The sequence below is a fragment of the Orcinus orca genome, chromosome 14 (assembly GCF_937001465.1).
Source record: "Orcinus orca chromosome 14, mOrcOrc1.1, whole genome shotgun sequence".
In the NCBI taxonomy this organism is placed as follows: Eukaryota; Metazoa; Chordata; class Mammalia; order Artiodactyla; family Delphinidae; genus Orcinus; species Orcinus orca.
Genome location: NC_064572.1, coordinates 21,007,538 through 21,295,895, shown reverse-complemented (window position 1 = coordinate 21,295,895; position 288,358 = coordinate 21,007,538). Strand labels below are relative to the sequence as shown.

General features: G+C 41.5%; 1 protein-coding gene and 1 long non-coding RNA gene across 5 annotated transcripts in view; both read right to left on the bottom strand.

The window, feature by feature from the left end:
* Positions 1–57,915: 57,915 nt before the first annotated feature.
* ARID5B (AT-rich interaction domain 5B) lies at positions 57,916–247,637 on the bottom strand. Of its 4 annotated transcripts, XM_033406063.2 has the most exons (11): positions 247,500–247,637; positions 246,823–247,077; positions 216,865–217,090; positions 155,132–155,362; positions 103,191–103,303; positions 96,904–97,108; positions 94,900–94,952; positions 85,035–85,132; positions 67,388–67,586; positions 63,814–63,979; positions 57,916–63,642 (listed from the first exon to the last, which is right to left on the bottom strand). In XM_033406063.2, the coding sequence occupies exons 1-11, from the start codon at positions 247,518–247,520 to the stop codon at positions 61,826–61,828; spliced, it is 3,384 nt and encodes a 1,127-aa protein (XP_033261954.2). In that variant the 5' UTR covers positions 247,521–247,637; the 3' UTR covers positions 57,916–61,825. The 4 variants fall into 4 exon arrangements, with proteins under 4 accessions (XP_033261954.2, XP_004280029.2, XP_033261955.2 ...); XM_004279981.4 differs by having other exon boundaries at positions 57,916–63,979; positions 247,500–247,626; XM_033406064.2 differs by lacking the exons at positions 246,823–247,077; positions 247,500–247,637 and adding an exon at positions 245,191–245,655 and having other exon boundaries at positions 57,916–63,979.
* A 38,444-nt stretch (positions 247,638–286,081) lies between these two features.
* Positions 286,082–288,358, bottom strand: part of LOC125961074 (uncharacterized) — a 10,449-nt gene continuing 8,172 nt past the window's right edge. The window contains exons 2-3 of the long non-coding RNA XR_007471401.1: positions 286,643–287,202; positions 286,082–286,378 (exon numbers count right to left, since the gene is read on the bottom strand). This is a non-coding gene — a long non-coding RNA (uncharacterized LOC125961074). The remainder of the gene's footprint in view (positions 286,379–286,642; positions 287,203–288,358) is intronic.

Here is a 288,358-nt window from a genome sequence, read left to right as displayed (position 1 = left end):
AAAACCCAAAAAACAAAACCTGACAGTCTGAAGAGAGAAAGCAAATATCAGAACCAGACACAGACATGGCAGAGATTTTGGAATTAAAATAACTATGATTAATATGTGAAGGGCTTTAGTAGAAAAGTGGACATTGCACAAGAACAGGTGGGTTATATAAGCAGAGGTATTGACACCCTAAGAATCAAAAGGGAATACGGGTAGTCAAAGACTCTAAAATAAATGGAGAATAGCTTTGTTGGGCTTATTAGCAGACTAGACATGGTCATGGAAAATATCAGTGAGCTTATCAATAAAACTTCAATAAAACTGTCAATAAAACTTTAAAAACTGAAATGCAAGGAGAAAAAAGAAAAAAGATGGAACAGAATCTAAGGACTGTGGAACTTTTGCAAAAGGTATAATAACGTACAATTCAATGGGAATACCAGATGGAGAAACACAAGAGAAAAGGACAGAAGAAACATTTGAAGTAGTGATGACTGGGAATTTTCCAAATTAATGGCAGACACAAAGCCACAGATCCAGGAGGCTCAGAGAACGCCAAGCATGATAAATACCAAAAAAAATGTACCTAAGCATATCATATTCAAACTATAGAAAATCAAAGACAAAGAGAAAATCTTGAAAGAAGTGAGAAGCAAAAACAGAGGAATAAAGATAAAAATTACATCAGACTTCTTTTCAGAAACCATACAAGCAAGATTATAGTGGAGTGAAATGTTTTAAACTTGGGGGTGGGGGGAAGCCTACAAACCTAGAATTCTGTATCCAGTGAAATCATCCTTCAAAAGTGAAGGAGGAATAAAAACTTTCTCAGACAAACAAAAGTTAAGGGCGTTTATTGCCAGTAGTCCTGACCTGAAAGAACCATTAAAAGTTCTTCAGAGAGAAGGAAAATGACATAGGTCAGAAACTCAGATCTACTTTAAAAAAGAAAAGAGCATTAGAAGAGGAATAAATGAAGGTAAAATAAAATCTTTAATCTTTTTTATCCTTAATTCATCTAACAGATAACAGTTTGTTCAAAATAATAATAATAGCAACAATGTATTGGGTGATTATATCTTAGGGATAAGTGGAATGAATGACACCAATATTAAAAGGAACAGGAGGGAAGAACTGGGAATATGCTGTTTCAGGGTACTTACACTACCTGTAAGTAATCAATCTGTCAATGGTCTAAATATACCAATTAAGAGACAGAGATTTCAGAGAGGATTTAACAGAAAAACAACACCCAACTATATGCTGTCAACAAGAAACCCAGACAAAGATTAAAAGTAAAGGAATAGAGAAAGACAGAGCGTGCTAACACTAATCAAAAGAAATCTGGAGTGGCCATATTGATTTCAGACAAAGCTGACTTCATAACAAGGGAAATTATCAGTGATAAAGAGGTACTGTGTAATGATAAAGGGCTCGATTCTCTAAAAAGACAAAACGATCCTTAACGTGCATGTGCCTGCAATGCAGTTCTGACGTTGACTACCCAGAGTTAGTGCAGACTTCACAGATTAAGGGCTCCATTCTCCACAAAACTCCCCTCACTTCAGACACCAGCTGCAAGCTCCAGGGTTTCCAGGCCACCCACACTGCTTATCAACTGGATACAAATTTAGGGGTTCCCACTATCCTCCTAGGTTTCATAATTTGATAGAATGACAAACATCACTCAGGAAAGTGCTTTACTTTTTATTACAGTTTTATTGTGAAGGATACAAATAAGGACCAGCCAAATGAAGAGACCTATGGTGAGGTCTAGGAGGGTCCCAAACGTGAAGCTTTCTTATCCTTAGGGCACATCACACAAAATAGGGAAGTATGATTGCCAGCCAAGGAAGTTCACCCAAGCCTCGGTGTCCAGAGTCTTTATCAGGGTTTCATTATGTAGGCATGAATGATTGAATCATTAGTCACAAGGCTGAATTCAGTCTCTAGCCCCCCTCACTTCCTGGAATATTATATAAAGTTACAGTAATTAAGACAATGTGTTGGTGGCACAAGCATAGACAAATGAATTGACGTAACTGATTGGGGCCATAAGTAGACCTAGGCATATACAGTCATTTGATTCATGGAAAAGGCCCTTCTTTACTTCAGTGGAGAACAGTTAGCTCTTTCAATAAATAATACTGGAATACATATCTGTATCTTTTAAAAAAGAACCTTAATCATTATTCACACCAGCTACAAAAATTAATGCAAAATGGATATAGACTTAAAGCTGAAATTTTCTAGGAGAAAAAATGTTTGTCCATGCTAATGATCTTGGGATAGGTAAAGATTTTTTAAACAGGATGCAAAAAGCACTAATCATAAGTTAATAAATTGGAATTGATTAAGATTAACAACTTCTGTTCATCAAAAGACTTCATTAAGAAAGCCAATAGGCGGGCTTCCCTGGTGGTGCAGTGGTTGAGAGTCCACCTGCCAATGCAGGGGACACGGATTCGTGCCCCAGTCTGGGAAGATCCCACATGCCGCGGAGCGGCTGGGCCCGTGAGCCATGGCCACTGAGCCTGCGCGTCCGGAGCCTGTGCTCCGCAACGGGAGGGGCCACAGCGGTGAGAGGCCCACGTAGCGCAAAAAAAAAAAAAAAAAAAAGGAAAGCAAATAGGCAAGGATTTGAATCTAGAATGTATAAGGAACTCCTACAAATAAATTTTAAAAAGACAAAAAATTTACAGTTAAAAACTAGCAAAAGACTTCAACAAGCAATTCATAAAGGAGCATATCCAAATGATTCATAAGCATGTGGAAATAGGACTAAGCAGTATTATTCATCAGGGAAATGAAAACAACAGTAAAATAGTAGTCTATACTCATTAGAATGACTAAAATTGTAAAAACTGGAAATACCAAGTATTTTTGAGGATATGGAGCAACTGGAACTTTTATACATTGCTTATGGGAATGTAAATTAATTTAAATACTTTGTAAAACAGTTGAGTAGTAACCACTAAAGGTACATATACACCTACTCTGTGACCCAGAAATTCCATTTCTAGGTGGAATTCAGTTCCAAAAGAACCAAGTAAATAGGTCCACAAATAGTCATATACGAGAATGTTTGTAGCACCTTTATCCATCATAGCTCAAACATGAAAAGCACCAAATGTCCCTCAGCTGTGCTGATGAATAAATCTATCATGGTATATTCACTCAATGGAATATCTCAGCAATAAGAAAAGAACAAACTATGAATACATGCAACAACATGGATGAATATCAAAGAATTATGTGAATGAAAGAAGAAAGACACAAAGTAATACATATGCTTTGATTTCTTATATGAAATTCAACAACAGGCGAAACTACTCAATGAAGATAGAAGTCAGAATAGTAATTACCTCTGGGTGAGGGAAGGAGACTTGGACAGGACTTCAAGAGAAATTCCAGGTGATAACAATGTTCTATATCTATATTTGTGTTGTGTTTCGAGTATATAGACACATGCAAAAATTCATCAATCTGTACACGTAAAATTTGTTCACTGTGCTATATGTAAGTTATACTTCAGTTTTTACGAAGAAGAAAAAAGTTAGACCTGAGTATTTGTAACTCAGGCTAGTGAAGCTGTTCACGCCAGTTATAAAGTCACATGTCAGGGGCTTCCCTGGTGGCGCAATGGTTAAGAATCCGCCTGCCAGTGCAGGGGGACACGGGTTCGAGCTCTGGTCCGGGAAGATCCCACATGCTGTGAAGCAACTAAGCCCGTGCGCCACAACTACTGAGCCTGTGCTCTAGAACCTGCAAGTCACAACTACTGAAGTGCGCGTGCCTAGAGCCCGTGCTCTGCAACAAGAGAAGCCACTACGATGAGAAGCCCGTGCACTGCAACGAAGAGTAGCTCCTGCTCGCCGCCAAGTAGAGAAAGGCCACGCACAGCAACTAAGACCCAACGCAGCCAAAAATAAATAAATAAATTTATTTTTAAAAAAAGAAAAAAGAAAGTCTGGCAGGGCTCCTGGGTTATGCCCATCATTTCAAGAGCTAAGTGAACAAAGATTAGCAAGATGTCATTCCAATTTTACAAGTTATATCTTTTTTTTTTTTTTTTTTTTTTTTTTTTGCGGTACGCGGGCCTCTCACTGTTGTGGCCTCTTCCCGTTGCGGAGCACAGGCTCCGGACGCGCAGGCTCAGCGGCCATGGCTCACAGGCCCAGCCGCTCCACGGCATGTGGGATCTTCCCGGACCGGGGCACGAACCCGTGTCCCCTGCATCGGCAGGCGGACTCTCAACCACTGCGCCACCAGGGAAGCCCCCACAAGTTATATCTTTATTCGATGTATTTTATTTTATTTATTTATTTTGGCTGCGTTGGGTCTTCGGTGCCGCGTGTGGGCTTTTCTCTAGTTGGGGCAAGCAGGGGCTACACTTCATTGTGATGCGCGAGCTTGTCATTACGGTGGCTTCTCTTGTTGCAGAGCACGGGCTCTAGGTGTGCGGGCTTCAGTAGTTGCAGCATGTGGGCTCAGTAGTTGCAGCATGTGGGCCCTAGAGCGCATGGGCCTCAGTAGTTGTGGTACGTGGGCTCAGTAGTTGTGGCACACAGGCTCTAGGGCGCGCAGGCTCAGTAGTCGTGGCTCATGGGCTTAGTTGTTCCGCGGCATGTGGGATCTTCCTGGCCCAGAGATTGAACCCGTGTCCCCTTCATTGGCAGGTGGATTCTCAACCACTGTGCCACCGGGGAAATCCTTGCTGTATTATTGTCATCCACAGATTTTTTTAATAAAAATGTAAAAATTAAAAGACCCCCCTAACTAAACTGAAGGAACATTCATATATATCATCTTATCTCATCCTCACAACACTCCTGTGAGATGTATGTTCTTACTCCCTCCCTCCCACGTTTTGCATATGAGAAAATGAGTCTCAGTAAGCTGGGTAGCTTGCCCTAAGTGCTGAAGCTAAAACTCTAATCCACGTTTTTATTTCAGAACCCATGATCATCTGTTGAGAGTTCTGATTAACAGATATACCATAAACTGTCAGGGCTTCCCACTTCAGTGCAAGTCTGCCCAGCTTCCAGCTACCAGCATCTGCCTCTCTTTGCTTGAGGGCTTTCACTTGCTGCTGGAGGAGCTAACCCTCAACCAATGATGGGTTGTATAAATATCCCAACTCCTTGCCTCTGGGGGTGAGGGTAACTGAAACACAGTTTACACTGACTCACAGGGTTCCCCAGTAGGATCAAGCTCCAGCCACCCCTGGTGATTTGTTTGATAATGCGCACTTCACTGGCTGCCTTCCCTTCCCTGACTCACTTTCCTGCTCCCCTGCTGGTATTTCCTTCACCTCCCAAATAGACTATTTGCACATAAATCTTTGTTTTAGGATCCGTTTCTGGGGAAACTCAAACTTAGACAATTGAGTTTCTCAGAAACAATATTTTAAAAATTTCCTGGCCCTCATTACCACGGCTGGTTTAGTCATTGGGCATGATCTTAATAGTGGTCTTCCTGATCCATGGTAGAAATGAGAACAAAATCCCTTTCCCTGACAAAAACATAAATTTTTTAAAAAATAGACAATTTTTTGCTCTTTTAGTTTTTATTAATGTTGCATAGGAATTATTTTTACAACTGACCTTTTTTATTGAGATATGATTCAGATAGCTGTAAAATTCACCAATTTAAAACGTATGATTCAGTGACCTTTAGTATATTCAGAGAGTTATGTAACCATCACCACTATGTAATCCCAGAGCATTTTCACACAATAAAGAAAAACCATAGCTGTTAGCAATCACTCCCCATTTCCCCTGACCCTTAGCAACCACTGACCTAATTTTTGTCTCAATGGATTTTCCTGCCCCTGACATTTCATATAAATGAAATCATCCAATATGTGACCTTTTGTATCAGGCTTCTTTCACTTAGCATACTGTTTTCAAGGTTCTTGAATATTGTAGCACAAATCAGTACTTCACTCCTTTCATGGCTGAATAATATTCTATTGTATATACGTACCACACATTCATCTGTTTATCAGTCAATGCACATTTGGGTTGTTTCCATTTCTTGGCAATTGTGAATAGTGCTGCTGTGAACAGTCATGTACAAGTTTTTGTTTGAAAATTTGTTTTCAATTTCCTTGGGTATATATCTAGGCATGGAATTGCTGGGTTATATGGTAAAACTCTGTTTAACATTTTGAGGACTTGTCAGGCTGTTTTCCAAACTGGCTACACCAGTAGACATTGTCACCAGTAGTGTATGAGGATTCCAATTTTTTCACATCCTTGCCAATACTTATTTTCCTTTTTTCTTTTTAAAAAAGGTATCTCATTGTGGTTTTGATTTACATTTTCCCGAATAATTAATGATGTTAAGCATTTTTTTCAAGTGCTTATTGTCCATTTGTATATCTTCTTTGAAGAAATGTTTATTCAATTTCTTTGTCATTTTTAAAAATATTTATTTATTTTACTTATTTATTTTTGGCTGCGTTGGGTCTTCATTGCTGCACGCGGGCTTTCTCTAGTTGCGGTGAGCGGGGGCTCCTCTTTGTTGCAGTGCGCAGGCTTCTCATTGCGGTGGCTTCTCTTGTTGCAGAGCATGGGCTCTAGGCATGCGGGCTTCAGTAGTTGTGGGACTCAGGCTCAGTAGTTGTGGCTCGTGGGCTGTAGAGCACAGGCTCAGTAGTTGTAGCGCCCAGGCTTAGTTGCTCTGTGGCCTGTGGGATCTTCCCGGACCAGGGATTGAACCCGTGTCCCCTGCATTGGCAGGCGGATTCTTAGCCACTGTGCCACCAGGGAAGCCCTCTTTGTCATTTTTTAATTGGGTTATTTATCTCTTTATTGCTGAGTTATAAGAGTTCTTTATGTATTCTGGATACTAGACCCTTATCAGATATTTTGATTTGCAAATATTTTCTTCCATCATATGAGTTGTCCTTTCACTTTTAAAAATTTTTTTATTTTATTTAATTAATTTATTTATTTTATTATTTTTGGCTGCTTTGGGTCTTCATTGTTGCGCACGGGCCTTCTCTAGTTATGGCAAGCAGGGGCTACTCTTCGTTGCAGTGCACGGGCTTCTCATTGCGGTGGCTTCTCTTGTTGCAGAGCACAGGCTCTAGGTGCGTGGGCTTCAGTAGTTGCAGCACGCGGGCTCAGTGGTTGCAACATGTGGGCCCTAGAGCGCGCGGGCTTCAGTAGCTGCGGCGTGTGGGCACAGTAGTTGTGGTGCATGGGCTCTAGGGCACGTGAGCTTCAGTAGTTGTGGCTTGTGGGCTCAGTAGTTGTGGCTCGCGGGCTCAGTAGTTGTGGCTCATGGACTCTAGAGCGCAGGCTCAGTAGTTGTGGCACAGGGGTTTAGTTGCTATGCGGCATGTGGGATCTTCCCAGCCCAGGGATTGAACCCATGTCCCCTGCATTGGCAGGCAGATTCTCAACCACTGAGCCACCAGGGAAGTCCTGTCCATTCACTTTTTTGATAGTGTTATGAGTTTTATCGTTTTATTATTACATTTAGATCTGTGATCCATTTTGAATTAATTTTTGTATATAGTATGAGGTAGGAGTCCAAGTTCATTCTTCTGCATGTGGATATTCAGTTGTCCTACTATTATTAGTTGAAATAACTACTTTTTCCCTGTTAAATAGTTTTGGTACCCTGTCAAAAATCAATTGACCACATAGATATATGGGTTTATTTCTGAACTTTCAATTCTATTCCCTTCATCTATATGTCTGTCTTCATGCCAATACCATAACCTCTTAATTACTTTGTAGGAAGCTTTGTAGGAAGTTTTAAAGTCAACAAGTGTGAATCCTCCAACTTTGTTCTTTTTCAGGATTGTTTTGACCAAGTCACTTGCATTTCCATTTGAATTTTAGGATCAATTTGTTCATTTCTGCAAAAAGATAGTTGGAATTTTGACAGGGATTGCATTGTACCTATAAATCAATTTGGGGAATATTGCCGTCTTAACAATATTAAGTCTTCCAGTACGTAAGTACAAGGTGTCTTCCTACGTATTTAGGTCTTCTTTAATTTCTTTCAGTAATGTTTTATAGTTCTCAGTGTACATCTTGCACTTCTTTGATTAAATTTATTACTACTGTTTTATTTTTTTGCTATCATAAATGGAATTGTTTTCTGAATCCCATTTTAAGATTTTTTCATTGCTTGTGCACAGAAATACAATAGATTTTTTATATTGATCTTATATCCTGCAACCTTGCTGAACTCATTTATTAGCTCTAATATTTTTTTTGTCTGGATTCTTTAAGCTTTTGCTATGTAGTATCATGTCATATGCAAATAGAGGTAGTTTTATTCCTTTTTTCCAACTGGATGCCTCTTACTTCTTTCTCTTGCCTAATTTCACTTGCTAGAACTTCCAGTACAATGTTGAATAGAAGTTGTAAGAGCAGGCCTCCTTGTGTCTTTCCTGATCTTAAGAAGGAAACTTTTAGTCTCTTACCATTAAATGTGATATAAGCTGTGGGTTTCTGTAGATATCCCCACATCACGTTGAGGCAGTTCCCTTCTACTTCTAACAAATGACCTTTTGGGGGGAAAAACGATCTCTACTTTTCTAAATAGGGGAAAATGACTATCAAGGTAAAAACATTGGCTAGAAGACACATTTCTTAGGATTTTCATGTCCAGAAGGCCCAGGGAAACATGTTATGGCCTCTCTGCTCTTCCAGCAGACTTCAGCAGGAAGTGAGTTGGCTATTTCTTAGCTAACATGGACATCATAGCTGTTTCACTTGCCTGGACTTCAGTTTTTCACTCAGTGACTATATCTAGTTCATTTAAAGAGTGAGAAAGATTACCAAAGCAATGCTTCAGGGATTTAAGTTTCCTGTGACTCCGGTGGAAATATTGATACCTAGTAAGCATTCAGTAAATATTTGTGAACGAACGAATTAACAAACTTCAGATGGTATTTAGGATTTTCAGAACGTTGGATTAGAAATCCTTGAAAGCTTCTCCTAACTTTTATACCCTCACGTTATCCAGCATACTGAAGTCAGAGTGACTCCGAGGCTTTCCTACCTGTGAGTCAGAGACAGGGCCAGGGTACAGCTGGAGCGCCTCAATTTCTCCTGCAGGACTCTGCGGCATATACCGTCCTGTCCAGGAAAGCCCGAGTCTGCACATCTTCTAGGAGCAGGCCTTCTAATTAGGTGGCTCCACTGCCGAAAACTCCATGATTAGAGTTTTATTCGTTTAAATCAGAGACTCCTAAAAGACGGCAGGAGCATGTCAGGCCGGGGCACGGAGGGAGTCCAGGCAAGAACCCTGCTGAATGGTTAGGAGGCAGCCTCGTTATAGGCACAGCCTTCAGCTGAGGACAGAGCTGAGCCTGAGTCCCAGTTCTGTCACATGCCGTTGTGTGACTCTGGGTTAGATACTTAACTTCTTTGAAGTTCAGTTTCTTCGTCTGTAAAATGGAGATAATAATAATACCTCCTTCACAGAATTATTAAGATGATGAATAGGATCCCATATTTAAAACGCTCAGCAGAGTAGGAGAAGGGAGACCTTGAACTGTCTTTTTTAGACCTACTCCCCTGTCGCAGATCTTCAGGCTCCTGGTGGGACCCAGGAGTGTACTAGGAGCCCACCCGCCCCAGGGCCTGTCTAGAGCCAGGGAAACTGTAGGCAGAGCCAGAGGCAGAGGTGGGCAGAAGAAAAGGAGGAGAGCTTCTTTCGAAACAGTCAAGAGGAATGCAGAGAAGGGCAAAGGTGCTGTGGCCTTCAGAACCAGATGGGAGGAAAAAGAGAATCTAGTAGCTCTTCTGAAGATGGAAGTTCCGTAAGGAGTCTTCCGCCTTCTGAGTTCTTCTAAACCAAGAAAAATATTAGCAAAGAAGGCCCACATCAACACACAGCAGGCTCTCTGGGTTTCTGTTTTTCTTCCTTAATTCCTACATTACATAATTTTATGCACACTGCAGGGGGAAAACCAAGTTAATGTTGATTTTGACTTATATCTTCATTTATCCGCAGGCACTTGCCTGGCGCTGGAGGCTTGCTGAAGGAGCTGGCTCATGGCTGAGCCTGGCTCTGGATTCCTGCGAGGCCGCATACCACCGTGTACTCACTGAACATAGTAGTACTCACCCCTCCTGCTCTAGGAGGCCACAGCTCTTAATACCAAACCCCGCCTTGGATTTGATGCGAGTGCCTGCAAGCCCTGAGGGAGGTCCCCTGTACCTAGTGATGGCAAATTACATTTGCCTCATGCTGACACCCATTTACCAGTATTGCAGTTACAGAAATGTGTTGAGAAGGATTCTGAATCTGCATCGGGTCTCAGTGGGAACAATCTGTGATTGATTTGCAATATTGGCTTTAGGCATAGTAGTAAGGAGTTACAAATTTAGGTCATGGTTGGCCAGCCTTGGACTGCAAGAAGAATGCTTACAGAATCAATAAATGTACATGCCTTTTGTGCCATTTAGAAGAGGAGAGACACAAAGCTTTAGACTCATTTAATCCTCGGGTTCCAAGCAACAGGTGCTCAGAGTGAACCCAACCAATTCCTGGGAGAAGGACTTTGGGGCGAGAGGTCACAGGGCCATGTTCTCTCTGACCTGGAAGAACATCCCTCTCATCTTCTATTTCATTTCTAAACATGTTTAGTGAAAATACAAGTTGTTTCTCTGTAATTTTTTGAATTTTGAAAAGTCTATCACCTTCTTTTTTTTTTTATTGTGATAAAATATACATAACGTAAAATTTACCATTTTAACCATTTTTCAGTGTACAGTTCGGTGGTATTCAGTACATTCACAGCGTTGTGAACCATCATCACCCTCTATCTCCAGAACGTTTTCCGTCTTACTCAACTGAAATCCATACGCATTAAATGGTAACCGCCTGTTTCCTCTCCGACCAGCCACCGGCGACCTCTGTTTTACTTTCTGTTTCTATGAACTTGGCTACTCTAGGTACCTCATAGAAATGGAATTTGTCCTTTCGTGACTGACTTATTTCATTCAGCATGTCTTCAGGGTTCATCCATGTTGTAGCACGTGTCAGAACGTCCTTCCTTTTTAAGGCTGAATAAGTCCACTGTACATACGTACCACATTTTGCTTGTTCATTATCTGTCGATGGGCATTTGGATTGCTTCCACTTTTTAGCTGTTATGAATAATGGGTGTACAAACATCTATTCAAATTCTTGCTTTCAGCCCTTCTGGGTATACACCCAGAAGTAGAATTGCTGGATCATTTGGTAATTCTGTTGTAATTTTTTTGAGGAACTACCATACTGTTGTTGTCCCCAGTGACTGTACCGTTTTACGTTCCCACCAGCAGTGCTCAGGTTTCCAATTTCTCACCAATACTTGTTATTTTCTATTTTTTAAAACAATAGCCATCCTAATGGGTCTTTTTGGGTTTTAAAGATTATGCTAGCTGGTCCCAAAGGATGTGGCAAGTTCAATGCAGTAGAAAGAATCTCTTTGTAGAGGATTTTCCTTCCCCGTAATTTTCAAGGTATCATCATTCTTTAGGTAAAACACTAGGTGGAGTAGACCACATTTAAAAAAATATGTCCTGAAAAATTCTTTTTCTTATTAGTACTGTCTGATCAGACAATTCTACCAGCTTTTGAGAACAGACATAAAGAATGACTTTGAAATAATTGCATGTGTCTCCCTTCAAAGCCCTGGAGGAAATGGGTGCCTTTGGGGTGGTTTTCTGAAGGCAGAACTGTGGGTGGTGGTTCATAGGCAGTGGGTATTGACCTCCCTCTCCGCCAGAGCAGGGACCCTGGTTTGATCATGACCCAAGTGTTCATGGAGCAGCTCCTTGTCCAAAGTACTGGCTTTTGGACAAAGATGCATAAGACGTGGTCTCTGCCCTGATGGACAGCTGCCTGTTGGATTGGATCAGAAGTCATAGGTGGACGGTGTAGTCCCAGTTGCTGGAGAGAAAGTAAACGCTTCGGGGCTCTGAAGGCTCTCCTCGGGGCTGTGGTCATCTAGGATGGCTACCGGCAGGTGATGGGACACCTTGGGGCTGGGTAGGTCTCAGGGGATGTGGCGTGAGAGGGAGTGAGGGACACTCCTGGGAGGAGGAAGAGGCTGAGGAAAGGGAGGAGAAAATACATCCGAGACATCCATAGCCTCATTTTAGGGTGCCGAAAAGTCACTAAGAGGATCTTCGACGTTAGCTTTTCTCCAAGGGGGAGGTTTCTGAGCGGAGGAGTGATACCATCGAACTGCTGCTTACAAGGATTGTTCTAGTAACAGGTTGTGGATCAGATAGAAAGTGGAGAGAGCGGATAGGAGGGCCCTTGTATTCTGTGATGGGAGGCTCTGAACTTCAGACGAGGCTGGCAGTAAGTAACACTAAGGGATTCCCATAAACACAACGCTTTATTTACTTTCTGTCCCAATACCTGGTGCCCTTAGGCCTCCAGCATCCAGCCAGCCCAGGCCTGTCCCCTGATGAGCCAGCGCAGCCGTGTGCGGTCTGCCCTGCCTTCTCTTCACTCTGGTTTCTCCTCCTTTCCTGCGCCAGCAGACCCCTCACCAAGGCAGGGTCCGCTCCATGGCCAGCCTGGAAGAGGAGGGAAATTGGCCTTTCTAGTCTAGATGCTCCTGTAATAAGGCTTTTGGACCGACCCACAAATCCTGCCCGTGTTTTGGCTTTAGCCAGAGGGGGAAAGTCAGAAGCTATAATAACCAAAGATGAAAATAAAAATCAGCCATACTCCCTATCATCAGGAGTACAGGTTGGGTTTTGTTAAGGTAACAAATAATTAGCAGTGTCAGTGGTTTAAAACCATTGGTCTTTTTTCTCTGCAAGCTACATGATCATCGTGTCAGAAGGTTGCCTGGGGCATCTACTCCAGTGTCATCTTCCTCCTTCTGGGCCCCAGATAGGTAGAGCTGCCGCTTAACATTTGGAACATTGCCAGTTGCTGTGGCTGAGGGGAAAGAAGGGAGCAATGGAAAGTCTCACTCCACCAGTCACACACTTGACCCAGCAATGACACATGTACTTCGGCTTACAACTCAATGGCTAGGACGCTCGCATGGTCCCGCCCCACTACAATGGAGCAAGGGAGTACGCTCCTGCTATGTGTCTTCATGGTTGGGAGCCAGAAATGTTAGGTCAGGAGCACAAATGACTATTATACCAGGACCAAGTAGAGCTATAGTGCTAACGTTTTGGTGTTTATCCTCCAGAGTTTTGTTTTGTTTTTTTTAAATGCACATAGGCCTAGCTAGTCATCCACACATAAAAACAGATATTTTGTATTGATTTTTTTGTTTGTTTTGTTTTTACAAAAATGGAATCATGTTGTATGTATTATCTTGCAACCTGCTTTTGGCACTTAACGGATTATGGTTGTTTTTACTTATCACTGAACACATCTAGTGGCTGCCTAGCATTCTACTACATGAAGACCATTATGTATGTAACCAGTCTCCTACTGTTGGACATCTAGGTTATTGTGCAAGTTTTACTATGTTAAATAATGCTGCAATGGACATCCACAGAAATGTCTTTGTACTCTTATACTATTATTTCCTTAGAATATATTTCCAGAAATGAAATTAGTCTCCAAAGATATGCCATGTTTTATATATATATGTATATAAAACAAATATATATATAATATATATAAAATATATATTTTTTATTAAAAATATATAAAAATATATAAATTATATATATATTTTATAAAATATATGTATATTTATATAAATATACATATATTTTTTTGCATTACACGGGCCTCTCACTGTTGTGGCCTCTCCCGTTGCGAAGCACACGCTCTGGACGCGCAGGCTCAGCGGCCATGGCTCACGGGCCCAGCCGCTCTGCGGCATGTGGGATCTTCCCGGACCGGGGCACGAACCCGCGTCCCCTGCATCGGCAGGCGGACTCCCAACCACTGCGCCACCAGGGAAGCCCCCATATTTTATATTTTGATAGATATGGCAAACCTGCCTTGCAATAATGGCTTGCCAAGTAACACTCTTACCAGTGGCATTTAAGATTCCTGAGAGCCTGGTTTCATCAGGAATGGCTTAGTTCTCCAGCAAGAGCTTTCTAATAACAATGATCTTAATAGCACTTACTAGACATGGCAGTGTGCAAGTATTTATTGAGCATTATTTCATTTGATTCATATAATGTTTAAGGAAGATATTATTATCTTTTTCCAGATGAAAAATCAGAAGCTAAGAGAGGTTAGTTAACTTACCCAGGTTAACCCAACCAGGAAGTAACACTGCTGGGAATGACAAAGACTTTCCTTTACCAAACTTGAGTCAGGTTCCTCTGAGGCCTCTTTGTGACTAGGCTTCACTCTTAGGCTCTGTCCTTGGCCCACTTAGTCCAGTTTTAGCTCAAATCCTGCTGGGTCATTTTAGTGAATATCCCCTGCCCTTGATATCTGATCAAATTTCTCATCCCACACCCTGGCCTGCTTTTAGCAAAAATCCTATCAAAATTGGTTTAGCCAGAATTTCCCTTACCCCCATGTTTCTTCTTAGTAGTTTCCCATCCAGTAACCCGTACTCTGCTCCTTGACTATAAATTTCTACTTGCCTTCCTGTGTTCAGAGTTGAACCTCATCTTCCTCCCCTACAGCTAAACTCCATTGCAGTAGCCCACCTTGAATAGTCTGCCTTACCATTTTTAACAAGGGTCACGAATACTATTTTTCTTTGACAAGTATTTAAACCCAGCTGTCTCTGACTTTATAGCAAATGCTACAGTCTCCAACCTCCTTGACAGACGATTTCTAAAAAATTTGAAGCTGAACCTCCAATAAAACCGTAATATGCTTAAAAACAAATGTTTTACATGAAGGTTACACAGGGCAATACTTAAGAGAACTGACTATGATACTAGACTGCCCGGCTCCAAGTCCCACTCTGACACTCCTGAGCTGGGAAAGTCACTTAACTTTCTGTGCCTCTGTTTCTTCCTCTGTAAGATGGAGAGAATATTAGTATGTACCTCTTGGAGTTGTGAAGATTAGAGTCCGTATATGTGAGTACTTTGAACAATGTCAAAGTACATAGCAAGCACTATTAGGTGTTTGCTATTACTGTTATCCCAGTAATGTATCATATTTATTATAAAGAACACCCCCCCTAAAAAATGAAGAACAATGAGATCAGCTAGAAGATAAAAGAGAAGTGCAGTATCTTTTGCCTGCCTTGGGTTGGCTTGCACAGGCATCAGCTCCCTCATCCTCTCCTTTGGATACCACTAGGCTTACATGTACCCACCTTGATGATTCCAATGGGCCATGAAGGCCCACAGCCTGGGCCCATTAGGATGCCATCATGGACTTGGAGCTCACCATCGTGGAAACATATTTGCAGTGAGGACCAGTCTGCATACCCAGTCACAGAGCTGGGATGTGGGCTGGCCCCTCATTTCGGCTAAGGTTACACCTCAGAGGGGCTTATCCTGACCCATCTTTTGCAAGTAGCTCCCTCACCCCACGTATACTCTCTTCCATTACCTAGTCCCATTTGCTTCTTCACAGCTCCTATCACTTTCTGAAATTATCCCGTTTCTTTATATTTTTGCTCATTTACTGCCTGTCTTCCTCATCAGGATATAAGACGTTGTCTGTTTTATTCACAGCGGTATTTCTGCTGGTTAAGCCAGTGCCTGGTACAGAGGAGGTGCTCAGTAGACATTTATGGGATAAATGAGCGATCAGATTTTCCTTTCTATGTCCCAAGGACTGTAAGGCATCAATAAATAGGAGAATGAACTCCAGAGCTTGACTAAGCAACTCCATCCCTCACCCCTTTCCACACACTTCCATTTTACAGATGAGGAAATTGAAGAGGTTAGGAGAACATCCATGAACACACACAGGGCAGGACAGAGGGCTCCCCATTCTTTATTTGACACACAGTGGCCACACCATCGTACTTTGTCCCACTGGGAGGAAATGGAAGAATGCAGAAGTCTTCTCTGTGGGTTCAATAGGTTAGAAGGTTGAAAAACAAGGCCCCATCATCTGCATAGCTCTATTAGCCCCATTTTATACCAAGGGAGACAGAGACCCAGAAAAGTTAAGTAATAATTTATCCTGGTAAACCACAGTACTGGAATCTGAAGCCAAATCTTTCAATTCCAGGCACTTTCCACTGTGTTGGAGCTCCTGCCTCTTAAGACCAGGTGTATCAGTTAACAATGGATTTGGCTGCAAATAATAGAACATCTGATTAGTAGCAGCTTAAACAAACGGGAAGCTTATTGTTCCTCACGTAACAAAAAATCTGGATGTGGGTAATCGGAGCTGGTGCAGTGGCCCAACAGTGTCTGTGGAGACTCAGGTTCTTTATATCTTGCACTCTGCCCTTCGAAGCATTTTGGCTTTACGCTCATGCATGTCGCCACTGGTTGTAAGGTGGCTACTTCCCCTTCAGCCTCAGGGCCACGTCCCCAAATTAAGAAAAAGCGGGCAGGGGCAAAGGCCAAAGGAACACGGTGACTGGGTCTGTCCTTTTTGCAAATGTTTTTTTTCTTTTAGCGCAAAGATTTCTGTTTTTACCTCTTTGCCCAAACGGTGTTACAGGGCCACCCCTTGCTGTATAGATGAAGAGGTGGTTAGCTGGTTGGGTCAGTCAACCCACAACGTTTGCTGCGTCTCAAACTCCTGCTGAAATTCTTTCTTTAGATCCCTATTTTCACGTGGCTGCCTAATTGTTTTCCGAGGCACCTCGGAAGCATCCAGTAGTTCTTTGAGTGTAGGCTCTGAGTTTACCATCTCTTGCACCCATGGGATGCCACACACACAGCTGGCCTCAGAGAGCTGCTTCAGTACAGATAGATTGGGCAGAATTGTCTTCCAAGAAGGGCATGGGCAAGGAAGAGCCTCAGAAACTGGTGATGCAGGGGAGACCCACCAGGATCACAGCACATGTTCCTGAGGTATCCAGCTGAAGCCCTGCAAGGTTAGACCACTGGGGCGTGCCGGGCCCACAGTTAGGCAGTTAGTCTGCCCAACTACGGGGGTGAGGGGGAAGAGGTATGAGGTGAGCCTGTATCTGTTCTTGTCATCTCACTGAGGTTTATCGATAGAGAGGAAATGCTTGCGCAGATCATAATGACAGTGTTTCCTAAGCCTAATTTCCTTTGGTTTACTTTAACCCTGGCGATGCTGAAGCCAAGTTCACTGATGGGCATGTATGGGAAGACCATCGTTATGCCAGGCAAGTGGGGAAATCTATGAGATGCTGGAAAGTCCCCTCTAGAAAGACCTCCTCCTGGGGCTCTAACAGTATCAGACAGGTCACCACTGAGATTTATTCCTTTGGGTCAAGACTTTACCTGTTATCTTTTTCTTTATTCCTCCACCAAACTGTTTTTTTTTTTAACTACAGTCATTTCAAGAAAAGAAAAAAGCTCGTTATCCCACTACTCAGGTAACCCATGTTCATATTTTAATAAATGAAAGTGGATAATCTGTATATTTTAAAACTGTAAAATGAAATGTAAAAGTCTGCACCCCTCAGTGCCATGCCTCTACCCAAAGGTAGCCACAGATAAAATACTTTTGATTGCTTTCAGAAAACGTGTTTACGCCTATACCAGTGTGCATCTCCCTTGCTCCTTTCTGCCCTCTCTCCCTCTGTCTACCTATCGTCATCATTTATCTATTATGTTTCCTTTTTGACAGAAAAAGGATGATATTATACACAGTTCTGCACCTCTTTTTTCCCCTATCCCTGTACGCACAAAACTACTTCATTCTTTTTCATACCTGCATAAGAATCATCATACGGTAGCCCTGTACTTTATATAACCCCTAATTGGTGGGTTTCTTTCCTCTTTTTTGTAATCAAATAATGCCACAACGAACACACTTTTATGCATTTCTTGACCAACATATTTAGGTACATTTACATATAGGTAAATTCCTGGCAAAGTAATTGTTAAGTTAAATGATATCTGTTTTAGTCCACTCAGGCTGCTATAACAGAACACCATAGGCTGGGTGGCTTAGAAATTTATTTCTCACAGTTCCAGAGGCTGGAAAGTCCAAGATCAAGGTGTCAGGAAATAACAGTGTCTGGTGAGGACCCTTCCTGGTTCATAGATGGCCTTCATTTTCCTGTGTCCTCACATGGTGGAAGGGGTGAGGGAACTCTCTGGGGTCTCTTTTTATAAGGGTACTAATACCATTCATGAGGGTTCCACCTGCGTGGTCTAATCACCTCCCTCTTAAATACCTCCTAATCACCTCCTAATACTATCACACTAGGGGGGTTAGGATTTAGCATATGAATTTTGGAAGGATGCAAATATTCAGTCTATAACAGTCCCTTTAAAATTGGATGGATTTTGCCAAGTTTTTTTTTCCCGGAAATGAACCAGTTCACCAGCCCTTGCTTTAGCTCTTGCCTGTTTGCCTCTCCATAGCCTTCTCAGAATAGGACCTCCTCACGTTAGCTTCCCACGATCTGAGTTAAAACTAGTCTCTTGTTGCTGTGTAATTTGCATGTCTTTACTTATGAGTAATGTTGAGCATATTTTCATATCTACTGACTACTTTTTTATTTCACTTTTTAGTAATTGACCACTGATCTGCATTGTTCATCATTTCTCTATTTTATTTGCATGAGCTTTTTAAGAATGAAAGAAATTAGCCCCTTTCCTGTCACATAAGTTAAAATTTTCCCAACTTGTCATTTCTCTTGACTTATAGTGTATTTTTATTTTAAATAATCATAATTTTTAATATAGTCATTTATTCTTCCAGAAGTTTTATAGTTTCTTTTTTACATTTAAATTCTTGATCCATCTGGAACTGATGCTGGTGTAATAAGTGAGGTAGAGATCTAGCTTTATTTTTTTCCTCCAATCAGCTGCAACACCATTTATTCGCAAATCACCTTTTCCCTACTGTTTTGAAGTGTTACTATTTCATATATTAAGTTCCTTTATGAATTTGGTTCTGTTTATGGATTCTTTTAAAATTTAATTTATTTAAACTAATACGTATATACACACACACACAACACAGTTTGCCTATTCCTTCCACCCCTCTACCCTCCGACTCTTGCGACCACCAATCTGTTCTCTGTATCTGTGAGCTTGTTTTTTGGTTTGCTTGTTGTTTTTCTTTAATATTCCATATGTAAGAGAGATTACATGGTACTTGTCTTTCTTTGTCTGACTTATTTCACTTATCATAATGTCCTCAAGTTTCATACATGTTGTTTGCAATGAACATAGGGTTGCATATATCTTTTCTAATTAGTGTTTTTGTTTTCTTCAGATAAATACCCAGAAGTAGAATTGCTGGACCATATGGTTCAAGTTCTCTTTTTTAATTTTTTGAGGAACCTCCATACTATTGTCCATAGTGACTGTACCAATTCACATTCCCATCAATAACGGACAAAGTCTACATCCTTGCCAAAACTTCTTATTTCTTGTCTTTTGTTAATAGCCATTCTAACAGGTGTGAGGTGATATCTCATTGTGGTTCTGATTTGCATCTCCCTAATAATTAATGATGTTGAGCATCTTTTCATGTACCTGTTGGCTGTCTGTCTCCTTTTGAAAAATGTCTATTCATATCTTCTAGTTTTTAATTGGACTTTTTTTTTTGCCATTGAGTCATATGAGCTCTTTATATATTTTGAGTATTAGCCCCTTATCAGATATATTATTTGCACATATTTTCTCCCATTTAGTAGGTTGCATTTTCATTTTGTTGGTGGTTTCCTTTGATGTGTAGAAGCTTTTAAGTTTGATATTGTCCCACTTGTTTATTTTTGCTTTCGTTGCTTTTGCTTTTGGTGTCAGATTCAAAAAGTCATCACCAAGACCTGTGTCAGGGAGCTTACTGCCTATGTTTTCTTCTAGGAGTTTTATGGATTCAGGGCTTACTTTCAAGTAAGTAAGTCTTTAATCCATTTTGAGTTAATTTTTGTGTATTATGTAAGATAATGGTCCAGTTTCATTCTTTTGCATGTGTCTTTCCCCAACACCATTTACTGAAGGAACTGTCCTTTCCCCACTGTATATTCTTGGCTCCTTGTAGTGTGGATTTATTTCTGGTCTCTCAATATTGTTTCATTGATCTCTGTGTCTGTTTTTATGCCAGTGCCATACTGGTTTTTTTATTTATTTATTTATTTATTTTTGGCTGCATTGGGTCTTCATTGCTGTGTGCGGGCTTTCTCCAGTTGTGGCGAGTGGGGGCTACTCTCGTTGTGGTGCCTGGGCTTCTCATTGTGGTGGCTTCTCATTGCGGAGCACAGGCTCTAGTGAACAGGCTTCAGTAGTTATGGCACATGGGCTCAGTAGTTGTGGCTTGTGGGCTCTAGAGAACACGCTCAGTGGTTGTGGAGCATGGGCTTAGTTGTTCCGTGGCCTGTGGGATCTTCCCAGACCAGGGATTGAACCCGTGTCCCCTGCATTGGCAGGCGGATTCTTAACCACTGCGTGCCACCAGGGAAGTCCTGCCGTACTGTTTTAATCACAATAACTTTGTAATATAGTTTGAAATCAGAGAGCATGATGCCTCCAGCTTTGTTTTTCTTTCTCAACACTGCTTTGGCTATTTGGAGCCTTTTGTGGTTCCATACAAGTTTTAATATTGTCTGTTCTCTTTCTGTGAAAGATACCATTGAAATTTTGGTAGAGATTTCAATGAATCTGTAGATTGCTTTGGGCAATATGGACATTTTAACAATATTAATTCTTCCAGTCCATGATTACGGAATATCTTTCCATTTATTTGTGTCTTCTTCAATTTCTTTCATTAACAGCTTATAGTTTTCAATATAGAGGTCTTTCATTGCCTTGATTAAATTTACTCCTAGGAATTTTATTCTTTTTGATGTAATTATAAATGAGATTGTTTTCTTAATTCCTCTTTCTGATAGTTTACTATTAGTGTAGAGAAATGCAACAATTTTTCGTGTATTGATTTTGTATCTGGCAACTTTGTCTCCTGGATTCATTTCTTAGTTCTAACAGTTTGTTGATGGAGTCTTTATGGTTTCCTATATATAATATCATGCCATCTGCACATAGTGACAGTTTTACTTTTTCCTTTCTGATTTGGATGCCTTTTATTTCTTTTTCTTGCCTAATTTCTCTGGCCAAGACTTAAAATACTATGTTGAATAAAAGTAGCAAAAGTGGATGTCCTTGTCTCATTCCTGATCTTAGAGGAAAAGCTTTCAGCTTTTCACGATTGAGTATGATGTTAGCTGTGGACTTGACATATATGGCCTTTAATGTTAAAGTACATTCCCTCTACACCTTCTTTGTTGAGAGTTTTTATCATAAAGGGATATGGAATTTTGTCAAACACTTTTTCTGCATCTACTGAAATGCTCATATTATTTTTATCCTTAATTTTGTTAATGTCGTGTGTCACATTGATTTGTGGATGTTGAACCATCCCTGCATCTCTGGAATAAATCCTACTTGATTGTGGTGTATGATCCTTTTAATGTATTGTCTTTATTCTTATTCAGTAATATATCTTTTCCCTAATAACAAACTTTTAAAATTATTATAGCTTTAAAATACTTTTGGTATCAGACTTGGCTAGTTCTTCTTATTGTTTTTCATTTTCAAGAAATTAATTAATCTTCTTAAGTTGTTTTACAAACTTTAATATTATTTTAAGTTTAAAAAGTGGTATTTTAACTGAGATTTAATTACCTGTATAAATTAATTTAGGAAAAATTGATATCTTTCCATCAAAGACCATAGTTTGTCTTTCAATTTCTTAAGTCATCTTTAGGTCTGTCAATAGATTATTAAAGTGTTTTTAATAAAGATCTTGCAAATTATTTGTTACATCTATCCCTAGGATTCTTTGTGGTTGATATTTTTAATGAGATCTTTTCTTTTACCACAATTTCTAACAAGTTATGGCTTAGGAAAATCCATTGGTTTTATATATTTACTTTGCAACTCATCTCTGAATTCTCTTACTGTTTCATGTTGTTTTTCAGTTGGTTCTCTCAGGTTTTATGGGCCTGGCATTTTCTTTTAGAATGTAAATTATTCCATTAGGGGTAATTTTGTTAAATCATTTATTTGCCTAATATTTGACTCTTCAAGTTTTATGGGAAGTTGTGCCACAGTTGTATGCAATAAGTCAGTGCTTTTCCTACTTTCTTATTTAGGTACTTCCCCTGCCACCCCAGCCACTGACCCCACTGCTTTCTCAGTTCCTAGGACACCCATGCTCTGTCTTGTTTTTTGAAATTTTATGTATCTTATTTCCCCATTCATCACTTCCCAGATCACTGCTTAACAGTCACTTCCTCCAAAGAGTCTTCCCCAAATCCTAGTTGAAGTTACCACTCTCCTAGCTCTATGCTCCCACAGCTCTTTGCTCTCTTTTATAATACTCAACACACTTAGACATACTGCTTTCATAACTGTTTTTCTCACTAGACTTCAGGTTCTGGAAGAAACAGAAAGGCACTGCCCTACTCAGTGCTCGAATTGGGAGCTCTGCACTGTGCCTGGCACATAGGAGGCTCCCAATGAGCATTTGCTGGATTGCAGTCTAAAGCAGCCTGCTGCATATTTGACATTTTTTTGATGTCTTTGGTTTTATCTTAAAACTCAGAAGAATTTTGCCTTCAATTACATAATATGTCTGTGTTATTTTCAATATAAAAATAATGTTGTTTTTTAATGACACAGTAAATTAGCACAACAGGAGATGGCCTTGGTTTTTCCATGCCTTTGTAAACTGCAAGAGATTTAAACTCTCCATCTTCAGCTTAAAATAGTAATGATGATTTAGCTTTCCACTGAAGTTATTTTCTGAATGAGGATATTTTTTTCCAAAATATTTGCTTGGGGGATCATCACATGTTAGTTTGAGATGGGTGGAGGAACCTTATCGTTTACACTTTTCTGTGAGCTCCTCCATGCCAGCCAAGTGAGGCAGGATACAGGGGCTCAGGTTCTGATGAAGAGTGAGGCAGAAGAAATGGCACATGTGTAATGATAGGGCAAGAATATATGATGAATAAAAAATGAATTTTCCCAGAGCTGCACCTCCCAAAGTTTGGGTGGTAGACCCAGAGCAGCTGAAAAAGAGCAGTCACCAGGAGGCTAGATGGAGAGGGCCGAAGGTAGCTGTGTGCCAGCCTCACACTCACCCACGCCAAGAGCCTGGCAGCAAAGATGCAAACCCTAAGGGGTGAATTCCTGCTGCTTCAGTTCAGGGTAGAGGCTGGGCTCTGGGACGCTGGAGCCAGAGGCCATCACATGTTCACAGTCACAGCACTGACACTTACCAGCTGGGTGACTATGGGCAAGTTATTTACTCTTTATAACCCCCAGTTTCCTCATCTATAAGGTTTTAATGGAAAAAAAATGAAAGAATGTGCCTTAGCTTGTATTGTAACAAAGAATCACCAAACACTACATTATGAGGTCACAAAATTTAAGCTTGCAAAAAAGTCCATTTTTTCCCACCAACATATCCCCAGATCTGAGCTGCTTACTAATTTAAGAAGCACCAGCTCTGGTGAAGACCATTGCTCTTTGGTTCTTTTGCAGAATTTCCCAAATTAAAGGAAGCTTGACTTACTGTCTGAATATGACTTGGTTTGCATACATGGATGGAGCACCTTTCAGGAATCAGACATTATACTAAAAGTGAGGGAACATGGGCAGGACCCCCGTGCTCAAGGATTAAATGAGTCAACAGCACATCTTTCTAGTACACAGCAAAACCTCGTCCCTATTAGGGCCTCCATGAAATAGAAGAGATGATGGATTAAGACATCCTCTTAGAGTAGAAAGGTCTGGCCTTGAATTATGAATGACCTAACCTCAGAGGATTGTTATAAGGAGAGTATATATGTGGAAGCACTAAGCACAGTATCTGTGTTATACACACACACACACACACACACACACACACACACACACTTACACTCAACACTCACAGAGGAGGAATTGTAAGTGAATCTTCCTGGCTCATGGAAACTAGTCCCATTATTTTGCACCCTCAGTTTCTCAGGAGAAAGTTTGGAGATCCACACCTCTCCTGTCCTAATCTTCCCCCCGCTGGGCAGGTCTGTTTGCTGCTCCATGCACAGAGATGTACCACTATCCCCAGCCTCCTCCCACATGGAGTAGAAGCCTAGACTGGAGAGCATTCTCATCACGTTCTTGAAATGTGGAAAATTTGCTCCAAAAGAAAAGCAGAAGGTAGTTCCCTGGTGGTCCAGTGGTTAGGACTTGGTGCTTTCACTGCTGTGGCCCGGGGTTCAATCCCTGGTCAGGAACTAGGATCCTGCAAGCCACACGGTGCAGCCAAAAAAAAAAAAATCAAAAACAAACCGTTCAGAAAAGCAGAAAGGTCCTCTTCTTTAATCCATGGGCACCACTGTAATGACTGCTTCCCAGCCCCACTTGGTTTTGAGGCAAAGGGCCAGGCTGTTGAGGCCCTGCGGTGGGAAGGAATGAGGGGCTGAGCTAAGAAACAGATTGATGTGCTCTGTGGGGGATTTGAGCCCTTCTAATGAGATCCCAGGCTTTCGTGTTTCTCTGCATTAGGGCAACCGGGAATAAGACCCACCTGTCCTGAAGATGGGCGGGGGAAGCTTGGTGGGGGGTGGGTGGAAGCGCGGGGGTAGATGGGAGTTGATAAGGGGTGGGTCGGACACCCGGAGGTGGGTGGGAGTCTCGGTAGCAGAGGCGAGTGTTGCGAGGTGTCTTTGCGTGAACGCTGACAAGTCTGGGCTGGGAAGTAGACGTCCAGTTATCAAGAGCAGAGTGTGCGATGCAGTCGTAAACATCAACAGTAATAATAATTTTAGCTGCGTGGAACTTCACTGCTTATTAAACGTCTTCGTATCCTGACAACAACGCCGAGAGGAGCCCAAGCAGGTGCTATTCATCTCCAGTTTACAGGTGAGTTAACTGAGTCTTGGAGGCTGCAAACCCGTGTGTCTTTACTCAGTATGCGGCGTTATATGTTAGTTTATAATGTAGAATTTCATATATACAGCAATATGTCATAGTATATCACCACATTCTTTCCACTCAAATTCAGTAAATATTAACATTTGCCATCTTGCTCCAGATTTCAAAAGAAACAAATTTTACAGGCAGTTAAAGGGTTTCCTCCCTCATCTGATTCTCCTTTTCCCTCTCCTGTAAATAACCTAATGTTGATGTGTTGCTATGTCCTTACCTATCTCCTATTCGTTAAATGCAATATATTCATAAACAGTATTACCTTGTTAGTGTGTGTTTTTATTGTTTGTTTGTTTTTGCGGTACGCGGGCCTCTCACTGTTGTGGCCTCTCCCGTTGCGGAGCACAGGCTCCGGACGCGCAGGCTCAGCGGCCATTGCTCACGGGGACCAGGTGCTCCGCAGCACGCGGGATCCTCCCGGACCGGGGCACAAACCTGTGTCCCCTGCATTGGCAGGCGGGCTCTCAACCACTGCGCCACCAGGGAAGCCCAGTGTGTGGGGTTTTTTTGCGGTATGCGGGCCTCTTACTGTTGTGGCCTCTCCCGTTGCGGAGCACAGGCTCCGGACGCGCAGGCTCAGCGGCCATGGCTCACGCGCCCAGCCGCTCCACGGCATGTGGGATCTTCCCGGACCGGGGCACGAGCCCGTGTCCCCTGCATCGGCAGGAGGACTCTCAACCACTGCGCCACCAGGGAAGCCCCAGTGTGTGTTTTTAATTCTTTTTTTTTTTTTTTTTTTGCGTCTGTACCAGTGTCCATTTATTTATTTAAATTTTTTATTGCAGTATAGTTGATTTACAGTGCTGTGTTAGTTTCTGGAGTACAGCAAAGTGATTCAGTTATGTGTGTGTGTGTGTGTGTGTGTGTGTGTGTCTCTATATATTCTTTTTCATATTCTTTCCCATTATAGTTTGTTACAAGATATCGAATATAGTTCCCTGTGCTACACAGCAGGATCTTGTTGCTTATTTATTTTATATATAGTAGTTTGTATCTGCTAACCCCAAACTCCTAATTTATCCCCACCACCCCCGTTTCCCCTTTGGTAACCATAAGTTTGTTTTCTATGTCTGTGAGTCTGTTTCTGTTTTATAAATAAGTTCATTTGTATCATACTTTAGATTCCACATATAAGTGATATCATATGATATTTGTCTTTCTCTTTCTGACTTACTTCACTTATTATGATAATCTCTAGGTCCATACTTGTGTTTAATTCTTATCATACTGTCTGAAACTTTTTGCAATGTTTTTCTTTTCCACTCAACATTAAGTATTTGATTGCTTCTTTACCTTGATACATAGAGATTTTAAATATTCATTTTTAACTACTTCATATTATTCCATTTATGTGTCCTTTCTTTATTGATGGACTTTTCTGTTGTTTTGTGTCTCTGTTTGTTTCTCAGTGTGATGAGAATCATGGCTGCAAAAAGAATTCCCCTACCTACTCCTTCTACCCCCTACCTACTCCTTCTACCCCCTACCTACTCCTTCTAACACAAGCGTCAGGGTTCTCAGGATATATCTAGAAGTGTTCTTTCCGAGTTTATAGTAGGCACGTCTACAACTTTACTGGAGTATGCCAAATTGCTTTTCAAATTATTTTCTTAGATTTATTCTTAGGTACCTTTTGGTTTTATTGCTACTGTGAATGGAAAAATTTTTACAGTACCATTTCAGTTGTTGCTGGTAGATAAAATGTTATGGGCTTGGGTATTTTCATCTTATATCCAACAAATGTGTTGAGCTCTCTCATTCGTTATAATAATTATAAATTCTCTTGGATTTTTTGGATAATCATATTGTTTATGAAAATTTTCAGTTTCATTTCTTCCTTTCCAAACTTTTTGCCTTTAATTTCCTTTCCCTGTCATATTACACTGCAAAGGACCTACAGTGCTATGTTAAATAGAAGCAGTGACATGATGGTAAATATCTTTGTGCTCCCAATTTTTAAAAGAGTGCTAAAAACAAGGTAAACAAGTCTGATCATAGAAATCAGGATAGTGATTGCCTACCTGGTCAGAGTAGGTGAATCGACAAGAAAGTGGCGTGAGGAAACATGGCAAAATGGAGGTGGACTATATTTTGTCCTCGGTCACGGTCACATGGCTGTACACATTTGTCAAAGTTCCTTGAACTGTACGCTTAAGGTTTGTGCATTTTACTGTCATTTGCCCATTTTCTTCTTGATTTCTAGGAGCTCTTTAAAGAGATTAGCCCTTGGTGACTTGAAATGCAATATTTGTTACCAAAGTAAAATTTGCCTTTTGAATTTACTTATTGTTTGCATAGACGTTACATTTTTATGTAAGTAAATAAGTTTTTACAGTTTCTAAACTTTGAATCGTAGTTAGAAAGGCTTTCCCTACCATTCTGCAATGTTTTCTTCATTGGAATTCATATCTGTTTTGTTTGAGGTATGGCTCCAACTTAATTTTTTTCAAATGGCTTTCACATGTTATTACATTAATAGAATTTCTAATGTTTCACCATCTTTATATTTCTAGGATAAATTATTCTTGGTTATGCTATAATATTTTTAATACATTTCATGTATTAAATGGTTTGTCCCAGGAGATTGGATATGGTTCCCTGTGCTCTGTCACTTTAGTATTTTATCTATGCATGTATATGTACACACACACATTTATGTGTGTATATGAATGTACACACATAAGTTTATAAACAAGTTTATATAAACATAAACTTAATAATTTTCTGATATTTTACCACAGATTTCTGCATCTGGTTTGTAAGTGAAATTGGGCTTTTTTTTTTTTTTTTTTCTTTCTTTCACAGTGCTTTTTGAGTTTTGATAATGAGGTCAAAATAAACTCATGAAATGAATTCAGTAGCTTTTCCTCTTTTTCATTTCTCTGACACAGTTCTTAAAACCATCTGGGCCTGACGCTCTTTGGTGGAGATTTGACTCCTGGTCAAATTTTTAATTTTTATTTGTTTTATATTTCTTCTTGGGAAAATTTTGTTAAATATTATTTTGTAGAAAATACCTTCTTTTATCTAAGTTTTCCAATTTACAGGCTTAAAGTTAATGCTATTCTCTAATCATTTAAAAAGTCTCTACTGCATCTGTTTTTCTTTCCTAATACTCTTCGTGTCTTTACTTTTTTTTTGCTTCATTGATGTACAATCTTAGGGTGCTCTGCCGACATTTTTGGCTGATCACTTGAATTTCTGGGTCAGGTTGGCAGAATAAAGGAGAGAAGAGGAACACAATGAAAACAAATTTGGGCTTCCCTGGTGGCGCAGTGGTTGAGAGTCCGCCTGCCGATGCAGGGGACGCGGGTTCGTGCTCTGGTCCGGGAAGATCCCACATGCCGCAGAGCGGCTGGGCCCGTGAGCCATGGCCGCTGAGCCTGCGCGTCCGGAGCCTGTGCTCCGCAACGGGAGAGGCCACAGCAGTGAGAGGCCCGCGTACCGCAAAAAAAAGAAAAAGAAAGAAAAAATTTAAGGAAAGAATCTTCTGATACTACAGCGCAGGCACTGCTCCTTTTGTTTGGTCATCATAAGCTCAATTATGCCTTTTTTCCTTCAACTGTAAGGTAGGAATAAATAGAGTATCTACATTATGGGATACTGTGAGGATCACATGAATTAATACCAAAAAACCATTTGAAGCAGTGTCTGGCATATGTGGAGTTGTCAGTCTATATCCTTAGTGTTTGTTGTTGTTGTGTAAAGGAGAAATAAAGTGACATACCCAGGTTTGAAGTATAAGGACCGCTGAAAATATGTTTGTTATGGATTCTTCCACACGTGGTGACTGGGTCCTTTCCCTACCTGGTCATCTCCTTCCTGCTAAATACTTTCCTAGTTTCCAGAGATAAATACTGAATTACCATGAAATAAAACAATGTGGCTTGAACATGGCCACATTAGCATTGCATAACTTTCTGGAAGTTGCATTCAAGCCTCACACAGTCAGATTTAACATGAAAGGCAGGACTGGATCGCAAAATGCCACAATTGTCTGTAGACTCCTTTTTCTTTTTTTATTGGAGTATAGTTGATTTACAATGTTGTGTTAGTTACAGATGTTACAGATGTACAATGTTGTGTTAGTTACAGATTCAGTTATACACATATATATATTCATTCTTTTGCAGATTCTATTCCCATATGGGTTACTATAGACTATGGAGTAGAGTTCCCTGTGCTATACAGTGGATCCTTGTTGGTTATCTATTTTATAGATAGTAGTGTGTGGTGTTCATCCCAAACTCCTAATTAATCCCTCCCCCACAGTTCCCCCCTGGTAACCATAAATTTGTTTTCAAAATCTGTGAGTCTGCTTCTGTTTTGTAAATAAGTTCATTTGTATCATTTTTAAAAAATTAGATTCCACATATGAGTGATATTCTATGATATTTGTCTTTCTCTGACTTACTTCACTTAGTATGATAATCTCTAGGTCCATCCATGTTGCCGCAAATGGCATTATTTCATTCTTTTTTATGGCTGAGTAATATTCCACTGTATATTGGAATATACATGTTTTGGCTATTGTAAATAGTGCTGCAGTGAACACTGGGTGCGTGTATCTTTTTGAGTTATGATTTTCTCTAGATATATGCTTAGGAGTGGGATTGCTGGATCATTCGGTAGTTCTATTTTTAGTTTTTTAAGGAACCACCATACTGTTCTCCATAGAGGTTGTACCAATTTACATTCCCACCTCCCAACAGAGTGGGAGGGTTCCGTTTTCTCCACACTCTCTCCAGCATTTATTGTTTGTAGATTTTTTGAAATTTGAATTATAGTTGACTTACAATGTTGTGCCAGTCTCTGCTGTACAGCAAAGTGACTCAGTTGTACAGATATATACATTCTTTTATTTTTTATATTCTTTTCCATTATGGTTTATCCCAGGAGATTGGATATGGTTCCCTGTGCTATACAGCAGGACCTTGTTCTTTATCCATTCTAAATGTAATGGTTTGCATCTACCAACCCCCAATTCCCCAGTCCATTCCTCTCCCTCAACCCCTCCCCCTTGGCAATCACAAGTGTGATCTCTGTGTCTGTGAATCTGTTTCTGTTTTGTAGATAGGTTCATTTGTGCTGTATTTTAGAGTTCAGATATAAGTGATATCATATGGTATGTGTCTTTCTCTTTCCGACTTATTTCACTTAGTATGATTATCTCTAGTTGCTGCAAATGGCAGTATTTAATTCTTTTTATGGCTGAGTAGTATTCCATTGTATATATGTACTGCATCTTCTTTATCCATTCTTCTGTCAATGGACATTTAGGTTGTTTTCATGTTTTAGCTATTGTGAATAGTGCTGCTATGAACATTGGGGTGCAGGTATCTTTTTGAATTATAGTTTTGTCTGGGTGTATGCCCAGGAGTGGGATTGCTGGATCATACAGTAGTGCTATTTTTAGTTTTCTGAGGAGACTCCATACTGTTTTCCATAGTGGCTGCACCAACTTATATTCTCACCAACAGTGCAGGAGGGTTCCCTTTTCTCCACACCCTCTCCAGCATTTGTTATTTATAGACTTTTTAATGATGGCCATTCTGACTGGTGTGAGGTGGTACTTCATTGTAGTTTTGATTTGCATTTCTCTGATAATTACTGATGTTGAGCATCTTTTCATGTGCCTGTTGGCCATCTGTATGTCTTCTTTGGAGAAATGTCTATTAAGGTCTTCTGCCCATTTTTCCATTGGGTTGTTTTTTTGTTGTTGAGATGTATGAGCTGTTTGTATATTTTGGAGATTAAGCCCTTATCTGTTGCATCATTTGCAAATATTTTCTCCCAGTCTGTAGGTTGTCTTTTCATTTTTTTTTATGGTTTCCTTTGCTGTGCAAAGCTTGATTAGGTCCCATTTGTTTGTTTTTTTTTAAATACATTTATTTATTTATTTTTGGCTGTGTTGGGTCTTCATTTCTGTGCGAGGGTTTTCTCTAGTTGTGGCAAGCGGGGGCTACTCTTCATCGCGGTGCACGGGCCTCTCACTGTCGTGGCCTCTCTTGCTGCGGAGCACAGGCTCCAGATGCGCAGGCTCAGTAGTTGTGGCTCACAGGCCCAGTTGCTCTGCAGCATGTGGGATCTTCCCAGACCAGGGCTCGAACCTGTGTCCCCTGCATTGGCAGGCAGATTCTCAACCACTGGGCTGCCAGGGAAACCCCCATTTGTTTATTTTTGGTTTCATTTCTATATTGCCTTGGGAGACGACCTAAGAGAACATTGGTACAATTTATGTCAGAAAGTTTTTGCCTATGCTCTCTTCTAGGAGGTTTATGGTGTCATGTCTTACGTTTAAGTGTTTAAGCCATTTTGAGTTTATTTTTGTGCATGGTGTGAGGGTGTGTTCTAACTGTATTGATTTACATGCAGCTGTCCAATTTTCCCAGCACCGCTTGCTAAAGAGACTGTCTGTTTCCCGTTTTATATTCTTACTTCCTGTAAGAAGGAGGTAATTGACTGTAGGTGTGTGGTTTTATTTTTGGGCTCTCTATTCTGTTCCATTGATCTGTATGTCTGTTTATGTACCAATGCCACATTGTTTTGACTGCTGTAGCTTTGTAGTATTGTCTGAAGTCTGGGAGAGTTATGCCTCCTGCTTTGTTTCTTTTCCTCAGTATTGCTTTGGCAATTCTGGATCGTTTATGGTTCCATATACATTTTTTGATTATTTGTTCTAGTTCTTTGAAAAATTTCACTGGTGTTTTGATAAGGATCACATTAAATCTGTAGATTGCTTTGGTTAGTATGGCCATTTTAACAATATTAATTCTTCTACTCCAAGAGCATGGGATATCTTTGCATATCTTTAGGGATCACATTAAATCTGTAGATTGCCTTGGGTAGTATTGCCATTTAAAAATTTTTTTTTATTGGAGTATAGTTGATTTACAATGTTGTGTTAGTTTCAGGGGTACAGCAAAGTGAATCAGTTATACATATACATATATCTGCTCTTTTTTAAGATTCTTTTCCCAGGTCATTACAGAGCATTGAGCAGAGTTCCCTATGCTATACAGTAGGTCCTTATTAGTTATCTGTTTTATATATAGTAGCGTGTATATGTCAATCCCAGTCTCCCAATTTATCCCTCCACCCACTTACCCCCTGGTAGCCATAATTTAGTTCTCTAAGTCCATGAGTCTGTTTCTGTTTTGTAGATAAGTTCATTTGTACCCCCTTTTTTTTTTTCTGCGGTACATGGGCCTCTCACTGTTGTGGCCTCTCCCGTTGTGGAGCACAGGCTCCAGACACGCAGGCTCAGCAGCCATGGCTTACCGGCCTAGCCGCTCCGTGGCATGTGGGATCTTCCCGGACCGGGGCACGAACCCGTGTCCCCTGCATCGGCAGGCGGACTCTCAACCACTGCACCACCAGGGAAGCCCCTGTACCCTTTTTTTGATTCCACAAGTAAGCGATATCATATATTTTTCTCTTTCTCTGACTTAACTTCACTCCGTATGATAATCTCTAGGTCCGTTCATGTTGCTGCAAATGGCATTATTTCATTCTTTCTTAAGGCTGAGTAATATTCCATTGTATATATGTACCACATCTTCTTCATCCATTTCTCTGTTGATAGACATTAGGTTGCTTCCATGTCCTGGCTATTAAATAGTAAATAGTGCTGCAATGAACATTGGGGTACATGTATCTTTTCGAATTATGGTCTTCGCTGGATATATGCCCAGGAATGTGATTGCTGGATCATATGGTAGTTCTTTTTTTAGTTTTTTAAGGAACCTCCATACTGTTCTTCATAGTGGCTGTACCAATTTACATTCCAACCAACAGTGTAGGAGGGTCCCCTTTTCTCCACACCCCCTCCAGCATTTTTTGATGATGGCCATTCACACTGGTGTGAGGGGATACCTCATTGTAGTTTTGATTTGCATTTCTCTAATAATCAGTGAGTTTGAGCATCTTTTCATATGCTTTTGGCTATCTGTATGTCTTCTTTGGAGAAATGTCTATTTATATCTTCTGCCCATTTTTTGATTGAGTTGTTTGTTTTTTTGATATAGAGCTGCATGAGAGATTTGTATATTTTGGATATTAATCCCTTGGTGGCTGCTTCATTTGCAAATATTTTCTCCCATTCTGAGGGTTGTCTTTTCATTTTGTTTATGTTTTCCTTTGCTGTGCAAAAGCTTTTAAGTTTAAATAAGTCCCATTTGTTTATTTTTGTTTTTATTTTCATTACTCTAGGAGGTGGATCAAAATGATCTTGCTGCAATTTATATCAAAGAGTGTTCTTCCTATGTTTTCCTCCAAGAGTTTTATAGTATCCGGCCTTACATTTAGGTCTTTAAACCATTTTATGTTTATTTTTGTATATGGTGTTAGGGAGTGTTCTAATTTCATTCTTCTACATGTAGCTGTCCAGTTTTCCCAGCACCACTTATTGAAGAGCCTATCTTTTCTCCATTGTATATTCTTGCTTCCTTTGTCAAATATTCAAAGATAAGGTGACCATAGGTATGTGGGTTTATCTCTGGGCTTTCTATCCTGTTCCACTGATCTATGTTTTTGTGCCAGTACCATACTGTTTTGATGACTGTAGCTTTGTAGTACAGTCTGAAGTCAGGGAGCATGATTCCTCCAGCTCCATTTTTCTTTCTCAGAATTGCTTTGGCTATTCGTGGTCTTCTGTGTTTCCATACCTATTGTAAATATTTTTGTTCTAATTCTTTGAAAAACGCCATTGGTAATTTGACAGGGATTGCATTGAATCTGTAGCCTCCTTTGGGTAGTATAGCCATTTTCACAATATTGATTCTTGTAATCCAAGAACATGGTATATCTCTCCATCTGTTTGTGTCCTCTTTTATTTCTTCAGCATTTTATAGTTTTCGGAGTACAGGTCTTTTGCCTCCATAGGTAGGTTTATTCCTAGGTATTTTATTCTTTTTGATGCATTGGTAAATGGGATTGTTTCCTTGATTTCCCTTTCTGATCTTTTGTTGTTAGTGTATGGGAATGCAAGAGATTGCTGTTTTAATTTTGCATCCTGCAACTTTACCAGATTCTTTGATGAACTCTAGTAGTTTTCTGGTAGCATCTTTAGGATTTTCTATGTAGAGTATCTTGTCATCTGCAAACAGTGACAGTTTTTACTCTTCTTTTCCAATTTGGATTCCTTTTATTTCTTTTTCTTTTCTGATTGCCAAGGCTAGGATTTCCAAAACTATGTTGAATAATAGTGACGAGAGTGGATATCCTAGTGTTGTTCCTGATCTTAGAGGAAATGCTTTCACTTTTTCACCATTCCGAATGATGTTTGCTGTGAGTGGGTCACATATGGTCTTTATTATGTTGAGGTAGTTTCCCTCTGTGCCAACTTTCTGGAGAGTTTTTATCATGAATGGGTGTTGAATTTTGTCAAAAGCTTTTTCCACATCTATTGAGATGATCATATGGTTTTTATTCTTCAATTTGTTTTTGTTTTTGGCTGCATTGGGTCTTCATTGCTGTGCATGGGCTTTCTCTAGTTGTGGCAAGCGGGGGCTATTCATTTCAGTGTGTGGGCTTCTCCTTGCGATGGCTTCTCTTGTTGCAGAGCATGGGCTCTCGGCACGTGGGCTTCAGTAGTTGCAGCATGTGGGCTCAGTAGTTGTCGCTCACAGGCTCTAGAGTGAAGGCTCGGTAGTTGTGGTGCATGGGCTTAGTTGCTCTGCGGCATGTGGGATCTTCCCAGACCTGGGCTCAAACCCGTATCCCCTGCATTGGCAGGCAGATTCTTAACCACTGTGCCACCAGGGAAGCTCCAGTTTGCTAGTATTTTGTTGAGGATTTTCATGTCTATGTTCATCAATGATATTGGCCTGTACTTTTCTTTTCTTTTTTAAATTTATTTATTTATTTTTGGCTACGTTGGGTCTTCATTGATGCGTGTGGGCTTTCTCTAGTTACGGTGGGTGGAGGCTACTCTTCATTGCAGTGCACAGGCTTCTCATTGTGGTGGCTTCTCTTGTTGTTGAGCATGGGCTCTAGGTGCATGGGCTTCAGCAGTTGTGGCATGCAGGCTCAGTAGTTGTGGCTTGCAGGCTCTAGAACGCAGGCTTGGTAGTTGTGGCACATGGGCTTCGTTGCTCCATGGCATTTGGGATCTTCCCAGGCCAGGGATCGAACCTGTGTCCCCTGCACTGGCAGGTGGATTCTTAACCACTGCACCACCAGGGAAGTCTCTATAATTTTCTTTTTTTGTGATATCTTTGTCTGGTTTTCGTGGTCAGGGTGGCCTTGTAGAATGAGCTTCAGAGTGTGCCTTCCTCTGTAGTTTTTTGGAAGAGTTTCCGAAAGAGGCGTTAACTCTTCTCTAAATGTTTGATAGAATTCGCCTTTGAAGCCAACTGGTCCTGGACTTTTGTTTGTTGGCAGATTTTTAATCACAGTTTCCATTTCAGTATTTTTGATTGGTCTGTTCATATTTTTTTTCTTCCTGGTTCAGTGCTGGAAGCTTGCATCTTTCTAATAATTTGTCCATTTCTTCTAAATTCTCCATTTTATTGGCATATAGTTGCTTGTAGTAGTCTCTTATGATCCTTTGTATTTCTGTGGTGTCCATTGTAACTTCTCCTTTTCCATTTCTAATTTTATTAATTTGAGTTCTCTCCCTTTTTTCTTGTTGAGTCAGCTAAAGGTTTATCAATTTTGTTTACCTTCTCAGAGAAACAGCTTTTAGTTTCATTGATCTTTGCTATTGTTTTCTTCATCTCTATTTCATCTATTTCTGTTCTGATCTTTATGATTTCTTTCCTTCTACTAACTTTGGGTTTCGTTTGTTCTTCTTTCTCTAGTTGCTTTAGGTGTAAGATTAGGTTGTTTATTTGAGATTTTTCTTGTTTTTTTTTAATTTTTGAATTTTATTTTATTTTTTTATACAGCAGGTTCTTATTAGTCATCCATTTTATACACATCAGTGTATACATGTCAATCCCAATCGCCCAATTCATCACACCACCACCACCACCACCCCGCCACTTTCCCCCCTTGGTGTCCATACATTTGTTCTCTACATCTGTGTCTCAATTTCTGCCCTGCAAACCGGTTCATCCGTACCATTTTTCTAGGTTCCACATATATGCGTTAATATACGATATTTGTTTTTCTCTTTCTGACTTACTTAACTCTGTATGACAGTCTCTAGATCCATCCACATCTCAACAAATGACCCAATTTCGTTCCTTTTTATGGCTGAGTAGTATTCCATTGTATATATGTACCACATCTTCTTTATCCATTCATCTGTCGACGGGCATTTAGGTTGCTTCCATGACCTGGCTATTGTAAGTAGTGCTGCAATGAACATTGGGGTGCATGTGTCTTTTTTTTTTTTTTTTTTTTTTGCTCTACGCGGGCATCTCACTGTTGGGGCCTCTCCTGTTGTGGAGCACAGGCTCCGGACACGCAGGCTCAGCGGCCACGGCTCACGGGCCCAGCCGCTCCGCAGCATGTGGGATCCTCCCGGACCAGAGCACAAACCTGTGTCCCCTGCATTGGCAGGAGGACTCTCAACCGCTGTGCCACCAGGGAAGCCCCATGTGTCTTTTTGAATTATAGTTTTCTCTGGGTATATGCCCAGTAGTGGGATTGCTGGATCATATGGTAATTCTATTTTTAGTTCTTTAAGGAACCTCCATACTGTTCTCCATAGTGGCTCTATCAATTTACATTCCCACCAACAGTGCAAGAGGGTTCCCTTTCCTCCACACCCACTCTAGCATTTGTTTGTAGATTTTCTGATGATGCCCATTCTAACTGGTGTGAGGTTTATTTGAGATTTTTCTTGTTTCTTGAGGTAAGATTGTATTGCTATAAACTTCCCTCTTAAAACTGCTTTTGCTGTGTCCCATAGGTTTTGGATCATTGTGTTTTCATTGTCATTCATCTCTAGATATTTTTTTATTTCCTCTTTGATTTATTTCTGATCCATTGTTTAGTAACATATTGTTTAGCCTCGATGTGTTTGTGTTTTTTACCAATTTTTTTCCTGGAATTGATTTCTAATCTCATAACATTGTGGTCAGAAAAGATGCTTGATATGATTTCAATTTTCTTAAATTTACCGAGGCTTGATTTGTGACCCAAGATGTGATCTGTCCTGGAGGATATTCCATGTGCACTTGAGAAGAAAATGTATTCTGCTGTTTTTGGATGGAATGTCCTATAAATATCAACTAAGTCTATCTAGTCTAATGTGTCATTTAAAGCTTGTGTTTCCTTATTAATTTTCTGTCTGGATGATCTGTCACTTGGTGTAAGTGGAGTGTTAAGGTCCCCCACTATTACTGTGGTACTGTGGATTTCCACTTTTATGTCTGTTAACATTTGCCTTATATATTGAGGTGCTCCTATGTTGGGTGCATGCATATTTACAATTGTTATATCTTCTACTTGGATTCATCCCTGGATCATTAAGTAGTGTCCTTCCTTGTCTCTTGAAACATTCTTTATTTTAAAGTCTATTTTGTCTGATATGAGTATTGCTATTCCAGTTTTCTTTTGACTTCTATTTGCATGAAATATCTTTTTCCATCCCCTCACTTTCTGTCTGTATGTGTCCCTAGGTCTGAAGTGAGTCTCTTGTAGACAGCGTATATATAGGTCTTGTTTTTGTATCCATTCAACCAGTCTGTGTCTTTTGGTTGGAGCATTTAATCCATTTACATTTAAGGTAATTATCAATATGTATGTTCCTATTACCGTGTTCTTAATTGTTTTGTGTTTGTTTTTGTAGGTCTTTTTTCTTCCCTTCCTTTTTTGTTGTCTTCTCTTGCTATTTGATGTCTGTCTTTAGTGATGTGTATATGTTTGGATTGTTTTTTCCTTTTTGTGTGTGTATTTGTTGTAGATAGATTTGGTTTGCATTTCTCATGAGGTTTTGATAAAGCCGTCTATATATATATATACAAGGTTGTTTTAAGTCGTGGTCTCTTAATTTCAAATGAAATTCCCTTTTCCTGAATTTGTACTCTCCTCTTCTCATGGTTGTTGGTTTTGATATCATATTTGTGTATGGATGATTTCTTGCCTTTACTGTATGTTTGCTTTTACCAGTGAGCTTTCCCATTTATGGTTTTCTTGTTTCTAGTAATGGCCTCTTTTTTTCTTCCCCCTGCCTAGAGAAGTTCCTTTAGCATTCGTTGGTTTGGTGGTGCTGAATTCTCTTAGCTTCTGCTTGTCTGTAAAACTTTTGATTTCTTCCTCGAATCTGAATGAGAGCCTTGCTGGGTAGAATATTTTTGTGTGTTCATTTTTTCCCTTTCATTACTTTAAATATATCATGCCACTCCATTCTGACCTGTAGAGTTTCTGCTGAAAAATCAGCTGATAACCTTAAGGGGATTCCCTTTTATGTTATTTGTTGCTTTTCCCTTGTTGCTTTTAATATTTTTTCTTTGTATTTAATTTTTGTTAGTTTGACTAATGTGTGTTTTGGTATGTTCCTCCTTGGATTTATCCTGTATGGGACTCTCTGTACTTCCCAGACTTAGGTGACTATTTCCTTTCCCATGTTAGGGAAGTGTTCAACTATAATCTCTTTAAATATTTTCTCAGGCCCTTTCTCTTTTTCTTCTTCTTCTGGGATCCCTATAATTCGAATGTTGGTGTATTTAATGTCACTCAGAGGTCACTGAGAGTGTCCTCATTTCTTTTCATTCTTTTTTCTTTATTGTTCTGCAGCAGTGATTTCCACCATTCTGTCTTCCAGGTCACTTATCTTTTCTTCTGCCTCAGTTGATTCTGCTGCTGATTCCTTCTAGTATATTTTTCATTTCAGTTATTGTATTGTTCATCTCTGTTTGTTTGTTCTTTAGTTTTTCTAGGTCTTTGTTAAACATGTCTTGCATCTTCTTAATCCATGCCTTCATTCTTTTTCCAAGATCTTGGATCATCTTTACCAGCATTACTTTGAATTCTTTTTCGGGTAGATTGCCTGTCTTCCCTTCATTTAGTTGTTCTGGTAGGTTTTTATCTTGCTCCTTCACCTGCAGTGTATTTCTTTGTTGTCTCATTTTGTCTAACTTAATGTGTTTGTGGTCTCCTTTCTGCAGGCTGCAGGATCATAGTATGTCTTCTGGTGTCTGCCCCCTGGTGGGTGAGGTTGGTCCAGAGGCTTATGCTGTTATCTCCTTGATAGGGGGTTTGACTGGTGGTGTGGTCACAAGAGCTTGCCCCGGATATTGAGCAGGGCCTTCCCTTTGCTCTGTGGTTGTCACTGCCCTGTCAGGGATGGGGCCTGCTCCCTGGTTGTTGGAGTAGAGGCCCCCAGATCTATTTCTTCGCTGTGTTTCAGATCTGCATTGCAAGGTAGGTGGGATTGGAGCACTCCCACTGGGAGAGAAGCCACTGAGTATTCCTGCTTTGTAGCTGTTCACCTGTGAATGTGCTCTGTTGTGTCCCCTTTCACCCATTGTGCAGGCTCACAATGTACACTGTTGTTGGCACTGCTCTCGGTCCCACCTGAACTGTGGGTACACCAGCAGTTGGCCCTGGTGACTCTCAGGCATTGTTTTCACCAGGCCACCAGTGCAGATCCACTGAGGTCAGTTCCCAGGACTGCAGTCGTTGTGCACCTGGACCCACTGTGGGAGCTGTGGAGGCAGCTCAGACTCTGGCCTGGCCCAACCCCGACGTGTACTTGCCCACAAAGCCCACGGCTGCTAAAGCTAGTCCTGTCCCAGCTGCAGGAGCAGTTGTTGTCCTTCCAGCTGTTTCCCAGGCACTGAATTTAGGAAGCCGTCAATGGAGGTGTAACTCCGCAGTTCATGCAGCCGTGAGGAGAGATTTCAGCTCTCCTTCCGTAGTCACACAGCCACTGGGGCTCAGCTGTGGTTTCAGCCCCACCTCTATATGTGGTCCTCCCACTGGAGTCTTCTCCAGAGGTTGCCGGAGCACATGAGCCCATCAGGCAGGGAGGAGCCAAGGTGGCGACTGGGGCAAGTGGGCCACCCAGGTGGGAGGGCGCTGGGGTAGCAGTTTGAATGCACGAGCCCATCAGGCAGCGATTGGGGTAAGCAGGCCGCCCAGGCCAGGGAGGGGAGGTGGGGGAGAAGGAGGCGATGGCAGGGCCGCGTGAGCCGGCCCCAGGAGGAGCCCTACCTAGTTAGTGCCTGTGGAGGCAGGGGCTGACATGTGATGAGAGAGGCTGCAATGGCGGCCCTGCCCTTTGTGCGTCACTCAACAGTGGTGCTTCGCTTCTGTGGCGATCCAGGTTTCCTCCACAAGAATTCCCAGTTGCGGAGCTCCTCACTCCATGGGGAGTCCCCACAGCCAGCAGTAGTTCCCTCCCCAGGTCTACTCTTCAAACCCCACATTCCAGCACCCAGACTCCGTGCACACCGGTGGACACCCGTCTCAGGCTGGGGTGTGCAGGGCTGTGGCACAGACTATCTGTGTACATCTCACTCTGTCCTGCCTGCCACAGACCAGTTGCTGCTCTCTCCTCCGAGCCCTTGAAGCTCCCCTTCTGTCCCAGCTGATCTCCACACCAGTGAGGGCATCGCCAAATGCGGGAACATCTCTTCACCTTCAGCTCCCCACCAGGGGCGCAGGTCCCGTCCTGCTTCCTCTCCTCTTCCTTTTCCCTTCTTGTTTCTTTTGTCCTAACCAGTTACGTGGGGACCTTTCTTGTCCTTTTAGGTGTCCGAGGTCCTCTGCTAGTGCTCAGCAGGTGCTCGATGAGAATTGTGCCATTTATAGATTTATTCTTCATGCGTTTGTGGGGGGAGAGGAGCTCCACGTCCTCCTCCTCTGCCGCCATCTTGAGCATATTTGCCAGGGAAAAATCACTATTGCTATTGTTTTTTAATTTAATTTAATTTTATGGTACGCGGGCCTCTCACTGTTGTGGCCTCTCCCACTGCAGAGCACAGGCTCCGGACGCACAGGCTCAGCGGCCATGGCTCACGGGCCCGGCTGCTCCGCGGCATGTGGGATCTTCCCGGACCGGGGCACGAACCCGCGTCCCCTGCATCGGCAGGTGGACTCTCAACCACTGCGCCACCAGGGAAGCTCAGTATTGCCATTTTAACAATATTAATTCTTCCAATCCAAGAACATGGCATATCTTTCCATTTCTTTGAATCCTATTTAACTTCCTTTATTATGTTTTATAGTTCTCTGCATACAACTTTTTCACCTCCTTGGTGGGGTTTATTTCTAGGGGGTTTTTTTTGGTGCAATTTTAAAAGGTACTGTTTTTTTTTTACATTCCCTTTCTGATATTTCATTGTTAATATAACAAAATGCAACCAATTCCTGAATGTTAATCTTGTATCCTGCTACTTTGCTGAATTCATTTATTAGATCTAGTAGTTTTTGTGTGTAGTCCTTGGAGTTTTCTATATATAGTATCATATCATCTGCATATAATGGCAATTTTACCTCTGCTCTTCCAATTTGGATACCTTTTATTGATATTTCCTTTTCTTGTCTGATTGCTGTGGCTAGGGCTTCCAATACTATGTTGAATAGAACTGGTGAGAGTGGACATCCTTGTCTTGTTCCAGATTTTATTGGGAAGGCTTTCAGCTTTTCACCTTTGAGTATTATATTGGCTGTGGGTTTGTCATAAATGTCTTTTATTATGTTGAGATGTTCCCTCTATACCCACTTTGGTAAGAATTTTTATCATGTACAGATGTTTGGATGGATGGATGGATGTTTTATCATGTATGGATGAGTTTTGTCAAATGCTTTTTCTGCATCTATTGAGATGATCATGTGGTTTTTGTCTTTTCTTTTGTTAATGTGGTGTATTACATTGATTGATTTGCATATGTTGAATCATCTTTGTGAACTTGGGATGAATCCCACTTGGTCGTGGTGTATGATCGCTTTTATGTGTTGTTGGATTTGGTTTGCTAATATTTTGTTGAGAATTTTTGCATATATATTCATCAAAGACACTGGCCTGTAATTTTCTTTTTTGGTGTTATCTTTGTCTGGATTTTGTATCAGGGTGATGTTGGCTTTGTAGGATGTCTTAGGGAGTGTTCCCTCCTCTGCAGTCTTTTGAAAGAGTTTGAGAAGAATCTGTGTAAGTTCTTCTTTGTATGTTTGGTTGAATTCGCCTGTGAAGCCATCTGGTCCTGGACTATTGTTTGTAGGGAGTTTTTATTACAGATTCTATTTCACTTCTAGTGATTGGTCTGTTCAAATTATCTATTTCTTCTTGATCCAGTTTTGGTGGGCTGTATGTTTCTAGAAAGTTGTCCATTTCTTCTGTGTTGTTACATTTGTTGGCATATAATTGTTCATAGTATTCTTTTTTTTTTTTTTTTTTTTGTATTTCTGCAGTATCAGTTGAGATTTCTCCTTTTTCATTTCTTATCAATATTTTGTTTATTTGGGTTTTCTCTCTTTTCTTCTTGGTGAGCTTGGCCAGAGTTTCGAAAATTTTGTTTACAGTTTCAAAAACCAGCTCTGGGTTTTATTGATTTTTTCCTATTGTTTTTTAAATCTCTATCTTATTTATTTCCTCCCTGATCTTTATTATTTCCTTCCTTCTGCTGACTTTAGGTTTTGTTTGTTCTTTTTCTAATTTTTTTTTTTTTTTTTTTTTTTGCGGTTCGCGGGCCTCTCACTGTTGTGGCCTCTCCCGTTGCACAGCACAGGCTCTGGACACGCAGGCTCAGCGGCCATGGCTCATGGGCCCAGCTGCTCTGCGCATGTGGGATCTTCCCGGACCAGGGCACGAACCCGTGTCCCCTGCATCGGCAGGCGGACTCTCAACCACTGTGCCACCAGGGAAGCCCTCTTTTTCTAATTCTTTTAGGTGGTAGCTTAGGTTGTTTATTTGAGATTTTTCTTGTTTTTTTGAGGAAGGCCTGTATCACTATGAACTTCCCTCTAGGAACTGCTTTTGCTGTATCCCATATATATGGGTTTTTTGTTTTTGTTTTTTTTAATATTTATTTATTGATTTATTTGGCTGCACTGAGTCTTAGTTGAGGAATGCAGGAACTTCGTTGTGACATGCGGGATCTTCAGCTGCAGCATGTGGGATCTAGTTTCCTGACCAGGGATTGAACCTGGGCTCCCTGCATTGGGAGCATGGAGTCTTAACCACTGGACCACCAGGGAAGTCCTCCCATATATTTTGTATTTGTGTTTTCATTTTCATTTGTCTCAAAGTATTTTTTAATTTCCTCATTGACCCATTGGTTTTTTTAGTAGTATGTTATTTAGTCTCCATGTAATCATTTTTTCCCTCATTTCTTTTCCTGTGGTTGATTTCTGGTTTCATACCACTGTGGTCAGAGAAGATGCTTGAAATAATTTCTATACTCTTAAATTTTTTTAGGTTAATTTTGTGCCCTAGTATGTGCACAGTCAATCATAGAGAATGTTCCATGTGCACTTGAAAAGAATGTGTATTCTTGTTTTTTTTTTTTTTGGCTGTAATGTCCTGAAAATGTGAATTAAGTCTAACTGTTCTGTTGTATCATTTAGGATCTCTTTTGCCTTATTTTCTGCCTAGAAGATCTGCCCATTGATGTGAATGTGGTGTTAAAGTCTCCTACTATTATTGTATTCCCATCAATTTCTCCCTTTATGTCTGTTAGTATTTGTTTTATGTATCTAGGTGCTCCTGTATTAGGTGCATATATGTTGATGAATGCAAAATCCTCTTCTTGTATTGATCCTTTTATCATTGTATAGTGTTCTTTTTTATCTTTTTTATAGGCTTTTCTTTAAAATCTATTTTGTCTGTTATGAGTATTGCAGCTCCCACTTTCTTGTCATTTCCATCAGCATGAAATATCTTTTCCCATCCCCTCACTTTGTGTATGTACTTTGCCCTAAGATGGGTCTCTTGTAGGCAGCATATTGTAGGTTCTTCTTTTTTTATCCAGTCTGCCACTCTGTGTCTTTTGATTGGAGCATTCAGTCCATTGACATTGAAGGTAACATTGATACATGTGTATTTATTGCCATTTTAAACCTTGTTTTCCAGTTGATTCTTTGTTTCTTCCTTTTTCTTTTTGTTTTTCTTTTTGGTTTGATGATTTCCTTTTATTTTATGCTTGTGTTCTCTTCTTTATGGTTTTTGTGAATCTATTGTAAATATGTTTTTGAATTGTGGTTGCCCTGTTTTTCAAGTATGTTAACCTCCTCCTATATCTGCCTGCTTTAGACTGGTAGTCATGTAGGCTCAAACACGTTCTTAAAAGAAAAAAAAGGAAGAAGGAGAATCTGCATTTTATTACTCTCCTTCCCCACGTTTTACGATTTTGATGTACTTTTTTTTACATCTTCATGTTTATCCTTTTGCTGTTCCTTGTGTTTATCATCACTTTCACAGATAGGGTTTGTTTGTTTGTTTTTAATCTGTATATGGGCTAATTTAAGTGATTTCCTCTCCAATTTGTGATTTCCTCCTTCCTGTATCTTTCTGCTTCTTTTCTATTTAGAGAAGACTTTCAGTATTTCTTTTAGGATAGGTTTAGGGTTGTTGTATTCTTTTAGTTTTTGCTTGTCTGAGAAATTCTTTAATTCTCCTATTCTAAATGATAATCTTGCTGGGTAGAGTAGTCTAGGTTGCATATTTTTCCTTTTCAAGCCCTAGAATATATTTTGCCATTCCTTTCTGGCCTGCAGTATTTCTGTAGGGAAATCAGCTGATAGCCTTATCGTGGGTCCCTTGTAATGAAGTCTTTGTTTTTCTCTTGCTGCCTTTAGAATCCTCTCTTTATCTTTAACTTTTGCCATTTTTATTATATTGGGTCGGTCAAAAAGTTCATTCTTTTTCTCTGTAAGATGGTTCTAGTAGCACTTAGTTGTCCTTAACTTCAGTCAAAACAATTTTGTTAGATTGTATGTGACAGCTGTCATATCAGTGTGCATTTAAAAAAAGACATCAAAATTGGTGAATTTTTGTGTAGCCATTTTAATATTGATGATGGAAGAAAAAAAGCAACATTTTCGGCATATTTTGCTTTATTATTTCAAGAAAGGTAAAAACGCAACTGAAATACAAAAAATTGATTTGTGCAGTGTATGGAGAAGGTGCTGCGACTGATCAAACTTATCAAAAGTGGTTTGTGAAGTTTCATGCTGGAGATTTCTCACTGGACGATGTTCCAGGGTCAGGTAGTCCAGTTGAAGTTAATAGCGATCAAACCAAGACATTAATTGACAACAATCCATGTTATACCACATGGGAGATAGCCGACATAATCAAAATATCCAAGCCAAGTGCTGAAAATCATTTGCACCAGCTTGGTTATGTTCCTCAATTTGATGTTTGGGTTCTACATAAGTTAAGCGAAAAAAACCTTGTTGGCCGTATTTCCGCATGTGATTCTCTACTTAAACGTAATGAAAACGTTCCATTTTTAAAAAAAATTGTGACAGGTGATGAAAAGTGGATACTGTACAACAATGTGGAACAGAAGAGGTGATGGGGCAAGTGGAATGAACCACCACCAACCACACCAAAGGCCAGTTATCATCTAAAGAAGGTGATGTTGTGTATATGGTGGGGTTGGAAGGGAGTCCTCTATTATGAGCTCCTTCCAGAAAACCAAACAATTAATTCCAACAAGTACTGCTCCCAGTTAGACCAACTGAAAGCAGCACTCAACTAAAAGTGTCCAGAATTAGTCAACAGAAAATGCATAATCTTCCATCAGGATAACGCAAGACTGCATGTTTCTTTGATGATGAGGCAAAAACTGTTACAGCTTGGCTGGGAAGTTCTGATTCATCTGCCATATTCATCAGACATTGCACCTTTGGATTTCCATTTATTTTGGTCCTTACAAAATTCTCTTAATAGAAAAATTTTAATTCCCTGGAAGACTGTTAAAAGCACTTGGAACAGTTCTTTACTCAAAAAGATAAAAAGTTTTGAGAAGATGGAGTTATGAAGTTGCCTGAAAAGTGGCAGAAGGTAGTGGAACAAAAGGGTGAATACATTGTTCAATAAAGTTCTTGGTGAAAATGAAAAATGTGTCTTTTATTTTTACTTAAAAATTGAAGGCAGTTTTTGGCCAACCCAATAATATGTCTTGATGTAGGTCTGTTTGGGTTCATCTTGTTTGGGACTCTCTGTGCTTCCTGTATCTGGATATCTGTTTCCTTCTTTAGCTTTGGGAAGTTTTCAACCATAATTTCTTCAAAAACATTTTCAATCCCCTTTTCTCTTTCTTCTACAATCTATGCATAATTCCTATTATGCATAGATTGGCACACTTTATATTATCCCATAGGTCTCTTATGTTGCTTTCTTTTTTTTTTTCATTTGGCTTTCTGTCTCCTGTTTTAATTGGGTAATTTCCATTATTCTGTCTTCCAGATCACTTATTCTTTCTTCTGCATTATTCATTCTGCTATACATTGCCTTGAGCTCAGCTTTTGTCTCAGCAAATGAATTTTCTAATTTTTCTTGGCTCCTCCTTACAGTTTCTAGTTCCTTTTCACAGTATTCTGCATTTCTGTCAATAGCTTTTCTTAATTCCTTCAGCAGTGTTATTACCTCCTTTTTGAACTTGGTATCCATTAGACTGAAGAGGACTATTTCACTGTTTGTTCCTTCAGGGGAATTCTCTTGGTCTTTTAACTGGGAATGGTTCCTCTGCTTCATTTTGCTTGTATTTCTCTTACTCTGAGTTTAGGAGAAACAATTATCTACTGTAGTCTTCGAGTGCTATTTATATGCAGGAGTGTCCCTGCATAGCTTGTGTGAGTTTAATATTGTTTTGGCGTGAGAGCTGGTTTTGGTTTGGATACTTGCTGTCTCTTTCCTCAGTGTGTGCTGGCTGTCATCCCCTTGATAGGGGGTGTGCAGGTGCCTGGCCCATGCACACTCCCGGGGAGGTGGGGGCAGTGGTTGGTGCCTGGTTGCAGCACCCTTGGTGGCTGGCCACACAGTTCCCAGGAAAGTGGGGGCAGTGACTAGTGCTCGCTCACAGGATGCTTGGCAGTGGTAGCAGTCCATGCCCACCTCTGGAATCCAAGATGGCAGCGGTGGCTTGTGTTCATCCCCGGAGCTCGTGTAGGTGGTGCCCTGCCACCTAAGAGCATGTGCAGAGAAAGAAACTCCTATAGTGGGACTGCCCCTTGCCTTGTGTGCCCCCCAACAATGGAGGCTTGCCTCTCTGGCAGGCCCTGGCTTCTTTCTGTACTCCCTTGGTCGTGGCCCACCACACCCTAGCCCCTGAAGACTGTCTCCATGCAGCCAACCACAGTCTTCTCCCCAGGGTCTGTCCTCAAGCCTGAGCCTCAGCACCCAGCCCCCACCTGCCCCAGTGGACAATCATCTCAGGCTGGGGAGTGCTGGGCAGCACCGACCTTCTGTGCAGGTCTCTCTCAGCTTTGCCCTCTGCAAACCAGTTGCTGCACCCTCCTCCAAGGCTCCAGAGCTCCCCCTTTGTCCCAGCTGATCTCCCCACCAGTTGAGGGGATTTCCCAGTGTGCAGAAACCTGTCCTCTTTCACAGCTCCCTCCCAGCAGCACAGGTCACATTCTGATTCCTTTCTCTCTTTTTTTCTTTTTTTCTTTTGTCCTTCCCAGTTATGTGGAGATTTTCATGACCTTTTGGAAGTCTGAGGTCTTCTGCCAGTGTTCAGTAGATGTTCTGTGAGAATCATTCCACATATAGATGTATTTTTGATGTACTTGTGGGAGAAGGTGAGCTCCATGTCCTATTCCTCTGCCATCTCGATCTGATCCTCTGTAGACTTTATGATCATGGCCATTCTGACCAGTGTGAGGTGATACCTCATTGTACTTTTGATTTGCACTTCTCTAATAATTAGTGATATTGAGCATCTTTTCATGTGGTTTTTAGCCATCTGTATGTCTTTGGAGAAATGTTTGTTTAGATCTTCTGCCCATTTTTTGATTGGGTTGTTTGTTTTATAGAGAGTTGCATAAATTTTTTTTCATAAATTGTTTTTATACTTTGGAGATTAATTGCTTGTCAGTCGCTTCATTTGCAAATATTTTCTCCCATTCTGTGGGTTTTCTTTTCATTTTGTTTATGGTTTCCTATGCTGTGCAAAAGCTTTTAAGTTTAATTAGGACCCATTTGTTTATTTTTGTTTTTATTTTCATTACTCTAGGAGGTGGATGAAAAAACATGTTGCTGTGATTTATGTCAATGAGTGTTCTGCCTGTGTTTTCCTCTAAGAGTTTCATAGTGTCTGGCCTTCCATTTAGGTCTTTAATCCATTTTGAGTTTATTTTTGTGTATGGTGTTAGGAAGTGTTCTAATTTCATTCTTTTACATGTAGCTGTCCAGTTTTCCCAGCACCACTTATTGAAGAGACCGTCTTTTCTCCATTATATATTCTTGCCTCCTTAATCAAAGATAAGGTGACCATATGTGTGTGGGTTTATCTCTGGGCTTTCTATCCTGTTCCATTGATCTATATTTGTTTTTGCACTATACCATACTGTTTTGATTACAGTAGCTTTGTAGTATAGTCTAAAGTCAGGGAGCCTGATTCCTCCATCTCCGTTTTTCTTTCTCAGGATAGCTTTGGCTATTCAGGATCTTTTGCGTTTCCATACAAGTTGTGAAATTTTTTGTTCTAGATTTATGAAAAATGCCATTGGTAATTTGATAGGGGTTGCATTAAATCTCTAGATTGCCTTGGGTAGTATAGTCATTTTGACAATATTGATTCTTCCAATCCAAGAACATGGTATATCTTTCCATCTGACTGTGTCATCTTTGGTTTCCTTCATCAGCATCACATACTTTTCAGAGTACAGGTCTTTTGCCTCCTTAGGTAGGTTTATTCCTAGGTATTTTATTCTTTTTGATGCAATGGTAAATGGGATTGTTTCCTTAATTTCTCTTTCTGATTTTTTATTGTTAGTGTATAGAAATGCAACAGATTTCTGTGTATTAACTTTGTATCCTGCAACTTTACTGAATTCATCGATGAGCTCTAGTAGTTTTCTGGTAGCATCTTGAGGATTCTCTATGTAGAGTGTCATCTGCACACAGTGACAGTTTTAATTCTTCTTTTCCAATTTGGATTGCTTTTATTTCTTTTTCTTCTCTTATTGCCCTGGCCAGGACTCCCAAAACTATGTTGAATAAAAATGGGGAGAGTGTACATCCTTGTCTTGTTCCTGATCTTAGTGGGAATGCTTTCAGCTTTTCACCATTGAGAATGATGTTAGCTGTGGGGCTGTCATATATGGTCTTTATTGTGTTGAGGTAGGTTCCCTCTGTGCCACTATCTGGAGAGTTTTTATCATAAATGGGTGTTTAATTTTGTCAAAAGCTCTTTCTCTATCTGTTGAGATGATCATATGGTTTTTATTATTGAATTTGTTGATGTGGTGTATCACACTGATTGATTTGCAGATATTGAAGAATCCTTGCATCTCTGGGATTAATCCCACTTGATCATGGTGTATGATTCTTTTAATGTATTGTTGGATTTGGTTTGCTAGTATTTTGTTGAGGATTTTTGCATCTATGTTCATTGGTGTTATTGGCCTGCAGTTTTCTTTTTTTGTGATATCAGGGTGATGGTGACCTCATAGAATGGGCTTGGGAGTGTTCCTTCCTTGGAACTTTTTTGGAAGAGTTTCAGAAGGATAGGTGTTAGCTCTTCTCTAAATGGTCAATAGAACTTGCCTGTGAAGCCATCTGGTCCTGGGCTTTTGTTTGTTGGAAGTTTTTTAATCACAGTGTCAATTTCTGTACTTGTGATTGGTCTGTTCATATTTCCTATTTCTTCCTGGTTCAGTGTTGGAAGGTTGTATGTTTCTAAGAATTTATTCATTTCTTCTAGCTTGTTCATTTTATTGGCGTATAATTGCTTGTAGTAGTCTCTTATTATCCTTCGTATTTCTGTGGTGTCCATTGTAACTTCTCCTTTTTCATTTCTAATATTATTGATTTGAGTCCTCTCCCTTTTTCTCTTGATGAATCTGGGTAAACTTTTATCAGTTTTGTTTATCTTCTCAGAGAACCAGCTTTTAGTTTCTTTGATCTTTGGTATTGTTTTCTTCATCTCTATTTCATCTACTTCTGCTCTGATATTTATGATTTCTTTCCTTCCACTAACTTTGGGTTTTGTTTGTGCCTCTTTCTCTAGTTGCTTTAGGTGTAAGATTAGGTTGTTTATTTGAGATTTTTCTTATTTCCTGAGGTAAGATTGTATTGCTATTAAATTCCCTCTTAGAACAGCTTTTACTGTGTCCCATAGCTTTTTTTTTTCGATTTTTTTTTATGTGGACCATTTTTAAAGTCTTTATTGAATTAGTTACAATATTGCTTCTGTTTTATGTTTTGGTTTTTTGGCTGTGAGGCAAGTGGGATCTTAGCTCCCCGACCAGTGGTCAAACCCACACCCCCTGCACTGGAAGGCAAAGTGTTAACCACTGGACTGCCAGGGAAGTCCCCCATAGCTTTTGGACCATTGTGTTTTCATTGTCATTTGTCTCTAGGTATTTTTAAATTTCTTCTTTGATTCTTCAGTGATCCATTGGTTGTTGGGTAACATATTATTTGGCCTCCAGGTGTATGTGTTTTTTACAGTGTTTTTTTTTTTCTGTAATTGATTTCTAGTCTCATAGCATTGTGGTTGGAAAAGATGCTTGATATGATTTCAGTTTTCTTAAATTTACCAAGACTTTATCTGTGACCCGAGATGTGATCGATCCTGGAGAATATTCCATGTGCACTTGAGAAGAAAGTGTATTCTACTGCTTTCAAATGGAATGTTCTATTAATATCAATTAAATCCATCTGGTCTAATGTGTCATTTAAGGCCTGTGTTTCCTTTATTGATTTTCTGTCTGGATGATCTGTCCATTGATGAAAGTGGGACGTTAAATTCCCCCACTTTTATTGTGTTACTGTCGATTTCTTTTTTTTATGGCTGTTAGCATTTGCCTTATATATTGAAGTGCTCCTATGTTGGATGCATATATTCTTACAATTGTTATATCTTCTTTTTGGATTGATCCTTCGATCATTATGTAGTGTCCTTCTTTGTCTTTTAAACAGACTTTATTTTAAAGTCTATTTTATCTGATATAAGTATTGCTACTCCAGCTTTTTTTTTTTTTTTCTTTTCTATTAACATGGAATAACTTTTTCCATCCCCTCACTTTCAGTCTGTATGTGTCCACAGATCTGAAGTGGGCTTCTTGTGGACAGCATATATATGGGTCTTGTTTTTGTATCCATTCAGCCAGTGTATATCTTTTGGTTGGAGCATGTAATCCATTTACATTTAAGGTAATTATTGATATGAATGTTCTTATTGCCATTTTGTTAATTGCTTTGGGTTTGTATTTGAAGGTATTTTTTCTTCCCTTCCTTTTTTGTTTTCTTCTCTTGCCATTTGATGTCTGTTTTCAGTGATGTGTTTGCATTGCTTTTTCTTTTCTGTGTGTGTATCTATTGTAGATTTTTCGTTTGTGATTCCCATGAGGTTTTGCTTTGTTCTGTTTTGTTTTGTTATAAATTTATTTATTTTATTTTTGGTTGCATTGGGTCCTCATTGCTGTGCGTGGGCTTTTCTTTTAGTTGCAGCGAGCGGGGGCTACTCTTCGTTGTGTTGCATGGGCTTCTCACTGCAGTGGCTTCTCTTGTTGTGGAGCATGGGCTCTAGGCGCATGGCCTTCAGTAGTTGCGACACATGGGCTCAGTAGTTGTGGCTCACGGGGTCTAGAGCACAGGCTCAGTAGTTGTGGCACACAGGCTTAGTTGCTCTGCGCCATGTGGGATCTTCCTAGACCAGGGCTCAAACCCATGTCCCCTGCGTTGGCAGGCAGATTCTTAACCACTGTGCCATCAGGGAAGCCCTCCCATGAGGTTTTGATATAGTAGTCTATATATGTACAAGATTGTTTTAAGTTGCTGATCTCTTAATTTCAGTTTCATTGCACTATCCTGCATTTGTACTCTCCTCTTCTCATGATTGCTGGTTTTGATATCATATTTGTGTGTGGATGATTTTCTACCTTTACTGTATGTTTGCCTTTACCAGTGAGCTTCCCCATTCGTAATTTTCTTGATTCTAGTTGTGGCCTTTTCTTTTTTACCTAGGTAAGTTCCTTTAAGACTTGTTGTAATGCTGTTTTGGTGATGCTGAATTCTCTTAGTTTTTGCTTGTCTGTAAAACTTTTGATTTCTCCATCGAATCTGAATGAGAGCCTTGCTGGGTAGAGTATTCTTGAGTATAGGTTTTTGCCTTTCATTACTTTAAATATATTGTGCCACTCCCTTCTGGCCTGTAGTTTCTGCTGAAAAATCAGCTGATAACCTTAAGGGGATTCCTTTTTATGTTATTTGTTGTTTTCCCTTGTTGCTTTTAATATGTTTTCTTTGTATTTAATTTTTGCCAGTTTGATTAACATGTGTCTTGGTATGTTCCTCCTTGGATTTATCTTGTGTGGGACTCGCTGTACATCTTGGACTTGAGTGATTGTTTCCTTTCTCATGTTAGGGAAGTTTTCAGCTATAATATCTTCAAATATTCTCTCAGGCCCTTTCTCTCTCTCTTCTCCTTCTGGGAACCCTATAATTCGAATGTTGGTGCATTTAACATCATCCCAGAGGTCTCTGAGACTGTCCTCGTTTCTTTTTATTCTTTTTTTCTTTATTTTGTTCCACAGCAGTGATTTCTACCATTCTTTCAGCTCACTTATCCGTTCTTCTGCCTCAGTTATTCTGCTATTGATTCCTTCTAGTGTATTTTTTCATTCCAGTTATGGTATTTTTCATCTCTGTTCTTTAAGTCTTCTAGCTCTTTGTTAAACATCTTTTATCTTCTTAGTCTGTACCTCCATTCTTTTTCTGCGATCTTGGGTCATCTTTACTATCATTACTCTAAATTAGTTTTCAGGTAGATTGCCTATATCCACTTCATTTAGTTTTTCTCGTGGGTTTTTGTCTTATTCCTTCACCTGGAACATATTTCTCTGCCATCTAATTTTGCCTGACTTTTTGTGTTTGTGGTCTCCTTTCTGCTGGCTAGAGGATCGTAACTCCTCTTGCTTCTGGTATCTGCCCTCTGCTGGGTCAGGTTGGTCTTAAGGCTTGTGTAGACTTCCTGGTAAGTGACATTGGTGCCTGCCCACTGGTGGATGGAGCTGGTCTTGTCCCTCTGGTGGGCAGGGCCATGTCAAGGGTTGTGTTTTTAGGTGGCTGTGAGCTTAACATAGCTTTAGGCACCCTGTTTGTTGATGTGTGGAGCTGTGTTCCTATCCTGTTGTTTTCTTGGCCTGAGGTGTTCCAGCACTGGAGTCTGTATGCTGTTTGGTAGGGCCAAGTCTTGATGCCAAAATGGTAACCTCTGGGAGAGCTCATGCCAATCAGTGTACTCTGGGGCCTCTTCCACCAGTGTCCTTCGCCCACCCCCACATGCCCCCACCCAGTGAGCCACAGCCAACCCCCGCCTCCCTAGGAGGCTCTCCGAGATTTGTAGGTACGCCTATCCCAGGCTCCTATGGAGTTACTGCTTTGTGCTGGGTCTCAGTGTACATGAAACCTTGTGTGTGCCGTCCAAGAGTAGAGTCTCTGTTGCCTCCAGTTGTGCGGAGGTCCTGCATTCAAGCCCTGCTAGCCTTCAAAGCCAAATGCTTTGGGGATTCCTCCTCCGGATGCCAGACCCTCAGGCTGGGGATCCTGACATGGGGCTCAGGACTCTCACTCTTGTGGGAAAACCTCTGCAATATGATTATTTTCCAGTCTGTGGGTCACCCACTCAACGGGTATGGGATTTGATTGTCACGAAAGCACCCCTCCTGCTGTCTTTTTGTGGCTTCTTTGTCTTTGAATGTAAAATATCCTTTTTCATAGTTTCCAGTCTTTTTCATCAATGGTTGTTCAGCGGTTAGTTGTGGTTTTGGTGCTTTTGAGAGAGCTGGTAAGCTGAAGTCCTTCCACTCTGTCCCTTTTTTGCAGTCAAGGGACTGCTTTTCATCTGGACGCTTGCTGCGCCTTTCCTCAGTGTGTACTGGCTATTATTCCCTTGATATGGGTTGTGCAGGTACAGTGGCCCTTGTGTGCTCCCGGGTCAGCAGGGGTAGTGCTCGGCACCTGGTGGTGGGTCTTGTATGGGTGACTGCTCTCAGCGCACTCCCTGGACAGCAGGGGCAGGGCCTGGCGCTTGCTCACAGGTTTCGTATGGGTTTCTCTTTCCACGCCCTCCCGGGACAGTTGGGGCAGGGCCTGGTGCCTGCTCTCGGGTCTCATAGCAGCAGCCCGTGCCTGCCTCTGGAGCCCACTATGGTGGTGGTGACTTGTACCGCCCCTGGATCTCCTGTAGGTGGTGTCCTGTTGCGTGGGAGCACACACACAGGAAAAGAAGATCTTCTGGTGGTTGTGCCACTCTCCTGGTGCAAGCCCCTGAACAGTGGCACCTTGCCTCTCTGGTGAGCCCAGGCTTCTTCCGGGTACACCCTCAGTTGCCACAGTCCAGCCTCTTCAGGCTGTGTCTGTGCACCCAACCCCCGTCTTCTCCCTGGGTCTGACCTCTGAAGCCTGAGCTTCAGCACCCAGCCCCCACCTGCACCGACCGACTAGTGTCTCAGGCTGGGGAGCACAGGGTGGCGGTGCTGTTTTGACTTCTGCAAACCAGTTGCTGCGTTCTCCTCTGAGGCTCTGAAGCAACCCCTCCGTCCAGGCTGATCTCGCTGCCAGAGAGGGGACTTCCCAGCATGAGGGAACCTTTCCTCTTGCACAGCTCCCTCGCTGGGGCACAGGTCCTGTCCCGATTCCTTCTTTCTCTTTTCCCTTTTGTTCTGCCCGGTTACGGTGGAGGTTTTCTTGTCCTTTCGGAAGTCTGAAGTCCTTCTCCTACCTGCCAGCGTTTAGTAGGTGTTCTGTGTGAATCGTTCCAGTTGTAGATGTTTGTTTTTTGTTTTGTTTTGTTTTTTTGCGGTACGCGGGCCTTTTACTGTTGTGGCCTCTCCCGTTGCGGAGCACAGGCTCCGGACGTGCAGGCTCAGCAGCCATGGCTCACGGGCCCAGCCGCTCCGCGGCATGTGGGATTTTCCCGGACCGGGGCACGAACCCGTGTCTTCTGCATCGGCAGGCGGACTTTCAACCACTGCGCCACCAGGGAAGCCCTGTAGATGTATTTTTAATGTTTCTGTGGGAGAAGGCGACCGCCACGTCCTACTCCTCCGCCATCTTGATCCCCTCTGTAATCACAGTTTCATTACTTGTGATTGATCTGTTTATATTTTCTCTTTCTTCCTGGTTCAATCCTGGAAAGTTGTACCTTTCTAAGAATATGTCCATTTCTTCTAGGTTGTCCATTTTATTGGCATATGGTCTCCCAGTGGTTTGTTCATTAGTAAGTATTTAGATGTTTATGATGTGTAAATCCTGAGTGAAAAATAGTGTTAAATCTGTAGTTACCCCCTAATGGATTAATGAAGTTTTGCCCAGAAGAGATACAGTGTTGCCTGCTTTAGTGTCTATGTTAAAATTCATTTGCAGATTTTGTCCCATCTGTACTTGTGTCTGTACGTATGTGCTCACTGGCCAATTTCACATCCTAGGGCTGTGCTGTTGAATATAGTACCCATTAGCCACATGTGGCTATTTAAATTTAAGTGAATAAAAATTAAATAGAATTACAGAATCAGTTCCTCCATCATACTAGGCGTGTTTCAAGAGCTAAGTAGCCACTTTGACTAGTAGCTACGGTATTGGAAAACTCTGAATTGTAAGACATTTCCACCATTCTAGGAAGTACCATTGGACGGGTCTGTTCTAGAGAGAGTTTCAACAATATTAAAGTAGTAGTGGTTCTTGTATGGATGCCTCAGGGAGCAGATCACCTTGTCCTTACTAGGTTGGCTGAACGCCTGTGGTTAGAGCTAGCATGATTAAAACAGTTTGTTCTTTTAAGCAGGTTAAACAAATGCTTTGCAATGTTGTTTATCCCAGGAGGTATCCTGGAGATTCCAAAATTCAGGAATTCTCTGTTAGTGGACCCAAATTAGTGTCATTTACTCTACTGTCTAGGTCAACCCTGAAGGCTATGCTTTTTCTTTTACATTATTCCTGGCCAGAGGTCACCCCACGCCCACCTCCTCCACTTACCTACTTGTTGATGTAAATGATCACCCATTTCCTGGTCACTATCAGCCCTCAAACATTTGTCAACTTTGGCCACTTTCCTAGAATAAATCATTGGGCAGTTTTATTGCTTCTGCACCATGAGTGACATCTTTAGCAAAAGCACCCTCCTTCCCAAAAGTATTAGCCAGCCAGGCCTGGTAAAAATAGATAACTTATCATGATGCTTCCTGTTGTATACGATTCAAGTATCAGATCTATAAATGCTGAATGTGTCGTCGAGGGAAGAACATTCTTTTGATGTACTCATAACAATTCACGTGATACGGTGAAATACACATGAATCAGCATGAGGGCAAGGAGACCACGGGGCTAGGTGTTCTTTCTGTGTTTGGTGTGTTTGGATTAACAAAGGGATGAGAGTCGGGGGGAGAGGGTGAGAGCTCTAACATGTTGCTGTAACTCCTGCTGGCCTGAGAGGGGTGGGCAGGTCCTTCAGGGAGTCAACCATGATAAGAAAAAGGGTCTTAGGTCTTTTATCAAAACATATTGATATTTGTGGCTTTCTTCCCCCAGAGTTGTGGTGACATGCTGGTTAGCAGTTTACTCTCACCTGTCTATTCAAAGTCCACCCTGACCAGATAAACTAAGACACTCAGCAGAGTCTGTCCACCCTCTCCCCTGCCCCAGTCTCTGGGACCCATTAAGAAGGGAGCACACAGCGTGCTACTTTGTGAATGCCTCACTTCAACTAATATTAAGCTGAGCAAAACCAGGAGGAAGCTTGGAGGCAGTGGACCAAGGGGATGAAAGACCAGAAATCTTTGTCCATGATCACCAGACATCAGAATGTGCTGTTTTCCTAGCTTTTCAATCCTGAATATACATCAGTTGTTCCATTTAACCCATCACTAAGTCTGTTCATCCTTCCTTCCAAGTACTTCTGAGTATCCACTCCTCCATTCCACCACCGCAACTGAAATGACCACCATCTTTGCATTAGATTGCTCTCAATATGCCTTCACACAGCAGCCAGAGGGTGATATTGAAAAAGACAAATCTGAACATATCACCTCCCCACTTAAACCTCTTCTTGCTTAGGATAAAGACCAAATGCTCAACCTGGTCTCTTAGGACCTATCTGGCTGACCCCTGCTATACTCTGAACCTCAACTCAACCTCATTCCCTGGACCTTATTAATGATGCTTCTGTCACATAGGCTTTATTCGATTCCTGTAATAAGTTAAACTTGTTCCTGCCTCCCGGCCTTTGCATATGTGTTAGCTTGTGCTTGGATAACTCTTCTCCCAATTCCTTCTCACCTGGTCAACTCACACTCATCCTTCACGTTATAGGTTTAGTCACCACCTCCTCTTCATGTATCACTTTTTCTCCCCTGGAACTAGGTCAGGTTGAACTTTTGTTATTTATGTGGGTGACTATTTGATTAACTCTCTTTCCCATAAGATTTATAAACTCCAGAGACAGTATTTTTTATCTTCTACTCACCATTGTAATCCCAGCTCCTAACACTATGCCTGGCAGTTGAGACATGAAAAAATCTTTGTTGACCAAATAAGCAAATAGGTAAATGGTGACTTCTGTTACCTGCCAGGAGAGGAGCATGGTATACAAAGGAAGTTGTAGACTTAAGAGCCCTGGGTTCAAATCCTAACTCTGCCAACTTGTTAGCCAGGTGATCTTGGGCAAGTTGATTTACCTAAGCTTCAGTCTTCTCATCAGTAAAACGGGCATAACCACATTTACATGGGGCTGTGAAGAGTAATGCCAAATGGGCACCCAGTAGGTTCTCAACAAACATACACATCATCATCATCATTGTTATCGTTAGTATCCTATTTGGGGACAATGGGGTAGAAAGTACTCTGATGAGGTCACAGGGCTCCTCAGGAGGAAGGGACAGATTACACCCAAAAGGAAACAGATAGTAACATTTTTTATTAAATATTACAGTGGATCAAAAAGTACAAAATATCTCTTGCCTGCTATGTGATTGGGAAACTATTGGCACGTAATACAGTATCAAAAGCAGTAATAAGTACAATTTGGAAAACATACAAAATTGAGTGTTTATAGTTGGCTCAGCATTCTTCTGGTAGTGTTTAAACTAATGCAAAGGTTACTCAATAACCTCTCCATTGGGAAACTATATAGTATCACTGGGCCATGTTGCTATATACAAATAATCACCTTACAGAAGAGCATAGAGGTTACAGAGCTGGAGTCACCAAAAGTATACAATATTTACAACACAGGAAGGTTTAAAAAAGTATAAACAGCCAAGAGATTATGCTGCTATTCTTCAGACATATTTCAACCATGAGGAGACAAGCAGAATATCAAATACATCAACAGCCAACACTGGAATTTAAGTGCTCAAGATACTCATTGCAATGGTGTGGGTCTCACCAGGGCAGACTTGTTCCCATTTTTCTTTAAAATTGGGACAAGAGTAAAACTAGACCAGATGGGACTTGGCTGACCACGACCAAATGTGACTTGTGGGACAACAAGTGAAGAGAAATAAATGGTTCTCTTTGAAGGCACACTACATAAAATATTTTTGTGGGATCACCTCGAAATTTCCATCAGACACACCAACACAGTGAAATACAGTACTTGAGAATTCATGCACCAGGTCAGAAAGTTGTAAAGTCAATGCTGAGTTTTAACAAACCCTTCTGTATATGCCCTGATAAACAAGTGAACTTAAGAGCTTCTAGCTAGTAAATAAATAAGTCAGTCCTGTGGCAAAGATTACAAGTTCCAATCACTTACTAGAATACTTAATTCTGAAACTTGGTTGGGCTGGGTTTTGTGGGTTTTTTTTTTTTTCCTTTAATGTTGAGTTGCCAAAAGTTAAGCCAGAAGTTTTTCAGAAATATTATTTAGAATCTCCACATCTCCAGTAAATCACGGACTTAGTGCATTTTGAATTGCAACATTTCTTGGAAGCCACACTTCGTAAATAGATTTATGACTCCACTGCCAATTAGATTCCACAGTTTCCTTTACAGAACTACCAATAACAATGGTTTGATTGCACAAAGAAAGGCTTGTGCAATTCCATTCAATAATAAGGCCCCTTGAACTCAAACAATGCAAACAAAGCCCTATTTAAGACTTTTTAAAATGTAGTTCTCAGCCAATGAAGAATTCAATGGTCTTTTTGAAGGATTTCCAAGATCTCTGTTCGGAGTTTTAAAACAACACACTGCTTCTGTTGGGAATGTATACCCCCATTTCTCTTTATTTGTCCTGCTGTTTTGCCAAGGGTATGAGCTTCCTCAGACAGAAACAGTGAATCTCCTCCTCGGAAGAGATGAGAAAAACAAAAGCTGGACTATGTTAACATTGTTTGAAAATGGTGTGATCGAATTCCAACATGATGAAACCAGACTGAAATCATTGCAGTGGGGAAAACAAATGCCCCATATTCAAAATGGATAGGTGAGCTCCACCAGGGACAGATGCCCCCATTTTCTTTGAGAAACGAGCTCAGAGAAACCATGTAGGATCTAGCCCATGTCAGCTGCAGAAACACCGGCGTTTCCTCCTTCTTCCGTGTCCTCTGATTCTGTGACTTATTCAGTCTAGTGCAGCTTCCTTCTGTGTGTCCTGGCCAGCATTCTGCCAGCTGGAATTGAGATTTGTTTCCGCCCTCTATCTTGTGCAATAGCAGGATAATCTGCACTCACACATTTATAATCTAAATTCTACTAGTCTATCTATGGTTCTATTAAATATATATATATATATTATTCCACAGGAAGGTAAATAATTAATTGAAGCAAATGGAACTCTTAACACTAGATCTCTACATTCTCTTGTTTCCACCTTTGGATATTAAGTATGCTACACTGAATATTTGGCTTCGTATCATAGAGACATTTCAGTACAAATGCATGGCATGCATGGCTTGGTTTAAGAGCCATGGTTTCATTGTTTACCAGTTTTGATCATTTTGCAGTCAGGTTACCTATTTAGAAGTTGAAAATGGTCATCCATTTTCATAGAATTAAATATCTCACAGGTAAAAGACTTGGTTAACTATGGTCCTAATGTCTACCGGTAGTGGTGGGGGCAGGGGAGGGTTGACCGGGGAGTTCATCAAAGCAGTCTTGTCAGCAGGGATGGGACCTGGAAGGAAAATCCACTCTCTGTGTCGATCGACTTTTAACACACTTAGAAAATGCATCCACCTTGATGTTACATCTCGGCAGCAAACGAATGAAGTGGCAAGAATGACAGTATACATTCTCTGCATCTTTGGACTGCTTGAACAGCTTGACCATTTCTTCCCAACAGTAAAAGAAATTGTTAAGTGGGCCGTCTTGCCAGGTGGTTAAAAACATGACACAAATCACCCTATGTGTGTACATACACACAGAAGTCATGCCCCATAAACCCCAAAGAGGATGGCTTTCTTTTGAACTGGGTAATCAGTTTGCCAGCCACCTCCAAAGATGTGGCCTGTGAGGTTCTTCCTGGGAATAGCGAGAAACCAACTCGATGAAGGCAATGTGACTACCTGTTACTCGAAAGACCACGGCCCTGGGCAGGTATCTGGTGCCTGGGCCTCCCGCTGTGCACTTTCTCCTGGATAGTCAAGCTCTATCTTCTTCCCAACCCCCCTTCCCAGACTGTTTAAAGGGATCAGTGCCAACACGAATGTAAATCATTTTGGCTTCTATTCTAATTTCTGAAATTCCTAAAATATGTGTGCAGCCCACAGATATGTCCTCTAGACTCTGCTGTTATTCAGCAGCTCGCTGACAGTGAGGTTTTTGTTTTTATGATTCCTCTGGTATGTAGGACAGTTTCACAGCCTAGATAAGGTAAGTACAATGCTCGATATTTTCACATAACCCAACACTTCAAAGCAAAGCATTTGGCCGGGTAAGCAGTGTATAAGCTCTTTCAACTATGCCATTTATGAGGAAAAAAATCCTTAAGTTGCAGATTTGCAAAGGAACGTTCTTCGCACCATTGTGTGCTCAACTGTTTCTTTGATCATTTGTTCCACTAGAATCAGTTGCTTCAATTTGTAAACAATAACATTACCACCCAAAGCTGCTCAAAATGATAAGATGTGGAAAAATTACAAACACACATCAACAACTAAGGACAGTCAGCCTTTAAAACAACAAAACAAAACAAAATAAAACAGAAACAAGACCTGCAAACAAAAGCGATACTGTTTAATTAAAAAAAAAAAAAAGGGACAAGAAGGAACTGGGAGAAAATAGGACTACCTGTATATAAATTAGGTGAGCAAACAGTGATACGGGTAGTTTTAAGAAGCAAATATATACAGTCAGTTTAACAGTGTTTACTTCTCTGGATTGTTTAATAGTGTCAAAATGAAAGATCTATTGAAGTTTCACTATACATTGCATTGATTGAACCTTGGAGAGTTTTATGAAGAGAGGGGCATCCCTTGGCATATTTGCCAGTCTTCCTTGCCCCTTCCTCTGAAATATCTGCCCTTTTTTGCCCAGATTGTTTCCTGACCATCAGAACTCAGACGGGGTCCTCTAAGTTCTTCCTGGATACACATGAATCCCCTTCACAAGATCCCCGTGCAAAGTGGACCATCTGAGGTGCGAGGGCATCTGTGTTGGCAGGGGCTCAAGACTGACCAGCCAGGGCTAGAGTCATCCCGGAAATATCAGGTATGTTCACCTCCCCTCTGGGCCCCTTTTGGCCGGGACTGATCTCACCCCGGATTAGAAGAATACTGACTTCTAATTCTATAAGCCGTCACCCCGAGGCTAAGGAGTGAAGCTCTGTTATCCACGCCATTTGGGATGCTGGGCAGAGCCAGGCTTACAGTTTTGTACTGGGGTGTACGGACGACAGCTGAGAAGATGGGAAGGCGGCTTGAGGATTTAGAGCAGCTAAAGGGTAAATGCTGTTGTGCAAAAGGTCCCCATACGAACTTCCTACAGGTGTGGCTGCAGCCAAGTGTCTGTATAGCTGCTGAGAATTTGTTGGCGACGTAAAAATTCCTCTTTGCATCACAAGTGAGTGGAAAGCCAGGGGCTGCATGAGCGGGGAAAGCACAGTCTGGTTTTTCAAGTACTGCAGAGAATGAGAATACCCAGCCGGGAGCCTGGAGTTGAGGCCCGAGTTACACAGGCTTCCAGAATACAAACCTGGGAAGATGGGGGAGGAGAGGGGCAGCTTGTGGCCTTCCGAGGCGCCCCCGGCGTGCCCACCGTGCGTGGCCTTGCTGCCTTCGCTCTCCTGCTCTGAGGCCTTCTCCTTCCCAGAGACCTCCTTGGAGGGGTCCAGAGGAGACACGGCCCGGGCCTTTTTCCCGGCGATCACAAGGTCCAAATCCTCCAGGCTGCGCTTTATGGGACGCGCCGCACCAATGTTCTGGGGGCTCATTTTCCGGTGCAGGATGGGGTGGACCATGCCTTCCATCTTCCTGAAATTCTCCAGTCTCACGGGGTGAGGCTTTCCCGATCTGGAAAGCGATTCAGGGTATTTTTTAGGGGCTGACATGGTCATGGGCGATACCCGACAGGCCTTGGGGTGACAGTCTCGACTCTGGCTGTTTATGACCTGGAACTGGGAGGCGCCCTTGCTCTCCTGAGGCCCGGGCGCCGCGTGGGCCAGGCCCAGGGCCTTGCCTGTGGGTTTGTGGGGGTTCTTGGGGAGGCTCAGGTCGGTTGGCTGCTCGTCTGTGAGGGCTTCCGCCGCAGCCGACTTTTTGTCTTGCAGATGTAGAGACGCCAGGTAATTCACGTGGAGCTTCTCTTGGTGCTTGTGGGAGGGAAAAGCACTGTTTTCCGACTCCCCGTACATGTCCCTGCAAGGGTACTTGCATGTCTGTTCGTTATGCAGGTGGCGCTCAGTGTGCCTGTAGAGGCTGTGGAGATGAGGCGACGAGTAGAAATCGGCCAGGCAGCTGGGCATGTGGGAGTGGGGAGGAGCCCTCCTCTCCAGCAGCTTCTCCTTGCCGTCCTGAGCATCTTGCTTGAGGGCATAGGAGTCGGCAAGGGGGCTAAGGTGATGCTTGGAGAAGCCGCAGCGGTGGGGCTCCGATCGACCCAGCTTGTCGTGCTTCCAAATGTCACTGATGCCCTTTCTCTCCTCTGAGGGCTTGCTTCTGAAACTCTGGACGTGCTGAATCACTGACGGCCGGCTGACTGCCACGTGGTCAGTGCTTTGGCCGTGGTGGGCCTGGGACAAACCCGAACAGCGGTCGTCCCTCACAATCAGTTTCTTTCTGCTGATCAAAGGGGGTGGGGAGCCATAGGGGTAGCTGCTGGAGAGGCCGGCCCCGCTCACTTGGGACAAAAGTTTTTTCTTGGCCAGCGGGGACATGATGCCTGGGTTGCCCCTTGAGTAGAGCAGGGGTGTGTAATTAAGTCCATGGTTCTCATTCATGGGCCCAGTCAAGTCTTTGTCTTTGAACATGTCAAATGACTGGACCACAAGGACCTTCGGGGTCTGCTTGAGTGCACTGTGGATGTCGTCACTGCCCAGCTGGTCCACCTTCACGGTGCAGTTGGCGATGTAATCCGCCATTGCGGGGAGTTTGTCATCCTCCATTTCACTCTGGTTTGCCAGTGGTGGCTGCGTGGTGGGGAAGCCGGGGAAGGACGCTTCTTGGAGTTCATTTTCAGGGCTCTCTGTAAAACAGCAGGGCTTGGGTTCTTGTTTTGAGTCCAGGAGAGCCCGGGGAGAGGTGCGCGACTGTTTGCCAGCCCCGGGGATCGGGGCTGGATCCCTTTCGGGGGCCAGAGGGGCACTCGCGAGCGGAGGGGCAGGCCCCTCCTCTCCTGCCTCCTCGTTGCTGGTACCTTGATCTGTGTCGTCGTCCTTTTCTGGGTCTGCTCGGGACACCAGGGGCCTTGCTGCAAAATCCTGGTACCCTTCCACTTTTTTCTTTGTGTCTGCTACTGGGAGAGGCTCAGCGATGCTTTTCTGGTGTAAAGTCTCTTGTTCCTTCTCTTGCTCTGACGAAACCTGATAAAATATTGCAAAAGATAGTCAGAAGGAAGCCAAATGCGTTGACACTTTATGCTATGAAATAAAATATTACACACAGCCGTTTTTTGAAAACAGCCTTTTCAGTCAGTTCATGGAGTCTCTGTAAAGCTTTATTACTCCCCAATCATGGCTCTAAACAAAGAAATATAAATTACAGAAACATTAGGGGAAATATGCATATTCACTCCAGTCCCTTATGAGATACCTATCAAAATAGCAAAGTATTATGTACTGCCAGTATACAGTCATATCACTCCTTGATTCTAATATATAGTTTAATTCTGAGGTTGTTTTCTTGTCAAATCAGTCAATTATCCAAATGGGTTTTAAATTACATGTTGCAGTTTATGACACTTTGGAGAAAGATTTTTTTAGAATCTCTCTTTCAAAAATCCAACCCCGTCTCAACAACAACTTACTAAAACCCCTTATTTTTTCTTCGAGAGCAAATCCCGTCCTAACGTGTTCAGTATGATGCGTTACATTAGCGATGCTTAAGTGTTAATAATTTCTACCCAGTGCCATATGACATGCAGATAAAGCTAAAATATTGAAAAATTATGCAGATGCTGTGTCAGCCTGTCTACCTGAGGGGCAGAAGGACTCCAGGTCCTTCTAGGCTGCAGCAAACTACATTTCCATTAAAGCTGAAAATGAAATTGTCAAAATTCAAGCAGTGAGTGCCACAACACATACAGCTTTTCTGTTCACTGAAATAAGCTGTAGTCGATGAGATGGATGGTCTTTATGTGTCCCCACTGACAGAAGTTGTGGGCACAGTTCGACTCATTCATTGCATGATGTAGCTGTGCAGACTTTGGCCTTAGAAGGTCATCTTAACTTTCCATCTGTGACCCAGGGGGACTGGCAAGTTCTTTCAAAACTTCTGTCGTTCTGCCCTGATGTGTCTTGGTGGAGAACAGTCACAAAACGGTGATATTGCGATGGTCTTCCCCCACCTCCCCGCGAACTCATCCCTTGAATATTTTTCTTCTTTGTTAAGGAAAGAAGTGTCTACCACTTTAGCATCTTTGGGCAAGACTGAGGATGCTGGTGTAGGGATGCGTAGGAACAAGAGTTTTAAGGAACCACACCCGTTTCATAGGTATTTCTCCTTAAACCCACTTCAAGATAGCCCTCTGTTTTAGGGATACTTATCATCATTCTTTTCCTTTCTTTGTTTTTGTACTAACAGCTGCCTTTTCCAGTACAAATATCATTACTTATTCTACACTAACAGTCATCATTGGTCTCGTGAGCTTATACATTACATGAAAATATAGAAAAATGACTACGGCTAGGGAAAAAGGCATATTGCATTTAAGTGTTAGTTTCTGATGGCGCTGTGGGGGAGTCTCAGCCCCACTGATGTCTCTATGACCTAGGCCTTCAGGTACATGGAGTTCTAGGTTTTTGGTTGTAAACAGGTTTAGGAGGTCATTGAAAGCTAGGCAGGAAAAAAAAAAAGTAAAGGAGCCTTTTCGTAGGATGGCATTTTATGATTTGCCTTAGTATATTAAATGGTACCTTCCCACCACACAGCTTATAATCTGATTACTTGAAGATAGTGGGTTTGACTAGAAGGGCTTTGTAAGCCCTCCTATCTCCAAATTAAAAACAATGACAATAATAACAACAACAATAAAATTCAACCCCAAACACACAGTGAGGAGAAATATACTTCCTATGTATAGAAATAGCAATACAAAATATACTATACATAGCAAGTATACACAGCAATATACTTGCTGTGTATACTTGCTATGTATAGTGTATTTCTATATATATATAGAGAGAAATATACTTGTTATATATATATAACATGGGTCTGTGTAGGAGGCGGGGAGCGATTCTGATCTTTGGGTCAACCTTGGAGAGAGGGTGTTGGGATTCCAGGTAGTTTAGATAACATGATCATAATGACCTCGGTCCCTTAGATACTTGCAGTCCCTGAAGGGAACCTGTGGGGGCCTATAGGAAACAGGGAGCCTTAAGGCTTTCAGGATTTCTGTGGACTGCAGGGCACCGGGCTCTACTCCTGACAGCGGTCGCCTCCCAAGCTGACGGGCTCAGGGCAATGGCTTGAGGATTCCTCCCCCAACTCACAAAGCAGCCCTTTCAATTCTCACGCCCAGAGTGGAGCCATTCAAAGGCCAGCTGGCCTCCTGGTCCTCAGTTTGTCCCCTGGTGCTTTGGCAATGCTGTACATATGGTATCTAATAGAACTCACTGATCCCAGGCCCTATGATAAATCACCAGACCAACAGGATAAAGGGAGAATGGAATGTAAGCCTTCACTTGGAATTTCCTTGCTTTTGGCCATTTATGTTGCAAGCTTGCAGATGTTTAGAAATCTCTGCATCATCCCCCCCCCTTTTAATTATTAGAGCTTAAAATAATTATGAAACAAAAATTAAAGCAAATTTCTCTTCTTGGTACTAATATTATCTTCTTACACAGGAGTCAGTTGGGTAAGTTAATTTCTCGTTAGGAGGCCGGTGTGTGTGTTTTAAGCTGGTGTTTAATTAGAGAGTCTCTTATGTGTTCATTATAAACCTGATTTTTAGGGGGTGTTTAATATCAGCACCAAAGTTCCCTCTGGGGTTGAATCTTAGAACGTGCTGTCTTCAAATGTGGCTGCTAAGTTTTTTTTGGTTTGGTTTGTTTTTTTTTTTTTAATGGGCGGCAGAGATTTTTTATTATTCATCTTGAAACAGAGCCCAGCTCATCCCCCATGACTGTCTGGACGATGATAGTAACGGTTTCTACCAGAGAGCTGTTGGGGGCTGTGGGTAGCTGGGGCCTGTTTTAAAAGGTTCAGAAACTACCTGTTAACAAGACAGATAATCATGGCTTCAGAGGAACCATTTCAAAATTCCCCTATAAATAATACGTACTTAAGATGTTTCTAAATTGGTCTTAACCCAAGTCTGGTACACAGAGGTCAATTAATGGAGGCAAACAAGTCTCTGAAGTTTTTAGGACAGTCCTGCAGAGACACAGCGGATCCCACAATGCGTGTTTTAAAGTCACACCAACTCCTCAGACAGGCTGGCTGTGAAATGGCAGAGAAGCCACATCTTTCACATGGGAGTCCCTTGGCTTTCAGAGCTGAAGCTCTGGCTCCTTCTATCTCAAAGTCGGGTCTGCTCTCAGTTTTCTACAGAGTGTTTGCTTCCTTCTAGACCCTACTCTTGGCCTATCCCATCAATCCATGTGCTGCCCCGAAAGGCCCACTCCTCAGGGAATGGTGACGTTTAGGTGATTAGATTTCTTAGCCTGGTGGTGTCTCTGGCAGGGATGCAGCTACGGATGCAGGGCTCCAGAAGACCCCGAGGCAGGACCGACCTCACAGAGGTATTTCTGTGGAGGAGCCCGACTCACCTCTGATGCATCCTGGGGCTTCGGGGCATTCTCTTTTTCTTTCTTGCTCTTAGAGATTTCGTGTTTGATGCGTTTGCCTCCTGATACTTTTGTTTTATTCTCGTTTTCCTGTGAATTGTTCTCCTGTTTTCGAGGTTTGATTGGAGGCAGGGGCTTATCTTCCTCTCCTTTAATAAACCTTTCATACGGCAGGATTAATCTACAAGGGTATCAGAAGAGAGGATCGGTCAGGGCAGGCAGTTCCAGTAGTGTCGATGCTATGGGGGTTTAACTTTCTTGTCTCCCCGGTCAAAACCAGCACCTGGTAGCTTACATCCTGCTTTCTTTGCAAGACCTCTTTCTTGTTGTGCGAAGCTGTACACCGAGGATACCAATGGACACATCCAAAGTCACATCATTATCACTGCCCCTGGGACCTGGCTAAATGCTGATAACCACATCACAATAATAGCAACTATAGTGCTAGCTGCCATTCATTTATCATTCTGCCAGCAGCTGTTTATTGAGCACTAACTATGTGTCAGGCAGTGTTCTAGGCACCAAGATACAGCAGCGAGCAAGATATTCAAGGCCCCTGAGGCTTACGTTCCAGTAAAGTACTAGTATGTGCCAGGTGATGCCCTAGGTACATTATATAGGTTATTTCACGTAATGTCCACAACATCCCTGTGGAGTATTTACTATTATTGTTGTTGTTATTATTATTCCCTTTTCAACAGATGAGGCAACTGAGGCCCAAAAAGGCTAAATAATTTGCCTGAGTCACCCCATTTGTTAGATGTGGAATTTGAACCTAGTTCTGCCTGTCTCCCAAGTTTGCATTCATTCATGTCAAAATACAGACCAGACACTTAAGATAAAGAGGTTACGGGAGGGGAGCGCAGCACAGCGGGAGACGGCTGTCTTACCCAGAGCTCTTAGGGGGGCAGGTGCCTCCCACAGGAGAAGCTCTGTTTTGGGGTGCCAAGTTAAAGAGGGCCCCAGAGAGAAGGCAGGCAGACAGAACGTTCAAGCCACAAAAATCAGAGGGCTGAAAAATTCAAGCATTTTAATTATATAATTTTTAAACAAAGTACATAAAATTGCTCTAAAAAGAGAAACATCAAACAGCTCTTGTTTTAATCTGTTTTCCCTTTGCGATGTAGCGCTTGATCTGAAAGGGAAAAATAGCTGATGTAATTAAACGGGATGGATTGCATTACAATCTCAGTTTCAACTTCAGTGATTAAAGTTTTTATAATGCATTTGGTATGATTAATGACTCACTGTGGGATTAATACAAGACTCGGCCTTAAAAATATGAACTTTAATACAGCAAACATAATTTGTTTTAAATAAGACAAGTTGACTCAATGAAGAAAATGTACTTGGCTTATAAACAACATAAATCTGTTCAAATATTGGGAACCGTAATTATTTTTAAACTAAGACTCCCAGGCAAAAACTTCTTTGGCTTGGATATTCGTTAGCTATCCTAAAACTGGTTTCTAACTATGCAATCTGGATCACAACTACTTAAACGTACACAACTGTTCAGGTTTCTGAGTACAGACGTGGGGACATTTGCGATCGTGATATTTCACTCTTTAATAAAATACCAAGTAAATTATGGGAAAGTCAAATCTCAGTGTATAGCAATTAGAAACAAAAGTCATCACTGAGCATGCTCAGGCAAGGTATGTGCAAGAAGGCGTGAATAATAGTTTCGAGCCCTGCGTCTGGCAGCGGGCCAGCCATGAAGATCAACACAGCCCATGGGGAATAGTTATCTTCAGATCCCATTACAAACTGAGTTTAAACATGTTACAGCTGCTAAAACTGGAAACTGTTCTCTCTGTGTAGACTTACTAAAATAATATATGGCTGCCAAATACCTGCTTCCCACTGTAATATTACAGTTAATGTTTATATAATAAAAAGCATAACTAAGCAGAAGAGAGGAAAAAAGCAATCTTGTTCATACTTGAATGTATTCCGTCTCATCTGTAAAGTCCCCAACATTCCCCCCAGTTGCTTTTATCTGCATGGTTCTGCCAGGGACTTTATCCCCTTCAGCAGTGGCAGGTTGGGGATTTTTGTCCGGGAGCAAAATGCATTGAATATTTTAAATTAGGAAAAATATGTTAAATTGACTTTAATGAAAACATATTTTTATTGTTAGGACAGATAGGTTTGTTTTACTTTTGTTTGGTTGCCATGGGAACCCAAGGAGCACTGAAGTCCGGGGATTCCAATGGTTATTGTTTGTTGGTACCACCCTCCCCCCAAACTCCACTCTCTAATTGAGATGGTGGCACCATGAGGGAGGGACTCCCTTCACTAAGGATGACAGCATCACCTCTGAGTGTGGGGAAGGGGGTGAGAGGAAGCAGAGAACTGGCTGGGAGAGACACCCAAGGTGAGGACCCCTCACCTCAGGTCCGGAGAGTCCTGGGCCAACCCAGCTTTCTAGATGGGTGCTAAGGAGACTTTAATTTCCTCGCACAATTTTCAAGTTCAAGAAGCAGGGCAACACTTCTGTTTCATTTCTTTCTTTTTTCTTTTTTCCTTTTCCTTCATTTTTTTTTTTTTTTTTTTCTTCCCTTCACTCAGCTCAGCAGCTGGCTGGCTGACAGCAGTAAAAAATACATTTCACTTTGCTGGTCAAAGGCCTAAAGCCAGAAGCAGGAAATCTGGAATTAAATGTTTCTTGTATCTGGAAAGAGGCATGACTAAGGTAAAACTGAATCCAAACACAAACTCTGCTTGTTCAAGGCTTCCAGAGGGAGAGTGTGTGTGTGTGTGTGTGTGAGTGTGTGTGTGTGTGTGTGTGTAAAGGTCAAGTGAGTGTTTTTTTTCCCTTCTAAATCACTGAAAGATAATTATAGTGGCTCAGGCAATAAAGGCTCCCGAAATAAAACAAGAAAGGCAGCAGCTAAAAGGAAACAAGTAGAAATATGACCAGCTAAGCCCTGAAGAGCAGAGCTCTTCTCACCCGGCACACAAACAATCGCTGTTCATATAGTGATTTCCGTTTGGTACGATTTTCACTGAATGTTTTTTCAGTTATCCTGTCATGGTACAACACAATTACCCCACAGGATATGATCTTATCATCTGATTATTAGAAGTTTTTACACAGTACAGAGGACGAAAGCTATTATAGGTTTCTGAACATTTAAACGTTTAACGTACATGCGATACCATTGAAAACAGGTTAGCCAACATAAGGTCAACATTGCCCAATGCAGCAAGCGTTGTATAAAGAATTTAGTATAATGCAACATGACTGCACCTTACAACAAAGATTTAATCAGCCTCTAAACTGTGCAGATAAAAGCAAAAATGCACCCCAGCCCCTAAGAACTCATTACACAGGAGAAATATTTTCAATGGGCTGCAACTCTAAGAATGTGGTTTGGGTTTCTGGTGGATGGAAGTAATAGGGAAGAGAAGCAATATATTCATTAGAAAATCCAGAGAAATTCCCCCTCCCACCCCCCCAATCTAATGTAGTCCGAGGATTGAAAGCTAGGCAGATAAATGGGCCTTTACTATTATCGAGATTTCAGATTAGCAAAATGCTTATTTACGATGCCATTAATGGATCTGAAATAGGTAAGCCATCATGTATTAAAAAAATAACATCTTTCCATAGGCATAAGAATTGTAGCAGCATGAGATTTTATTTTTCCCTAGGAATAATACAAGAATAACATTTTCCACCCCAAAGCAGAAACAGTAGGGGAGCCTTTTTCTATCACAGAGATTCTTACTAAATTCAGTCACTGTGAAAAGCAAGATTTTTTTCTCCTCCTCCTTCTTTTTTTTCTTAAATAAAGACAACTTAAAACCAACCCAAGTTAAAATGAACAAATCAGTGGCATTATAACCTTGATTTATCAGCGTCTGAGCCACTAAGTTATCATCATACAAGAAACCGCTGGTTTGAAAAGATTTCTGCTTTGTTAAATCTCAAGTTAAATAATGGTGCTCAGTATACTAGGTTTTTAGATCTGCCTCATCTGATATTATGAAAAATTCAATACATTTCTCTTCAGCAGAAGTCAAGGGTCAGCAAATCTATTACTGTAATGTAAGTAATCTGGCAACCTGCCAACTCTCTCTCCCTTTTATTATTTTTTTTAAACACGAAGGCAGATAATTTTATATTTACAAATTCTGAAATCCTCCAGGGCCCTGCCTCTCTTTCTCAACAAAAAGCAGCAGCCTCATATTCAAGAAATGAGTATTGCACATGTCCTCATCATTTGCATTTCATACAAAAGAAGAAAAGACCCTTCATCTTTATTAGGCAACATTCCCCTCCCCTCCCCATAGACAGAGGAAAAATAATGTCAAATCTCATCAGAACGAGTAACCACTAATGTCTCCCGTATTGACTAATGCTTTCATGGAATGACTGACTTTTGGGGCCAAAACATTTAGCAAACAGTGCTTAAGACGAGAAATGAGAATCCATGTATTTATAGAGCTCTGAAAAATGATGTTATAAGAATGTCTAGGACTGATTCAGTCTGAAGAGTTAGAAGAAGTGGCAAATCTTTTTTTTTTTTAATTAATTAATTAATTTGTCTTTGGCCGTGTTGGGTCTTTGTTGCTGGGCGCGGGCTTTCTCTAGTTGCAGCGAGCAGGGGCTACTACTCGTTGCGGTACACGGTCTTATCATTGCAGTGGCTTCTCTTGTTGCAGAGCACTGGCCCTAGGCGGGCGGGTTTCATTAGTTGTGGCACGGGGGCTCAGTAGTTGTGGCATGCAGGCTCTAGAGCACAGGCTCAGTAGTTGTGGCGCACGGGCCTAGCTGCTCCACGGCATAGTGGCACATCTTTAGGGTTGTATTTGAACCTCAAACTTACCCTAGTTACTTCATAGGCACTTTGATGCTATCAAACCAGTGAACAATTCCAGGCCCAGATTTCTACTGGTGCCTTTGGAGCAGAATGTTTTAGGGGCAGAGGGGATAAAGTTGGCGTGCATATCAGGGCAAAAATGCTACTACTATTCTTTTAACTATTAGGTTTTATCGTGGCATTAGAAAAGAAATGACATATTGGTTCCACTGGGGCTTCAGACCTGATCTGATCCCAAACGGAGTTATTATACCTCCAAGTTGATTCCAGGGTCGATAAATTCTAAGGTTTGGCCAGACATTTCCCTTCTCAGCCAGAAACTGAAAATATATAACTTCGCTGTGAAGTGCAGGGAAGCACTCTTTCACCAAATATGGAGCCAATAGAAGGTATGTTTTTCTTTTGTGAAGATGAAGTACACACACTTGTTAAGGTTCCAAGAAACATGGAAGGTTCTAATCTCACATACTGTTCACCTCCAGCTCAAGGCACCAGACCATTACTCTAAAAATGTCTAAAGAGCATTTGTTGGGGGGGGGGGGGGGGGCGGGATATGTACCAAAACAAAAGCCAAATACACAAATGTGCTGCTATGTCAACGTGCGGAGCAGCGGGAATGTTTCCTCAGTGGGCACAACGCTGGTTGAGTATAACGGCCATTATGCCGCTTTGTTCCTATTCTTTTAAAAGCCAAACTCCATCTAAGAAAAAATGTGGGCTCCAGATGAAGATCTCCACCGGCTTATGGTATAAGTTTCAGTGGAGCAGAAAAAAGATCAGTCACAAAGAGAGCTGAGAAAGAGGACTTGAGTGTCAGTTTCTGACAGACGAAGATGTGAACTCAAAGCTTTGAGCACCGAACCACGGAGGGAGATGCCATGCTGACATGTAGGCCACAGAGAATAAGCCAGCGGCAGGACCCACCTGAGCCAAGAAGACGGTGGGAGAATGCAACGTGGGTTCTGTGTGAAAGACTTAGCTTGCCCATGAGCTACCAACGGTAAACGGTACAGAGCTCTTTAAAAAGGAAGTAGGTATAAAGAGTACCATTTGCATTCTACTCGAAGATACCTAAAAGGCACGTGGCCCATTATCATCAACGACCATGATCAATGGCCACTCGTCTTCAGAAAACCTCTGCCTTGGGAAAATCATCAGCTCACTAGGGGCTTCATTACCTACTCAAGGGCAAGCAGAAGACGAACAAGAAAACCTTTTGGAGGCACTAATTTTCTCCCTTTGCCCCAGTCGTGGGAGAGTTGTTTCTGAGGCCCATTGATGACCCTTGGCCTTCCCGCAGTCGTGGAGTAACTGTGACCCTAACTAAGCAAAGAGGGGAAAGAAAGGTGCTGGGATCCCTGGCTCGATGGACAGTGGCTTGACTCCCATGAAGGAGGGTCAGCGTGAGAGATGCAGCTCCAGGATGACAGGCCCCTGAACTGAATACATGGGCTGTGGGAGTCAGGGGGGGTGGGGGGGTGGAGAGAAACTTCTGGGTGTTCTTCTGGATCTCTTTCAAGGGCAGATGAACATCCTTTCAAGAATAACAGACAAATACAACTACAGTGTTTTCAACGTGAGGTGCACCCCCAACATGAAGGGTCCATATGTAGAAGCACAAACAACTGTCGCATTCAAGTCCCACGTGAGACACCACACATCCCAGAGCTTCTGAAATGTTCAACAGTTCCCCCAAAATGTATCACTTTGATCAAACTCTGTAATAACTTGCACAAAACCAAAATGTTCCAAGAGGTTTTCAGTGGAAGAGTTAAGGATATATTTTAATGGTAAACAATTACATTCTTCTGTCATCTGATACTTTTTTTTTCCTTTCTTTTTTGGAAACATGCTTTCTGAATTTTCAATAGTTCCTTTGTGAAGGCATCTGTTACTCACATAATTGAAAAGATGTTTGTGCAGTGGCATGCTTGAGAATACAGTTATTTAATCTTAATGATAAAGCCCTGAGGACAGAAAATCATAAGTAGAAACCTCTTGTTATTTATCAAAAAGAAAAAGGGCTAAGACACCTCATCTATTCTCAAATTTAAATTCAGGCTGGATGAAAACTATCAATAAAACATGGAACCTGCGAAAAGTTTCTTAAATACTATAGCAAGGTTCAAAGGAGGTTGGGTAGGGGGAGTGGGAAGAAAACAAAAATGAGACAATAAGGGAGCTCCACAAAGAAGAAACTGCTGTTTGGCAAGCCTTTTTTGGGTCAAACAAAGAACTTGCTGTAGTTTACAGCATGACATACACACTTGATTAGTTTGTGCCTGAGGGTGTTTTTACACTCAACAGTGTAAACTCCAACTTCTATTAATTACAACTTGCATTTAGAGGCAAATTTAAGAATTTTTAAATAGAGATTTTTCAAAGGCTGTTGTTTATTTTTTTTTAAACAGAAACCAGTTTTTCTACTCCAGGGCCTGGCTGGGGTTCTGTTTTCCTTTTTAAAAGTTTCTTGAAAAATCCAGGCGTTGGAAAGTTATGAGAGCATTTTGGGCATGCTGAGTGATACGGAGGGAGGCGCTCGCTTATGAAATTACCTGACTGTCCTTTGGGGAGACATTCTCTACAGATCCTTTGCGGAGACATCCTCTACAGATGAGAAGCTGCTCCGGGCATAGGGTGCTTACATCCACCCAATTCAGGTGCCTTATAAGAACGAGCCTGATGGGGTATCACTGGAAGAGCAGCAGCAGTACCTTATTGAGTCTGCCTAAATCTCAACACTTTGTGTTAGATTTTGGGGGTTGCTGGTTGCTGACAAGGGCCAGGTGGCCTTCTGTGGGTGTGGGGAAAAGGGAGATGAGAGCGCCTGGGTGGCGGTATTACAGACGCGTTACCAACAGAGCACCCGTTGGCCAGAGTCCCCATTACCAAGACAGTGTTTACAAAGGAGATGCAAGTCCATAGATTGGTCGAGCCCACCATGGGTGAGGATGGGGTACAGTCTACCCACTGGACCTCAAGGCAAGAGACTGAACAGACACTGAGAGGATAAACTATAATACCTGCCTTTGGTGTATCCAATTTGGAAATTCAGCCTTAGACCCCTCCTGACTGCCCCTTCTACCAACTCATTCCCTACCTCTTTGTACACATTTCCTAGAGAAAGCTGTCCTTTTGGTTTGGATTTAATTTAATTCATTCAACCCCTAATTCTTGAGTCCCTGGTATGTTCACGACGCAGTACTGGGTGCACTGGTGAGTCTCAAGGGAAGCAATACCACAAGGTCCTTGCCCTCAAATATAATTTCTTTACTGTTTCTGAGTTCTACAACTGAATTATTTTAGGCAGTGTACGATGATCTGTCTTAGGTTCTAACCGAATCTCTTTAAGGTCCGGTTCATAAATTGGTACAACCAACTGTGGAGAACAGTATGGACGTTCCTTAAAAAACTAAGAATAGAACTACCATACGACCCAGCAATCCCACTCCTGGGCATACATCCGGAGAAAACCATAATTCAAAAGGATACATGCACCTCACTGTCCACTGCAGCACTATTTACAAGAGCCAAGACATGGAAGCAACCTAAGTGTCCATCAACAGAGGAGTGGATAAAGAAGATGTGATACATATACACAAAGGAATATCGTATATATATTGCCATAAGAAAGAACAAAATAATGCCCTTTACAGCAACCTGGATGGATCTAGAGATTGTCATACTGAGTAAGTCAGTCAGAGAAAGACAAATCTAGACCATCACCCACATGTGGAATCTAATTTTAAAAAATGATAAAAAATGAACTTATTTACAAAACAGAAACAGACTTACAGATATCAAAAACCACTTATGGTTACCAAAGGGGAAATATGGCAGGGAGGGATAAATCAGGAGCTTGGGATTAACGTACACACACTACTATACATAAGGTAGATAACCAACGAGGACCCACTGTATAGCACAGGGAACTCTACTCAATATTCTGTGATAATCTATATGAGAAAAAAATATATGTATATGTATAAATGAATGTATATGTATATGTATATGTATATGTATAAATGAATCACTTTGCTGTAGACCTGAAACTAACACAACATTGTAAATCAACTATACGCCAATAAAAAAAAATCCAGTTCAAATTCTAGATCCTCCCCCACTGGAAGACTTTGCTTATTCCATTTGGAATTCTCTCTTCTTTCTCTGATCTCTGTTGAACTTATTATTTGTATCTATTACTTCCTTACCTAAGGTTTTTATAGCCTTAAATATTTAGCTCTCTTTCACGTATGTATGGAGTATGAGTCGGATCACACAAGATAGGGTCACACCCAGCAACCCCACGACTGGGCACATACCCATAGAAAACCATAATTCAAAAAGACACATGCACCCCAGTGTTCACTGCAGCACTATTTACAATAGCCAGGTCATGGAAGCAACCTAAATGCCCACAGACAGACGAATGGATAAAGAAGATGTGGTACATATATATAATGGAATATTACTCAGCCATAAAAAGGAACGAAACTGGATCATTTTCAGAGATACGGATGGACCTAGAGACTTATACAGAAGGAAGTCAGAAAAAGAAAAACAAATATCGTATATTAACGCATATATGTGGAATCCAGAAAAATGGTACGGATGAACGGTTTGCAAGGCAGACATAGAGACACAGAGGTAGAGAACAAACGTATGGACACCAAGGGGGGAAAGCGGGGGTTGTTGTTGTTGGTGGTGGTAGTGGTGGTGGTGGTGATGGTGGTGGTGGTGGGATGAATTGGGAGATTGGGATTGACATATATATCACCAATATGTATAAAATAGATAACTAATAAGAACCTGCTGTATAAAAAAATTAAATTCAAAAAAATAAAAAATTTAAAAATAATAAAAAGAAAGCAAATTTTAGAAAAAAAAAAGATAGGGTCACAGCAGCTCCCAGTTCTAATGAGTCGGTAGTAGTGCGTACGGGTGCCATATTGAGAAGAACTGTGAAGCTGAGCCTGGGTTCTCGGGAAGCAGCATCGTGTTCCCTTAGCGGTCTCTGCCATGAATGTGGTAGCATGGGCACCTCCTCATTTTTTGCCAGCCCTATTCTTGATAGACGTTCCAAAAACACCAACTGGCTCTTGAGGGCAGCAGCAAAGGAAAAAGGCAGTGAGTCAAATGGCGCATCTACCCGACCCAAGAAAAAGAAACTGGCCACCGATTTCAAAAGTAATCTTAGGCTCTGCTGATAGACTGACACTGCCCACATCCCAAGAAATACTATATGCCACATCTGGGATAGCTTTGGGTATTCTAAGTGACACAAACGGGAGGCATTTACATGAGAGCAAGCCAAACTGGTGAAAGTCCATATATCGTGCTCTGAGGCTTGAATGAATGGATTAGGAAGACTTGAAGTGAGAGAGGAGCTTTGCCAAGTGTATGGAGGCCCATCACCGAGAAAAAAGAGCATGTGGAATGAGTCAGCCCCAAAAGGCAAGGTAGAGTCGGTGGGAAGCCACAGGTGTGCTGCTCAGTATGGGAAGAGCGTACAGGTGAAGAGTGCCTTCAACAGAGTTGCCTTCCCACTGCAGGGCGATTAAGCAGAGACAGAATTATAGCCCGATGCCAGAGACAGTTCAGTCCTCATGGAACACAGCAGCCCACAGGCGTGTTTAGTTTAGTTTACATAAAATATTTTCAGAAATATTGGAGCCAGTATTTGTAAGTCGGGTGATTTCACATAAAAATTATCTCCAGAACACGGAAAGCGTGGAAGCATGGAGACTATATCCTTCTACGGCAGTAAGTGTCGCTGATCCCACCGGGCCTCTCTCGCGCCCGGCTGTGTGTTTTGCACTTTCCAGCCTGGCCACACCTGTGCTCACCCATGCTACCTGCCCCCATCAACATCTGAGTGTGTGACCACTGCTTCTCCAGTGACCGGGTGAGAGGGACCAGTTTCCTAAATTTCCTGTCTGTTGCTGACTGATACTTTTGTAAAATACCATAAAAAGGAATTAACAGGAAAATGAGAAATTTTAAAAGACATACAAAATGCAAGCCCCCATTAAAAAAAAAATTCAACAGACAAAAAATTATTCTGGCAAACTGCCATGTACGTGTATCAGTGCTTATGCATAGCTGCCCCATTCACAGAGCACAGATGGGCCAGAAGAACCTCACTTGAGTAACACTGTCTAGAGGATTGCTAAAGGATCCCCGCAATCTGTGAACCCGGCCTGTGGCCTCCTCAACCGTGTGCTGACTGAGTCCCTTAGAACCTGGTGTATGTCTGGCATTTACCTTGCAGCACATACTTATCTTATTTAAAACGTGAACCTCTCACACACCGCCTTCCACCTTCAGAGAAAAAAAGGCCGAAGCTCCATCTATCACTGGGCTTCTGCCCAAACGCATGGGGCTTGGGTGCAGCTCACCCCAAGTCACTGCCCAGGAAAATGCCTCAGCCAGGCGGCATGACAGTCTCACCCCAGGAATGCTTGCGGGAAAAGGGTAGAGGGTAGACTTTGAAATTGGGCATTGAGTACATAAGAAGGTGAGGCATAATTGTCCATTTCCCCCACAAACAAATCCATTTGTTTATGATTTTCTAACTACTCAGAAAAGCACATCATAAAGTACTTTTGCCTTAATGCTCCTTTTAAAATCCCTAGGAATAATTTCATGTGCTCCACAGACACAGACCATGTAATTTATTCAGGAAAATTAAAACCAGTAATCTGGTATTCTGTGTAAAGATTTTTTTTCCCCCTTGCATGTGCTTAAAAAACATTAAAAAAAAAGAAAAGAAAACAAATCTGCATGTGAAAACAGTCTTTAAAGTGAATTACTATTCCAGAAAGATCAAGCTAAGAGAATTCCACTAAAGTAACCATTTTCCTTTTTGTTCCTTTACTGATAAAAGAAAGTTTTTCAGGGCATCTTCAACGAAGAGTTGAACGAGAAAGAAAATGTTCCACTGAGAAGTGTCCTGCACAGAAGGAGGTGGGCATTTTTCTTTGCATTATAATCTACAGTAACTTTATCTATAAATCCTGAACAAGAAGTGTCCAGGATAACCACACTTCATAAGCTTTGCTGAGCTGGAGACATCTACATAGCAACAGTCTTTCGATGGGGAAACATTAATGCTTTTTATATTGGTGATCATCTGTAACATGAGCAATTAAGTACAGTACTAATGGACTGTGGCCAGGAGCCTGGTACTAATATTAAAAACTGACAGAGATGAATAGGTTTGGAAGCAAAACCAGGCTGACAAAGACATTTTTATGAAGTGCTTGGACCTATTTGATTTAAACCAATCAGAGGCAAGTTTGGACCCGTCAGGCCTTCAGCGACAATGATGCATTCACAGGCATTGTACCTACCATTCCTGCTATGCCTTAAATAAAAACAACATTGATTCTTTTCAACAACTTGCACTTTCATTATTACACTCATTAATAAACCAAAAGTGCCCAACTAATATATACAAGTAACGTTTACTGAGGGAACCGGCTACTTTTTTCTTGTTGGAAAATGAAAACATTTACTGGAAGCATGAACCACACTGCATGAAAAATAAATCAGTGGATAATGCGTAGTAGATCACTCATTGCTTCTTCATCTTCTAGGAAAGCAAAGCTGGTGGTAGGGAAACAGGAAAAGGAGCCAGTCCCTATATTAGAGTGAAAACGAGAGCCCAGGTGAGCCGGCAGCAGAGGGGGAACTCCAGTCATTCTCATCTGGTTTGGAAGGCTTTCAACATTGCCAAGGGCATCTCCAGACTAGATGTTTGCTCACAAAACCCTGGCCCTTTAAAACTCCCTGAACCTTCTGGAAGACAATGGCCTTTCACCATTCTAGTCACCTCTGTTTTCATTGTGTTAGCACAGCCTGTAAGTAGCAAGAATGAGTGAAGTCTGCCAAAATCACTCAACACAGTTGCAGTCAAGAGCTTCAGCCTTTTCTTTGACCAAAGCGTAACTGGTTCAAGCCCCTGGACAGATCTGAGTGTATACTCTTCCCTTCTTTGGTAGAACCATCAAAGAGAAGACAGACATCTAGCGCAGTCATTCCCAGACATTTCTCCCCACCACAACACACAGGAGTATGGGTGACTCCTTTAGAGCATGGTTCAAATGAGTGAGGGTGGCATTACGGTAAGTAGAGTCTGATTTCTTTAAAAAAAATACCAATATTTGCAGATGACTGATTTAACTATTAGAGATTACTAATTATTCATGACATCCCTTGTATCTGACCACAACAATGCAAGAGGGACTTAGATGGCGAAAGGAAATGCCTACTGTAAAACTCTTAGAGGAAAACACAGGCGGAACACTCTTTGACATAAATCGCAGCAGTATCTTTTTGGATCCACCTCCTGGAGTAATGAAAATAAAAACAAAAATAAACAAACGGGACCTGATTAAACTTAAACGCTTTTGCACAGCAAAGGAAACCATAAGCAAAATGAAAAGACAACCCTCAGAATGGGAGAAAATATTTGCAAATGATGTGACCGACAAGGGATTAATCTCCAAAATGTACAAACAGCTCATGCAGCTCGGTATCAAAACAAAACCAAAAACAACCCAATCAAAAAACAGGCAAAAGACCTAAATAGACATTTCTCCAAAGAAGACATACAGGTGGCCCAAAAGCACATGACAAGATGCTCAACATCTCTAATCATTAGAGAAATGCAAATCAACACTACAATGAGGTATCACCTCACACCAGTCAGAATGGCCATCATCAAAAAAGCTACAAACAGTAAATGCTGGAGAGGGTGTGGAGTAAGGGGAACCCTCTTGCACTGTTGGTGGGAACGTAAATTGGTGCAACCACTATGGAGAACAGTATGGAGGTTCTTTAGGAAAACTAAAACAGGGCTTCCCTGGTGGCGCAGTGGTTGAGAGTCTGCCTGCCGATGCAGGGGACACGGGTTCGTGCCCCGGTCCGGGAGGATCCCACATGCCACGGAGCAACTAAGCCCATGAGCCACAGCTACTGAGTCTGTGCTCTAGGGCCCACAAGCCACAACTACTGAGCCTGCGTGCCACAACTAATGAAGCCCGCGCGCCTAGAGCCTGTGCTCCGCAACAAGAGAAGCCACTGCAAAGAGAAGCCTGAGCACCTCAACAAAGAGTAGCCCCCGCTTACTGCAACTAGAGAAAGCCCGCGCACAGCAATGAAGACCCAAAGCAGCCAAAAAAAATAAATAACTTACTAATTAATTAATTTGAAAAACACAGACTCTTTAAAAAAAAAAAAGATACATGCACCCCAGTATTCACTGCAGCACTATTTACAATAGCCAAGACATGGAAGCAACCTAAATTTCCATTGACAGAGGAATGGAGAAAGAAAATACGGTACGTATGTACAATGGAATATTACTCAGCCATAAAGAAGGACGAAATAATACCATCTGCCGCAACATGGATAGACCTGGAGATTATCATACTAAGTGAAGTAAGTCAGAGAGAGAAAGACAAATATTATATGGTATCACCCATATGTGGGATCTAGTTTTAAAAAATTATAAAAATGCACTTATTTTACCATACAGAAACAGACTTACAGATATCAGAAACCACTTATGGTTACCAAAGGGGAAATATGGCGGGGAGGGATAAATCAGGAGTTTGGGATTAACGTACACACACTACTATACATAAGGTAGATAACCAACGAGGACCCACTGTATAGCACAAGGAACTCTACTCAGTACTCTACAACGGTCTATATGGGAAAAGCATCTGAAAAAGAATGGATACATGTGTATCTATAACTGAATCACTTAGTTGTACACCTGAAACAAACAACGTTGTAAATCCACTATACTCCACTGTAAAATAAAAATTAAATTAAGACAAAGAAAGGAAATGCAAATGCCAAGAACGGGTTAAGGACCATGCTAATCACCCTGGAACAGCTGTGCTCCAACCTGGGTTTCACGTTCTGTGCAGGGATTTCTATGTTGGGGGGGCCCCGCGGGGCGCCCACAGCTGACTACTGTCTCTCAACTCCAGATCCACTCTTCTGTGCTCTGCTTGGTGATGCTGGGACCGGGACAACATAAATTACATGTCTCTCTTGTCAGCTGTCTTCCTATTGGGGTTCTGCAAGTGGGGCCCTAGCAGGCCAGGGGAAGGGAGAAGGGACCACCTTCCCTTTTGCTTGCTGTTCATTTCAGTGCCAACCCAACAGTGACGTAGCAGCAGCAGTTGGTTCCACCCTGTCGCGTCTTTCAACAATCCCTGAGTAGTTTCAGTGCGTTTCCTCTGAGGTCTGGCCCCAGCCACAGAGCATGCCTCTTCAGGACTGCGCCCAGCTCCACGGTGCCTCTCCTCTGAGACCCTGAAGGACCAGTACTGGCTGGGCGCCTCTACCTATGAGAGATCTGAACCCCAGTTTGGTGAGGTCCACTCTCCAAACTTCTGGGTGGTGATAACCTACCTTCTTTTCTCTATTCCTTCAACCCTAGGAAACCTATAGTTACTGCCTCCATAGTAGTGGACTGCTTCACACCAACGCTTGTTAAGCAGTTCCCTACAGTAAATTCTCTTTGTTGAATACTTAGTGTGGATTTTTATTTTCCTTCCTGGATTCTGAATGATACACTGACCGAACAAATTCTAGATTTGGAGGAGTAACCGACATAGCTTTTCAAAAAATGTATTCCAGTGGGAGACTAAACCTTTATGAAGTCTGCTCCCAAGAATGAGAGAAGAAAAATCTCTAAAAATCTTTAATAATGTTTTCAGTTGCTAAAGTTGGAGGTATCTCTATTAGAATTTTCCATTTTGACTGACTGAAGGCATGTGGGATTCTACTACTCCAGGAAGAGGTAAATCATAAAACAAAAGTACACAACCTTCAAAAGAACATATCTTGGCATTTCATTTAAGATTGAAGCTATTTTTATCCACACAACTGCTTGAGTAAATTAAACACACAGCCCCACACACACACACACACACACACACACACACACACACACACACACACACACACACACACACACACACACGTACCTAGTACTATGGAATCCAATCCTTTTTCTATCCCAAACCTTATCTGTTTTTTGACCATGTGATGCTTTCTAATACATTTGATTAATTTTTCACTCTAACTAGGTGAGCCAGCTCCCAGCTGAGATAACACTCCTTTTTCAAATTTTAATTGCTATCTGGTCCTTTAAGTGTGATGGTTCACATGCTGGGGACGTTGGCACATGGAGCTAAGGGAGGTTCACTATCTGAAAGTAGAGACAGTGTTGCTAATGAAAATGTTTTGATTAAAGCCTTGACTCATAATCAAAACAAGATGACTATGGTACCTCAGACACTACAGAACACTCATGCCAGGTACCAGTGCCTTTTCATACTAGAACTTCAGTGCTGTTAAGTGTTAGGTACAGTGAGGGTGCGGGCTTTTGTATTAAATACTGCGAGAAATAACACATTTAAAAAATTCGTGCAGTATACTGCAAACAATGCTATGAAAAGTAATAATTTGAATTCCTGTTATCAATTTTTTAAAAATCCTTCTGCATTATAACACTGTCAAGTAAGGCAATCTCTTGGGAATATTTCGTGAGAATTTTTCGTAGCGTACTAAACCCAGCTCAATTTTCTATGATTATACCTATAAAAACATTCCAAGTTTCACTGAATGGCCATGCTAAAAGAGGCTCTGTGTTAAGTGCAATGCAGATAAAAATATAATTGGGCTCAAAAGAAATATGACTAAGAGTTGATGTGTGAGGTGACATTATCTGAAGATGCATTTGTATGATCCAGAGACGGGTGTTAAGCATGTGGGTTGAAGTTGGAATGGGAACTGACTATGTGAAGAGCAACCATCAAATTTAGCACTTGTGTTTTAGTTTTCAAAGGAGGAAGCTAACTGGCCCGTTTGCTCAGCTGATCGTGTCTTGACTTCATTCCATCCATGGCCATCATTAAAACACAGACACCTCTACTTGGATCTCACAAGCTCTGAATCTGAAACCATGAAGCCAAGTCGGTCAACACTACTGCAGGGAAATGCCAGTGATAAGGAAGTTGTTATGACCTAAAGAAATTAAGTAGGGGCTGGAAGTACAGAGCAAGGATAACGCGTGATTTATGCTAACTGGTCTCCAGCATTGTGGGTAACACAGTCCTAATGCAAAGGGGAAGAATTCCTGAGGATACAACCCTCATAGGAGGCCAATTTGGCATTATTTCTTGTTTGCATTATCATCACCTTTCTAAGAGAAGCTGAAATTATTAGAAAACCAAACCACACAGAGCTTGGCAAGAAAGGATTTCCTGGGTCGAAAGCATTAGAAGAAGAACACCAAGATGGGAAAAAACAATGGATCTTATCTGGGACCAATTTTCTTATTAAAGAAATGCTTACTTTTCAATATTAATACAGTCAACATTAACACTTTTCAATATTAATGCAGTTACATGGCAACCTCATAGTAACACCACAGACCCCAGAATCTCAAAGTTTTCCAGAAGCTGAAAGTTCTCATAGTAAATAAACCTACAGAGTACAGAGAACATATTGAATAATGTATGCTTGCGGGGGGGAGGGGTAAGTATTATCAGGCAGGTGATCACAGGATAAAACCAAACTAAACGAACTTAATCTAATTTCATCCCTTATAACCAGAGAAAGCCATGTTCCCTAAAAATCACAAGGCAGTATGCAAAGTAAAATGCCAGAGGGATATTTTCTGTTTCCTAAAAGGTCTTATGCTTGACCAATTAACTTCCAATTAACACACTTTTAATTAATCAACGACTTTCCAAGAAAGGATGCCTTACCTTTCATAATGTCTGCGGGTACAAGTGGCGGCACTGGTGCTCCCAGGATTACCGCCTAATTCATCATAAATATGTTTCCATTGACGGCGGGCTGTTATCTGAAAAAAGTGGCAATGAGAAATTTAATCTTGCATCATAAGAGATTCACAGTGCCAGGATTCAATACGTACGCAACAGTCTATTCTGGAAACCCAGAAACAGAGAAGTCCAAATGAATACATGGGAGACTTACGGGCTTATAGTAAGATCTCACTTTTAGCATTTTTCTTTACAGTAAAAATGGAATTCTGCTTTGGGCTCTACATTTTGTCACCCTTAGCGCATTTTTATCTGAGGCATCTCCCTGGATATTCATGTAGTTATTTGCCCCCAAGGTCCCAAACTTACACTCTGTTCCTTTATGTCATGTGATAAAGCATCAAAATAAAATAAGACTTCAGCTAAAATATATCTTAGTGTACCAGCTGAAATGAATCAGAATTAACATTACTTGCTTAAGGGATATGGTAATGGTGGCTGAGTACACAGGTAAAGACAGAGTTTTCATAAAACATGCTTTTGTATCTTCTGGTTTTTCAACTACTGTGATGTGTTGCCGACTTTAAAGACTAAAAAAAAATTCCTACACAAATTAATTAAAATGATCAAGTTGGTTATGAAATGTATGGTCATCTCAGGCTGTATTTTTACGCCAGCTCCTCTAACCATCAGAACAAAACCAAAATCTGAAACTGTCTATGTCACAAGCTGTTTATTTTTCTTCACTTAGGTCAGGAAAATGGGATATCCATCAAATCCTATGAAAATTAACATATTCCAAAGTCAAAATGTAAGCTCTGTATTTTACTGAGTTGGGTGAATAAAAACAAACAGCTTGCAACATACCGAAAGGCATACTATGGTCTTGGTTTTTTTTTTCCTTTAATTTTATTTTTATATATAAATTAAGATTTTACAAAATAACAGATGCATGATCTAGCAAATGATTCATTTGGAGAAACCACGTCACTTACTACATCTGAGCAATCTAGTGTTTCCTTGAAACTGGGAAGACCGAGCAAGTTCTGAGATCTTTGTGAACATTTCTAAACAGGGCTCCAGGAAAAAACTCTGTTAGTGGAATGTGCAGGGGGCAGGGCGTGGCAGAGGTACCAGTGGCATTTAAACAATCAGAACAGGAGGCTTCTTTTGAAAAACACCCGCAGAGCTGCCAGCGGAGTTCACTTAGGGGCTAGAGGCAGCAATGCGTGAAAAAAAATCTCAGCGTGCATCCAGGGGCTCTGTGATTGCGATCTAAGGAGGAGAAGGGTGGTTACATATCATAGGGTAAATGGTACCCTTTCCATTTCAAATAAAAAGAACCCCTTCATTTCCATAAACCCTTCTTAACAGACCCAAGTAGGACCTCGAGACAGTGTGAGTTTTGCATTGTTCAATTTCCCATGAAGCATTCTTGGACCAATTTGTTTCAATAGTTCTTGTTAGCCTGAGCCACCTCTTAGATCTACTAGCAGGTATAACTAAAAATCCTCCTGTATTTGTAGCTTTGTTTAGATTATAATAATAAATGTTTTTTCAAGCCCCTTTAAAAATACTGAAAATACATATTTTGGTAATTATTTTATATTTAGTTACAATCTCCCTCCAACCTTTTAAATATTACCGTTTCAGGCTGATCCATTCTAGACCTGTGTATCACAGAAGAATGAACAGGTTCCCCTTCTTCCAAGTATCTACCTTATTCCTCAAAGCCCTTAGAATACTGAGTCCCTTGAAACATATTCCCTTCCCTCAGGTGAGGTGCGGGCCCTGGAAAATAGCCTATGTGTGTTCCTGCCATCACTTCAGAAAGAAACAATCACTCTTGTCATTCTTGTATCTCTTGTGTACACTGTATTTTATATTTTGTAAAGAGTTTTCATATCCATGATATCATTTAATCCTCCTATCAGCCTGTGAGGCAGATTATAGGAATCTCATTCACAGACCAAGGAAACAAGTCTCAGAGAGGCTGCACGACTTCCCTAAGGACACACAGCAGCAGAGTGGGAATGTCAGGATTCATACCGATGTCTTATGGTCCCAAGAGCAGACTTTTTTCCACTACATCAAAGCAGCCTCCATATCAGAATGACCTGATGAACAGTGTAGCAGGGTAACAATATAGAACTCCAGGGGCCTTTTGCTTCGAAGGAAGGAGATAACTGTGGGACCCATAGCTTCTGCTACAATTTCTCAAATTCTCACTAGTGGCAACATAGCATCGCTACTGCGAGGTCAGCAAGAATGTAAGGGGGTGGGTTGGGTTACCAATGCTCTGAGATATTACTCTCTTAAAGTAAAACCATTAAAACTGTGGTTCCTGCCACCCTGCCCACTTGTGTCTCTAGTTAGAACATAGGTTCACCATTAAATCACGGATAAGTCCCAATTATACCAGAATCCATCCATTCACTCATCCATTCACTCACCAAACATTTATTGAATATCTCCCATTTGTTGGGTACTGTGCTAGCAGCTGGGTGGCAACAGTAAAAACCCAACACCCAAGATGACTGCATCCTAGTGGCAGATACCCAAAAATAAACAAATGACCAAATATATAAACAGTACTACTGACTGTGAAAAATATAATGAACAAGAGGCCACTGCTGACAGGGATATGTGTGGAAACTGGCCGTGTTCCCTACCCACAACCCATCATCCAGACTAGGGGATGCCCTGTTAAACACATGCCTATGACAGAAATGACAAAACTTCTTTGAGAATAGATAATGAATTATCAAAAGGAAAAACAAAAACTCTTCCTGACGCTAGGACTGAAGCTGCGGCAGCGGGAAGCCAGCATCAGTCACCACTTGGCATTAGTAAACCGTATGCGGCTGGCTAGGGGTCTGTGTCAGCCCCCCGCTAGCAGGTTCTGCTGTTTCAATACAGTTTTTACCAGTGGAGAAAAGACAAGGGCCGGGCCTTCAAGGAAGTGGGTTCTCAACTGTTTACTGAACTTCCACTGGCCAGCCTGGATGAATCAGGCCATTTTGAGATATTTTCTTTCCACAGGAAAGTCATAAAATGTGCTCTTTCCAACTGCTCAACGCCTTTAAGTACACAGTTCTCCTGGGTATACATCTCTTATTTTTTGTGCCCAGATGCGCTTTCAATTCAAACGCTGACCATAGGCTGTACAGCAAAGGAACGTCTAAATCCTCGCCTTGTCCAAACCTACAGGGGGTCTCAGAGCCCTGTGAGGAGAGATAGGAGGACGCAGCTGGGACAGCTCCTGGGCATCATGCCCCCACCTGTGTACATCTGCCTTCTGTACTAACAGGCTTTCGTCGTGCCTAGGCATGCATTGGCTTTGGGTTTTTATTCTGTTGTCCTCTCTGGATGTGTGTAAGCTTTAAACCCAGTCTCAGGCAGAAGCAATGTCTGCCTCCTGGTATCTGGCCCCCAGCCCCATTCAGCTGGAAGGTTTGATCCAGCCATGGGGTTAGCTTGATCAACTCTCTCATAAAGCCTCAGGCTTCCTGGACATGTTCATGTTTCAACCTGACCTTCTATTATTTTAGGTTTTTAAGGATACAAAGAACTCTGGCTGTCTGTTTCCTAAAGAAAATTCATCCAAGCAGTGGGATTCCTGACATCAACACATCTGCTGCTGCTTACCATTCTAGGACACTACCAGGTACAGAAGCGGAAGGGAGGGTGGAGGGTTGAGGGTGGGGTGATAGCATGAGAAGAAAGAGACGTCACCGCTTTTAAGGGTTCACGATCTAGCAGGATTCATAACGCATACCATTAACCATAAAGCAAGACGGAAAACCGAGTGGACCACACCCAGGTAAAGTAAACCAATGTAGGTGCATATGAAACTTAATCTCACTTTGAAGACACTTGATAGTTACTTCTTTCCCTAGTGTGGATAAGACCCAAGGAACTCTGTGAAAAGCACTCTACACCTATCATGTTCATGAAGTTTTCACTGCTTATGAATACAGTCGCCTCTCTGCATCCACAGACCCCTGCAGATAGCAAAATTTGCGGACGCCTAAGTCCCATATAAAATTTGCATATAACATATGCACGTCCTTCTGTATATTTTAAATCATCTCCAGATTGGTTATACTACTGAATACAATGTAAATGCTATGTAAATAGTTGCCGGTACTTGGCAAATTCAAGTTTTTCTTTTTGGAACTTTCTGGAATTAAAAAAATTTTTTTTTCCGATCCAAGACTGGTTGAATTTTCAGATGTGGAACCCTCAGATACAGAGGGTAGACTGTACAGTGGTTTTCAAACTGCTTTTTAGAATTCAGGTGGTGTTTTAAAAGGTGGTGTGAAACTAACTCTCAACAATGCTAATCCCTGCCAAGAAAATGGGCCCAGTGAGTGGGAAAGGAATCTGTCCCTCCCATGGTTTTATTTGATGAAAATAGTCTGTCGGGCTTCCCTGGTGGCGCAGTGGTTGAGAGTCCACCTGCCAGTGCAGGGGACACGGGTTCGTGCCCCGGTCCGGGAAGATCCCACATGCCGCGGAGAGGCTGGGCCCGTGAGCCATGGCCGCTGAGCCTGCGCGTCCGGAGCCTGTGCTCCGCAACGGGAGAGGCCACAACAGTGAGAGGCCCGCGTACAGCCAAAAAAAAAAAAAAAAAAAGTCTGTCACTTTAAAAAAAATTGGAAAACTGTTTAACCCAAGATACAGTCTTGGAGGCTTTATTTTCCTACCTTTGAGGTCACTAGGATGAAATAATTTTGGTATTTTTGTGGACTGGTGAGGAAACAGTCATCAGAAATCTTTTAGGACAACAGTGCTTCCACTATTGTATTAACTGTAAGAATGTGTAGGACGTTATGAAGTCAGAAGGAGAGTTTGCCTGCGAGCAGTGTTGCCCCAGCTGCTGTGAGAAAGCCTTTTTCCTCAGGACACCTTGAGGGTGGACTGAATTCAAGGAAGATGACTTTTTTTTCCTGGTAGTACTCCAGGAACTGGAGCCTTTCAAAGCGATATGACATCATCTTTGGCCTCGAGAATTTTGAATTAAGCGAGAGGCTTTGTCTGTCCAGAGAACTAGGGTTAGATTCAGAGGATGCCTTGAAATGATGTCAAAGCCAGAATCTGATGTCAAAGCCTAATCCTTCCAGCAAGAAGACAAGTGACTTCTTCCAGTTGGGAAATAATGGTCCGGTCTCACCCATGGGGCGAGGCGGGGCTGTGAGCTGACATTCTTAGAAGGCAGCACTTGCATGGTCCTCTGCCTCTAGGATAAGATTTACTCAAGACCCATTTCCCGACTCAACCTCTCTCCAAATATTGCCTCTGGCTTGCCATCAAATGTTTAGCCAAATGGAAATCACTTTAGCAAACCATCATCAACACGCTGCATCCTGGTAATACCCCAAGCTACTCTGCAAGCTTTAACTGCTTCACCAGACACTGATGTGAAGACCTCCTTAGCTCATCAGCAAAACTTGATTCAGTTCTGCCTCTTCCACTGCAGGTGACCCAGACTCTCAAATGTTTGGAAGGAGAAATTGGATATATGACTGTTAAAGAAGGGTCCTCATTGCCAACCAATCAAAATGCCAGTATACTGTTCTTTAGGAAATCAAATCCATTCAATACATTTATGATCTCTAAACCTAGGGGTGCAGAGACACAATACACATTTCTAGCAGAGGCAGAAGAGGCCAAGAGAACAGAATATAGCCATTAGTTGAATGCTGTAAAGGCTTAAAATAGAACTTGTGCTCTTTTTTTTTTTTTAATTCAATTTGAGGGTTGTGAAGGACTAAAATGAAATAATCCGTAATCCTCAATTCGAACCAGAAGGTTTGGAATAGTTTATAACCACAAACAAAAACAAGCCAATTAAGATGGCCTCTTTTTATAACCAGAAGGAATTCCAGAGAGATGTCTTTATCCAATCACAAGTTAACAGCAGAAGAAATATATCTACACATTTTAAACTTGCAATTTTTTACTATTACTGAGTATTTACATCTTCCAGACTTCCTGACCCATCTTCTAAGGTCACACATTTTTTCTCAAGAATCAGAAAATCTCAGCTAATAGTTAGTATATCTGGTAAGGTTCGTATTAAGTACAAAGAAATGACTGAAAGATGCTACCAATGAAGGTAGGTTATTAGATCTTTTTTTTTCCGCAAAACATCACCCCAAATACATAAAAAGATACATAAGAGACTGCTGGGAATGGAAGGCACAAAGAATTTATAAATCTCTTTCTTCCCAGTGATACCATGGAGGTTGAAGTAATTATGCACAAAATTCTCAGCAATTCAGAATGTGAAGAATGCCACGGTGACCCCATTCAACTCATTTCATCTCCCTGTGCCTCAGTTTCATCTGCAGCAGGGCAAGGATCTTTTTCTGCATAAAGGCCAATTTGCGAAAAATAAAGTTAGGGGGCTACACTTTTCCTTATTCAAAATGAAAATGGCTTATTGAGTCCCAATTTAAATTGCCACTTTACCAAACAGAAAAATATTCGTTGGAAACTTTGCGCTACTTCTGAGCCAAGGAATGTTAATATTCTGGCGTGTTTATTTAGTACTAGCATGAAGACAACATTCTAATCTTTGATACTTGACTTAGATGGGGGCTTCTGAAGCCAGGAGTTGTGAGGTCTAGTAATCACTGTTACCATTAGCTTTGAATTAACATAATCTGGGCAGCTTAAAAAAAAAAAAAGGATTCTCAAATTCTCAGGCCAGGCCCCACCCCAGAGTTAATATCTCAGAGACTTAGAAAACTACTTACACTTTAAAGTTCCCCATTGAAAATTGGAGCCCCAGTTCTTGAGTCGCCTCTGGGAAGCCTTTAGAATCTTCTTCACTGATCTGGAAGATTCTAAGATCTCTTTTGAGCTCTAAACGCCAAGTCTACACTTGCTTCCGACATCAGATAATCTCACAGATAAGTATCCTCTAGTAAGGCTGCGATGACAAGGTTAAGTCCTCAGACTGTGGATATCATTCATACATCTCCTGGAGTGACTTCAAAACTGAATCCTCACCGAGCATCTCATAGTTTTATTAGTCAAAATATACTAGAGAAAAATGTCTTCTGTACTTCACAGGTTCAAAAGCTTAAAGGTAGAAACAGGAGTGGCAAACTTAAGTGCCTGCAGGGCCAACAGGTAGTATGAGGCATTTTTTAAAAAGGAGGGAAGGAAGGAGGGAAAGAAGGAAAGAAAGAAGGCAGGAAAAATCCCACCAGTTGGCTTCATTCAGTTCATGGCCCCAAATAGATTTTACAGTGAGATAGCCACGTAGATTCACTGCTTGAGACAAGATGAAAAAATATGGCGTATTGTGAAGAGTGGCAGGGACCCGCCAAAGGATGAAGAAGTTGAAGGGTGAGTGGAGAGGGAAGGAGGAAAAGGGCCACCCCACAGGTCACCTGTCCTCTTTGTGGCTTGGCTGAAGAGACGTGAAACACATAACCAGATGGAAAGCAGATGCCCGTCTGGTCTTGCCACGTTCACCCATCCCAGTCACTCTCTCCTCCACTCCATCCAGCACAACACAGTGCAGGAAGAGTAAGTGGCAAAACATAACACTCAACTTGTTATCGATCTTCATAGCCCCCAGCCCCATCCCTCACTGCCTAGCATCCAAGGGCCTTCTTCCCTCGGGCCCATCCTTCTCTCTGGATTCCCCTTCACGGTCACTTATCCCCACCACCTAGTGACTCTACTTTAAGTTACAAACTCTCTATACCCAACTTTATTCTACCTACATAGTTTGCTTCCCCATCTGATTTTCTCTTCCAAGAAGGCCATGATCTTTCATGTCTAAATTCCATCCATTCTCCAAAATTCTGCTCAACTGGCATCAGAGCCACAAGTCTTTCTTCCCCATCTCTAAACGAGGAAGTACTTTACCTGAACCGGGCACTGATCTTTTTTTCCACCTTGCTTTATAATTACTGCCTTTCCTGGATGGTAAGCAACTGGAACTCCTGGCCTAGATATTTTTATGTCTCCCAGAGTGTCTAACACAATACCTTCTACACAGAAGACACTCAGTAAATATGTGGTCAGGTGATCTGCTGATTGTGTGATTCATTCATTCATTCATTCATTCAACAGAAGAATAATAATCACTGTTTGTTCAAAGAGTATTGCAAATGCCTTGAGGCTCATCAGAAGTTTCTTTTGTATTTTCGACACCACTTTGCTATTGCATGTTAAAAAAAAAAAATCCTTGTGCAAATACAGAAGATACAAAAGCAGGAAAAACTGATTCTGTGAAATTTACTGGCACTCTCCCTATCAGTGAATAACAAAAAATTCCTGGGTTTAAAAAGACATTCATAATGTTGTGCAATATCATGTAACTGCCTGCAGTCACGGTCCATAAGAATGTGTATTCCTACTCTGAACTTTAAAGGTTAGGCTTAAAAGTCTAGGCTATGGGGTTGACTCCTAAATTTATGAGACTAACACTGAATAAGTTATCAGCTTTTTCACATGCACAAAAGCTATAATTAGCTCAAGATTTTGCAAAACTATGAGCCACAGTGGGAAGGAGTCAAACTCCCTGTCCTATCAACAGATCCAACCAAGTGAAAAATTACATTATTTATTTTTCAATAGGGCACTTGGTAAAACAAGTATTTTAAGCAAATTCATGTCTATGAAATGCACCTTTAAATGTAGTTCATATGAGTATTCGATTTCCTTATAAAAAATCTATGTATGCCCATATATTAAATAAGCATTTTACATGTATATAGACTCACATCAAAGAATTTTTAGTCAGAATTCACAGCAGGTATCTCTACATTAATACCAGATTACATGAGTCACATAACACTTGCTGTCTTTTCCCATCCCAAGCCCCTGACATCACACCCTTACATTAGTTTGTGGAACAATATGCTACATCTGGCAAGAAACACTCATTATTTTGGGTTAAAATGAATTTCATTTTCTTGACTCTGTGTCTCTTACTGTCATTTTACTACGATACAGGGATATACCCCAGGTTACTCTGTGAGGAAAGAAAAAAACCCAATTTCTTCTTCAATTGTAGAAGAACCTGCACAACTCAATGTGATCATTGTGTGGAGGAGAAAATCTTTCCAGTGACAACATCTTCCTGTGTCACTTGATTTTATTACAGATGTCATCTCTGCGTGCTGTATTAGTGCAGCTCTCTCTTCTTCTTTCAAGATTTTAATCTGAGTCTGTTGCTCTAACATTTTATCAGTTCAAAATACATGCCGTAAACCTCCCTGGCCATCAGATTTTCCTGTGAGCTAAAAATAACCTGTTCCTGTCAGTTAGAATTAGCTGATAAAGAGTGTCAGAGCCTGTTCTGAATAAGTTTGATAACTTCCTGTTTATGTGGCACTGACCCTTGTCTAATAAAGCTTCTTTGCCCTAGAATGAGAGGAGATTCTGCTGCATTCTATTCCTTAATGGCCAATACTGATTACTTTTGAAAGCCTTTAATACATTTCCCATATTAGACATGAACAGATGTCAGGTATGTTGCCAAGGGAAATTTCTTTTATGCAATCTTGGCTTGTTGTACAATAATAGCCCTTTCTCAACATGGGAAAAAATTACAGACCCAACTAATTTCCCTGACAGGGGAGAGTTACATATGTTTTCCACTTGTAGTTTTTACGACAAGTTTACAATTTTGCCAAACCTGGAACTAATTGGGACTGTTTCCAAAAGCGGCCCAATAAACCCCCAAAAGTGTAGAGCCATTTGAAAAGGTAAGTCAGCGATGGTTTGCTTTTTGCATTTTCTCCATTTTGGTCACAGCAGGGTGCGGGTGGGGGGTTAGATTGCAAAACTATTTCATTTAAGTCGCTTAAACACTTACTGTTTCATATCCTCCCAGTTTTTGAGCAGCTTGAAACATAGTCCAAAGGTTAACTGTTAGAGGGACAATAAGTATTTAGATAAGCATTGCATTAACATATTTCCAAGAAATGTCAATTAAAACATTTTGCTTTGTTTTTTCAATGAGAAAGAGAAAAAAAAAAAGAAATACTAACAGTAACCCAGAGAGCTAAGTTCTTAGGAAACAATTTGCCAAAGGGTGTTCAACAACAGGATATATTAGTACCACTTAAAATATTTCTTAAAAAAGAAACAGTCACAAATACGGAAATAGTTCTACTTTTAGGATAAAGGACAAACACAATTTTTAGTCCTATTGCCATCAGCAGACCAAGGGAAGCTAAGTTACAGCCTCCTTGGGAAAAGAGGGGGATTTCAAAATGGGGGCTGTTCTTGTAGGACCCTTAGAAAGAAGCCATTGACTAAAGGATAATATATAATGCCTCCTTCAGATAAGAACTCTCCATAATCAATAAATAACAGCCACTTTAATATATGATTAGCTTCTTAATAGAATGTCTGATGGCAGCACTGTATTAAAAGCTCATAGCATATTTCACTAGCACATGGTACCTTGCACTGAGCAGGGAAATAGATATTTCACCCTTGAGGCTGCAGTGATACAACAGATCAAAGGAAAGGAAGATACTGGTTCACAGAGCAACTGAGTCATTTGTCCACTCAGTCCCCTAACTTGCCTGTGTGATGTTGCACATATGTATTTTTAAAAACAATTTTCTCTTCTCAGGACATGCATGTGTTTATGCTATTAAACATCTACGCCAAATTGCTAGCAACCCTGTTCATTTGTACTAAATACCATGGAATGGGACTGCTACGGATTTGATGCTTTCACAAGAGGGGAAAATTGAACTTCAAGTAATTCCTTGGTAAAGGAAATGAAGAATAAAATTAAAATTTTAAAAAAAAAAGAAAAGGCTCTTTGACACAACACGTTCGAAAAGCCTCATTGAACCCTGCACTATTTCAAAGCTATCAAGAGCCCTGCCTCAGCCTTGATTTAATCTGAACCAATGCATAATGCAACAAAGCTGTTCATAGTACATTAATTTTACTTCTATTTCAAGCAACCAGTTTTCAGACAAACATTGTAATCATTCGTAGTTATATAAGTTTATAATAGCTGCAAGTGTTCTCTTGCAATCAGTGCCAGTTGCCATTAGGTATGTAAATTGTTATGTAAAACATACAGGTTTGACATTCTTCATCAAAATGACACATGGTTTTAATCTAGGAAGATACATTTGGAGAAAATACTATTTCAAGCCAGGGGCTCATCGCTTTGTGTGCCACGAAGTCCAGACAGAGGCAGTATATATATTCAGTTGTGAAATCAGGACAGGGTCTGGGTTTCTTCTCTTTTTATAAGGAATTCTGGTCAGCTAAGAGTTCCCTGTTCTACTTTAAAATATATGATGACGCTTACATGTACATGTCAAAGTAATTCAAAATTGGGCCCTCGGTTCAAATTTGTGTATTTCTTGTTTCCTCTGAAGTCATCAGGTTTTTGTTATCTCCTAACAAATTTGGGGCTTAGGAAATATGTTTTCTCTTTGTGGTTGTTTTGTCCATCTTTTAATGTCCTCCTTTTAAAAGCTGTCTCTTCAGGCAACATCTGTGCCTGATAAAGCTACGTCATATTATTATCTCAGAAGAAAGGCGTTACAGACACTCAAGACTGACAAAACAGAAAATGAGGAACTTTCAACATGTCTATTTCCAGTCATAATCAGTGGATTCGAGCCTATAAATATCTCACTGCAACTGCCCCAGAAGGGAACAATATCGCGGAAGGAGGCAGGGGGAAAAATTCCTGGCCTGGATGATTTGTCGATTTAGTACAAACAGAGTACATCATCTCCAGAATAGGATTTCAACATAATCCTGAGTCAAAATTTTTTTCCCCCAATTCAATGAATCTGAGCGGTTTTGATATTTCAGAAATGAAAACAAGTATACTTACTCTGTTTAAAACCTAAATACGGTATTCGTTCTATGGGCGTCTTCCTTTCTTTCATGTATTTATAAAGTGCCACCAGGAAGGCCTGCTCATCTGCCCTGCACTCTTCACCAATTCCAACCTTTGGTTTTTCTTCATTGGAGACTTTTTTACAGTTATTATGGTTATTCTTCGGCTTGGTCAAGGCTGACCTGGCCTCACATTTCACCTGGAAAAGGGAAAAAAATATGCCACATCAAATCAAGCACCGCTCTGGAACACTTACAAAGACACAGCTAGGACAGGAACCAGTAAACTACCCTTGCCCTGAAATAGCTCTTACAGGCACCGCTGGATAGGAATCGTCTTAGACCAGGAGATGGTAAATTTCTGTGAAGGGCCGGATAGTAACTATGGTAGGCTTTTGGGCACTATTGTCTTGGTCACAGCTACTCAACCCTAGCACCGAGAGCCATCCCAGACAAAATGTAAATGAATGGATGAGGTTGTGTTCCAATAAAATTTTATTTATAGAAACAGGTGGCCAGTGGGCCATGGTTTGCCAAACTGTGCCAGCCTCTTTTAGACTCCTTACAAGTATGTTGATATGAAACCAGAAACAGTGTTTGCATCTACTAGGACCATTCTGTCTCTTTATACACTTTATTTTCCTAAGGGGCACCATCTGTTACTATCATTCAAGGAACGTTCTTAATAACAGTCCCATGTTTCGCATTTTGCATCAAAATGAAAGGCAAGTGTATTTCTTCATAGTAAACTTATCTTGTTGCCACTCTTCCCAGCAAACTGGAAAAACAGGTCAATGCTGGCAGATGTTGGCATCAGGAATACCAGCAAGGTCTCTGCTATCTGTCACCCGAGAGTGATGCCCAGATACACCCTCAGTAGGAAACAAAACACCCCACTCTTTAAGGAGGGTGTCTCGCTTTTCAGTCAGCTCTGAGAATCTCATAGATGTTAAGTTGCCACAAAAGAAAAAGTAGAGGTCAGCTAAAAACCCAAGAAGAGTAAGTGAAAAGCTCCATAATTAATAAATAAATGACAGTCCATGGGCCAGATGTTCTTCCCTCCATGCTCCAGGCAAGTACGGAGCCCGCCACACAGAGCGGCCAACCTCATGTTCCCTCGTCGCTGCCACGTTCTACAAGAGGCCTTTGATGGTTGTTAAATGTAACGGCTGAGCTGCTGAGCTATTTTAATTGTCAAAGGGGGAAGTACAAAGGGTCAAGCTGCGAGTTCAAGTGAGCCCATGGGGAATGTGTACATTCCAATATTCGTTACATCTCCCGATCTAACTTCTGAGAGAAGAGGATGACTGCCCAGGAAATGTTACGAATTAAAATGTCCCACACATTCAACAAGGTTTTCCATTTCAGATTTCTGACCCCTCTTATTCTTTCCCTTCAGAGTCTCCTTCCCAAGTGCTAAGAACATAAAAGGCCTCACTTATTTACTAAAGGGGAACCTCTCCTCTAAGAACATAAAAGGCTACATTTATCTATTAAAGGGAAACAAACGTCTCCTCTGCAAGGGTCTTCTTTATTGTTTATTCTCTCAAATGGACACACTAGTTTAATATCTTTAGAGTCCTGGAAAAAAAATAAAACTTCCTGCACAGCTCAATCAACTGGGCCTCTAGATAAGATTTTAATTTTTAAAGATCGGTGGAAGTGGGATGAAAACATTTTTCCATATAGGATTTCTTCTTACAGTATTTTCAAACTTTAGTACTTGGTAACATTACATTAAGGCAAGCATCCTGGGAAACTTTATATTGTCATCATTTTTCACTGTCAAATTTCAGATTGTTGAGTCTAAAGTTCTGATGAAATCGATCATTTAACGGCTCTTTAAAATCATAAAATCACTCCAGTTCTAATCTGTCTCGCTCTCTGGCCTTTTTTGAGTGTTTACTATGTAGCCAGGCTCTATTCTAAGCCCTGTGTGGGCCCTATCTCATTTCATGCTCACAACCCTAATGGGGCAGGTTATTACTCTAGGAGGGAGGAGGAAACTGAGGTACAGAGAGGATGGGTAACACATCCAAGATCACAAGATCATGTCCAGGTTAGTAAGTGGCGAGTCTGGAATTTGAACCCAGGTAGTCTCACTCGATGGCTTGTGGTTTTTTAAACACTGTATTTTACTGACACTCATAAAAATATTAAATTGATAGTCAAAACATACTTCCAATTAAAGACCATATCTTATCACTAGGCATTACAAAACCTACAGCTTAGAAATGTGATTTATCAAATGAGAAGCTGAAGATAAAACTCGGTGGTTTCCAAAGTGTAAAAGGGCTCCATTCCTTCCATTGTGTGTTGAGCAGAGGGAAGGAAACCAGTATCAATGGAGCAGCGACAGCGCGCCCTGGGCTTCACACAGCCTACCTAACGTTCACAAGAATCATAAAAGGGAGGTTTCGAGCCCCATTTTACAGTCAAGGAAACTGAAGCTCAGCGGTATGTATTTTAGTGTGTGGCTAGTGTCGGGTAGAGCTCTGAGTTGAGAACTCAGGTCTCCCACACTCCAAACCCATCTTTTAAAACCAGGAGTAGGTGTCAGTTTTGCATATAAAATAGGCTGAGGTCTTAAATCTGCAGTGATAACGGGCCATTTATTTATATTGTTAGGTCAGAAGCGCCACTGTTAAGGGAGTATGAGGTTTGCCCCTCAGTGTCTAGGGAGCTGCCTCACCCATGCAGAAACACCCAGAAACAGAAGGAAAGCACAGAGGGCGTGCACAACCCCGACCCAAAGTCATTCAGACCCCATGATCACAGGGGAGGCTCCAGGTGATGCTGGGCTGCCACCTACTGAGCTGCATCCTGAAAGTCAGGGGGCTTCTCTTGGGGGCCAGGGCCTTCGTAAGACATGAACAGTGGTTTCTGTCCTCAGACTAGCTCCTACGTTTCTTCACTTAACGTAAATGAGCCCTTTACGGTATTATTCTGTTTCTGGATAGGACCAGGCCAAGTTCCTTTCTACATTTTTTTCACACTTACCGGAAACATTCTCAGCGTTTTAAGCTACTGAAATATGACACGGGAGCTAGTCTTCATGCTGACCTTGAGAAAGCCCAGCCTTTTGATGGTAACAGTTAATTACTAGATCTGTTCCCCCCCACTCCGCCCCCCCCCACACACCAGACCTGAACACCTTACACTTGTTGAGTTCACTAAGAGCTTTGGGGTTTCCAAAGTGATTGAGGAAGTGCTAATTAAAGAATCCACATTTAACATTTTCAGTGAACCACCACCTATTTGATATTAACCACATCCTTTCACTGGATTGAGTTGTAACTAATTCAGCCTTCAACTGGGGCAGCAAGATGTGCTGAACCAGCAGGAAAGGAACTAGAGTCTAATTTCGATTTGGTCACTAACTTCCTAGGAAACCCTCATTTTCTTCCTCAGGAAAGCAAGAAGGATAATCCCTGGGGTGAGTTCTGCGAACCAAATGGGATGAAAAATATTGAAAATAATGGAAGTATCACATTTGTGAAGTATCAAAAGTATGCTTGTGATTTAAAGGGACGAACCTATTGCAGTTTCCCTTTTTAATGTTCCTTTAAGAATACAAGAATGTAAGCCACCTGTTAGTGTACTTCTGGCCTTTGGAAAGTGCTTACAGGATGTGAAAAGTCATTTGCCTTTTATCAATGGAGGCCTTTCATTAGAGAGCCAGGCTGAGAAGACTTCTCTTGTATAGGTCGGCATTATGAATGGGCTTTTGCCCCAGACCTGGATTTGTGTTGGACACATTCATGACATCTTCAGAGAATTGGTAGCCTCTTCTCCATGAGACTTTTGCTATTGTTGGAAAGCCATGAAATTCTCTGTCCCTTGGAAAACAGAGTCTTGCAAAGTTAGTTTTCATGTTCTCACTGAAAGAGGGCAACCTTTGGATAGCAACAGGCCAATTACTTGACTTGCATTTCCAGTCATGCACACAACAAAGTGAGTGGGTTCTTACTCTAAGAGCTCTGCTGTGTGGAGCTGCAGGAAGCTGGTCCTGATCCACAGTTAGAAATGGTCTGTTTGAGGCACTTTTGAAAAAAAACCAAACAGTCACACAAGTCTTGGTCATAAAGCCAAACTATCACCTGAAATGTTGCTTCCAGTTCAGCAAATGATCAGATGGTCCCAGACTTGTAACCTCTACGGTAGCGTTTCATGAGAAGAGACCACTTTAAGTCACACACGTCTCTTTAACGCTGTCCCGGCCCCAGATGTGGCCTGTCCATTCAGCAGGGATTTTACATCCATTTGTTGGTGCCAAAAGATAAGCCCGCCATACTTCATACCTACCAGTCTCTCTCTTCTAGGTGAAGCGGTCTTTCCAGACCCACTGGAAACAGACAAAGCAGGACTGTAATCCAAGACTCCGAGAAGAGCAGGGCGTTTAAACCAGTCCCCGGGAGCTGACTGCAGCATGACATTCATCAAGTCACCATTGAAACGAATGACGGAAGGATGACCCTCCTTCTGGTAAAGATGCTAAGTGGCAGTGCTGGTGCAAATCAAGTGGAGAAGGTCTCTCAGAAAACCCAGGCTTCACTACTGTCCCTTCTGAGAAGGGTAAGTCAGTGAACAGCAAATACAGACTGCAGTTCTCTTCAGTTTTGTGGGTCCAAGTAGGAGTCCTGAGCTGCCTTCCACGGAGGGCGATATTCGAGGTGCTGTTCTTTCAGATCAATTGTATGAGTTCCTGTAAAACTCCCGGAGGCACTCTTTGGTGGTGGCTCCAAATGACATGAGAAGGAGCTTCCTCCTGCTGGGCTCAGGTGCAGAACATGCTGGGATAAACATGTGATGTCACCTTAGAGGTATGGGGCAGGGCGCCAACACAAGACCTTGTCAGGACAAGCTCTGCTGAATGCCACGATCCTAAAACCCTCTCACTGCATTCTGCAGTATCTTGCAAGCCATGTCACAGGGAACAAACTGTTCCCGCTGACATCCTTCAAGACCACAGAAGTCGAAGGCCTAGATAGGTAGTTGTAGGGCCAAGATGTCCGAATTACTAGAAAATTCATTTTTGGTATCCACACAGACTCACTTGGCAGAAGGTTAAAGGAACAGAACAAAAATAACTTTAGGGAAAAACAGATTTGTTTTTAGCCAGAAAACACACATTTCTACTGGGTGGTCTCTTTTTAACCCCTTGCAATCTTGGAAGCATGAAGAAATTTTAACCCATAAGTCCTCAGAACTTCCTGATGAAATAATCCTTGAAGATAAGCTATAGAATGTGAATGTCTGGGATTTGCTTCTTTTCACTGGGAGGAGAAGAGGAGGCCATGGCAGAAAAATAGTAGATGGTCAACAGAGAACTGAATTCATGTTTTCCTACTTTAGGATCTTCCAAATTCACTAATAATGCTCCCATTTTCGTAAGCTAAGTCCTTGGATCTGGAAACGTGGTATCAGTTGAAATCCGGGCTTCAATTCAGGTCCTAAAGGGGCTACTGCTGTCTTTGGCACAGAAACAACACCTAAACGCAAACACCCCGTAAACGGAATCATGGAAACACGATCCAAGCCACAAAATTAAAAAAAAAAAAAAGATAAGCCTAAAAATATGAAGTGACACTTCACCCTTCATGGTGCTAAATACTTCAGGCATGCACTTTCCAGATTCCAAAGACTGCTTAGGCCCCAGGGCCTGAAAAAGGGTCTAGAGTTTGGACTTTCATTCTGCATCAAGAGTGATCTTTAAAAACATGTAAATCTATATATGAGTATATGTATCCACGTAAGTACTGGGCTACGTGTCTTTAATTCTAAGGTAAATTAGAGGTGACTTTGAAAAAAAAGTAACTTGAAAAAAGATTAATTATAGCCATTTCTAATTTCATCCTCTGTTAACCGCTGAAACATATTTAGACGAATACATTCAGAAAGAGGATGGTTCAGCTTGTCTATTTTTGATACAAGCAGAGTAAACTATGTCATTGTGTCACCTACTATGAAATCTCAGCCTCAATGACGTGGGCGCTTAATCATCTGTCCTTTACCCAACAGGCCAAACAGGGAGGTGGGAAGTCTTTCTGCTGACTAATCAAAATGCCTGCACGGCCCCTGCCCCACCCCCACCCCCGGGGGAGGGGAGGGGTGGGGAGGGGAGGGGAGGTGGCGGGAACAGGAACAGCAGAGAGCTGTGAATAGCAAAGTCAGACTCTGAATTGAAAACTGCCACCAAGACACAGGAGCAGAGAGAGAAAGAGAAGAGGGGAAAACAAAAAGATGCAGCAAAACGAATACCATGGAGCCGAATGACTGTACCTTGGCAACGGATTTGCCATCGGAATTGTTGTTGGAATCTTTACCACCACTGAATGAATCTCTTCTCTGTGGGCATGGTTTCTTTTTGCGTGGTCTGCCTTTAAGATTTGGCGCTGAAAACAAATGGAGAACAGATGAGATACGTTTTCATTTGCGTGGGTTTCCTTATGAAAAACCAAGGATGTTAAAACTCCAGTGGCGCCCTCTCGTTGTTCAGAGAAACATACACATCTGTGGTAGCCAAGCCTCCTTTTAGGCGTCTCTCTCTGAAAGGCTGCCTCTTGGTAGACTGTACACTTCTGTCCATGTTCCCCAAAGCTCATCTATTACACTGGAACGTGTCTAATTAATATAAATAAAACGAAGCCCTCAGCTTTAAAGGGTTAGGATAAGGAAAATGCACTTCCCCACTGTTATCAAAGAAACATGTTGGGCTGAAAGACAGCCCTGAGCCTGGCTCATTCTTTGTTTCTTGTTTTGCATCTTGTTTTCAGAAACCCAAATGATAATGCCAGCCCATTATGGTATCATAGTAATGTAACGTTTGAAAACATCTCTCTTCAAAAGTGGAGACATGAGTGTTTTCTCAAAGTATGATACAAATAAGTAAGGAGAGAGCTGTAAAAAAAAAGAGGCATTCAAAATAACAATCTGAAAAATATTATCCCATGTATTTACTATTAATATTGCGACCAGCATGCTTCAAATCTCAACAGATCTGGCAGATACATTTAAGTCAGCATGTTCTCTTTTCCTTTTCAATATATTTTTTTTATGAAGATCTTGAGGGTTACTTAAAATAACTTCCAAAGATCACACTGGAGTTAGCCTGATTCCATGGAGATTATACTTTTTAAAAGCCACAGACAAGACACAAATCAAAGTTATATTTCATCTTGGATGCTGAGTTTGAATCCCTTTAAGATCCATACAGAAAGAAGGAGAAAAAAAAAAAAAGGCTGCTGTTTATTGAGTGCTACGACTCTCCGGCATCAGCTTTCACATTTAACTTCATCAGTCACCGGAGTCAAGCAAAAATAAAACAAACCAACTAACCGACTAGCCCTTGAAGAATTCCAAACTAACAAATTATACCCCAAGCAATTTCTTTAGGACCTTTCAAGGTACCCACACTTCTTTATTGCTTTAAGGTATGATTATGACCATGGAAAATCTGAACAACTCAAACCCTCTTAACTGTTGTTAATCTTACTCATGTCACGCCACTAACCAGTGCTTTTAGGGCACTGTACACTGGACTCCTCTTAACAAACACAATCCCACTCATTTGATTTTCTACTGTGGATAACAGTCTTGCTGTTGACAAAGCACAATAAAGCAGAGCTGCCTTTACTTTCAGGCAAAAGTTTAAAAAGTGGCTTTGGGGCTCAGACTCCCCCCCTTCCCAAATCCGTTCTCCTCTCATTTCCCCAAAACGTTTGTCTTAAAGTCCATCTCAGAAAGCCAGCCTGGAATCATCAAAGGCAAACAAACTCACAAACAAAAAAACAAGCAAAGAGAAAGCGGCGATTACCCATTCCAGTCGACAAACATCTGCCTGATGATGTCTGTGCGCGTGAAAGCTACAGCATGTGACTGCTTCCCGGCCCTGTGTCCCTGAAGTCTCGACTTGACTTGGTGTGGATGTCAGCTTCCCTCCGAATGCGAGCTGCGAGGCTCAGCGCTCTGCTTACAACTCCCCTCCCCCGGCAGCTCCATTACTCATGTAAACACACAGCAGTGACTAGCACGGGGGTGTGTGGGATGAGCTCCGAGGACTTGGCTTGAGTTGCCAGACTGGCAGGCAGGGCTTGCCTCTCTCTGAGACTACCACACGGGGTTGGTGATTTCATCCGGCCTGTTTTGTGGATCCTGGCCTCCCGTTCCCCTGTCAGAGCCCGATGCCACCTTCCTTCCAGGCTCGGCCTGGAGCCAGGGCGGGGACCATTTTGGTTTGAGGACGCAGTGTAGCACAGAAGTGTTTCCACAACTGACCCAAGGGCTAAGACTTTAATGACCGCGAGGGAAGGATGTACTTTCAAGTCCCTTATCATAATAATAGCAGAACAGAAAGCTGACAGAAACCCACAGAACTTGGGGTAGGTCTGAGGCATTTCGTTAAAAGGAAGAAAACAATCTTGCCTCTGTTTTAAGACTTGTTACTGTGATCGTTCCTTCCTAACATGTTGGCAAAAAGCATTTAAACCTAAAAGGCATTTATTTCCAGAAAAGCTTTCAAATCCCAAAGGCCTTTTAGATAGAGAGAACTTGCACTGAACAGGCTGTTTTGAATAAAGGCAAAGGTTCCGGGAACTGACAATAAGTCATCCCCAAATCGGGTCTATTTTCTCCATTCTCTGAGCTGCTTTCAGAACCCAGAGAGGCACATGCCCTTCCCCAGCAAATTCTGAGAATTGCAAATTTAGAACAGACTAACACCTAATAGTCTGGTCGCACAAACTTAAACTCTAAGTGGAATCTGATCAAGAGAAAAAGGCTTTTGTCCCTACGAAAGGCAAGTACATTGATGTTTCAGGCATGGTTAGGTAAATCTCACCAGTCACCAAAGCCTCAAACTCAAATACCTCTTTTAGCCTCCCCTCTGAACTTCTTTTCTGACCTTCTCTGATGGAAAGTATCACTGTATTATTTGTACTTTAGCTGTGTCTCATAGCTTATTATTATACGAAGTTGGAGAGTCCTTAAGGGCAGGACCATGTTAGATTCATTTTTCTCTGCCCCAGTATCCATCCAGGGGCAGCACTGCCTAATATACTGTTGAATAATCAAGTGACTAGTGGAAATACAGGTGCCCACATAGGCCTCCTTGGTGTCAAGAGCTGGGCCCGCCGACCTGACCACATGTATGCCCGTCACACTGGGCACCTGAAAAACGGCACTCACCTTTCCTGCTTACCTGTGAGCTCTGGGAGCACACACCAGTGACTTGAGTTTGCTGTGGGAAATGAGACAGGAAACCTACAGCCTTTGGTTCCTGCTTAGGGTAATTGTATCTGGCATCTCAGTGGGACCACGATTGTCCCACATGCAATGAACAAATGCCCTGAAGAGCGGACGTTCGAAGTCCTGGGGGAATGGAGCGTGCAGGACTCCGTGTATTACTCCCGTAATACAATTGGAGATTTTTAGGATCCACAAGACCCCAGGTGAATCTTTGGGACCGAAAGGCTGGCTTTTGGGGAGAGCAAATATTCTTGTCCCCAGATTACATTTTTTTATCCTACAGGGTCAAGAAGACAAATCATTTGCTAGGCGGGTGAACGAAAACAAATGCTTTATGGTGTGGTGGGGTCAGGGGGGCGTGGCTCTGGCCTTTAACTCTTCCCCACCTCCTCCTAGCTGCCCTGGACCCACCTAAACCTGCCCTCTTCTTGCCAGCTAAGGGCCGCACACTTCCTGAGAGAACCGGAATCCTAAAACTCCAGACGCACACCAGCTCCCGTGCTTTAGATGAGATCAGTCTCTACCAACAAAGCCATTCTTGGAAGCCAGCAGTACATTTACTGATAGCATACCTGGTGCTGGTGAGTTCTACTTCAAAAAAAAGACATGTAGTGTATTTTAGTGTGAAGCAGTAAATGCACAGTTACTTTGATACGTGTGTATATCCACTGGCCAACCCTGGCCCGGCTCAGAGAGTTCAGTCAAAGCCCTCTGCACGAATGTTTTCAATATTATTCACACATAATAATAATAGCTGATGCTTACGGCGCACTTCTTCTTGCCAATCAGCACTCTGCATACAGTAACTCATTTAAAACTCAAAACAAGCCAACAGGAAGGCACAAGTATTATCCCCATTTTACAGACCAGGTAACTGAGATAGAGTGAAATTACTTTTGTCTTAGGTCATACCACTGGTTACTGGTAGCAGAAGGCTTCCAGCCCAGGCAGCAGGACATTGTCCAGAGCCCCTGATTTAAGGAACTTCTCTCTAACAGAGGACATACACACTGTGTCTCATAATGAGGGATCTATATTATTAACTTGGGCTGGCAGTCTCCAGGGCGCTTTCCCCAAATGAAAAAACTCTCAAATACCACACAGCACGAGGGCGCTGCAGCCCATCTCAGGCATCACACAGTATCCTACAGCCCTGAGGGCGAGCAGGGGTCCCCATCAGTTAAGTCACAGGGTTCCAATAAAACTTAGAGCACCAAATACATTACCCCCTTGCAGTGAGCCACTGACTAACTCTTCTGCCTAATCGTTGAAAGATCTCTGTGGTTTTTTAAAACAAATCTTCCCTCTCAGACTGCCCATCTGTTCCTCTTACTCAGCCCCATGAAATTAACAAGTATTCACCATTGTGACGTCACAGCTATTTCTATAGGTGTTAATCCCAGGAGAATCGGCACCCACCAGTGCCCCAGGCTACTTTGACATCTGACCCATGTGTTTTGTTGTTTTTTTCCTTTTCTTAAAAACTCCTTCAACTATTACTGAATCACAGTCTTTTTTTTTTTTTTAAACAGTATAGCAAAACATGCTTTGTGTTTTGTTTTTCTTAAAGAGTCTAGAAGCTCAGAGTTGCAGGCGTTCATGTACGTATTTACTTCACTGTGGGTTCTGACAAGTTATGTGTCAGGGCAGCACAGGTGTGGGAAACTTTCATCTTGCAATAATAATAAAAACAAAGGAAATGTAACCAGTTACTGGCAAAGTAAATTGCTTTTGGCTTAAATGTTCCTGTTTTTTTTCCTACTGTGTTCTTCCTGTCATGACCGTCTCTCTTTTTTTTTTATAACATTTATGCTCTTGGAAATGCCATGAAGATAAACTGCTATAAAAGCTGGATTGACTCATCAGTTAACAACTCTTTCTTCTCGTTTTGCAGAGAGGATTTTGTTGCCAGCACAGCAACATGTTCTCTCGAGAAATTCTTTGTGAGCTTCCACTCAGAGATAGGACTTGCTTGTTGGTAGGGACAGGAATTAGGGGAATGGAAAACCAGGCATCATTTTCCTAAGAGTTTGACCCCCAGGGTCAATGTCTAGAGGAAGCTGGCAGAGCGTTAACTCATTTGATTTGCAAGTGTGTGTGTGTGTGTGTGTGTGTGTGTGTAACACTAAACACAAGTCAGAAAACTAAACGACACCGATTGAAGGATTATGGACTGGCAAGCATTGTTCTATGCATAGCGTGCATTACTGATAATACTTTGCATTTCTTCAATGCCTTTCCTCTGAGCATCTCAATTCTTTGGTACATTGTCTTTACAGACAATAATCTTAAAATACTCTGGCAAGTTTCAGCATGGAGCATTGCTCCTGCTGGGGGAAAAAAAAAAAAAAACCTATCCTAATTTAGTTATCATTTATTGTGTTCTATTTTCAATGTTTCCCTTTTGACTCCTTAGAAACTTCCTCTTGCACTACAACAAAAATAGGATGAGTGTTTTTAAAGTTATTAACGTATGAGTAAAAGATTTAGAAACCGAGAATGGCAGAAGAAGGCTTGATCAAAGCCACTCCTGAAATTTATGGGTGTAATAAAAGAAAGGCATTTCACAGATAATCTCTTACAGAATTTCAGTTTTCAAATACTTGGAAAAAAAGAAAAGAAAAACAGAAGCTCTCAGCTCTCATGCTGGCTTTAACTTAAAGCCAACATTTTTACTTTTAAATTCATAAATGATTCCCTGAAATTTTATTTCAAATCCACGGTTACATTCCATATACTCCCCGCTCCACACCTCACAGAGCAAGGCCAGAAAACTGCAGCCGCTGGTACTCAGCATCCGATAATTGGTTGAATCTTTCCATGAATTCACAAAGAATCAATTATATATAGATTTAAGAACATGCAAGTTTACTTTTATTCTGTTCGCCTATAAATAATTTCCCACACCCAGCAGAAATGTTTGAGAAGCAACTGTGCTGTCTGAGAGAAGAACACACCGGGCCATTAACAAGCACAATTCCATCCTGAGGGGCTTGCTAACTTAAATGATGACTTTAAAGCAAACAGGCACAGTTTAAAAAAAGCTGCAAGAGTGTTATCATTTTCTGTCATTGTTCTGACAGTTTCCTATTTAAGAGTAATTTTTTCCCTCAAATAAAGGCATTAAAAAGATGAGTCCAGACTTGCAAGCTGAGACCAGAGCCAGCCTCAAATGCCCTCACTCTCAAATGCCACCAAGACAAGGCAGCCCTGCACAGGGACCAAGGGGTGTGCCCCAGGGGAGTGGTCACACTCACTACTCTGGATGTCACGGCTGCTTTGAGTTTCCAAGGTTGCTTTAGCCCAAGCCATACCTTGATGTTGCTTCAACCACCATGCCTATTAACTACAATTTAGCATTTCCAATGAACTATGCTCTCACTGAATCCAGGTCCTCTCCTACCACCTGTAGAAGGGTGCGCGGTAGTGTTATTAGAAAGAGTGTGGGGAAAAAAAAATGAAGCAGGCTTTCTATGAGGTCAAGCCACTTAGGGTCTTTGTCACTGAGATCCCCAAGAGTCACTAATGAGAGTGGAATGTATCACTGCATTTGTCATACCTGGACTGGTCGGGCAACGTAAGTCCAAAACAGCCGTGGACTTCATTGACTGCTCAACAAACCATGTAAGTAAACACTTTTGTAATGCCTTCCAAATATGTCCTGTCTTACTCACTCCTTGTTTCGTACTTGCGAATGCTCCAGCAGTTGTTAATGCCTCTGATCAAAGTCTTAGTAATTTCATAGGCATGTGATTTGCATAGCTATTTCCTGATCCGCCTTCTCTCTGCCCTGGAGGTCTTCATTTCTCAGAAACACTTAACAACACAGATTATTTTACTTCTCCCCTTCCCCCAGCCTATAAATGGAACTTGACTTGCTAGCTCATCTGTATTGCTAATTGGTTTGAAAGCATGTGACTCCATGCATTCTTGCCATTAATACACAATCAAACCTCTCTTTTAGTCAGTTTTTACCAGCAGTGATGGGCAGATCTCTATCTTTATTTCCCCTCTGTGTCTTGAGGAGGGAGACAAATTTAAATGGCCAAATGTTATCTTATATCATTTCAAAATGATGTAGGGAATTCCAAAGGCATTCAGAAATGTTCTAGAAGTCCATGATAGGCCTGTCTAAAAGGGCGCTGGCAAAGAATAAAGGGATTGTGGTTGCTTTTCACTACCACTTGCGGAGTAAGAGGGGAATCGGGGAGCTAAATTGAGGTCTAGAGTGAGGAGAGATTCTGGGTTTTCAGAGGATTGACTCTTTAAGGAGAGAATTCTGGAAGAGGGGAAGGAGACTGAAGCCAATGCCAGGCCTTTCAAATTTGGGTCTGTTCTGATTACTCACAGCATCCTCCAACCATCATCACAGTATCCTTTCAACCATCTCAGATGAAAGATCCCCTTCAGGACCCTGGTGGCTCACAGCTGCTCTGCAAATGCTTATTCGTCTTTGGGGTAATGAAGTCTATAGGCCATGGCCTCAGGAACCTGCGGAAAGACTTTGGCCTTAGAATTCCAAATATTTTGTGAAGAGACATCAGGGCAGCATGGATGCCTGAGGGCTTAGCTTGGATCTTAAGGTACAGGAGGCAGCACCGTGTAGGTGCTCAAGGCTGCGCACAAAGGGTCAATTTCCTCCCCAGCTGCAAAGTCTTGTGGAGAAGTCACAAACTCAGCCAAAGCAAAAAATGGATTCTAAAATGCTATCGGGGCTCAAACTTCACTTTCACATGTACCTGGCAACTCATTTCTCCTGCTGTTCTTCTCCCCAGATGCCAGGTACCCACCAGCCATTTCCAAGCCCCAGGAGCCTCAATTAATGAAGATCCTGCTGGATGTTGAGGAAAAAAAAAAACCCGCATCAAAACTCCTACAATTAGAACAAGTGTGTCGTCTCAATGCTCACTATGTACTCTTTCTTAAGATTTTGAAATAACTCATGTTTCCATTTTTTGAAAACTATTCAGTATACACAGATTTCGTTTTTCTTAGTATGATTATCTACAATACCAATAGAACATCAACTTAAGATACTTGTCCTTTTTTTTCTTAGGCTATTTAAGGATCCACTCTGGAAATGATTTTTTAAGGACATTTTGATTTCTGTAATTTATGAAGTTTATAAAGATAGGACTTGGGCTTCCCTGATGGCGCACTGTCCGCCTGCCAATGCAGGGGGTGGACACGGGGTCGAGCCCTGGTCTGGGAAGATCCCACATGCCGCGGAGCAACTAAGCCCGTGCGCCACAACTACTGAGCCTGCGCTCTAGAGCCCGCGAGCCACAGCTCCTGAGCCCGCTTGCCTAGAGCCCATGCTCCACAACAAAGAGTAGCCCCTGCTCGCCGCAACTAGAGGAAGCCCCCCGCACAGCAACGAAGACTCAACACAGCCAAAAACAAACAAACAGATAAGACCTCTTAAACATAGAGAATTAATTTTTGTCTCTTTTTTTGTTATAATCAATAAACCTGTTTATTCTAGTCCATGATTGATATGTTCTATGGTGTTACTATTGTACGTGACAGCACAGAAGTGCAAGCCACATTTTTGTATTGAATAACCTTGCGAAGATCAGTAACTATCAGAGCAGTTCTTAAACTCGTGTATAAATAGAACATTCTTGTTCAGCCATTTCTCCAGGTTTGGAAATGAGATATTCCATTTTCAACATTGAGGATAATTGATTGCTGCATCTCTAAAGAAAATGTTGGAAGTAAGTAAAAGAGACTTTTGTGTGTGTGTGTATATGTGGATTAACATGGAGATATTTAACTTACTACAGACTTGGACTAATATATTATGAGACGTTTCACTTTTTCAAACACATACGGAAAAGTAAAAAGTAAAAGATCATCAAGTAATAGGTTCCCCATTTCTTTTTAAAAAGATCCCAAAAGGAATTTGTACTTAAAGGGGATTTTTCACTCTCTTCATGTTTTTCTACCTTTCAGAAAGAATAATTTAAGAAGTAGGATAATCCCAGGGAATTCCCTGGAGGACCACTGGTTAGGATGCAGTGCTTTCACTGCTGAGGGCGCAGGTTCAACCCCTGGTCAGGGAACTAAGATCCCACAAGCCACGAGGTGCAGCCAAAAAAAAAAAAAAAAAGAAGAAGAAGAAGAAGAAGAAGTAGCAGCATAGTCTCTTACTTAGAAGTAAAAAGGTGACGGTTCCTGTTTGTCTGAGACTTTGAGACATTCTTCTTTGCTCAGGTAAATCCGTTTCTCCTCTATGAGCTGCGAGCCACAATACTGGAAGACGACTTTCAAAGCACTACTGTGGTACCAAGGAACTTACAGGTGGCAGAGAAGAGTGTGTGCTGCAGCAGGGCAGAGTGAAGAAGGTCAGCTCGATATAACCCCAGCAGGGTAAGCTAGGGAGCTCAGCTCCCGGGAGTGTGTCACACTGTGGGGAAACAGCGGACAGATATTGACAGGAATCTCATGATGAAGATACAGAACACACAGAAGATGTTAGAATTTATTCCCACTTATTTCAGTGAAAGCCAAAACATTTATAGGACTGCTTAGAGTTGCTCTGTCCAATATGGCAACCACTAGCCACATGGGGCTCTCGTGCACCTAAAAGATGTCTAGTCCAGGGACTTCCCTGGCAGTCCAGTGGTTGAGAATCTGCCTTCTGATGAAGGGGACGCGTGTTTGCTCTCTGGCCGGGGAACTAAGATCCCACATGCCATGCCAGTGCACACCGCAACTACTGAGCCCGCGCGACACCACTAGAGAGCCCCCGGGGCTCCACAAAGAAGATCCCGCGTGCTGCAACTAAGACCGGACGCAGCCAAATAAATAAATATTAAAAGAAAGAAAGATGTCTAGTCCAAATTGAGATGTGCCGTAAGTGTAAAGCACACACTGGATTTCTAAGACAATACAAAAAATATCAAATAGCTCATTAATAACATGTTATATTGATTACATACTGAAATATTTTGGACATACTGCATTAAATTAAATGTTATTAAAATTAATTCCACCTGTTTCTTTTTACCTTTTAAAATGTGGTTATTGGAAAATTTTAAGTTACACGTGGCTTGCAGTATCTCTCTCTTGGGTGACGCTGGTTTAGTCAACAGTTCAATGTTACGATTATAGATATAGGTCCTTAGAAATGTGTGTTAAAGTGCAGACAGAACAAGGCTAACATCTGAAGCTAAAATAGCAAAAATCATGAGTCAAACTTTCAGTACAATTTAGAGTTTTATTCACTGTTTTGCAGGGTAGTCATGCATAGATGTTAGTATCTGAAAATTCTGCCGAAGTTGAGGTGTCTCCTTTGTAAAATTCAAATCTGGTAATCATTGATTCAAAGTAACCACATGGCCCCGATGAAGATGTTATTTCATTAACTTCCTTAACTAAGATGTCAAAGCAAATTTTAAGACTTGACAACAGACTTGGGGAGTTGGGTGGGGGGGTAGGGAAGAAAGTGAGAAAAAGAGCTGTCTCATTTTTTATTTTACTTGTTATTTTCTCCTGCTACCAGCATGGGCTGGGCATAAGGTAAGTCATTTGCGAACTGAATAAGAGAAAATCGATTCTGAGCGATTTTGGCTCGCTGGAAAAGTAGAAGCTTCTACACCACAAACTGTTGAATACGTTCATGGTCTGCGTGTGTTTTTCTTTTTGGAGTTTTCATCTGCAAGTAAGTAGAGAGGTTTGATACAGCCAGGCCCAAAGGCAAGGGCACAGTCTTCACAGCTTTGCCAAGACGCCTGAAGTCCTACGGTTTAATATGACATAAAGGGAGGCTGTTCATTGAAGACAGGAGCTCCAGTAAGCCCAGGAAAGCTGACAGAACGAAAAGGTTTGAACGCTAGGGGGCAGGAGAGCAGATACATCCTTTTCCCAATCTTAGCACCAAAAAGGCCAGGGGGCCTCACTCTGAGAAGAGGGCTGCTCATCGCTCAGTTGGCCCCATGTCTCAACTTCCCAAATAACTTGTCACTGTCGCTGAACCAAAGCCTGTCCCCCTCCACCTCCTCACCTTTTGATTCCTGCGGCAGCAGCAACACAGAAACATACCTAGACATTAAGGGTTCTCCAAATATAACATGCCAAAGGGCTACACACCTGCCTGGATTCTTTTATGGAACCCCCTGCCCCTTACCCCCTTTTTAGGGTTCTCATAAAAATAAAAGAACAGCAATGGGGGCTTCCCTGGTGGCGCAGTGGTTGAGAGTCCGCCTGCCGATGCAGGCGACACGGGTTTGTGCCCCAGTCCGGGAGGATCTCACGTGCCGCAGAGCGTCTGGGCCCGTGAGCCATGGCCGCTGAGCCTGCGCTCCACAACAGGAGAGGCCACGACAGTGAGAGGTCTGCGTACCACAAAAAAAAAAAAAAAATAAATAAATAAATAAAAGAACAGCAATGGTAGCAGTAGAAATAAGCTTAGAAAATATTTTCTTAGAAGGCAAGAGTTGCTATAGCGTTTAAGGCAGTTACATGCAGCGAGATTAAGACCAAAACGCCCGCAATGTCAACAGAAACGTGCAATGACTATTATTCATTCTACTGTATAATACTTATAACAATAATTTTTATGAAATTATTTGGCAGGTTCAACCTCCATCCAGAGAAGCAGTCTGCACACCTCTGCTATTCTTCTGATATCTAACTACAGCAGTATTTGTCTTTGTCCTCCAAACTCTTTTATAGCACATGGCATGCATATTTCAGCATCCAACATTATTAACTCATGACCAACTGTCACTTGATGGTTATCTAACACGTGGGGTCTCCACAAAAGGGATCCTTATTTGGGCAAAAGCTCTTGTCTGCACCAGTCTGTCTATATTTTCCCTCAGAAGAACTTTATTTGGATTATTATTCGCTGTTAGTGGAAACTCGGAGGCTGCATGTGTGGCAATTGGAAGGCGGGGAAATAAATCCTTAGCAAGTTAAAACACTTAGCTGATATTAAAACCAGTTCTGGCTTTGTTAGCTGAAAGGAAACTCTCGGTTGCCCTCTTGTGGTCAATCTGTGTGATGTGGTGGGAAGACCATTAAAAACCCAGAAACTAACAAGAGAGTTTAATCAAATACAGGTAAGAACATTCAGCCTCGACAGAAACAGTCACAAATCACAACCTTATGTTGTTTTATATGTTTTAGAATTTACATTGAGCAGCCCTCCTATGTGGAGAGGGATGGGGGAGGGGGGAGGGCTAGTAATATGGAAATTAGAACTCTGTCTTTCTGGAATACAATGACTTCCCTGTATTTACAACCATAACTGTTATATATGTGGCAAACTGATTTTTAGGGGATTTAGAACCTTAAAAAAATCATGCCTACATTTTCAAAGTTTCTTCATAACCAAAAATAGACTGATGTTCCAACTGGTTTGGAATTATAAGAACCAAGGAAAGAAGTCTGAATAATTCCCTAATATGGAAGAAAACCACTTTTTTTTTCTTTTTAAATAAGGAAGTTTATTTGTTTCTGACAATAGGCAACATATGGAAACGCGGAATTTATAGACGTTTAAGTACAGAACTTAGCCTTATCGCCTAAAAATAAAATTTTATAAAAATCTGAACTCCAAATCTAATAATTGGTTACCCAATTTGGTATTTAATTTTAATTTTAAAAAACAGCATTTAAATAAAAATTCTGCTGTAGGCCTTTCAACAATTTCCTGCCTAACAGGCCCATCCCCAAAAAGCAAACAAACCTGGTATTAAAACAGACTGAGGAGCTTAAGAAAAAAAGCTGGGGGCAAAGTACATGAGAACATAAACTATTTTTCATCTTATTACCAGTAAATGTACCATTTTCCTCTTTTATGTGTCTCCTCTTTAGATAAAAGCCGCTCCTCCAACCAGCATTAACAAAAATGCTCTGTATTTTTAATATGAGGTTGGGGGCAGATTAATCTTAACTTGGCTTTTCCACTCACACGTGGAAGTTCAGTGTTGCAACAACATTTGTTTGGTTTTGTCTTTGAATTTGCAAAGTTCTTAAAGTAATTTTACTACAAAATTAAACAGCTGTGAGTTCTTTAGCAAACATGATGATTCTTGTTCTTTTTTGTACTATTGTGCAAGCTGAAATACCCTTTCTTTCATGTCTTTTTATTCCAAAATGAATTCCCTAGTTAGCCTTGTTTAGCTTTAAAAAATATAATGAAGAAAGGGGGTGGTGTTTGCTGACCTCTGAAATTCATCAGCATTTAAGCACAGGGAGCTTACACAAGGTGCACACTCAAAAGGGCTTTTGTTTAAGTCCCATTATGGAATGAAAAATGATACTCTGCCCCAATTTAATGCCAATCCCTGTGTACAACAAAGCCATTTGCAAATATTTCTGTGGCGCAAGGGATCTTATGCCTATTTTGCAGATGAGAAAACTGATGCAGATGAGAAAACTGAAACATCAAAAAAATGGTGAGGGAGTGAAAAACGAAGACGTTCACAGAGACTGCAATTAAATTTAGAATTTGACTCCTAGCCCAGGACTCTAACCACGTGAGGGCTCTGACTCTTTGGAAGCAACAGAAGGGCAATTTTCAAACATTCTTTTGACATTATTAACCACAGCCCCAGGGCTCCGGGAAGTGGAGGCGGGGCCTGGAAAGGACACGGAGCTGCTAGGTGACAGCCTCTGGCGACACTAATGAAGTGGATTATTTGATCCATGCCACCATATATTCTAGGAATAGTCAGAGGCTTAGCAATTCCCTTTGTACCTTAAAAACTTAAAATCTAGATTTGAGTGCCAGCATAGACGGCCTCCTAAAACATGGAGCCAGAGAATCATGACAAGACGTGAAGTGCAGAAAGTGGTTTGTGGCTTTTCTACTGTACTTGGAACCAAACATCGCTGCTAGGAGCTGTGATGACGGTAGGATTCTTCACTTGAGTAATGTAAAGAATGATGAAATTCCAGAGAGTAAGGAGAACCTCAGACACCATCTAGCCCAAACCCTTATTCTACACATCAGGAACGGGAGGCCCAGAGAGTCTGCCAATTGCCCAGAGTCACACTGGTGTCTGCTGGCTGCACGAGATCAGCAGCAGGGCCTTGGCAGCAGACGGCTTTGCAATGGGCCCCGAGTACCTCCTCTTGGGTCTCTGCAGGGCAAGCTCCGTCATCCCAAGACCACGTAACTAAAACACACTTTCCAAGGAACTGCAATTAATAAAGTCAAATGGGAGCTGACAAGGACATTCCCGCTGTGTTCAAATGCCAAAACACACAACGGAGAAAGCTCACTTGGAGCGCACGGACCGTGGGTCCTTCTGGCGGGACTTCTGTGCACCACACTCCCAGCTGTTTGCTCAGACCAAAATGGGAGGGACTAGGAAAAAATGCTCACGAAGCCGTCGGGGCAACACTTGGCACTCGGCGACGGTGCCTGCCACCTTCTTGCTTTTGCTGGACTGGGCGGAAAACTGAAGGGGCCTCCTCATGTGCGGAAAGGCTTTGGGAATTCAAGACCTCTGGGAGAAATGGACCACTGCCCACCTTGCTTTGGAGCATCCTCGTTACCTTCCAATAGTAACAAATACCCTAGAGGTCTCCCAAGCTCCCCACATGGCTCCACACCTGTGTGCCCGAGCTCCCCGGCGGTCTCTGACGATACCCTTCCTTTTTCACCATTTTCCCTCCTGCCCCAACTTGTAATTGTTCCCCAGACTCGCACTGGGAATTGCATCCCCTAAAAAACTTCCTTATTCTCCCACATCCCCAGCTGGGTGGGTGGGGGGGAACTCTTTGTCTGTAACTTCTGTATCAAGTAGGCTTCTACCCTAGCACCTGTCACCCTGTATTGAAATCATCTGTGAGTCTCTCTCCTCATCAGACTCTAAAGGGATGATGTCTGTCTTAGTCACTGTAGCATCATCATAGTAGGTGAACAATAAAAATTTGAAGGCTCTCTGTATCATGTTTTGAAAGCAGTGTCTGGTACTTAGTGAGAGTCTAGTAAATGTTTATTAAACTGCACTGACTGCTGATTCCACTAGAGAAAAGAAATACCTCTGAAGACGGCAAGGTGGCTGGGCTGTCCTTGGTGGTTCACCTTCCTGTCTGCAGTACCTTCCCTTGGTCACAATTGCCATTAGTAAGGGGGGAAAATACACGTCCACATTTTATTTCCCACTATGTAACTCTGAGACCCAGCAACTGTCCACCAGTTAAATGCTTAACAGAGACCTGCCTTGTCTGTGAATCTATAAATCTGACTTGTTTTGCCAAGACCCTCCAAGCTCATGGGATGATGCTGGCTCTATTGGAGTACCTAAACAAGGGAAAAGGCAGCAACACCTAAGAGAAACAAAGTTCCCTGGGGAAGATGGCAGACTCTGATGAGAATTACTTTTTTAAGAAAACCCATCCCTGCAAAGCTACCTAAAAAAATGTTCCTGCAGGCCAAAGTCTGGGCAAATCTATAACGTAGAGATTAAATTTAAATTCTAATAAAGATTTTCAACAAAGATCAATAAAATAGGAGATTGATCTGCAGTTAAAAGTTCCCAGTAATGGGATAGCCTAGAAATTTCATAAATAATGCTTTTATCTGGATTGCAAAATAATCCCCTGCCACAAAAACAAGGCAAATCAAGGTAGGAAGTTGTTCAGCGGGAATTAAAATGTCACACTTTACACAGAATAAAGCATTGCAATCACCAGGGAAACACACATTACAAATGTGTTAACACAAAATTACATACATCACTTAATTATATAAGCGCATAGCTCCTGAGTAACCCATTAGCTAAACATGTCGGGTTGCGGCTGAATATATACATGCAATATTTTTAGCACAGAGGGGATGTAACTATGTCGAGCCTGGCACCATAGAGCCTGAGATGGCAAGTGCTATTAAACTGAGATGCAATCATGTTGAAAGGAAACATTAACAAACGGCAGACAATTGAGAAGAAAATACAGTGAGCTTGTGTTCCACTACACGTGCTTCCAAAACCTTATATAACTATTCATTGTCTATTTCTTCTGGCTTGCATCCCTGGTTTGTTCTATGCGATACTAATTTTATAATAATAATCTGCTACACCAGTTTTATGAAATCACACATGCAGAGAGGTTGCAAGATGACATTACGTCTGATTATCTTTGCCAGCAAAGGACACTGTTCTGAAATTAAACAGTCTCATTCAAAATCACCACCGTCCGCTTTGTTTAAAATGTCCCTTAGAGTTGGCTTCTGAAAAAAAGATATACCTCTCACTCCAGAAGTCTTGTGAAGTTGGTAAAATTGCTGCTGGAGACCCAAGTTTCATAAAGAAGGCAGAGCCTTGGAGAGCAGGTAGTTCTTCATAAAATTCACAAACCCAACAACCGTGGGACCCTGGGCAAGTCCATCTCTCTGGGGTTGAATCTGCCCATTTATCAAAAAGGGATTGAAAGATTATGACTGAGAAAGTCTACGAGTGAGATAAAATGAGACAACATGACTAGCACATTACTTGGTATCTAGAAAACACGGATCAATGGTGGACGCCATTACTATTACTATTATACGCACAGACACATGGAAGTAATACATCAAGCATTTCAAGAGGCCAGCAGTTCTCTCGTGGGTGAGTTATTGACACACTGGAAACATCTGCACCCTCAGCACAGAGGTAAGCACCCGAGAAGAAAGAGTAAGTGCCCTTGAAGCTGGAGGATCGCTTGGGAGCTGGTACACCTCCTTGGAGGCTGACAGCTGTCTACTTGGGCAGAGCCTTCCAATATAGAGCCAACAACCAGAGGTGGTTAAAAGAGGAGAACATGGCTTGGTGATCGCTGATTCTACGTTTGGGGCAACGTTAAATCTCAAAACAAAAAGTGAAGAAAGGAAACTGCCACACAGTAGAGTATCGCCTAAATAGGGTGAAACATTTTTTAAAGAAGAGACTATATGCCAAGCATCTTCATTCTCTAAATTAATCATTGAAATCCCACCCCCACCCCCCGGCCACCAGCTCATCTGAATCCCCTATGTCTTGAAATCACCATACAGATGCCTCTGCACACTGTAGGAGCTCAATTAATAGACAGAAAGTTGAATGGAATTGGGGACTTCCCTGGCGGTCCAGTGGTTAAAACTCCACCCTTCCACTGCAGCGGGTGTGGGTTCCATCCCTGGTCGGGGAACTGAGATCCCGCATGCCGCATGACGCGGCCAAAAAATAAAAAATTTTAAAATCTGAATGGAATTGAATATGTGAGGCCAAGAAAACCTATTGTTTGTAGGAGTCCCAATATAAGCAAATCTATGGGAAGGCTGAACCCCAGATAGAATCCAGGGCTTTTCCTTTGGCATTTTCACTAGAACATTCCTATTAATCAAATACCGCCGTAAACAAGACACAACCTGGCAAAAGAGCAAGTTCTATCTAAATAGAAGCTAGTGAAGGTGACTTAGAAGGAAAATAAAGTCATTTAAGAGAAAGTATTTAAGATCCTGATTTCTTACTCGCCAAGTCCTGGTCTTGCCTCTAACACCTATTTGTTGATTCAATAAATACTTATGGAGTTGCCATCGTATGCCTGACCCTGTGCTAGTCCAGCTGGAAATAAAACAGAGAAGACAGCACCGTTCCTCACTTTAAGGAGTTCACATATTCACTGAATTTGAGTAAGTCTCCTCACTCACCAGGCCTCAGTTCCCTCATCTATAACATTACAGGTTCATTAAACAAGATTGGTTCATGGACTAAATCTGCCTTGGTAGCACAGTTTATTTAGTTTGAAGACTTCTTAAAAATTATTACTGTCATCAGTTAAAAATCATGAGATTTTTCACATAAAAACTGATATGTCTGGCTTTTCTGAAAGAGTTGAGAGATCTGACAACTCTGGGCTCATATTCCTACAACACAACAAAAGACTGGAGCTGAAGAGTAGCTGCCCCTTTTTACAGAGCATGGGTTATCTACTGCTTCCTGATTTGTCATAGGCCCTACCGGCCCTCCTCCCTCAAGGTTCTCTGCTGACACCTCTGGGCACCCGTGTTCGTGATCTCTGATCTAGAAGATCCCTTAGGTTCTTTTCATTTAGAATAAGTTATGACTGTGAGAGCCAACCATTAGTATAAATCAGTAACCTGAAGAAAAGAGGTTAATTCCTGGATTAACCCACGTTCAACCTAGTGGTCTCAGTCCAAAGGCTGCAAGATTCCCCAGTGGGTTACCAGAGGAGGTGTTATAATAATCCTTCTTCTTAAGTGTTTTCCAAAACCCCATTACCTACACATGCATGTGGGATTAGGTAGGAGGCAGTCCTGCCTGAAAGCAGAGAAGTGGATCAGGCTACACTTAGAGGTTCCTCTTGTATCTACATATTCCCTCTCTGCATGTGTCCAACAGGAACAGGACATTTCAGTGGGTCTCTAAGGATGTCAGATCAGATCTTGTTACTCTTAAGGGATGCATGGCCTGATTCCTGGGGGATCTGCTTTGAAACTGCTATCAGAAACCTGGTCATCTCAGCTGCAGCTTCAACGTTTTTGCTCTTCATTCATTTTTAGACCCTTTGCACTCCAAAAATGCTTCTTGATGGTTGCTAGGCAACTTTTGTTGAATACATGCAAGAGGTATTAATCGTGTGAATGTTTTCGAAAACAGGGGAAAAAATTGTTTGAAACTGAGGGCGTTGCCACACCTAAAATATAACATTTTCTCCTTAGGCAGCTGTCCAGAATAGGGACACTGCAGGCTGTTGGCTTCTGTATGTCTGGAGGCAAGAAGATTCACCAAACCCGGTAATATATACAATGGATAAACAACAAGGTCCTACTGTAGAGCACAGGGAAAAGTATTCAATACCCTGTGACAGACCATAATGGAAAAGAACATGAAATAGAATGTATATGTATGTATAACTGAGTCACTCTGCTGTACAGCAGCAATGAAAACAACCTTGTAATTCAACTATACTTCAGTAAAAAATAAATTAAAAAAAAAGATTCACCCAAAATCACTCATCCACACTTCTGTCTCTTCTATCATCCGTCATCAGCCCCTGACTCACATAAATAAGTGGTCTCATCTTATAACAAAGTCTCGCTCACAGGATAACTGGGACTTGTCTTATTAAGTATGTTCTGCTTTTCCCGTTGTGCGGTTCCTCACTGACCACATTTTTCCTGACATGTGTATTTCACACTTGCATATCCTCAGGGCAGGACAACTTGTGGCTCGTCCATGATTTACATCCAGCGTTGGAACCCAGTAACCTTATCAGAGCCATCATCTCTTTCTCTGACCCAAATGGAAACAGCGAGAACTCTTCTATTTTCCACATCAAAGACTAAGCTTTCTGCTGATGCCAAATGCTCTGTGCTTCTTACCAGTAAACGTAGATTTCATTTCACAGTGTTCTCCCCTCTTCTTTTTCTTTTTTTTTGACATTCCAATGTCATGATCAAGCTACAGAGACATAGACTTCTATAAATTGAGTCAAATGTTTCAACTAAACAAGGGTAGAACTTGTGGCAAGGTGATCTCCTTCTTTTGTTGGATATTAAGTAAAGAAAAATAACTTTCTATCAGGATGGAGTCCTAAGGGCAAAGTAGACTAATTACCTACTCTTTCCACTATATGGTTCACACAGGCAACTAGTTTCATCCTCTGTAAAATGGAGAAAATGATTCAGGGCTCAGATGAGTGCCTGGCACATAGTAAACAGCATAGAAGCATCATCATCACTTCTGGGTCTTAGATCCTACAAATGTCTTCCCATGATTTCTTGGCCACATATTCTCATTTTGTTTAATTCCAATGAAAGATTATGTCTTCCCTATGAAATCAATTTAGAAAAAATTGAGAATAGACTTAAACAGAAAGAAAAAAGAGGCTGTTATCAGAGATTAAAAATGTGTCAAATAAAGAAATCTGACTTTTGGAAAGCCACCAAGGTAAGTTAGGGTGTGGCACACCTGGAACTGACAGTGGTCTGTACGTGGAGCGCAAGTGCTGGGTGGTGGGACGGAGGGAGAGAATAAAAACAAAAGACAAGAACACTGTGGCCCTGGAATGTTCCAGACAGATAAATCCTAGGCCTCTCTGTGTACCCACAAACAGTTCTGGGGAGCAGATGGAGGCTAGGAGATCTCCCTTGATGAAGGCGAACAGTGAGAGATATTGCAGGTCACTAACAAATGTCTCATGCCAGGTGCTGTGCTGAGAGCATTACGTGCAGCCCTTCACTTAATCCTCACGTACAGTCAGCCTACCGTAGCTGTGTGCTTTTTGATCCTCAGGTTCAACCAACTGCGGATCCAAAATATATATTAAAAAAAAACAAACTTCAGGGGGCTTCCCTGGTGGCACAGTGGTTGAGAATCTGCCTGCTAATGCAGGGGACACCGGTTCGAGCCCTGGTCTGGGAGGATCCCACATGCCGCGGAGCAACTAGGCCCGTGAGCCACAACTACTGAGCCTGCGCGTCTGGAGCCCGTGCTCCGCAACAAGAGAGGCCGTGACAGTGAGAGGCCCGCGCACCGCGATTTAGAGTGGCCCCCACTTGCCGCAACTAGAGAAAGCCCTTGCACAGAAACGAAGACCCAACACAGCAAAAATAAATTAATTAATGAATAAACCCCTACCCCAACATCTAAAAAAAAAAAAAAACTTCAGAAAGCTCCAAAAAGCAACACTTGAATTTGCCACCTGCCAGCAACTATTTAGATAACATTTACATTGTATTAGGCATTAAAAGTAATCTACAGATGATTCAAAGTATATGAGAGGTTGTTTAGGTTATGTGCAAATAATAATTTTATATAAGGGACTGGAGCATCCTCTGATTTTGGTACCAGAGGGAGTCCTGGAACCAATCAATCCCCTGAGCGTCCCGAGGGATGATTTTAATATCCCCTTGAGGTGTGTAGCAACATTACTGCCAACTCAGAAATGAGAAAACAGAGGCTTAGAGAGGGTAAGTAATTGCCCAGGAGCACAAAGGTGGTGAGTAACTGTGAGTGGAGACTGCAACCCAGATTCATGTACCTTTGGCGTTCAATTCCTTGGCGCCGTGCTACCTGCCTGCACAGAGCAGCCTACTCAAAGACCCTACTGAGGAATAGATTTTGTTCCCTGCGATGAGGGCCAAGGAAAACAGAGGCTGTAGAGCAGAATGCGGCGACAACTGGCACACACTTCACAGGCGAGTGCTCATTCAATACTATAAACTAGTGTTTTTGTGCTTATGTAAGTCCTTCCACTAAGAGAGAAACAGGCCCAAGCTCGTTCATTCCTCTCGCTGTTCCACACATCATTAAAGGGAACTCCTCTCATGCCTCGCTAAGGTAATAACATAATAACAGAATTAAGAATTATTTTCAACAAACATTTCTTGGGCACCACTTAGCCTTACTAGGGTCACCAAAGATTCATGAGACAAGATTCTTGCTTTCTAGGGAAGCAGAACTGAGTTTGTTTGCTGCAAGTCAGAACTGAAACATCCCTTCAACATATGCTGGTTACCGAGGATATGCAGGCTACACACTGGGCACACAGGGGTTCCCACGACATCCCTTGGCCCTCCTCTCACAAAGCTGAGGTTCTGGCGTGAAGAGTAGAGGGAGAGGGTAAAGTGGGTGGGTAGGTGTTATCAACAAGCAAGAGGAGAAGCTCTGAGAACACCACGGGGGTGCTGAACTCATGGAAACATCAGGGAAGACCTGTCTCAGGAAGTGATGCTTAAGCTGAGATCTGCAAGACAGAAGAAGTTGGCCAGTTTGAGGGGTGAGACAATGATGAGAGGTTTTCTTTTCCAGGAAGGGCATATGCAGAGGGTTTACAATCAAGGGAGAGAAAAGCAAGGTCAAGAAACTGAAAACAGTCCCATATTACCCAGCTGGACAGAGCACAAGGGAGGGACCATTATCCTCTTCCCCGTCCCCATGAGACAAATGCATCACCGTGGCAGAGACCTTCAATGCTGTAGACCTTCACGAGCCACACAGACGGATCCAAGGAGGCTGGTGCAGGACTTACGGCAGGAAGGGGCTTGAGGGACAGGCAGGATAGGAAAGACAGAGGGAGGAAGAGAGGACACACAGACTCCGTGTCCTTCCCTGCCCTTTCAGTCTGTATTAGGGACACAGCCGGAGATGAAGCTGGCTGCCCACCCTGCCAAGAGCCTCCTTACCCCAGCTCCCCATCTCCGTGACACAACTCTACATTTGTACATGTCATCCTCGGTGTAAGAGGGCTCAGAGTTACTCCTCTCGTTCCCCGCTAGCCCATGTTCAGCTCCTTCTGCAGGCAGACGATGCCTGTTTTAATATGTGATTCTTCATTTATTCGTTTCCAGCTAGCAAACAATTTTTAATTAGCCTGCTCTTTACTAAGGACATGGAGCAGGTTATTAACTAGGTGCATCTCTGGGTCTTTAAAAAGAGTGGAAAAGACATAATCAATCTGTGTGTGATGTTTAGGGGTTTAATTGGTATTAGTCAACATCTTTAGAACAAATCTCATCAAGTTCCATTTTTAAGCCCTGACTCAACTGACAACCCCACAAGGCAGAAAGGAAGAGTGGGATTAATGTATTCGTCACTTGTAAAACTTGCCAGTCCCTCAATTACATTAGTTCCAGTAAAATATTCAAGGGAATAATCGAAATGAAAAAATAGTACGTATTTTCCTCTCTTCTGCTGAATCTCAGAAGGATTCTCTTAGCTCTATCACAAGCACTTAAATAACGTTTTAAGTGTGTGTTTAATTCAAGGGAGCCTCCACTCGCATGCGTGTGCCTCAAAGGTTAGCACTGTGCTGTGCTGCTCCTTGTACGAGTCCCACAGCCTTACACAGGGCTACATATGATGACAGAGCTGGTTATCAACACGTGTCGGTTGGACATACGGATAAATGAACAAACCGACTGTCCTCGAAAGTACGTGCTAGTACATTATTCAGGAAAGTGCGGGATCAAAAGAACCACGTGAGCTTCCCATGACAGGGAGGAGAAGGCCTTTAGGTCACCCCATCTGGCAGTCCTGCCCTGGTCGGTTGTTCTTTGTGGTTCTGTTTCTTGCAACAAGGATTGGGTATAACTACCCAGCACGAGTCTGACTTCACTTATGGAAAAGCCATTTGGGATCTGGACCTAATTGAAGGGGATGAAAGGAGGGAAGTGAGTGGTATCACTACCTTATTAGAAAGCTAGCCCTTCCGAAGCTACTCAGATATTTCTTTATTATCCATGCTGAGGCAAAAGTCAGAATTTGCGAGACCAGCATCTTTGTTGTATCTTCACCAGATACAAACACCTCTTGAACCTCCACTTAATGAAAGCCATTTTGGAAAATATTTATCCAAATCTTTTAGAAATCCTTCCAATTTGCCAAAGTTAAAAGTGCAAATATGCTTTTCCTTTGCTTCAATCCCACTGTCCCTCAGTCAGCCTACTTTGGAATGACCTGCTTGATTATACCTAAAAAACTTGAAGGATTTATATAAATACAGGCCCCACAACATGGTTGTAAGTTAGTTCCACCTATACTTCTCAACGTGCAGGGACTTGATCAAGAGTGATTTGTATTTAGCAGTTTTGTCTAATTACACCTCTGCTGTAATATCTAGCATCTATCGCAGGAAGTACACAAGCAAACACAGGTCATCTAGCTAATTTCAAGGCAACATATACCAACTGTGGATACAGTAGCAAGACCACAACCTAAGTACAAATGCCCAAGCTTGCTGTAGAGAAATTTTTAACGAGTAAAGGTAGGTAGAAAAATCCAGATTACCTTTCCAAAAAGCATTAGAAATGTCCCCAAATCTTCCCCACTCCAAACTGTCTTTAAAGATACCCGTGTCACTCTGCTCAAAATAATGTCACTAAGTTCTCTGGCCAAAATAAAGAGGTTCCTTTACTGTGATATTTGTTGCAGCAAAAAATAAGGCACAAATGAATCACAAAGATGTTAAGATAAGAACTGTGTGGAAAACACTGTGACAGATGACACATCTCATTAAGTATAATTTTATGTGATGGGTTACTGTATTGCCCTGTTTAATTGATTTATATACACTTTAGGAAGCTTTTTACTGTTCAGAATGTAATTATACACTTTATAATTGAGTACATAGTTGACTAATTACGTTTATGGTCGTTTCAATTAAAAGCTGGGTATCAGGCCCATGGTCAGAAACCTACCTTCCTCACCTTTAAAACACTGCTCCTACAAATAATGTTCTATGAAAATGAATTATACTTAACCTGCAAGACTTGCTTACAGCATTGCTTCCAGTAGGGTACTTATACACAGTAATCAAGAAGATATCTTTTCTTGGGGTAACTGTGTGTTCCCAGGTATCTTTGGTACAGGGTCATTCTCAATATTTTGAAAGTTCCTTCCAAACAATTTCAGAACAAGAAAAGAACATCAACACAGATGATAATTTACATCAGTGGGAACTCATTCAATATCTACCCATGAACATCTTTTTTTTGCGTTTTCTACACTTTTGTAGCTTTTGTGCTCTGTAAGAAGAACAATGAGAAGTTAATCTCTCTCCTTAAAGGAAAAAAAAAAATCAGAAAACATAATTTTGTCACATCCCTTCAAAGGAGTTTCTTTTCTAGCTCCTTATCTGTTCAAAGCTGCTTAAGATATGGTAGTCAATATCAATCAGGAAACATTCGACCTGAAGAGATAAAGTCTGGAGGTACGAGATCGTTTGATGAATGGTTTGCCCTTATCAGCTTGTAATTGCTATTATAAACTCAACAGAAAGGTTCCCTTCCACTCTCCTTTCTGAAATAAGCCTCAAAGAAAAAGGAGTGGTGGTGTCGCCACTAAAGCTCAGGCACTGAGCATGTGCCACGGCACTGGCCGCCACAGACAGCAGGTGTTGCATTGGTCCAAAGTAAGTCTCTGAAGGCCTATGTTTTATAGGCTATGATACATTTTCTCATACATTATTTCATTTAATCTAGACAGCAATCTTTTTGTGTTTGTAGCTCTTATCATGGCCTGTAATTCTGTTATGCGTGCCTGTGTGTGACCATGGATATATCTGCTTACTATTCACATCCTTAGACCCTAGTCTTCAGGAGGCCAGGGGACTTATGTCTGTTTCATTCCTTAAGTTTGGCTCAAGGTCTAATGCAATAATACATAATAAGTTCTCCCTAAATATATTTGTTGAACTGATGAATGGTAACCCCAACCGAAAGAAGAATGGGTGGATGGATGAATAAGGCACTCCGTGTTGAGGGGGGTTATCTCACTCATTTTATTTTATTTTACTTTATCTTTTTGGCCACGCTGCGAGGCTTGCAGGATCTCAGTTCCCCAACCAGGGATCAAACCTGTGCCCCCTGCAGTGGAAGCTCAGAGTCCTAACCACTGGACCTCCAGGGAAGTCCCTATCTCGCTCATTTCTTTTTTTTGGCGGTACGCGGGCCTCTCACTGCTGTGGCCTCTCCCGTTGCGGAGCACAGGCTCCAGACGCGCAGGCTCAGCGGCCATGGCTCACGGGCCCAGCCGCTCCACGGCATGTGGGATCTTCCCGGACCGGGCCATGAACCTGTGTTCCCTGCATCGGCAGGCGAACTCTCAACCACTGCGCCACCAGGGAAGCCCCCATCTCGCTCATTTTAAAGCTAAAGAAACTGAGGCTTGAACGTGAAGCTGCTTACACAGTGGGGGCACACGCTGAGATCAGTATCCGCCGTATCTTCGTGTGGGTGTTGCTGAGGATGCTAAGGAGTCTCTCGCCTTTATCCAGGACACAAGGGAGATGAAGCAGGAGGGGGCACACCACCAGCTCCAGCTCTGTGTGGTCTTGATCATAACTACTATTGCTCCTATTGAAAAACTACTCTACCAGGAGCACAGTGCTAAACATTTCCCATACATTACCTTGTCCGATCCTTAGGACAACTATGGAAACAGGTGTTATTCTCGGATATAAGATGAGAAGACTCAGTAAAGTTAAGTAAATTAACAACAACAACAGAATGAACAAGAAAACAGACCAGGCATCTTAAAAAGCTGGGGGTAAATTTCCTAAATACCTATTATCTGTTACCCAAAGGTGAGTAGACATCAACAATCTTGAAGCGACGGCTTCTTTTTAAGGGCCAGGAGAAATATCCCAACACTAGAACACAAGAGTAGCAGCAGTGGCTGAACCAGGAACTGGTTTATTCCAGACTGTTCCATTAACACATTTTATTCCACAAGTTCCAATAATGCTATTTCTTCATTTGTGATAATGGGCTCATATTATTTCCCTTCATCCACTCAAAGGACGCTTGGAGGGACAAATAGAATCACCTTTACCAGCTAAACGCTAGTGTGACAGTTTAGAAGGGAAGTGGGGTCACTGGTGTGAAAAATTACCCATAAAGCCCTCATCATCTCCAACCAAAGGTCTCATCTCTATGAAATTAGTGGCTTTGTATTCTGTAGACTATTTCACCTACAATGCCACCAATCCCAACAGGCTGTAAATACCAGCTGCTCTGACTGCCTTCCCTTAGAGGTGAGATGTAATATCTCATCAGGTTCACAGCTACTGTCAACACAAGTGTGCCAAACAGTGTGAACAAACCTAAGCCTCTTTCAGTCCTTCATTCTTCTGGTATAAAAATATGCCTCAATAATGTGGCAATGACCTGCCCATGTGTGTATAAATATGCTATTTGGTCAATGGTCAAGCTGGTGTGAGTAAACTGAAAAGGACTCTATGCATGTATATGTGGAACTCTGCAAGAGAGCAGTAGTTCCTTCAGGGCTGGTCAGTTTTACACTCTGAATGATGCCTGAAGGAGGTACTGCGGGGAAGAGATCCCTCCCTTGAATTTAAGGAGCAAACAAAACTATGGACAGTCTGAACTAATGAATACTTTAATAGGTATTCTGTTACTTTCAAATATTTGTCTATCTGCTAACAAGTACTTTGATGAACACATGAGAGTTGTCCATTGCAAGGGGCATGAGCTGGTCAACATCAATGGGCTAAAATCCTCAAAACAGTCTTCTCTGAGTCATCCACCAGCAGGTGGTTCTGCCATACACACTAGGTACTGGGGAAAGGGTGGGAGACTTGCCCCAGTGTGTTGAGAGTCCAGGCAGGGGAAAGAATTAAACACGGAGGCACGTCTGTTTGGCTTGTTTCCAGTCCTTGATCTAGAGACCTCATCGAAACTCTCAAGAAAATAGATGGTAACTAGTGACTCCGGTTCCATGTCTTTGGGTCAAAACAGAAGACTGTTTTGAGGATTTTAGCCCACTGATGTTGACCAGCTCATGCCCCTTGCAATGGACAACTCTTATGTGTTCATCAAAGTACTTGTTAGCAGATAGACAAATATTTGAAAGTAACAAAATACCTATTAAAGTATTCATTAGTTCAGACTGTCCATAGTTTTGTTTGCTCCTTAAATTCAAGTGAGGGATCTCTTCCCCGCAGTACCTCCTTCAGGCATCATTCAGAGTGTAAAATTGACCGGCCCTGAAGGAACTACTGCTGTCTTCAGAGTTCCACATATACATGCATAGAGTCCTTTGCAGTTTACTCACACCGTAGTCAATGAACAAATTTAACCTCGTGCTCCAGTTATAGGAGATCTCTGTGGCTTGTTCACACTGAGGGGTTTTGGGGGGGTTGTTTTTAGTTTAAATTTTGAGTTAATTTCCTTGCCAGAAGGTTTGCTCTCAGCTCCTTTCTATCATTTCAGTTCATCACAAGACCCAGGGAATATTTGCCCACGGAAAACACACTGATTTTAATATTCCTCTGATGATGGCCCTTGTATCATATCAAATCCAGAGCCGAAGCCACAAATGAGGGAATCACAGTGGCTGTGAGGCACAAGTAAAGAGATGAGGTTTTCAAAGGACCCCACCCCATGCCTTAGAGGGTTAAAATAAGGCAAGAGTGCCCCTCAGCTGGAAAACCATGAGCTTCTAAAGAACCTCCTCCACAGAATGGGTTTTAGAGTCTCAAGAAAGTGGTGTTTGGAGGATGACAGAGCTCATCTGGTCTAGTCCACTGGACTGTACCAACAAACTTAGTATATGAGCTCTGTTCATATCACAAAGAATTCTATTTCAGAAAAAGAAGAGGATTAGGGAACATGGGGCAGGAGGAACCGCCCTGAGGCTTTCAAGCTACTAAAATGATTACAAAATGTGAAATTTATAAGAATTGAACAGAGCTGTGTAATATTGGGTCTTATTTCTCTTTCTCCCAAAAGGGAAAATCATGAATCATTAAGAACTTCCCTTCTGCGACTCCTCTCTCTGTTGTGTCATTTCCCAATCACCATGACCGTGCTGATGCTGCCAGTTTCTTAAGGGCCCGGCTATAAAATCCATGGACTAATTGTTGAACAGAACCAGGGAGCTACCAGCCCTTCTGGCGGTACTCCGTTAGACCTACGCCACGGGGTTTATACAGCTCCAACTCAGGCCTTAAAATGCTGAATTAAACTAACTCCTTTATTTAGACATAAACATCACATCATACCCCAGACAGGGCCAGAATGGACATTTCTGGTTCACACATTCAGTCCAGGGCAAAGAGAGATACTTGCCTATAAATATCACTAACCACAATCTGAATTCTCTAATTTCAGAAACCCACTCCTCCAACAGAGTAACATTTATAGAAAATGAAATTTGGGTTTTCAGTTATGCCAACTCGCTCTTTCATATTCAAATGTTACATATATTCCAGAACATGTTTACAGAATTTTCCTGTATTTCTAAATAAATACACAAAAGAAGTTCTGAAATACACACATTTTAAAGATGACTTCGCACACACCAAGTTATTCCCAGATGTTTTTACATTCCGAATTTCTCAATAAATGAATAACATGCTAGGAAAGCAAACACGGGCTGACAGTATTTAGTCTAAGTTTTTTAAACGGTATAACATGTGTAGCTAAAAATAATTTTCAATAACTACATTTTACTATCAGCAGTTATTAAAGAATTGAAAATGAGCATTTGTAGGGTTCGCACTGATTCTAATAAATGTGGTCTCTAGGATGATTTCAACTGTTTTGGGTTTCTCACAACCACATGGCAGCAACAACTCTCGCTTTCTGTCTTCTGAGTTTTATACGTACATATATATATATTCATGTGACAAACCCATGATCCCAGTTCACTGCCACAAGTGCTCATTAACAAGCCTCACAGCCCCACAGTCAGTTCTGCGAGCTCTGAACCAGTTCCAGAACGAGGGCTACAGCAAATGGCAGCCTGGCCTTTTCACTTCTTCCATTTCTTACATCTAAAAAAAATTGCAAAGAACTCCCAATAACTGCTCCTTTCATACCTTTTATCTCCTTTGTAAATTGGTAATATTCACTCATTAAATCTCAAACTTTGCTACATTCTTATGTAATGCTTAATTCTCTTCTTTCTCTGGGGTTGGCTTGTGAAATGTCTTTAATTAAAAAAGCTAAAAGCACTCTAAATCTGGATGGCAGACTCATTTCCAGGGCACTCAGGCATGTTGTCTAATTTTAAAACTCTGACAGGATACATGTAAATTTATGCAAGTTTCATAAAAGTCACAATTTCCTCCTTGAATTCAAGCTAAAGAAAATGCCCCCAAGCTCTTTTCAAAGCTGTTTGTTTTACTGGAAAGCTCATTTTGCCCATTGTGTTGGAGGTGATTATTCTAAAGGCTACCCAGTGTCAGAGTCCCATCAATCCACTGAGAATTACGGAGTTATATTTCCCTACTATTGATCAAATAGGCTCTTTGATCACTATCTCATGGCTCTTAGACACAGATGGGGGAGAGGGAAAAATATTATCATGCAAATTATTTTGGTTGACAGTAATTAAGAAATTATATGTTAAGAAAATCAGTAATTGTTCACATGAGTCATTAATGTGTTTTCATTCTTTGTAAAACTTTCTGGCACGCCCTTCCTTTCTTGCTTTAAATAAGCAAGGACTGGAAAATATGCATAGTATTTGGAACCCAGGGGAGTGACATATTAATTCAAAGTTTGCTTGGAAGTGTAGTTTTGTGGAAACTCAAACATGTTCCCCTCCTTTTTGTTTCTACTACTCTTCACCCAAGACTTCTCTCCAGAATGTTGGGGTGGCCTCTCTGAACAGTGAGGCAGGGTCTTCTCTGGGCTGGGCCCTCCTCATGCCCAGAAGACGCAGTGCTTCGGAAATCTGCAAGAAAACCCACCTAGTGGGGGAATCGAAACCAGCTCGGCTCTGGGCGATTAACCAGCCTTTGCTAATTCTTTGCTCCCCAGAAGCAAATCTTCACTCTGAATTAAACTTTTGCCAAAGTTTGTTTTGGAAAGGTCTTAAATCCACAGGAAAGAGACTAACAGTGAATGATGGAAGCCCGAGACAGGCTCCCTCCCAAACGGTTGGGACACCTTCGCATGAACTCAGGTTAGCTTACAAATCGCCGATCCCTAAAAGGGCACAAACTAAAATTACATTTGTTTTTATTGAAAGACAGACTCAAGTGCTGACATGTAGTGTATGACATGTGATACATAATAATACTCTTAAACTAGTTCTGACATAATATCTCCGGCGGCCTAATAACCACAAATGATTGCTTTAGTTAAGAACTAGCCAGAAGCAAAACAGATCCATGTAAAAGTAGCTTGAACCATAAATACCTCAACAATATTTTATGTCACTTTGTAAAAGTTAAAGGAGTCTTATAATAATTAACAACAAAAACGCCATGCTCTTTACTGTTGCGTGTTGCTTGTGAAAGGTTATTTCATGGTCCCGAGGCTGCCAGTGCCGTAAATCATGCAGGCACCAAGAAGCATTAAGGAGAAATAATAGCAATTTAAACGAAGGCTGACGTAAGTCATGATAAACAGTCATTGGAAAATATTACAGTGTTGTCTTTCTTGAGTGGGTTTAATCAGAAGAATGTGACCATATTCTAACATAAACCACTTCTCTTTTCCATTGTGCTCGCACTTGGAATGTTGGCACTCACCCTGGCTGCAAGGTTCTTATTCACAATAATTGCTGAATCCGGACCTCTAACACCTCCAGGGAACCTAACAACGTAAATTTGGTATTCTGATTGATGGAAGGAGCTTCCAAGACAAAGCTCAAAAGCTCTGGGCTGCCTGGTGGTCCAAAAGAGGGGCTGAAATTCGAGACGCATGTAGCCAGGATGCCTCAAAGAATACACATGCAAAAGATGGCCAAGTAATGCAAACAATGAAGAATGACTTTATTGTCACATCCAATAGAACCCTGAGATGTGGTATAAATCCAGCAGCTGTTCTGATAAAAGCAAACCTTTGTCACAGATTGTTCTGGGTGAACTGCAAATATAGCAACACATTAAGAAGCAAACACGATGACAGAGACCAAACCTGCCAACTTTCAGTGATGCAAAATATCGCCAGGTCAGGATCACAAGATATGATGGCCAAGCAGATGTTCATATCTGAACCCATAAAAATAATTGTTACCTTTACTATGGGGGGGAGGGGGATTTTGTGTATAAAAAACTGACTGGGGGAAGGTTTGGGGGGAAAAAAAAAAAAAAAAGCTCAGGTACATGCCGGCATGGGGACTGGGCAATATTTACCTCTTTGGAATTCACCCAGTCTTTGGGAGTGTAAAGAGAATAATGAATTGAAATATAAATAGGAAAAGCTGAAATTCCATGTTCTTCCTGCCCTCACTTTTCCACTTCCTCCCTTCCCTAGGTATAACCACTGTCATTTTGGTGTGCTCAGATCGCCTCTCAAACCCTTGGTAATGCTCAAAAATATTATCAGTGATTTTTTGTTGTTGAAACTGTGTTAAAGTTACACATTAAGAAAAACTGTCATCTTATATTGTCTTCCTATTCAAAGACATATTACGTCCATTTAGTTAAGACTTATTTATCTCATTAAAATTTCATAATTTTATTTATATAGATTCCAAAAAAAGAGAGAAAAATGATATTGCTATCATAACTGCAAAGCCTTCCGAGGCAGAGTTCATTTAAAAGTCTTTAAGCCAACTATTGATTATCCGTGTCACCGAAGGAAGGCGAGGATAAAAGAAAACACAGAAAACCCAATAGCTTATTTTTCCCACTGGTTTTTATTTCATTCATGATCCATTCTTTCCAAAGGCCATGAAGAGCAGCAGAGGTGATTTCATTTTTTCTTCCTCTCCTTTTCTCTGCCAGCCTTCGGGTAGAAGTGCTAATGAGCTGGAATAAACTCAAATGAAGGCAGAGGGGACCTTCCCAGGAAGTCAGGGACTTGGATAATCTACATAGTGAGGGGCCCTGTCCCTGATAATCGAAAATTAATTGCCACCTTCCAGAGATCATTTAAAATCTCCATTAGATAGCAAAACAGACTATTTTTGACTCTGGATCTCTTTTTCCAACTGAGTCTATTTAAATAGCCCCAGAGGTCAAATATCTGGCCACTCCTTTAAAAATATTCTTTCAAAATACGATAAATGGCTTTCTTTGGCATTTAGACTAATAAAAATGTATTTTATCTCCTCTTACCACACAAACCTTACTTTCTCTAAATAGCCCATTGCGAACATTATCAGTGAATTTTGCTCAGTGTACAAATATTTTATGTATTACAATGAGTAGCAGAACGCAAAACTTGCAAATATTTATTTTTAGACATATGGGAAAAAAAGCAATTAGAGCTAAAAATGTGAAGAATGAAGAGCTCACTTAGAAGCAATTACGTTGGACATGCAAACTGTTCTGCCATCAAACTCTGATTCAGATGCTGTAGAGCATATTAAGAAATATCACTTGCACAAGCACACACACAAAAATATTATTTCACAACCGAAAATATCCAATCACTATAAACAACATCTGGGGGCCATTCATAATTTACTCTGCAGCTGAATTAGTCAAATAATAAGTGGCCGGAGTCAGAATTCCTACATTCCTGTTTTTGAAGAAAAAACAAAACATGACTTATATTTGCAAATACAGATGCTCTCTGGACATTTTCTGTGAGTGTGCAAATGTGTGTAAGCATCATGGGTCACGGGTATACACATAACGAGGGACATGCTGTTCGAGCATTCATCACTACCTCCCCCATTAAGTGGTGTCCTGTTTTTGTTTTGAGGAAGTTGAAAATTGGAATATTGAGTTCCCTCTCCTTGCTCAGAGCCTTGTATGTAATTAGCATATTTTTCAGACTGGTAAGAATCTGACCATAAGCAGCATCTGAGAAGTTTTCCATTCCAAACTACTACAAAGCCTTTTGTACATAGCCTCATAACACACTTTAAGACAGGCATGCTCTTCAAATATACCAGCCCTAAGATAAAAGAACTAACAAATTTACTGCCACACAAGCCACTGTACTGAAACACCCTAAATATTTATACTAACAGGAGTTGAAAATAGTGTCAGAGAAACAATGCCAAAATATTTCCTCCACTCATTAATAGCAACTGTCTTTGGGAAGACAGATGCCAAAAAGACAGCACTTTTCTAATTCACTGGGTCCCATGACATGTCTGTTATTACAGGTTTCATAAGGAGTCCACAGACTGGTCGATTTACGGGCAAAGGAAAATAGTCTTTAAGACAATCCGTATTTACATTTTTAAAAAATATCTCTAAAACATCTCTCTGAAAAGTACCAAGTTTTGATTCTAAGACGCACAATTCTTTTCACATTTCAGGGTCTCCAGGACTGGTGGTCTCCCAATGAACATGTTACAATTATGCTTTTTTACTTCCTAGCAGCGCACATAAAAATGACGTGTATTACAAACATGTTGTCTTAGATCTGATGAACTACGGTACCTAGTTGTTTGGTCTGTATCAGGGGTCAGCGGATTCTTCTGTAAAGGGTTGGGGCGTAAATATTTTCAGCTCTGTGGTGCGTGCTCCACTCTGCTGCTGCAGCACGAAAACAGCCATAGATAAGACACATAAGCGCGTGAGTGCGGTGTGGTGCTGTTCCAATAAATCTCTGTAGCATGGCGACAGCCCAGAGGTGGCCCGTGGGCATGGGATGCCCTAAACTAGATTGTCAACAGCACATGATGAGAATGGGCCCAGCGGGGAATGGGGCACACTGATAGAACATCAGGCCCGATGCTATACCTGCTGAAGACATGGACCTTGTCACACGCTACAGTCTTCCCGGTCTAACAACTCACCTGCCGCAGGATATCAGTACAGGTCAGATAAGGCTGAGGCCACTGACCGCGTTTAAACTCACATGAGTCAATCACTAAATGGTCATTCCCCAGGGTGGGGAAGCAAGGACCGTGCAGGTGAATGAAGAGAATGTGGTTGGCTGCACCCGTAGGAACACTGTTTTTGTCCTTTTTGTCAAAAATTTTGAGTACAAGCTGGATTCTGTAATTATTATTTAAGTAAATCAGAGGAGTCAACAGTTTACTACAAAGAACAGCACGCCCTGTAAGAGTACCCATTCTACAGGACACGGAGCTGGTTCGAATCCCAGCTCCACCCCTGGAAGAACTCTACGGAATGACCTCCTTCAACAGCTCTGAGCCTCACTTTTTTCATCTGCAAAACAGGGATAACAACACCTACCTCAAAGTATGGTCGTGAGAATTTAAGGAGATAATGCAGGTAGTTAAGTGTTTCATAAATGGTAAAGTTGGCTTCACCAAGCCTTTCACATGATTCATTAAATGGATATCATTCAGGGACACAAACTGTATTTAGGCACCTCTCTCAATACAATAAAAGGTATGAGCTACTGCTATTATATATACTTTTTCTATTAATTTTTATTGGAGTATAGTTGCTTTGCAGTGTTGTATTACTTTCTGCTGTAGAGCAAAGCGAATCAGACACAGTATACACACATCCCCTCTTCCTTGGAGTTCCTTCCCATTTAGGTCACCACAGAGCACTGAGGAGAGTTCCCTGTGCTATACAGTAGGTTCTCATTAGTTATCTATTTTATACATATGAGTGTATGTATGTCAATCCCAATATACATATATACTTTTAATTAACCAGAATTCTCAGGAAATGAGCTGTCCTAGTTAACAAAAATATAAAGTTTACAGAGAATCATTACAAATCATTATTTCACTGACAGAATGCAAGAATGTGAGAACAAAAGGGGATCTTAAAGATCATGCAGCCTTGGGGTTCTTAATCCAAGGTTTCACACAGTCTGTGAACCTGAAAAATACATGCAGAATTTTCTATATTTGCTTGATATGTTAATTTTTGCTCATAATAATGTTCAGAGCCATGATGATGATGATGATGATATCTGCATGCACATTTTTATCAGAAGAAGATTTATAGCTTTCATCAGATTCTCAAAAGGGGCCGAGATCCCAGAAAGCTCAAAAATCCAGTCCAACCTTCCATTTCACATGTAAGACATGGAAACAAGAAGTCAACTGAGGGGGCTTCCCTGGTGGTGCAGTGGTTAAGAATCCTCCTGCCAATACAGGGGACACGGGTTCGAGCCCTGGTCCGGGAAGATCCCACATGCCGCGGAGCAACTAAGCACATGCGCCACAACTACTGAGCCTTCACTCTAGAGCCCGCGAGCCACAACTACTGAAGCCCGCAAGCCTAGAGCCCGTGCTCTGCAACAAGAGAAGCCACCGCAATGAGAAGCCCGCACGCCACAATGAAGAGTAGCCCCCGCTCGCCACAACTAGAGAAAGCCTGGGCACAGCAACAAAGACCCAACGCAGCCAAAAATAAAGATAAATTAATTAATTAAAAAAAAAAAAGAAGTCAACTGAGTTGCTGAAGCTCCCTATTTAGTATGAGGGTCAGATCTGAACCCAGGTCTCCTGACTTCCACCCAAGTGCCCTCTCCTGTGCTTTTTCTTAGTTTCTCGGGAATTGATAGCACTACTGTATTATCTCTCCAACGTCCTGGCTCTGCACTAAAGGCAAGGCCTTCAGCTGAGCCCACTGCCTAAGAAACAGACCGCACCTTCTGCTGCTACTTCTTGCCACACTGTACCACTCATGTGGGCACCAGCTACAGCCCAAGGTTCCTCCATCATGCCTGGACAGAAGCAAACAAGGAAGGAGGAGGTGGCGGTAACAGTTACGTTGTCAACTTCCATTCTTCGTTTACCACTGCCAGCGACGCCAACTTTAGGCAATCCCATGACACTGAGCCTCAATCTTAAGTGTGCATGAAGTGTAATTAAAACATGGGACATTCCCCATTTAAATTCAGGAGGTCTGAGACTAAAAGTCAAAATTTTAGCAAGTTCTTCAAGAGACTGCTGATGAGGTGAAAATCTTGACCTAAACTCACTTTCTTGCCTAAGCCCAGTATCCACTGAAGAAATTTTTTCCTGTTGTGCTTTAGAGCTGTACAGAAACTCAGGGTCTTCATTCTGAGCACTGGTTCCGTATCTTCAGCCATAGCTGTGGAAGGTTCAGAAGATAAGAGCTGATTGTGAACTCAGCCCATAGCAGGCTCCGATTATCTATCTCTCCACTATGGCTCAGAAGGAAAATAATTTTGGCAATAAGAGATTCCTGGAATTTATCCTAAAGAAATCATCAAAATGCTGATATTTGTATAGATAAAGATATTCATTACAGTGTTAATTATACAGTATACATTAAAGCAACAAAACAAAACTCTGGAGGAAATGATATAAACTTCTAACAGAAAGGGATTATGTAAACTCAGATACATTCATTTTATGTACTATTATGCAACCATTAAAATGGTGTTTATAGGGCTTCCCTGGTGGCGCAGTGGTTGAGTATCTGCCTGCTAATGCAGGGGACACGGGTTCGAGCCCTGGTCTGGGAGGATCCCACATGCCGCGGAGCAACTAGGTCCGTGAGCCACAACTACTGAGCCTGTGTGTCTGGAGCCTGTGCTCCGCAACAAGAGAGGCCGTGACAGTGAGAGGCCCGTGCACCGCGATGAAGAGTGGCCCCCGCTTGCCACAACTAGAGATAGCCCTCGCACAGAAATGAAGACCCAACACAGCAAAAATAAATAAATTAATTAATAAACTCCTACCCCCAACATCTTAAAAAAAACGGTGTTTATAAAAATGTTGATAATAATATGAGGAAAGGTTTATTTTATAATAACTAAAATTTTAAGATACAATTGCATATATAAGATGTTCTCAATAGAAATGTTTTGGAAAAAGACTGGAAGGAAATGGATGAACAATGATGAGATTATTCGTGCTATTTAGGGAGGCAATATCAGAGTGGATGAGAACTCCAGCTTTGAAGCCAGACAGACCTGAACTGGAGCCCAGCCTCACCACTTACTAGCTGTGTGGCTTACTTGCTGTAAACTTTCTGAGCGTCTGTTTGTTCCTCTGTGCAGTGATAGTTAATATGAGCCTCCTTATAGGGGTGCTGTAAAGATTTTTTTAAAAATAAATTTATTTATTATTTATTTTTGGCTGGGTTGGGTCTTCATTGCTGCACACAGGCCCTCTCCAGTTGTGATGGACGGGGGCCACTCTTCATTGCAGTGCGCGGGCCTCTCACCACGGTGGCCTCTCCTGTTGTGAAGCACGGGCTCTAGGCACGCGGGCTTCAGTAGTTGTGGCACGAGGGCACAGTAGTTGTGGCTTGCGGGCTCTACAGCGCAGGCTCAGTAGTTGTGGTGCACGGGCCTAGCTGCTCCACAGCATGTGGGATCTTCCCGGACCAGGGCTTGAACCCATGTCCCATGCATTGGCAGGCAGATTCTTAACCACTGCGCCACCAGGGAAGTCCCAGGGTGCTGTAAAGATTAAGCAAGAAAATGCATGGGAAGGGCTTAGCCTAAGGCCTGACATGTGGTCCCTACTCAGAGAAGAGTGGCAATTATTATTATTATTATACTTGTATTTTCCATAATGGAAGTAATTTCATGAGAAAATTATTTTGAAAAACATATGAGCTGGGTTTTTTTTTTTTTACTATTTTTTTTCCCATTGTACAAAGGGGATGGGGGATGGGGAATATCTGGTTAACTGAAGATTCTGGTTAATTAGAATTTGCTGCATATAATCTTGCAGCTGTGACGCCATACCCTTCAGCACTGGGTCACACTTGCGGGGGAGAGCATTTAGGCACAGGGTGAGAAGCTGATGCTTGAGTCCTATTGAGGTCCCACCACGACCGCACTAATGTTTAGCCACTGATTTTCCTGATCAGTTCAACTGCCCAGTGGGGCCGGTGACACCTGTCCTCTTGGTTATATAGAGGTGTTCAGAGGTAAGGCATCAAAGACTGGGGGAAGATCTTTGAAATGTCTGAGGAAGGCTCTTCCAGGAGAAGGACATTCCTCTTGTGAGCTGTGAATGCAGGGCTGAGGACGAAATGAGCAATTACCAGGGCTGGCAGTGGTGAGACCACACTCTACAACTCTGAGGTCACCTCCTCAGCTCGGGATGATGAGGTCAGCAAGTCAACTAAGGCAGGGCTCCACAATACTCCCTGTTTGTTCAAGTCCTCACACATTTCATATCTTCCCTTCTTTCAAGAACTATGGGACAGGGCTTCCCTGGTGGCGCAGTGGTAAAGAATCCGCCTGCCAATACAGGGGACACAGGCCCTGGCCCGGGAAGATCCCACATGCCGTGGTGCAACTAAGCCCGTGCCCCACAACTACTGAGCCTGCGCTCTAGAGCCCGCGAGCCACAACTACTGAGCCCATGTGCCACAACTACTGAAGCCCGCGTGCCTAGAGCCCGTGCTCCGCAACAAGAGAAGCCACCGCAATGAGAAGCCCGTGCACCGCAACGAAGGGTAGCCCTTGCTCACCGCAACTAGAGAAAACCCGCGCACAGCAATGAAGACCCAGTGCAGCCAAAAATAAATAAATTAAATAATTTATTTAAAAAAAAAAAAAAAGAACTATGGGACAGAACGCGCTCCCTAGAGCATAAGACCTGTCATCGGTGCTATGATAAAAACAAACCTCAGAAGAACCAACTATTACCAACCCCCTCCTCCTCTCTGAAAGCCCATGTGCTGGTGATGGGGCAGTAGTCAGTGCCCTGCGAGAGTACAGTTTCTGGCACTGTGTGTGATATCTTCATTAAAATATTTTATCTCTTATTTAAAAGACCTACCGCTCATGTCTGGGACTGTGAGGAAGAAAGTGTGACCTGCTAAACCCTGCGTGTGGTGAACCTGCCTCATGCAGGATCCCCTGTGGAACTCTCCTGGGAGCCAGAAGACCTCATCCTCATCCATAAATAACACAGAGCAAGTCAGGGATCCATAAAGTATCCTTGGCCGTACGTGCCATCCACTAAGTAATCTTCGGAATAGTGAACGTTATACTGGCTAAGCCTCTTCCTTCCCAACACTTTCTGATATGATTCCAGCCTGAACTGTAATCTCTATATACTATGTTCCTGATCCAGAGAACCCACATTTAATCAGAACTTGCCAGTGTTCTGTATGCTAACGGTCCCTCCACCATTCCCTTTTTTTTAAAACATCTTTATTGGAGTATAATTGCTTTACAATGGTGTGTTAGTTTCTGCTGTATAACATAGTGAATCAGCTATACATATACATATATCCCCATATCTCCTCTCTCTTGCGTCTCCCTCACACCCTCCGTATCCCACCCCTCTAGGTGGTCACAAAGCACAGAGCTGATCTCCCTGTGCTATGCAGTTGGTTCCCACTAGCTATCTATTTTACGTTTGGTAGTGTGTATATGTCCATGCCACTCTCTCACTTCGTCCCAGCTTACCCTTCCCCCTCCCTGTGTCCTCAAGTCCATTCCCTACGTCTGCGTCTTTATTCCTGTCCTGCCCTTAGGTTCTTCAGAACCTTTTTTTAAAGATTCCATATATGTGTGTTAGCATATGGTATTTGTTTTACTCTTTCTGACTTACTTCACTCTCTATGACAGACTCTAGGTCCATCCACCTCACAACAAATAACTCAATTTCATTTCTTTTCATGGCTCAGTAATATTCCCTTGTATATATGTGCCACATCTTCTTTATCCATTCATCTGTTTTTAGTTTACATCTATTTTTAGTTTTTTAAGGAACCTCCATACTGTTCTCCATAGTGGCTGTATCAATTTACATTCCCACCAACAGTGCAAGAGTATTCCCTTTTCTCCACACCCTCTCCAGCATTTATTGTTTGCAGATTTTTTGATGATGGCCATTCTGACTGGCGTAAGGTGATACCTCATTGTAGTTTTGATTTGCATTTCTCTAATGATTAGTGATGTTGAGCATCCTTTCATGTGTTTGTTGGCAGTCTGTATATCTTCTTTGGAGAAATGTCTAGGTCTTCTGCTCATTTTTGGATTGGGTTGTTTGTTTCTTTGATACTGAGCTGCATGAGCTGCTTGTAAAGTTTGGAGATTAATCCTTTGTCAGTTGCTTCATTTGAAAATACTTTCTCCCATTCTGAGGGTTGTCTTCTCATCTTGTTTATGGTTTCCTTTGCTGTGCAAAAGCTTTGAAGTTTCATTAGGTCCCATTTGTTTATTTATGTTTTTATTTCCATTTCTCTAGGAGGTGCCTCAAAAAGGATCTTGCTGTGATTTATGTCATGCCTATGTTTTCCTCTAAGAGTTTTATAGTGTCTGGTCTTACATTTAGGTCTTTCATCCATTTTGAGTTTATTTTTGTGTTTGGTGTTAGGGAGTGCTCTAAATTCATTCTTTTACATGTAGCTCTCCAGTTTTCCCAGCAACCCTTATTGAAGAGGCTGTCTTTTCTACATCTTATACTCTTGCCTCTTTTATCAAAAATAAGGTGACCATATGTGCATGGGTTTATCTCTGAGCTTTCTATCCTGTTCCATTGATCTATATTTCTGTTTTTGTGCCAGTACCATACTGTCTTGATTACTGTAGCTTTGTAGTATAGTCTGAAGCCCAGGAGTCTGATTCCTCCAGCTCTGTTTTTCTTTCTCAAGATTGCTTTGGCTATTTGGGGTCTTTTGTGTTTCCATACAAATTGTGAAATTTTTTGTTCTAGCTCTGTGAAAAATGCCATTGTTAGTTTGATAGGGATTGCACTGAATCTGTAGATTGCTTTGGGTAGTATAGTCATTTTCACAATGTTGATTCTTCCAATCCAAGAACATGGTATATCTCTCCATCTGTTTGTATCATCTTTAATTTCTTTCATCAGTGTCTTATAGTTTTCCGCATTCAGGTCTTTAGTCTCCTTAGGTAAGTTTATTCCTAGGTATTGGTATTTGATTCTTTTTGTTGCAATGGTAAATGGGAGTGTTTCCTTAATTTCTCTTTCAGATTTTTCATCATTAGTTTATAGGAATGCAAGAGATTTCTGTGCATTAATTTTGTATCCTACTACTTTTTGTATCCTGCTACCAAATTCATTGATTAGCTCTAGCAGTTTTCTGGTAACATCTTTAGGATTCGCTATGTATAGTATCATGTCATTTGCAAACACTCACAGCTTTACTTCCTCTTTTCCGATTTGGATTCGTTTTATTTCTTTTTCTTCTCTGATTGCTGTGGCTAAAACTTCCAAAACTATGTTGAATAATAGTGGTGAGAGTGGACAAACTTGTCTTGTTCCTGATCTTAGAGGAAGTGGTTTCAGTTTTTCACCATTGAGAACAATGTTCCGCCACCATTCCTTGATGTCCACAATGAATTCTGATATCTGAACGTGAGAGGCGGGAAAGGTGGATGCACTAATTTCTGGATACAGGCTACCATTTGCCCTAACTTAAGGATGCTCCTCGACTTCCTCAGAAAGAGCAACTTAGAGGCTGTGCAGACTCCAGGGACTGTTAAGCTTCGTAACAAGTGAACAATCTTCAACCAAAGACACTGACCAATTTATGAAGACTGTTCCTCTAGTTTGAAAAGGTGAGTAAATGTTGAGAGAAACCTGGTTGCTTTGAGCTAGACGTGTTCCCTTGAGAATTAAATCAACTGGCGATGAGCTAAAGTTTAAAGATTGAGGTCAAGAAATACTTGACTCTAAGGAAGGTGCTAAGATAGATGATGGAGATTTGAAGTCCTCTGGAACCTAGCAGAGTTTTTATATTATTTCCACAAGCATATGTTGTTACAAAGATGAGTATGGCATGATTCTTACCACCCCCCACCCCCCCCGCAGGAGCTTAGAATCTAGTGAAGAGAAATGCAGTTGACGCTGGTAACTTTAATACCAAGTAGAAGGAAAAAATAACTTTGGAAAAGTACTGAGTAACACGAAAGGGATAAGGAGCAAAGTGTCCAAGATGATTATTCTGAAGCTACTCGTTCAGCCTAGAAGCAGCCCTTTAAACAGCTAGGAAATCAAGCAGGCACCTCGCTCCTTTACCCGCTGCTGCGAAGCTCGTGCAGCCCTCCCTCTCTTATACACCCAAACAAACATTTCCAATTGAATAAGAGACACACTGATTTTTCCTCCAAGAGGTTTCCTCTGGGTCTTAACCACAACGGGGCCTGTGAGAGAAGGACTCAGGAGCACGTGAGTCCTCAGGGGAAGGTGACATCTTCTAGGAGGAAAAAAAAAATGTTCTGCTCGTGGAGGCTGTTTTTTTGTCTACGCTGAAAGCTAAAAATGGCAGAGGAAAGAAACCTCATTCTCTGAGCTTCAAAGTCCATAGTATTTTCCACCTCCTCACCTGAAATAACTTCCTCCTTTTTGAATCCCTCAAGGTCCAGCTGAAGATCCACTTCCTCTAAGAGGCCTCCCTGACCTTCGCACCCTCTTCTGTACATCTTTTAACTCCAGTGGCACCTAGACTTTGACCTTCTCAGTTCGCCCTTCACAGACTGCCCGGCAGCCTCCATGAGACGGCAGAGCTTTCCCATTTGCTAAAGCTCCACGATATCATCTCTCTGAATGCCTAAGTAACTCCAGACTCTTAGCTCCACGCTCCTCTCACGCTGTGGTGGAAAGTGTGCTCACGGAGGTCAGCAGCCCGGGAAGGGGGCGCTACAACTCGCACGTCAGCAGCATGTGAGACCTGTGACCCTGCAGCCACCGTGTGACCCTAAGGTTGCTCATGGGTCAAAGGCAGGATTTTTAAAAGGATCACAGATAACAGTGGCAGTGACCACTGCTCTACGGCTTATCTCAACCACCTTGATCTGTAAGTGTCTTGAGAACAGAGACCAAGATCCCAACAACACCTGGAGCTCTGCCTTCAACAGAGTTGGTGCTCAGTGAATGTGTGGATAAGAACCCAAGAAGCATCAGAACGCACAGCCTTCTTCTGCCCAAGTCCCACGTTCTTTCGTCCTCCAAGATGGCGACTGGATAGCCAGAAAGGCAGTTCAGAGAGGAGTCTTAGGGAGAGAACTTCTAGGCAACTTCCAAAGGGAGCATAAAGCCCAGATGATGGAATCAAGGCCCACGCCAGCCAGCAGTGAGGAGATTTCCTGAGCAGGCATCACAGCTAGCTCCCTTGCCAAGAGCCTGGCTACTCAGCGTCCTTTGAAAACCCATTTCCAAATCATGGCAAACGAAATTTAATTTTAAAAAGGGAAATGATTTATGTGCTACAGGAATAAAGAAGTGACAGAAGCAGGAAAGCTTGCATACATTTCATTGTTTGAAATTAGACCTATAATTTTTTCATTAAAAACAAGGATGCCAAGTTGGGAAAGCCAATGCACCCTGAGCAGAAAATTACAGAGAGGTGCATAAGGAGAGTCCTGTCAGCATCGCAACCCCATGCCTTGAAACGAGTCCGGGAGAACGCAGGCTAGTTTACTACTGCCCCCCTCAACTTCTAAAGAGTTCCAGCTCTTAAAGGGCTCGATACTCACATCTGCGTCTCTGATGGAGTGGGAAGCCACTGGGAGATCTGAGCACGGAAATGGTCATTCCGACTGCTGTCTTGAAAAGAGACCAAAGGACAGCAAGGGCTGAAGCAGGGAGACTGGTGTAACATAGACAAGAGAAGACGTTGGCATCAGAGTTTCTTGATCCCAATCCAACGGTTTCCCTATTTTGAATCTTTACCCATCAGTCCTTGCTAAACCACTCCAACACATACCAATCCCTCTAAATCCTACGGAACCTATTTCACGTCGATCAGCTAGAGACCTGGTGGTCAGTTATCTGTTTCCTGTCAGCCTGATGATCTGCGGAAATCCGACAGCTCTTCCCGAGCAGGGACCAAGGTGGGAGGCACGCAAGTATAACGGTTAAGCGTCACACTGTGGAGGTTCAAGTCCTGGTTTTACCACTTGCTAGCTGTGTCACGTTGCTGTGCTTAAGCGTCCTCATCTGTAAAATGGCAGAGAGCAATGCTATCGATACGCAGTATGCACGTATCCGTTCATTCATGTAACCGATATTTATTATATCCCTACGACATGCCAGGTATTGTTCTGGTCCCCAGGCCCATGGTTGTGAAAAGACAGAAGAGCTCCTTGCTCTTAAAGAGCTTACATATAGTATGGGTGGGGAGGAAGCAGACAGACTAAAACACGTAAAGAGACAGATATAGGAGTTCATTTCCGATAGGGATGAGGGACAGGAAGATAAGGATACACTGGGTGATGGGACAGAGCCAGATCTGTGGAAGAGGGAAGGTCAGAGAAGACTTCTCTGGGGAGGAGACATTTGAGCTGAGGCTGGAATGACGAGAAGAAGCCAGACCCATGATATCTGTGGAAACACATTCCAGGCAGAAGGACAAACAAACAAGTATTTCTGGAATGAATGGATGTCGAATGAGTTTAAGTGGCAAATGATACCTCATTTTCCCTAGGAGGCTGTATAGGTATGAAATGATTTTGTGCATGTTTTTTGAGGCATCCCTGTGGACCCCATATGTGGTTAAGGTAGTACTGGGTGGTGCAAGAGGTACAAGAAGATTCTGTGAACCTGAGTACTTAAGCAGTACTTGCCATGTTCCATCTAAGCGCTTTAAGCGATTAACTCATTTAATCTTCACAACAGCCCTGTGAGGTATGGTCTACACCTAGGAGGTGTGGTCATGGCTATCCCACATTTCGCTAATACCCTTCCCGCATACCACACCGTAAGATCCTTCAGAGTAGGGCATTTTTCCGTCTTGTTCACAACTGTGTGCACAGGCACCACTTGCCGCACTGTAGGTACTGAATAGATATTGGTGAAACACAGGAACGGATATGGGCACACTGTGTATCAGACAACGTCCTGGGCCCTAAGCATCCCCAGAGAGCCTCACCCAAAGTCCAAGGAACTTAAATCAATCCAGTTTCCCTGACAGGATAGAATGAAGGAGTTTAGAGAGAATCTTCATTTATCAAGAAGATTTTAAAAATCAAATGAACACAGACTTACTTGGGACCTCATTCCACCAACCCTCCCCCTAACCATCACTTTTGCCTGTGATTTTTCAATGACCTGGCTCCTTCCTGTCGTGTGTGTGGTGTGTGTGTGTGCACGTGCGTTTTAACTGATAAAAATATCTGTTTCACCCTGGAGAGGAACGTGTTGATCTTGCTAAAGTAATAGGATATAACTTTCTTGCTTTTCTCGATAAAATCCTAGGTGAAATATTAGTCAATATAGACACAAATCCTTTCTTCTGCGGTGAACAGAGTGTATTGAACCCATCAGTCCAAATAGTTTCTAATAACCTATGGAGTCCACTCAGCTACAAAAGGAGTCCAGAGTTATTTTAAAATACATTTTAAGTTCTAAAAACAGAAGAGAAATCCACTCATCCTACCCACTTCATCTATCACGACTCTGTAAATTAATTTACAGTAGCAACATAAAAATTCTTTTTATTAACCCCCAAAAGGGTTGGCACCCTAGCTTCCAACGCCTCTGCCCAAGGAGGCTTGTTCTCCAGTCCTCTTTGTGTCTCGCTGTCCTGGAAGCCAAAGCCCTATGTCCACCATTCCATGTACTCTAGAGCACATCCCACACACCTCTACCAGCAGACGTATTGCGGTTTGGTTGACTGTAGTATGATGAACTTAACGTTCTCTCTGGCCCTGCTTTGGCAGCTACATGGAATAAAGGGCAGGTAACCAGGAGTGGTCGTGGTTAGACCATCCTCTATGATAAACAGAACCTCTAGAAAACTTCCAAGACAAAGCAGTCCTCCAAGCGAGATCTCTGAGGGTGAAGGTCTTCTGCGGAAACAGCAATGTACAAGCACAACTCCTTTGCCACCCGGCTTCAGTTAAAGAGAAACATCTGCCTTGTTATCATTTGGGAGGTGGGTGGGCACTGTAGGCAGGCAGGCAGGGGAAGCCTGAATGTGGACATGGGCCAGGAACAAAGCCATCAGATCATCGAAATCCACTGAGACCATGAAACCTACTTTGGCCAGAAAAAAATGTTTACTCACTTACAAATTCCCATGATCTTTAACAAAACAACTGCCTTTCCTTTCATTTCCAGCAAAGCATGTGATGTTTAGAGGGGAAGAGGCAGTGTCGTCCAGCTCGTTCTTTACACTTCAAAATAATTTTATAGGTCCTGAGTTTTCTTTCATAAAATGTCAAGGTTTCATCCCCTCTTCTGTTTCCCTCCCTCCCTTTGCTTTTTCTTCTTTTGTCTATAATGTCGTTATTTCACCCCACAGGAAAATGGAAAGTTCAGGGCAGAGTCAGAAAAGCGTCTTTAAAACATACTGTAAAAAGTAGAAAACTATTCTTTTCCATTAAGGTTCCAGTAAGAGCCCCAGAGTCTTAGGAAAACGGTTCCTTTATTATTCAAAGAGGAAGATGGGTTTAGATGACTACATACAATTTCTCTGAGGCCTAAGACTCCAACAGAAACAATAGAGAATCTTCATTTATCAAGAGAATTAAAAAAAATAAAATCAAGCGATTACAAATTTTTTCTGAGCCCAGCAAGTGGGCTGTTACTACTGGATTTTATAGATGGGACAAGTGAGGGGCCTTACGTCACTTGCCCAGAGCACAGCAAATCAGATGGTTGAGCCTTGATTAAACCGGGGCTATGTGCCTATAAGCCTAGCACTCTTTTTATTCAATACTATAACATGTTACCCCGCAGCCCCTCAGCAGAGGCTATGTCTTAATATTGATGTAGCCAACTTCTCCCCGGGGATCAGGGTTCACGGTGTTCTCCATAGGGACCAAACACCAAGATGACGGTCCACCTCATCTCTGTTCTGTTCGGGTGATTTACCACATCCTTCCTTTAACCTCATCCCACTCCTTGGTCAAGAAGCCCATGCACACACGCACACGTGCACACACCACCTGCCAAGGAACTTAGAAGCATGACTTCTTATGTCTCTCTGCAATTCCAAACTCAAAGCAAAATAAACCGTACTTTTATTAATTTTTTAACCAACCATATCTTCATCCATTTAGCCTCACCCACCTTTAAAAACTGATTTCACCTCATTTACATTGGGTCTGCCTCACATCTCTGATAGAAGCCAATACCTTAAAGTTATCCATTTATCTACCATACTGCGGGTGCCTCTGTTTGGATTTAGCTGTCGACACCTCACACATGTGAAATCAATTTGTGTGATATTAATGTAAACATCGTGCATTACAAACTGGTGGACATTTTATTGTTCTAACAGGAAAAACAGACAAAATGTTTGCAGGTGTGTGTTTTCTCTACAGCACAGAGGATAACCCACTATAAATGACAGTATGTGTTTTACAAAAGGATCATCACGTTATAAAAAGAGGTAGAAGTAAGGTGGGGGGCTGTCAGAGAATGTCTCATGCTAGCAGATTCTGACAGGACAGTGGGGGGCAGGAATTATACGCAGGGTAAAGATGTTTATGCAAAAAAATTGCCATTCATAATGTCACTTTCCCCTCATTATTATTATAACCTCATTTCCTAATGGCATGTGCAAGACAACCAGTTTTCATAATGCTTTAGTGCGGAGTCCATTGCTTTGGTTTTAAAAATAGTCAACTCTCTCGTGCTAAGAAAACAGCACATTGCCTTTCAGAGCATTGTAACTGACAAGATGGAAGAAAGCGGGCAGGATGTTGAGGCTGAAGCTTTTCAATCACCTAACATTAATACGATTCAATTTATGCTTATGTCATAGGTTTAGACATTGTGCTGCACTGTAAGCAAGGAAGGGACTTGAATAAAATACACTGAAGAAAGCAGATGGTATGCTATCAAAACCCTTCAAGCCTAAAATAACCTTTCCCAAGTAAGGAGAATAGTTAATTAAAACCAGGATATATTTACTCTATGCTGAATATCTCAATGTAAATAAAAATCAAAATGACACTACTGTCATGTGGGACTAAATGATGAAATTTCATCTATTCTCTTTTTCTTTCATAGTTTCTAATCAAACTTTTCATTAAACAGCTTCATAAAATTCCATGGAGAATTTATTTACAGGGACTCGCTGCAGACTTAAAAGCCTTACTTTTATTGTTCAATTAAATTTGTTATTCAGTGGACGACATTAAAACAATGGGAAAGGGGTGGGGTGTCTGAGCAGTTGGGCAAGGCTGTCACACGAGCAAAGTCCATTTTCAGAGATGAACCTGGGGAATGGGAGTAAGCTGGATGGCACACAGAGGAAACGAGGGGACATCCCTGCTCGAGAAAGAAAGCCCAGATCCGTTCCAAAGCCATGGCCTGGGTTTGTCCCAGCCCAGGTCCACCGACTCACATTCATGTCCTACTGGTAGAGAGGGCATCAGGCCATTTATAAGTCCCACACAGAGAGCATGGGAGCTGAGGGTGATGACTAAGGGCAAACAAATCTAAGAGAGACCAGCAGCTGACCCAGGGCAAAGGCAGCCATTCCTAATGGAGGCTGGACCTGAATTTTAAATGATCTAGGTATTTCCAAAACTTTTCTAATAACCTCTCTACCTATTTTTATTTTTTAAAAATTTTTATTGGAGTAGAGTTGATTTACAATGTGGTGTTAGTTTCAGGCGTACAGCAAAGTGAATCAGTTATGCATATACATGTATCCACTCTTTTTTTTTTTAAGATTCTTTTCCCATATAGGCCATTACAGAGTGTTGAGTAGAGTTCCCTGTGCTATACAGCAGGTTCTTATTAGTTATCTATTTTACATATAGCATTGTGTATATGTCAATCCCAACCTTCCAATTTATCCCTCCCCTTCCCGCCGCTTCTCCCTATTGTTAAAAACCAGATCCAGCTCTGTCTTTTCCATAAGGCTTTCCCTGACCCCTTCACCATGATATGACCATCCTCTCCGGCCAGGCCACCTCCTGCATGCCCCCAGCTCACTGTGAAATGCCTACTGCACGTGCCTTCTACAACACTCACCCAATACTTCATCACTGACTTTCCTGTAACAAGAGTTGACCTTTCAGGTGCGTTAATCCTGTCTTCCCCAATTAGATTTTAAATCCTCAAAACAAGCAAGGACTGTGTTTTATTTATCTTTGGAACACCCCCCTCCCACCCTCACTCCGTAACCCCATTTAATAAAAGAAAGCAAAAGATATATTAGTTAATAAGATAAACATTATTTAATCGTAGGAAAGCAGACACTGTCCTTTCGAGGAGGGCCTTGGAGGTATTTTATAGCAATTTATGAATTTCATGTGTCAAAGGCGTAGCTACTAAATGCTGCGCACTCTTTGCCATCAGCTCCACCATTCATCCACCTGGTGATATGGCTAATAAAATTTGATTTTTACAGCCTAGGCATACTGTTACCTAAATTACATCTGACCAATTACTGGAGTCACCAAACGTGTGGTACAGAATATATACTGTGCAGAAAATTCATCTGCGGGCCCCCCGGCACTCGCGGTAATCTGGCAGAAGTGTTTCAGTCATCTGGCAGTGTTTAATATTAGGAACATTTGTTTAATGCCAGTCACTAATTAAATTTATGTTCTTCCACCAACTGTTGGTTGGAGAAACCCAACCCCGCGTTTCAACAAACCCTTTAACCCATGTTGATTTCAAATATAACCAGTTGGAGGTTTAAAAGGAATTTCTCTGGAAATTGAGATGTATGACCAGAAGTGCAAGGTGGGGGAGGGATGTTGGTGAACGTGTTCAAATTGGGTCAGAATAAGCTTTTTTTCTGTTCACTTACTAAAATGAAACCCTGTAAGAAGTCCCAACTAGCTGAAGTATACACTTAACTAAAAAAATCTGATATTCTAATTTTTTAGACTAGCCATCTAGAAGCTCTTTAAAGGTACCTTCATTCCAAAAGAAAGTTTCCACCTTAAGAGTCTGGAGAAGAAAAACAGCATTAAAATTAGCTATACCAGAAGAAGATTCCGGAAAACATTCAAAAGTCAGATGCTTGTGTTTGTGAGAACATTTAAAACTAATTTAGTAACTCTTAAACAACCATTGTGGTCGTTGTTAAACTGCAACTTCTATTACCAATTCTAGACACAACGGCTTTGAAACTCCATGACTAATAACTCTTAAATTAGCCAAAAAGGTTAAAACATGTTTTCATTATATTACACTGTGAAACTCTAATTTAGAATACTCTTAAATGAGGGAAAGCATTTTTTCAGTTCTATTTTGTTTCAGGAATTTAGACACCTCTTGAGCAGGAAGCAGGACAGAGAAACGCTTTGTCCTGGGAGTAGGGGCTAGAGATGAAAAACTCAAAAGAGAAGTATTGAAAAGGGAAGATTTATAAATGTTGATCTGAAAAGAGAGTATGTTTTAAAAATGTATTAGATACATTCATCTACTTGAATAAAAAGGTTATTTGAACATTAAGAACGATAAGAAAATCATAACTTGCATAAACACCACTACTCTCTTATAGACCGAGAAGCCAGAGTTGTGAAAGGCACCTGGAAAAAGTTTGGAACAACCAAAAAAAGTCACGTCTAATAAACTTAGGTACCCTTCCTCTCTTTTCTCCCTTTGCTCTTGGATCAAGATGAGCCGTCTGGTCACCTTACCCTCATCTGCCCACACACCTACTTACAACACCCCCGCAGCAGCTCCAGGGCTGCTGGAGTCGTGAACAATCAGACTGGAGAGGCCACCGTGGACCCCCAAACCACGGTGAGGCCTGTAACGGCTGAGCAGAATAATCTGAACCTGAATAATCCGCAAAATTAGGCATCCTCGGAAAGACATTACCCAACAGGATCAAGGAATGTTCTGCCCCAAGGGACCCCCTCATACTCTCTAAGCCAAGGGTCTCCACTGCGTCTGCACCCAGATACCCACACGGGAGCCAGCGCGGCTCAGTCATCACCCCGCTCACTCTACGGTGGTGATTCCCAGAGAAGGGAGAGGGTGAGAGTTGGGGGTGTCTTTGCCTCTGTAAGTATATGAACTGCCAGGCGACACGTGTACTACGATGACGTGCCCCCTGGGTATTCTGATGTCCCTGCCCAGCCTATTGAGAACCACTGATATGATCCAATCTCTTCAAGAAAGAGATGAGAAAGTGAAGATGTGAGAGATGTGATTTTATCTTGCCTCCAGTCTTTCACGGCATCATGAAAGGTCTTCTAAACTTAGGATGTGCTCTCTTCTCCTCCTTCCTTTCTATCTACAGAGATCTCATGACCAATCAGCTGAACAGAGATGCAGATACAGATATGTGTGCACATATCCATCTCTGATGGGCACAGTGTATAAAGATATATGTATATGACAAAATGAAGGGGCATGGGGATCTATTATCTGTCTATATCTATCTATCTATCTCTATTTACCTTATGATACTGAGGTGTTTAAACTGGTGTGTTTTTTTAAAACTGGTGAACTTTTATAGCTCCTATACCACTGAAAAGGAAGTGATCAGTTAAATGAAGAAAATCAGTATCTGAATAGCCGAACCCTTTTAAGAAGCAACTAGCATAAAAGCTTCCTGTCCTATAAAGTCCAATTTCAAGGTTGACCAAGCAACTCCAGACTCTGTCTTGAACAACAAATTCTAAAGAATAATCCTGGGCCCTGGTACACACAGGCTGCCAGGTAGGCAATGACGTCTTATGCCGCAATCATTGGGGGGAGGGGAGGGGTGGGTGGCACACTGGGCTTGTCAAAGTAAGCCCCGTTCCCCATCGCTGCTCTTCACAAGAACTGAAAACAGCCAGACACACACGCACAAGTTTCATGTAGGAAAAAAAAAAAAAAAAAAAGACTCACCAAACTCATCGCATATGCTCTCATTTTCTATGAGAGTTGGGTGGTCAAAGGTGTCCCGACAGTACAGGATCTGAGGGTTCTTGCTGACCACGGCAATGCCCCCCAGGGCCAACGCAAACTGGTCCGTGAGAATGGAAGACGGCTTATCCTGGATGCGTTTCAGCATCGAGCGGTAGCGGCAGTACTGAGGGTAGCTGAGAACTATCACGTTCGTTTCTTCCTCGTCCTCCCCTAGACAAACGAGAAAACACTTCCATTACCCTTTTCGCTCCAACAGAGAATTGTCGTGGTCCTGGCATCATTTCAATGACCACCTCTGGTTTTGTACTAAAAATAGAGTCTTCAAAAAGACTCTTGTATCAGTTTATCTTTAGCACAGTTCGGCTACTGCCAGCATCCTCTCAGCACCATCACCCCTCCAGATCCATGAAAAAACCTCAGGCAGAGAAAAGGAAAAGAGTGGGATGGATAACCCCCCAGACAGATTACGCAATGTTTAGGTCACCGGCAAGCAGCAGAACCAGAAAACCGTCTTGAAAGAATCTGATGTATATATATATTTTAAGCATTAAAGGCATCACCGTAGGAAAAAATCAGAATTTTGCTGAGCTTCTTTATACTTCTTTCCACAGTTTGGTATTGCTTTTATTTTGGATTATGTCATCTTTCAGCGCTTAAAGCCCCTGTAAAGGTCATCTGGCCCCAGAGCGATGTCTGTGGGTCTAAAGAGCATCATTATCTGCTCTGGTGGTTGTTAGTTTTGCTCAATGAATATTTCTCATTCTCTTTACGGTCCTGTGGAAAGGCCGTACTTCCCTGCCCACTGAGGACAAACGGCTGTGTGACTTGTTCTGGCCAATGAAATATGGCAGCAGTGGGCGGCTACTTTAAGAGCCAGTGGACAATGGACCACACTCTCTCCCTCCCTTCGTTCTGGACATCTGTAACGTTTCAGACAGTGGCTACTCTGCCAGTCTTGGTCTTGAGTGAGGATAACACAGAGCAAAGCCCCTGGTTGGTCCTAAAGGGATGTATAAACGTAAGCACTTGTTGTTTCAAGTGAGACTGTGATTTGGAGGTTGTTTTTGCAGCATGATCCATTTCAATGTGACTGATACATCCACCTTCCCCCCGCCCTCCCCCCAACCCATACCCCCTATCTTCTTCTTCTTCTTTTTTTTTTTTTTTTGCGGTACGCGGGCCTCTCACTGTTGTGGCCTCTCCCGTAGCGGAGCACAGGCTCCGGACGCGCAGGCTCAGCGACCATGGCTCACGGGCCCAGCCGCTCCGCGGCATGTGGGATCTTCCCGGACCGGGGCACGAACCCGCGTCCCCTGCATCGGCAGGCAGACTCTCACACTGCGCCACCAGGGAAGCCCCATACCCCCTTATCTTCTAACGTTTCTCAAATCCATCTGGTAACTTAGCACAACGCAGAGGACCACACTGAGAGGACTCCCCAGGCATCTTTGTGAGAGCTCCATCAGAACCAACTTAACTCAGGAGAACGTTTCAGCAACTTTAAGGAAACTCCCTCTTACAATGTGATCTTAATGCTTATTTACACCTCACCATATTAAGTGCTCATTTACAAAACCCAGATTCTGCATGCATGAATCCTTCCTTCATCTTAAGCTTGAGAAATGGCACCCCCTCCCTCTGGTATCCTGCCACCTGCACGACGTCAAGCTGGATTTAGGCTCCACGACCCAGTTTGCCATCGCTCTCTATAACCACATCTTCAGGGCATTTGTAAGCAATTCCCAGATATGTCAGTTGCTTATCCAAAGGGAAAACACTCAATATTTCAAGCCTTTACGATGCTGCAGGGAACTGCACAAAACAGTTGTTAAGGATACCAACACTGTCGTGGCCATCTGGTAGCCAGTGGGAGACGAATGAGCAAGGACAGAACGTAATGATGGGACATAACCAGTACCAAAGGAAGGTGTGCATGCGACCTTTTCAGATAGGACGCCATTACCCAGATGAATTTCTCATTACGTTCACTTAGCTCCGCAGGCTGGAGGCTTCTTCGAGAATGGAGACGTTTAGCTGCTTTCCAGATGACGTCTTTTAACGGTTTATGTTGCTTAGACTCCAGCCTGGCTTGTGGGTAGCCACTTCATCAGTTGGCACACTTAATTAAAAGGAAATATGTCTACACTGAAAGCAAGTCCCCAGTGAAAAGTAGTTTTGAGATGCTGATGTATGTCCCAAGACATGCCAATTTGAGATTTTTACAGTAGATCAAGACACTAGTTCGTACTTTGGGTTCAAATCTGTGCTTTCTACAGAGTTAAAGCAAAAAAATGTTTTATTGGAAATATCTACCTAACATCAACAGAACTCCAGAGTGTCTAAGTACTAGTGGAAGAAGCAGCCCATAATGTGTCATTTGCATCATTACACTCTATTTGTCCAGGATGACCAAGATTTGTCTAAGATCGTCCAAGATGAGAGACAGGGGTATACCATGAACCCTCAGGACTTATTTCAGCATGCTCAGCCCCTAATGCCATCTCCTGTACATAGTAAATACTGTTCAAATATCTGTTGATTCCAAATCTCTTGGCTTTCTGTAATGGGTGGGGGGTGGCAGGAAGCCGTACTAGTTTCTCTAAGAATTCTTGAATGAAATGGAGAAAGTCATGATTCTCAGGCTGAATAAAGGTGAAAAAATGAATGCTTCAGAGTTAGCTTTATAGCAGAAGATGTCATCTGGACTCACGGGACCACCTCACTTCCTTCCTATCCCTTCATTCTCCTTCTGTTTTTCTCTGACCATTTTTCGTGATGATGCCATCTCTAGTTTCTTCTTAATTCTCTATTCTGGATGAAATCAGCCTCTTGGCTATGTTCTGTGCTTAGAAATGACTTTTTTTTTTTTTTAACTCCATCTCATCCTTCAAACAATTATCCCTCTTTCATCAGGCAGTTTCCAAAACACTAACCAACCCATGTGGTCCTGCTCTTTCTGATGGGAAAAAAACAGCAAATTCCCTCTGACCCCAAGTCATGGAAACACATGCTATGATGTCCATTCATTCTGGAGACAGTATCTCTAAGAATGCTCCCAGGACCGCCCGCATCAGAATCACATAGCAGGGTGTAAAGAGGCAGACTCTGGGGCCCCAATGAGAACCTCTGACTCAGAAACCCTAAGGTTGGGGCCCAGAAATTTATATTTTTAACAAGCTCCCATGCACATTAAACTTTGAAAACACTACCTTTTACTTATAGTTATTTATTCAGTTGTGCTTTGATCTCTCTCCTCTCTCTCTCTCTCTATATATATATATACTTTTTTTTTCTTTTTTTCCTGTTTTCAGTTATATGCTTCTATCCAAAACCCCAATGTACCTGAAACAGAATACAGGACCAAATTCCCTTCTCCTTGCCGCTTTCCCAGGACTGTTACAGGTATCACGGAAGACAGCAAATGTAAAAAAGCTCTCTTAACCAAACATATGAGGAACTGAGGAACTGTTTTCTTGTTTAGGAAGCGGAGCAAAAATGCTACTGCAATTTCTGGTGCTAATAATAAAACATTAAAATTTACAAAGGCCTTTCACACATAGCATATCTTTTGTTTGTTTGTTTCTCACAACAACCCTATTAGTAGCATGACAAACTGTTAATTAATATTCCCTGACTTAGAGACGGGAAAGTTGAGGTTCAGACACCCAAGTGACTAGTCCAGGATCTCAAAGAACTAGAAAGTGATGCAGGTGAGACTATAACCCAATCTTTTAACTCCAAGTTTGATGAGCTTTTCATTATGACAAAATGTCACTAATAATAACAACATTCCTTAGGGTAATATCTTGATTTCTTTTCCTATATGGGTGTGGCTGAAATAAAATATTTTTCCTTTGACATATGATTATTATTGTTGTTGTTACTGCTGTGGAAGAGATTTAACTAATTTACAATATTAGGGACGAGGATGGTGGTCTTTGGTCAAGTTAAAGAGGAGACATCCGTTTCATCAAGAACTGTTGAATTCAGCCAGTTATAAGCCAGAAGTACTCTACTCTGGTTAAGTTGACAGGTTCTTATTTCGGAACACTGAAATTCCCATTGTAACGATTTAACATTATTGACACACCTTTCATGTTTATCAACTTTCTACTTTCTATCCATATGATAGGAAATAAAGTCAACTCTAGGCTCTGCAAGCCTAGAACCCCTGCCCCTCACTGAGAGGCCAGAGGCACAGCTGGGACCTGGTCTAATGTGGCAGTGCTTAGTGATTCCAAAAAAAAAATTATTATAACTTTGTTGCTTATTAGCAGAACCATCCATTTGGACCAGAATTTTGGCATTGTTTGGACAGAGGCAAATTTCCAACCTTTCAATTAGATATTCCCAGAGGAGCTGCCTTTAATATTTACAAAAGCAGAGAAAATCCTTGAGACCCTCAGGACTCCTGTGAAGAGGTTAACAAACATTCTAGGTGAGAGTCAAGAGAAAACAGAGAGTAAAGGTGAGATCTGGAAGAACCAACGATTCATCTAGGTCAAAGTTTCCCTGAGTGAAGATACCCTGGATCTCTTCTTTGGAGTTTAGGCAGAAGTTTCTTGAACCGAAGAAACTTCTTTTTTTTTTTTTTTTCAAGACAAAGTGTGGTCACCTTAATATGAAAGGTATGTACAAGACAGTACAAAACTGAGTTTGGAAGCGCTTTCCAGGTCTAAAATTCTATGATCCTATAACTTCCTTCTAAGCCTTTGCATTAACTTCTTCCTAATACAGCTACAAAGATATTAAATTGTTCAACAGCTGTCATATTTTATTTTGCCCTAGTACACTAAGAAACAAATAAAGCCAAACAACCTTTCAAGAATTCTTAAATTCCTCAGCTACTTCTTTCCTCCTATGCCTTTCATACACACACAAACAAATACTCCTATGCAAAGTTACGCATGAAACGAGGGCTGACAGTAAACGCTGTGTAGGACATCTCCCCCTTCCCAATTCATAATAGGTCTAGCAGATAAATCTAAGAATGAATAAAGAGTGGATAAATTGCACATTTGTTTAGCAAGAGACAAACAAAGTGTTCCTGGAACAAAGATTTTCTTTCAGCCACACCCACATAGGAAAAGAAATCAAAGTATTACCCTAAGGAATCTTTGTCTAACACACTCTAGTTGGTTGGGTTATATATACATTACTTGATTTCTGTCAACAGAAAATGACCAGCAATAAATTACTGGTACCAAAGACTGAAATTTCAAACCATAATTATGATATTCTATTAAAACATCATCCTGTTCTTCAAGTCCCCCTCCACCAAAAAAAAAAAAAGTGTGCCTATTTTAAAATGAAATATTCAAAGGGAATAAGAGTCCCCAAATTACTAAACCTTATTTCAACTTCAGTGAAAAGCACTTTGCCTATTAAAAGTTAATACCTAAAGTACACTGCTTGTAATGCTCAACCAAAATTACTCTAATCCTGCACTTATATCATAATTACACGTTTTGTTAACCTCTCTCAATGTCAATTTTTCACTTATTTATATGTTTTCAAAGTCCAAAACAGAATTCCACTGAGAAACTGTAATTATAACGTGAGACTCCACCCAAGCTTTTCAAACAGTAACTGTATACCATTGCTTTAATCCTCAGCGTTGGGCTGGGAGCGGGGAGAAGGTGGGGGGAGATGGTAAGAGCAGGCATTCATTCTGAATAGCACGTTGCTCAAGTCGTCTTTGTAAAAAGAGAGATGCATGAAATAGCAAACACAATGAATTAATGGAGCATTGACTTTCAAATATCCATAATGCTATTTTTTTAAATAGATAATGGTGGCCAAATGCACAGAAGGCTGAAAACATAAATTCCGGAGGAGAAATTTGCTTTTATCTCTTACACAACAATTTAGAAATGTAACTTTCTTTTTCATTCTGTGGGGAGGGAGGAGGGAAGGCTTGTTTCGGAAACATCGCACTATTATGCTTACTGAAAACCACTATAATCTATTTCTAACATCACAGTAAGCTTAAAAAAAAAAAAAAAAAAAACTTAAAAAAACCCTCGCACCAGGATTTTATAGAGCCTGGTGGAAAAAGTATGCATGTTCCTTCCTGCACCTAATTACCTCAACTGAAAAATCTGCCAAGTATTTTGCCCTTTAGTTCTCTTAATCGTATTAGGGCAAATGCATTTGGATGCCAATAGAAACAAACATTTAAAGATTTTCACTTAAAAGATTCCAAATATGTATGAAGGTTATGTTTGAGACACAATGTCCCTAGTCCTTCAAAGATGATATACAGTGTTCTTTTTTTTTCCCCAAGCAAATATGAATTTGCTCGTGTTATAAAACTTGATGTCTAGTTTTGAGACAATTTAAGTAAAATAATGTCAATATGAGAGGCTCTTACAATGATTTATGCTTCTTTCTGTTACTTTATTACATTAGACATTCCTTTCTCAAAGCTTTATACTTTTCACTGTGCTCCTAGCAACGACCCAAGGCAAAGCATCAACTTTATATACCTGGCACCATTCCAATTCTTACTGCTATTGACAATTATATTGAAGTTTCCACTTAATTGCTACTCGGCTGTGACACTGAATATTTGTCATAATTAGGCATTTCCTATTTTCCATCCATTCATTTTTGATTATTACTGAAAATGAAATTTTTTTATTCCAGAAAACCTAAGCATGAAAATTCTACAGATAAGAGTAGCTACAGCTGTTACTATCATTACCAACATTGTAACATGCAGCAAAAAAAAAAAAAAAAGAAAAGAATATAATTTCTCAGAAGGTAATTTTCCTTTCAGTCTAAGTGCTCTTATTCATCTTACAGTTACTCAATGATTTCCTGTTCTAATTACAGGACATTATACAGAAAGACGTTTGTAAAAGGAAAATGCAGCAGTGCATATGACTTAAATGGCCTGAATTGGTTGAAAGTGTTTAAAATTCACAGTTGTACATTAACTTTATCAATTCCTGACTACAATTCTGTATAAACGTGTAATGTGTCCCTACATCTCTCAAAAGGGAGTCAACCTAGTACCCAAAGTTAGTACACATCAAAGGGGAAAATACAGTTGCAGTTAAACTGATGTTGAAGAGTCGGGGTGGGGGAAGATCAGTTTTTTGGGTTTTTTTCTCACCAAAGCTGTTAAATTGGAGGCATGCCAAGATAAGGAGTGGAAAATACTAATAATAAAAATAAATTAAACGCCTGATTAAAAGGGAGAGAGAACAAGATTCCATCCAGAACAGAAATGAAAATGCCACAAACTATTTCATAAAAACATACTGTGACGTAAATTGCACATCAGTATTGCACTGCTGTGGTTATTTTGAGAAATGGTTTGTACTGTAAGTCAGATGGTGCTGCCCCACCCTTAATGATTTTGTAAGTCTCTACACAGTAAGCAAGTGGGGCAGCCCTGAGATGGCTAAGACAGAAAACAGACCCAGCCAAACAGAACTGACAATAAAAAGATAATGTACTTTTAACATAACAGAACAAGAAGATTGGTTTTATTAACTAAAAAAAACCCAACTTTAAATGGTCCCCAGCTTGCCATTTGTTTTGATAAATGGAAAGACAGATCTTCCCAGGATAGGCAACAAAAACATCACTGGAGAACTTATAAAAAGAGAATATGGGAAAGTATGTCAGTGCATGGTTACAAACAGAACAAAGAATATTTCAAATGTAAAACCCAGGGTTTTAACCAGCTGTTTCCAAGAGCAAGCCACTTCAAATGGATGGACACACAAATATAAAAATACGTGTTAATATGTTAATATCAGCTTTTCCCCTACTACTGCTTCATCACTCAAAAAAAGAAGACAACAGAAAGCTAAACTAAAACCAAGCACTGCCATCACTTGAAGGAACAAATGAACCTACTAGGAGGCAAAGCCGGCTCCCCCACCAAGGGTCCCCCAAATGGTCACTGAATTCTATGCTGCATTCAAGAGCCTATTAGATTTGTTCTAGAGAATTTTGTGTCTGATTCCCACATGGCTCATCTCAGCCAAATTTAAATGTCATACAAGACAGGGATTATGCAACAGGTGTATCTACTGGTGAGACCGCATGGCCAGAATGACGCATAGGTAAAAGTGGTGACCATATTTGGGGTGTGATTCTAAGGGGCCTGACTTACCTAACCTGCTTCCCTTTCACAGGATTAACTGTTAAGCTACAGTCAACCATTCACTTTTAGTATCAATGAGTTTCAGGGTCTGAAGAAGAAAATATAAAGAACCCTTGAGACCCCCTAGGAGCCAGATCTGAGTCAAAATTTCTCCTACTCTAAAATTGTGTCAAAGAGATTAATTTATCCATTTATTTATTTACTAGTGACCCAGGTAAGACTATTATATTGGATTTGAACTTAGTTCAACTCAACCCTCTCTCGCTTTACAGGAAGCTACTACTAAGATCCAGTTTGCCCCTCTGGTACCATGACAAAGTTGCTATAAGAGAAGGAAACTTGACCATCATTAGCACAACTGGTCTTAATACTCATATTAACTTCTGCCATCTTTCCCCTTAAAATATCTACATAGCTTTATATTCTTTTTTGTGTGTGTGTGATACGCGGGCCTCTCACCATTGTGGCCTCTCCCATTGCGGAGCACAGGCTCCGGACGCGCAGGCTCAGTGGCCATGGCTCACGGGCTCAGCCGCTCCGCAGCACGTGGGATCCTCCCAGACCGGGGCACGAACCCGCGTCCCCTGCATCGGCAGGCAGACTCTCAACCACTGTGCCACGAGGGAAGCCCTTTATTCTTATTTTGTAGCTTATGCCTGCCATCACTGCGAGAGTCACAATTCCATTTCTGCAGCAGCCATGTAAGCCTTTGACATTTGAGAGACCCTCCTGAACCCCTAAACTCACGAATAAACCTAATTAAGGTGTGATACTGGACAGATCAATAGCTAAATGATTAACTTCCACACATTAGTCTCTCAGCATGTAAGATCTGAATTTGTGCCTTAACAAAATGACATCACTATTTGTCATGACTTTCATGGACATGATTATTTCACTAGTCAACACTGATCAAACTAAATGTCATCATTTCCAACATGGTTTGTATCGGGGGAAAAAATCCGTGTGTGGAGAACTAAACACCAAATGATGTAAGACTGATTAATATTGATTACCTAATGCTCAGCATTTTGAAGGCATTCTATACATATATACATACACACACACACATACATGTGCGTGTGTATATATATACACTATACGACAGGATATATATCTGAAAATAATATTATGTCATGGTATGGCTACTTTCATTAAAACTGTGTGGTCATTAAAAATACTAAAATCAAATAACATTTCAGGTCATGCAAAGATGCTTCTGCTATATTCAGAGAAAATAAGAAAGGTAAGAAATAATATATTCAGCCCCTTGTCTTTTGTTTAATAGCATTACTGAGATATAATTCACATACTAGATAATTCATCCATTTAAAATGCACAAGCTTTTAGTATATTCACAGAGTTATGCATCTATCACTACAGTCAAATTTAGAACATTTTCATTATCCCAAAAGAAACCCTAAACCCCCCTCACTCCCACATCTCTTTGCCCCTCATCAGTCCTAGGCAACCACTAATCTACTTTCTGTCTCTATAGATTTGCCTATTCTGGACATTTAATATAAATGGAATCATACAATATGCGGGTTTTTTTGACTGGCTTCTCTCAGGATAATGTTTTCAAGGTTCATACGTACTGTAGATTGTATCAGTATTTCATTTCCTTTTACTGCTAAATAATATTCCACTGTATGGACATACTGCATTTTATTTATCCATTCCACCAAGAGATGAGACATCTGGGTTGTTTCCACTTTTTGGCTATTATGGATAATGCTGCTATCAACATTTGAGTAAAAGTTTTTGTGTGGATATATGTTTTCATTTCTCTTGTGCATATACCTAGGAATGGAATTGATGGGTCATATGGTAATTCTGTGTTTGCCCTTTTGAGGAACTGCCAGACTGTTTTCTAACGTGGCTGCAGCATTCTACATTCTCTCCAATAGTGTATGAGGTTTCTGATATCTGCACATCCTCGCTAACACTTGTTATTATTTGTCTTTTTGATAGCCATCCTAGAAGGTGTGAAGTGGTATCCCATGTTGTCTTGTTCAATGCTTAAAAATCACTAATAGTGGGGTTCAGCTAGGTTATGAGATTATCTGGGATTCTTATTCTCCTTTGTTTGCCTGCATTTTAACTGTGCAATATTTTTTTAAAGATGTGGACATCTGGCAAATTTATATGGAATTTCAAGAGATCTCAAGTAGTTAATCTTAAGAAAGAACAAAGCTGGAGGACTTACACTTTCCTATTTCAAAACTTACTACAAAGCTACAGTAATCAAAGCAGTGTGGTAATGGCATAAGGGTCAAATGTGATCGACAGAATAGGGAGTCCAGAAATAAACTTTCAAATGTGTCGACAAGGGCGCCAAGATCATTCAATGGGGAAAGGACAGTCTTTTCAATAAATGGTGTCAGGAAAACTAAATATTGATAGGAAAAGAATGCATTGGAACCCTTACCTCACACCACATACAAAAATTAACTTAAAATTGATCAAAGACTCAAATTGAAGAGCTAAAACTACAAAACACAGGAGGAATCTTCATGACCTAGGATTTCACAATGGTTTCTTAAGCATGACACCAAAAGTGCAGGCAACAACAAGAACAAAAAAATAGATAAATTGGACTTCATCAAAATTTGAAACTTTTGTGCACCAAAGGACACTATCAAGAAAGTGAAAAGATAACCCTCAGAATGGGAGCAAATATTTGCAAATCATATATCAAATAAAGGATTAATATCCAGAATATACAAATAGCTCCTACAACAAAAAGACAAACAACCCAACTTAAAAGGACTTGAATAGATATTTCTCCAAAGAAGTTATACAAATGACACATGAAAAAAATGCTCAATATCATTAGTCACTAGGGAAATGCAAATCAAAACCATAATGAGATACTACTTCACACCTACTGGGATGGCTATTACTTTAAAAATAAATAAAACAAAACCAATAAACTCCAAGTGTTGGTGAGGATGTGGAGAAATTGGAACCCTCATCTATTGCTGGTGAGAATGTAAAATGGTTGTAGCTGCAGTGGAAAACAGTCTGGAAGTTCCTTAAAAAGTTACATATTGAATTATCATATGACCTAGTAATTCCACTCCTAGGTATATACCCCAAAGACTTGAAAACAAGAACTCAAACAGATACCTGTACATCAGTGTAACAGCAGCATTATTCACAAGAGCCAAAAAGTAGAAACAACTCAAGCGTCCAACAACAGATGAACAAATAAACAATGTGGTTATGCATACAATGGAATATTATTCAGCCGTAAAAAGGAATGAAGTTCTGATACATGCTACAATATGGATGAACTCTGAAAACATTATGCTAGTGAAATAAGCCAGACAAAGGACAAATAATGTATGATTCTATTTATATGAAGTATCTAGAATAGGCAAATTCTTACAGAGAGTAGAACAGAGGTTGCCAGGGGCTGGGGCTGAGGACAGAGGCAGGGAATAAGGAGTTATTACTTGATGGGTAAAGAGTTTCTGTTTAGGATGATGAAAAAGCTGGAAATAGATACTGGTAATGGTTACACAAGACTGGGAATGTACTTAATGCCACTGAATTGTAAGCTTAAAAATGGTTACAACAGTAAATGTTATGTACATGTATTTTACACAATTTAAAAAACGAGGGGGCTATCTGGCCAGGGTTATATTTTCTATGTGGATGCATTCTTAATTGCTTCTTGAAAGAAAAAGAGGTGTCTCTCCAACCTGTAACTAAAATATAAACTCCTGGAGGGCACAGAATCAGTGTCCTAGTTTCTTGTTATCCCTCCTAGACCTTTGAAGGACCACTGACAAATGCAGTTGCCTATAGAGAGTATCGCAGTCAACATCTGAACCTTCTGTCAAACAGTAAGAGCAGTCATGTCATTAGTTCACTCTAGGCTCTGGACCAGCAGCTCTTCCCAATAGGCTGAAAGGATGTGGAGAAAGTTATCCACCAAACAGTGCTTTAGTGATTGGCTGGCATTAGATGATGGGGACTGAGGTTAGGCAGTCATCTCATTTTCGTGACTTTTTAAAAAATAATTGCACTGCTTGAGGAGTGTGTGGACCACCCTCAAAGAGCTGAGCCATCTCCAAACAACAGCATTGACTTCTGGGAGCACACATCCTCATGTGACAAGAATTGCTTGGATTGCATTGTTTCCTTGCATATTATCATAGGCCTTCTGGAGTGGCTTAACAAGGAGGGCAAAGGCTTCTGTCTTCTACCAGTGGCTCATCATGAATCAGGGGACTCCAAACTGGTGAAGCCCTGGACCGAACCTGCATAGGCATGGGACAGATGCTCAACATCTGTGTCACTCACTGCTCTACTCATCCGCCTGAGAGTGAGCCTGCACTCAATACAGCCAATCTCCTTTACCCATCTACTGCCCCTTAGTCGTCTCATGATCACTAAAGAGACAAATCAAAATACTGGTTTTGGAGAAGCCTCCTTTATTGGTATATTAAGGCACCATAAACCATGCGCTTTGATTGTTCTCTTTTTTCACATATTTCCGTTGAAGGAGAAGCTTGGCAGTAGTAACAGAGTACTTTGGCCTGTGTTAAGATGCTCTGAATTCAGAAAAGCCAGAGCAATAAAGGTTAATGATGCTGATCCCTTTAAATGTAGCTGGAATGTTCTGCGAGGTTACCAGATTTTTAAAGATAAACTGCATAAAACCTAAGGATAAAAATTTTACATAATTTATATCAGAACTCTTGTACTTTAATAAATATAGACTCTAACACTTCAGATTTTATCAAATGATATATAATATTTATTCTAATTATAGTCAATCACCATCTTATTTCATTCCATATCATGTTTAACATTTTCTACTGCCTATTAACAAAAAATTCATTCAAATTTATGATAAAAATTTAAATGTCCTCTTAAAATTGGAAAAAGGCAAATATATGGTTTTTGAAAAACCTTTTATAGCAGGATTATTCAATAGAAACAATGTGAGCCAAGTATGTCATTAACATTAAAAAAGTAAGAAGCAAACAGGTGAAATTAATTTTAATAATCTATTTTATCTTTTTTAGCTCTAGTATTTTACTACTAAAAGTAATAATTCAATGGACATTTTTGTCTCCCTCCTTTAATTGAGATATAATTGACGAGGCTCTTTGGTAGGGTTAATGGTCAACTCTGGGAGGACTCATGCCAAGAAATGCCAAGTATTTCCCAGAACTTCTGCTGCCGGTGTCCTTGTCCCCGCGGTGAGCCACAGCCACCCCCCGCCCCTGCAGGGGACCCTCCAACACTAGCAGCCGTGTGGCTGACAGGGTCTTGGTGCTTTGGCTGGGTGTAAGGGCTGTGCCTCTGAGGTGGGAGAGCCGAGTTCAGGACACTAGTCCACCAGAGACCTCCCAGCTCCATGTAATATCAAACAGCGAAAGCTCTCCCAGAGATCTCCATCTCAATGCTAAGACCCAGCTCCATTCAACGACCAGCAAGCTCCAGTGCTGGACACCCTACGCCAAGCAACTAGTAAGATAGGAACACAACCCCACCCATTAGCAGACAGGCTGCCTAAAATCATAATAAGACCACAGACACCCTGAAACACACCACCAGATACAGTCCTACCCACCAGAAAGACAAGAACAAGCCTCATCCACCACAACACAAGCACCAGTCCCCTCCACCAGGAAGCCTACACAACCCACTGAACCAATCTTAGCCACTGGGGGCAAACACCAAAAACAATGGGAACTACGAACCTGCAGCCTGCAAAAAGGAGATTCCCAAACACAGTAAGTTAAGCAAAATGAGAAGACAGAGAAACATACAGCAGATGAAGGAGCAAGGTAAAAACCCACCAGACCAAACAAATGAAGAGGAAATAGGCAGTCTACCTGAAAACGAATTCAGAGTAATGATAGTAAAGATGATCCAAAATCTGGGAAATAGAATGGAGAAAATACAAAAAAGGTTTAACAAGGACCTAGAAGAACTAAAGATGAAACAAACAATGATGAACAACACAATAAATGAAATTAAAAATTCTCTAGAAGGAATCAATAGGAGAATAACTGAAGCAGAAGAACGGATAAGTGACTTGGAAGATAAGATAGTGGAAATAACTACCACAGAGCAGAATAAAGAAAAAAGAATGAAAAGAATTGAGGACAGTCTCAGAGACCTCTGGGACAACATTAAATGCACCAATGTTAGAATTATAGGGGTCCCAGAAGAAGAAGACAAAAAGAAAGGGACTGAGAAAATACTTGAAGAGATTACAGTTGAAAACTTCCCTAACATGGGAAAGGAAATAGTCAATCAAGTCCAGGAAGCACAGAGAGTCCCATACAGGATAAATCCACAAGGAGAAACATGCCAAGACACATATTAATCAAACTATCAAAAATTAAATGCAAAGAAAAAGTATTAAAAGCAGCAAGGGAAAACAACAAATAACATATAAGGGAATCCCCATAAGGTTAACAGCTGATCTTTCAGCAGAAACTCTGCAAGCCAGAAGGGAGTGGCAGGACATATTTAAAGTGATGAAAGGGAAAAACCTACAGCCAAACTCACTCTACCCAGCAAGGATCTCATTCAGACTTGACGGATAAATAAAAAACTTTACAGACAAGCAAAAGCTAACAGAATTCAGCACCACCAAAACAGCTTTACAACAAATGCTAAAGGAACTTATCTAGGCAGGAAACACAAGAGAAGGAAAAGACTTAGAAAAACTAACCCAAAACAATTAAGAAAATGGTAATAGGAACAAACATATCAATAACTACCTTAAATGTAAATGGATTAAATGCTCCAACCAAAAGACACAGACTGGCTGAACAGATACAAAAACAAGACCCATATATATGCTGTCTACAAGAGACACTTCAGACATAGGGACACATACAGACTGAAAGTGAGGGGATGGAAAAAGATATTCCATGCAAATGGAAATCAAAAGAAAGCTGGAATAGCAATTCTCATAGCAGACAAAATAGACTTTAAAATAAAGACTATTACAAGAGACAGAGAAGGACACTACATAATGATCAAGGGATCAATCCAAGAAGAAGATGTAACAACTGTAAATATTTATGCACCCAACACAGGAGCACCTCAATACATAAGGCAAATGCTAACAGCCATGAAAGGGGAAACTGACACTAACACAGTCATAGTAGGGGACTTTAACACCTCACTTTCACCAATGGACAGATCATCCAAAATGAAAATAAATAAGGAAACACAAGCTTTAAATGATACATTAAACAAGATGGACTTAATTGATATTTATAGGACATTCCATCCAAAAACAACAGAATACACTTTCTTCTCAGGTGCTCATGGAACATTCTCCAGGATAGATCATATCTTGGGTCTCAAATCAAGCCTTGGTAAGTTTAAGAAAACTGAAATTGTATCAAGTATCTTTTCAACCACAACACTATGAGACTAGATATCAATTACAGGAAAAAATCTGTAAAACATACAAACACAAGGAGGCTAAACAATACACTACTTAATAACCAAGAGATCACTGAAGAAATCAAAACATACCTAGAAACAAATGACAATGAAAACACAATGACCCAAAACCTATGGGATACAGTGAAAGCAGTTCTAAGAGGAAAGTTTATAGCAATGCAGTCCTACCTCAAGGAACAAGAAACATCTCAAATAAACAACCTAACCTTATACCTAAAGCAATTAGAGAAAGAAGAACAAAAAAACCTCAAAGTAAGCAGAAGGAAAGAAATCATAAAGATCAGATCAGAAATAAATGAAAAAGAAATGAAGAAAACAAAGCAAAGGTCAATAAAACTAAAAGCTGGTTCTTTGAGAAGATAAAATTGATAAACCATTAGCCAGACTCATCAAGAAAAAAAGGGAGAAGACTCAAATCAATAGAATTAGAAATGAAAAAGGAGAACAAACAACTGACACTGCAGAAATACGAAGGATCATGAGACATTACTACAAGCAACTATATGCCAATAAAATGGACAACCTGGAAGAAATGGACAAATTCTTAGAAAAGCACAACCTTCCAAGACTGAACCAAGAAGATACAGAATATATAAACAGACCAATCAAAAGCACTAAAATTGAGACTATGATTAAAAGTCTTCCAACAAACAAAAGCCCAGGACCAGATGGCTTCACAGGCGAATTCTACCAAACATTTAGAGAAGAGCTAACACCTATCCTTCCCAAACTCTTCCAAAATAGAGCAGAGGGAGGAACACTCCCAAACTCATTCTACGATGCCACCATCACCCTGATACCAAAACCAGACAAAGAGGTAACAAAAAGAGAAAACTACAGCCCAATATCACTGATGAACACAGATGCAAAAATCCTCAACAAAATACTAGCAAACAGAATCCAACAGCACATTAAAAGGGTCATACACCAGGATCAAGTGGGGTTTATCCCAGGAATGCAAGGATTCTTCAATATACACATATCGATCAATGTGATACAACATATTAACAACTTGAAGGAGAAAAACCATATGATCATCTCAATAGATGCAGAAAAAGCTTTTGACAAAATTCAACACCCATTTATGATAAAAAACCCTCCAGAAAGTAGGCATAGAGGGAACTCACCTCAACATAGTAAAGGCCATATATGACAAACCCACATGTAACATCATTCTCAAAGGTGACATACTGAAACCTTTTCCTCCAAGATCAGGAATAAGACAAGGTGTCCACTCTCACCACTATTATTCAACATAGTTTTGGAAGTTTTAGCAACAGCAATCAAAGAAGAAAAAGAAATAAAAGGAATCCAAATCGGAAAAGGAGATTTAAAGCTGTCACTGTTTGCAGATGACATGATACTATACGTAAAGAATCCTAAAGATGCTACCAGAAAACTACTAGAGCTAATCAATGAATTTGGTAGCAGGATACAAAAAGTAGTAGGATACAAAATTAATGCACAGAAATCTCTTGCATTCCTATACACTAATGATGAAAAATCTGAAAGAGAAATTAAGGAAACACTCCCATTTACCACTGCAACAAAAAGAATCAAATACCAATACCTAGGAATAAACCTACCTAAGGAGACAAAAGACCTGAATGCGGAAAACTATACAACACTGATGAAAGAAATTAAAGATGATACAAACAGATGGAGAGATATACCATGTTCTTGGATTGGAAGAATCAACATTGTGAAAATGACTACACTACCCAAAGAAATCTACAGATTCAATGCAATCCCTATCAAACTAACAATGGCATTTTTCATAGAACTAGAACAAAAAATTTCACAATTTGTATGGAAACACAAAAGACCCCAAAGAGCCAAAGCAATCTTGAGAAAGAAAAACGGAGCTGGAGGAATCAGACTCCTGGGCTTCAGACTATACTACAAAGCTACAGTCATCAAGACAGTATGGTACTGGCACAAAAACGTAAATATAGATCAATGGAACAGGATAGAAAGCCCAGAGATAAACCCACGCACATATGGTCACCTTATCTTTGGTAAGGGAGGCAAGAATATACAATGGAGAAAAGACAGCCTCTTCAATAAGTGGTGCTGGGAAAACTGGACAGCTACATGTAAAAGAATGAAATTAGAACACTCCCTAACACCATACACAAAAATAAACTCAAAATGGATTAAAGACCTAAATGTAAGACCAGACACTATAAAACTCTTAGAGGAAAACATAAGCAGAACACTCTATGGCATCCATCACAGCAAGATCCTTTTTGAGCCACCTCCTAGAGAAACGGAAATAAAAACATAAATAAACAAATGGGACCTAATGAAACTTAAAAGCTTTTGCACAGCAAAGGAAACCATAAACAAGACGAAAAGACAACCTTCAGAATGGGAGAAAATATTTGCAAATGAAGCAACTGACAAAGGATTAATCTTGAAAATTTACAAGCAGCTCAATATCAAAGACACAAAAAACCACATCCAAAAATGAGCAGAAGACCTAAATAGACATTTCTCCAAAGAAGATATACAGATTGCCAACAAACACATGAGAGGATGTTGAACATCACTAATCATTAGAGAAATGCAAATCAAAACTATAATGAGGTATCACCTCACACCAGTCAGAATGGCCAGCATCAAAAAATCTACAAACAATAAATGCTGGAGAGGGTGTGGAGAAAAGGGAACCCTCTGCACTGTTGGTGGGAATGTAAATTGATACAGCCACTATGGAGAACAGTATGGAGGTTCCTTAAAAAACTACAAATAGAACTACCATACGACCCAGCAATCCCACTACTGGGCATATACCCTGAGAAAACCATAATTCAAAAAGAGTCATGTACCACAATGTTCACTGCAGTTCTATTTACAATAGAACAATGGAAGCAACCTAAGTGTCCATCAATCGATGAATGGATAAAGAAGATGTGGCACATATATACAATGAAATATTACTCAGCCATGAAAAGAAATGAAATTGAGTTATTTGTAGTGAGGTGGATGGACCTAGAGTCTGTCATAGAGAGTGAAGTAAGTCAGAAAGAGTAAAACAAATACCGTATGCTAACACATATATGTGGAATCTAAAAAACAAATGGTTCCGAAGAACCTAGGGGCAGGACAGGAATAAAGACACAGATGTAGAGAATGGACTTGAGGACACAGGGAGGAGGAAGGGTAAGCTGGGACGAAGTGAGAGAGTGGCATGGACATATACACACTACCGAATGTAAAATAGATAGCTAGTGGGAAGCAGCCGCATAGCACAGGGAGATCAGCTCAGTGCTCTGTAACCACCTAGAGGGGTGGGATAAGGAGGGTGGGAGGGAGGCTCAAGAGGGAGGAGATATGGGGATATATGTATATGTATAGCTGATTCACTTTGTTATAAAGCAGAAACTAACATACCACTGTAAAGCAATTATACTCTAATAAAGATGTTTTTAAAAAAGCAATAGACTCAGTCAAGAGTCAGAAAAGGAAAAAATAAAATGACTTTTTGTACGGTTTGGTCACTAAAAAAAAAAGGAAGAGAGAGATACAATTGACATATAACATAATTTAGGGTGTACAACATAATGACGATATGCATAGAATGAAAACATTTTGTCTTATGTCATGGCATAAGTGCAAGTGTTTCTCTAGGGTACTTTCTTTTTTAGTTAGTTTATCTAAATACATCATAAACATTATCTCAATGCATGAGCAATATAAAGAATTACTAATGAGATATTTTACATTATTTTTTCATATTAAGTTTTAAAAATCTGTATTTTACATTTACAGCATCTCAATTAGTACAAGCCACATTTCAGGGCTTTATAGCCACACGGAGCTCATGGCTGGCATATTGGACGGCATAGCTTTAGAGAGTCCACCGGGAAAGAAATGTGAAGACCACTGTGTGAGACAACTCAGGCCTAAAAAGGCAGCTGGGATGACTAGGGCTGTTCTGGGTACCCGGCGCAGTCCTCACGGTGCCTTTCAGTCCTGGACTCCAGGACCCTACCATCTTAAGTAAAAAGGTTCAGAAACCCAGCTAGGAGAAGAGAGCAAAACAGGAGAAAAACCAACTGTTGTGGCTGTTATTTCATTGTTCTAATAACCAAAACCCCAACAAAGGCCAGAGGTAGCAAGCAACCTTGTGTCACTGTTTTAGCAGAGATCCTTGCTTGCCACCTTTGGTTTCTGGTGAATGATAAAAATCAATTCCAAGTTAAAAAATTAAAAGCTTCAACTATAAAAGCTGGTGAGAGCCCTCTCCTCTGGGTTCTATCTATTCTCCTGCTGTAACGAGCTACAAGTTCCCCTGGTGCCATGTCCGCAAACCATCTGTTCTGTTTTCTGTCACAATAGCAGGAGAACATCAGTTGTTCAGAATGGGTATATTTTTAATCTTTTTTTTCCTAGTGTGCACAATACAAAAATTCGTTTAACATCTGAAGGAAAGAGATACTTATTAAACCCAATGGAAACTGAAACCACTATTCAATCTCACAGCAACGCAGTCATATAAAACTCTGGCACCTTCTAATGCGCTCTCACAGCACAGCGTGGGAGCACATCACTGCCAGCCAATGATGCGGATATGCTGTTTTACTTCCTTTTGTACAGTGTTAGCGGTGAGTATGCTGATGTAAGACATCAGGAGGAAGAATCTGGTTTATTCACGTTTCCCATAATACCCATCATCTGCTGAAAATCATTTCCACTGCAAATGTCTTCCTTTCCCCGATCTCTAATATCCAAACCTACTTCCCTTTTCTCATAAAAGACACAATAAACAAATTGCTGGTGACTAATGTATTAATTCCAGTAATAATTCCGCGGTTTCATACCACGAGTTACCAGTGCTACCCATCTCTGTTCTGGGCACCTCTTAAGATATTTCTGTGGCATGGTTTATGTTAGAGCACGGATTGGCAAATTATGGGCCAAATTCAGCCTGAAGCCTCTTTTTGTAAATAAAGTTTTATTGCAACACAGTCATGCCTCTTCGTTGATGTATTGTCTATGGCTGCTCCCATGTTATAGTGGTGGAGTTGCATAGTTGAGACAGAGCCCCGACAGCCCATAAGTCTGAAATATTTACTCTCTGTCTCTGCTAACCTCCGTTCTGGAGAACAAATGATTGCTTCCAGAAATCTATCTTGGATCACTGATATCAGCTTAATTCCTATAATTCCTAAGGTACAGTTACCCTGTGACACTGCACTGAACTTTATTTGTTCACGTTGGGCTCCCCTTTCTAGACTGTGGGTTCTTTGAAGGGCAGGAACAGGGTTCCATGTCTGAATCCCTAACACCATAGATACAAGTGAAGCACATGGTAGGCTTTCAGTTGATGTTAATTTCAACTAATGTTTCAAATTAGTGTTTTCTGGTTATTCACTGTTCCTCCTCCCCTACTTCTACCCTAACCCCAATCCACTTCCTAAGCCTATCTGCCTTGCCGTGTGACCCCTGAAGGTTGTATCATGAGTCTCCCTTGCACTCTGGCTTTCGCTTAGTTCAGCACATGGAAGACACCGGCAAGATAGCAGGTGGTGGGAAAGAGAGAACTTGGGGTATTTCTTCCCTGCTCCCTTCCAACTTCGGCACCACAGCTCTGGCCGTGGCTGCAGCCCCGCACCACTGCAGCTCCCCCGTGACTCCTGCTTCCACGGGAACCCCTCTTGATTCTGCTGTTACAGCCCCTGGGTTACAGCCTCAACGGCCCCTCTTCACTCTAACCAACGTCCATAAATCTTCTCTTCGTTAATGTGTCTCCAACTGAACCCTGAGAGGAAATCTGTTTCTGCCTCAACCTGGAAAGATACTTCTCACTTCAGGTTGCAGGTCCCCATACTCAGAGGTTAAATGAAAACCAAGAAATGACACATGTTCTGTGGACAATCACATTAGAACCACCGAGGGATCTGTTGAAATAGAGAGTCCTGGGCCCCCCTCCCGCCATGCTGAACGAGGACGCCTGAGCTGCGTCTCTGATTAGTGCTTTGTAACAGCTACCCCTGTTGTTGTCATGCACCTATTGAAACAGATGAAGACATTCAGCTGTGGGGGGCAGAATGAAAATAAGAAACAGAAAACCAGTTGGAAGCAACTACAGAGCATCTGAAAGGTCCTGAGGTCAGCTGTATAAATATGGAAGTGTTAAGCTAAAAAGGAGGTCAGAGCTCCTTATCAGAAGGTCACAGGGAGTGCTAATGCTAAACACGGCAATTACCCGTTTCTCTTGGTAACACAGGTAAGCCCTTTAAAGGCTCCACATTTCAAAATCACATATTCCATAAGATTGGCTTCGACAGTTTACCTTCTCATGGGTACCAGCACAGTGGTGAGCAGAAAGATCAATTGCTTGGAGACTTTGGAAACCATGAGCCCCATAAGTTCGATCATTTGTAGAAGAATTCAACAAGGTAGCAAGTGTGAAAGACAGGGCAGCAGGGCAAGGTGTTTACTAAAGATGTGATCTGGGAAATGACGACCTCTCAGAGCCTTGGTTTCCTAATTCAGAAAATGGGCATAAAAATTGTGCTTCCTGGGAGGATACGTGAGTTAAAAGAAAGTACTGAGGCTGGTGTAGGGCAAATGCTCTATAGATCTTCACCATTATTACTGCTTTGCAAGTCATCCCCCCAAATATTCCAAAGAACACTAGCTCCTGGGGAGAGAAAAGAGCATATTACCAAGTGTTGTATGGAAAAAGGGTCCCACAGTATGGAAAACACTGAATTTAACAGTTACACAGACAGTCTCCTTGGGGCCTTTAACAAGCTAAGGGGCATTTTAGCCTACAGGAGGGAATACACTGCCTTTCCTGAATTTATTTTACCATGAAATTCTCTCTCACTTGCTTTCTTACCCACCCACCCCTATGCTTTTTTCGGTCATTCATGGCTCACCTCAACAGGCTAGCGTTGAGGTGTCTCTGATGACATTTTGGGGACTACCCACTCAAATGTTGGGACTATGTACCCAAATGTTGCTTATGGCAATTCCCCAGCTCCCTTCACGCCCCTCCAGCACACACACCCTGCTTAACGCTGTATAATTACAAGTAGTTTATTGTGCATAGTATAGTCACTCATTTGTATAACACTTTGGAATGTATAACGTCCCTTTCACGAGCTTAGATTCACTTAATCCTCCCAGAACCCCCCTTGAAGTCTATATGGATACCCCTGTTTTATACAAGAGGACATGGAAACACAACAAGGTGAATGACTGGCTCAAGGTCACCCACCTACTGGCAGGGACAGGTCATCGGGCATTAAATGTCACACCATCCCATCACACCCCACCTGCCTTCTTCTCGGTCCCAAACCTCTGAGAGGGGTTCTGGCAGATTTGTGAGAACCTGAGAGCCTCTCTAAGACTGTCCAGTGGGCTGGTGGCCTTGAGAATCCTCGTGATTTCATGAACTAATAAGAAGCAAACTTCTCATTTCAGGTTGTACTATTAAAGTAGCCTTTCCGGTCTCATGTCTCCAGTCTCAAAACAATCCCCCAAGTGAAGCTAGATTTTGCCATATTTGGAAGATAATCTCGGAAAGAGACTGCTGTTGTATAAAACACTCTTCTTCATCAGCACACTTCTCCACTTTTAACCCCCCAGGGAACAAATTTTAGTCTCAGTGAAGCCAATAGTACTATTTTTCTCTATTACCTCCCCTGTTTGGGTCCCAGGACAAAGACCCACAAGCCATTCCACCCTCATCACACACACAGCTCACACAACTGCACCCTCTGCATCACTGAAAAGACAGCATTTGACATCAAAATGGCCATCTGTCCATGGACTGGTCAGACACCACTTCCTGTGGCTTAGGAGGTAGCAAGCGGCAGGAGGACAAAGGTCAAAGAGCTAGGGCTTCCCTGGTGGCACAGTGGTTGAGAGTCCGTCTGCCAATGCAGGGGACACGGGTTCGTGTCCTGGTCTGGGAAGATCCCACATGCTGCGGAGTGGCTGGGCCCGTGAGCCATGGCCGCTGAGCCTGCGCGTCCGGAGCCTGTGCTCCGCAACGGGAGAGGCCACAACAGTGAGAGGCCTGCGTACTGCAAAAAAAAAAAAAAAGATCAAAGAGCTAGTGGCCCTCCCTGAAGGATGTGCAGCCTAGTAGAGGCGGCGGGCATGCGAACAAGCATGCCAGTAAATGCTCTGATGAGAGCCACAGCAGAGGAGGCAGATCCTTGGTACCAAAGGAGTGTCAAGAAGGGCTTCCGAAAGAGAGAGCTCGAGCTGAGGTTTGAAGGCTACACAAACACTCTCTAAAGCATATAAAGACACCATCCCTCCCTGAGCCCCTTCTGTGTGGTGGTCATGAATACACCTCTCTCCTCCTCCAGACAACCCTACAGGAAGTTATTATTATCCCCATTTTGCAGATAAGGAGACAGACGCACAAAAAATATTAAGTGACCCTCAGCCGTCACACTGCTCAAGAGGCTGGAGAACGGATCTGAGCCCAGGTCTGCCTGCCGCTGCAGACTCAAAAGGACAGAGTGGTGGTGGGTAAAACAGTTCCAAGAAAAGGGGGTTTTAAAAATGCAATTTGGAATCTGACCAGGTTTACACAGAAGAAAACCAGATACATTGGCTATGTTGCCTACAATTTATTTATTTATTTTCAAATTTATTTGTTTATTTATTTTTGGCTGCATTGGGTCTTCGTTGCTGCGCACAAGCTTTCTCTAGTTGCAGTGCGCAGGCTTCTCACTGCAGTGGCTTCCCTTGTTGCAGAGCATGGGCTCTAGGCACCCGGGCTTCAGTAGTTGTGTCAAGCGGGCTCAGTAGTTGTGGCACGTGGGTTTCAGTAGTTGCAGCACGTGGGCTCAGTAGTTGTGGCCTGTGGGCTCTAGAGCGCAGGCTCAGTACTTGTGGCGCACGGGCTTAGTTGCTCCGCGGCGTGTGGGATCTTCCCGGACCAGGGTGTGAACCCATGTCCCCTGCATTGGCAGGTGGATTCTTAACCACTGTGCCACCAGGGGAGTCCCTGTTGCCTACAATTTATATGCCTCCTTTTTCATTTTTATTTCTGGCACTTGGCTCGCCAGCCTTCATCTGGGCAAGCCCTGCACAGTCCGTCCACATAAACAGTCAAGATGTCTTTTAATAATGAAGGATATTATTAATATATTTTGCCTCCACTGAAATGCAAACCCAATTTGATTTTTTCCTCAGGTGGGATGTGGACAGAGAACATCCAGGTAATAGGTGCTGTTCGCGAGGCCAAGACAGAGCCAATACTTTGTAGCTAAATGCCATTCACAAAGCACAATTTAACAGCTCCGTTTAGTGACTCTTCAAAATCAAGATGATTTCAACAATCTCTGAACACCAGCCAAGATGCCACCAAAGTATACTTAAATACCAGCAAATATTATGTTAAGAAAAAAATTCCATGTTTGTCTCCTTCTCTGACTTAAGAAAATCACCCCTCTCTCCTACCTTAAGACAAAGCCATTGCAATTCTTCAATTCTCAACGGTAGGAGGAAGGGAAGGCTCGCACGAGGAAACAGAGCTCAGCTTGTGCCGAAAATTAGCATCCATCTTCCACCAACTCTTTTCATTTTTTATTTTTTTTGCGGTACGCGGGCCTCCCACTGTTGTGGCCTCTCCCGTTGCGGAGCACAGGTTCCGGACGCGCAGGCTCAGCGGCCATGGCTCACGGGCCCAGCCGCTCCGCGGCATGTGGGATCTTCCCAGACCGGGGCACGAACCCGTGTCCCCTGCATCGGCAGGCGGACTCTCAACCACTGCGCCACCAGGGAAGCCCCCACCAACTCTTTTTATTGGCTGTTAAGCTTTAAGGTCCTTACTTCAAGTTGAGTGGGACACGCCAAACACCCTTTTCTTGCGCCAGTAACAAATCTTGAAGCTTAGAGGACCTTGGACACCAGTTATTCTACAGATTTAGAGGCACACGTGAGTAGCGTCTGAAGGAACCTCGATACTTGAAAGACAAATAGGAAGTCCTGAGACTCATCAGCCCCCTCCACCTTTCCCCAGCCTTCAAATCGATCAGATTATTTAAAGTCATCATGTTCTTTCTGTCTAAAAACATTTCTAGATTAAAAAAGCAACATAATTTACCACCTTGGGTGGTATTTCCTATTATAAGTTTGCTAATGCTTTGAAATCTAGAGGTAAAAATCTCATCCTCCGATGCACAAGAAGAACCAAAATAAGGGGCTTCCAAGGCTGCCCTGTCCCCAGGAGGGCTGCATCTCCTCTCACCTTTCTCTAAGAGAGCAGGACTTCAGAGCTTGGACAAACGTCCTCATGCACAGGTCAGTGAAAGAGATGCTTCCAATATTAATTTCCCACCACGTGATATCTTGGGTTAAGATGCTCTTTTATAAAGTGTTCCTCAATGAGTTACTCCTTTACACGTAACCACAAAGAGACCAGGTTTCTTCGGCCAGAAGAAATAAGTGTTTCTTTTATCTTTGCTCACACATTCTTTAAAAAAAAATTGTTTTTAATTTTAGAACGAAAACATAAATAAATCCTTGTAAAAGGTAACGTGAAGACGCCCCTTGACCTCACAAACCCTCCAGCTTTAAGGGAACTTTCCACTTCCACTTCAATAGAGCCTTCTTGAAAACTGGAAAACTGCCGGTCTCAAGACACGAGGGGGCCTGGAGGATGAGGGGGGAGATCTGGTCCAGTGGTTCCGCTTGGTTCGGAGGTGTGTCCGACTCTTTCAAAAATCACGGCGGAATAATAGCTCTCTTAATTCTGCCAGAGTACAATTCACTTAATACAGACCCCAAAAGATCTTCCCTGTATGGCGCACTGAGACAGGCCAGAGCACACGGCGAAACGCCAGCCTGTGTGAGGATCCCCAGCTCCATGTAACCCCAACTCTAGCTGTGAGACCGCTTCTTCCAACACAGGGAGAAGTGAGAATGATTACATTTTGCTCAAAGTGTCTCATTACATTGATTTAAATAAGATTTCTAAACCTGCAAAAAGAAAAACATTGTGAAAGGCCATTTGTTTCTAACAAGCCTCTATAAAGATGGTTAGTGAGACCCTTCAGAAACTCAGGCTGCTGGGGACCAAAGTCATCTCCTCTTCTGAGAACAGCTGACAGAAGATAATGGAATTTAGTGACACCCACGTCAGGTGTTTCTTTTCTGCTTAATGTAGAATCTAACAGACAGGTGTTAAGAGACCTGGGCTGAGGAATATTCAGCCTAGGCTTTGAGGAGATGGTAAACCTGATGAACTTGCTTCATCTCTGACGACATTCAAGTGCGACTGACTTGGAGTCATTTTCTGAGATCTCACACACCTCGACAGGTAAGATACAGTCTGGTTAGCAAAATGCCGAGCACGCTTCCTGATGTTTATTATATTAACACTGCCGTCTTTGCAATGCTTGAGCCAAACTAAAGGAAAATGCAAATGAAAATCCTCAGGCTCCCAGTCAGAACGTTCAGTGATCCAACACTGTCCTCCTGGAGTCCAACGGCTTTGTATTGAACATACACTATTGACAGGCAAGTGCTAAGCCTTTAATGTGTATTTAATCATTGCAGCAACCCTAGGAGGGTCATGCTTACCTCTTCCATTTTATAGATGAGGAAACTGAGGCTTAGAGAGATTAGGCGGCTTGGTCAAGGTCACTCTGGAACCCAGGTCTGTCTGATTCCATAGCCCCCAGTCATAACCACTTCTTAGGACTTCTGAGAGAAGCCTACACCCAGATAAGCCTGTGACACAAAGGGATCTGCCGCTGAAGCAGCCTGAGAATGGAGCTGTGGGCTATGCCCTGGGCAGCGGATATGCACAGAGGAGCAGCCTGTTCTCTGAGAGACGATATTTGGGGTCCAGGAATCATATAGAGATGGAGGGCTGGAGTCGCCGTCCTGGGATTCCCCGTTCAGGGTCAGGGTCAGCACAGAACCTGCCACCTCGGAGGACCCATTCTGGTTTTGCAGTTATAATTCCTTCACTGCCCACTAAGTGGAGGCAGGTGTTTACTGAGTGGGAGATACTATTATTTTAAGAGAGGCCTCTGGAACCAGGAAGCTCGATGAATTTATGAGATCAGCTGCTCTTTTTCCAAGATGGGTATAATACAATTCATTTCATTTGCAGCTGGTTTAACATGAAACATTGTTTAAGAGAGACAAATAAACAACAATTCACATTCAGTTGGGCTTCTCTCCTCCCCACCTCTCCCAGTTGTTCCACAGGAAATTTTTTACTGATTAAAGTACAATTACATTACGGTGAGGAAAAACCAACCCTGGAATAAATCGTTTTAAGAAGAAATCTCCCTGATGTCTGAGGGGAAAGCAGCCTCCGCAGGGGAGCAGCGCGCCACGCACTGGCTCTGGAATCCTGGGCCAACTCCTGCCCTTCTCTGGGCTTCGTCTCTCCTCCTTGAGATGATGGGGGCTCTGCCTTCCAAGGAAGGTGGGATCAGGTCAGGCAGCGCTGCATGGTGACTTGCCTCGGCCCCCTCCTCCACAGGGAAATACTGAAACTTGTATTTTAGGACCACACTGGTATAAAGATGAATAAATATTATACATTAAAACATTTTCTTCCACTGAAAAGGTCACTGCATTTTCCTCTGATCTTGAAACGATTGGAAACATTCTTGCGGGCCCCCCAAAGTACTGGGGGCGCTAGGCACTGTGCCAGCTATGGCCACTGGATAAGCCGGCCCTGGATGAAGACCTAGCCTCCGGTTTGCTGAGGGCCTGGAGACGGGAAGGTACATTTGGAGCAGCTGGGCCTGAGCAAGGTTGCTGTGCGCAAGAAGGACTCGGTGTGGGAGAAGGGTGGAGAGGAGAGCTCGTACTGCTGGTGGCCAGGTCACGAGACAGGAGAAGAGAGGTGTCAGGTGCAATGGATAACGCTGGATGATACATGGAGCAGGGGGTGGAAGCTGGCCCCTCTGCCACCCCTCCCATCGACTCGGAGAAACCCTTAGTCAGATCTCCACGGCTCAACCAGGAACACTGAATTTTAAAAATAAAAATAAAACAGGGAGATTGGATTCCATGATGTCTAAAGGCTCTCTGTTCCCACTCTAATATTAGACTTCTCACCACAAGTATTTAAATACTGTTCCACAATGCCAAAAGCTGCTTCATCTCCCAGAGGAAACTCACTAGCATAGGAACCAAGAATGGACTTTGAGGCACCCGATCGTTTGCAAAGATGCCTCACAGTCTGCAGAGGCTTGGCCACAGCACCTCCAGTGAGCAGGCCCAGGGCACCCTGGCCGCACACCGCCTTCTCCCAGCGATTTGCGTGTTCAGGTCTCGGATGGCTGCATTTCACACCCAGTACCATTGGATTTTTCTGCTCCACGGATAGGAATGAATTCTGGATAACTCAAAATGAAAATGTGAAGTGTTACATTTTCTCTGTGAGACAGGGAGTTCTTTGCTCTGTAGTTCAATGTTCATAAAGCCTGCACTTTTTCTTTAATGTTTAAATTTTTTGGGCGCGCTGCAGGGCACGTGGCATCCTAGTTCCCTGACCAGGGATCGAACCCGTGCCCCTTGCAGTGGAAGCACAGAGTCCCAACCACTGGACTGCCAGGGACGTCTCCATAGATCCTACACTTATGACTATTGGGCACCGATGCCCCCAAACTGCCTTCGCGCACCCGTTGGCTCGGCTGGGGCTTCCCGCCGCCAGCCGTCCCGTGTCAGCACTGCCACCACAGGCCTGCTCACCAGAGGCTGGGCCCTGTATGAGCATTTTATTCATTTTCCTCATCAATACGTACCAATTCCCTGCTTCAACAACATATACACGAAAAAGCGATTCATCCGTTTTGTCCACGGACACTCTCCAAATAACCAGTTCCTTTGAGCTTTGGGACTGCGTCTCATTCAAGAGAACAGAGACATGGGTAATTTAGTCTCCATGCCGATTACAAAATATTTAGGTTAACTTCCCAACCTGGCAGTTAACCTGGCAAGTCTTTCCTCTGGAGCTGCTAGCCACATGTGCCTATTTAAAGGTGAACGAATTCAAATCAAATCCAATCTAGACATTTTAAAATTCAGTTTCTCAGTTACCCTAGCCGTATTTCAGGTGGTCAACAGTCACATGTGGCTGGTGAGCCCTTTATTGGAAGACACGGATATGGAACAGGTCCATCATCACAGAAAGTTCTACTGGAAACTGCTGTCTGAGGCTTGGACACTTGCAAAGGCAAAGAACTATATCCCTTTCACCACTGTGTCCCTGATGCTTAACACAGGCTCTGTCTGACATGCAGTAAAAACTCTAATAAATGCTTAAGGAACCAAGATCCTTCATCTCTGAACACAGAAATAAAACGTGATCCCTAAAAAATGTTGAATTCGACGAGGAAGAGGTAAAAGAAATACAAAGAAAGGGCTATCTTGGGGAAACTGTTTCCACAAATGAAAACTAGAATTCTAGTGTTAGCCCAAAAGACAACACAAAACAACCCGATTCCTAGACCCCTCCCTTATAGAAGCTAAAAGTGAATAAGACTGTTGCTCGAAATTTACATCCGTGAGCCACTCACAATATTAATAGGCAGGAAAAATGACCAAAGCCAATATATTACTAACACAATGGCAACAGTAGTAGCAATAATAATAATGATGGTGATAATGATACTCATGCACAACAGGGCCCTACACATTTACAAAACCCTTTCACGTCTAGTCTCACTCGAATCTCATAACCATTTTGTGAGGTTGGAATTCTTCTACCCATTCTATTGGTGGGGAAAAAAGAGTTCTGGAGACTCAGTGACTTGTCTAGGATGACCCACCTGGTGTATCAGATACCTGGTAAGAGATGGTTGAGTTCAGGCTTTCTGACTCCAGACCTTCCTGCTCTATCACAGCTGCTCCACTTTGCCCAGAAATTACCACGGGGCTATTCCTACTTTCTACCTGTGCCATTAAATGAACTGAGATCCCTTAACAAAAACAGACGTATACTTCCAGTGCCCCAGAAGGCCAGCTCATCGATTGTCTTCCTTAACCATAATTTTTGGCTTCTGCCATCTCGAAGGGCTACTCTTTGGTAACCAGAGGCTCCAGAAAACATTAATTTATCATCCAAGAAACCACGTGTTCTGTGGAGTAGCCATCTCAAACAGTGGTTCTGAAGCACAAGCTTGGTACACTATGCTCTGGGTTGCACAGCTGCTTTGCATTTTGAATTCTTTATTTATAGAACAAGTCAAATTAATAACTCAAAAATGTTGTTTCAGGCAAAGTAATGGACACACAATAAAACTATTCATTTCCTAAAAGGTCACTCCAGGAGACGCATACATTGTTTAAAAGCCTACCAACAATGCTATTATTCCTTCGAAAACTGAAAATGTATAATAAGCAGTTAGAGTACATATCTGCCCCTGAGACCCCAGGCTAATTTAAAGTACAATCACAAGGCAATCAATCATACTCCAAAATTACTTCATTTTCCAAACTGTTTACACTTTTTAAGTTACAAATCCACTTTCTGCTATTTCAACTCACGATTTACAACTACAGATTTAGACCGCTTGGCAGGCAGCCAAGCACTAGTCATGAGGGAACTAATGATATGAACAGATCAGTGTTTTATAGAGGAGAAAAGCGCATGTAAATTTCCAGTGTGTCTGCAAGTAATCAAGGCACTGCTGACTATAAATGAGACCGTCTCAAATTTATTTTAGGAGAAATATCTTAAAGCTGCACTTTTTATCCTGGCCAAAAAAAGCCTTTAGGAGGAACTGTGAGATTACTCAAATTATTGTAAATAAATGGTTATGTGAACAATATGGAAAGAATAGTGAAATAAGCGACTTATTTCAACATTCCTGTCCCACATGCCTTTATCATGATTTCTGGAATGCTAGCGTTAATGGAAAGAGAGGGAAAGATCTGCCAATCTCTCTCTCTCTCCCTCTCTCCCCACCCCCGCCCCCAATTGCTGTTGTTAACCATAGCAGCAAATCATGTTTGTTTTAGTAGCCAAAAATGCTCTGAATAAAAAAAGAAGACCCTGTGGGATACTGTTTTAAATATGATCTTTATTGTTTCATTACAACAGCACAGCCAAATAATCACTTTGTGTTATTTGTACAAATAACGTAGGATGCTCGTTTTCTTGCGGAAATAATTAGTCTATCATATCCTGCTCGTCGTCAAAACCTCCCCCTTTGCTGTCACCAAGCATGTGCATTAGCCTCAAGAGGCTAAATTTAGCCAAAGTTTCATGTGTTCTTACATGTTAAAGAGTACAGCCAAGTAAGCATATTCAGCTGTGAGGATGCCTTGAAGAGAGACGCTCAGAATAGCCTCACAGTATATACACTGTAAAAGTCCATTCACCATGATTGATATTTCAGTTGGAGAATCATTACATGACTAAACTCAATTTTATAATTGGATAAGGCCAGATACAATAAACCAGCACTGCACTGTTAAAAGTATCCTACATCTTCAAACTATCTGTAATCATAAATCAACCTAATTATGTGAAATACTGTCATGAAATGGAAAAGTAAAGAAATTAAAATAAACTAGCTGCTTGAATATCTCATTTTATTTTCTAAGGACCAAACCTTTTTACTGGCCTTAAAGCCCAGCCCCACAATGGCTGGTAAACCATAGTGTTTAGATAAAACTGTACACACAGAAAATCAATAACAGAGATTAAAAGCTTCCCCCTCCTCTTTTTTACACCAGCGTGTGTGTGTGTGTGTGTGTGTGTGTGTGTGTGTGTGTGTGTGTGTGTGTGTGTGTGTGTGTGTGTGTGTGTGTTAATTTCACTGTACTCAAAATAATGATCTTCAGGAACCTGGAGCAAGACACATAGCCCTATTTTATTAAAACTTCAATTTATCCTTGTTTTTGTCACACTCAAAAAAGCCACTAAGAGTAGAATGAATGTTTCCAGTTCTGAGTAATTTCATAATAAACTCCCTGGAGCCTCTGATCTCACCACTGTGACATCATCAGGGTCAGTGTTCATTGGCTGCAAGTCTTTTAGGTTAACCCTTTCACAGAAGTCCCAGCCTATCAACTGGCTAGTTCTCCAACCCCAGTCCCCTATATTCACCTGTGAGAGCACAGACACACACATAGCATGGACCTAGAACATTCTAAAAGGCAGGGAGTGTGTCTCTTCCACAGGAAGGCTTGGTGCAAATCAAATACAGGCCCCCAGAGGGGCAATGTGGGAAGTTCTGGCAGGTGGAGACGGAACCAGTCAGGAACTCTCTTAGAGCTGGGTTATCTTTCCTAATCACAGTGTGAGAGTTGGAGAGAGAATTCTGGGTATAGAAACATGTTCTACACACAAAGTACAAGTCTACCCAAGATTGGCTATATCTGAATTTGCCCAATTTCTCTTGAAACTTGGTAACATATTTTTCAGTTTATATTGGCTTCAGCGACGCCAAGCACTGAAGGATTTTCAATATATATGATATCCTAATTCTACTTTTCTTTACCATTTATATTTGTTCTTTACAAATTTTTTTTTTTTTTTTACAATTTAACGAATACCTAGCAAAAGTCTCAGAATTCTGCTCTGATCTCTGACCTCACAAGTTCCACTTCTAGGAATTTATTCTAAGAAAATAATCAAGAATACAAAGAATGATATCGCTTCAACAATGTTCCTGAGAGAAGCTAGAAAAGAACTCCAAAGTCCAAGAACAGGAGAACAGCCAGATAAATTACAGCACTTCTGTACAATGGAATACAGTGGAGTCCATTACTAAAAATGATACTACATGTGAATATCTGTTGTGCATAAAAGAGCATATTAAGTTAAAAAAGTGTTGTAATACTGAAGATATACTACGAATAATTTTAAAATCTCACATATAATAGGCAGAGAAAAAAGACTGGAATGATAGACAATAAATATCAATACTAGTTATTTCAGCATGGTGATATTATGGGCAATTAAAATTTTTTCTTTCTATTTCTTTGTATTGTCCCAACATGATAAACATGCATTACTTTTTTTTTTAAACATCTTTACTGGAGTATAATTGTTTTACAATGGTGTGTTAGCTTCTGCTTTATAACAAAGTGTATCAGCTATACATATGCTGCGTTACTTTTATTGTAAGAAAATAAGCACAATTAAAAGAGATGAAGAAAAAATGTGTACATAGAAAAAGAAAATGACCCCATATAAATTCTCTAATGTTGGACAGTCCAAATGCCTGATCAGACCTTTTTGAAATAATATACCCAACTTCTACGTGTTTGTAACTCTGATAAATCTCCCTCAACACACCTAGTAAGGGAATGACAATCCAATAAATATATTGAGTTGATAAGAGTGACAAAAATAGCTGCACCAAATTAAGGGGAAAAAATGGATTTGGTTTTCATACCACTTACAAATCTTTTTAAAAATTATTTTGGGGCTTCCCTGGTGGCGCAGTGGTTGAGAGTCCACCTGCCGATGCAGGGCACACGGGTTCGTGCCCCGGCCCGGGAAGATCCCACATGCCGCGGAGCGGCTGGGCCCGTGAGCCATGGCCACTGAGCCTGCGCGTCCGGAGCCTGTGCTCCGCAACGGGAGAGGCCACAACAGTGAGAGGCCCGTGTACCACAAAAAAAAAAAAAAAAAAAAAATTATTTTGCTACTGGTATCTTCATGCAAAACATATAATATCTTGCACTAGTATGGTACATTTATATCAATTGATGAATCAATACTGATACATTATTATTAATCATACCCATAGTTTACATTAGGACTCACTCTCTGTTGTACATTTTTGAGTTTTGCCAAATGCATAATGTCATGCATCCACCATGAGAGTATCGTACAGACTACTTTCACTGGCAATCTATTCTTTTTAAATGAGATTGAAAACTTCCTTCTAATAACACATATTGACCTCGAGTTATTAGAATGGGCACAAACATATCAACAACCCTCAGCATGGTCCAAGGTACAAAGACAGCTCCACAGTCTTAGCAAAATTCATCATTTTTGGTGCCAGTTCGAAGGGTGGCTGTGGAAAGAGATAAAACTTTGGGATCAGCTAGTCCCTTTCGCGGAAACAGTGGAGGACGAGGGGGAGGGGACCCACTTTCATTTCCTTCTCCTCCAGCTCTGAATTCAGAATTACTATTCAATTATAAGACAGAATGTCAAGATGTAATAAACCGAACTGAAAAAGGGGAAAGAAAACATGCTCTTTTTTTCCTACAAATGAGGTTCAGAGCTTTTGCCCATGAAAGTAAACCAAATATGTTTCTCTCAAAAATTCCAGCCAAAAGGCAGGATGCCAAACACACTTAACAGATAAATCACTGTTTCAGGGTCTCTCTTTTACTCTTTCCCCTTTTTTCTTTCTTTTGCTATACACACACACACACACACACACACACACACACACACAACACACACACACACACACACACACATTTTAAAAGCAAATAGAACACCCCTCCCGCCTTCTCAATCTACTTACAGAAAAATAACCAAAGGAAACAATCACTTTTGTTGAAGAAGGCATTGTTTAAGGGAAAAGGCACATTAAAATAACTTCTACCTCCATTGGAGATTAGCATTTCATATCTTGGGATCAAGCTATTGTCCTGCACACTATGTATAACTTATTGTAGTTAATTTATCACTAAGGTCATTGTAAACTAGGAGGGAGTTTGTAAACAAAAATGAATCACAGGTTTCATTTTTGTATCCTTTTCAAACTGGAAGACCTAACAGTTTCCTGTTCCAACATACAAAGTAGTATTGCTTCTATCGACCTCCTCAGCGCTCTTGCCAGCACTTTCCATTTAATTAAACTGACAGCAAAACAGGGCCTTTCGCTAATGGGATCCAGACCATTTTTCCTTCAGTGTAAATTCTCAGGCATGAAATTACATCTGAAACAGACACAATAATCCTTCTATATCTTCAACATACATTTAATCTATAATAACAATTCCTTTCTCTATATTACAGTGTGTTTTAGATTTCAGTCAACCTTGTTTTAACTGGAATTCTCAAGTGTTACCGAGTCTGAATTCACCTTAGCATTCGTACAAGGCCCTGCCTATATCTAGCCATAGATTATGGTTAAAGACCAGATGCCAGAGGCTAATGTCCACAGCAGGGAGGAAAAATGATAAAATGAATGAATAATGTTTCTGTTGGCATCCTTGTTCTCAATTTATTTAAGTAAGAGCTTTTTCATCAGTTGTTGACTCTGAGTAAATAAAAGCTATCAGCATTTATAAGTATGTCTGAATTTCACATTACAAGTCAGGGTTTCAAGTATTTCAATATGGCTAATCAAGGCAGAATACATTAAGTGCAGCTTGGAGACCTGTTCATATTAACATAATTAGTGGACTGGCTAGCCATTTTTCTCTGCTTGGATGTTAGTCACTTTTCTGGTATTGCAAGCCATAATACGTGCTTGAAACTTGACTTTTTCCAGTTCTTTAGGCATAATTATGAAAAAAAATCTCTTTATTGGATGTATTGGTTGAAAAGAGAGAGTCTTTTCATGTAACTTAGCATGGAAATCAAGAACTTCAGGGCAAAAAAAAAAAAAAAAAAAAAACCCCAAAAGAATCCTAAGACTATTTCTAAACAAAATTAAAGCACCTACTAAATTGAGCAGTGAAAACATCATTTTATTCTGATTGTGAGACAAAAGAACATGATGATTCCTAAGTGAAAATTGGTTGGGTCAAGTGTCATTAAAAAAACAGAGCGTCTTTCACACTCAGGGCAGGTCTAGAGCTGAGCAATGCACGGTGTAGGAGAACATAAATAATTCGAAAATGCTAAGCCCAAGGTCAAGGAAGGCTGACTGATAAACTCAACTCGTTCTCTTTAGCACCCTAGCCAAATGGCAGTTCCCTTGGTACGGTCTGTCCAGCTATCAAGAAAAGACCCATCTATTTCAACAGAGGAAAGGAGTTTTGTTGTAGATATTCACTGGCCTGACCGCCCAACCCCACCCCAAAAAGAGATAATAGTTTGCATGCATGCAATATTTTAGGTTCAATTCTTGCTCCATTTCCAAAGGGCCACTGTCCTGTTTGACCATGCCATAAAACTGGCAATGCTTGGTAGTCAGTGAATCAAAGAAGCAAATCCTATGAGCAACTTCATGAAACAAAGAAACCGCTATAAAATAAGCATTTTAGGACTTGCTGAAAGTCGCATCTTCCCATATAAAAAATAATGCCATTGTTCTCTTGGAAAATACAAAGCAAAGCACTTTATTTTCGGGGGTGGGGGGGCGGGTACGGAGCAGTGAAGGAACTGTCTGCAGAATATCCTGACAGTCTCTTTGAAAATGAAACATTTCATTTATACAGCAGAAGACAGTTGTGGCAAGATTAGAAATCATCTCAAATCTCCCAGGCAATCAAAATACAGTCTTTTCATGTGGATGGAAGGGCTCTTGTTTTACAGAAAATGCTAAATAAACAATTCTATGGGCAGAAATGTGAAAGCAATTTATTATTGTTCTATTCACGTTGGTTAAAACTTTAGAAACCACACGAAGCCTATAAATAGAAGCTTTTCTTTGTCTTTGGGATGTTGAAAGCAGTTTCTCTAAGGTCCAAGGCGAAAAGGCAGGAAATTATTGATCTCACCGAGGAGTAACATACCAATTCAGACAATGCTTAAAAGATGGATTCTGTAAAATCACTGTATATGAGAAGAACAGCAACCCTGTCCTCATGTTTTGAAAAATCAAGCATCGTGTCATAAATGGACTACATTGTGAGGTTTTCTTTTTATTTTGGACACGGGCAGCTTAATTACTTATGACAATACTTTATATTAGATTACCAAAAAGGGCACAGAACTGTACTAGTGATGGTGCCTTAGAAATAGGATACCTTGGGACTTCCCTGGTGGCGCAGTGGTTAAGAATCCGCCTGCCAATGCAGGGGACACAGGTTCGAGCCCTGGTCCAGGAAGATCCCACATGCCACAGAGCAGCTAAGCCCGTGCGCCACAACTACTGAGCCCGCGAGCCACAACTGCTGAAGTCCGCACGCTCTAGGGCCCGTGTGCCGCAACTACTGAACCCGCATGCTGCAACTACTGAAGCCCACACACCTAGAGCCCATGCTCCGCAATGAGAAGCCTGCGTACCACAACAAAGAGTAGCCCCGGCTCACTGCAACTAGAGAAAGCCCGTAGGCAGCAACAAAGACCCAATGCAGCCAAAAAGAAGAAAAAAAAAAAAGAAGAAATAGGATACCTTGGAAGGGTTCACTTTTAGACTTTGGGAAAAAAACACAAGTTCTGTAGGGACTGTTATAGGGTTGGGAGAACCTAAGTAACAGTTGGCCACATTCACATCCATAAACACTTAGTTAAGTTTGGAAATAGTGTGCTTAACCAGAAAGAAGACATCATGCAAAATGATTACTTCTAGGTCAGTGTTTTTTAAACTGAGGTTTGCAGCCCATTAGTAGGATTACAAAACCTCTTAGGTGGGTTGTAACCAGCATTTTTTTTAAATGAAATTGAATATAATAAAAAAGAAAATGCTAGTGTATCATTCATAGTAAAGTTTGCTGGAACTACACACACACACACACACACACACATATATATATATATGGACACATACATATATATAAAATACAGATATTTGTGTATGTGTATACTGGTTCACCATGTTAAATTTATCATTATTATTATTATTGGATATTAGATTGGATATATTTGTATACCAACAAAATTCTTACCTAGGTAATTTTCATGAAATGATCCATCCCCAATACTGCCATACAATAAGAAAATTAATATTTTCAAGAATCCTTCTAAAAGCTGAAGTCTAATGGAGCCTGAGCATAATATGCCCTTAAGTGTTTACTGAATAAATCAATGAATGAATAAACAAATATAAGAATATACAAACAGATGATTATCTACATGAATACAACAAGCATATCCAAACCAGAAGGTTACATGAACTACTTCATGGGCCTGGGTAGCTTCCCTTGATTACAATGAGCTATATTTCCAACACTTTGTCAAAATAAAAGGCCAGGATCATTCTTCTGTTATAAATGGCACACATTTTTTTTTTTTTTTTTTCGCTGGACGCGGTCCTCTCACTGCCGTAGCCTCTCCCGTTGCGGAGCACAGGCTCCGGACGCGCAGGCCCAGCGGCCACGGCCCACGGGCCCAGCCGCTCCGCGGCACGCGGGATCCTCCCGGACCCGGGCACGAACCCGCGTCCCCTGCATCGGCAGGCGGACTCCCAACCACTGCGCCACCAGGGAAGCCCAAATGGCACACATATTAACAGAAACATTAACATTCACAGGCCAGAAAGGTATCTGTGGAGGCTGTGTCTATATTCTAGCAAAGCATCTACTTGAAAAGGGGAAAACTGAGTTAAACAGGCAGTCTGTCTACACAGTATAAATCTCAATCTGAAAGATGAGCATTTCTCCATCAACCAGCTCTGTTTATCATCCTGTAAGAAAACACTCAGATGAAAGAAGAGGACTTGTTTTGTGTTAGGATACATGACACTGTGTGAACCATCTCTACCTAGGTCCAGTGCATGGTCTATTTCTCCTTGGTTCATGTACCAAGAATTGTAGGGGTGGCCAAAGATCTTCACATGACTCATGAAGAGCCAATGGATCCATCAGAAATTGACTCTGAACTAGGAGCTCTGGACAATACAAATATTGACCAGTAAGACCAGCTTTTTCCTGTAAGACACTTGGAGTCAAGTTAGGAAGATAGACCTTAAAAAGAAATGCAAGTAGGAATACGGTCATATCCAAACAGCAATAATGGTTTGCGTTTATTTGGTGGGGGCTTGTTTTAATCACTACTTGAGTAAAGATATAGAAGATTTCTCACACTTGCAGATGACACAGTTGGAAGATATGCTCCAAATGTATGAGAGTCAAGAGCAAAAAGCTCTTAAAAAGGCTGAAAATTGGCTGGAAGTAAAATATGCTAAATATAATAAAGAAAAATGTAGTCTTACACTTAGTTTTAAAAAAGAAAAAAATTATTGTACAAGAACTGGATGGCGGTGGTCCATCTTAACATTTCATGTAAAAAAAAAAAAAAAAGACCCAGTTTTCTAGCTAGCCATGATCTCCATATGACTCAAAAGAAAGTATTGCTTGGGAGAAACAATAGAACGTGGACAGAATTCATGGAAATATAGGTGCAGGATGAAGAAAGTAATGGTCTTATTATATGCCACCTTGGTTAGACAACATATACAGTCTGCAGATGCTATTTTTAAATGAGCAGTGATTAACCAAAACACACCAACACAAGTATAAGAATACTCCAGGTTGAAAGCACCAGGGACAGTTAACCTAGAAATTCAAAGATGTCAGAAGAACCAGGAAGACTTCGGGAGCTCTTGAAAGGAATGTGAGAACTGCTTTTAAAGTATCAAAAGGACTTTTATGTGGGAGAAGAGTCTAGACCCTTGTCTTATGGGACTTATTAAGGGAACTGGTCCCAGTGGGTAAATGTGGCAGAGCCATAAAACTTAGAGCCACTAAGTTTTATATTTAGTCCAACATAAAAACAAAAACTTTCTAAAATTCAGAGGATATAAAAAAAAATCCAGGGCTGTATAAGGTAATAAACCCAATATTACTGGGAACACAGTAGAAGGATTACTCTGATAGATGTAAAATGGAATTAAATTGAATAGTTGAGGTTCCTTCCATTTCTTAGAGTCTTGGACTAGGGCAGGATTCCCGGTGAGCTGGGAACCCAGGGAGTAATACACCTTCGAGGAGAAGAAGGGCCAGAGCTGGGCCTTTAAAAATCAATTCTAAAGTGCACTCCCTGGCCCCCTTCACCACTTTGTAATTTTCTGAAATCAGTATGTATCTAAAAATTATGTCTATATATGGAATGAAATTGTTTCTTGTTCCCTAAAAGCTGTTGTGAAATCAATGATGCGTCTTTACAACCAGTGGCTCTTAGAATCAAGAACATACAGTACATTGGAATTAAAAACTGTTAACAGAGGTAGCCTCTGGGTAGTGGGACTACGAATGATTTTTATTTTTTCTTTTTGCATATTTTTACTTTCTGCAATAAAAAACTTGTTACATTCGTAATGGGAAAAAACATTTTAAAGGAATGATTTGGAATTAGATTTTTATCTAGAAAAGTCCCACTGGTGAAAAATGAAAGTGGTGTTTAAATTATGACATTTCAGTGTTTCCCAGAGAAATCTACATAGTTTTCATCCAGCCAAAGCACTTACTTTCCTAGACCGTGAAGAACAACCCACGGCCTCAAATCTAATTTCAACACCGATTCGACGACTGAAAAGTTGCCTTTCTGTTACTGCTCCTCAAGCATACCCACATGTTAACATTTTAGTGGGCAATGTTCTACTGACATTCTTTATTTACTAAAGTAGTTAATCTAAGATGTAAAACTAGAGCCCCCAGGGACTCAAAAAAAAAGCCATTTTTGTTTTAAGTAAGGAAAAAAATGCAACCCGTTAACAATTTTACTTTTCTGAACTGGATTATGTTCACAAAAGCTTTTCACTTTGGACAAGGATATATCCTGACTTTACTGTAGCAATAATATACTAAATGCTAACTTACCCACCTGACAGAACAAGGGTACTACCCTTACTTTTCAGGATGGGTGGGACAGGGGGAGGGTGAACATTTATTATTATATCCCACTCTGTGGGTTCATAAGCCGGATTTTTAAAAATAATTGTGTTCCTCTTCTTTAATATAACGTTAAAACCAGTATACATTTAAAATCCTCCTCCCCCTACAGCATATAAATAACTGTGGAGAATTATTTGCTATGATCTTTATTTATTTTGCTATGATCTTTAAAGAAGGATGTTCAAAGGAGGTGTAAGTTTGAAATATATAACTCTGAATATACAATGTTCTTTCAATAAAGGCTGGGCAAGGGTCATAAAACTATAAAAAAAAAAAATACCCTGCCCCTTTGGACTATAACAGCTAATCATTAGCCATCCATTCGTAATGTTTACCTTTTAGTGTGTCATTTTCACATTTTTCTTCATGGGGACTAACCATTAGTATCCCCCTAAGACTAACAAAAGTACATTCATTGCCTGCTGGCAAACGATTTCCGGCCCCAAAGCATTTACTGGTAGAAAAAGTTAAAGTATATCTAGCCTTATATTTCTATTATTCTTGGGCATTGGCAGCAGCATAAATTTTTCTTCCCAAGAACTTCATTCTAACTGGCTTCACATATGATGGTAAAGATTCACACACACTATTCACGTGTTTGTGAATCAAATTTTGGAAAACAGAAAAAGTTAAACAGTAGATGTCTCAGAAATCTCTTACTAAATGGACGTATTTTAAATCCATTCTCTATTCAACCCCTCCTTCTCTACCTGCCCCTACACAGAAAGACTACCCCAAAGCCCCATGAACTCCCAAATTAATATTCTTCTGCTTTTTAAAAAGGGAGCTTGTTTGCATTTAAACATGCCTATGTAAACAAGGTGTTTGAGGGAGATTTTCTTCTCAGAGTATTCAAAGAGCTGGAGTGAAGCTATTTAAAGAATGGAGTATTCAATTTCTTAGGCCAGATGCTAGTATAAATATGAAACTATGTTCACGCTGCAGATGAAACTATTTTTAGTCCGTGCATTTTGAAGAGCACTGTTCAGTTAAGCATTGTAGGGAGGGCTTTCAGTAAGCTACAAACAGAATCTAGATGATTCTTGCCCCTGTGTTAACACACTGACACCAGGACTACGAGGCGGGGGGGGTGCTGCCCTTCCGCTGGTACACACCACGACAGTCTCGCCAGGTCAAAATATCGAAGACTTGCATGCAGGTTAGTAAACAGCCATTGCCCCCAACCCCTCTCTTCAGCGCTCCCTGCCACCTCCGTGTATCCCTGGATCCTCCCTTGGGAGATCCAAGACCCTCCCCGCCTCCACACCGCAGCCACTGTGGAGTTAGTTCCTGGCAACACCAGGGGTCCTGGCTTCTCCCTCAGCCTGGTACCTGCATCAGCCCTACAGCTGTTAATGTGCTGATTTCCACCGTTCACCTCTATCTGATTATCCAGTAAGTTGGACTCTGTTATTCGATTCCAGACTTCAGAATCAAGGAAGGTGCAAATCTAAAAAGGGATTCGAGGACCACAGAAATGTGAAAACATAGAATTATTCTGGGACAAATCCCAGCCATGTTTTTCACACCAGGCACATGTGTTCCTGTGTATAAACTTGGTTAACTAACAGTTGCTAATGATGCTAGTGTAGGTGTGTTGACTGTGCAGGTCACTTCTTTCCCAGTGCCTTGCACATACTAGACACAATTATAGCAAATGCACACAGAAGGGGCTCAAGAAAGGCCACAGACAAGGATGACAGGAGTCTCCTAAACCCAGGATACAGGTATAGAAACCAAGAGTGCAGCTAAGACACAGCAAGCAACTTTCAACGTCCACCAGCACAGGGCATGCATCATTTTCCTTGGAACTTTCTGTGGGACTGATGGACTTTACAAAGAATGGTCTTCCTCCTTGCTCAAATATAAGCTGCTCCGCCAGGCCAGTCCTGCCAGGCAGTGACACCGGCCTATAGATCAGCGGTTGGGCTGGATCTTCAACTAATTCGCTGCCATGATGTTACCAGGCTGTGGTTCTGGACACCGTCTAGCTCTCCCTGTCCCACTGACAGGCTGCCCTTCCTGTGGCTGTGAGTGAAGCCAGGAGGCAGGTGGGGCTCGGTACCCCTTTCCACGTCTCCACCGTTAGCAGACTGGCAGGTAACAACAAGGTAGGGAAACAAAGCCCAGGGCCAGAGTGATGGATGCTTTACTTTTTAGAATCTGAAACAAAAGATAACCCAGCCAAGAAGCTGAGAGGCCTGGGACCTTTCTGCTCTTGTCTTTTTTCGCTTATACAAAACTCATTCGAAGGAAAGAAACCAGAAATGAGGGAACTAAGAGAGGGAGAAACAGGAGGGAATATTTTATTTTTTCCTTAAGTATATATTCTGTTTGTTAAAAGATTCATGCATCATACAAACCTAGGGCTTAATCTCCTCTCGATAATTGGTATACTCCCATTGACCCTAATGAAAAAGAGTTACACATTTTTTGATACAACACTAGTTGCTGTTCCCCTCACCCCCAATTAAAAACAACAACAACAACTGTGGTGCTGAGAACATGGCTTTAAATATTTCTCAACGTTCTACTAACACTAGAAACCACTCTAGCTTCTCTCATGGTTTATTATGATATCACCAAATCCCTGCTATGTATTTACAGCCTGCTAAGTCCTAATTACCATTTACTTTAAGATCATAAATGTTTTTTGGCGACTTAAACGGACAACTAATATTACCGGTTGATGGACTGAGGTGCTGCTCATGGATGGTAAAATGTATTCTTGCCCAAACTTCAGTTCATTTGTCAGATATTTTATGCTACTATCCTTTCAATGATTCATTTACCTTTAATAATATCTGTAATTCAGAATTGTGCTGTTGATAGCCAACAGCACAATGCTCGGCTGCATTATCTTTTTCTTTCACAGCACAACAGAGAAGAGCGCAGTCCAACTGAGGATGGTCTTCAGGACACTGTTGGAATCAGACTGTCTGGCAAACACATCCAGAGCTGTTTCTCAAACCACGTGAAATGTTCTCACTGCCACCGTGCCTGCAGCATCATTCACGAGCATCCCGAAATGCGCTGTACACATTTAAATGATAAGGAGAGTAGTTTGGACAATGAGCCTTTTTCCAATGGTGCTTCAGCTTTTATCAGTTATGCAACAACACGGATGTGAGCCTTCACCTTTGCTTTTTTTTGCGCACCGCTGGTGTACACTCCCTTTTAGAGCAGTGTTTATTTCCTTTTGCTTAGCTTAAACCCAAGGCTAGGGCAGGTTGTTCTAATCTAGACAACCTGAAGGACTCTATCTCAGCCAATCACCTTCACCTCGGCAAATTTCTAAAGACTAGTTTTACCCAGGACTCAGTTTGCCAGGTTACTTCATCACTGTGTTGGGCCAGTAGGTAGTAATAACAATTACCCTTTTCCTCATCCGACTGGGATCTGTGTTTAGAAACTGTCCCGCGTCCTCACCCCCAAATGGGAGCTGGGGATGAAGCCAATCATGTGAGTGCAGGCATCTCAAAGGTAAGAGTCATGTCTTTATTCTACTGTTCGTACAGCATCTAATCTGTTGGTGCTTAATTAACTCTGTAACGGACACACAAAAGGGGCAGGTGCACGGTGGGTTATTTTCAGACTTCGCATCTGTGTGGCAGTTATACTTCTGAGTCTATAGGTTAATTCAGTGCAACTGGTTCCAACCCTCCCTGGCCTGCTGTTGACATGAGGCTTGCCATAGTCCGGGCAGGTCTCACTGCTCTCAATAACCTAGGCTGGGCTGTTGCCCAGGAGAAAAGCCTCAAAGGAAATGACTTTAGTGTGGTCTACACTAGGAGTACCCAACTCAATTTTAGGTGATACACGGATAAACATTTTCTTTAATTTTAAGAACTATGTATTTATCTTCACTGTTATTTATAGCAAGTGATATAGGTTTTCTATTTGCAGTAGTGATATAAAATTTCCTATTAAAGTTGTTTAAGTTAAAAAAAAAGCAGTTAAAGAAAAAATATTAACTAAATTATAAAATAGGGAGTTATCAACATGAGAAAAATTTTGACATCGGTTTACAAATGGCTAAAGTCTAAGATATCCTAATTTAAGGCCTAAGACTTTAATAATGCTCCATTTATCAAGTGCTTTATTGTGCCAGACACTGTCTTAAGTACCTGGAATTCAATATGTTATTAAATCCTACAACATCTCTGTGAGGTAGAAATTATTATATGGATTTTTTAAAATCAGCAACCCAGGTTCAAGTTTAGGTCTGCCAGACTCCTACCATTACATTATTCTGCCACCAGGTACAAGATTTAAAGCCTCATCATGCAGTCATTCACCCAGTGTATGTATTGAGCACCTACTACATGCCGGACGATATTTTAGAATAAAAATTGGGGTGAGGGAGGGATCCTCATTCCCTTCCCAGTAAGTAGTTTAGTCTAGCAAACGGCAGATGGGGTCTTGATCAGAATAAAAAATAAAATGTTTCTCATCTTGGGCTTCAACTCAGGCTCCCAGGAAATAGGCCAAATTTAGACCATAAACAATATGCAGAGCTCCCTTAGTAAAAGACAAAAAGCCATTATTTTATAAATATTTAGAATACTGAACATGAGACTGATTCACATAAGAAACAAATTGTCGTTAGAAGTGGCCACTGGGGACTTCCCTGATGGTCCAGTGGTTAAGACTCCGTGCTTCCACTGCAGGGGGTGCAGGGTCGATCCCTGGTCAAGGAGCTAAGGTCCCACATGCCGTGTGGCCAAAAAAAAAAAAATGTGGCCACAGGGTTGACGTGATAAAAAGGCTTTCAGAAAAATCCTTAGGCAGGCCTCATTTTATGGAACGCGATATATAAAAATTAAGCCATAGAGAACGTATTTACATTACAACAGGGGGCTCTACTTCACCACGAGGAGTTTTCAGAGGGCTTCCTAAACAGGAAGTAACTACTAAAGTTATAATGTATACACAGCATATCCCAATCTTCCAGACAGGAGCAAATAAGAATTACCCAGTGCCCATTCCTGCTGTCAAAATTAATAATTTTTTTTTAAATTAATAATTTGAAAATAGAAAAATACATGCGAGAGGCATGCTCTTTCTTGCCACACATGGCATGAACACCGAAAATCCTTGTACCTGAAAGCAAAAACCCCATCAACCTTGTGGGGTGGACACATATCATTTTCATTTTTCTTCATAGCACAACGATTCCATACTCTTTAACGAGAATCAACCAGCAGTCTTTAACCAAGAGTTCAAAGACCAGTTTCAGGAAGGGGTCCATGAGTGTCATTCGAATGTCATTCCAATTTTGCGGATGTATTTTCTGGGTAGGGAGTCCATAGCGTTCTCTAGATTCTCAAAGTTTTCTATGCCACATGCCCAAAGGTTAAGCACCATCAGAAGAGGCCCATCCAATTACCTCTCCTCCCTGTCACATATGCACGGGCTTCTACGAAAATGCAATAAATAAAACTTGGTGGTAATCCCTGATGGGTGGCTTTTTGGGCAGAGTGATAAGTAATAGGCATTGGAAAAGTATTTCCTAACCCTTTTGATCATCATAGACTCCTTTCAGAATCAGATGAATGTTATGTATGGGCTTCTGAGAAAATGTGTGCTTATATCCAGAATTATGCATGAAGATTTGGGGGTTTAGGCACCCCACAAAAATGTATCTATCAGTCCTTAATTAAGAATTAATGACTCAGATGATTCCCCAGCAGAATATTCAGGCATATGACTTATCGCCTAAGCTATAGTTTTTGTGTGTGTGGGGGCAGCTGGGGGTAGCTGACGATTATCCGTAAACCTCCTGTCAAACCGTGAACCTGCGATCTATGATCCTATACCCTCCCGATCTCCACTCTTAGATTCAACAGGAGAAGTTTTATTCAGCTAGAAAGCTCTGCCCGGGGTAAATTCTCAGATTTTGTGAGATCCATTCTAACACTGCCTTCGGGAGAAACTGTTTTCTATGAATTGATCTGATTAACCACACTAGCCCCATTTGCAACCATGAACAATGTAACCACAGAGAAAGCTGACATTTTCATGGGAAAGTTTCATCATCTGCAATGTAAAATTGCTACCTTTTTTCTTAGCTTGTAGGTAACACAAGCTAAGAATACGTCATCAAAATATTGCTTTGATGCATCAAGGACACCCAATGAGAGGGTAAAGACTTAACATTTTGAGTTTCAACTGATATCCCTGAATCGCCAGAGCACACATTGGTAGGTATGAAGTCTCCATAGTTATGAAACAAATGACACTATAAAGCCAAACAAATCAAGAAAGAGCCTTAAGTTTAATTATCTTCCCTTCAGCATCTCCGAACACTTTCTGGGTGGAGGTGCTAAAGCTTTGGCAAAATATTAGGGATTTCAATGAGGGATATGTAAAGTATGTATTTCTTGTGCTAACCAGATAAGCTTGATATGAACCACTAGGTATTTATTAGAGCCAATGAAGGGTCAGCATCTAACATCAAGCACAGGAATTCTATCTAGAAAGCCAACTTTGCACCAAATCCAAGCTCGTAGTGGGATAAGTAGGCCCTCCAAAAAGAAGATCTAAGCCAAAAATGACCACGATCGTCTTCAAGCCTAGTAATATCCTGGAAGACCAGTGATCACATGGGATGGGCATCTCCTCATTTATTTAACAATCAGACGAGACGACTACCAAAGGAACAGCGGTCATCATCCCTGCTCTTTAAGCATTTACAAGTTTGCTCACACGCAAGACCCACTCAGGAACCTTCTTCCATACTCCCAGTGCCCTCTGCTTACACCTTCACCTATGCACTGGCTAAACACTACCTTATCACCTAGTTGTGCCGTCCACCCCACTACACCATGAGTTCCTAAGGGCAGGGACTAGGTCTCTTTCATCTTCATCTTCCTTCTACAGCAAATACAGTGCCCTGGTCTTCTTCAGCACTCGGTGCATACAACAGTGATTCTTTTACATAAGTCCCCTACATAGGAGCGAGTTCCACTCTGAGAGTGTGTTTGTAAGTCCAATTTGTTCATAAGTCCAACAAAGTTAGCCTAGCTTACTTTGCAGTATCAGCTACATCACTGCTGCTTTTACGCTTGCTTCCGGACATCCTGGGCTTGAAATAACGATACTGTACTACTGTACTCTATACAGCACTGTACAGTAAAGTACACAAAAGCACAACCACTTGTAGAGGATGCACGCACGTGACAATGTACACCAGACACGTACTTTAAAAGCTTTGGCTAAACATCACAGCTGTCCAAATCTCTCTAGATCAGCACTGTCCAATATAAATATAATGTGCACCATGTATATAATTTAAAATTTTCTAGTAGCCACATTAAAAAAAATAAAGGAAAAGGTAAAATTAATTACAATATATTTTATTTAACCCAACATATCAAAATATTATTTCAACGTGACCAATATAAAAATTATTGAGATATGTTCTTTTTTAAGCTAAGTTTTTGAAACCAGGTGTCTATTTTACATTTACAGCACATCCAATTTGCAGGCTAAATATTCAATAAAGTGATGTAGTCCTACCAAAGCAATAAAGTTATGTTTAACAAAAAAATATTTTACACTGCTTTAGTTTTTAATTTTATACTGAAATTAATTAAAATTAAATAACATTAAAAGCTCAGTCTCTCTGTTAAAGTAGCCACATTTCAAGGGCTCAGTAGCTACGTGTGTGGGACTTTCCTGGTGGCACAGTGGTTGGGAATCCACCTGCCAGTGCAGGGGACACGGGTTTGATCCCTGGTCCGGAGGATCCCATATGCGGCGGAGCAACTGAGCCCATGTGCCACAACTACTGAGCCTGCGCTCTAGAGCCCACGAGCCACAACTACTGAGCCTGTGTGCCACAACTACTGAGCCTGCACTCTAGAGCCCGTGTTCCGCAACAAGAGAAGCCACCGCAATGAGAAGCCCATGCACTGCAACGAAGAGTCGCCCCCACTCACAGCAACTAGAGAAAGCCCATGTGCAACCAAAAATAAATAAGTAAATAAATAAATTTTTTTAAAAAATAGCTATATGTGATTAGTGGCTACCATGCTGGACAGCACAGTTCTAGGCTACTTAACAGCAGTTGATAAAGCAACTTGCTAAATACTGTACACAGCGTAAGATCTTATTTTTAAAGCAAAACAATTTACACACATACACACACAGATAACTGGAGGAATAACTACCGATCATTAGCAGTGTGTTAATTCTGGGAGGAGTGGAATCAGAAAGCAGGTGAAGAAGTACTTTTGCTTCTGAAAGGTTTAAATTTTTTTGTATAAAAAGTAAAATTAAGGCCAGAAACCAGACTGAAGTATCGTCTTTTCTTTAAATAGAAAACATAGATAGTTACACATGGAGAGCAACAGGGACAACTTAGATGTCTTTAGATAAGAGCTACCAGACAGGTGGGAAAGCCAGCAGTCACGCTGTGTAAGGAATGTGGATTGAGACTATTGGTGTTTGACCTGGAGAATGGAGCACTGGAGGCGGGGGCAGTTTTTTTCAAATACTTGAAATGCTGTCAAGAACAAAAATTTGATTTGTTCTCTGCTGTCTCGAGAATAGAACTAATAACAATAGTACATCATTAATACAGTCGTTTGTACTATAAACCATACTTTTGTGATTTAATTCCTCCGAAGAAAGAATGTCTAGCACAGGGATGGATCAAAGATGGAATGGAACTGTAAAGTCATGCGTTTCCTCAATCACTGAAAATATTAAACAGTCAACTATTTTCAGCAGAGGACATTTAAGAAGTAGTAAGTTCAGGAAAAGATGTCATAACTAGAGTTTTGTAACTAGATTATCAACCCTGAGATTTTATTATTGTATGAGATTTACCATTATCCAAAGGGCATGTGTGAGATTATTACAGATTATTACAGATGTTCACCCAACATCCAACTTTCCTCTCCTTCCAAGAATGCTGTATGATTATATATACTCACCTCTTGGAAGGAAAACATGACCATGGAATTAATCACTTTGTTGATTAATGAAATACGAGTAGAAGCCCATGCCTGTTACTTCATGTTACTATATTTAGGTTGCAACTGTCCACTTTACTTTCTTGGGGAAGAAAATAGCACTTTGCAAGGTTTACTTTTCTAAAGGAAAGAAGAAAGAAAACCAATGTTCTTGACTAAATGCTCCCCCATATGTAATCTAATCTAATCTTTCCCAGTCCTCTGAGACAGGTATTAACGCCCTTTTACAGATAAACAAACAAAGCAGAATTAAAAAATGTAAGGTGACACAGCTTACAGAGCAAGGATTTGAATTCAAGTCTGTCTTACTTTAAAGTTCATGACACAAACGTTTAGTACAGTGGTCAAAGAGAAGCCACCCGAATATGGTAGGTTCTGTGTTTGCTCATTCTTCTAAATCTTTGATTGAAAACATTAATACAAAACAATGGAAACTAAATGAGCATTCTCAATTTAAAAAAAAAGAGAAAGAAACCCACACAGAGGCTGCACATGTGAAAGCCTGTATTTACACACAGCCATCATGTGATGGGTAATTAGCCAGGTAACTATAGGTTTTTCTCTGCTAGAAAAGTATACGTTTCATCATGCTTTGAAATCTGCCTTATTATCAGCACTGCTATGAAAACAGTGTTTTATTTCTTATTGAGTGAATAGGCCAGGCATAAAGCATTGTTTTTGTAGAGCCTAACAGATTACTTCCCTTGTGAACCAAAGAAGTAGAATGAGTAGTTGGAAGATGGGGAATATCCTCCACCATGATTAGCGAGTAACCACTTTAAGGGAGGTGAGGATTAAAACAGTACAATTGCCTAGAATAAGAAGTATCAGATGTCTTGCTAAAACCATCTCCTTAATCACCTGTCACCTAAAGAAGACCGATTACAAACAAGCTGATGATAATAAAAAGATAAGGGAGAGCAAGTCCAGTCTGGATTTGTTTATTTCCCTGCACATTTTTGTCACTGCTATAATCCTGACACATGAAAAAGATTCCCTTGAGGAAGAGAGGAATTAACGAGTGCCAGTATTAATATGTAAATGTCCACACACAACAAACTCCTACAACACCACCAAAAATCCCTAGGCTGGCAAGCTAGCTTTGAGCATGTTCAAAAGCTCTCTTAGTAAGTTTCCTCGAATGAGTCTATAATGGAGGATTACAAATGAAGCCCAAAATAGTTAGAAACTAAATACCACAAGTACAGTCGTCCCTCAGTATCCGTGGGGGAATGGTTCCAGAAACCCCGCCAGGATACCAAAATCTAAGGATGCTCCAATCCCTTATATAGAATGGCATAACATGTGCATATAACCCACACACATCCTCCCTTATACATCTGACCCTGGAACAATACGGACTGGAACTGCATGGGTCCACTTACGTAGGGATTGTTTTCAATAGTAACTACAGCACTACATGATCCAAGGTTGGCTAGATCCATGGATATGCAGAACTGGGAAAACAGAAGAATCACAGATGTGGAGGAACGACTCTAAGTTATACCCAGAGTTTCCACTGTGCAGAGGGTTGGCACCCTAACCCCCTCATGGTTCAAGGGTCAACTGCACTTTAAATCATCCCTAGATTACTTATAATACCTAATATGACATAACTGTTAAGTATGCTAAGTAGACAGTTGCCAAAATGCAGCAAATTCAAGTTTTGCTTTTCGGAACTATCTGAAGGGTTTTTTTCTTTTCTTTTCTGAGTATTTTCCATCCAAGGTTGGTTGAATCCACGGATGCGGAATCTGCAGATATGGAGCGCCAACTGTACATTGCTTCTCTTTCCAGGTACCAATGGGAAAGCCCCTCCACTAGAGGGTGTCCTAGGAAGTGCTAGACAAGAACTCAAGTCAACCACTGAATCCACACAGATGTCCTGACCATGCAGAGCAGAGAACGCCAGAAATTTCAGAGGAGGTTGATCATAAAAGTCGCATGTTGACTTAACCTACTAAATATAGCTGTGAAGTCAGAATGCCTACAGGATAGTTAGGACTGTTGCTGGGAAGATAAGACAAGCATATATATATAAAAAAAGATACTGCATTATATTGCTAGTTATAGCGTAAGGTACTCAATCAGGTGGTAGAGACACTGAGTGTGATAAGAGCTCCATAAGCAGGGAAAATCCTTTGGGCAAGATGCCAAACAAGGGCTTCAGGGGCTTCAACTGAAACTTAAAGAAAAGAGATTTCCTTCAGGTAAGAGTCCTGGAAGGGGCATTCCAAGAATGAGTAAAGGCATGAGCCATACAAAACTCACGGGAGGGCTGGGGAGCAGGGTGTGGGTGCACGCGGTTAAAGAGAAAGAAGACCAAGCAGTTAGACGAGTTAGGCTAAAGCGAGAGGTTTACATAAGCGATAGGAGATAAGAGAGAGAGATAGGCTGTCTTCACATTCTGTGTGCACTTTGAGCTGCCAATTCCACCTCTACAAACGTATGAGGAAAGAGTCATGGACATGGGCAGAGTTACAAGAATTTCAGAGTTTGTGGGAAAACAGAAGCAAATGAAATGTCCAAACAGAAACACCTCTCTCATGAAACATTATGGCAGGCAGAAAGAAACAGAGTATTTTATAATATGGAGACACTGTCATAATACACCTGTACAAATTTAAATGGGGGGGAAGGATATGCATATGAATTTCATACCTATACACTCATTCATATACCTTGGCATACTGATATTAAAAATGCTAACAGCAGTTACTTCTGGGTGGGAGGAAAAGAAGCAACTTAAATTTTTCCACATTTTGTATTGCCTACATTTTCTAATATGAACACGGATAACACTGGCACTCAGAAAAACAACAACAATGAAAGATCTTTAATAAAAAAGAAAAAAACTGGAGGCTGGGACTGAACAGTTCACTGGATGCTTGCCTACAACATTTGTATCTTATCCAGTAGGCATGAGGGTATCGAAGAAAGGGGAGCTACTGGCTGAAAGCCAATATTTTTAAAGGGTCAGAAGTGTAAAAGATGTTAGAAATGATTAAAAAATTAAAAAGCAAGTGGAGAGGTCCAAAGAAAGAGGCCAGGCACATTTGGGAGAACAAAGAGAGGCCACTTCATCCCAGCATACTAACTGAAAACACACAGGGCAAAGCAACTAGGAAAACCCCAAATCGACAGCACTGTTTGCTCAGCCCCTACTGTGCATGAAGCACTTGTAAAGCTTCTGAAACCCCACTATTATTCCAATCTGTCCTAAATAAATATATTCATTAAAATGGGGTAGAAGTCCAAACCTCAGCTTTCCTCAACAGTGGACCTGTACAAACTACAGACTTAAACACATAATGTTAGAGGAGAGAAGAGGGGTGGATCTTTGACATTTAGGAAAATTAATGTTTTGCAATAAAATCTCACATTTCAAGTACTCTAAAAGACAAATGAGGGGCCTCCCTGGTGGCGCAGTGGTTAAGAATCCGCCCGCCAATGCAGGGGACACGGGTTCGAGCCCTGGTCCAGGAAGATCCCACATGCCATGGAGCAACTAAGCCCGTGAGCCACAACTACTGAGCCCATGTGCCACAACTACTGAAGCCTGCGCGCCTAGAGCCCACACTCGGCAACAAGAGAAGCCACTGCAATGAGAAGCCTGCATACCGCAACGAAGAGTAGCCCCCACTCACTGCAACTAGAGAAAGCCTGCGCGCAGCAACAAAGACCCAACGCAGCCAAAAATAAATGAATAAATAAATAAAAGTTAAAAAAAAAAAAGACAAATGAGCAGTTGGGAAGAATCAGCATCAGTACTAAAGAGAATTAAGCCTAGATGCCCAAATCAAACACCTGCTCACAAAACCCTCTGGAAAAGCCCCATCAATTCACATGTTGGATGTATGTGCTTTTGGGTTCCAAGGTGATGCCATCGTGATAACAGCTATAATAATGGCCTACAGTCAGTAATCATGCAGTGGCTAAAGAGATGAGAGCTGGAAAGTAAAGAAAAATATTTTAGAGGTACAACAAAAGGAGAAAAGAATTTTACATTTCCAACGGAAGGGGAAATGTTGAATCAAGCTTCATTTTTAAAGCACATTTGAGGCGCGATGTTGCACTGTTCAAGGATGCTTAACAGACCACGTGGACCAATCAGGTTTGTTCCTCACAGTAGACTCCTACCACCAAATACAAATGGAAGTATTGCTCCAAGTGTGCCTGTCTATCTATAATACCAGATATTTATGAGCTTGCAAGAAGCCAAGGATGCCTAGAAGACTTTTTCCAAAAGACCCTGGGTATGTAACCAGAAACTAAAGGGGACATATATATTAGCAAGGGACTCAGACCGCAGCTGAATTTCTTTCATCTTTGGTAATCTTCCCATCAGATGGTGACTACCACAGCTTTTTCGCTGTGATATTCACATTTTTATTAATGAGACTGAAACAAAAGTATGGGTTGGTTGCCTTCTCCATCATGGTCTTTTTTTATCAAAGGTATGGCCATACACCAGAAAACAGAGAATGAAAAAAAGCAAGAACAGCTAGAGTCCAGGAGGATGATAATGAACTAAACTAACACATATGATAATTTAGGGAAGACGTGTGTGCTGGTCTTTTATCTTATTTGATCAGAGCAGCTTAAACAAAGCTGGACACCAAGCTGGTATTCAACTGTGGATCTTTATTGAGGCAATAATACTACAGTCCTACCCTAAATGCTACAATATACAACTAGGAATTGCAGAAACTTGAAAGGCACGGCAATGATATTGAGCCACAAAACCTTCTGCCACGTTAGTTGACAATGATGTTCATTAGATAATAGTCTACATTTAACACTACTGTTTAAAAAAAAACACAAGCAAAAACAGAGGTAACTAAAATTCAGGAGGTATAGTGGTTGAATAACATCTTTTCCCTCCTTTTTGCCCTAAGGAGTAGAAAAGTCAAGGCCATACAGCTTCAGGGAAGAGATTCCGAGAGTTTTGCCCGTGTCATTCCTACCTGGAGGGTGCCAAGCCTGACGCATGTGCCATGGCTCTCTTCCAACAATGGGTAAGTTGGTATAAAAGAACCACCAAAGTGTGTCCTGAGATGAGTGACCAGGATGGGGAAGGATTCTGAAACCACATCCTGGTGGAAAATTGAAAAAATTGGGATTTGGCTAAAACAAGCCAAATAAGGACAGAACTGAGGACTATTTCAAGGAAAGGGGGAGAGGAAGTATCAACTGTACCAGTGCCCAGCCTGACAATTCTATGAAGCGCTCCCCAAAAAGCATGAGTTTCTTACCTTGTTCAAACATTGTATCCAGGAGGTGAATACTGGTAACCTGAATACTTAAAAATAGCACTTAAGTTCCAATTGCACTTTTTTCTTACTTCTGCCCCAACATCTCCAATTCTAAAAGTAAGAATAAAGTCTTATATTCTATGGACTTCTCTTCAGTTGACTATCTAACCTTCAGTCCATTATTAAAAGATCTGAATTTGGTGTCCTAGAAAGTGTTCATCACTCTAGGAAACACTAGAAGATCTGCAAGTCAACAGAAATTCCAAATGGAAGGGTTTTAACTTGGAATGAGCCTTCCTGAGTGATGGCAGTATGATATCTAGACAGCAATATCAATGACCAGCTGTTGACTGGTTCACACGTGGTTAGGTTTCACAGACTTCCCTTCCAGCAGGTGTAGCCGAGATGGCTGAGTGCAGACAACATACATCGTTGTTTACTCAAGACACTTTTTACATGTTCATTCTACCATTATTTTAGGACAGTCTTCAACTACTTGATTACACGGCCAAGCTGAATTTTAACTTTGAAATGAAATGGAATAACCTCCCGCCTATGTTCCCAGATCCTTAGAAAATGGCCTGTCACTAAGTTGTTCTAAAGCTTTGGATGTCTCGGGTACAGACTCTTGGAAGTGTGAACTTGCTCCTGTCAAAGGTTCTCTGGGCTGTCACTTTACAATGAAATGAAGCAGCCTCTTGAAGAAACAGCCACGTTGGCACGTGGACAGCATGCTTCTCCTGTGTTCACTGTGCTAGAATTAGATTCTTTAAAGAATGCATGGTTCACACCACAATATTGTCAGAGGAGCTTGTGAGAAAATCCTTTGGAAATTATCTTTACAAATTTTTGATAAGCCTCAAGTGTAACTGATTTCTATTTTGAACTCAAGGAGGCCAAATCTGTTTCAGTGAAGAGGCCCTTCTGTAGGGATTCCTCATGATATCCACGAACAGAATAATTCAACAATATATCATCCCCAAAATTTCCCAAGTTTCTATCTTAAGAAAAAAATAGTATAGCTAGCTCGGCAATGGAAGTTAAAATATAAACAACAAATACCCTGAGAAGACTGTTTAATATATACATACAAAATTTACATCTAGGAAGGAAGGAAGGAAAGAAGAGAAGGATTGGCTTAGCGAGAAGCATGTCTTCCATCTTAAGAAGTTCATCAGATGTCTCTGGTGAAAAATACTTCCTATGACAAACTGTCAGCACCTTAGCGTACTTCTTATTAGAGACATTTATACTGTTCTCCAACACAAATCGAGAATCCTTCCCGTATCCACATCCCAGGAAGCAGCTTGACATATCAAACTCAAAACGAAGTTGAAACAACCGTTTGAAATACAAGGCCTCCAGAATTTCCAAGCAAAGACTATAGTCAATTTCTAACTAAAAGTACTGGAGAAGACATTTACACCACTGGCCACTTGTGGCCCAGCTTATTTTGACAGAATGTAAGGGGAGAAACTTTATATAAAGTATAAATACATATCTCTATATAAACATATAAAAATATATATTTATATTCTTTCTCCATATAGTTGTATATATAATATATACAAATATATACATATAATATATATACAAATAAAAGAACCTGAAGGATTTTAGTAACAGCCTTCTACTGAGGCAGACAGGAAGAGTGTAAACCCTGCCCCAAATAACTAGAACATGTGATTAGGGAAATTCACAAGAGACAAATTAGCCCATTTTATACCACCTAGCTCCCTATGATATAGAATCGCCTTCTTGTAATAATAATGATAATACCATCTTAGACGTCAGTACCACAGATGCTTCCATAGATATTGATCTTTTTTCTCCATTGACCTTCTCAGAAATCCAGCGAGATAAACAAAGTACACACTATGACCCATTTCACACACGAGGAACCCGAAGGTGTAAACACACAGTGACTTGTGCCGTGAGTGACAGACCTTCAGGACAGGCAGAGGCAAGATTCTCCTGACCTCCCAGCCACTGCTCCTTCACCACCACCATGCTGTCTATTCCCCAAAGTACAGTAAAAGTCCCAGCAGCAGAAGGGACAGGGGAAGGCACTCTTTCTCCATCTGACGGGACTTTAGAAACAGAAACTGAACTGAGAGAACCTGAGGGAACCCCCAGCATTAAATTCACCCACACCCACATCTTTTGGTCTCTTTTCTTGATTTCAGCTCACACTCCCCTATCTTTTCTTTTTCTAGAGACATATTTGGAGATGAAACCATTCAAAACTGCCCATCCACAGACAGTTTGTGGCAGCGTAATTGACAATGCGTCTGCTGCAAAAAAATGAAAATGCTGTTTTAATAACCTTGGCCTAAAATACATTCTATTGTATGCCTCAAAGGGTTTCAATAAAAAGTCAACCTGTAGAGACATATTTTCTTGGCTTAAACAACAATCCAAAGCATATAAATGTAGTCCAACTATAATGACATATTTATAGGCCAATAAAGCTTACACTGCAGCTTTCATACTTCACTTAAAGGAACTCTGTAAGAAGCAGTGTTATATAAAATAATTTGATTTCTTTTCAAACTATAGCCCAAGGAATAAAAAAATCCAAGTATGCTATGTTTAACTGATAGTGTTTATATTCCTTAGCTGTTAAAAGTTTTGTAAAATGAAATAATTCTTCATTTGACTAGTTCCAACTGCCATACCAAATATGGGTATCAGGTCCACTTTATAACAAAAGCTAAGTACTGTAATTCTGAAGACAAAAATAAATAACTAGAGGCTTGTGTAGTGAATGATTTAATCAACCCGATTCTTCTGGAAAAACAGGTTCCTGTGTTCGTTATGCTTATGAATAATACATTCCTTAACCCTTCTATTTTAACATAGTTAGTTTTTCTTTCTTCCTTTTCTATAAACGTCAGTATGAAACTGTCTGAAAAAAGGTAAAATGTCTCACTGAGTAAAGTCACAATCTGAATCGGTTTCATACTGAACTTTCTTTCTGTGAAAAGGACAAAGGGGAGGGAAGGGGATGAATGTACTCTCACACATCTCAGAAGTGTTTTTTAAAGATTGTTAGTTTCCCCACTATCTAGAGCTGCAGTTTCAGTCACCATTTACCATCTTAAATGAAAATGCCATAGGTTTTTAAAAAGCAAACATGACCTCCGCAAATATTGTCCTTGAAGGGGAAAGGGATAAAAAAAAAATGAAAGAGTTGTGATTTGAGTCACAGCAGTTATTGGAAGCTGCCATTTGGGGCAGAGTTTCTCTTTGTGGAGTATTAATTTGTTGGCAGACACACATTTGTGAGAACATTCTTGTTTTTTTACTATTCAGAGAGACAGGAAGTGACACAAACTGGGATTAAAGGGAACTTATTCTACCTAAACACTCAGCAAGAAGAGTTCTTTGATTAGCTTTTAGATGGTAAAATCCCTTCTTTAAGAGTCAACCGAATTATTTTGTTATTATTGATGTTTTAACATGATGAAATAATTCAGTTAAAAAAGATAACATATTGCAGTTTTACTTTATCCACAGAAAGGTGAGATGGCTCCATTCTTTGCTTACTTCCACTAGAAAAAAAGAGGGAGGGTCTTAAGTAATCTCAGAGTTCATCTTCTTGCCCTGGTAGGAACAATGAGGAGTTGGAAGGGTTTTACAGAAGGAAAAACCTAATAAGTGTGTGAACTTCCATTAACAATGTGGTACTGGAAGTGGTTTCAGTGTGGCCAAGAGAAAGGGAGATAAGAAAACCACTGTGTAGAAAGAAAAGTACAGACAACAAATATTTTGATGTTGCAGACAGAGAAAGGAAGGGGTTGAAGAGAAAGTTGCTGGGACAGGAATGCACACAGCAAATGACATCCCCTATATCCCCAATATAAATCCTCACAATGTAGGCTTGTAAACCTTAGATCAAGCAGATAATGGAAACTCATTACATTAAGGAAAGTTTTTGTTTCTCTTTCCACATTATTACAACACAGTGTGCATTCCAATTACAAAAGCTATTTGTCTCAAATTCCCCACAGTTCATACCAACTGAGTAGAATTTCAAGGCTCCAAATTCTATCCTTAAAGGGGTATTTTACATTAAAAAAAAAAGAAAAGAAAAAAAAATACATGGTGTTTCTTATTCACCAGAGAGCTTCCCAATCAAATCTCCTGTTGCTTATTTTCCCTTCCTCTGCCCTGATCACTCACAGAGCTGTCTCCCAAATGAGACCCAAAGGAAAAAAAAAAAAAAAAATCTGAATCACCTAGAGGTCCTTTTATCAGCACATGTTCTTTGGCCTTGCCTCAATCCTACTGAAAGAAGAATCTGGGGAAGCTGTACTCAGCAATCAGTATTATTTTAAAAATTTTCCTAAGTGAGTCTAATGAACAACAAGATTTAAAAACCACTAAGTACTTTGAATGTTCACTATAAACCAAATTCTTCTGGAATCAATTATTAAAAAGTTCGATTATGGACATTTTTAGAATTCAGGAAGATCAAAACCTCTAAATCTTCTGATGAAATTAAGAGGTTGGGTTTCTTTTCATTCATTAATAAACTATCAATTTTAAATACAAAACAACTCTTCTATAAATACTCTTGTTTATATGCATGACATCAAGCTTAACCATCTACACATCCTTTTGTTCCCCCATGGGTTTCCTGTTTAGTTTTTTATTAGTAACAGTATATTTCATAACTAAAAAAAAAAAATCAAACAAACAGAAGAAAGGTTTTAATGTTAAGGAAAACATAAGACAATAGCAATACAACTTAGATCATATATTAGGCAAGTAATACAACAGCTGTATTATTCAGCATTACCACATGTCAGAAGGCTAGTCATGGTGTGTTCACAAAATTGGCCATGTTAACAGCCTGTATAGGAAGATGATTAAAAAAAAATTCTTTAATTTTGAAATGAAAACCACTAGATTAATAATTTTCTCTAAATGGGCACATGACAATCAGGCCACCATGACCAAAATATTACTGCCTGACATCTACCAAAAGATGCCAGGAAACTGTTGATTGTTAAACTAAAAGAAAATATTAATGCTATTCCCAAAACACAGCACAGCTCATCACAAACCAGAATCACATGAAAGACAAGTCAGTTACGGGTGTTACTCAGTCTCTTTATGCCAATTAAAATAAAAAGTCTAGGTTTGTTGTAGTAGTTAAAATCTAGGTTAAAAAAAACCCAACAGGAAGTTGTTACATTAAGGCATAAAACTGGGCTATGAAAATCAGCATTGTGCTAGAACGAAAGAAAAAGATGCCTTAATATGTTAAAAGTGAAGTTCCTCTTTGCCTAAAGAGGAAATAAGTAGTCTAAATCAGAGGTCAACAACTGTGGTCTTGAGCAATGCTAGGAAAGTAAGTCAGTGAATGCCACAAGGAGTTACAAAGGAAAAAAAACAAGCAGGAAAGGACACAAAAAAGTCACTGGAGAAGAGACTGTTGAGAAAAAGCAACAGAATTAATTATGGCGCTCCTCTCCATACACCAATATACACCAGTCACTGTGCTACACCCTTTGTAGCTTACATCTCCCAGTGACCCTGAAAAGTTTCCAGGTTTTCCAGATGGGGAAGCTGCGGCTTGAGGTTAAATTATTTGCCCAAGGCCACACAGCTAAGTAAGCAACAGAGTCAGGATTCAAACACTAAACGGAATAACTACTCCAAATCCCAAACCTATAGTGGAAGAAGGGAAGGAAGGAAAGAAAAAACCATATGGTTGATGGTAACCACTACACCCTGAAAACTCTGGGGAACCTATGCCGTGAGCTGTGAACCAGTAGTTCCCCTGCTCTGAAACTCTTCTCCTGCTCCACGTGAAGCAGCGCAATCTCTCTTCCTCACTTTGCCTTCCTTCCAACATAAAACAGGAAATTCTGATGTGGTGTTAAAAAATGTCATAGTATCTACTCAGAACAAATATTTAAACTCTCCACTAATTCAACTTTTGGTGCCTCGATTAAGTCTTATGCCTTGACAGCAACTGGAAGCTGCTAAACGCTGAGTGTTATTATATCACCCAGTTCCCAGCACAGGGTTCCACACAGACAAGGTCCTGTGATTCAACAGGTAACATCCATCCCTTCCACCCCCAGTCATCTCTCCATCCATATTCCCAGGTCCCTCTGAGGTTAAAGAAATTATATGCATATATGAATGACAGGGTTTCCAGAAAAACCTACAATAAAAAAAGTAGGTTACTGTATACGCCCACACGTTAGATTTAGAAGTACAAACGATAATTACCAAGGTCAGCCTTTTCCTTGAGAACGTCTTTGAAGTTGAGTCCACTGTTCAAGGTTGACTGCCGGTACTTCAGCAGAGCTTCCTTCTGTCCATTCCTTCCCAGGGACTCCATTTTCACTGACCCAGCTTGAAGGCCACATCTCCACTTGGAGAAATCAGAATGTACCCACTTGACCAGGTCTTCAAGCTTCACAATCACCTTTTCGGAAACAGCAATGACTTCATCCTATAAGAGGTAGTGGCGGGAGAACAAAAAACATTATTGGTGGTTCTGAAGTAAATGATACGTTTTCAATAAAGCCCATCTGAAACACCATTTGAGCAGCTGAACCTAATGTAAGCAGACAACGTGTTTTATTGGTGACAGAGAACCTTCAGAAACTCACTTCACTTCAATGGTTTTTCGCTGCTTGTGGTCTACTTGAGGAATAATTTATAGGATTTATTTGTTATGTGCTTAGAAAATGTCCAAAAATTGGACAGTAATTCTAATAGCCATGCTATTTGCCAAAGCTCACTCTCCCTACTTTGACCACATGGGCAAAAGCTAATTTTTAGGTGCCATTAATTTTACAAAAGTAAAAAAGTGAGAACTAGATGACTAATGGTTAGTCTGTCTCTATATAAATGGTCTAAGTAAATCCGGGATTCTTGGAACTCTGACTCACCCCCAAATTCCTATGTTTATGGTACATTTTCCCTTGGCTTATACACAAATATTGAATTTAACTTTTGTCCTAAAATTAAATAAAACTGTGATGTAATCCCCAAAGAAATACTTCATAAATGTTATGTGCTTCCCACTGAAAGAAACTTACACATTCTCATGTTTCTTAAAAACTTTGTAAGTTGAGAAATGAACTGATTTTTTTCTTTTAATACGTATGGGGTAAGAGGCAAAGAGGGCACGTGAGGAGAAAGCCTTTGAATCTGAGAAAAGTAGTTGAAACTTAAGTTTCTCCTACGGATCATAAATTTCAATTTCAAGCACCTTTAATTGCTTCCAGGAAACGACCAACTTTTCTGACTCAGAATTAATCCAGCAAGATATTTAATAGATATCCGTACACGGAGCAAAGGAGGGCCTCTCTTTCCCGAAGATTCTTTGGAAAAGGCTTAAGAAGATCATCTCACTGGGTTTTAAGTTAAATTATTTGAAGCATTTGACATTTCAACTTGAACTGACTTCTTCCATTTCTTCTACTTCACATTTCTGAAGAAAGCTGAGCTGTGAAAACCCCTAAGCTTACAAAATCTTAGAAATATTTTTGACAAACAACAACAGGAAGATGTCTCTGAGCTATTAAACAAAGGGAATTCACAAGTGATTTGGGCTAATTTTGCTGTAAAACATGACTCTTTCCTCCTTCTCTCCCACCTACACACACACACACACACACACACACACACACACACACACACACACACTCTACTCCAAAGCAAACAAAAAAGGGTTTATTAAGATAAGCTTCACACAATAAGAAGCCCCGGATTCAGTTTTTAAAAAATGTTTTAAGGTAGGATCTAAAATTTCACTTTTCCTCATCCAGTTCCAAGCTGCCTCTGAGAAGAGTTTGTTAGGCAGCAGCAAAATAACAAATACTCTATCAAAAATGAAAAGTAAAACTTTTGTAACGGAATCCTTTCTCTTATCATGATTAAATATGAACTTCCACTAAATGGGAGACAAAGTAGAAACTGTTTTTATTCTCTGCTCAAGAAAAAAAAAAATGTTAATACTTTATATAAGCAACGGGGCATATTACAAAGTACCATTTCGATGGATGATTTCACTCAGATTCACTACACCATCCTCTCGAAATAAAAGATCTATAGTTGTCACGCATTTTATAGCTATTACATGGTGATTATTAAATGTCAGAATAAAAATTCAGGCTGGGTATTGTTTCACCAAATATGGTTCCCTAGAAGAGACAAGTTTGGAGATGAGTGTTATTTTCAAATAGCTCTAACTATGATCAAATGATTATCATTTCAATTACCAGTTGCTTCAGAACTTTTCCAAGAAATGGCATGACTAGCTCTGGCTGGCGTCCAACACCCGCCAAACAAATAGTTTATTAACCGAGAGAAAATACAATCCTTATGATGTCATTGATGAATAAACCCATCTTTCAAGATCCAGTCTACAGGTTTAGTCCTCCCTCCTTCCTCTCTCTCTCTGAAACAGACCTTCTGAATATATACACAATGCATAAAAACAAATGCAGGAATTCAAATAAACATGTAGAAGCCGTAAACCCAAGTTTGGCTCAACTGTGAAACCACCAGTATGTTTCACTGTGGATTCACAGAGAAACTGGCCCTGCAACATTGTCCAACGCCAGGATTTAGAAGGAAATCTGATAAGCGGAGGAGGGGGAAGCAAAAAACCAACCCCCAAACCAAAATAGCCAACATATATATAGAAAATGTCTCAGGAAACATTACTTTGTACACACAATGGCATAAATCACATGTTCGTATTTACTATTCTGAGGCAGTTGCTGACTAAAGTTCCTAATACTCACCATTCTTGGGCAAGTCTCTATGTCTAAGAAAAGAATTTCAATAAGCTCATCTCATGATTACATTAGCGCTCTGCAAACCGAGAATTAGCTCTAATGCAACCCAAAAGGAACACAAAGAAATACACCTTGTTATTCTATTAATGCACTTTGGCTTTTCAATTAACCCAGAGCCTAATCAATATTTATGTAGGCTGCGTTGGGATACCTTCTAAGTCCATATCCCCTTTCATCATTGTTTCAAACTGCCCATTTCTGTTGTTTGGATTTTGTTTCTCCCACTGCATAATAACAGCGTACTCAATCACAGACTCCTCTAAGTCAGAGGAGATCCTCTGGTCAAGAAGTCATGTATCAGCCAGCCTATGTGTATGGCTGGCCTCTCCAAGTGTTGTAAGTCCCAAGGGAAACTTGGGACTCCCCTGGTGGCGCAGTGGTTAAGAATCCGCCTGCCAGTGCAGGGGACACGGGTTCGACCCCTGGTCCAGGAAGATCCCACATGCCACAAAGCAACTAAGCCCATGCGCCACAACTACTGCGCCTGCACTCTAGAGCACGCGAGCCACAACTACTGAGCCCACGAGCCACAACTACTGAGCCCACATGCCACAACTACTGAAGCCCACATGCCTAGAGCCCGTGCTCCGCAACAAGAGAAGCCACCACAATAAGAAGCCTGTGCACTGCGACAAAGAGCAGCCCCTGCTCGCCGCAACTAGAGAAAGCCCGTGCCCAGCAACGAAGACCCAATGCAGCCAAAAATTAATTAATTACTTTTTAAAAAACCAATTGGGAAACTTTACACAAAGTCTCCTGACTTCTATCTTCTCTTATAAAATAAAATAAAGGGTTATCTGGGGAAAAAAAGAGAACAAAAAAACCCCTCAAAACAAAAAAGTTGAAACTGAGTAGAGGTTGCTTTCTTTAGATGAGATGCAAGTTCTCTAGTCTGCCACTGACCCCACCGTTCCTATCTCCTTACACTCAGTCCACCGTTCCTTTACCTGCCTGGACCCTCCGGCAGGCACCCACCATTTAAATAAACGTCCACACCCTAATTTATCCCACCTCCCTCACTTTAATGATGAGGACAGTAAGGTTCAGTGACATGTCCGACTGCCAACTTCAGGCAGAACTTGGACAGGAATCCAGGTTTCCTACTGGCCAACACAGCATTCATCCTGGACTCTGGAGCCAGACTGCCTGGGTTCAAATCCCAGCCCTGCCATTTACTCCCTGTGGAATACTGGGCAACTTCTTTAACTTCCCTGTGCTTCCATTTTTTTAAACGTTATGTTTTTAAAAAATGTTAATGATACTGTCTATCTCTGACAGCAATGGTGAGGATTAAATGTGTTAACATGATTGAAGTGGTACATCGGACTTAGCTGTCATCACTGTCATTGCTTCTCTGAATTAGTGTTTTCCAAAGAGTGCCACACAGAGATGAGTATAGATGGTTCATGGATAAACCTTTTAATATTTAACGTAAGTTACTCATTGCTTATTTATTTTTGTGGTAACTTTCCACTTATGGGGAAGTGGTACCGGTTTCCCATTTATAGGAGATATAGAAGTTTCCTCTTTAAATAAATTTTAGTTAAAAAACAATGGATCGGTTTGAACAAAGCCATTAAATAAACCCAGTAGATGTGGGTAGGGCAAAAAAAAAAAAAAGTCAAGATGCTATGAAAATGACTGAAATTTGGGACAGTACATTATATATCAGTGGTTCTCAAAGAGTGGCTCAGGAACCCTGGGGAACCCCCAAGGCTATTTCAGGTGGCCCACAGGGCAAAACAGTGATCATAATGATACTAAGAAATTATTTGCTTTTTTCACTCTTATTCTATTTCAAGTGTATAGTGGGGTTTTCCAGCGACTACGAGACAGACGGTACGGCAAAAGAGTGAATACAGAAGGAGATACGAGAATACAGCTGTCTCTATTAAGCTCGACAGTAAAGAAATTTACAAAAATGTAAAACAATGCCACTGTTTTTACTAATTTTCTTTGTTTTTGAAAATAAGGTTAATTTTCATAAAAATGTGTTACATTTACATGATGGCTTTATATTCCCATTTTCATTGTATTAATATTTTTTAAAATTAATTTACAGTAAATTTTCCTTTTTTTATGTACAGTTCTATGCATACCATAGTACACATGGCAACTACTGATCTGTGCTTGGTATAGTTTTCTCTTTTACAAAATGTCGTATAAATTAAATCTCACAGTATGAAATCTTCTAAGGCTGCTTCTTTCACTTAGCATAATGCCTTTGAGAGCCACCCATGCTGCTGCCTATATCAACAGCTTGTTCCTTTTTTTCTGCTGAGTAGTACCTCATGTTATGGATCTGTCCCATTGACAGACACTGGGTTGTTTCCAATTTTGGCGATTACAAATAGAGCTGCTATAAATATTCATGTACAAGTTTTCGTGTGAACATACATTTTCAGTTCTCTAGAGTAAATACCTAGGAGAGGGATTGTTGAGTCATATATTAAGTACATATTTAATTTTGCAGAAGCTGGACAACTGTTTTCCAGAGTGGCTGTAACATTTTGCATTCCAACCAGCAAAATGAGAGTTTTTGGGAGAGTTCCAGTTGTCCCCCATCCTTACCAGCACTTGATACTGTCACTGTTAATTTATTATTGCCACTTTAATATGTACGTAGTGGTTTCTGATCATGTTTTTAATTTTCATTTCCCTAATGGCTGAAGATGTTGAACATCTTTTCAGGTGCTAATTTGCCATCCATATATCCTTTCTGATGAAGTGTGTGTTTAAGTCTTTTGCCCATTTTTAAACATTGGGTTGTCTGTTTTCTTACCGTTGAGTTTTGAGAGTTCTTGTACCCTCTTGATACAGGTCTTTTACCAGATGTGGGGTTTGAAAATATTTTCTCCTGTTCTATAGCTTGTCTTTTCATTCTTTTAACAGCGTGTTTCACAAAATGAAAGTTTCATCCTTTGATCAAGTCCAATTGGTCAGTGTTTTTCTTCTATGAATTGTGGTCTTACTGTTATATCTACGAAGTCTTTGCCTAATTCCTGGTCATGAAGAATTTCTACTTTGTTTTCTTCCCAAAGTTTTATAGTTTTACATTGAGAAGTATAATCCATTTTGACTTAGTTTTATATAAAGTGTGAGGGTCAGCTTGACATTCATTTTTTTGGCATATAAATGTCACTTTAGTTTTAAATAAATTAGTAACCATTTAAAATCATTTTAAGTTTTAATTTCTAATACCAGTAGATATAACCCACATAAATCAAAGCTCCTTTGCGGTCCTAGATAACTTGAGTATAAAGGGTCTTGAGTCCCAAAACTTTGAAAACCCTATATCACTAACCAAGGCTGTTCTTATTCTTAACTTTGCTTAATGTCTTAGTAACAATTTAATAATGAACAACTCTACCTTTGACTTGAAACCCTCCCTCTTGTTAAGAACTGTGAAGAATCTGAGATTTTACTCTACTTTCAAACTTATGAGTTAGCTTGTCACAGTTTCATGGATGCTTGCAGAGGACACAGACTCCTGGTCAGAGACAAACGATGGTTTATAGCTCACAGAAACAGCTGTAGTCAAAGTATCAGCATTTGTGTTGGATCTTTGATACCCAATTCCCAAAAAGAGATACCAAGAGGGCTAGAGGATGTGTGTCTACAGAGTGGGGTGCATTTCAGGAGAAGAACCCCAAGCATAGGCAACCCAAATCTTTTAATACTGATCAGTAAGTATGTCTGCCCTTTGTTCTGGAGGAAAGCACTAGCTCCATCTTCCAGGGCCGTTCACTATACAAACATCCTTGAAAAGACAGTTGGAACAAAGAGCCAGTGGCTTTGCTCACAAGCGTACAGATACTCAGTGGCCCATGAAACATACCTACCCAACGCCGAACACCTCTACGTTCCTTTGCTTTGTTCAACTTCTCTCCTTCCTCATTCTATTTCCCTACAGGAAAAATGTAGGAAACATTTATCTTTATATGCTGTCTGGGTCCAGTCTTCCTTCTCTGCATATCACTCCTTGAAGTCATTCTCCATGGAGATTCCAATGTTACTCTCTAAGGCCATGACTACGTTCTGTAGTTTGGTTCCAACTAGTTGGTTCAAACCTTCATCCAGACTCCAGTCCTTTGTCCAGTCCTCAATTTAGACGTCTCAAGAGTCAACTCAAATTCAGCGGAACTGTACTACCAACTTGGCTTATGTGTAAGAAAAGAGCTTAGTTGACACAAGAAGAATTTAATACTCCCCAACCGTGGTTAACTTTTTGCCCACATCTATTCTTCCTTTCATCTTTAGTAACAGACTGCTAATTTGCTCGGCACAGAAACAGACACCACTTCCCTGCTTCCCTTACAGCCAGATGCGGCCATGTGACCAAGTTTTGACCAATGGGATGTATCCGTGATGTGCGCAACTTCCAGGTCAGGCTCTCAGAGGGGATGGATATGCCTTTGGATCATACAAATAAAGGCACATCTCTCAGGAGAAAACGCTAGAGGGAGTCAGGTCTCTAGACGACTTCGTAGAACCCAGCCATCATACTAACCCTGAAACACTTACCCATAGGCTGTGACATGAGAGATTTTGAACTCCCAACTTATTTAAGCAGCTTTAATTCTGGGTCTCTGTTAAACAGAGCTAAACCTATGTATATATATTTTATTAATATATCATTCCTCAGGAGAGAAGACATGAACGGAACCTTCCCTATAGCACCACGTGGTACCCAATAACAGACCATTGCTGAGGACAGCCATGTTCAGCTATGTTAATGGAGCCCAAAGGACAATAAAAACATACGTGTATTATCAGAGGGGTTGGCGAGCGGGGGGCGGGCGTAGAATGAAAACAGGAAAACACGGCATATTCACTTTAATTGTCCCCAAACATCCTGGGGTTTTGCACCAATGGACTCAGGCCAGGGGAAGAAAGTGCCCTGTTGGGCCTGGCTGCGTTGGCCACTTCCATTGCTTGCAAGCCTCCCCCAGATACCTGATATTCAAGGTACCATCTGCCTCATGACTCTCCCTGTTACACATTAGTATGTTCTGCTAACAGGACATCTACAAAGTGAGTAAAAGGTTTCACTCTGCAGGCACGTGGTTGCCAATCAGAGGTCCAAGAAGGTCCGGCAAAAGAGAATGGTAATGTGGGTCAACAAGATGAAGCTTTCACTGGTCAGTGGTGAAATGAGAAAAATGAAGACAACACAGTGAGTATTTCAAGAAGCTAAATATGCTAGATTTTAAGGACTACCCTCGTATCAGCCAGGATCCCAACAGGAAAGACATGGAACAGTTGAGTAATGATAATCCAAGGAGGGTTTTACAAAGGGACTAATGACAAAGATGTTGGTGGGATATAAAAGAACCCTAAGAGAGCGGTAGTGCAGGAACCTGGGCTAACAGCATCTCAGCCATCACCACTCCTGGGTGAAATCGTCAAAAGCGCGGGGGATGGTTACCAGCAGATCCTTCTACCAGTGGCTGTGACTCTTCCTTAGAGGGACACCAACAGCCTGGGGGAACCTCCCAGGTAAGGACAGGGAATAAACACCTGCCTTCATTCTCCTTCCTCCCTCCCTCTTCTGTGGGGGAACGGCACTCGAAGCCCCCGGTCCCAGGAGCTCCGTTACTGGAGCCACACAGGGGGCCTCCAGGACAGAGAGAAGGGTGCAGCGCTGATCCGGAGAGGCTCCCTGCACACCTGCTGTTTAGGACTTCGCCTCTCCTCCTTTCAACTGCTGTTACAATAATCTTTTTTTCCTCTAAAATGAGGATGGTAATGGATGCTGATAGCTGCTTTTTAATGTCCTTACTCGGCAAAATAAAATGGTATCAACACTAACTTGGTCCCCGAACTGGGAATTACTGTGCTTATTACCTGTGACATAATGTTAAATCTTTGTTAGGTGTCAGTGTTTGATTCTGAATTGCATAATTCTCTCTCCTACAATAAACACCAGAACTGCAGAGACTTTTGAACGGCGAGGACGTTTAACTTTTACTTCTCTTGTGCCTCCCAAGGAGCCATGAACTGTGCTGGGCCCAAAGCATACAAGTATTTATTTTAATGGTCCCCCCTGTCTGGATGTCCCACGCTGGGGGAAACTGAGAGCTGAGGAAGCACTGGCTTCTGAGTCTCATGGACCCGGCTTCAAAGGTGGCTCTAATGTGTTTAATGTCAATGTTAATCTTGGGACGTGACATTATCTCACCAAGGTCTCATTTAAAAAAAAGGGCGGGGGGAATCAGATAAAAGAACCCACCTCCCAGGGTAACTAGGCTGTTGGAGTAGTTCTAGTACAACTGTCAACACAGGCATCTAAGAAATGACGGCTATCACTGTTATTACATAACACCACTTTAAGTGAAAATGAGGGAAGGAGGGTGAGCGATCTTCAGATGTCACCTGCAAGGAACTGTGCATGTTCTCTACTCCTCTTAATTCTTTGTCTGGGGACAATAATATCCCTGGAGCTCCTGCTGGGTACCTCCAAGGCCAAGGGTGGGCCGGAAAGCAATTAAGAATGTCTGGGCTTCTCCTTAACCTTCAAGGATACAGCGGTGGCAAACTCTGAGGTGCTTTACTCTACCCAGACGTTCATCTATGAATTTAACAGACATCATCTTATCTAATCCCCATGAGGACTCGCTGAGGTAGGTCTCCTCAGGCCCATTTCAGAGATGACAAAACTGAAGTAGAACCAGAAACCAGCTTGCTAAGCCTATCATTTCTCTGGGAAATTGGTCTCTAAGCCTTTATAGTAGTAACACTCCAACCTACTCCTATCCTGGGATAAGTGAACCTTCCCCATCTCCCAGCAATTTCCTGGGGTGGCTGGGACTCAAGGTCATTTTGGGACAAAAAGATTTGTAAGTTTTTCATGTGTATTTTGGTTTTGCCCCCAAAGTAAGACTACACGCACTAGTTAAAAATGTGAAGACTTTCCTGTTGTCTGAGTGACGCAGGAATCCTCTCAAGTTTGCTAAGGGTTAATGGGACTCCCTTAACACGATGAAATGGATTTGCCACGGAGGCTGATTAGTGTATTGGGTTCCAATTTCCCAAGCCAGCCCCTTCTCTTCCAACCTTTTCCCTCCCCCTCACCAGACACTGGGGTGATGCCTGTGGCTCGGTGAATTTTGGAAATCCATCCTGGTGCAATTACAGGGAGTAAGCAAACAGAAGACTGCTCTGAGCAGCGATTTGTCAAACGTAATGTGACCATCCTTCCTGGCACAGCCAAAGGCATTTGAGTATCAAATAAGTAATTCAAAAACCCTAAGTATTTTAATATTCCTAAAAACATTTTTAATCCTCGCTAATCTAAAACCTGTTAAGATGCAGCCTGCTCCCATGACCAGAAGGCCCTCTCTAAAGAAAGCCCCAGTAACATCCTCTCATTAATTCCCAGTTCCATTTCTTTCCTTTTGGATTTACTACGCATGTATCTTCTTTCCTCCCTAAGATTAAAAATAAATTTACCCAGAAATCAAGAAAATGCATCCCAGCATCCTCTCTAAACAGGCAAGCATGTGATATGTAGAGAAGATGCCTTAAGTCAATGGTTGAGCCAGCCTACCCTTCCTTTAGCCAAATTAATAGGGTGTTAACATCACAGTCTATTTTTTAACTACTTTCAGGTCGCCATAATAAAAACTAGCTTGGCCCCCACATACTTAGCTCTGGCCATTAAAACAGAAACAAAAGAAGATAAATGAGGCCAATTCCAGGGTTAACGCACAGCTGAGTTACCTATGAGAACATTCTCTAAAAGCAAAAACAGTAACCATAAAACCCAAACTCAACCACCACCCAACCGAGATGTTCTAATATGGTGAGTGGCTTCAAACCATTACTTTTACATCTGCTGACCTTCTTTCCACCTAGTTTTACAGGCATACGGCACACTGCCCAGGTACGAAGTTCAGCAGGGCCCGTATTCAGTCAAGACCCTAAAAGGAAATTCTTCGCCCCTGTTGGTCTATGAAAATCATGGTGGGAGCCGACTGAAGAGTCAAGGTTATTGGTGATCGTGCACAGCACCTTGGTATACTGCTGTCATTAACGAGAAGAGCAGTCTTCAGAGAGTCAGCGAAAGCCTTACGCCTGTGTAGAAACCAAGTAAATCTTCCTGTTTTCTGTAGCCTTTATTTAAACATAAACATATGATTTAGACATGCTCCCTCTTGTTACACATTTTTTTTCACTTTGTTCACTTAGCACAGTTCACATTATTACCCTCACATGTACGAGGGCAGTGGAATAATTTGAGACCCACGGCTTTATTTAATAATGTAATTATCCTATATTGGATTACTTAAAAGGGGCTTTGTATTTTACAGTTCTAGCTTTTCCCATACCAGTGATATGCTCTGACACAGTAACTGATTCAGGCTTCAGTCAAAAGCTCTAAACTCAGTTTGGAAAAATATTGAGTGTTTCTGAATAAGCCAGGATTAACATAAGAGCCAATTTGCAACCACAGTTGGTGACCTTTCTACTCCTGTTCAAAGACTGTGGTGTGGAGGCCAACACAGAGGACAGACACGAGCAACTATGGCTGCCTGAGTCCAACTCCCTGCCACCTCAGTGAGGTGGTATAAACCAGAGAATAAAGCCCGAGTTTCCCTCAAGGTAAGCTTTCTGAAGGCGGGGCTGTAACTTGCCTTCCACGTCTTCTGATAGTCATAGACAACCAGGAGGAGCTGAATGCGTGAATGAACGAATGAACGACTGAGTGAATGAATGCTACTGGGCATTCCAACAAAACAGTTGCAAAAGGGAATCCAGAAGGAGCTATCACAAGCTGAGCTTCATCCGGTGCTACTGTCAGGAGGGATTTTGTTTGAGCTTTTCCCCCAACTCAACTCAATCTGATCCAATTAACCTGCACTGACTCTGCTCTGTGCCAGGCATTGGACTGGGAACCAGCCACGGAGAGAGAAGGATGAAGAAGACACGGGTGCTGCCCTTCAGAAATGGGCAGTGCCCAGGGCTCCTGTTCCTTGCCTAGAAGTGAAGGTTACTCTCTCTCTAGTCTCCTTTGCCAGAGAATCCATTCATTCTTTCACTTTCAATGTCCAGAACATCTACTCTGAGCTGCGCAAGGCACTAGGAACAGCAGGGGGCTGGGGAAGAACCGCAGTCTAGCGGGGGTGGGGGACACAGGACACACAGTAAAGCACAGTCCTCAGCTAAGTGTGATTTATACAATGAGAAACTGTCATAAGTGAGCTCATTCATTCAACAAATATTTATTGAGCACTAACTATATGTCAGGCAATGGGATCATAGTCAGAAATTAAAACAGATAAAAATCCGTACCTTCCTGGAGCCTACAGTTGTGTGTGGGGTTAGGGTACGTCGTGTGTGTGTGTTGGCAGAGAGGGGAGTGGGGGGGCCAGATAATAAAATCTGCACGGAGAGGGAACAGGATACAAAGGCACTGGGAGGGACGCCGTATGTTGTCAAATTCAAGGTGAAAGAAAAAGCACACAGCATACATATATCCTATAGCTGATACATCTTCTAAATTTGAATCCGGACTCCTTTTCCCTAAGTTTCTGGCAGGTTTTGCATGGAAGCTACCCCCTTAAATCAATTTCCGTTATTAAAAACTGACCAGAATCTGGGAATTCCCCGGCAGCCCAGTGGTTAGGATTCTGCACTTCCACTACAGGGGGCACGGGTTCGATCCCTGGTCAGGGAACTAAGATCCCGCATGCCGTGTGGCATGGCCAAATAAATAAATAAATAAAAAGTGAAAAGAGAATCAACAGACTGGGAAAAGATATTAAAAAATAATTGACCAGAATCTGCTTAATGCCACCCTTTTCTCAAACCTTTAATGCCTACATAGGTGTGTTTTAAGCACTTTATCTAAAACCAAGTTGCATCTTCCCTGAAAGAGGAACAGTGGAGTTTTCCTGTGAAACAGATAATTTCCACAGAATTTAAAAGATGGAAGGCCAGCTGCTCCCTGACATACGCACAGAGTTGAAGACTGGCTGAGAGATCCTTGTTTCCGATAGGTTCACCTGTTAGAAACACAAACTGGGACAACAATCCCTTTCATTTGGATGTTTAGGACTTAGTTACATGGACATATGCCAACCTGATTTAATGCCCCTCCTCAACCACTGTGCATGAAACATACCTATGTTTTTATGCATTTAGGAGCCTGTTTAATTATACCAGCGACAGCGTCCTCATTCCCCTTCTCTCTGCAGACTCATCATCACACCAGACGCAATGTCCTTTCCAGCAAAACTCCCCAAATTCACTGATCAAGACATTAGGTTTGGGACTTCCCTGGTGGTCCACTGGCAAAAGAATCCGCCTTCCACTGCAGGGGTATGGGTTCGATCCCTGGTCGGGGAACTAAGATTCCCACATGCCGTGGGGCAACTGAGACCTGACAGCCAAAAATAAAATAAAATAAAATAACTAAATAAATTTTTATATATATATGACATTAGGTTTTAGAAAGACTCAATATAAGTTGTTGACATGCTCTAAGACTAACAAATATTTGAAGGATTAAAGCAGTCTGCTATCTATTATGTACATCGTCTATAATTAAATGCCCAGCAGAGTGGGGAGGTATTTGGAAGAACCACTCAAGGAGAATACATAATAACAACAAAAGGAGAAAAAAAGAGCGAGACAGGGTAAGAAGACTATCTTCCAATCCACATCAGACTAGCTTTATACTAAGGTGATTGGTTCCACTGCTGATTGTAGCGGGCAGCCTCTAAAAGGACACCCAATGATCCCCACCTCCTTGTATTCATGCCCTTGTGTGATCCCCTTCCCTTGAATATGGGCTGGACATAATGTCCCAGATCTAACAAACAGACCTAGGCAAAAGTGATGGGATTTCAACTCTGAGATTAGTTTACCAAAGGACTGTGGCTCCCGGCTGGCTCACACACGATGAGGGAAGTCAACTGCCACACTGGAGCTGGCCTGTGGAGAAGCCCATGCAGCTCGGCAAGGAACCAGGGAGGTCAAGGTCAACGGCTAACAAGGAAGGAGGCTGTCAGCCCAACAGCCCAGGAGCAGAGAAGTGAGCTCAGAAGTAGATTCTAGCCCTAGAGAGCTTTGAGATGACTCAGGGCCCGCCGGGCACCCTGACTGCAGCTTTGAGAGACCCCGAGCCAGACACACTTAGCTAAGTCTTACCCAGACTCCTGACCTACAGAAACTGTGAATGAGAAATGCTTTAAGATGGGAAGTTTGGGGTAATTCGTTACACAACAATAGAGAGCTAGTACACTCATCTTTGAACGTGGAATACTGGAATACGTTGACATATTTTTGTGTGACAATGAAATAAAGCCTGTGAAACAAGGTGCTAAATACCAGTTTTTAACTGTGCCTGGAAATTAGATTAATTTCTGCTGAGAGGTTCACAAGCCAATGGAAGAATGCTTTATGCAACTGCCTAAATCCTGAAATAACTGCGTGTAAAAGAGATCTTTTCTTTTTGGGGGTTATCCATAGAAATCTCCAAAAATACTACAGAACAGTATAAGCATCCCTTTCAGGACGGAAGGGGCAGAATAAAATATAAGCTTGTCCAGTAAGGCTGACTTTGTTCTCTCTCCTCTAAGCAACTAGAGGGAGAAAGGCCAATCTTACTCATCTCTTTATCACCTCCACGGTACCTTGTGTGTACTAATAAATATTGGTTGAAGTGAACTGAATAAAAGTTTGCCGTCAAAAGGCCTCTATTTAAAAATAGAAATGTTAAGAGCAAGATTATATTATGTCCTCCGCTCCTGCAGAAGAATTCCAAGCCTCATGTCTCTTGTCCTCCTCTCACCTTCTCAAGGGCCTTGGCACAGCTGACCAGTTAGACAACGGTGCTGCCTACATGTACAATCTACAGGTCCTGTACATACACAATCCTCTAGCCCTCATGGCCAAGATCAAAGCAAGGCTTCTCTTTCCTTAAAAAGAGAGAAAAAAGGCAGAAAATAGCCTTTAAAAATTAAGGCCAAAAAAAAAAAAAAAAAGAATTAAGGCAACTGAGGTACCTCAATATTCTGTCATGCTGAGAATGTTTTCACTCCACTACTTCGAGGGGTCATTTAAGGAATTCTGGGGGTCAGAAGTGATTTGAACACCTGCTTGGCTGTCTATTGAATTACTGATCCAGTAACATCCAAAATGTGGAGAAACAGGACCTATAACTGTAAAGAAAAAAAACAGAGCCTACTGATAATTTTAAAAGACACTACCATGTGTGTGATCCATACCATTTGCATTAGAAAAAACATCTTCAGCCTTTTTACTAGAACCTCCTTCTTGCCTGCCCAGATAGTTGGGGATGCATATTTCACAACCCAATGCATTGTTGCTGAATACACATTCAGCCCCCAGGAGCACAGAACACAATTAGACTATTACGGAGAATGCGCACAAGAAACAGAATGGAACCGATTATCTCACTTAAGACAGACAGAATTGAATTATTTTCTGTATCTATAACCCATGTACACTAGATTTTGGAATAATCTGGCGAGGAGCCTGGGTACTACAGCAGTGTTTTCATCTGAATCCTAGTCATCTGATAAACACTGTGGGATTAACCCAAAGCAAAAGGATTTAATGGCCCAGCAGGCAGCCTCTGTTTTGAAGATCCTTCTTCTAAGATTCCCCAGCCATTGTGGCTGGGACTCTAGCCCTTTACATACTTCTTTCTGCTGATGCCTTCTGCTTTTTGAAAGAACCTGGCATCACACATCTCAAAGGAGTTGGTCTGGAATTACACTCCTTACCACCACCGAAAGAGGAAAAGGAGGAGAGGACAAGGGGGTGAAACCCATTTCCAGATTAGGGGTGTTTTGAAAAATAAGAACTAGGAGAGGCTATTTTTAAATGGCGGGAAAGGGAAGGTATTTACAATAAATTCAATGCTGTGCACATTCAGCACATCAACACCAGGTTTCCCAGAGGTTGCATCATGAAAGGGGAGGGACCTGGGAAGCACCAGGTCTGCACTTTCTTCGGCACACTGAGATGGGACATCTGGAATGCAGGTTTGGTCTCTTGACTCCCATCTCTTTTTATTTTGTTGTGGCTGATGGAAGAAATGCCCCCTGAGGGTCCTTTAAGACCCAAATAGAACAGAGCAGAATGGGCTGCAGGGTGACTCCTTCACAGTGACTGGAAACTTCAAACATGAATCAAAAACTCTGAACCTAAACACAAGAAAAATCTCTCAGGACAGATGGAGAACCAGGAAGTTTAACTCAATTTAAATTGATAATTTTCTTAGTTATTGTTTTTTCAAACAATAGTAACCCAATGATTCAACCAATAAATTACTTAGTAAGGGGCTATTAACAGTCTTAGCACCATGACAGACTTCATGGAGACAATAAAGTTCGGATTTGGTCCCGGACCAGAAAGGACAGGGTCGATGACTAGCATCTGCTAAAGGCCTGGGTCTTCTATTAGCCAGGTCAGGGTTTGAGACTTTATGCCCATACAAGTCTCATTTGATAATCACAGCCCAGCAAGATTAGCCTACTTCACAGATAAGCAAACAGAGACCCCAGAAAAATTAAGTAACGGACCAAGATGACGTGCAGCTACTACCAGTCAGAGTACATACGCACATGTGGTTCTACCAAGCTTTGAGACTAAGAGTTTACATTCTAAACAGAAGGAAAAAACACACACGTGAAATTATTAATCAGCACTGCCTCTAGGTTCAAGTCCAACCTGACCAGCTAGACAACCCGAGGTCTGGCTTCAGTCTACCCCACTGTCCACCACAGCCCCGCTCCTTTGCCGAACACAGACCACATCCAACATTGCAAAGTCCTGCCTTCCTGCCTATGGCTTCATCTGCCAAGGATTTCCCCTGCTGTCATTCTCACTCCCAAAAATCTCCACCCATGAGAGGCCGAAGTATTTTCAAGGGTCTGCTCACAACCCCCTTCGGCAGGGCGCCTTCAGCGTGGCTCCAGGCCACCTCCCCACTCACACACTTCTTTCTTCCCACTTTTTTTTTTTTTTTTGCGGTACGCGGGCCTCTCACTGTTGTGGCCTCTCCCGTTGCGGAGCACAGGCTCCGGACGCGCAGGCTCAGCGGCCATGGCTCACGGGCCCAGCCGCTCCGCGGCACGTGGGATCTTCCCGGACCAGAGCACGAACCCGTGTCCCCTGCATCGGCAGGCGGACTCCCAACCACTGCGCCACCAGGGAAGCCCTTCTTCCCACATCTTAATCCCTGTGCCCTTCCTGACTTCCCCAGCTTGCACGTCCGTCCATTCCTTCCATCCCTCCAGACTCTGGAGCTTCGGCTGGAGAAAATGGTGAGGGCTTTGCCCACCGGGCTGCCTGGCCTCCTCCCTTTGCTGCCCCTTTAGGACTAACAGGTTCCTTTTGCTTCATGACAGAAAACGGGCCAAATGTGAGAAAGTTTTCAAAACTGTAATATTCCAAAGCTTTCCTCCAGAGAGTGCAAGGTGGCAGCCCGTGGGCCACATCTAGACTGAATACATGTTGCGTTTGGCCCACAGTGTTTTCTTAAAAATTGTATGGAACTGCCAACTAAAACCACACAAAAATCTGGCTTTCTGGCACGTCTCTTGAAAAAATGGAAAGATATGGCAACATCAAATGACACTGCTGCCCGCATGCAACGTTCGACAGGACCCGAGGGGCAACGTCCAGACGAGTCACACGCTCCCCGGTTCTGTCTCCCAGCCTGGCTCCATCCACTTCGGCCTCCCTGCCCGGCCCACACCTGTGCCTCTGCTCCAGGCTCCTTTCTCTCCTCGTCAGTGGAAGACACCATAGAGGAGGTGGTTTTTGAACAGGATACAGCAGTTGTGCTATTTTACTTCACAGAGAAAAACCTCAGCAAATTTTACACCCCTCTTCGGATACAACCCCCAATTCCTCGACCTGTCGGCAGGACAGCACGAGGCGTCTGCCGCCTGTGTTCTGGAATCAAGACAGCTCGAGCTCCCATTCAGTCTCTCTCATTTACCTGATGAGTGAACTTAGAAACCTGGACGGGTTACCTAGCCTCTCGGGTTGCCCGCCTGCAGAACGACATGGCCCTAGAGCCTCCCTCATAGTACTGTGGCTGTTAAGAGTAAACAGAATGTCCATGTAAAGCTGTCGGCACCTAGTTTTACTACTAACTTTATTAAAGTCGTATCAGACCAGGGGCCAGGCAAACATTTACCGTAAAAGGTCAGATGGTAAACACGTGAGGCTCTGTGCGTCACTCGCAACTACTCAGCTCTGCCACGATAGTGTGAAAGCTGCCAGAGACCACTTGTAAACAGGTGGCTGTGTGCCAATAAAACTTTATTGACAAAACAGGCAGTGGGTCAGATTTGGCCTATAGGCCTTAGTTTGCGGCTCCGTTTTCTACTTCTCCACAGCCAGCCAGCCAATGTAAATCAGTTCTGAAAATGCTACGCAGGTGTCTCAATGGGATCTAAAATAGTAGGTGCCTCCAGTGGGCTTCAGTGGGCGTCTCCAACCTGTTTCCTGGGTTCACAAAGATTCGGCTCAGCCCAGAAATCATGCCAAAGGGAGAACGCTCCCCCCTCCACATCCTACCAAGAAACCTTTTCCCAATCGTCACTGGAATCTCTTTAGCCCTGAGTTCAAACACTACTTCTTGCAAAATGCCTCCAGAGACCTTCCTAACAAGATCAGGTACGCCATCATAGGTCGCTGTATTTTCCCTTCTCCATGCTGACCGCACCACAAAATCACCCATTTATTTAGGATTGTTTGCTTAATCGTGCCTGTGCTCCCAACCCAGTGAGAAGCCCCACGAAGGCAGGATCTGCCTGGTTTCCTACCTGTCTCTCCAGGGCCCAGCACGGCCTGCACACAGACGCCGCTCAGGAGGGAGGTGCCTGGCTCCTCCCGTGGGCTTGTGGGATTTAAAGAGCCCGTGCAAACACTTTACTGAGCAGGTGCGCGGTATTATTACCAAATACTCGCGGATCAGTCAACAGCCAATTTGAATGCAAGTTCCCAGACAGCAGGATAGAAGCTTTCAAGAACCATATGCTAAATAAATAGATGAAGGACCAAAAGAAACTATTCATAAAGGCTCAGATAAAGAATAGGTCAGTATAAAATGAAAATATATATAATATATTTCTCAATATATTCTAAATAGGGGGATATGAAGATCACCTGGCAGAATCGAGAATCCGGTGTTTTCAATCTTGCCTCTCAGTCTCATTTAGACGTGACCTTGGGCAAGTTACTTAACACCTCTTTTGGTCTCAGTTGCCTAGTCTATAAAGTGTGGAAATGTCACAATACTACCAACCTTAGAGAATTTCTTTGAGAACTAAATGAGTATTTAATTTATATGTTAATTTATTTGCAATGCCTGACACATAATAGCTACTCAATAGAAAAAAAATGTAACTTCATTGAAAACACTGTGGGTGAAACTTTTGCAAATGGTTTTGGAAAACAGCAAGTTGGGAAGTTTCCTCTGGGTTGTGCACCTGGAAGAAGGAAGTGTGAATGTGGTTCTAAGACTACAGTGTCTGGTGATGGGTTTCCTCCATTTTGGATAAATCAATGAACTCACCTTTTCCTTCTTCCTTTAGAGAGTGAGTAACATAAGAACAGAAATCTTTATCTGGGTATTAGTCACTGTGTTAACTGTTATATCCCAGTGCAGAGAACCAGCACATAGCAGGCACACAATAAAAATTTCTGAACAAAAGAAACCATCCATGAATATCAGACGGTAGCAGAAATGCCAATTCTGTTTATCACCAAGAATGCTTTTCTTGAGTCAATATAAATATCCCTATCAGAGGGCCCTCCTGGCTCCAGGAAAGAATTTGGAAATGAGGGTAATAAAGGTGAAATCCAGAGGGGACCCTGAATATCAAAGCCCGGTTTCTGTGTAATCACTCACCCTTTGGTAAGTATCTCATCATTAGAATAAAAACCATACACTCCATTAGTGACTTTATAAAAGTGATCTCCCACAGAGGTACCAACTACTGGTGTAAGACAGGGCACTGGAACGACCCACCTGAACGCGCCCATGGGAAACACTTGCCTACTTGCCTCAGACTGTAACCTCAAGAGAGCAGCCCTTCCCCAAAGCAGCAGACCACTGTGCTTGAGGGACTGGGTTCTGGTTAGTCTCTGCATCTATTAAATAGAGGGGGCTGGACTTGTTCTCTTGAATATCCTGTGAGTCTATTAAAACGTCCATGGCACATCAGCCAGGAGCCTTTTTCTGAGATAAGCATGGCAAGTCTTCCTGGTCATCGTGATCAACAGCGCCAAGAGCTGTCTGACCAGTCCCGCCTACAAGCACACATGTCTGATGGCAGAGGCAGAGGGACCTGCTGCACCCATGGACAGGCTATCGTTCATGCCAGGAGAAGGTCTCAGAACATCAGAACAACCTATTCTGCATCGGACGGCTTCACCGCACGTCAGAGGCCCTCATGCCACAAGGCAAATTTCCAATCAGAACATCGCCAAAGTTGGGTCGTTACAGAAGAGAAACCACTAAACCTGGGCCCATCACTGAGGAAAGTGTGAGGACAAGGTAATGAATGAGAACATTTTTATTCCCTGGTACAGTATCTGGCTAGTTTGCTTTTTTCCCAATGGTACTCGGAGCTGAGCTCAAAATAGATGACGGCAAGCAAAGCTTGGACTAAAGGGAAAACAGTATTCTGTCAACATGATTTCCATCTCCAATGTTCCACAGGGAGCTTTGAGCAGGCCTAGTGACAAGTAACTGGATGGTAACTTGGCCTGTTATCTCTGTAGTATGCAAGGCTTCCTTTCTGAGAATAACACACACACACACACACACAAACAACTCCATATATACATATCTGTATATACATACACACACACACTTTGATATGTATGTATATGTACATATTTTTTAAACATATTCGTCCTTTAAGAAGAACACACAGAATTATCAAGATTAGATTATTCGCACTTACTTCTTTGTCTCCAGTAATACCGTGTTCTTTTGTGCTGGTAAAACAACATGTGCTTTAATTAGCAAATATCTGTAAATAATTTATTTGCTTTCAAATACAACAGAACAATGGGGTCGATTTTCACATACATTTGCCCAGCACACATGCTGGGTCTTAAGCCAGACTCTCCCATTGTTCAATAACTACATCAAGCTGTCCAACTCTTGCTGCCCTCCGTGGTGGAGGGGTGGGATAGGGGGCTAGAAACCCAAGTTCCTTCCAGAAGCCACATCCCATTTTGCATGACCCTAGAAGGCAAGCACATAGCACTGTCCAGTCCAAGCTACAACAAACTCTTATGATCTCCAACCCTGGAGCCTTCTGCGAGGAACACGGAAGAGTGCCAGAGCGAAGGGCACTGGAGTAATGGTTGCTGGATGCAGGTGCTCTGCTGCCCCCCAACAGTGTGAACCCCAAAACATAAGGCACAAAGTGTGAGGCCCATGAATCACAAAACCTCATCTAGGCTCTGCAGGGTTAAAACTGGGCGCTGCGCATGCAGTGCAAAGAAAGATGTTAAATCAAATGAGAATGACTGCTCTAGGACTGGAGGCACTATTATTTTGAATAAGATTGAAAAGGCCAGAAAAAGCAATTCAAAAACATTTCAATTATGTATTTCCCAGAACTACATCTTTGAGCAACTAATGCAAACGTTACCACCACAGTAAAACTTCTTCCCACATAAAAGCATATAAAACAGGTTAAACAGCATATACTTTATATATCATATGCATACTTTTGACTATTAATAAAAAATTCAAAATCTATGTATGCTTTACTCTCCTAAGCAATACAGTAATTATGATTAAAGGACACAGGCAGCACAAAAAGAGCCAATTTATCTTACTCGTGCCCAGGAATACTATTGGGTAACTAAGCAACTAAAGACAAAATATGGTCTAATTAATTCAATCCTATGCTTATTTAAAAGACACAATTAGAACATTTTTATTTTCCAGCCTGCACAGTAGCTCAACATGCTTGAGGGTGTACAAAGCAAAGCCTATTATTCTCAAAGACAAGAGTTTAATGTTTAGTGCCACTGATCCGGCTTGGAACTCAACTCTGGGGAGGAGGGATGCGCATCCCAGCCCAGGTGCGCTGGAGTCATGAGAAAGGAAAGGTGGGGAGAGGGGAGATGGTTATGGGGCCACCAGATTGACTAGCAACACGTGGTTTCTACCCCCAGTTTTTCTCTCTGTTCAAGGATGGAGATGGGACCCGGAACTTGATGTTCATGTGTGTAAGGACACCCACCACTGTGCGTCGATTCATACAGCCACAAAGATCCTACAGAAAATTCATGCAGTTAAACCACACATCCTAGTCTGTGTGACAAATGTCAAATATCCATCTTGAACGCTGTTAACAATGCGTCTGATTTTAAAAGCAGAATTAATGTAGGCAAGTGTGTACTGGAGACTTGATGCCATTAGCATGAGTCTAAAGCACCCTTTCAATCATCATCATCATCTGCACGTTGGAAACGTGTCGTCAGTACGGGTGCTCACAGTACAGGATGCGAGCCATGCTCTGCAAAGGCCAAGGCCTAGGTTCTAATCTCCAGGAGGCCAGCAAGGACCATGGTGCGGCTAGAAAAAGCCATCCTCGTGCAAGGGCGCAGGAGCAGATTTTTCAAGAAATGCAGGAATCCATGACCACATTTCTGAGAGGCAAATGAATCCTTAAGCCAACAATCAATAAATTTATTTCAAATTTATTTAAAAGCCAAGCCAATGGGTAATCACTAGCTACAATATTATTCCGAGTAGAAGATGGCAGATATCCAACCACCCTGGCTATAAAAAATGACAAGCAAATCCATTTGATTCCAGCAATTATATTCTGGATATTGGTTAAAACTAGACTTTGATAAATGAGCCTGAGTCATGTATCACTAGATGCCACTATGAACAATGGCATGCTTTATTAATAACTAACAGCGAAGTATTTACATGTATGGACTCGTGCACTCCATAAAAATAACATTTCCTTAGTATGTGCCTGACACTCTAAATGTCAAGACAGGTTTTAATTGATTACGGTTTTGACTTGCTATCAAACACGTGGCCTCGTCAAGACCATCAGTCTGGAAAACATGCTGGTTCGCCGGAACTGCCAACCAACACTCAGGTGAGAAATGACTCCCCTTCCCTGAAGTCCCATCTTTCCGCAGACTGCCACCCCAGAGCCCTGACTTTTTTTTTTTTAAACAACCTTTATTTATTTTTAATACAATTTTTTTTTTTTTGCCACCGTGTGCCGCTTGTGGGATCCTAGTTCCCCAACCAGGGATTGAACCCAGGCCCTTGGCAGTGAAAGCTCAGAGTCCAAACCGCTGGACCGCCAGGGAATTCCCCCAAAACCCTGACTTTCTATAGGCTGATGGCTGAAGACTGGAAACATGCTCAAAAAGATGGAGTTGCTGGGGCTTCCCTGGTGGCGCAGTGGTTGGGAGTCCGCCTGCCGATTCAGGGGACAGGGGTTCGTGCCCCGGTCCGGGAAGATCGCACATGCCGCGGAGCGGCTGGGCCCGTAAGCCATGGCCGCTAAGCCTGCGCGTCTGGAGCCTGTGCTCCACAACGGGAGAGGCCACAACAGTGAGAGGCCCGCGTACCGCAAAAAAACAAAACAAAACAAAACAAAAAAAAGATGGAGATGCTGGCTCTCGCCTGATCATTCAGTCCCAAATAGTCACTAATTTCTTTGGCGAGTTCTACCAAAAAAAAAAAAACCTTTGCGCATTTTCACAGCCTATGGTGCAAAATGATATGGATTTTAGAAGAGAAAGAAGTGTGAGGTGGGCTGCTGGAGCTGGCCCACAGGTGAATGACCCTCTGCCAGAAAGAAAGAAATTGGGCCAAGCTTAAAGAAAGCAGGCTGTGGGGAAGCATTCATTTTAATCATGACATTTAGTCATTCAGTAGATACTTGATGAATGCACTGACTGCTGTGGGGAGACCCAGAGGTAAGTAAGACACAACCCTCTGCTTCTGAGAACAGCACTGCAGTGGGGAGGGGGAAGAGGGAGTGACAAGCACAGGAAAAGCACACAGTTTATAACCATTCCAGGAAGCACCATGTGAAAACTACCTGGGAGATTAAAACCAAACACTGGACTGTAAGTCCCCTGAGGGCAGGGGTACTTGTCTGTCTTGTTCAATGCTGGATGTCGGGGCCTAGAATAGGCTCTGGCACAAAATGGGTGCTCTATAAATATGCATGGAGTGAATAAGACCTCAAAGGTGAAGACAGTACTTCATAGTTTCCAGAAAGATTGCGAAAGGCTACAAATAAATAGTGACCTTAGTTAATCTCCACTTTAACTAAGGGATGCAGATAAGAGTCTGACAGCTTTTCTGTGACCAGTGTCTGTCTATGGGGGTAGACTAAGAGTTTTTTGAGGGCTGGGCCATTCTCCTGTATCTCAGTACCCCACTGTCCAGCACCTAGTAGGTCTTCAATCAGCAGCTGAGGAGTTGAACACATGCGTTTTCCAAAAACATATAGATAGTGACCCTTCCTTTGAAAACGTATTGCATTTACTGTCAGAACAATTCACCAATGTGTTACATCTTACATTGCTTTTACATTTTTTAAAAACGTGGGCTGATCTCATCTCTCTATCAAGATTGATAAGCTTCTTGAGAAAAAAAGCCACATCATGAATTGTTTCACATCCGTCTCTGTACCTAGCAAAGCACGGAGCACATAGCACTCAGCAAGCAGCTTTCATTAACTCAAGATAGATGAAACCAGCATTGGCTGGAATTGGGAACTTAACCATCCAAAATACAACTTAGTATACATTCTACTGATTCTCAAATTTTAACATCCTAGGCTCAATGCTAAAACAGAATTTTGTACATATAAAGGTTTTTGACATATTAATGTTAAGGTATTTCTTCTATTACTGGATCTTGCTCCAAAGCCAAGTAAGAAAGACTAAAAGGTACACAATCACATTCCTTATTTCAGATCAACTCCATAGGGCAGGGGTCAGCAAACTTTTTCTGTAAAGGGCCAAAGAGTAAATATTTTCCACTGTGTGGGCCATATGGTCACTGTCACAACCATTCAACTCTGACACTGTAGTCTGAGAGCAGCTATAAACGATACATAAACAGTCTATGTTCCAGTAAAACTTTATTTACAAAAGCAGACAGTGGGCCAGATTTGGCCCTTTGGCCTTAGTTTGCTGACACTTGTCACAGTCCAGTAAACTCTGTCCATGTAATTCATTAGTTCTCACCCTAGTTCTAAAGGGCCTGCTAGGGAGAGAGTAAAGATATTCCTTCTCTTAGCTTAAGATCATTACTAAAAATAAACGATAACTATTATAACAGCATCCATCATTTGCTGAGCTCGCATGTATAGGTACGAGGCTAGTTGCCAGGACCTTTTCATTATTATTACTAATTCTCTTGGCAAAGTAGAAACCATTAAATCCATTTGACAGATGAAGAAACTGAGGCTTAGAAAAGTTAAAGAAATTCTGCAAGGCTAGTGAGGACACTGAAGAGATCTCAGAAACTTCTAAAAAAAGAAATCAGCTCATGGAAACAGACCAGAGACCCAGTGAGTGGCCACCCACAGGCAGAGCAAGGCCAGTTCAGCACCTCCTGAATTTCAGAATGTGTCTGTGATGTGATCAGGTGATCTTCTAAAAACTCCTGCTGATCCAGTTGACAGCATATTTCGATACTAAAACGTAAATCCTTAAGGAGCCTTTTATAATGGCAACACAGCTAAAACCACCATATGGATGAAAGCCAGCCTGATCTGGGGGGACCTGAATTGGCTATATGTTCTAGTAAACTAACCTAAATGCCGCCCTCTCATAGAGAAAAGCTTTCTTTAGGAAGGTCCATGGTAGTGGTCTCAAACTCTAACGAGAACAATAATACTAATATTAATGATAATAATAATGAGTCAGCCATTACTGGAGACTCTGCTATGTGCCCACCTCAGTTGTAAGCACTTTACATGTATTAACTCCCTTAATCCTTAAAATAATCCTGGGAAGTAGGTACCATATTTCCATTTTACAGATGAGAAAACCGAGGCACAGAGTTTAAAACTCGCCCAAGATCCACACAGCTAGAGCAAGACTATTTAAAATGCAGAATCCTGGACCCCAATTCCAGAGATTCTAAATAAATTAATTCCAGTAGGGGCTTGTGCATATGGATTTTTAACAATTTTTGACTGGATAGTGAGGCTGGTGATAGTCAAACCACTGTTAGATACCCTGGCTGCATGCTAAAATCTGTAGTGCCCAGATATGCTTGATACTGACTCCCTGACATCACTGACTTACTCATCCACACTCACTGTTGCAGGGGACCAGCAAGCTTTCTTGTAGAATCCAGCCCATGATCCGTCAGGCTGAAATCCAACCTTGTACATCCACCTATTTTTTTTTTTTTTTTGCGGTACGCGGGCCTCTCACTGTTGTGGCCTCTCCCGTCACGGAGCACAGGCTCTGGACGCGCAGGCTCAGCAGCCATGGCTCACGGGCCCAGCCGCTCGGCGGCATGTGGGATCTTCCCAGACCGGGGCACGAACCCATGTCCCCTGCATTGGCAGGCGGACTCTCAACCACGGCTCCACCAGGGAAGCCCTCTTTTCTATTTATTTAATTTACAGTTATAAAGTAATTTTGCCCATAATAATGTCTCTTGATATTTATAACAATCCCCAGTCAGCTTTACTATTGTTCCCATTTTGCAGATGAAGAAACTGAGGTTCAGAGTGTTTACAGTTATCCAAGGGCAAACAAATAGTTAGTTGTAGAATCAAGATGTGAGTCTCTGGAATGCTTTTCCTCCACATCAGCTGCCAGCACTGTTAAGTATGCGTAGGCAGCAGTGATATAAGCAGGCCAGACATTATCCTCATTACTTAAACTAGTAATAAATTGTTAATGATTATTAATAATGGTATTAAAATGTAACTGTTACTGTTCTATGACACTGGCTAGGATTAACTGAACTTTATAGAATAAGAATGATTCTGCTACCTAAATATCTGGTGATATAGTTCTAAAATGTACAAGGAACTGCCCACATTTAGTACACACTTCTGGAATATAATATGATGTATTCAAGCTCTAGTTCCAAGGGTAGGTTTCAGCGGGAAAATAAAGCAACCCTAAAGCTTAAGAAGGCCTAGGTTCAAGCCGGCGACCTTTGACAAGCCACATAAACTCTTCAAGGCCTCTGTCTCCATCTATAAAATGGGCATACAAATCCCTGCCTTATCTAGCCTGATACAATTAATGCAAAGATCAATAAGAAAATTTCCCTCCCCCACCAAAAAAAAAAAAAATTGTCCTCTGCAGATCGTAGCAAACCACACAGGGACGCTATTTCTAATCTCGCACAATGATAATTTCCCTGTTTTTAGAACTGATGTCTTTATATTTCAAGAAATCATAAAAAAACAGAATGATGTTCTTGAGCCAAAAAAGCATACGGAGTCCTGGCTGTCCTTTTGAAATGGATGCTGATGTCAGCTCAATCAAGAAATTATTAACCTCCATTTGGTTACTTTAAATAAACTGTACTGGCTGATTTAAATGTGCTGAACATTTTCTCCAAGGCACAGTGCACGTCACCAGGAAACCTTTCTCTTTCAGTTATGCATTGCAAATGGCAAATGCATCATTCAAAACTATTTAAAATCAATAATAAAATCATTTCGCTGTACATAAACAAGTTAACAGAGTAAGAGAAAACAAAGCAAATGTCTTAATGAGAGGGCCCTGTTGCCCCCTCTAGGTGCCAGCAGTAAATGCTGGTATCTGCAGGCTCTCCTCCAGAGGAGACTGCTGCTGCTATTCTGCTAATGAATGACTGACTATCTTAGGCCAGGGGGGAAATGACATCACCAGGGTGGAAAACCGATCTGCACTGGGAAACTTTCTACCTGCTTTACATTTGTCATAATTATTTTGCACAATGTAGCCTGTATTTGCATAATTTTGAGGCGTGTCATTATCTCAATTGAAAATTGTTTTAATATGGCTGAATAATTCACAAGGACATCATCCAAAGTCCTAATGAAATATACAACTATAATCATACAGCTAATTACCAGCCGTGTTAGCATTAAAAAACAAATCATGCATAATATTAGACGATGTATATGCAGCTGAGGAATATAAATAGAGCCATCTCCCTCTCCAAACCCCCTAGAGTTTACTTTTAAATGGCAAGATTAATTTTCTCAGGTATGGCTCATATAGCAGCGACGAAACGCCAAGATCATTAAAATGGTTCGCTTACATTTCCCCATAATGAATAATGTCTTTTAAAAAATCGTGTATTTAAAAATATATCTGTTTACTATCATTAGTACTACCAGATGCAACCTTCGGCTAATATTTCTTTTATTCTTAAATCAGAATTTACTATTTAATTACACAACAGAAATTAAAACTGGACCAAGTGGGGTCAATTCGGGGTCTTTAAAAAATATTCCGCTTTCAATTGAAAAAAAAAAAAAGAGCGTGGCCACAAAATATCCCATAAAACACTGAATAATTTCCTTCTGGGTTCAGTCAGAAGTCTGTTAGGCACCAGCTCTTTTCTGGATATTTAATCCTTCCCTTTTCCAGATCACAGGCCATGTTGAAGTAATAAATTTGAAAAGCAAATAATAAGAAATCAGGAGGGGGAGGGGAAGGCAGACAGCTGCGCAGGAAAGTTGGGTCGGGGGAGGGGGCCGAGCCAAACCTTGGGCGGTGCAAAGAGCTCAACCTGTTGGTAGGCTGCAGGATTTTTCACAGCATTTCCAAACAACACCTTTGTAAAATTGCCGGCAGACGTCGGGAAAGGTGAACGTTTAAAACCCATAGCTGGCCGGGAGGGCGGAGGGGAGGGCGTGTGGGTTGGGAGAGGTGTTCGGAGAGGAGGGAGGGGCTTATTTCCGAAGAGGCTGAAACGAGGGCGAACGTTTTGACGAACTCCGGTAATTAACCGGCATAGACCACTGACGGGTAACTCGATCTCGGCGAGAAGGAGCGAACTGGAGGTGCCAAAAGTACAATCAACTCCACCAGACCAAGGAATTCTGGAAGGACTGGCAGGCAGCTTCGAGCTCCGGGATGAGTTAAACGGGGAACCATTCACTTAACAAAAAGGTCCTTACACCTACCTCGACAGCTCGAAAGCCTGGCACAGAGCTAGCTGCTCTCAGAAGTCTGAGTTTGATTGCCCTGCTCCCGCTTGGGCAACACAAAGCCTTGACAGGCGGCCGCGCGCCCTCCCGCCCCGCCGCGCCGCAGGCACAGCCTCCCCAAAACAGTTCCCCCGGTAGGTACCAGGGTGCTGAGGTCGGTCAGCTGACGAGGGGAGCCCGCAGAAGTGCGGCCACACATGAAATGACACAGCCGAATAGGGGCGGCCGCCCCGGCGACCGGTGACAGCGGGCTCACCTCGGGCGTCCTGCCGGGAGCGCCGGCGAGCGCCCCCGCGGCCGCCCAGAAACGTGCCGGGGAGGCTCTGTCCCTCTCCACCCTCCCCAGGAGCGCCGTCTGGGCACGGAGGACTCCGGACCTGCAGGGCCAGGGGGTGAGCACACACCCCTCTGCCCTTCCCTCCCCCGTCCGCGTCCCACACATCCCCAAAGATCGCGCTGGAAGGCGTCCACTTTGCGTGGAGTAATTGAAAACTAGAACATCAAATGGCTTGTCCGGGGGGAGGGGGTGGGGACGAGAGATAGTTGTTAATGCTTAACGTGTTTGTGCCGGTTACACGACCGCTTTGAAATCCGCCCGGGCAGATCTGCAAGTTATTTGAATGTATTATTCCAGTACCTGTCATTTATCACTTTATTCAACACGTCTTTGCCAACTCAATAGCTTTTGATCTCACTCTGCCTCCATTTCGTAATTTCCGCCCTCTTAAACATATCAAATACTTACTTTAAAAAAAAAAAGAAAAGAAAAACGGGAACAATATCGAAACCCACCGAAAGAAATCCACCCATCCCCTACCGAGCCAGACGCGAAGGTAAATTTTCAAAAGGCAAAAAATATAAAAAGCATGTGATGTTCAAGCGGCAATAGCAGGATCTCACACACACACACACACACACACACACACATCCTTGAACAAAACCCTTCTCGAACAAGTTATTTGATCTTGACTAAAATCAGCAGTTGGATCTTCTTTGTAAAGCTGACAGCCAAACTCTGACAATGGCAAAATACTCGAGCCCCAGCTAGTGGCGCTACCCCTTTAAAAAAGAAGTCGATCCTGTTCGCCTGCAGAAGTGAATACAGTATTTTCAAGCTTGCCCTGTAATAAGCATTACTACGGGAAAAAATAATAAAGAAAGAAGAGAGGGAGATATAAGTTTACCACCTCGCCATGGTCGCTATTTCTGCCCTGGGGAGTGTCTTCTGGGAGGAAATAAAGTTTAGAGCTGGATAAAAGTTGCCGGCTGGTCCTCTCTTCCCACAACAGCTGGAGCTCCGCTATGCAAATCGGATCCTTTGGCGTACATCTTACAAAGAAAAAGTCGCCAAGGGACAAAATTCTTGGTTTGCCTTCAAGGTGGAATTGAAAAGCCTTGTAGAAAATGTAAGGTCCGTGCAAGCCACACGGTGAGCCGACCCACTGCAGGGGAAAAAAAGCACCAAATAAATAATGTAGCCATCAGAGCACAAACGTCTATTCCCAGACACATTTACACACAGACATCCACACTCTTAATACAGAAGAGCCAACAGATATAAAGCTGGGTGGAAAAAATAATAGAGCCCACACAAATTTTCTGCCTCCCTTAAAAAAAAAAAAAAAGACTCCGGGCCCCCCACCTCTCCCTACCTCTCCATCTGAGGCGGTAGAATTACATTATGTATGTATGATCACTGCAGGGATTTTTTTAAACAATAAAAATGATTTGGGGGGATGCAGAGGGTAAAAGTTTGGTGAAAAGTTTGTGGGGGGTGTGGGTGGGTGCAGAGGTGTGGGTGAGCCGGGGGGCTGGGGGGTGCCGGGGGGTGCCGGGATCGGAGGAGCGGAGGAGAGCGAAATACCTGGAGTGAGTTGGGCTCCATCTCGACGTTCTGAATTGATTGAACTCAACATTCTCTCCAAACTTGTTGGCTTGAATGGATTGCATCAGGTCCTGGCAGGGAAAAACATTCTCTGCCTTCAGCCGGCGTAATGTCTCAATATAAAACTAAGCTCTCGCCTCCCCTTCGGCACCAAAATGATTGAAAATGTGACCTAATATTTCTCTGACGACTCAATTTTCAGCTCCTGTCAAAAATGTGTAGGTTTCCTTCCAACCGTGGGTTGATCAAATTCATAATCGGCAGAAAGGCTCCGTCCGATCTCGGCGGGAAGAGGATGGATCAAGGCAAAAATTACATAGGAAGGTCTGTAAAAATAAATTCCGCCCTAAAAGTGTGTGAAGATGAGATCTACCTCTTCCCAATCTCCCTTGTCTAGCGGTTTCATTTGATGAGATTTTTGGAGGAGACGAGAGCTAGCGAGCTCCGCTGTGCATCTGACAGGACCTGCTTGTATATGTCTAATATAAAGAACATTTCCTGCAGAGATTCCGGGGCGCTGCTCCTCTTTCTAATGCTCCTTAGCAGATTTGCTGTTATTAGACATGTAGATTTGTTTGATAGTTAAATTACGCTTCCTCACTGCCATGTTTTCGAGAACTAATCTGTTAAATTATCTTTTGATGCCTATTTACATCGAAGGGAAAAGTGGGTTATCGATTATATAAACATATAAATATTAATGCATTTGTTCGCTTCGCAAAAAAAATACTCAGCAAAAAAAAAAAAAACAGACAAGTGAGCAGCGCACACACATCTCAAGATTTTGCAAACAATATTGAACGGACAGCGACTGCATTTAGGGACTGGAACAATAAACGATGCATGATAAATCAATAAATGCGAGCAGCGAGTCTGCTCGGAATATGAATTCAGGCTCCCGGTTCTGCGTGTGCATTCTTTAATTTTGAAGTATATACACTAGTACGTGTTTACAATGCTGATGGACGCCAAGGGCGCTCTCAAATGATAATGTGTTTATATAACCCAGCGCTACAGGAATAATATACCGGCTACTCCCCCACCCCCAACCCCTCCCCCCGCCAAAAAGGGAGAGGAGCTTCCTCAATAATAGTTTGAAACTGAAAAAAATCCATTTGCAAACTAGTTACATACAACCAGAAATTAAGCTGTTGAAAACCGGGGGCACGAACCGTAAGACAATAAAGGCTTTAAATGTGTATATTTATTGTTCTGGAGCCCTGGAGCATTGCGAGGTTTGCATGCACGGCTATTATGCAAACACAGAGAAACTTAAGAGCGACAGAACAAGGAACAGGCAGAGACTGCAAAGCCCTCGCTCGCTCCGACCCAGCTGCCGGTCCTCTGCCAGGCTAGACTGCATTTTCGCAGTGTGGATGTAAAATGGTGTACTCGCTTCCCCCACGCTCCCCCATCCCCTTCCCCGCCCTCCTCCCACTCCTTTCAGTGTTACACCCACCCCCCCCCTCCGATTTTAGTATATTGGCACCAATCTTTCCAAAGTGGGTCTGGCATGCTAAAAAAGTAAACATGTACTATATGGGGAATAAGGTCTGTATAGTATGACAGTTGAAACTTGATCTGTGATAAAATTACAGGATGTTGAAATTACTAGTAAGCTATTTTTAACGCTTTCGCAACGTTTCACCTCTAGTCACAGCATCTAGTTGAAACAGGATTACTTTAATGAAAATTATATTCACATGGCTGAAGTTAATACACCCGGCAGAGCACAAATGCCTCATATTCAGTGACTTGAGGTGGAAAGACTCTCTGTATTTTTATGCCTTTTCAAAACGTCTGCGTCCACTGCAGTAAGAATTAGGACACTTAACATTATCTAAACCACATTTTTGATTCAGAACATGGGGAAGTAATAAAAGGCAAGACCTAGCTCGTTTCTATACACACAGAGATAAACGAAAGAAAATGGCAGATCCTCCAATTACAATAAGTAATAAAAGCCCATGCCAAAGAGCCGGTATTCTGAAAGATGTCGAAAACTATTTTAATAATTTAAAGTAATATCACAACTCTGCACCGTGGAAGACAATGTAACAATTCACAGTCTCCCATCTCTTGCATTAGCCAATTATGACTTGCACATCACTCTTTAATTATCTTCCTTGAAATTTCATCTGATCTTCCTATTTTATAAGCATGGGTTACAAAGAGAAATTACAGCTCTCTGGTGCTTCCTGTCTCTTTTTAAGTTTATGATGCACACTGCAGACGTTTGATTAGAATAACCCATTTTGTTCATTTTTTTACATATGAATGGACTTGACTGAAGGGCATTTTACATAATTTTTTAAAAATACATGAGAGACGCCTAAGGCTGCAGTTAGTCTCTGTCCTGTTCGTGTAAATATATACATTCAGTTCAAGAAATACTATATTAAAAAACTTGAGTTGCAGTATTTTGACAAGATCATATTTGAGATCGACTGTGAGTCAGTTTCCTGTATGACCAATGCAGCAGCATTTATGCAGGAAACCTCAACAGAATGCCTGAGGGTATCCCTCGATTGTATATTAAATCTCTCTCTTTAAAAATACACAGCTCTTTAGAGCATCTAAGCAACTTCTGCTGGTTTTGTTGCTGTAAGTCTTTAAGGGTCTGTAAGGAACTTCACCTAATTAGAAACCCTGTTTCTATGTCTGTACAAGGTTAGGTGCTGAACTAGGCTGCATGCTGCCTGATATCTCTGTCTTCTGGAAAACTCCGGATAAGGTTTTTGAGATGTTAACAATTGCAGGGATCTAGGTCTGAATATTTCTGAATATCTGCAGTCTTATAGTCAGATGTCAAAACTGAATCACAGGGGCATCTTTCTGCTCTTTTTACAGGAGCAGCACCCCCATGCACCTAATAAAATCCAAAAAATCAAACCTCAGGTCCAATCCTGTGAATGACTTTTAAAATTATAGGTCACAGTGGTGTGTTTACAAACAAAACAAAAAACAACCCCCTCTATTTTACTTCTTTAATATGATGCTTGATGGGCACCTGTAAATTATCTCTGTAGCAAATATCCATACAAAGAAAGTTTCAATTAAGATAAGGAGATTGTATTGAAGCAGTTCTTTGAAGTAATGTAGTTAATAGCCTGTTTGATTTCTGCTTGTAAGAGAGTAATAACTTGGATTCAAGGTTCCATCAATCACAGAGCAGATGTAAGACTTGAGACACCCGACACCCAGGGGAATAGAGGCAAACTCCTGCAGTGCAGGGTCCTTGGGCTAATGTAAAGTAAATACTCATAAACAGATTGAATGTTGTAAGAAGACAATCCATTCTGGACAGTTAGAATCATGAAAGCAAGTGCTTTATCTATAAAAAAAGCTTGTAGCTGGGACTCACAGTGTATAAAAGAAGAGTGGGGAAAAAGCAATATATGTTTATATCACACATTATTTTTGGGCTCTTTCTTATACTGCAACACAGGAACCTATACCCACACATCTATATTCCGGCTGCTTTGCTAAGCCAAAACCCAACTCTCTGTTTTAAGTTATTTGGTTTACTTAAAAGGTTAAAAAATTAAAAATCATTCTCACCCCTCAAGGGAGTGGGGAAGCAGTAGACACATTTTTCAGTGTCTGTGAATAAAGGATCAGGGGGGTTAAGTTAGTTGCGAAACCTAGCAGTGACATAATTAGGCAGCTTGGACTATAATAAATAGGATCATTTAAAAAAATTTTTTAAGTACAGTTGAAGAAAGAAGGCGACCATCTCAAAAATTCAACCCTCTCTGCGCACCTCTGGGCCTCCCCCTCCCCCCCAAATTGTAAAAGACAAATGAAACATTTTTGACCTTGGCTATAATAATACTTCATGTTTTAGCACTTTAGTCAGCATTTTATCTACTAATTGCTACACACTACCGCATGTGGCTCGAAGCTGCCACTGCAGCTTTCTTTCACTGGTGAGCGAATTGCTTCATAAAGACTGGGAATTCAACCTGGCTGTTTCCTTCCTTGCTCCCCCGACCACGTTTTTTTTTTGTTTTTTTCTTTTTCTTTCCTTTTCCACGTAGAAGCCGCTATATTTTTCCAGAAAATACCAGAACAGGGACGGCGAATGGTCCCCTAATCTCCTTCCACCGGTCAAACTCAGGCCACTTTGGCGATCGGGAGGCAAAGGGGGAAGGTGAAAGAGGGCAGGAGGAACGAGTGGGGCGAAGCTGGGGGAGCGGGCAGGGGGGGATCCTGGCCTGCTGGTGGACCTGCTAAGTGATTCTACACGTTGGTCCCCTGACTAGTCCATAGCTGGTTAGAAGTCCGGGAGACTCCGCGCTGCCCACCTGGGGACCTCGAGTTAGAGGCTCTCTCCCGTCTTGCTTGGTCAAGAAGTGGGGCTCGAGGAGGGTAGCCCCGGAGTCTGCGGACTGATTCGTGGATTGAAAAGCCAGCCCTGTCCGAGGGTCAGCCACTGCCTAGTCCCCTCCCCCCTTCCAAGCCTGGCGCCATCGCGAGCGGTGGGGGTGGGTGGCGTTATTAATAAGGCGGCCTCCAGCAGAGCAGACTCGCGAAGTCTGAGCTCAACGTCTATGGGTTTAAGGAGGGTAAATAGGGTTATACGGGTCATTGCTTTCCAGGAGACCTCTAGTGGTCAAAGGTTGAGCTACATCTTAAATTTGGGCCTCCTATTCGTCGCCTGTCTCCTGGGCTGTAGTGCGGAGACACACTGAGCCTCTTAACTCAGTTCCAGGCAGTAAAGGCCGGTAGCTCGGGACAGATTTCTCACGGACTTGAAGGCAGAGCCAAGAGAGAAGCGGGGAACTCCGAGAAAGGGACCCCTCCGCCCGCCCCCTCCCGCCCCGCCCCGGGAGGGGTCATGTGATGCCCTTTGTGGGCACTGGAAGCCCCAAGGTCCTCGGCCCTTATACAGACAGAGACTTCCTATCTTATCTTGATTTTCCTCCGCGTTGGGAGGCTAATCAAGTATTTTCAGGGAAGATGGATTAAATTTGCCCAAGCCATTTCCAGTTACAACAGAAATGCTGAGGCTGTTTTATTCTGACTTGTTTGTAAATCAAAGCCAAGCCCCACTCCCTCACCCCAATCACATATACACCCAAACACCCCTTAGTTTTAACAATTCATTGCCTTCAAGTGCCCTTGACATTTCTGGGTTATTTAGTTTAGAAATAACTAAGCTCCGTTTTTCTCTTCTTTTTAAAATTGTATGCACTGCAGTGGAGTATGTATGACTTTTGACTAAATTGTGACCTTGTCCCTCTAACCGAAATGCCACACCATTCCATCTCAGGTGGCCACGTCCTAGGGGAGAGGGTGGTGGTGACTTATAGGCTCCTTGTTCTTCAGACTCATTTGTGATCCACATACTAATAAAGAATTTGATTAAATTGACCCCCAGCATGGTATTAAAGGCATTGCTGGGAACAGCTATCTTAGATCATACCAAAAACAGAGGTCCCAGCCATCTGAGGTTATTAAAACATCTTGCCATACCTGATTTTTAAAAACGAAGACAAGAAAGTGTACAGACATGGGGTATTGGCTCCACTGGGGGACTCAAATACCACCTACTCAAAATTTCTCTGTGCGGTTTCAAATGGACGTTAATGATGCCTTGTATTTAGTGATTTACAACTTAAAAATACTTGACAAGCATTAAAAACAGAGTGGGCATGGTAGGTAAATCACTAAACTGCAAGTCAAGGGGCCACTCTTCACTGATCTTCTGTGTCTCCCTGTCCATGGCTATAATTGTCTGTAGGACTCAAATCCTAACTCCGGCTTTGTCAGAATTTCTCAGATAACTGGTAAAATGATGCAGACTGGTCGTCTGTATAGTGGCAGCCCCCTGTGCTAGGCCATCAGCCAAACCCATGGAAGCACCAGCAAGTCCCTGGGCTGTCTCCACCTACATTTTGCCATGGCCACAGACTGATAATTTTATGACTTGTTATTTCAGGTTGAAATATGTAAATGCAGTAATTCACTAAGGGTGTAAAGAGATCTGAGTACTTCAGAGGAAAAGTAATACCAAGAAGAATAGTGAGATGGTTTCTGTTCTCATCTTCAGTAAGCTGTGGCCAAAATGACATTGGGCAGGGTTTTCACAGAGATGGGAAGGGACTAGAGGAGCCTCAAACGAAGTTTACACAACGCCGTTCTCAGGGCGTTCTGGAACCACCTGTTATGGACTCACCACAGCTAACTGTTGCATTTTCAGGAATTTTGCAAGCTGGCTATTAAACATGTCTATTATTAAATATTAAATTGTATGTATATATATATCAACTATACTTCAATAAAAAATATAAATTCACAATACATTGTATTAAAAACAAAGGTAGTACATACTGAAAACTCATCACTTTCTAATTATTTTACTACATTTTACTATTATCTCTACTCTTGAGGTTAATTATACCTTTTGTATTGTGATGACTGCAATACTATACCACAGTATGTTACCATATCTCTTCCCAACCCATGCCCATTGGCATTATGTTGGTAGCTTGAAATTGGCTGTGGTGGGAGTATTTTAGAGCATGGAACTCAGCAAACATTACCAATCAGGGCTTGATTCATTGTACTGTTGATTGTTTAGACTTAAGAAAGGAATGGAGAAAATGTAAATATTGCAGATTGTGATGATTAATTTTGTAGGTCAACTTGACTGGGTTATGGGGTACGCAGATATTTGGTCAAACATTATCCTAGATGTGTCTATGAGGATGTTTTTGGATGAGATAAACATTTGAATAAGTAGACTGAGTAAAGCAGATCACCCCCAACCCCATGTGGGTGAGCCTCATCTCATCAGTTGAAGGCCTGAATAGAACAAAAAAGTCTGAGTAAGAGAGAACTCCTGTCTGATTAATTGAGCTGGGGCATGGGTCTTTTCCAGCCTTTGGACTTGGACTGAAACACTGACTCTTCATGGGTCTCAAGCCTGCCGATTTTTGGACTGGAACTTATACCATTGCCTGTCCTAGTTCTTAGGCCTTTGGACTCACACTGCAACTAAAGGTCAGTTCTCCTGGGTCTCCAGCTTGCTGACTATAGATCTTGGGACTTCTCAGCCTCCACAAACTATGATATATATATATATATCAAACTATGATACATATATCTCCTATTGGTTCTGTTTCTTTGAAGAGCCCTGACTAATACATGGATTAAACTTAAACGTGTGTCAAGGACTTCCCTGGTGGCCCAGTAGATAAGAATCTGCCTGACAATGCAGGGGGCGTGGGTTCGATCCCTGGTCTGGGAAGATCCCACACACCACAGAGCAACAAAGCCCATGCGCCACAACTACTGAGCCTGAGCTCTAGAGCCCGTGAGCCACAACTACTGAAGCCTGCGTGCCTAGAGCCCATGCTCCAGAATAAGAGAAGCCACCGCAGTGAGAAGCCCGTGTACTGCAACGAAGAGTAGCCCCCGTTTGCCACAACTAGAGAAAGCCCGCGTGCAGCAACGAAGACCCAACACAGCCAAAACTAAATAAACAAAATAAAAATTAAAAAAAAAGAACTTACTGTTTAACGAGGCTTAACATCACATTTTTTTAAAAAAGTGTGTCAAGTCTGTAGCCAATATAGTGAATAGCACAAACAAATGAGGAAATTTTTGAAAGCTGTGTAATTCAGCAAAGAAGTTGCTCATGTCATTGGTGAAAGAGTGAGATTTTTGGGTACATCTTTGTTTTCTCACTTTTATTTTACTCCTCAATTTAAATGAAAATTTCAAACAATATTCAGGTTGGAACTACACTCATTTGCTAATGCAATTATAGGTTAGCTATGGATATAAGAGTTCAGCAAATAGTTAACAAAAGCATTCTCTGAGAATAGACTGGCTCTATGGAATTTACAGTGAAGAGTGTGGCATATTTTATTATTATTTGTACATTTGTGCTACACTTCCTGTGTATCAGCAAAATGTGTAATGAACTTATACACCTACATATATATCTAAATCATATATGTATACCATATGTACATATCTGTATCTACATCTAGATCTAGATATATAAAAACTAACACAGACATACCTCTTTTGGGTTAGGGAGCTAGTTAAATATTTAGAAGCACACCTCTGTCTACAGGTAGCCTTCAGCCTGACATGCAACTCAAACTTCTAGAGCAGGGGTTGGCAAACTGCAGCCTACTACCTGTTTTTGTACAACCCACGAGCTAAGAATGTGTTTTACATTTTTAAATGGTTGAAAATAATCACTAGAAAAATATTTTGTGACAAATAAAAATTATATGCAATTCAAATTTCAGTGTCCATAAATAAATTTTGTTGGAACTCAGCCATGCTCATTCATTTATGTATTGTCTATGGCATCTATCACACTAAAACAGCAGAGTTGAGTAGTTACAACAGAGACCGTATGGCCCTCAAAGCCTAAAATATTTACTATCTTGCCTTTTGTAGTAGAAGTTTGTAGTTGTAATTGCCTGTTCTAGAATATGTAGGTATGTGCCTTGGCTGGCAGTAGTATACACAACCAAATGAACTTTTGAAGTCTTTTCTTGTCATTGGTCCTACAAATACTACCTCAGTAAACAGAGAAAATGGAATACCCAGAGTTGTGAGGGATTCAAGTCGCTGACTCAAGGTCAAAGACAGAGCCAATGCCATCAAAAAAGTAGGAATGGAGCATGAGATTTCCCACTCCTCAGTCTGTGTTCCACCAATGGACGATAGTACCTTTCTTCCTGACTGCTTGTCCTAAAGCACTGTATAATTTTGTTGGGTGCTGTTAAATATTTATTGAGTTTTCTTGTCCAATGTGGTTCGGTTACTGTGTGTCTGTGTGTGTGATGGGATCCTTCAGGATTAAAGGTTCTATGTAAATCAAGGATTATTTTATGACTTGTTATTGAAGGTTGAAATATGTAAATGTGGTAATTCACTAACGTTATATCAGTGCATATATCTGGCAAACAAGAATGCATTATCCTTCCTTTTGAGTCTAACATCATTTACATCCTTTAAAAAAAAAAACACCCAATTTTTTTTTTTTTAAATGAGGAAATGCAGTGGAGGAAAAAAAAATTCCTTTAATGCAATACTTCAGCTGAAAGTTTAATGATACAAAAGGCAGGCAATTCAAAGTTACAGTTCCCACAGCAACTGTAACTCTGTTATATAGCACATTTAGGCATAGATTTCACAGCATGTACTGCAATACAAAATACTCCACACTGGGCATGCAAGGGGGCAGAGTTATGGTTGCTATGGGTACCATGACTTTGAATTTCCAGATTTTTTGAGAGTTTAAATTCTCAACCAGAACATCACATTAATAGTTCATTTTTTTTGCATTGAAAATAATAAAGATTGTATCACTGTTTCCACTGTCAAACCTATCTCCAGTTCAGTCCACTGCTTAGTATAAATACCTACCCAAACGTATTCACCCTACTTGCTAAAATTAAACACATGACCTCAGTCCAGGGAGTATTTTGCAAATTTATATGCGATGACTTTCACTGGATTAACTAAATCTGCTCCCTCCTCCTTTCCAAAAATCACCAATAGATTCAGGTTAAATCTTTCAGCCTTTTAGCATACTTTATCTGTTATTCATGGGCTGAGAGGATATGGTAATCATATTCGTTGTGTATGAATGTGTTATGTATATATTTATAATTTACACTCTACTCCTAAAAGAACTGGAGGCAGCTAACTGCACGTCTTCATTTATTCATTTATTCCTTGAACACGCCATGCAACTTTATGCCTTTATGCTACTGGTCTGAGGAACCTTTTCACTTTTAAAAATTCCTGAGGCCCTCAAAGAGCTTTTGTTTATGGTGGTTTTATATAAATATATACATGTATGTATTTACCACATTAGAAATTATAATTGAAATATTTTAAATATTCATTAACTCATTTAAAAATAATAATAATAAACACACTACATGTTGACATACGTGTATTTAAAAAGTAACTCTAACTTAGTGAAAAGAGAGGGCATTGTTCTACATTTCCATAAATCTCTTTAACAGAAGACAGCTGGATTCTCATAGCTGCTTTTACAATTAATCTGTTGAATATCACAAGTCATGTAGCTTCTGGAAAATGCCACTATACTTTTGTGAGAGTATGCGAGTGAAAAAAGCCAACCATGTCTTAGTATTATTATGATTGTTATTTTAACCACCTGAAGTGGTCTCAGGGATTCCCGTGGGTCCCCAGACTGCACTCTGAGAACAAGTGCTCTATGCATTTGCTTACGCTCTTCTTTCAAGCATCTGCCTCTTCCTTGTCCACAGGAAAACTCCTATTCATGCTTCAAGGCACTAGGAAAAATTAATTGCTCCCTTACTTATATTCTCATAGAATTTTATAATATGCCGATCTTAGCACTTATTTTGTATCCTTATGATTGAGTGTTTAAACGTCCGGGTTTTTTTTTTTGCTGTTGTTAGACTACGAGTTGCTCAAAGGGGAAACCATGTCTTATACATTTTTTTCTCATTTTCTAGCATGGTACCTGGCATTCCATATGTATGGGATGTAAGAATTCAATTCAACAAACAAGTAATAAAATAGCTCCCACTCACTGAGCAACATAATATATGTTAGGAACTATGTCTGAATTATCTCAAATGTAACCCTCATAATAATGCTATGAAGGTACTATTATTACCAATATTTTTTAAATGAGGAAACTAAGGTTTGCCCAGAGTTGAACAGCCATGGGTCATACACCATGCCAAGAAATATGAAGGTTAGTAAAAAGCAGGAATCAGAATCTTTGCCTTAAAGGCATTTACAATCTACTTTCAGAGACAAGACAAAATGCACAGATGAAAGGCAAATAACAACATAAAATTAGCTAACAATAGACCACAAAGACTATAATTAAAGAAATGTCTACTTAGTAGAAATGGCTACTTACCCAATGAATTATTTAGATTCAAACTTTTGGAGGATGTACTTCTATCAGAAAACCCTTGTTTTAGAATGCACACCAGATACGTGTATATTTGTTGATAAAATATATATTTACCTCCGCACTAATCTGTTACAAATGTACTAATATATACTAATATACTCAAAATATAAATTATAAAGAATTTTAAAAGAATGAGATAAAAAATATATATAAGAAGACATTCTATAACTTTTTTCAGCATCTTGATGAACTATGTACCCCGCTTTGGAGCCAGTTCATCTACACTGGCAGTCAGCTTTGGCCGCACACTAGGCTCATCTGCGGAGTTTTTAAGATATGACACTGGGATCACACCCCCAGGTTAATTAAATCAAAACTTCTGAGGGTAAGTACATGGATCATATGAATTTTTTGCCCCCTTCCCTCCCCCAGACAAGGAATTCTAATGTGCAACCAGAGATGAGAATCACGGGTCCAGCCACTAAGGACCGTGGTACCATGGAGAGAGGGCAGGAATTGCAGCCATTTGGGAAGACATCACAGGAAAGATGGTATTAAAATCAGCTTTGAAATTTTTCCTTGGAAGTATTGAAAAGTTATGTTTGTAGAGTTGTATTTGCCCCCCTTCCCTAAGTTAGGACCCATGTTTTTATTTTTGGAAGCAGTGCCCATTTTGAGTGTACCTGGCTTGTCAAGGTATGGAAGTGAGGGGCCCTGAGTTGTTTTCTGTGTCTGGCTAAAAATCTGTGTGGACCTCTTGAGCTGTTTTTCAATAACAGTAATTGTGGAGGTGGTGATTTCTGTTGTCATAAAGTACTTTGTTTCAGGAAAGTACATTCTTTGAGTCAATATATAGGCCCTTAAATGGAGTCATGACATGTTTGTTCTGGAAGGCATCTTTTAGGAGAGCACCCTTGTTTTACACAGGAGGAAGCTGAGACCCAGAGATGGGAAGTGGTGTTGGGTGACTTACGTAAGGCAAGGCTCTGAGGAGAAAAGTTTGGGATGTTGGTGGGGGGAGGAAGAGAGATGATCGTCCTTAGACAAATGGTTCTCAAATACATGCTATGAAATTCCACCTTCATAAAGTGCCTCAGGTCATTCTGGGACAGGACGTATGAGCAGAATGGACGAGAGTAACTGTGGCTCCTCCATCTTTAGCTAATCCCACCAACACTGGGGTTGGTTTAAACATTTTAAAACAAATTACATGGAAGGCTCCTAAACTCCAAAAGTTAGGAAGCACCCTGAGCTCTCTGCTCTCCTATTCTTGGATCTGTTGTGACTATAGTGATCCAGAACCTTCCTTGCGAATGAAGAGGTTCAACTAGATGAGCTCTGAGGTTCCTTTTGACCCTCCATGAAAGCTCTGGGACTGTGTGCATTTCTAGATAGTGCCCGAATCTGAGGACAATAGTAGAGTACAAAACTGGGTTCTAAAAACCCCTCTTTGTGCTTTGTAACAGGGAGAGGAGAGGAATTCTTAGATAATTTGAATTTTGAGATCCAGAGGCTGGGGCCCCTAGACTTCTGGGACAAATGTAGCTGTACTTCACCACCCTGCTCAACATGGGTCATTATAGGTGAAAGACAGCACAGCCTGGGAGCTGCTTGACCTGGGGGACAGTGTCATGCATAGACCAAGAAAATTCCATGTTGTCACAGCTTCTGTTCATTTGGGTTAAACTGGGTTTCACAAAGTGGATAACAATGCATGAAACCATTCTTGTTCTTCACTCTTTAAAACACATGAAAATACTGGAAAGGTTCAAATGTAGGAGCTAGCATGCCACTTCATGTTTCTTTATGCATTCTGTTTACCTTGTTGCTTCTTTGTATCCTCCACTTTGCCTTCTTCACCATGTCCACCTAAAGAAGTCCAAAACACCAAGTGAAAAATGGGCAAACAGTAACAGTAGCTCATTGTCCAAAATGCCTGCGTGTACTTAACTTTATATGGTAAGCACTAGTATTAGCCACTAGTTTTAAATGAAGACACTGAGGCACACTCAGAGAGGATAAGTAACTTGCCTAAGGTCACACAGCTAGGAAGAGATTCAATATGGATTCAAACTCAGGTAATCAGTCTAGAGTCTGTGCTTTTGGCAACACATTTTACCATCTCTTTGTTGAAACTGCCAGGGATGTCACAGAAGAAAAAAATCCAAATGTTCGGTGAATGTATTAAGTTTTCGTCATTACTTTTGATAAAAAATTTTTCATCATTACTTTTCATTATCACTTTTGATAAAAATTTTTAATTAAAAAATAAAATTAGGTCTATACCCATCAACTTGGCAAATATTTTAAATAGTAGCCAGTATTGGGTCGGAAATGAGAGCATGGAATTTGCCCCATTGGGGAGACTGCCAATTTTGCACAGTTCTTCTGAAAGACAATTCGCAGTATATATATAATACGTCCTTTAGATACAGCATTCCCTCAAACCCAGAAATTTCACTCTTATGAATTTATGCTAAATAACATTTTGGACAAGTTCACAAAAGGAATATAAAATTTACCCCAGAACATTGTTCAAAATAACAAAAAGTTGGAAGCAACATAAGTAATTGAAACAGAGGGTCGGTTAAATAAATTATGGTGCAACACTAATAAAGGAAAATATGCACATATTAAGAATGTAATAGAAACATGTTTATTGACCTGGAAAGATATTAAAAATACTCTTGTTTTTAAAAGGAAATATTTTTAACTTAAAACATACAAGTTGATGTTGATAGTAGAATTAAGGCAATTATGTTTCTTTATTTGTACTTTCTGGTAGTTTCAAAATTTTCTACAATGTATTACTTATAAGATATTATAGAAAGAAAAAGTACTAGAACTTCCTTGCCTTAGCCACTGGAAAACGTTTTGCAGATGTGCAAAACAACCAATGACTGTAACCAGAGAATGTTCAAAGTGAAATTAATAGCTAACATTTATTGAGTACTCATTATGTGCTAGGAGCGCTATTAAATACTTTGAATTATTTCTTTTAATCCTTACAACTCTTATGATATAAGCACTCTCAGTAGTCCTTTTTAGCAGTTGAAGCATGAAGAGATTAAATAACTTGCCCAAATTTACTGAGGAGGAAGCGTCTAAGGGAACGTGAATAATTTGTAGGATTTAGAAATAAAGGAACAAAATTGACCCTCGGGTGTTAAGGCACCATCTCCTGGGAAAGGAACATTTGCTAGTTAATCAAAGAAGATAAATTTATCTGGTTAAAAAGAAAACCATCTATTATGGGAGATTGAGCCCTGAGGGGACCCAAAATGGGTAAATAACTATATTGTGTGATTTTTGATGGAGTAGTTGACTTTTCTGCCAGATAGGAAGTGCTTTACTGGTAGATGGTTTTTTGTTTTGTTTTTTTTTAATTGGGTGCCATGCAAAGGGTATGTGATCTGAGAAGCAGCCTAGGAGTAAATTAATTGAACTCATTTTGATAACTTGGGGATTTTGCTTGGCTTTGCACCCAATCCCTCGCTTCCCAATACCTCACTCAATAAACATTGATCTGTTCATCTACACCCTCAAGGGTCTCCTCCGTTGGTATCTTGCTCTTCCACATTATTTTGTAGTTGGGAAATAAGAGACACAGAAGTCCCAACCGCTCTACCAACTCTAGAACTTAAACTGTAGGGCCCTAGGGGTGGTAGTACAGTTGGAGATAGGTGTCTGAGGATTTTCTTCAGGTTGTGTTTGCATATCACTTAGCATAAGAATGAAAAGACATCAGTTGTGTGAATCAAAGCATGGGCCACCGATAAGCAACTTAGTCCCAAGAACAAGTAATGCAATTTCTTTGCAAACCAGTTTGCAAAGAAAATGTGCCTAGTGCCCTAACATCTGGCTGTCTCTTGAAGCTCAGGGGTGCCTTCAGACAAAGAGGAATTGCTTTCACTACTGCCTTTGATAATCTTTAATATTCTATCTAAATAGTGGGAGACAGGATCTTGAAAGGACAGAAAAAACTTCATTACTGTCATGTTTTTGTCTATGACATTCATGTTCCTCGAATGCCTCTACTCAACCTTCCCTTCCTCAGCATTCATTGAAACCCAGCTCAAGGGTCCCTCTTCTATAAAGAATTCTCTGGTGCTAGAGAATTATCTGAGAATTATCTCAATATTCCTGGAACTGAGAATTATCTCAATATTCCTGGAACTCCATGACTTTTTAAAAAAAATTAATATAATCATTTATTTTTGGCTGCGTTAGGTCTTTGTTGCTGCACGCGGGCTTCCTCTAGTTACAGAGAGTGGGGGCTACTCTTCGTTGCGGTGCGCGGGCTTCTCATGTTGCAGAGCACGAGCTCTAGGCGCGTGGGCTTCAGTAGTTGTGGCACGTGGGCTCAGTGGTTGTGGCTCGCGGGCTCTAGAGCACAGGCTCAGTAGTTGTGGCGCACAGGCTTAGCTGATCCGTGGCAAGTGGGATCTTCCCAGACCAGGGCTCGAACCCGTGTCCCCTGCATTGGCAGGCGGATTCTTAACCACTGCGCCACCAGGGAAGTCCCTCCATGACTTTTTGAATAAGTTTTGTAGTTGCATTGCTCTTCCCCAGAGGGACAGGAATGCTGCTAGATAACAACAATGGTAAATGAACAGCCATGACTAGAGTGGTGTCAGCCTATTTATTTTAATAGAGAGAAACCTAGTGGTTTAAAGTTAGACGTCACCTACCAGCCTAAGCCTTCAGTGCACCAGGCTTCAAGTGATTTAAAAAGTCCGGTGTATTGAGAACCCTTGTGCAAGGGTTTAATGGGCTTCTAGCTGAAGACTGAAAGGTAGGAGATACCAGTTAGAGGCTTGGTTCCATCATCACTTACACATATTCTCAGTTACTTCACTTCCCAGTAGGACAGATGACACAGACACTCATACCTGATAAACTATTGTGAGAACAAAATAAAATCACAGATGTGAGAAAGCCTTTATCCAAGGCACTGTTGTAAACTACAAACCAAATCGTATGTCACAGAGGAGACTGTGATTATAAGGGTGGGTGGTCAATACCTAGAATTCACATATGCCCAATGAGACCAACTATCTGGAAATGACATGCACCAAGAAAAAGCCCGAGTGGCTGAAGAGGTCATAGGGAGACAGGGATAGCTCGTGTCCAATCAAGGGAGAATATTAACATGCTGAAAAATAGTACTTTGGCAAGTTTTCCTAAAGTACTGAATAAACTTTGATCCACGAAACAGGTTTTTTTCAGGAAGAAAAATGGGTTATATAAATTTGAGTGAGACAAAACCAGATAGAATTTTTACCCGCAGCCTTTAGAATGCGGACATGACTCTTCAAGAGGAAGGTAGGCAGCTCTCATCTTCTCAAGGGCAGGCACCTGGTCAAAGCTGAAACTCAACCCCTTGTATTAGGATCTGACAGAAGAAAGAAGGTGTTTATGATCTGCTTGAAGTTTCTGAAATAAGAACCCAAAGAAGACGACTCAGGTGATCTTCGGCCAGCATTGTAAAGGAGGAGACTTCGATTTTGGCACTTACAGGAACATCAGTCCTTGGAAAGCTGGATTCTATTATGAGGGAAAGGGTTATTACTCAGGCACGCCTGGGTCTGGGAGAACTCTTTCCTCTAGATGGCTGCTACCTTGGCCCCAATTCCACGCTCATCCACCAGCCTTCCTTCTCGCTCAGCTTCCAGGCCCTCTGATCATGGGGAACAATCTAAATGACAGGCAGAAGCATCCTGTGCCCAGGAAAAAAAGACTGTGAATTAAAAACTATTACATCAGAGTTCAATTTTTCTTATTAATGATTAATTATAAAATTAAGTAAATTTAAATTCACTTAAAATTTCAAATAGAAGAAATATGGACTAAGGGGACATTCCTTTCTCACCTATCCCCGTGCCACTCACTGACACACAGTAGAGATACACCACAGGAAAGAACAAAATGCTGCATAATATCCCACAACTATTGAACCTTTTCTTTATTTCTGGATATTTAGGTAGTTTACAATTTTCCATGACGTGTTGCAGTGAACTTGAACATATATTTTTGTGCATTTTCTGTGAGATAGATACACAGAAGTGGAATGCCATGACAAAGTATAAATACATTTAGAATATGGCTATATGCTACTAAACTAGCCCATAAAAGATGGTACCAATTTACATTTCCAACAGAAGCATAAGAGAGTTGTCTATGAGTTTGATCAGTTGGGTTAGTTGTTTGGGCTAGATTATGTCTGCAGCAATGACAAAATTGGTTCTCTGTATTGCAAAATCTCTAGAACTTGGTGATGAAAATTGTCACTTCTGTGTAGGGTCTTGTCTAAGGGTCAGCAGATGGCTCTAAACAACACTGACCTCATGTCTCTCTTCAGCTTAAACTGTAGCACCTTGTGGCTCCTGGCGTGTATTAGACTGAACATTAATTTCCTGTGAAAACCCTAATCAATTGCTCTTTTGAGGGGTTTTGAGGGACTCAGTAAATATCACCTTTCTCTTAAGCCCCAGGTCTCAATTTTAACTGGGCAAAAGAGTAAGACAGAGAGAGTCAAACATTACCTTTGTTATTGTTAAAGTTGATATTGGAGAACATGTACACACAACTATATATATAAAAATAATCAACAAGGACCTACTGTATAGCACAGGGAACTCAACTCAATACTCTGTAATAACTAATACAGGAAAAGAATCTGAAAAAGAATAGATATATGTATATATATATAACTAAATCACTTTGCTGTATACCTGAGACTAACACAACATTTTAAATCAACTATACTTCAATATAAAATAAAAAATTTTTTTAAGTTGAAATTGGAGAATGTGAGTTATATCTGCTGTGCAAGTGGGTTTCCCCATCCTTACCTCTGGCATTAAAGAAATAACACCTGTCTTGGACTTCCCCGGTGGCAGAGTGATTAAGAATCCAGCTGTCAATGCAGGGGACACGGGTTCGAGCCCTAGTCCGGGAAGATCTCACATGCCACGGAGCAACTGAGCCCGTGCGCCACAACTACTGAGCCTGCACTCTAGAGCCCGCGAGCCACAATTACTGAGCCCATGTGCCACAACTGCTTGGAGCCCGCGCGCCTAGAAACCGTGCTCCTCAACAAGAGAAGCCACCGCAATGAGAAGCCCGCGCACCGCAACGAAGAGTAGCCCCCGCCCACCGCAACTAGAGAAAGCCCACGTGCAGCAACGAAAACCTAACGCAGCCAAAAATAAATAAATAATTTATTTTAAAAAAAAAAGAAACAACACCTGTCTTAGGCAGCACTGGGTCACTGCAAATCTCGCCCAAGGCCAAGGCTTTCACTGATACATTCATTAGCTGACAGAGGAAAGTCAGGAGTACACACTCTCTGGGTGGGTATGCTTAGCAACCCATGGCTACTGTTTCTTTCAAAGCTCGCGTATCAGATTATGTCTCTTTCCTTCCCTGAGGAAGAAAAAGTGAGGAAATAGTGTGAAGCCAGAAGTGTTACACTAAAGGTGCTCCCTCTACAAGAAAGAAACATCAGGAATAGGGGAGATTCTTGTCCTTTCTGGCCCGCCTTCTCCAGCCCCATTCTAACAGGAAAGAGTTGCATGATTGATTAGTAATGCCTGCCATAGTCTGGGTGGAGGAAGTTACGGCATATTTGGCATGTATTTCTAATCCTGCAATAATTTTATAATGAGTAATATGTGGTTAGTATAAAAGTTAGATGCAATTGTGTCTTCTGAGTTATGAAAGATTTCACTACACATCAACTACCCCTGCAGACTTTCTGTCTCTATTCTCTGCACGTTCTGAGTCTCTGTTCCACGGTAGGGTGGAGAGATAGTCTGCTCCCAGTAATTTGCAACAGTCTAGGTCTTGATAGCTCTTGGTGCTATTCCCAGCACAGAGCTGGTATTTTTCTTGTAAGTGTTCATAATTCAGGACTCATATATCCAAATACCCAGCTTCTGCACTGGGGTAACAAGAGGCAGAAAAGAAAAAAAAGTCACTTTGCCAAGTGGCCAAGGATTAAATTGGTAGTGGAAAAAAAATTAGATTTTCAAGCTATTAAGAATTTATTACAAACAATGGAGCAATAAAACAAAGCTGATGTCTTTCTAAGCACTTGGTGTTTTCTACTTTGTACTCTAGTTGATGTTCTCTTCTAGAGAAGGAATCTTTATTTCTTTATTTTATTCTTTGTAGATAGTTTCCATTTACTCTACTGAGGAGAGGAGAACATTTCTACTTGAGTTGAGTGATTTTAGGGCTCAAGAGAGATGCCAGATACGTCAGGGACCAATTAAGCCGGATTTTAAAATGCATGAGCTTCCTAATAGAAAAATAATAGGTGCTGGGTGGGGTGAAGCTGGGGAATAGGCCAGAGGTGTACTGAGGAGGAAATGAGGAAAAACACTGAGAAGACAAAAAAGAGAGCTGTTCCTTGATGAACATGCTGCCCTGTTGACACTTCATTATTTCTGGCCCTTCTCCCTATTCAGGCAACAAGACTGCTGCTCCCTGAAGGACTTTAATTGACTTGTATATAGAGCCAGCCCCTCCCAAGAGCCCTGACCACATCCCTCCTCCTTCAGACCAGTGTTCCTCCAACTTCAGACATTAGCAGGTTGTGTTTCTGACTTTTGCCTTATCAACTTGCCACCTGCACTGTTTCCCACCTGGTTGTAATTTATTTATTTATACTGACTCGTTTTCAAAACTTTTTATGACTAAAAGAAAAATCAGTGTCACTTGCAGTAAACAGAAGGTAATCATAAAAATAAGTACAATGGAAACAAAAACGTTGTTTAAAAGTTTAAAAAAAAAATGAAAAGCCAATAATGAAAAATAATTATTGATGAACCTGGGAGCTTTGCAAATTTCTAAACCTAAAATCAGTTCCTCAATGAGAAGAATGTATGTATTTACTAACAGTCAGTAATGCAGGAGTAGTCAACTCTTTAGTGCTTACTTCCACCTAAAATCACCTAATGGCTACAATTTGGAAAACATCCTTTTCTAGGAGGCCAAAAGGTATAGTGGGAAAAGCTTGGGATTTCTAATCGGACCACACTGAGTTCCAGCTCTTACTGGTCTCTCACAGTGAAGTAGGGTGACAATAACTACGTCACAGGGCTCCTGTGACACCAGAATGTAATCATACTGAAAAGCACTGAGAGCATATTTAGGAAATTTCAATTTTATTCTTTTCTACAAATATGATATTCATAGAATATCTTGTTTTAGAGTATTTTGTTCTGGGTGGGGAAAGGCATAACAAAATACAGAATCACAGAATTTGAGAAGTGGAAGTGATTACTCAGAAAAAAATAAACAAAATTTATGGGCTCTATTTATTTTCCTTTCAAAATAAAAATAGCTTTATTGAGTCCCACGGGAAAAATGTACTGTCTTACTTACACTGTCTACTTCATTGACTAGAAGAATGTCAGTGAGAAAAGTGTTAAGAGTTTACAGACATTCAGTTAATATCTGGGCGTATTTGAGAAGTAGCCACACAGGTAGCATTCTAATCCTATAGCTTTACATTCAAATGAGGCCGGTGGGTTGCATGGAACCTCTGGGTCTCATGGCCCCTTGATCAGCAGCCCACTCCCCTCATTACTGATGAGGAAGCTGAGACTCAGAGTATCAAGTGTCCCCATGATCTTAAAAAATAAATCATAGGGACTTCCCTGGTAGTCCAGTGGTTAAGACCCCAAGCTCCCAAGGCAGGGGGCCCAGGTTCAATCCCTGGTCAGGGAACTAAATCCCGCGTGCCACAACTAAAGATCCTGAGTGCTGCAACTAAGACCCGGCATGGCCAAATAAATAAAATAAAAATAAAATCATAGATAGTAACAACACAACATTTTACCCAATGTCGACTCTCATTAAATGCTTAGTAGTGACCTAATAGCAATTGACAGTATTTTATATAATTCCAGAATAATAGAATGCTTATTACAGGAGGAATTTCAGAGCTCACCTAGTTCAGGGGTCAGCACTAAGGAATGAAGTGGGTCTGGGGGCACGGGGAGAACCAGAGAGATCAAACTATCTGGAATGGGCACAGTCCCCCACTGCTCTTCTGTGGCTTTGAACCCAGTGTTGCCAGAGCTGACTTCTAAAGAGAAGACAGAAATTTGGATTTCTGGATGCTTATGTGAAAATGTCTTTATCTTTTGGCAACTAAGCAACTGAACTCCCCTACCTCCTCTCCCACCTCCTACCACACACAGAAACAAAAAACCAAAACCCTCTGTGTTGGTCACATAAGACGTGTCTATGGTTTCCATCCACTCTTGAGTGTTGCCATATTGGTGCCTCTGATCTGGCCCAACTGCCTTGTCTCCGAGATGAGGAAATGGAGGCCCAGAAAGGAGAAGTGACTCAACCAAGGTCACATCAGAAGACTCTCTTCTAAAACCTCCTGTGACAAGCAGACAGATCATTCATTTTTAAGAAGTATGAGGAAATGAAACTGGAATTGGATAATCTAGAGAGCAATAATTCTGAGCACAGCTCTTTGTGTAATTGTCTGTAACCTATATTATCCAAGCTGGTGAACACATGAAGTTAAGAAAGTGAGCCACTGCAGGGACTTGCCTGGCGGTCCAGTGGTTAAGACTTCACCTTCCAATGCAGGGGGTGTGGGTTTGATCCCTTGTCTGGGAGCTAAGATCCCACATGCCTCACGGCCAGAAAACCAAAACATAAAACAGAAGCAATATTGTAACAAATTCAATAAAGACTTTAAAAATGGTCCATGTCAAAAAAAAAAACAAAAAAAGAAAAAAAAGTGAGCCACTGCAATAAAGAGTTGGTAGGGAGGGTTTGAAAATTAAGTGGAAGTATTTGTTGGTGCAGGATGTTCCCAGAGGTGAGTTCCTACTCCAAAATCATGGACCAGCAGTTAAAGTAGTACGGGAATATGCTTCCCCCAGGTCTCAGAGAAAACATTGAGTGAGATAATATCATTTGCAGTTCCGTGGAAAGAAAACCCATGCATATTTTGCATCAGTCTTTGAGATGGATAAATGAATTGATGCTTCATTTATTAATGCCACCCTTTACTGTGAACTAGTCGTGGTTCAGGCATTGGGGACACAGCATGAATAGGAAAAAAATTCCCTGCCCTAATGTGACTTACGTCTTAATGGGTTAAATGAGCTGCTTAGGCAGTTCTCAACTGGCTGAATAATGGATCAGCTCTTCCATCCTTCATGCCGACAAGAACAAGAAAGTTGATGGTGGCACTGAGACAAGAAGTTGGCTCTCCAACTCCTAGGCCAATATTCTATTGCCATGGTAATGATATGGTCGCTGGTCTGGATTATGGCATAGGCTTTTATACGTTGAACCAAAGCTCTAAAAATACCAGGAGGCAAAAGATGCTATTAACGGGACAGGGCAGGGGAACTGATATCAATTTACTTGTTTGTTGCCCATGCCTCACTTAAAAAAATATCTGAAACCCAGCACAAGCAGGGCGTGTACCTAAATTAAGCCTTTGGTCAGCTTTGCTGGGGAGAGATGACACATTTCCGTAAGTGATTCGTCTTCAGCCCTGTTGGCTCTGGCAGATTTATAGGGGTTATATTTTCATACACAAATTGTCCTTGAACAATTTCTCCACTACCTGGAACACTGCTCTCTCCTCCCTGCCCCCTGTCAGATGTGCCCATCTGCTGTCTCCCTCCCAGATTTTTCTTTAATAACAAAGTAATTGTTGACATTGTAAGAAAAATCCAATTCTTGGTTGACGTTTACGTTCCAGAGGGTCTCTCTTTGGGGAGAAAATCAGCAGCAGATAGAGTTGCACATTCCTGACATTGGGGCCAGCTCCCTCGAAAGCCTGTATTACCGCAAAACAACTGCACTGCCCTTTCCAGCTGGTTCTCTTTTCTTTCTTGGGAGGGATCAAGAAAGACTAATGCTTTTTGTCCTTTACCCTCCCTCTATATGCCAGGGCTGCTGCATGGAGCGATGTCAGAAGACGGTCAAGGGGAAGATGGTCCATGAGCCTAATAGTCCCTGAGTTAAACTTCCATGCTCACTTCCCATGTGCCGGGTGATATTGTGACCTTGCACAGGTCGTTTCTTAAACGTATCAGTTCCCTGACAATAATGGGAACTTGGAAGTCGTCATAAGCATCAAACCTCCCCTGGCATCCACAGATGATGACACCCAGCCAGGCTGAAGGGTGGCCACTGTCTTCTAGGAACCGTGCCAGCTGATGGTGTGAAGACTGACCCTCTTACCAAATTTCATTGTAGCAAAGTCCCTACTAAATTGTCCTAACTGGATTAAAGTCAATCTTAATTAAGAGACAAAAGAGAAAAATGGTCAGGAGAAAGGGCTTTAGAATCAGGTAATCCTTGGTTTGTATCCCTGCTCTAGCACCTTCTAGCTTCAGGGCACTGGACAAGTTAATTAAACTCTCTGAGCCTGGCTTTCCTCTTGGTAAAAATAATCTCCTCTACAATACATCATGGAGTTGTCATGTTGATGATGTGTGTGAAAACACTTAAAACAGTGGCCTAACATCAAGGAGGACTCAATAAAAGGTAATTTTCATTCTTGGTATAAATTCTAAGTTAGAGAATATTTTCACCAATACATTTTTAATTAAGGAAACTCAGTTAACAAAAGCTTTGTGAGTAGGCCCTTACGGCACTTGCCATAACAAAGAGGGAAGAATATTTCAGAATTGCTATATTACTTATTTATAGGAAGAGGTTGCTTTGAAATAATTTTAAAAGTTCTGAGCAAAATGCTTTAATGACTAACTCGAGAGTAGGGTCTACACTCCCCTTGAAGCCTTGTTTACACATTAAGTCCTTATTTCATCATTGGTGCAAAGGTACGTTTTAGTTCCCTCCAAGGGGTGATAATGTTCTGAATTTGCAGTATCTGGATTTCTGAGACTTTACTACCAACCAAAGTCTTAATTTCAGAGAGATCCTGCATAGTTTAAACCTGAAATAATCTAGTCTTATATCCACTACAGTTGACCTAGAAGATACCCTGTTGATGACATGATTTTGAGGCTCAGGTCTTGGTGCTGGTCTTCAGGAATACAGTGATAAAGAAAGTAATAGTAATACCTCCTGCATCTACGGAAATGATTTCATTTATGCTCACAACAATCGCTTGTGGCAGAAAGAAAGACAAATTATTTCCCATATTTTACAGTTGAGGAAATTGAGAGTAAATCACTTGCCTCATGACGTGTGCTTCAGTGGTTTACGAACCTTTATGTAGGTATTTAGTTGCAGAATTCTTTCAGAAACTGAAATGTTTTCTGTAAGAGAAAAAAAAAAAAGAACCAGAGAACAGCCTACCAGCCTCGCCCTCCTTCCTGTCCTGACATTCAATGATCCCAAATCTGTGGTGGGAAACAGCTTCCTTTGACAATGACCATGGTAGCCCTGGCAGGTGGTAATGAGAGAGTAGAGCTCTTTGATTCTAGATTTCTACATGCCCTTGAAATCTACTGAGAATTACGGAGATGAGATCTGCCTCCCTAATACTGATGGAGCTGCCTTGGTGGTTGAAACGCTGACCGTGAAGGTGATCTGGCATGGCGCAGCAGACGGATGGGCTCTGCTCCCTGCTCACCACTGGCTGTAGTTCTGTTTCTTGCCTATTCGACGTACTGGGGAAATAGGAGAGTCTGTAAAAAGAGGAAGAGCCCTAGTGTTGGTGATGCTAGCACATAAGGATGGGGAGGGGAACGAAAACAGTGTTTCTAGGGGAGGAAACTGCAAAGTAGCCAGTGGGATATGGGGGGCAATTTTATAAAATCCTTTTTTGCAGTCTCCAAGATCGACTGGAATCCTTTGGTTATAATGATAGTGCACATTCACAGCTCTCTTACTGGTTTCAAACACAGACGCACATTAACAGGAACGCAGCTAGCTAGAGAGATATAGAGACAGCATCGTCAGCCATTGGTGAGTGCTTTATGGCTTACAAAGCACCTCCAGATATACAGGCTCATTTCATGTTGGCATTGCAACCAATTTGGTGCTTCAGCAGTGTCAGTTAAATGAATAAACAAACATCATTGGCTGAAAAGTAGGTATCTTTATTCATATTTTACAAATGAGGAAATTGAGATATTAGGTGATGTGCCTGAAGTCATGCAGATGCAATAAGGTTATCTGACTCTGAATCTGGTGACCTTTCCATTACATCAATGCATGCTCTCATTGACACCTTTGTCACTGCATCACAGAAGCAGACTTGTTATGCTACAAAGAGGCTTAGGCCTCCTGTCTATTCCATGCTCTTCTTTGTCTATAAAGGAAAAGGGGCCCAAAGGAGTTTAGAGTAAAATTCTATGTGGAAACACGATCTCTTCCTCTAAAGAGACTTGGATTTTATCTTCTTATCTCTTCTCCAGAGATCATACAATTTATGATGTTCAAAAGATCAGAGATGTACAAAAAGTTCCTAGGAAGATGCAAAGGTATTCAAGAAATGGAAATGTGAGGTGGCTGTAACAGAGAAAGAGATCTTTGTTGGTTATGTTTGTAACAGCTGCCGTAACAAATTCTAAAATGTTAGAGGTTTAACATCATCAAATGTCCTCATTCGCGGGACAGTCCTGCGCAGATGTTCCTCATTAGTTAGGGTGGGTGGATGCTCTGTGCCATCACTCAGGTGTCCAGGTGAATGCAGGGGCTGCCATCCTCGACATGTGGTTTCTCAGCGCAGGTCATGCTGGGCAAGCAAAAGGGAGAAGAGAATGGGATTGAATAGCAGAGTTCTTTATGGGCCAGGCCTGCGGCACATCATTACTTTCCACAGGTCATTGTTAGAATGCAGCCATGTGGCTTATCTGATGCAAAGGAGCCTGGGAAACGTAGCTGTGTTTACGAGGAGAAGAGGAAACGCTGGCGACCAGCCAGCAATCTCAGCCACAGGATCCAAAGGCAGGATGGTCATTACGGGGAAGTGACAACCTCCTCAGGTTGAAAAAATTCCCATAGGTCTGTCCTTTAGATGGAGTTCTCAGAAGATCTTGATTCCAAACTATAGCTTTGACAGGAAGGGTGAGTGCATGGAGAAAGGAACGTCCAAATTATGTTCACCTTTACTACCAAGATGATGAAGATTTTCCTGGTCAGCTAAGCCAGAAGTCATTGTTTTCTCCCCTGGACTCCCACATTACTCCATTTCTTCACCTCCCATGCACTCTTCAGCCTTGATAATCAGGCTCCCACCTTTTCTTTTCTTCCCTCCGTAACCTCTGAAGTAGAGAGTGATTTCTGGGGCTGTACAATTTGGTTCCACATCATTCCACCTTTACTTACGTGTGGCTGTGGGCAGGTGACCTAGCTTCTCCCTATCTCAATTTCTTCAACTACAAAACAGAACCCACTTGCTAGGACTGTTGTGAGTGTAAATTGAGAGGGTATGTGTGGAGGACTTAGAACAATGGTTGGTATCTAGTAAGCATTAGATATTAGCATTAGTTATTAGCATTTTGATGTTGTAGACATGTTTCTGAAAACTCTTCCCTTGCTTTCCATGACATGGCCCTCTCATACGGCTTTTTCTTCTTCTTCTCAATCTCTCGTAGGCTCTCATTTCACCACTGATAACTCAATTTAGAGTTCTAAGAATGTACTTTTCTAAGTCTTCATCTCTTCCTCGTACACCCTGGGAGAGCTCATCCACTCACATGGCTCCATCCGCAATCCGCACGGAGATGACTCTAGAACTGTATCTCAGCACAGTTATTGTCTCTCAAATCCAAGTTTGAAACCAGGTGCCAAACAGGCATTCCTATTCAGAGATTTCACAGCCATGAATAACTCAACATGTTCAGAATGGAATCCATAATCTTTGTCTTCATCACTGGGCTCCTCTGCCTAAACTTCTGGGCTGGAGTGGTGGCATCACGATGTGCTCTACTCCCCAAACTAGAAACATGGGCCTCCAGTCTTTCATTCCTAATATTCACATTGTAACTGTAGAGGACAGCAGAATTACTTTTTCTTTTCCAAAATATTTCCTACCTTTTTTACTGCTCCCATCTCTGTAGAACCTCTTCCTCTACAGGACCTCCCCCTCCATGGCAGGAACATATTCCAACTTCACTGGCTGCAGCCTTTGCCATGTGAATTGCTTTGGCCAGTGGAACGTGAGAACCAGGGTAATATTCGCAATGTCTGAGTAGAAGCTTGAAGAACCACTGTTTTGTTTTCCTTCTGCCATGAGAATGAAATGTCCCAAATAGGGGCTGATCCCTGAGCCTGGGTGCTTGAATAGAGAAGACTCATAGAGCAGAGCTGCAGCTGTCCTGCAGCTGACATGTAATATGAATGAGAAATAAACCTTTATCATCATAAGCCATGAGAATGTTATGGTCATTTCTTATTGAAGTATAGCCAAACTACGTGCTGTTTGGGGTTGGGTAATGAGCAACTAATTATTACTGGAGGACGGAAAGATGGCAACCCATGTTATATGAAGGTAAAATAATACAATACTCAGGGGTAAAAAATGTCATCTGTGATTACTTGGAAGTATGGGAGTTTGGGAAACGGAGTAATGCTGCTATGCCTTGGTTCTACTGGCTGCATTTGACAAGAACGAGCAGAGCTTGAAAATGAACTAGCAGGTTGACAAGCAAAATCAAAAGGGCATATTTAAGCCTCCAAATTGCAGGACTTAGGGAAAATGAAAGCATTTGTCACCTACGCTGATAAAACACAAAACCGGGAAGGCAAACCTGAGTGACAAAATCGAACTGAAACTTCCTTTCTTACAACACTACAACTTGTATGATTACTGAATGGTTATTTTGTAGCCATGCTTACTGGGCAATTGCTTTCTTTTAAATTTTAAAATTAAATAATTAAAAAAATTTTATTGCAGTATAATTGAAGGGCGGTTGCTTTTGACCAACCATCTCCTTTCTCTTTTATTTCTTTTTTATTTCTTTATAAATTTTTATTTGAAAATAGAACTCTGCCCTTAGATATTCTTGATAATCTGTTTTATTCATAAATGGTAGGGATTCTAACATGACTTACTTATTTATTCAACACATGTTAATTAAGCACTTGCTATGAGTGAGACATTGTGTTAGGGAATCAGGATGCATTAATGAACAAAATACAAAAACTTCTGTTGTTATAAAGCTTGCAACCTGGGGTAGGTGAAAGGCTAATGAAATTTAGCAAAAAGAAAATAGACTTTGGGAATTGGTGGACGAGTAGGAGGGGTGGTTAGATTGGAGCTGACTAAAGAGGCAACAGCATCTGCTGACACTTTTCAAGAAATTTAAAACATGGGAGTAGAAAGGTATTAACATTATGAAGATGTTGGGGTACTGGGTGATTGAGGCTTTTTGTTTCTTGATTGTCTGGTTCATTTGTTTTAAAGATGGGAGATAATAAAACATATATATATATATATATATATATATTTATTTATTTTAGTGCTCAAGGAATAATCTACAGAGAAGGAGAGATGGGAGATGCAAGAAAAAAAGGGGTAACTGAGGAAGCTTTGCCATTTACTTCACAGTATGTCGTTGGGCAAATCATTTCCATTCTGAGTCTTGGCTTCCCTATTTTTAAAATAAGGAGGTTGGACTAGCTCAGTGGTTTTCAAACCATATTCAGGGGTTTTGCAACCATTTAATTTGAGTTTTATTTTAAAGTACATTTCTATTCAATTTTAAGAATTGCAATAACAAAAAATTATATTCCCCCAAATTCTGTATGTTAAAGTCTGTCAATCCTTCTACATATGTGGCCAGGTTACCTTTTTTTGTGAAGATCTTGGAATACAGTGTCTTCTGACATTTGAAATTGTAAAATTAAGTTTCCTGATTCCATTAAAAAAACCCACAAAAAACTGTTACACTACTTATTTCTGTGAGAAATGATGTTCTCAACAGCAGCAAACCAGATGCTGAGGCAGGTATAAGACTCTTAACTATCATTCATAATCCCAAATTTCAATATTTTGGATTTATCAAATCAGTCTTTTCATTCTAACTTGTTGACTTTATAAACGATAAATGTTAAAATTAGGACTATTTCTTGCTTGCTGTTTAAATAAATTTATACTAGTGAAATACTGTTAAAACCTAATTTATATGCTGGAGTTCTACATATGATTTCATTAACAAAATATTTAAAGTTTGAAAGCTGTGGAATAGGATAATCTCTAAAATTCCTTTAAGCTCCATCAAATCTACAATTTTGTTGACCTAACAACATAACCCGGATTTATAGGATAACTGCCAACTTCCCACTTTACTTTGTACTTGGAGCAAGTTTTTGAAGCAAAAAGAAGATGGAAAAAAATGGCTGAGTGTGGAGGAGGGAAAATTCGGCTGCACTTACTTGAAACCAACACAGCCCTTCTAGAGAATACACTAAAGAACCAGTGGCCAGCTTTAATTACCATTTCCTATAGTGAATTAGGAAATGGATTCCTCTTAGTGGGCCGTATCTGTCTCTTGTAAAGAACTCTAATTCAGATGGTCACATGGAAATAAAATGGCATCCAGGGGCTGTTTTGAACTGTACCAAACTAAATTCTACCGTTATCAAACCCAAGCCCTAAATTTCAAACTGTCAGTGTATAAGTATATGCTTTTTGTTTCCTTTGAATTTGCATAAACTCTAGTAATTTTTTTTTTTTGGTTGATAACAGTGTTTGTGTTAAAATCACACCTTCTTTTGATTTCTTGCATGCATATAGGCTTTCTCCTGCTTGTGGACATAAGTGCTTTTATCTCACTCTGCAATCAGTCACAAGCCAGGGTGGAGGCAGGGAATGTTTGGTACAATATTTCCTATATAAACAGTTTCGCTGTAAAAGGAACAATATGGCTCTAATTTTGATGTATGATCAGTTTAGAAATGTGCAAACGCATTTGAATATACATCCTGTACATGACAACAGCAATGTGAAATTGATACACAAAAAGATTTTTTTTTGGCTCTAGTGATTTCCCTAGCCCTCCCCCAACCAGATAATATCAGCTTCATTTGTAAGCTTTTAAGTGAAAATGCCTGCTTTGATAGCTTTCCCAAATTGATAAAAATATATGCAGTCAAATAGAATTTCTTTTAATGGTCAAGTTGTCCCCTGGCATACACACTCTATCTTAGTCTGAATACAAATAAAAGCAGCCCAAATTGAAGAGGATTTAAAATTTTCCAATGTAGCTTGAAGTAAAATTGGAAGTGGCAGTGGTAGAGACACAGCTCAGGGATATTCCAGATGTATTTGTTCTGTGTGAGAAAAAAGCACTGGGTTATTAGGTCCTATTTGACTGGGCCAGGTGGGAGGAGCAGCTTTTTCCCTCTGGCTGGTCACAAGCGGCCCAGGTGCGGGTTAGCCTTGACCCGGCAGCCTAGTGGTGGTAGTGGTGCCTTTGCTCTTCGCTCTCTTTCCCACAGTACAACTCTGGGGTTGAACAATAGCAACTCAGTGAATGCAGTTGTAACTTGGCCACTGGAAGTTTCTATTATTGAACAGTGATCCTTTCTTAAAAGGTACAAGTATCACCATAATCCTACCACCTAATTACAGTACTATTTACTGTGAATTTACTAAAGACCAGAATTTACGGATACCAGCTAAACCAACCTCTGAAGTTGATACTATTATTAATATCCCTATTTTTCTGAAACGGAAACTAAGGCTTAGAGACACTATGTAATTTAGCTAAGACAATATATTTAGGAAGTGGCCTAGCTGGGATTAAAGCCCAGTTTAAGAGCTAATGTTCTTAATTTCAAACTGTATCTCAGCCCTAATGCATGAAAATTATTTTTCCATGTTTTTGTCTTTGTACATACATATGCATAAATTTTCTTATGTGAAATTAGAGGGAACACACACACAGACACTGTAATACAGCAAATTGAAATATTGGAATATTTGAAATATTTTAAAATTATCTTAAGAATTTTTTGCTATTGCTTGTATAGTCTCCATTACTATGATTTTGTCATTTCTAATGGCTGCAAAGTTCATATTAAAAGTGTATTTACTGTGTGATTTCAAACTCTATGGCAGGCATTTCGTTACTACGTACACTAGGTATTTTGTTCTTCCCCCACCAAAAAAGGAAGTTATTAGATGTATGCATCATCATCTCCATTTTACAGATATGGAAGTTGAGGGTCATCGGATTTGAGTAACTTACCCAAGATCACGCATCTGGTCAGGGTCTGGGCTGACTCCATAACCTGGCTCTTTTCACGATCCCATAGTTGACTTCAGAAACTAGCTAATCAGAAATCAGAAGTTAACAGATCAAAATGTCCAACACTTGGGGCATGGATAGGTATCATATCCTTTGTGGGCAAGAAATTTACTATGTTGATAGCAGCTGAATGTAAAAATGAGCACTGATTTTCTTCCCGATGAAAGAAAGCTTATCCTGTGGACTACAATGATAGGATCTGTGCTTGGGTGGGTGATCTAGTGGATCACAATGGATTTGGGCAGATCTATCCAGGCCCAGCAATCTGTCAAGCAGTATAAGTTTACAGGGTCTGGGTGACAGGTCTCCTGGGGTCTGCTCTGGGGAGAGAAGGCCATGAGACGGGGAAGGAGGCCGCTTCATTTGCAGTGTGTGTGTGCGTGTGTGCGCACGCACACACGGATGGGAAGTCCCCATCGCCACCAGACACAACTTGGAGATTCTTTTTCTACAAATGCCAAGTACTAGCCATCTTTTTCTCATCCCTTCCCCTTTCCAGTTTCTTCTCTATCTTAAGGCAGGCGTCTTCATCAGGGCAGGCTATTAGAAGAAAAATACCACAGATTGGGCAGTTTAAATAGCAAAAATTTATTTCTCACAGTTCTGGAGGCTGAGAAGTTCAAGATCAAGGGGCTGGTAGATTCGGTGTCTGGTGGGAGCCTGCTACCTGCTTCATAGACAGACAGCTGGTCCTCATCTGGCAGAGAGCAGAAAGCCAGAGCAAGCTCTCCTGTCTCTTCTTCCAAGGGCACTAATCTCATCCATGAGAGCTCCACACTCATGACCCAATTATCTCCCAAAGGCTCCACCTCCTACGCCATCACATGGGGCATTAGGATTTCAACATGTGGCTCTGGGGAGGGGGAACACATTTAGTCCACAACAGCAGGGTTTCCCACCATGTGCTGCGGCAATGACTGATGGTATACCTGAGGTAATTTTTAGGGATGCCCAGGTGAAACATTAAAAAAATTTTAATCGTCATGTACTTAACTTATATATATTTGAAAATATATATAGAAGCACATTAAACAGTGACTTCAACCAGTATTATTGCTGAGGATGAATCTAAATTAAAATAAAAAAGTGAATCATTTAAAGAAAAATGTTAGAAAAAAAAATATGGGTGGTACTAGGATGTGCAAGAATCCTGAAGGTGGTTGATGAGGGAGGGAAGTTTGGGGCAATACTGCTTAAAACATGTTACCTCCTTCCCTCTCTTCTCATGCTGCACTGCGGGCCTAGTCTGTTACTCCAGCACTATGCTTTCGTGATCTTTCTGGCTGGAACCCCGTCTCTCTTGCCCTTTGAATCCACCACTCCTCTGCCTCAGCACCTGGCGCAGTGCTCAGCACAGAGCAGGAAGTTCAGCTGGGACCCTCAGTCTCTCTGCTTGTCACATGTCTGTCCAGCAGCTCAACCTCTGGCCAGCCCCTGGGCTCTACCTTCCAGCAGCAAGTTCTGAGATTCAGGGCTCTCGAAGTCTGATCTTCTGCTAAGAGAAGGGAACAAGGGACAGAAATAGAACAAGATATCTTGAACACAGATAAAAGGCTTTTTGATATTTGCATGAGATATGCTTCTTAAAGAGGAACTATTTTTATAGTATTATCTATAAGACATTATAGGCAAAAATTAATTTTCTAAGTCTTTATAGTTAAAACAGTCTGTGCACAGAAGGAATTTAAATTCCTCTTTTAATAAAAAACCATGCATTGTCCTGCAGGCAAGGGGCTAGGCTGTTTTTTTTTTTAAATGTGATTATTTTGTGATTTCTGATACCAGGAGAAATTTGTAAAATGCTATAAAGACTGCTGCGCTTACCTCACTGCATTCCACACTGTGTCCATGCTTCTTCATAAAGGATTATTTGGGGGGCGGGGAAAATGGCAGAAATATTACAATATAGCAATTCAATAAAGCATTGTAAAACCATAAACTACAGCAAGGATAGGAACTAAAGCTTTTTAGGTGGAGGAATTAAAAATAGGCAAGGCAGGATGAACTGCCTGAGCTAAATGAACAGGAGGCCAATAATTGAGCTTAGAACTAAGGGTTGAACCAAAGGCATTTGAAGTGTTAATTTATTAAATAACCCTTTGCTTTCATGGCTTACAATAAAAAATATTTGTGGTCAGGAAAGTTAGGAGACAGGAAGTTGAAGTCTTCTAAACCCATTTCTATGCTTGGAATGAAACCAAACCTTTATCCAATCATAAACCTTACATGTTTATGTGCCCGGGAATGGAGAGGGGGAGAGAGGGGAGCAGCATTTGATTTAAGGAACCTCTTTTCGCCCTGGGTTTCGGTCCTAGCGGGGTGTCCTCACGCAGCTTGGAGGAGACGGCTGTCTCCCCTGCCTCTCCCCTGCCTCGGTCCACAGCACCCACCCCCTGAGCTGGTGGGCACGTACTGGCTCAGTTTCCCCGCTTTGGTGAAAACTGACAGGGAAGTAGGGAACGGCTTAATGATCACAGCTGAACTGGATCTTTATGAAAAGGATCCTTTCCATCCTAGAAATCTGAGCCACTGAAAATAGTTTCGATCCAAGAGGGTGACTACCCAACTGTCCACACAGGCCGGCTCGAAAGGAGACTGGGTCAGACGACTTAACATTACCTGTCTTGCACACGATGCCTTGAAAACAGAGGGCTTGAGAGCAAGCCATTGCCCTCAGGCTCTTTTTACCGGTGCGGCATCCTGGTCTAGTCTCCGTGAAAAATATGATGGGAGATACCCTTGAGGGCCAGGACAAAAATATGAATTTCTTACACAGCTGGATATTTCTAATATCTTTATTTGATGGATGAAGAAACCGAGACCTTAGGTAGTAAAATGATTTGCTGCGGTGTGTATCCACTGAGGAAGGAGACTCTCTGAGTCCTCGTTGAGAGCAGAGTGATTTTGAGAAAGTGATTTAACCTCTCGAAACCTCAGTTTCCCCATCCTTAAAGTGGGGTTAACGATAGTTTGCACTTCCATGGATTGTTTATAAATATCTGAGTTTTCAATTCCCAGTCCAGGGCTGAATGTGGTATAATTCTGCCTTCTTCACAACGTGCTACCTCTTTTTCCAAAGCTTAGAAAAGGAGTGTTTATAGGTTTGGCATGATCTGCTCACTCTTCACCCAGTGGCCTGGGGCCAGGTTGGCCAGAGGTGATACAGGAATAAAAGGGGAGAGTTAAGGAACTTAAATCTGCAAAGTGAGTAGTCTGTATCAGGTACGTTACATGCATCATCTTATTTATTTTCTGAAAAAACAAAAAGAACATTTAGGAGATGGGGCTTATGATTCTCATTCTCAGTTAGAGATACTGAACTTCCAATAGGTTATGTGATATAACTGAGGCGGCAGAGTCGGGGCACACCAGGTCCCAAACCAGGCTGCTCTTGTCTCCAAGGTCTAGGCTTTTCCACCTGTAGTGCATCACCTTTGGTGGTAGAATGGAGGTGCTGGTGGTGGAGGGAGAGAAGGTGCAAGAGGGGACCAGGAGGGAGTACCCGTGGGCATCAGGCACTGCCCCAGTGGCCTGAGACTTCATCTCCATTAGCTACCAAGAAAGGTACCTTGTGAGTCAGATCTCCTGACACACACGGATCATTTGGATTCCACGTTCAGGTCCTGGGGGCGACGCCCTGAAGGCTACAGGGAGTCTATACACATGTGGGGATTTACGGAGCACCACTTGGAGGCCTGGGTTAGATGTTTTATGAACACGGCTCTATTTAGCTCTCACACTGGCCCAGTGAGGTAGGCATATGGCAAATTGACATTTAGACGTTAAGTGGCTTGCAGTGCCAAGATTCAAGGTGGTGCTTCAGTTACTTCATCCCATTACCTCCAGACAGTGTGAGGGAAGAGCTCGTGGTGGGAATGATACAGCACAGTGCTCAGGAGGTCATGTTGCGAGTTTGGTCTTTTGGGCGAACTGGACTGGCCTAGAGGGAAACTCCTTTTAATGCTTATAGGCGTCTTCTCCCTTTTGCTGGAACACAGCACATCAGCCATGGACCAGGGGACATTTAAGAGACTGGGGAGGTTTGGGCAGGACTTGGTGACAGTCGCCATGGCTGTGTAGCGAGGGGGCTTTGGAATCAGTCATTCCTGGCTTGAGTCCTGACCTCTGCCTAAACCTACATGCTGGGTGTGATTTACTTAGTGGTTCTAAGCCTGTATCCTCTATGGTAAATGGTAATCATGATAATACTCATTTACCTCATGGGGTTGTTTTAAAGATTAAATGAGAACTTGTTCGTAAAGAAGTAGCAAACTAGGGGCAGGATGTAGCCCATGGGTGGAACACCTTGCAAGGTGTTCAAAAATGTTTTAAGTCGTTGCCAACTGAAAAAAATTTTGAGGTATCACCAAAATATCTATCTATGTATCTATCTATCATCTATGTTCATCATTTCCTTCCCCAAATATGAAATTCATGATGCAAAGATTTCTATGAAAATTCAGAAGATCTGGCAGCAAAGGACCCTTGTTTCCACGAGGTAACAATGAAATCGAGGTGAACAGCAGCCACTACCTTAGAAAGAACAGGTATTTTCTGGTTTTCCTCAACGGACTGCACGCCCTACAGTCTGCTTTGCTCATCTGGTCCCTGCAGACTTCACAGTATAGAAGCTGGCAGATAGTAGCAGTGTTGTGCCTGGCGGAGAGGGACATACAGAAAGCAGCAGAGTCAGGATTTGAACCCTGGCAGTCTGACCCCAGGGCCAGCAGGATCACTCACTTTGTGCTACGGCCTCACTATTCAAATGTGGTCCACAGACCAGAGTCCAGCATCACCTGGAGCTGTGAGACAGGCAGTGTCTTGCCACCGCACCCCCCCCCACCCCCACCCCCACCGCCGCCCCGCCGCTAAAGCTACTGAATCCGAATCTGCATTTTAATGAGCTCCCTGTGTGACTCATATGCACGTGCAAGTTTGAGAAACGCTGCTCTGTAGTTCTTATTATTGACTGAACATTCGGACATTCAGCTTTATAGGTAAAGGCCACTATGTAGTAAATGGAACACGGGCCTGGGAATTGAGAATGGAATTCAGGTATATTTGCCTTGTGACTTTGATCAAGTCTACTCTGGGCCTCATCATCTTTCTCTGTAAAATGAAAGGACGGAGCAATATTTATATTCTGCATTTCACAGAAACGCTTCTGAACGGTATGGCTTCTGGTCAAGTGCCTCCAATACAGTGCTGGATGCTGAGGCTACACAGTCCGATGAGGTCTAGGCAGCTCAGGCCTGCCCTCTGGGGCCCCTCTGTTCGGTCCACCAGAGAGACAAACAAATTAACAATTAAAGCACAAGCCCAGGTCGTACCCGATGCTAATACTCTGTGATACCCAAACAGCATCTAAGATGCACTAAATGGTCCCCAGCATCATGACCCAGGTGAAAGAGTCTGCACGTGTGTCAGAGCAACTCCCCAGCACAAGACACACACTCAGTGAAGAAATGGGCCAGCCGTGTTTATAGCTCGGTGGCTGGGTGCAGCTCCCGGGGGAAAAACGTATGTTGGACCAACACTCAGTAAAGAATGTAGATCCTACAGACCTTTATTTATTAACATTTCTCCTGAGGGGAGAATGCTTTTTAATTTCATTAAAAAAAAAAAAAAAGACCTCTGAGCTAGCACTGAATTATAGATACTGCTAATTTGGTTCAATTATTTTGCTCATTATGGGCAAAAACACAAGTGACATTACAGACCCAGGACTGAGGAATCAGGTCCCAGATTACTCTTGTGAAAATACAAGTGGGATTTAAAAATGTATCAAATAACTAGCTGTCACACCTGATTAATACCACCCAATCTAAGAGAAGCGGCTGTTCTATCTTCTAAAACGTCATTAAAATATCAAAAATAAAGAGTTCACGTAATTAAAGAAACATTATTTTGTTCACACAGCCTGAAAAAATGTGATTAGGCAGCAGTTCTGAAATGGAGATATGCAATCAGGTAGGCGTGTGTATACCAGCTCAGAGCTGATACTGCTGGTTGTGTAAAATGTTGCCTCGTGATGGGCTGCGTTAGGGCAGACGCTGGGGAAAGAAAGAGATGGAGGTGGGGACGCATGGTTCATTTGCTCTGAAGTCGCAAGGGTGGAGTTTTTTGTTTCAAAGCCAAAATAGCCCTGTTTTATCAAATAAGCTATCTGGGTTACATTTCCTGTCAGCAAAGCGACAGGATCTGCATTGACGCTTGGGTTCCAAATAAGACTGATTTAGTTATTCTGTCACTAAACACAAGCTAAATTTCCATTCAACAAAAACAAGAATAATTGGTTTGGTTTCAGAAAGACAAGCAATCATTTTTCATTAGCATGTGCGGGAATGAAGCATGCTGTTGGTCGCTAATGCATGTGCACAATGATGCCAGGGGATGGACACGCAAACACCACTTAGCAATCATTTTCTGGGAAATACTTTTCTTAAAGTTAGGGGCTCTGTATATAACTCTGTATATAACTCTCTTAACCCACATATCTCTGTTGGCTTAGGTCACTGGGCAAAAATAAGTTCCTATTTGTTGTGTCTTGTTCAAGGTAGGCACTCAATAAATGCTGGCTGAATTAATTTGCAGGCGTATGAGTAGAAACTGGTGTGAGGAAACACCGTTTTCTTGGAGTTCATGGGCTGTACAATTTAGCCTTGGAAATAGAGGGTGACAAGATATACTGATGCTTCATAATTGAAGGCCTGGTTGGAGTGTGCAGCCAGCCTTGTCCAGGTAATGAATTTCTGGAGAGAAGGCACTGAGATTTTTCTTGGTCCTTGAGTTTTCTGGCACTGGTCAATAAGCAGCTATTTTTGGTATGTGAGTGAGACATTTCATGAGGAATATTCACTCAAGCAGTGTGTCTACCCAATGCCAAAGCAAATGGTTGAAAAGTGAAAACTCAGTCAGTCACATGACTGATTTGATCCTGTTGCACTGATTTCACAAGTGGTTTGTAGGAGTCTGCAAATCCCAGACAGGATCTGTGATGGTGGCCAGGCATTGATTGGTGGCTCCCTAACAGGAATAAGAAATATTCCACCCAGCCCTAGCTCCAGAGGGAAGGTCAAATCTTGACAGTGCCTAAAGGGAGCTGGAACTCAAGTTAGGGCAGTACGTGGACAATGGAAACCCAGCCCACTGGACTAGTGGTCTCCAAAGAGGGATGTGGGAAGGAAATATTAGAACTCTTTATATTAAATTTTGGTCTCATTCTTTTTGCTTTCTGGTTGTATATGTGTGTGTGTGTGTCTGTGTGTACTTTCAACTACACATATTTGAAAGTGCAGCAAGTATAAAATTTACAAACAAGTAAATATACATTTATTAGGGACGCATCAAGTTCTTCTAATAATGGAGTGAAACAACAGAAACAGTTTAGAGGTACTGTACTTGGTCAAGCCCCGTGAGGGCAGGGGTGATTACAGTTTTATTTATCTCTGTATACTCTGTTTCCAGCACCACACACAGAAGGCATTTTTTACACCACAAGCTCCCTGAGAGCTGGCTCTCTCGTTGTTGCTTTATATCATTCCCCAAGAACCTGAGTCCTTAGAATTTAGTAGGTGGTCAAAAAAAAATTTTTTTAAGTGAATACCTGCAAGATAAGTCAATTGTCCCCATAGAAGATTTTATCAAGTTTTTCTTAAACAGTTGAGGATCTCTACCCTGTGAGACCTTTGGAGGCATTTTGCATATTTTGAATGATCTATTTGTCCAAACACCTGAAACAGAGAGTAAAAAAATGCTGTTGTTTTGTTTTTAAATATGATCTGCATGTTGTCAGCCTTCCCTTTCTCTTTAGACTATAAACCAGATTTATTTTTAGGCAATCCTGATTGATCGATGCCCAGATTTAAATTATGGCACTAATTTACTTTTGACATTAAGATTCTTCACTTTGAAGAAGGAGCACCATAAAATTCCTTTGAATAAAGAATATATCTATACAATAAAGTCTGACTAATAAAAAGTAAATAAGTACTCACATTTTCAGGAATATTCTTCTGTATCGTGTGAAGCAGACCTTCAGAGTTCTCTAGTGTAATAGTATACCTTGATTGGAGAGAGAAGCAGAAAGACTCACAGAGATCACTTAAAATCTCATGGTAAGGTTTAGAGACTTGTGCATGCGTGTGTTGGTGTGTATTTTCCCTTATCCACATTGTTAACAGGTTTTAATCTCATGACTACTGAGAACAGCAAAGTATAGAGTTAGGAAATCCCAAATTCTAATCTTAGCTGTGCTGTTTATTAGCTATAATTTGCCTAAAGTAATATTATGGAGTCTTAAGTTACAGTAATTATTTCCAATAATACCTCCTTAATAGGCATATGGATTAAGACTCTTCTAGTTTGTAAAAAAAAGGAGTTGATTTGCTCATGTGAGTGACAAGTCCAGATCAGTGGCTTCAAGCCCAGGTGTGTCTGCAGCTTCTCCAACGTCACGATGCATGTCTCCCCTCTCTTAGCTCTGCCTTCCTCTTCGTTGGCATCATTGGGAGGCTCAGGTGGGCAAATGGTTGTAGTGGTTCTGGCAGTACATTTCCTGGGGAAGAGAATGTACATCTATCTTAGCAGCCCAGCTACGTTTTTCTTTGCCTCTCATTGGCTCATTTGGTCATGTGCTCATCTCTGAAGCAACTGCTGTGTCTTGGGCAATGTGAGATGGCTTCAGTCTTGGTGAGATGCCCATTCACTGCTATGTGCTATTAGCAGCCCTTACTCCACCCAAATCACTTGGTCTTGGTGTAAGGGGTGGGTGGCTCTACAAAGAATAACTGGAGTAAGGTTATGAGATGAAAGAAGAATGAATGCTAGTAGGAGGCAAAATACCGACTGTCTACCATGGCCAGTTTGTGGGAAGGTCAAATGAGGTCACATATGTAAAATGCATAGCATGTAGACAATCAGTAAATGATCACAAGTGGATGATCAGATGAAGTCAATCTCAAGAAATGAGACTCTGAAGCAATGCAGGACAGGTTTGAGATCAAGCACACAAGGAACCTTACTTACCTGGAATAAATTAGTTGAGTGCACTAAACAGTGGGGAGAGGTGGGAGGGCCTGACCTGGAGGGGGAGAAGACAGAGGGCAAGAAGGAAGGAGTTAAGGCAGCAAGACTAAGGGACTGCTCAGATGTATGGAATTAGGGATAGGGAAACAAGTCAAGTGTATGACAAATATTGGGGTGCATGTGAACCTGTTCCTTTAGGAGCAAAGTTAAGAGGAAAAGAAAACAAGTGAAACTGGCTAGTGCCATCAAAAAGGGAATGGCTGACTATACAATGTTGCTTCCATATGGCAGGCTAAACTTACTCTGAAGAAGCAAACATAATATTTTGATAAATATATAATGGTTGGGAACACGCTCCTGATATAGGAAGTGAAAAAAGCAGGCTATAAGACAGAAGAGCATTATTGATCCCCATGTATGTAGAGTTAGTTATGGAAACATTTGTATTATATAGTTCCAGATGACTTATCGCACAGTGTTAACCATGTTTATCTTTGAACTGAGGGAGCGTTTTCCATTTTTAAAAACAACAAATTTGTAATACTTTTCAAAATTAGAGGGAAATAAATGGTACATTATAAAAGAAAACCAAAACATCTGTTTCTGATAGACGTTGACCTTCCAGGGAAGACGTTCCCAGTGAAGATGAGCAACTGGGCTGGGGGCTTGGATCAGAGTGTCGGGAA

Coding starts and splice junctions, on each gene's coding strand:
- ARID5B (XM_004279981.4), bottom strand. CDS start 247,520: ATGGAGCCCAACTCACTCCAG. Junction 97,109..103,190: donor ATGGCAAATCCGTTGCCAAG/GTACAGTCATTC, acceptor TCCCTTTTCCAG/GTGAAATGTGAGGCCAGGTC. Junction 85,133..94,899: donor AACTGGGAGGATATGAAACA/GTAAGTGTTTAA, acceptor CACTTTTTTCAG/ATAACAGCCCGCCGTCAATG.